Genomic DNA, 270,893 nt, shown 5'->3' with positions numbered 1-270,893 from the left:
AATAATTGTCTGTCTCTAGTCAGTATTCTTCTTCATCTTCCTCCCTGACATCGCTCACACAGTAGTAACCTCCACAGTCTGTCTGTGATTTGTTTCCTTGAGCTCTACATATGAAATGGAGGCAAAATATAAATAAAAAAATAAAGTGACTTTGTTCCCTGAAACTGGTATTTAGTGTCTGACATATCTGACTGCTGGCTTACGCTAACCCTGACAGAAACATGAGCTTGGACAGATTGAGTTAGACAGCTAACCCTGCCAAAACACACACACACACACACACACACACACACACACATGCTCTCCCACAGCCCCACCCCCCACCTGCAGAATACCCACACAAAAACAACAAACGCACATATATTGCGGATTGCGTTCACGCAGCTCCCTCATTTGTTCTACTTGCATTTAGACACAAATGCAAGGGCTGACATAAGAGATTTCTCTAATAATTTGGAACAAAACAAACTTCCAAAAGTATCAGTAGAGAACACAAATCATGCTGACATACTTTTGCATGCAATAGCGGGTTCTGGTAAATGACAATGCCCTGCAGTCAAGCATTTCTCATCTTGTTGAGTTGCAACAAAAACAAGGATTGTGCTTACTGTTTTCATTCTGCAAAACAACCCGATATAAGATAATCAGCATATTTTGGGGTAATGAAATATCAGGCAAGTCTATTCAAATATTTACATAGATTTCATTAAAATTATTTTTTTTTTTAAAGGATGCTCATGAGCTCTGCTTTTCAGCCTGTGCAAAATTTATGTAACACGAAAAAACATCAGCCTCTGCCATCGTTTAACCTCATCCTATTTGCAGATGGGCTGATGTCAGTCAACAAGGCAAATATTGGCTAAAACCGATATGCGGCCGATAAGTATAGAGCTTAAATTTGAGGTGAGAGTTCAAGGGACCCCTTTGATAATAGCCGTGACAGTTGTGCCCTTACCAAAATTTAGTCTAAATATGGAGTGCTATCTACCCCCCTCCCCATCAAGCTATGCCATCATGGTTGGTACCAATGGATGTCTTAGGTTATCTAGTTTCATTCGATACCACTAGCTTAAAAAATGAGCATGCCACAGCATCTTAAAGACAGAATTATCAGCCTCCAATTATTTTCACCAGGGGGGCCAGTTGGAGGGCCAGCAATTTTAATAGGTGGGTCATGGCCCCACCTGGCCTCCCTTGGGAGTGCCACTGCACCTTCAGTGTCAAAGTAAACTGATGTATCCATTAGCTTGATAAACTGGAGCCATAATGTGGGAGGCCCATTTACTGTCAAAACTATCATGATTATGACTACATAAATCTGCATTTCAACTGAATATAAAACACTGAACGTCTCCAGTCCGGCCCCTCAGACTCCATCCCAATAAATTAACTTATCTGAGAGCTAATCAATCCAATTTTATTTGTCATGGCACCTCTTTTAAAAGTCAATTGCCGGGGAAACCAGCAGCGGAAGCAACTTGAAAATGCAAGGTCGATTCAAATCATTTCTAACAATGCCAAGCAAGGTCACTGTCTGTCAGGGCTTGATTGACAGGTGACAGCGGATGTTTGGTCTCCACGGAGGGACGAGGGCATGGCCGGGGTGGAGGGGAGGAAACCGCAGATGAGATAATGCAGTTTGTATTGACAAGGAAACAGAAAAGATATTTTTCTCCTTTTCTAATGATTCAGTACATGCTTGTTGCATTTCTCAACCATCCTCAACAATGCGCTCGTCTTCTTACTCTGAGTTAAGAATCAATCTCCTAATGGACATCACATTACAAACATTGCCAAAGGTTGTTCTCCTTTTCACTTTCTCCATCACAAGTACATGCCAAGTTACACCAAAAGAAAGCTAAGTGGGGATTCTCAGGACATTAGACAGTTTCAAGGTTAACAAGTGTTTCCATCATTATAATGAAACTTCATGCCAAAAAACTAAGTGGACTCATTAAGAGTAAAACCACTTTTCATATCTTTCAAAGAGCTATCACCTGTACGAACACACCCTAACTAACAACTAAACATCCATTATGTCAGGGCTCTAGGTTACAGTCATTAGTTATTTCCAGTTTATTACCATATAAATATTAGTCTTTAATCTTTCTCATATATAATTTGTGCACAGTTAGGACTCTTTTCAACAAGGTTTTTTAAATTCACATCTAATCACATTCAGGATTTACTGTGCGTGCTAACCCAGCCCTACTGTCATTACTGAAGCTTCTTTGGTAAAGTGGAGCAAAAACAATCTGCATAAATCAAAATGAAAGTAAGGAAATTAAAAATAGCAAATAAGCATTCTGCCACGCGTGAATTCTCATCATCTGAATAATGCACAGGGGGATTAAATGCAGATGTTTTTGCTAAAAACAATCCATGCCACAATCCCTGCATGCATATCAATTTTCGTAGAAGCCGAGGGTATTAACAGCATATCCTCTTTCAAAGTGCTTTAGGTTGAGTTGTTTTTCCCAGTATAACGGTTCCCACGTGATGGCGCTTTCAATGTTACCTAACGAAGACTTCTATAATCTTTAGCCTTCTGGATGGGATGAATAGATACCATACATATGTTTGGGAGCTTTGCTGGAGGGATGTTTCTCAATCCATCCCAGTGGTGGCAAGTTACCAACTGCATTTACAAAAGTTGGCATATTTTCACTTTATGCTTTTTCATACTTCTGTTCCGTTCTTAACTAATCTACAAAGTTTAAACACAGAAGACACTTGTGTATTTGTTTTTTTTGTTGGTTCTTTTCTCACTGGTTGAAATTAGGTAACATAAAGGTGATGTCACATACTTCTGTGCACCAATCAGGATTTAGCAACATTTCAATCAAAATATGATGACTGTTGTTGGTTTGTTTGCTAATGTCATCAGGCCACAGTCCATTGCGTCTGATTAAAGGTCCAGTGTGTTGGAGGGGGATCGATTGGCAGAAATTAAGTATGATATTCATGACTGTGTTTTCATTAGCGTATAATCACCCGACAATGAGAATGGTACTTTTGTTACCTTACAAAAACCCACTTATAATTACAGATGGAGTGGGCCCTCTTCCATGGAGTCTGACATGTTGTTTCTACAGTAGCCCAGAACAGACAAACCAAACAAACAATTGATAGGGCCACTGATATTTATGTGTTGACCACCATATTTCAGTTGGTTGCAATCAGCAACCTCACCGCTATGCCACTAAATCCTACACACTAGACTAGTGGTTTTCAAATGTTTTGTGCCCAAGGCATACTCGAGGGCAAGCCAAAATCTCAACGCACACATGTATTTATATCTGTGCAAAATAGTGCACATTCTTATAACATTTGTTTTCACTCTTATTACAACATAAGACAATAGAAATAAGAAAAAATAAGAAGGGTAGCTTTCGTGATGCTGTCTACTGACTAGGTAGATATTGACTTAAATACATGTCGCTGCTGATTGGGTAACACCTTTGACACACCTACCAAATAAGAGAAAGCGTACCTGAAACCCTGTTACAAACGGTTTTACACCGTTTCAAAGAAACATATCGCTCAACCCGCAAACTGTAGCAAAAGGTTGCACAACTTTTTGAGATTGAACATGCTCCAGTTGCTCCCAACCTCTTACCATTGTGACCTCTTGGAATAAGGCAGTTTTAAGGCTGGTCAGTTCCACAAAACAGATTCCCCCTTCAAACATCTTACATAGTTTCATTAAAATAAGTATTTGAAGCCCTGAGATGTAAAATTGTAAGCTATTTTACAAATATGCCAAAAATTCTTTTCCATTAATCATATCATGACCCCTCAGATTTATGATGATGGCCTTTGGAGGTGGTCCGACCCCTAGGTTGGGAAAACTAGGTTGGGAAACTACCTGATGTAAGTAAAAACTAGCTTCACCTTGACCTTCACCTTGACAATAAAATAAAATGTGTATATAATACTGTAACACTTCAATTAAAAGCCTAGTCCCAATTAAACACCTAGTCTCTTTTACTGGCCTGATGTGGCTACACATTTTGACAAATAAAGGCCTGTCTCAATTAGACGCCTGGTCTGGTTGCCGAGAAGTTCATTTTTATAGAAGTTTTGGGTGTATAAAACTGGATTACAAATATAATATAAATGTTTAAGCTTTTGTCAATATGGAGATGCTATACATTGTTAGCTTGGTTGATTTCATTTTACTCAAACCATAAGCACCAGAAAAGACCTTAAGTCATTCAGATACTGGCATGACGAAAAAACAAGCAGTGAATCCCTTGATCTGAAGCAGTCATAAAGTCAGAATATGTGTCCATTCCTCGATTGTCTGGTAAGTTATTTATATTCCTATAGTCCGTAAGGGTTCACCAATCAAAAGAATCAAAAGTGTTTTTCATAAAAATTAATCTAAGAGCATTGTTTTAACAGGATAAAGTGGTGTTGTGTCAGTATTCTGGGTGCCGTTATCCTCAGGTGCCGTGAACAAGTGTTATAACATAACACATAATTGATATGTTATTCGAAGCCTACTTTTTATGCAAGTAATAATCATACCATTTCTTGTAAAAGAAATTAAAGGCTTGTCCCATATAAACGCCTGTCCCGAATATAAGCCTGTTGAGTTCAGTGATTTAAGCAAATAGTAGCCTGTGCTTCTAATTTAAGTTTTGCCTTTTCTGCCAGATGATTACTTTTATTTTTGATACTTCTGGTCTTAATACAAATGTATTTTTATATCTGTAGGACTTTGATTGCAGGACGTTTACTTGTAATGGAGTATTTTTACGTTGCTGTATCACTACTTTTACTTAAGTAAAGGACCTGAGTACATCTTTACCCAATGATTTACCTGTCATCACTATCATAGCTTGAATACCCTGTGACTTCATTGCTGGATAACCTAATTTGTTACTGCAAGTGTCACAAATATGTCTAACTGTAAGTTTTCTTTGATAGTTAATTAACTGTTAGTGGGTTTTGGACTGTTGTTTGGGCTCTGTAAAATTTGTGGAAAACATTTCTCACTATCGTTTGGTTTGTATTAAAAAATGATCAAGTAAAAACTGGATAAACATGATTAATCATGCACACAATTACCTTTGTATGTAAAAATTGACATAAATCATCAATGAAAATAATCATTACTTTTAGCTCTTGTTCTATTTATTCAACTTCACCATGTCACTACAGGCAGTAATGTAGGCTGTATGATTTCTGTAAGGTACCCTTTCAATTAGGTCCAGTGTACTGATGTATCCTGAGTAGTTTGAGTTCAGACTTTCCGACATGTTTACGTAAATACACACAAACACACACACACACACAAAGCCAGAAAGAGTTAAGCACATCAAAACAATTGGCCTAGTTCTGTCTCTTTCTCCCTGTTCTCTTTATCACTCTCTCTCTCCTTCAGTCCCTTCTCAGCTCATCACGCTGTCCACAGATGACAGGAGGTATTCTTCGTTAATCCCCCTCCATTATGCGACCATGCGGAATCTGAGGCCTGCTTCTTGCATACAGAAATAATATTTCCAATGTCCATGACCCATGGGTGAGTTGCTCATTAACTTTGAGCAGCACATATCATTCTCAGTTTCATTCTTTATTTAGCCCTGTTCAGATCAGTCTCTGGTAATTAGGTTTTAATCGTGAGAATTACTTGAGTGAGAGAGATGCAGATTCTTTTTTTTTCTGTATACATCATCTCATGATTTTGACTGCTGTGATTTGGGCTTTTTTTCCTTTCTTTCCACAAGGCGTGTCTGAAATGCTTTGCTTTAAAGTAATGCCAATTATGCTGGATTTTCTAAATGAATGCAGTGCTCAACATACAGTATGCATGATTGTTTTACATTTTATGTTGTCCAGCTGTGTTGGTGAAGCAAAGCACAAACAGTAATCTATTAGTAAGTTGCTCATTTTATAATACCACGTGTTCCAACTTTACATTTTTACATCACCGTGGTTAACATGCTTATGTTTAGGCACAAAAACAACTGAGTTACAGTTGGGGAAGGTTTGGGGGGTTTTTTTGGCTAAAAATACCCACTTTTAGTGGCACAGTCCTAGTGGGAAACACAGCACCGTCTTGGTCAAAAAAATAAAATAAAATAAGGTTTTCGTGGCACTGTCCCCCCTGGAAACACAGCCATGGATTGTTAAAAAACATCCACATTTGATAGCTAAATGCCGCAGGTAAAATGGCGACGGGTCGCTAAAACACAACAGGCTTTGCTGTCTGTTGGTCTTTAACAGTGGTCTGCAGCTTGACAGGCATCTCATCTAGATGCCACACCATCCACCATCCCCTCCACCTCCTGATGACAAAGTCAACTTACATAATACTCACTCTTGTCACATTGGACAGGTTTATATGATACGTATTAAACATACAAATATAGCATATTTTATTCTGGGGGTGACGAGGCTGAAAACAGGACAGTGACAGTTCAGCCGCCACCGGTGTGGGGTTGTACATTAAAAAATAATAGGGGCAGGAACACTGCACAGTGCTTTCTGTCCCTTCTGTATATAAGGTACAATTGCGGAACGGCAGGACAGAGTAGTCTCGCCTTAAAGGGACATTGTGTAACATTTTCAGTTGTGTATTGGCAAAAATTGATGCCTGCATTCATAAATATGTCCTCATTGGTTTACTATTACCTACCTTAGCACCTTAAAAGGACAATTTCGCATTTGTCTGTACATTGTGCGGGTAAGTCGTCCGGGGGGTTCCATAACGTTTCGACATCTTGAAAATACATCCACCAGCAAGGGACATACAGCCCCGCCTTCGGCGTCTTTGTTGAGAGCCAGGCCAGCGCTGCGTGACTGAGAGTCCCACTCTTTGAGCATAATGCAGGATCATTCATATGCAGCATCACGGGAGACGGAATGCTCGTCGCCAAGAGAGCACAAAAGGGAATCAAAAAGGCAACGTGACCGGCGAATTCAAAAAACGAGGGTCAACATCAGGGTAGCCTTTTCCAGGTGGAAAGAGCTGCTGAAGGAGAAAGGAAATGCAATCCCAGTACAGTGATGCGAGGAGAGGGATGAGGTGTGTGAGGTTGACCCACTTGTCAGTTGTCAAAAGACATGATGTGATTGGTTTGTTTCGATTTACACCTGCCCCAACAGTCCTACGTTGTAAACACAGCCAGCATGGTGAGGAGGGGGTTTGTCAATTCGTGTTGCGTGTGCGTCTGTGTAGGAGCCTGAATGAATACTCCATGAAGTATCGGATGACATGGTTTCATCAACGTTATCATAGCTTTTTGGTACACAGCAGCTACCGTTGTTGCAATACGCGTTTGAAACAGTGAGGCGCTAGAGTGCGCTATCTGTTTGAATGCAATATATGATTTCACCGTTAGATGGGAGAAATTCCTACACACTGTGGCTTTGAATTGAATTTCCCCTCAGGGGGATTAATAAGGTACGTAAAATTAAGAAACCTCATTCATTCATCTGTTTTATAGAGCAGTCACCAAAAACAGACTTCAGATTGTTGCCTTGGATACCTGTACAACCATTTGATCTGAAATTGATATTAAAAGATTAACTTTTATGAAGTTATGCTGTATCAGTAAACCATAAGAATTAAGAAACAGGAATATGAACTCAACTCTTCCTCACATTGTTTGTAATTGGGATGCTATCTTTTCTCATTGCCTTTATCTTCACTGTTACCAGAGGTAAAATCTCAGCAGGTGAATTTGCAGGATTAAACTTGCCTCAGTCAGAGTGAGTAAAGAATGCTTGATGAAAGCAGATTTTGAAAGGCTTCAGTGTTAGCTCTGTTTAAAGCCCACTGTCACCCCGGCTGGTTCAACCATCACTGCGTTAACCCCCTTTACTCTTTCCTGTGTGATCCCCTTCACTGCTTGCAGCTAGAGGAAGACATGGAGTGCTTTTAAATTCATTTTATTTGACCCTTGTCTTCACAAGCACCCTAAAAATCATTAAACTTTCCATGTCTGTCTGTCACAATCTGGAGAAACATCATTTCTGGTGTACATATTATGCTCAGCACACTAAACACCTTCTGTTTAAAAAAACTAGAAAATGAGAATATTTTAAATAAACATATTGCACTTACGGTGCTTGTTATAGTTTTTCTCACACTGTAACTGGGCCTATTATTAACTAAATATCCCAAACGCCATCTAACAGAGTTGATGGCTGTGGATGCGCTGCGTTTGGTTGAAAGGAGTAATAAAGTTTGCTGTACTTTTTTGGACTTCAGACCCTCTGTGTTGTGCAAAATGTGACTTATTGATGCCTTTATTCCTGCTGGGAAAGATCAGGAAAAACTACCTCAGTAAGGATCAGGTGATATTCCAAGGCATTGATGAAGTCAGCAATTAACTGCTGCATTTTTTAGTCTAATAATGTGTCAAGTATTTGAGTACAGTTATGTATTACAGCAGTATACTGTAGTACAGGTTAAATGATGGCCTTCTTTTGAGTATTTTAGCAGTGTATTTCAGAGTAGTCTGAAACAGCGAGGAAGGAACTGGACTATGTGGGACGCCATCAGCGACCAAGGGGTCCTCCACCGCCACAGGCTGTTCTTCTATGAAAAGCAATGCATCCAAATTCCTACATATCCTGCATATTTTGAAAGGCTGCAATGATGTGACCAGTGCACTGCGGCAATAAACAAGGAAACAGTCCTTGGAGGCAGGTTGGGATGATGGATGGGTCACAAAAAAAAAAAGGACTTTCGCCCAGAATCCTCCCCTGGAGTAGCCTGAGTGTCAGACTGAAGCTCCCAGAACCTTCAGTCTGACATCGCCTCCATTGATGGCGATTTATAAAGGGGGGGAATTTGATTTTTCCCTAACCAATCAGTAGAGATCAACGACTCACCCAGAATCTGATGTCATTAGTATCCACGCATCGGGGGTGCCGAAAACAAGCGAGCATTGCCCGTTTAAAATGTCTCCATCGTCGTGCACGCCCAGCTGCAGCGCCGTTAAATCCAGTTTAGCAGCTTCCTTAATTTGGTCCACCATTAACGCGAGTAGTGGCGAAATACCTCGATAGCGTCGTTAATGTGGTCTGTAGGATCTGTAGCGGTTGCCATTGTTGCTATCCTCACCAGTTACCCACCAGCGTACAGCTTGACATCAGCATGGTGCTGATTGGCTATTCGCTAGACCCGCCCCTACCCCCGGCGTTCATTGGTCCGTCCATCGTTTGGACGAGATAAATCGCAAATTCATTGCAGTATGCCAGACCGGAGATGCAAGCCTATTCAGTTGAGTGGGTGGGGTCTATGGTCTGGAACCAGGCTACCCCTGGAGTCGTGCATTCAGATTTGTGTGAACTTTGATTGAACCTTTAACATTTCAAGGTACGTCCTCTTTTCCTTAACCTAACTTCAGCAACTTGATTTGCCTAAACGTAACTGCAGTAACTTTTATTGTCTAAACCTGGGGGCAACCTGCGGCCTGGGAACCACATGCAGCTCTTTAGCCCTTCTCCAGCTCCAACTGGTCTCCTGAGAGAAAGTCCTGTGTTTTGTGACCCATCTGCCAACTTAGTATAGGGCTGTAGTCTCCTGGTCAACTAGTCGATTATTTGGTCGCTATGCTCTCGTCCGACCAAATTCTCATTGGTCGAATAATCGCTGTGTTACTTTCATAAGGAGAAAAGTGCTACATCAATAGCTTTCCAGGATTAATCCATTATTTCCTGCGGCAGGGGGACAGGCTAAGTAACCTGCTAAAATGGAGGTGTTTTCAAAACACCCCGTTGTTGACAGAAAGTTGGACTCGTCCACCCTCATGCTCAGCATCGCGGTGACGCAGACCTTCTGTCTGTTTCTGTAAGCTGAAACCATCTCCCTCAGTGGAAACGAAGCTTGTATTTACTTGTATTTCACAGATAAGAGACAATAAGCCTCCACTAAAATAGCATTTTAAGTTGTGTGTGTGATTTATCCTTCAGGGATTTATACTTCGGGATTTACCCTGGCTTCATATGAGCAGAGGAAATCTCCGCTCGTCGCTAGGCTAACTTAGACAATGTAAAATGCCTTAGGCTGGCGCTAATAGTGTTAGCATGTTGTATTTGCTTGGAAAACGTGTTTAGTATCAGACAGTTGTTTTGTCGGTGAATGTTGTGAGTTGTAATGGAGCCAAATTATGTGCCGTTACCTTTGTTAAGTGTTGCTGTTGTCCCTGAATATGAGAAGAGGAAAAGATCGTTAGACGCTAGGCTAATTTATACAATGTAAAATGCCATAGACTTGTGCTAATAACGTTAGCATATTGTGTTGGTGGGGGAAATTTGTCCAGATAAACACAAGTGTTTGTCTCTCAGTTCTGCGATTTATAGTGAAGCCAATTTGCATACTTGTGTTTGAAATTGTCTCTATTAAGCCATGTTTAATGTGTGTTTTGAATCAACTATATAAATAAAGTTTGATTTGAACTAAACTTTACAGCACTTAACACAGTCCTCCACCGCTGACTAGTGTTTTGGAGGTGTAACTGCAGAGTGACACAGACACACCACCACAGAAGTAAAAAAACGTGCAGATTTTTTTTTCTTCGACTTAATTAAAAGAAAAAATTTAAGCATATTTTGAGACTGTGGTTACTGGGTCGCCAAAAATACAGTAAATAAACTGAGTGCTTTTAAACACACAGCACTCTTGTTGAGGGAACAAATATTACTAATTTATTTAGTTATAATTAAGTTTCACAGACCCTGGTGGTCGACTTTAGTCGACCAAGATTTTCTTTGGTTGACTACAGCCCTACACCCTAGACTGCCTTCTTACACAAACTTTCAAACTTTCTACTACTTCCTTACTCCCATCAGTGCATTACTCACATAATTGCAGCCCTCCTGATTACATAGTTTATACACAAAATACTGGCTCATGATTATATGTTATATATGAATTATGTTGCAATAAATTCGTAGCTACAGGTACAACAGCCTGAACCGTAAATGCAATTATTTATTGCAGTCACAGGTTTTTACTGTAATTATTTAAATTGATCTCATCAGTGTGTAATGGCTATTTTGTGGTGTATGTGTATTTGATGGCTTTTGTGTGATGTTTGGAGTTTGTGGTGATGAGGGTGTAGTTATGCATTTGTGTTTAGTTTTGGGAAATGGAGCATCATTTTAAGAAATGTGTCTTGGCAATCAAAAACCTGTACAGAAAGATTAGCATTATGGAGTTTCTCACAACTGTGCCAAGTTTCAGTCCACCAGCCTGACTTAACACTGTGGTGGTCTGGATGGAGTAAATTATTGCATTCTTTTTGCTCTAAAAGTAATTGTCTGTCACTCAGTATTTAAGAGTGTTTAATGATGTCTAATAATGACCATTTTTGAAGAACAAGAAATAAAACTGCCTCTGATCTTCCAAATGTTTCATCTGTGCTGTTGAAAGCCACTGGATGCATGTAGAAGACAAGTTTAATATGTAGTCAGATAAAATAGTAATGTTTAGTGTGATTAATACAAGCCTGGGATGATCTCTGCTGTTCGGTTCCTAATCTCTTCTTCCCTGCTCTGCAATCTTCATCCCTCATTTCTATGAAATGAATGAAAACAGAAATAGGCCTGTGTCACTTTAGGATGACCTTTCATTTCATGGATTACGAATGGAAATAAAATGTTTTGGTTCAGATGACTCCTGATTTATCTAGCTGGAACTGAATCTCATCATCCCTACAAAACTGTTCTCAGTAAACACAAACACCGCAGAAACGTGGGAATCAAAGTGTGTTTATGTATGTGTGTACAGTGCACACAAATGTATGGTAATAGTGCCGTTTCTTTTTTTCATCATGATCTATTCATGCATATATGAAGGGGATCCGCAGAGAATCAAAGTTAAGCAGGAATGCAGAAACATCATCGTTTTATGCCAGCAAAATGAGGTCACATAAGTGGGTTTTGAGATTGGCTGTGTATTCAATATAAATATTGATTTTGTGTTTCTGGAGGTCTCTCAAGTGTTCCATCAGTCTTTTGGCATTTCACTACTTGACACGTACTGCAGATTATCACAAGAACTCATTCAGAAAAAAAACATTTAGGATTTCTTTCATTCTCCTGTAACTGATAATGACAAACCATGCCAGAATTAATAAACATGTGAAAAACAACAATTACTGTATGTGCATGCTTGCTAGTTATACACACAGGCTGATCTAGCATTACTCCATTTTGGGGTGAGCGTCTGATGTAGAAGGCAGCGTGGATGGTGGAGGAGAAGGTAAAAGCTGGCATGTCCTTGGGGTTATCAAATAGGCACATCCCATCGCAGATGTTCTGCTGAATTAGGATCATAACACCTCTAGAAGGCTCAAAACTAACTCCTGGCACATAAAGCAACCCACCTGCTCTCAGCACTGAGCACTTCCTGTGGATTTTTACTGTTATTTTACAAATCTGTCGTATAACAATCTAGAGTCTGGAGTAGTTATGTTACAAAGTGAGGATAGCTTAGCTCAATTCATGCTCAGTTCCTCTCAAATGTGGGGACAGACACCTTCAGTGCTTTGTACTCATTAGCCTAGCATTAACAGTTTTTAAACAAAGGCTTTCATGACAAATCCATGACAAGATTCTGCAGCTTAGTGAGTCAGTGAAACAGCAAGCAGGCAAACCAAGAAGCACAAACAAACCCCGCCTCCACACATCAGATCAATGGGGAAAAACATTCTAAGAGATGTTTGTGTCTTCACAGATATACTCCTCAGAGTACAAGTAATATTTAAAAAATTGAAATTAATTTTTGTTTGTACAAAATGCTTTTTGTTAGCCGTGCTAGGTGTATCTGTTATGTGGTGTGGAGCAGGTGGACCCAAATGCAGGACACAGCAGACTACAGGAGCTCAAACAGATCACTCTTTATTCCAAGGAAACAGAAAATGAACATCACACAACCAAATCAAGGATCCAGCAAAGACTTAACTGAAAACCAGGACTGAAAAACAACTAGTCTGACAAGGGGATGAGATGCAGATGGAGAAAAAGGGTAGAGGAGCTCAGGTGAGGGGAATAAGGTGATGAGGCAAAAGAATAGGTAGAACTGCTGGGAAAAAACCCAATAAGCAAAATCTTATGGATAAGACTACAAACAAAAAACCCGGGATCATGACAGTATGCTATGGATGGTAATGTCAGTCTGTTGGTCGGTCGACTACTTTGGTCCTGACTGTAATTTCTCTAACTATGAGATGGGTTGCCATTGCATTTTGCACATTCAACATTCTTGTCCTCCAGAGGATGAATCCTACAGGCTTTGTTGATCGTCTGACTCTTCCTCTAGTACCATCATCAGATTGACAGTTGTGGGTTTGTGTAAAAGGTCTCAACAACTATTAGACAGATTTCCACAAATCTAGTACAGACATCCATGCCCTCCTGGATGAATTGTAATAACTTTGGTGATCTCCTGACTTTTCATTTAGCACCAACATCAGGTCAAAACTTTGATTTGTCAGGTCACCTGATAGCTCACCTGTTAGAGCGGGCGCCCCATGTACAATGGTTATGTCCTTGCCGCAGCGGCTGCAGGCTTGATTCCAACCTGCAGCCCTTTGCTGCATGTTAACCCCCTTCTCTCCCCCCCTTTACTCCTAAAAACCTGTCCAATAAAATAGAATAAAAAATACTAAATTGTCCAAAACTATGGTTTATGACAAAATATTGACAAAATGAATGGCATGACCTCCAGCCTCAGTTGTACTTTTCGTTAGTATTAAATAATTTAAAGTTATGTGGTGGCTGCAAGGTTGGGCTTGGGCACCAAAACTACTGAGTTTGGCTTCGAAAAATATTGTGGTTTGCATTAAAATAACTACATTTGTTACGTAAGGGATGGCATGGTTGGGTTTAAGCACCAAAACTACTTGGATAGGTTTAGAAAAAGATTGTGTTTTCAGTTCATATAACTAGGTTTTTTACGTTAAGTGGATGTAAGTATTGATGTAAGTATATCACATAACATGGTAAAACTATGTAAAGGACACAAGGATGTAAAGTTAAAAGAAGTCAGCATTGACTTTTCGTTTCACATGTGACATGAGTGGTCTCCCAGGTGAAAGTCCTTACTTGTTTGACCCATCCACCACCCCAACCTCCTGCTGAAATGTTTTGACCTTTATATTTCCTATAAGGTCATAATTTTAACCACGGCCCATTGCACAATGTTGTTGAACCAGGAGATTTGTGTGCCCACCATGACCATGAAAGGATCCTAACTTCCCACTGGCACCATTTCCATGAAGCCAGGGTGTTAACACATTATGCCACTGCATATATTTCAGTGAGACCAGGTTGAGCAAATGTTAGTATGCTAACACGCTAAACAATGCCTGCAATTGAAGCATCTCTGTGTGATTTCCCCATCAAGTTTAGCTCTGTTCTGCCATTACTTGGTTAAACCAACATTAACTAACCTATTTCAGCACAACCATTCCACAATCAGCTGCAGCATATCTTGCTTTGGGTTTCTTTTTTCACCTCTGATCTCAAGGTGTCCAGCTCGTCTGTGTCATCGATACTGCTGACATGGGCTTCTGTTTATGGTCACTATAGTCTATTTCCAGCTTTCTCTCTCATCTGTCACACATATCAGGTGGTCACAGCAGCCATCGAATAAATCCACTTAAAGCTTTCGATACTCGTGTAATTATTTCTAGTGCTGCTTCTGATGTCCCTAGGGTGGAGTGAGAGGAAAGTGAGGGTCGTGAAAGCATGTTATTATTTAGTTTTAAACCTTTATGTGCTCAGGGTAGTTTCACAGAGAGCGGGGTGCTCTTTTTTAGGATCACCCTGCTCATACTCAATCAGTTCAGCACATTTACACCTGGAGGCTGCCCACTCTAACCAGTCTGATCCAGACTGCTGGCCAGTGAGCACTGTGCAGCCTCACTGGAGCAGCTGGGGGTTAAGGGCTTTGCTCAAGGGTAGCTCAGTGGTTATAATGTGATAGGGACAAGCGCTGTGTTTTCATTTTCACCACCAGGGTCTGTGACACTTAATTATAACTAAATAAATTAGTAATATTTGTTCCCTCAACAAGAGTGCTGTGTGTTTAAAAGCACTCAGTTTATTTACTGTATTTTTGGCGACCCAGTAACCACAGTCTCAAAATATGCTTAAATTTTTTCTTTTAATTAAATATATATTTAGAGCTTTATATAAAAGCATTAGTGGTTGTGAGGCTTAGCGCAGTGGGCATTTTTAGCCAGATTACAGCTGCATTGAGACAACACATGCATGATTATTGTGCAGCAGAGAGCTGTCAACAGATTGAGAGCTCAAGAACTTCCATGAAACAAGCATGACCTTTACAGATGTGAAGAGATCATGAGACTGAGGCAATGAAAGGAAGAGATAAAACTTAGAGGAGAATGGGTGTGGTTGACCTTTAAAAGACAAGATAATCATCTAGAGGATGGATGGCAACAGTTTATTAAATTAGACTGACAGCATCGCAGTTCTCAGGTGTCTCAATAAACATGATCTTTCATTTTTTTTGTAGCAGTATTTTTATGTGGGTTGGTAATTTAGGACTTCTGCGCAATACCCAACATTTATTACAGACTGTGGGACCTAGAAGCACACTTCACATGATACATTGCAAAGTCAGCACTATTGCATATGGATTTCTTCAGAGGTGTATGATTGAGGGTCATCAGGGAAAACAATGTGGTAGGAAATTCCAGTTGAAAAATATGGCAGACCAATGTTTTTGGTAGTGGCAGAAGCAACACTACGTGTGTTAAAATTGAATTACGACACACACAGCTGAAATACAGTGTAACACATGGTTAATGTTGTGAAATGGGCACAGTTAGGTTTTGGTAACGAAAGTAGGTTTTGAAAAAAGATCATGTTTTGGGTTAAAATAAGTATGTTTTGTAATGTAACAATAAGGTAAAGTTATGTACATATATCTTGTGAGTGAGGTCAGTCTACAATGACAATGACGTATGTAAATTACATGATGTCATGTCAAAACAACGTTGACTTTTGGTTTCACATGGGACACACAGCAGTCTTCTGGGTGAAAGTTTTGTTTTGTTTGACCAGTCCATCTCCCCTCCCTCCCACCCTATGTGGACTTTTGTTTGAGTTCTCAACAGGACGAAAAAACAGCCTGAGCCCTACCTGACCTGGCCAATCAGCGCACATTTTCAGCCTGAACCCGGTCCGGCCTGATGGGCTTTTCGGAACCTGTCAGACTCGGGTTGAGATTGAGAACTCTGACTTTCTTGCTTTTTATATTACGTCAGTTGCTCTCAGCATCAAGTATTGCGGCGGATAGGGTTACATTGGAGTTAGTTGAAAGCCTGATGCAGCTCATAAAGATGCTAAAGGGTGCTTTTTAGGCACCAAATATGAGTGTTTTTTAGTACCCTGTCATTGTTTTTCCAGCAGGGATAGTGCCACAAAAAGCAGTTCCTTTTTTTACAGAGGCATCACTGCTTTTCCAGCAGGGATTGTGCCTCCAGAACCAGGTATTTTAAAGAGACTCTCACTTCGGCTTGTTCATTTTGTTCTAAAAACCCTAAACCCCCTCTAAATGTGTTAACCACAGTGTTGTTGAAACTTTAAGTTTTAATGTATCTGCTACAAAATAATGTAACATAGGATCCATGGTTTGCAGAAACCTACACGGCCAACATTTTTCTGGCAACTGGGTTGCAACTTCAATGCCAAACAGTAGTGCCTTTAAAGGACTTGTGATAACATGAGAGCGCTGGAAGAAGCAGCAGCTAACTATCAGTTTCTCTTGACTTTAAGCAGGTCATCAATGCAGAGGTCATTCCAATCAAACCAGTCTTAATTGCATCTCTTGGTGAATCCCAAAGACTCCTCTGCAGCATGGTAGATAGCTGAGCTGAGAGTTCCACATTTCACTGCTACCCTTCATAAGAGAGTACTCTTTGATGTTGTAGAGCTCCACTGCAAGACAGCCTTTGAACCAGTGGGAAACTGCAGTGGATTAATGGATATTGCAGTCAAGTCTCTTGCTGGGGGCTTGCTTGTGCTATTGTGAGCAGACCATGCAGATCTTTGTTATTATCAACTTACCACAAGTCATGCCCTGCATATGGCCCAGTGAGAGGCGAAGCCATGAGCTCTCATGTTTGTTTTTTGGATGTAAAAGAAGGGTTGTTATGACAAGGCCATGCTCAGGGCAACTGTAAGGAGGGAGACATTGTTATCCATGTTTCAGACCCCATGATAGAGTGTATTGCCAGAGTCCATGTGGGCACTGGCGTTGTAACAAGGCCTGTAACAGCTGTCGTAAATTGTAAGTAAACTGCAGTTTGTTAATGTCCAGTGCTTGACAGTATCAGATCATAGACACAATCTGTCTCTTTGTTACTGTCTTTCAGGTTGAGTCTATTGATTTTTCTGTTGTGCTTTGGAAAATCTAACACTCACTTTGCATGAAAAACACACATACACCAAAGATGCATGAATGTTCAAACACAAGTCGGCTGGCATATGATAATTCATCACCTGCTGTGATATAAAGACGCACACATGCACTGTCACGCATGCACGCACGCACGCACACACACACACACACACACACACAGACCCAGACAGCGGTAAAAATAGTTTCCTGTTTGCTCTGTCAGATCCACTGAACAAGCACTGTCCCACCTGTGAAGCCCAATTAAATGACATGCACAGCGAAACCTAATAATTGCCACTGCAAATAAGCAAAGTAAATTTCCCCTAAAATATTAAGTGGCAAATCTCAGGGAAAACATTATTTGGTTGTGCCACTATGGGCTTTTTTTGTGGGCCTTAAGCTTGCATGGTTTGTGAAGTCAGAAATATTTCTGATCAGAAAATAAGTGCAGGGGTTATTTTAGTTCAGTTTTTCTCTCAGTGCTCACCATTCATGCACCAGAGATTTGCACTGCACAGAAGTACTGTGGAGTTAGTTTAATTTAGTGGTCAGAGCAGGCTGTTTATCTCACGTGAGCCAACTTTAAATCCGGCTTAAGGTGCATTGAGGTACAAGCCAGAGCACAAATTGAACTCGACTGTATGTGTATGTGTGTGTGTGTATTTGATAGGGGGCCTGTGCCAAGCCCTGTCATGTAATTTAAATTGAACTAAGGAAATACATTGTGCATGAGTCAGTCCTAGGTCTGCAGAGGAGCTTAGGTAAAGCCAAAAAAATGTCAGGCCAAGGAAGAGAAAGCACAATATGTTTCAATAAACAAGTGATTTGTAATTATTTCAGCTACATGTGCTGTTTTTCATGCAACATAAGAAAAATGAGCAGTATAAAACAGAGACAATGACATGTTCTGCCTTCACCTCACAGAGGGCAAGAGCTTATCCCAGCATGCACTGGGCAGGTTGGCAGTCCGTCACAAGGCTAACACAGATTAACACGGTCACAGTCACGTTCTCACCTCTGAAGAAACAGCACCTTCACGCTGTGAGGCAGCAGAGCAAGTCTCTGACCCACTGCGATGTTCCAAATTGTTTAAAATGCAGCTTAATTAACAACTGTGCTGTGTAACCTAATGGCAAATACAGGTAGTATGCTTCTGTGGCCACACTGTATCTGTCAGTAGGATTTTCCCCCCAGTCATCCTCCAGCAGAAATACAGAAATTGACACAAATTCTTAACAGTGCATTACGTGGTAGTGGGCATGAAAGGTGATGAAGTTACATGTTGGCAACACAAGAACAATGCCAATGCAAGGGATGTCAACAAGTCCCCAGGAACAGTGCCAGAATTTGAAGCCGATTTGACATAGTGGCCAAAAGTAGAATTACACCATCCAAATCCATCAAGTGATGCCAAGTTATGACTTTTTCTCGTGGACTTATTTTGGAAAGACGTCTGAATCAGTGGATACATTTTTCAGGGCATCACAACCCTGGTGAAATGACTTGTTTCACTATTGGGAATTGATCAGTTAAGTCTGATAACACTTCGAAAGTCGAGAAGAGCTGCATGATTAAATTACTGTATGCTCATTCAAATTATTGGAGCGCTCAATCGGAAGTTAGCTGCTCAGCCACACTCAGCTACCATAAGTTTCTAGTTCCCTTGCTCATAATGTGGATGATGCCGGTAACTTCACTCTGTGGAAATAGAGCTTGTATGGCTTCATTTGCCACTGAGCAACTTTCGTAGGAATGAATGGGGGCCCGCCTCCAATGCTGTATCCAGGTCTCTTTTATACACCCACGGATTTTGACTAGTCGATTAAATGCTGCTACCCTTGCTGGTCAGCATCAGAAATACCAGTATGTCAAACTTATTATTATTTAAGCAATATTGTTAATCAAATATGATGAATGATTTTGAATGGCTTGTGTAATATATGCAATATTTTTTCGGATAATATTTAACCTTAAAGATTAAATTCTGATGCTGAGGGTTTACTCACTTTTGGGCTAGTCGACTAGTCTAAGTTTAAACTTCTGTTTAAACGTCAGTGGAGGTAGTCTTTAGGAACAACAGTGTAAACACAAAAAAACAACAAAGTCTATGTAGGGTGGACAGGATGTGTGTTAGCTGGGTCAAACATACATGGACTTTCAACCAGGAGGCTCATGTTGGTGTCCCTTGTGAAACCAAAAGTCAACATGGTGTGGTTATGTGACTTTACATACCAAGTAAAATACTTAATGTAAGTCCATTCATCCATCCATTTTCATCCGCTTATCTGGGGCTAGGTCGCAGGGGCAGCAGACCAAGCAAAGCACCCCAGACATCCCTCTCCCCAAAATTCCAGCTACCCCTGGGGGACCCAAAGGTGTTCCCAGGCTAGATGAGATATGTAATCCTTCCAGTGTGTCCTACCTGTGGGACGTGCCTGAACAGCCTGATCAGTTGCACGAACCACCTCAGTTGACCCTTTTCCGCACAAAGAAGCTGGGCTCTGCTTCGAGCTCCATCCAGATGTCTGCGCTCCTCAACCTATCTCTAAGGCTAAGCCCAGCCACCCCACGGAGGAAACTCATTTTGGCCGCTTGTATCCGTGATCTCATTATTTTGGTCACTACCCAAAGTTCATGATCACAGGTGAGGGTTGGGACGTAGATGATCCAGTAAATCGAAAGCTTTGCCTTCCGGCTCAGTGCCCTCTTCGCCATGACTGAGGGAGCTTGAGTTGGACTGGCATATGTAATACGTAATTACACAAAGTTTTGTCACTTACGTCCTATATATGGTTATTGAAACCAAAACCACAATCTCTACATAAACTTAACTAAGTAATTTTTGGCTCTCTAAACCTACCCAAGAGTTTTTATTTCCCTAAATCTAACAAACTTGGATCATTAAAGAACATTAAACATGTTAACACATGTTTATTTAAAGCACCTTATAAAAGAGGTCCTGTTCATTTCATGTATTCCTGCGAGACAGTGTTGTATAATCACTCATTATGTAGGCTATTTGTTAGGCCTAAATGTGACACTGGATATTTGAGATCATGCAGTGAACTAATGTATGGTGTCTAATACTCATGCTCTGGTAATCAGCCTTTGGATTTGCATCCATGCCACCACAGGCCAGGTGCCTTTCAGCCAAAACTGTGGTTTAATCCACCAACTCTGTCCTCTCAATTCCTGTGGAGGACAGCCAAATCCTTGTTTACCCCCAACCCTCATCTGTCCTCATCACCACATTAAGCCTGTCTCTCAACAGAAGCCCTGACACTGCCTGCAATTAAAATATTAATATGATACCTTTTACTCCCACCATTTGATATGCAGAAATATCCCCACAGATGCTTCTCTCTCACACTGGCATAAGTGCACGTGTGGTGAGTGCAGAGGGTGCAGATGTGCTCTTGTGCGCGCATGTACAAACACACGGACACATACACTGACATACACACACATGTTTGCAGACCAAGTGGATATTTATGTCAGAGTTTATCAGATGAGACCAGAGCGTGGGTTTGAGTCCTCTGATTGTCTCTCATGGACACTTGAATCCTCTGTATGTAAAGCTGATGTATTAGTTCTTTGTGCTCTTGCATGGCCTTTTATCTTTTTAAGATTATATTTTAAGGTGAGCACCATTTACATATCACACAATCAGCAGAGCGATTACTACACATAATACATAGAGGTTTCTAAAAGGGGAATGGGACAAATTTAAACCAGCCTTTGCACACCCAGTCCATATTCTTCGTACAAAATCATTGTATATTTAAAAATAAATATGACCTCACATTGTGTCAATTATTTGTATTCATCAGCTCCAAAATTTTCGTCTGTCATTAAAGTTTTTAGAAAGGGTTGGGTTTTCTGCATTTTTCACATCTGTCAAAAGTCTTCAAAGAGTCGTTCGACACAGAAGCAGTGAAGAAAATGTTCCAAAACATATTTCAACAAGGTAAAAGTGGGCAAATGGGAATTTATTGAAACACTGTCCTTCTTGAAATCATCTACAACAAAGATAAGGTAATGTTAGCCTATCCAGAAATGCACAACAGCAGTGTTGACACTTTCAGCAGAGTGCGATAATAAATGCACAGTATGATTTCAAAACTCAGTTAGCCACAGTGCCAAATGCAAGACGCAGGCAGAGAATGGCAGCAGCCTAGGTGACTCCAGCGGAGTGGAGCAAGGGTACCTCTAAGTTTTGCAACAAATAGTATAACAAAACACATCAGATTCACATCAGCACATCAGATGATTTTTGTTGGATGGCAGATTTAAAAAATGCATATGAAAAATACGGACTTGCTGTGCAAAGGCCTTGACAGAGCTCCAGCTTTTTTTGAGTCTGTGAGAGTATTTTTTACAACTACCTGCTCGTGTGCGGCCCCCAAATTTGCAGGTGTTTTTGGTATGTTGTTAAACGAGGGAGCAAGTCCGCCAGTGTTGGTCAATGTGTGTAAGAGGAAGAAAGTCAGTAAGTGATTGGTTAACTGCGAAGATCATGTCATCACTCATCAGTAGGCTTGTTAGAGAATAACTGCGCCTCGCCTGGAAAGTGGGCGAGAGCAGGCGGCCGCAGCAGGAGGTGGTGACAACAAGCTGCGGTCAAGTCGGAGGCTGAATCCAAATGTCCACCCTCCGGACTCACAGACTGAGTCCTTGTGGACTTGTTGAACGTAGTGTGACAAATTTACTGTCATCACGTTAAGTTTGCGAGGGCACAGACTGCAAGCGGCCCTCAAGACTTTTTACCCATTTCCATGGAAACGTTCAACTATTGCTGCTGTCATATTCGTACATATGTCATATAAGTTAATTGATAGTGCTTACTCATCTGTTCCTGCAGATAACCAGATGTGAATCTCATATATAGCCTTTTTTGTGACTGAACAAAAATGTATTTATACATTTTATGTAATAGGCTACAAATGATCAAAAACAGAAATGTTTGTTAATAGGGACAGGACTATAACTCAATAAATTGTGTATTACTGACATTAGAAACCTTCTTTTGTTGGTTTTTTAGCCTATTACGCTGCACAGCCTGATAGGCCACAATAATTTAATGCATTTTCAGTCCCTCTACAGCCTATACTTCTACATATTTCTGTATCTACACAATTCAACTAACATTTTAATAGACTTAACTTAGTTAAGTCTATTAAAATTAGGGATGCACCGAATATTCGGTAACCGAATATATTCGGCCGAATATTGCAAAAAACCACACATTCGGTATTCGGTGGAATAAGTTAAAAGCAAGGCCGAATAATAGCGGTGTGTTTTGATAACGCAATCAAACAGCGTGCTGTGACGGGCGGATTAAAATGACGGCAGTGTGGCGGTCCGTCCGTCATCACACTCGCATGTGTGACTAAAAATAGTTTTGAGCGAGCAAAATAGGCTTAAATCATTCAGCATGCTGTGCGAGCAGCCTACAGATTTCAACCACCAGCAGAAACGAAAGGCGAATCCCACCGATTGTGGGTTGAATGGGGGTCACAGACACAGACACTAATGTATTCCTGTCAAATACGGCGGCCATCGGCTTACCAGTGAGGAGAAGTCAGCTCCAATAATATCCTCTTCTTGGCGTCATGACTGCCCAGAAGTACCTGAACAGCCGAGCCAGCCGAACACAGGTATGTGACGTGTCAGAGCATAAACGAGCTGTTCACGGCCCACAAACCTCAGCGCACTTTAGGGACTGTTCTTTACTTATGAAGGGACTTGTCAGGGGAGGAGGGTGGCTGGTTGATTCTTATTTTATTTATTTATTTTATTTTGATCCCCCCTATGTTCATCACTGATTGATGCTGTTTTTGAAGTATGAATAGGTCAATAAGTAATTTATTCCATTGAAATATCATTGATGTATTATAGAAAAGTGATTTATCTTTTTATAAATGACAAAAGGCACATCTGCCTCATTTTCGCTGTGGTATCGTGATACTACTCAGAACCATGATATTTTCATTGGTATCGTACAGTGGGATCCAATTTTGGTACCGTGACAACACTAATCTGGAGGGGGTTCATCTGCAAAACTAATGAAAAACTAAACAACGATATTCGATATTCAGTACTCGGTATTCGGCCAAGCGTTTAATATTATTCGGCTTCGGCTTCGGCCACAAATTTTCATTTTGGTGCATCCCTAATTAAAATGTTATATAAAAAATATTATATAAAAATTATATATAAATATGTAAAATAGTTATTGATAGTTAACTATCAATAACTATTTTACATATTTATATATAATTTCTTTTTTTTTTGCAGCTGAAAGACCCACAACGTCATGTTTGTATTGCAATGAATTTGGAATTCAGCAAAAAAGTCCACTTGAGGCCCCTGTGGACTGGCACTCCCAGACTTTTTGGGAACGCCCCCGCAAGTCTACAAGTCTGCAAGTGTGGTAAAGTCCTGACATTTGGATTCAGCTGCACAGTTACCTGACAGTTTCCAGCAACCTTCAGTTCGTGCAGGAAGTCACAGAAACACAATATGATGATGATGTCCGAGATGATGTAGATTCATTAAAATATTATCAGACCCATATATCAGTTAGCTCTGAGTCTCCAATTGTTTTAATTATGATAGGTTTTTTTTTTCTTTTTCAAGATTATTTGTTGGGCATTTTTGCCTTTAATGGCTAGGACAGTATGGCTTGAGAGAGAAAGGGGATGACATACAACAAAGGGCTGCAGGCTGGAATCAAACCTGGGCTGCTTAACAAAGCCTTTGTACATGGGCCACCTGTTCTATCCACTAAGCCACCGACACCCCATGATAGATCAATTCATTAAAATGCTTTACAGGCTTTCTGTAATTTATGTTCATGGTTCAGCGTCCATTTCATGGTGGTGCAGTGGCTAGCATTGTTGACTCACCATTGTCAGAACCCATCGGCTGTATTCGGCGTCTGACTTCCTACAGACCGAAAACTGTTTTTTTTTGGTACCAGGTTGTAAACATGTTTCTGCTGTAAAGTCCGGCATTCTAACATGGCGATTGACTCATTTTTGGAACCAGCCTCAAGTGGCCAATCACGGAACTGCATTTTATGGCACCTCCCCATTGGTTTCTTTTTTTCCAGCCCCGGAGGTTGCCACCTGCTCTGTAACAACGTCACCTGACTTCTTCCTGTGCTCGTGTCATAAGCACTACAGTTTCAAGAGGGCTTTGTCACGTGTATGTGAACATGTCACTTTGGGGCATTTGCAACAACTGATGCTGTTTGTTTTTCTTGGGAGGACAGTCTCTGTTTGTCATTCCCATCTGTGGGATAGAAGCTTTTATTTGAGGAACAGCACATATTGTAGCTCTTGCTTTAAAATTGAGCACTAAAAATTTACATCCTGGTAATACCAGGGTGTAATAACCCACTGAATCTGCCTCTGAAGTAGACCTCATAAGCTTTTGGCAATATGCAGTATAAATTGAGATGAATCTCAAGTCACAAATTGCTGGAAAGAGGAGCCATAAAATGCATTACTCTCAAGTCTGTACAGTAGACTTTATGTACCTAAAGAGAGGAAGCCCAAGCTCCATTAACACTGGCAGTGAATTAAAACCTGGTTTGCGTCTTACAAATGTGTGTAAACATATAGTGCCATAAGGTGCTCTAAGATATGGCCTCAGTTTGTTCTTTTCATAACTACAGTTGACTGTTTTTATTATTAACATTTAATACTGCAATGCTTTTATTGGATCGTATGGGAACATTCTGGTCTGAGAGGGCTTCTTTGTCTAATTACTGCCCTTGTTTTCGGACGACAGCCCATCTAGTGCGTCATGGCTTAAGGAATAATTTGTCACACCCCACTAGGAGTCTGTTTTCTTCTCCCCCAAGCTTTCAGTCTCTGTCTTTTTCTCTCCGTCTGTCTAATATATGCGTCATCCACTGTGTGTCTCATTTTATTGCCTCTTTGTGTTGACAAGTCTGAGACGTCACTAGTTTCATGCTAATGAACATTTCAAATTCACCAATTAGTTTATATTTGATTTGTCTCGAAACGTTTGGGAGTAAAATGCACAGAACTATATCCTCACCTCAGAAAATGTCGACTTCTTGTTCTGCACTGTAGTTAACAATGTAGTGGGGAGAAAATGTTGCACCATAGACTGTGATAGTCTCTGCTAGAGCTGATCAAATGGGAATAATACAGGAAAGGGAGCAGAAAGTAGGAGGGATTGGAGAAGGAGCAGAGTGAGAGGGATGACGCAAGCAGAGAGCAGAGTGGAAGTCTGAGAGGAGCAAGAGAGTAAAGTTGATAGAGAATGAAAAACAGATAATATATTACCCCCTTGACTCTTATTCCACTGGCTAAATAAACTCCTGAGTGATAGATATTTTTGAGCAGTAGAGGATACTGTTTTACTTACCTGTAGCTACAGTGTGTGATTTCACAGATGTTCACAGGTCTTCAATAAGACATTGTATTAAAACGGTAATTAAAGCGCTTCATACAGTAACCCAGTGTTTTTCATACATTGATTTATTCAGTCTTATTTCCTTGTAGAGTTTCCCTCAGCTCATTGGCTCAGCCCCTCTTTGCACTGCTCCCCGTCTCTTTCTGGTTATCGGACCACATGAGAGAAACAATTAGCTAGCTAGCCACCCCATGGTCCCTTTACCTCACTCCTTGCTGTTGTGGACTGCTGGAAGAAGATTTGGCAGCAGCTCGGTAGACAGACCTTTGGTTTGAATTCAGCCAGCGTAAAACCCCCAGTGGCATGTGTCACAGTGGGCTAGTGGCCAGCAGTGCCAGGTCTGACCATAGACTGTATAATAGATTGACAACATGAGAGCACCCCCCGAAAGTGAAGTCAAAACATCTAGATTGCCCTCTGGTGGCTGGCTATCCAGCCACTTCCATGTTAGCGGACATGGGCCAAATTAAAAACCCAAAGTAACTCACAAATTTTTCTAAGATAGCTCCTGTCATTTTAGGTAGTTCTTATCACGCTGATATATGTTGAAAGGTTTGGATTTCTGATAAGTTTGATTATGACTGGTTATTTGATGCGATATAAGGGGTTTGATGTCATAATTAACAGCTATGTATGCCAATTAGTGTGCTTGCAATCAATGGCTTTTCCTTGCAGTTGTATTGATGGGAACTTGATACTCTCTACTGCGCAGACTCTGGCTCCAAATGATGTAACCAGCGCAAGATGACAGTGGCTGTATCTGGGATATTTTGGCTTCATTTTTGTACTGTAGAAGTGGACAGAGATGTGTCGGCCATCTTTATATGCATTTTATTTCTCTAACCTGGGTGACAGCAGCAATAGAAGGTTTGCTAATCCTGGCATTCGGAGCTGGGGTTGCTGCTGACTAAGGGACCATCTCCAGAGATGCTGGCCGCTCGTCTCCTAGCCAAGTGGTCTGTAGCAGTGGGAAGTGAGGCGGAGGACATACTGTGATCCGAGGCTCTAGCTAACATTAGCCACATAAATTTAAACTTGAAGCCGCAGCCATGAGCCTTTGGCTTAGCAGAAGGCTAAACTATCAGGATTTTCTCTCCATATCTGAAACACTTTGCTGAAACTGACACCTGGTTTTAATGGATTTATTTTCAGACTCTCTTTCAGACTGTCTTTTAGACTCTCTTTTTGATAAGTCCGTCTTGCTTTTTTGGGTTACTTTGCAATGTAGGCATTTGCTGCCAATGCTGGAATAGAACTTTTTCTCCGGGATTCGCTCCCATTGAATCAAAAGTCTGGTGTTCTCTCAGTCCACTTGAATTATAGTAAACTCAAAGTATGTAATGCATGAAGCCAACATTTTAAACTGCCTATTCCAACTTTAATTACTTAATGTTTTTTTCACATTATTGTTTGATTTTCATTCGTTGAAGAAAAATGTAATATAATTTGTCATAGTGCTTGTAATCAAAGGTTACATTTTATTAAGTGAAAATAAAATAAAATCTTTTGCCTTGAAAAGGTCGTCAACAAATATTTTTAGTTGTAATGATTGAAATAAACACTGATTTAACAAACAAACTGAATGAATAAATCAAACCACTTGTGTAACAGCAGTAACCAAACGCGTGTCTTAAAAAAGCACATAAAGTAAAAAGGAGACAAAAATGTAAATCAGCCATTCACTGACCATTGTAATCTGCCCCAAAAACCTGGACAGCACTTCCTCCATTTTAATTTTCTCCCCAGAAACTATTAATACTCTCCCTGTGTTAATGGAGATTAATGGGTACGGGCAACAAACAGACATTGTAGAGCAAAAGAGAAGCCATCATGAGTGTTAGTGGAGGGGGGTGCCGGCACCCTGTGAGTGGGTTGAAACAAGGACGTAGTGAAAGATGGATAGATTTCATTAGGCAGCGAAAAGGAAACACTAAGTTCTGAGGTGAAAAACACCTTCCCCCTTAGAGCAAGGTGTTCTCCAAATAATTACATTTTATCATCCCTTCTCAGTGTGAGAGGTTGAGCATCATTTTGTGGAGTAAGGCGCAATAGAGGTTGACAAAAAGTCTCTTTGTTTTACATGAAATGAGAGAAAAAGAACAGAAGTAGCCAAAAGGTAAAGAATCTCCTGGAATTGTATTGTTTTCAGTTCACATAAAGCTGGTTGTTTGAGGCTGTTGAAGCATCTAAGACGGTGCTAAATGGCTGAGATGCTATGTGAGGCTAATTGACTGCAAACAGGCTCTCCCGCAGGCTGGACAACGTCAGACCAGCGGAAGCAGCGTTTGAGTGACGGGGCCCGGAATGGTGTGCTCAGTGGGCAGCTTTGGGGACACGGGAGAGGACAGGGCTGTGCTTATATAACTTGAGCTGTGGAAGATCGGGGCATCTGAGCCTGAGTCCACACACCACAGCCTGGAGAGGAGAGACACAGACAGTGTTTTGTGAGGGTGGGGGATGGGTGGCGGTAGATGAGGGGGTACAGCAGAGAACATTCCAGGAAACTCAGAGGCATAATCTTCTTATCCATGGCAGATTGGTTCAGTGTGTGATGTGCAGCGTGTGCACGTGAACGTGCGTGTGTGCATCCGTGTTTGGTTATATGTTTGTGCATGAGTTTGTCCTCCTTCACATCACCTCATACTTCACATGCTTCCTTTCCTTCCGTGTATTTGACCCTAACCTTCTCCGTCCTTCCCTGTACACTCTCTCCATTTCATCACACACACACCGGATCAAGATCCGCTCATCTGCTTTTCGTCCTCATTAGTGCCTCTTTTTCCTCTGTGTTGGTTTGTTCTTTCCCTGCGATCAGAAGATGAAAGTGACCCAATGTGGAAGGCAGAGCGAAGGGAGACTGCTGGTGTTCCTCTGCCCCTGGCCACGGTGGGGATTCGTGTGAGAAGCAGGAGGGGGTGGGGGGTGCTGTGGACCAGATTCTGCTGATTGTAGGAAATTATATCCTCTAATTTCACCTGCACCTCCAAGAGACAAAGGCCTCAGGGAGAGAATAGGATAAGGAAGTATTTCACAGAGTGATAAGAAGAAAACAGAGAGAGAGAGAGGGATGAAAGAGGGAGAGAAGATGGACATAGGGGGCATGAGAGAGGGTGTAACACTAGAACAAGGTTTGGTCTGAAGCCAGCCAGGGAAGACAGAGAAAGAGCAGAGGACAGAAAGAAGAGAGAGGCAGCCACTGAGAAGAAAAGTGGTTCTGCTAAACCAAACCATGTCCTTAAGGATCACCCATCCAGCTTTAGCACACATGCACGCACACAAGCACACACACACACACACACACACACACACCCATGCACATACACACTTTTACCCACCTATACCCCCACTTTTCATCTTAACACCTTACTAAAGCACCATTTGCCTTGCCGGTCCCTGTGTATCCTCCCATCTTCCGTTTTGATCCTGGTTTCCCTCTCCTCCTTGATAGTCTTACTCACAGACCGTGAAGACCGTGACTATCTCCCACTGACAGAGCCGCTACAGGATTAGAGGAAGAGGAAGAAAGCGGAGTGCAGTCAGCCAGCACCTCCTGCTGTACATGAAACGCAACTGACTCGCAGGTCTGCTGCATCCTTGAAAAACACAGCAAGGGCATTTCTGGATTCAGACACCGCCTCATTCTTCCATTCACCTATGGTTTAAACAATATGGGAAAATAAATTCAGTGCGTTTTGATTTAAGACTGAAGCAATGTAAAAAAGACCATAAGAAATACAAAAGTTATTCACTGTGCATAACAAATTGTAGTTCTATTTATCATCTGCATTATGATAAACCCTGAAAATGTTATTCTGTCTCAGGGAATGCTCACATCTGATGGGTGAGCCCTGAGTGCAGGTTGAGTTGGCTTTGATGTGTTATCTATTGATATCATAGGAGATTATTTGTGGTATAATCACATTCAATGTATGCATGTATCTAAAGAGTTTAACACCTCAAAGCTGTTGATTAGCCCATTGAGTCACTTTTCTAGCTGTACATTTCTCAAGATTTGCTTGTTTTCTCTTCTATGTCACTCTACATTGAATCTCTTCAGGTTTTGGGCTGTTGGTTGGACAAAATGACAATTCTAATATATGATGTTGAGCTCTGTGAACTTGTGATGGGCATGTTTTCTAGATTTTATAGACTTAATGATGACTCACTAATGAAAATGAACATCATCCTTTTTTTGTTATGAAAAGACAAATAAAGGACAAATAGTGACATAAAACCACTCATCCACCATTCAGTGTGGAAATACAGTATTAACCGAGGCAAGGAGAGCAAAACGTTTAATTAAAATGTGCCATCTACTTTACTAAATCAATGGATGACCCATATGCCCTGTCCCATCTGTGTTATACTAATACAGCTATTAAAAATAACACATTGCTCCTCCCAGATCATCATATTGTAGTGTAATTTCAGTATCCGTATTTAATCCAGTCAGAATGGATTTCATCTGATTTAAGAGGTCTTTGGCAAATTTGGATACAATGAAGAAAACTGGGACATGGCGGTACATGCAGTACCCTCTGTGTTTCACAATTCTGATTCCAACAGCAGCCTCAAGTCGAGCTCCTCGAAACTAGACAGTTAGACAGTGTTTTTTTTTTTTTCATCAGAAGATTGAGACAGCGCAGCCTTCTCTCCAATATTTAATGCTCTTTGAGATCCTTCAAATGTTCCATTCACAAAAGCTCTCATGACTGTTGAACTTTTCATGTGTTGTACATTAATGTGAAAAACATACTGACACAAATGGTCAAACATTTACTACTGATCCTTTTTTTATTACAGCGTCCTTGTTGGACCTCTGTTATTAGTCGGGAGTTTGTGGGAGTGAGCAGTATGAGCCAGTGCTAAGTAATTCAGAGAGAGGAGAGTGTTCGAGAGGAGACAGAGAATGAGAAGCTGAACGACAGAGTGAGCTTGGCAAAGCTACAGCGTTTTACTGCAGAGGTTTTAAATCCTTTAACATGATTTCCCTCATCCTATTAAAGACATAGCTATGGATAGGGAGACTGTAAAGAGTTACATACAGGAGGGAGGGGGACTGAGTGAGAAGGAGAGAAAGGGAAGGCGAGAGGGAGAGAGATTAAACGGGTGTTAAATATAGGGAACAAATCATCATTCCAGTCCCATTTCTATCTGCAATCAGGCTGCTAAATGTTCTCTCTGTCATCTCTTGTAGATTGGGCTGGATGACCTTTCAATATTTGCTCTCCTCGAATATCATTCCTTATTCTTCACGTGGACGTCTCCCTTTGGTTCGGCTTTAGTTAAAATGTGCCTTTAGCATTTTTTGAAAGGCACCAATGGTGGATTTCTTCACTGCAAGCTACCTAAAAAAAGATTCATGGCAAGCAAAGTCAAGATTTTTGGGTGCAGAAACTCAGTAGTAGTACTGCATTGGCTCTATATTAGCACATGTACATGAGTGACAGCATTTTGGCATTTGTATTGCTTTAAATAAAAATGGCACAATAGCTGAGAGTTGTGTCAAACTCATGGGAAAAATTGTTTAAGAAAGTTGCAATGCCACCTGTTTCCAGGTATCCAAATATTTTGAACTGCTATATTAATTATTGCAGTTGTAAATATGTATGTATAATATTTTTAGTATAACAATACATGTATCAAACGACACTGTGACAATGTGTGATCGCTGGTAGTGATGAACCTACAAAGAATCATCAGCTGAATCTGCAGCTCCCCTCGGATTTACAAAGATTTATAGTGAGTTTCAACTCAATATTTAGCTGAACAGCCCATAACTTTACTAACTTTACATAACTGTTCAGTCATTTCAGTTGCCAAAGGAAAATGTTGGCATTATATGTTTCTGAAAACCATATATATGTTACATATATGTTTCATATGCATCATATCAGTGTTTCTAAAGTGATGTGTGAAGTGATGACGCCATGCTAAAGACCACTGTTTGAGCCCAACAAAAACAAAACCGCTTGATTTTAACTAAGTCATCACTGTGTTTCCAGCGGCTTTTTAGCCACCAAACGTGGGTGCAACTGTCACTTTTTTTCTAGCGGGGATAGTGCAACAAAAAGTGTGATTCTTTTACTGACACATGGCTGCATTTCCAAACAGGATAGTGCCACTAAAAGTGGTTGTTTTTAAGAGACATCGATGGCTTCCCCAGCCGTGATTTTGCCCCCAAAACTTACGCCAAAACATAATCTTTTCTTAACCATAACCAAGTGTTTTTGGGCCTAAACCCAACCACATGTTAACCATAGCATTGTTCAAATATAAGGAAACATGAAGTTTCAATGTATCCGCTATTAAATATATGTAACATATCCAGGATTTTCAGAAAAGTACAATGTCAAGATTTTTTCTGGTGATTGGGTTGGTTCAGCACCTAACAGCTTACAGACAAGGTTAGTGACTTGCCGGTGAACATAGTGGTGCATTTATCTGCTAAAGAGACAGATATTTTTCAAGGGTTAATGGAAACCAAAAACGAGGCTATGGCTAAAATATATCAGTTTTCTGTTTACAGTTTCTTTCCACTGTCATTGCATCATAGTATATTTGCAGGTTTGAGTGCCAGATTTATAGATTATACTTTGTACAATAAAGCACATGACAGTATAATAATGGATATACTGGTAAAAATGATACTTGGGTTGCTGGAAAGCAGGACAGAGCAGCTAAACCTATACTCTGACAGCTTTGGACCGGGTTCCACACAGTGTTGATATACTACACAGTGAATGTGTTGTAAACGGGGATTTTTATAACATGACCTATAGCTTCACAAACTATTATTGTTGGTTAATGATATGCTCCTTGGCCTTAGACGCATTGCTACTGTAGATAGTAAGCTGGCATGCAAACAATTACAGCTTATATTAGAGCACACAAAACACTCACACAAATGAACAGCCCCTATTTAAACACCAATGCAGGGGCCTTGATAAGTGATAATGACAGAGTTTTTTTGCTGTTGATAATTTCATCATCATGATACATTAGAAAATAGTGGACTTTGCTGCATGGACATAATTTACAATGGGGGACAAAGGTACATGTTCCCTGCACATTTATTGTAAAAGTTATGGTTGAATTTTAACATAATATGGAGAAAAATGGGATACTGCATGCACCAGGACCACACAAAAGCAATGCCCCAAGCTGCCAGTCCCCTCTCCAACTCCCTTCCACTCTCTCATAGACTGTATACAAATAATGGACATAGCCAATGTTACATCACCCATCTCTTTGGGGACTACTGTTTTGAACCCTCAAGTTTGGCATTTCAACCTTCGCCATCTTTTGGAGCCAAAAGTGACCATATTTGGACAAGGGGGTGGAGCTGTGGAGGAACGAGTGTCACAGTGTGCAGTTCTGACCTGCCATACATGCCACTCTTTCAGTTAACTCAGTAAATATTCACTCACCCCACTTCTCCACTACACCTACCTGCCAGCCTATCACCTGTCCACACATCTTCTTCTGCTGGTCCACCACACCCACCTCATCAAGCCAACTGCTCTCGACTGTGCCTCATCACTCCCCACCGCTATAAATACTCAAGCTTCACAGATTCTTGTTGCCAGATGGTTCTTTGTCATTCAATGCAAGACTTTCCAGTGTGTTCCTAGACTGTTTTCTTGTTGCTGACCTCACCTGCCTCTGGCTCTCCTGCCTCGCCTGCTCCCTGGTAAACCACTCAGCCTTCTGTCCATGACCAAGTTCTGTGCTTCAACATTCCTGGTTTCTGTTAGCCAGTTCCCCATGGCTGAGTGGAGGGACTGCCAGTTAGCTCTACACTGTGAGTGTATCTGTTCTGCTGCCTGTGAATTCCTGTGCTGTGGACTACCTCGTCACATGGCTGCACATTCTGTTTTTGTGCGCGCGCCCCGGCATCCTTGATTCCTTTTCCTAATGTGTACGCCTGGTTTTGGATCCTCTGCTCGTCTAACATCGCCTCCCGTCTGCTCCATCACTGTACCGCTGCACACTACTGAACTGTTTGTGTGTGTCCAGTGGACACCTCTCCTTCTCTCTGCTTTGGCGTGGCTCGCCAAAGCTCCTTGACTAAACCTGTGCCCCAGGGAACCCAGTGCCTAGGAATTAATCTTGCTCTCGCTGTTTCACTTGCCTGCTCTGTGTGTTGCAAGTGGTTTCATTAAAGACTATTACAAACTTCTGTTTGTGGTGCTGCGATTGGTTTCAAATCACACCCTGTGACAGCAAGGGGTGGATCTGTACTGTGGATCGGTACTTCTGTGTTGGCTTAATTTTTTTGCCCCATAGGTTGCCAATTGGCCTTTCCTCACATGCTCCCATTCAAAACCATTCTAACAGCCAGCAGCTACATGTTAACATGAAATGTTAACAATTTCCAAATTGTTCAAATTACAGAAGACAGACATAAGAGTTGTTTTTTTTTTTAAAGCATGTGAATGATGTCCCAAGAAACTATTTTATATATCTATTTTAAGTTAGCTAACATTGTGTTAGAAATATTCATAGTAAGATCATGTTGGATTATCTATCACTTTGTAAACATATTTAAGTAAGTTATCCACATAAAATGGCATTGTTGAAATGTTGTTGTTTTTTATGTTATTTCAAATGAGCACAGTCAATCTAACATTGTGTCTACTATGTCTGTATCTCAGTGGGAACAGCTGCTCCAACAGGTGATAGGTAGGGAGTATGGACTGCATGTAGAAAGTGGAGAGGTGGGTTGATTATAGATAATAGAATGACACAATAATGTACTAGAGCTCTTGGTACAGATGGGTGACAACTTAAAACCAATTTGACACGTCTTAGTATGGAATCAGGCCAACACGAGCCTCCAGAACAACTTTAGTGCTCCTTGCCAGGTCTGGATGAACACCATTCCTCCACCATGTATTTCCTTATTTAAATATACAGCTATTATTTATCAGGTAATCTCATTGCAATCAAGATTGCAAGAGAGACCTCGGTACAGCAGACAGAAAGAAACACACATAGCCAGACATAACAAAAGGACATTTCAGTTAGGACCACTTTTGCCAAAGAAAACTATTTCCATTGAGGTATTATATTTGGTGGTATGGCTCTGTTCTGGGGCCTCTGCCTTTCCCTAAAGCCTAAGTATGAGAGCCTGAGGCAGAGGAAGCAAACCTCCATGCCCTTCCATGCACCTACATGGACAGTCTAAGGCAGGAGAGCAGCAGCAAAGACCCCCCAGGCACAGAACAGAGCCAACATCAATGACAAACAGAAATGACATTGATAAGTCACACACAAAATGAAAAGGAGGAGCTGGGGGTGGAGGTAGGTTGCAAAGCAACTTGCAGAGGAAGCAGCAACAGTTCGCAGGCCAAAGCAGTTTAAATAGAGCAGCTTGAGTGAGATTTACCAATTGGTTGCATTGAAGGGAATCGTGATCCATCAGCTGACTCCTCCTCATCAATCAGCTGTTCCATCAGTTGTTTGGGCAGCTTGAGATCAGCTGATGTAGCTGGGATGTGAGCTGACCTTGACATTGTGTCCATCGTGTCAAATGTGTCTGTGGTTGTCGTAGTGACAACAGCTGTTTTCAACCAGGAAGAGAATATGTAGCTGTCCTTGCGAATGCCTCCTTGTTCAGTTTTTCATTACAATGTCAAAACCTGCCTGATTCATCTTTGGACTCTTGTTAGAGGAAACCAGTCACGTACTTAAACTCAGTCGCATTTTGAATCGAACTTGTTGTGATTGATATTGTGATATGTTAATAACAGGAAGAGAGCAAGTTGCTTTTCCTGGAATTTAACTTATTTCTCTGAATTAACATTTTAATCCTTGAAGCCTGTTTGAATAAACTTAGTACACACATGAACTATTCAGCCCTTTAAATGTATTTTTTTTTTTTTTTACAGGATTCGTACTCACTACATTTTAAGAAAATAAATGAAAGACAGATAATTATGTATTTATGTCACCATGTCCACGCACCTATTCACTCATATACCCTAAGAATCTGACAACATACAGCCAGCTATGTCTTTAAAACAGGGGGTAGCCTTGTGGCCACACTGTCCATGTACTTAAGAACATTTTAGTATTTTACTTGCTCTCCAACATAGAAAGCAGCTGTATAAAACCAGTTAATTCAAAATATAATGTTAATTGTAGTGCTGCAGATCAATAAAGCCAATATTTATGTAATCACATGGAAATAGTTTATTTCATATAAGGCAGCAGCTGTTCAACAGATTTTTCTCTAAGATGAATTATCTTTTGTTGTAGCCATAAGGCAATTTAAAACATCCAAAAGTCCAAAGGTCTGAGGCCACATTAAAAATATCTTTTGTATAAACCTGGAAATAATCAGAAGATTTTTGGATTCAGAAACATTAAAAAAACACAGGGTGTGTCAAACATGTGAAATGAAGTAACAAATAAGATCCTGCAGCACAACCAACTTTGTGGCACAGACCAACTTAACTCCTTTGTACAAAAAGTCTGATGTCATTGAGTTGTGTGTATTTTTATTTGAAGCGTGTGTTCAGATGACACTGAATTTGATCTACTCATCTGAGGCCCATTCATGTAACTCAGCTTGCATTCACCCGTTATAAATGTGGCTATGCCTCAAGTTTCCAGCAGCTCAGTGCTTAACATTGTGATAGTGGAAACATGGCATCAGAACTGAGTGAAAGTGTCAAAAGTCAAATTAATATTCTAAGACAAGAAGGGCTTTCTCAGTGTCAAATCATGGCTACATTTAAGGTTTCTAAGGTGGCAGTGCATGAAACTCTAAAACGCTTTTACTTGATTACCAGCCTTGTGTTTGTCATATTTAACAAAAGATAATTTATCTGTTGAACAGCTGCTGCTTTGCTTGAAATAAACTATGACTGATCCGTAACAATACAATTAATGTTATGTTTTGAATTAACTGACTTAAAGAGCCGCAAGATTAAATTATTTTATCCCCATTTAAGTTAGCAGGTTGCTAAACCGGAAGGTAGCGGCATGACTCACGAAAGTTTGTAGTGGGCTTGTGTTGTGGGCATAGTGATGTGGAAGATCAAACTAATGATGCCAAAGAGTTTATTGTTCTTCATGTGCCACTGAGCAACTTTCACAAATTAATGGTTACGGGGCTCCACGTCCAACGCTGTATACAGTTCTCTTTATGCATCTATTGGTCAAACAACACATTGAGAATGGAGAGGAAAGGAAACAGATCAGGGGTTTCATTAAATATGAATGGGAATTCATTTTTCAGAGTATTCCACCACATTAATGCAGCACAAGGCTGCAGAGGTAATTAGGATATCTGCTACTTGCCCTCAAAGAACTGTTGTTTAGTAACATCTCTGTAACATCATATTGAGCTCACATAGCCCACCTGCATACAAGTGAGATGCTGAATCAGTGCATTAAAATGAATATTTTACTATAGTAAACTCATACATGATGACTGGTAATGCATTAAAGAGAAGTTTTGTGGGGCGGGCAGCACTAGCCATCAATGGATGTACTTTACAAATAGTCATGGAGAAACTGACAGTCTAATTTGCAAAAGTATCAAACCTCAAAATGGTCAATACTTGGGCCGTAACGGTACATGTATTTGTGTCAAACCGTTCGGTACGCGACTTCCGGTTCGGCACGACCCTGTACCGAATTATTGGGCGCAGCCGAACCATTTAAAATATCTAGTTCCCCGACGGACATAATTGAGTGACGGACCGAGTCCGACCGTAAATCTCCGCTTTCACTTTGTGCAGCGCATTCTCGCATTTTGACAACATGGCAAGTGAGTCTGACGAACCTGAAGACCCACCCGCAAACCTTAAGTCCTCCGTTTGGGAGCACTTTGGTTTCAGGGTAAAATACAAAGATGGAAATAAACAAGTTGACAAGACAAAAGCAGTGTGCCAACACTGCAGAACAGCGGTCGGGTATGTACTTGGAAACACGTCTAACATGCTAACGCATCTAAAGCAACACCACCCGAGTTTGAACGTTAACCGGCACGACTAGAAAAAGCAATCTGGTGCAAACTACAATATCATCGTCGTTTAAAAAGAAAGAGCGTTTCCCTGACCATCGCACTAAAGAATTAATCAACACCATTGGAGCTGAGTAAAATTGTTTAAGCTGCACTTTAGATATAAGCATGTTTTGTTTACTGCACTTTAACAAAGTGGGAAAGCTAAGTAAGTTCCTAGTAAAACTGAATCTGAGCAGGCTTTAAAGCTGACCAGCTGCACTATACTTTCTATTTTAATTGAGTAAAACTGTTAAAGCAGAAATGTATATTTATATTTTTCATTCAAAAAATGTGTTAAAAGCAGGAGCAGGATTTTATTTTTCACTTTTATATTTCTATTTTCATTCAAACAATGTGAAAAAGCAGGATTATATATATTTGTTTCATTCAAAAATTGTGTAAAAAGAGTTAACTGCTGTGTTGGTATGTTTTAATAAGGTTACCAATAAGTAAAAGATATTTAATAGCTGTCTATTTTTTTCATTACTGTACCAAAAAAAATGAACCGTGACTTGTGTACCGAGGTATGTACCAAACCGAGATTTTTGTGTACCATTACACCCCTAGTCAATACATTTATCAACACAAAGGAACAAATATTGTGAAAAGAATCTATCCAGTCATCACTACTCTCTCTATAACAGCTATCAGTATGAGGACCTTATCATAGGTTTTTTTTTCTAAGGCAGTAAAGCAGTTAAATGGATGGGAGTGGGCTCTGCAAATTAAAGGACTTGTGAAATTGGTATTTTGTATTTTAACTCTGCAGTTGTATAAATCTGTATAACATGGTGAGGTGGAGAAGCTACTTGTACATTGCTGGTGTAGATGTATCTTGAAGTGAATAATACACCATGTGCATGGTGCTTTGTTGCACACTTTTTGGGTGTCTGAGCTTATCTGCTGCTTGTAGAAGAAAAGAGAAGATTGTAGTGCATATTTATGTAGGAATGCAGTTTTTTTTTCTATTATTGTTTTTATATTAAGAATTACTTATGTATTGTTATTTATGCATTTTTATATTATTATTTTATTTAGTTATTGTGGGTGTTCCCCTCTTATGTATGTACATATATTTGATTTATTAACACTCAGTGACACTGTTTATGTTTAAAAAAAAAAAAATATTAAAAAAAAAATAATTATAAATTTAAAAAAAAAGTAAAATGATCTCTGGATTCACACTGTTAGCTTCCCTTCACTGATTAATCATCTGTAGATGTAGTTAAAAAAAAAAAGGTAAAAAAAGAAAACAAATAAATGTATGTACAGTACAGGCCAAAAGTTTGGACACACCTTCTCATTCAATGCGTTTTCTTTATTTTCATGACTATTTACATTGTAGATTCTCACTGAAGGCATCAAAACTATGAATGAACACATGTGGAGTTATGTACTTAACAAAAAAAGGTGAAATAACTGAAAACATGTTTTATATTCTAGTTTCTTCAAAATAGCCACCCTTTGCTCTGATTACTGCTTTGCACACTCTTGGCATTCTCTCCATGGGCTTCAAGAGGTAGTCACCTGAAATGGTTTTCCAACAGTCTTGAAGGAGTTCCCAGAGGTGTTTAGCACTTGTTGGCCCCTTTGCCTTCACTCTGCGGTCCAGCTCACCCCAAACCATCTCGATTGGGTTCAGGTCCGGTGACTGTGGAGGCCAGGTCATCTGCTGCAGCACTCCATCACTCTCCTTCTTGGTCAAATAGCCCTTACACAGCCTGGAGGTGTGTTTGGGGTCATTGTCCTGTTGAAAAATAAATGATCGTCCAACTAAACACAAACCGGATGGGATGGCATGTCGCTGCAGGATGCTGTGGTAGCCATGCTGGTTCAGTGTGCCTTCCATTTTGAATAAATCCCCAACAGTGTCACCAGCAAAACACCCCCACACCATCACACCTCCTCCTCCATGCTTCACAGTGGGAACCAGGCATGTGGAATCCATCCATTCACCTTTTCTGCGTCTCACAAAGACACGGCGGTTGGAACCAAAGATCTCAAATTTGGACTCATCAGACCAAAGCACAGATTTCCACTGGTCTAATGTCCATTCCTTGTGTTTCTTGGCCCAAACAAATCTCTTCTGCTTGTTGCCTCTCCTTAGCAGTGGTTTCCTAGCAGCTATTTGACCATGAAGGCCTGATTGGCGCAGTCTCCTCTTAACAGTTGTTCTAGAGATGGGTCTGCTGCTAGAACTCTGTGTGGCATTCATCTGGTCTCTGATCTGAGCTGCTGTTAACTTGTGATTTCTGAGGCTGGTGACTCGGATGAACTTATCCTCAGAAGCAGAGGTGACTCTTGGTCTTCCTTTCCTGGGTCGGTCCTCATGTGTGCCAGTTTCGTTGTAGCGCTTGATGGTTTTTGCGACTCCACTTGGGGACACATTTAAAGTTTTTGCAATTTTCCGGACTGACTGACCTTCATTTCTTAAAGTAATGATGGCCACTGGTTTTTCTTTAGTTAGCTGATTGGTTCTTGCCATAATATGAATTTTAACAGTTGTCCAATAGGGCTGTCGGCTGTGTATTAACCTGACTTCTGCACAACACAACTGATGGTCCCAACCCCATTGATAAAGCAAGAAATTCCACTAATTAACCCTGATAAGGCACACCTGTGAAGTGGAAACCATTTCAGGTGACTACCTCTTGAAGCTCATGGAGAGAATGCCAAGAGTGTGCAAAGCAGTAATCAGAGCAAAGGGTGGCTATTTTGAAGAAACTAGAATATTAACATGTTTTCAGTTATTTCACCTTTTTTTGTTAAGTACATAACTCCACGTGTTCATTCATAGTTTTGATGCCTTCAGTGAGTATCTACAATGTAAATAGTCATGAAAATAAAGAAAACGCATTGAATGAGAAGGTGTGTCCAAACTTTTGGCCTGTACTGTATTCATTAAAATGTTTCTGATGATGTCTTTTTATCCAATGTTTAGTCGATCACTGCCAGAATATCTGTGATTCTTTAGCTTGCTACTGTAGATGTTAGTCTCTCTTTAACTTTGTTGTAACTCAAAGTGCTCGTGATTGAGTTTGCTGGACACGCAGATGTCATCATGGCAGCTTGAACCCTGGTGGTCAAGTGGTGGTAAAGACTGTCCTACTATACAATCGCTGTATGAGCTGTTTTTAAGAGCCTGGGACCAATAATGTACAATTTAGAGGTCTGCAGAGTTTGCAAAGGAAATAAAATATAAAAACTAAGAAAAACAACCCTCTGTGTCATGCTCAAAATTGCGCACTCAACCGTAGGAAGCATTACAATGACACTTTGTATTCAACTCATTCTTACGACCTTTAAAGGTTATAGTCCCTTGTTTTGTTTTTTTGTTTTTTTCAAAAACAGTTGATGTCATCTTTAATTGTGTCCAAGAGCAAAACTCATACAGAACAATAATCTAAAACATCAGTGCTGCTTTGAGCACCCACAGATGCAATATTAACTTTTACCCAGCAGAGTGAGCTGTTCTCCAACAACTGAACAGTGGAAATGCATCATCTCTTCATGAATGCATCTCTGAACTAAATCCTGTGAACCCCCCCTCAGTTTCTTGTGTGTTGCCTCAATGAACAGATTTGTTTCCTTCAGTTACACAGCAACTTTGTTTCCCAATTGTCTTTTACTGTCTGTATCTATACTGGTTTACTGGGTGCAAACCTAATTTACAGTACATTGATTTTGTCATCATCTTGCCTTCAGCTCTATACTTCCATTGTGTTTCCATGTCAGAAGCAGATTTATACAGCCCAGTGTTCTTTTACATTTTCTCCATTTTGCATTATTTTTGTCTAATTATAAAGACGATAACAGTTTGAGTTCAAACAAGGTGGTTGGATTTAAGTTAATAGTGAGCTTTAGAACCAAGATTTGTTAACATTCTAAGATGAATACTAACATTTGACGACATTATAGCCTCCACTGCCTCTCATTCTCCTTTGTGGAAACTGACAGTGGAAATATTAGCAGTGCTGTACCCTGGATGTAAAACTGACTTTTCATATTAGCTTTTCAGAACAACAGTGAAGTATACACAGTGCAAAGGCATTCAAGCAGGCCCTCTGCCTCATCCATTCTTCTACCTCCTCCTGCATTTCAACTCCTATGACCAAAGGGCACCGGAGCAGCATGCACAACCTTGATTTAGGAAACAATAAGCTTATATCACACTGCTGAATGCAAGCCAAACCAGCCTACAGTTCATTTCAGCAGTGCAAAGTTTCACTATTCTCCCATCTAGTCAAGTGATGATGAAAAGCTCGATCTTGTGATGCAATCTCACAAAAAAAGAAAAAAAAACCACACAGGTTATGACAGAAAAACTCCAGGGCCAGTCCAGGCAGATACAGCTTTTTTGTTAATAGTCAGTAAGCAGATGATTGTCCTACAGCTGTTGGCGCTTTAATTTCCTCCCTAACCTATGGTAAGTGCTCAGAGCTCCAGATACCTTAGCACCTACAATATCTCCACTCTCATTTAATGACACCTGAGATTTGACCCCTACACAAAGACTATTGATGAACGGTTTTCCTCCATACTGACCCATTATATAATAGTCGTGCTAACTAGCATGTGGCTTTTGAGTGAGATTCTGCTCTTTCACAACAAGGCTTTTCTATCCTTTTATCACTACGGTCAGTTACTCATCAAAATTGGTGCATGTTGGACACAGTGGTATCTTTTTTATTAGCTGTACATTTTCTGGCTTTGTGAAGCTTGTCAGAAAGAAGGTTTGATTTAAAGAAAGTTTCTGCGACACAACATTTGATCTCAAACTTGTTGGAGTTAATCACATAGTTATTAGAAAGTAAAGTTGTTTTCCAAATCATTTTACTGAAAATAGTTGTTGCTTGGTTAAGTATAATCTGTAAAACACTTTTGTTATTGTACATCTGTGTTGAGCACATTTTAGTATTGCTTTTCTTTTAATGAATTAAGAATAATTTACCTGAAAGCTGGGGTAGTAGGCAGAAATCTGAAAGAGAAAAAGAAACAGCAGAACTTGAAAATACATTCTCCTCCTGCAACTCTCTCCTCTGTGTCCTAAGCTCCTCCCACCAGATGACCACGGGCAGTGTTTTGCGAAGGGCATTTACTCAGCCCCACTCTCTTTCTGTTTGTCAGATGACAGATGAGACAAGAATTGGCTTGCTAGCCACCCCGCCATCCCTCCGCCTCTCTCCCCGCCACTGTGGACTGCTTCCCTGAGAAAAGAGCCGGCAGCATCTTGGGGTACAGACCTTTGGTAAGCAGCTGTAGCAGCTTGAAGTTAGCCAGGGCAAACCCCCTAGCACCAGGTGTCACAGCAGGCTGGTGGCCAATGGCAGCATTAGGTCTAACCTGTGTGATGGCAGCAACAGAAAGTTTGCCAATCTGGTGGGGGGTCCCGGCTGGCTGGTCCTCTGGAGCTTGGATTTACACTGGCTGGATTCAGGTTGCTGTGGCTGCTGACTTGGGTCAGTCTCTGGAGCAGCTACCCACTCTCCTCCAGGTGAGGTGGTCTGTAGCAGCGGAGAGTGAAGTGGAAAACACACTGTGATCTGAGGCTCTGGCTAACGTTAGCTATATAAATGAGAACTTGGAGCCACAGAGAGTGTTAAGCTCCAGTTAGCAGGAGACTTAACTATTAGCAACATTTTCTTTCCATCTTTAAAACGCATTTCCAATACTGAGACTTTTTATTTTGTTTACTATCAGATTTTCTTTCACACACTCTTTTTGATAAGTCTGTCTTCCTTTTGACATTATTTGACCATCTGATATTTTGTATGTAATTTTATGAGAAATTTGTTGGTAAATCTGACACTGAATTACAGCTTTACAGAGCAGAAAATCAATGCTTTGTACTTTAGGTTCAATCAATCAATAACTATAAAAATCATAGTAAACTCTGGTATCCATTTATCCATCCATCCATCCATCCATCCATCCATCGATTCATCCATTTTCTGCTGTACATTGTTTTTTGAGTTGTTTGGGAAGCGGGTGTCCTTCTCCCCAGCCACATCCTCTGCTTACTGGGACATCCTGAGGCATTCCCACGCCAAATGGGAGATTTCATCCCTCTAGCGTGCTCTCGGTCTGCCCCGGCTCACCTCACAGTTGGACATGCCCGGAGGACATCCAGAGAGGTGTCCTGGGGGCAACCCCATCAGATGGCTGAACCACCTCCACAGGCTTCATTCGGCACAAAGCCACATTGGCTCTGAGCTCTTCCTGTATGCCTGAGCTCTTCACATTGTTCCCACGAGTCAGTGACACTGTGAAAGGAGCCAGTTTTGGCCACACACATCCTCAGTTTCATCACCTCACTCATGACCATAGGTGATTGCTGCAATGTTGGAAAGTGGATCGATGACTGGTAAATTGAGAGTGTCACCTTCACACACAGCTTCCCCCCTTCACTACCCCGGTTCGATAATGCCTGCATCACTGTAGATGTCACACCAATCTGCCTGTGGATCTCAAGCTCCATGTTCCCCTCTGTGGTGAGCAAGACCCCTGAGCTCCCACCATTTTCCATCAGGGTTACCATGGTCACAGTCCAATCAAACTAACATTGATTTTGTTAAGTTTAAAGCAATAAATTGGAATTCTGCTAGAATCAATATTGGTTTATTTACAGTGGATTAAATTACGCTAGCTGTAATGTAAATTAAATGTATGTTAGCTAACTAATGTCCTATAAAGGAATTGAGCAAAATATTGCAAGAAGATAACCAGAAGACTGGATGGACGCAACGCAAATGACGCAAAATATGCAAATTAAGCTGCATGAATGAAGCGAGTAGCGCAATTTCACATCATATGCTTATTTGCAAGAGTTGAAAGACCTGAACTTCAGCAACCAATTCGTGCCATAATAACCAATCAGAATTGAGATCCTCTGGGGAAGTATGATGCTGAGGATGTACCGGTGGAAGTTCAGACATTGATTCAGCAATTTCACAAATGTATGACATGAGGTAAACATGCATATGAAGCGAGTCAACACAAAATATTGTAGCATTCAAACCCGTGTGAGTAACCCGACTTGAAAATTCACATAGCCTTTGGTCTGAACACAACATAAAGCAACAAAACGCATTACAAAAATATCAATTACCAATTTATTTAAATCTCTTTGGGGACTGTCACTGACAACTACGCATTGAAATGACTACATGGCAAAGAGACTCTTTATAGAATGCTTCAGGGATGATGTGTTTCTGTAGGCCAATGCGAAAGTTAGCGCTGCCCTGGTTCCCTCATCAAAAGCCAATGAGAATTTTTCCATTAAATTTTGGATTATTGCCGAAAATAAGCTCTGTGGCAAACAAATCTTTATGATACTTCACAAATGAACACCACTTTTATGATTTTTGAAACCCAATGCAGTCGGCAGAAGTAAAAAGCTAATGTTAGGCTATAAACGAACTACACCGCGGTCACATAACTTAACATGCCTACCACAACAAGACTGTAAAGCGTGATGATGTTCTGTAGTCTCAAGTTGCCACTTGTATGCAACTGCATTCTTTAGGACACATTAAAGCTTCAAAAATCACGAGTGAGGTATTTACTGATGTGTTTTATGTTGAACAAAACATGAAAGTCTCTTCAGCTTGTGTTAATCACAAACCTTATTTCAGGCATCTAAACAAAAACCCATTAAAAAAACTCATAGACTTCATGACGAAGAAATGTGAAGTGCAAAAATGCTACCTTATTTCTGGGATTAATGACTTATTTCTGTAGCACTCTATTAGCCTAATTCCCTCTATACGTTTGGACAGCACTTCAATATGGGAAACTCACTAGTGGACTATATCTTGAGTAGGGAAAGATTTCAGACTCAGCTATTGATGGTATCTACCCACAACAGTCGAGCAAGGGCTTCTCCAGCGGTAAGGCACCACTGCTTGGACAAACCACACCATGATACTGGAACCAGTAGTAATACTGTAAAGTTTCAACTAATAGCCTGGGCTATTGTTTGCTTGAATCACTGAAATTAACAAGCCTATATATGGGACAGGCGTCAGATCAGGAAATACAATCAAACTGGTTATATAAACCAATGTGGCTATTACTTGTCTAAAAATTAGGCTTCAGATGATATATTTATTCTGAAACATTCATTTGATCTAATTCAGACTGATAGGGCATCAGAAAAAGACTGAGTTAAGGCACTTGAGGATTACGGCACCCGGCGCACCGACACACCACTTTACCCTGTTAAACAATACCTACAACTTGGATTCATTTTTGTGAAAAATCTTTTTGATTCTTTTGATCTGAGGACCCTTACGAACTAAAGAAATATGAATAACTCACAGGGTAATCAAGGAATGGACACATAATTTGAGGTAGCCTACAACTTGGTTTTATACATCCAAAGAACTTATATATATATATATATATATATATATATATATATATATATATATATATATATATATACATATATATATATTTTAAAAAAAAAATGAAGTGCTTGGCAACCAGACCAGGCGTCTAATTGAGACAGTGTTAATTTGTCAAAATGTGTAGCCACACCAGGCTAGTAAAAGGGACTGGGCATTTAATTGAAGTTTTACGGTAATACTGGCAATTTGTCAGTTTAGGTAAGTTTGATGATTACATTTTGAACACATCTGAATATTAGAGTGGATCCCCAATATATCACTGCCTCAGTTAGATGGACAGAACTCAAAATGATGATGTTGCTTCATGTCTGCGAGATGTGTAAATAATGGACAGCTGTTTGATTGTATGTCAGTGCTGCGTTTACAGCTTGTTTTTGCTGCCCCCAAGTGGCCAAATCAGTTAATGCAGGTTTAAGTGAAAGTGTAGCTACACTGTAGAACACTGTCTCCGTTTTTCCCCTAAAATGTATCACCAAATTCCTTTCCAGGAACAGTCTTGTATATTCACAGTTAAATGCCATACTTTAAAGGAAATCCGTGGGAAATATGGGACCTGTAAATAGACATTTTACATGCAGTATATATAAATATATATCATAAATGGCTATTCTATCATTGGTGGTAGTATTTGGATCTTTAAACATTATTATTTCACTACAGAAAAAAAAAAACAATCTGACGTCAGCCATGGTGCAGATCCTCATCTAAAAACAATCAAAGCAAATCTCTCCGCTGTATTTCAAATGCAGTTTTGTTTTCTCTCACATGACGATTTCAGCAGAGCGAGCGCCTGTTCATTGAATTATGCGTCGCACCTCCTCGTCATGACAACTAGCAGTGAGATTGAAATATTGCAAGTGGTGTCCTGTGAGCGAGAGAGGCGACGGAACCGCACTGAGAGAGAGACAGAGAGAGGGAGAGTGACTGTTGAAGCTGTGGGATCCTCTTCAGTGCAGGCATCGGGCTGCAAAATTATATCACTGCATCCTAATATTTAAAGCACTTATGGTGCCATTCTAAAAGCATGAAGGCTAAACGGAAGATCCCTGCGCTGTGTCTCAGTCTGAGCCTGTGTTTTCTGTGAAGAACATCAGAAACCAAGTGAAACCAAGAGAGAGAGCACCACGCAAGCGCGTAAAGAAGAGATTGGACACCTGATTTTTTTCTGTGTGTGGGGTGTCTTTAGAGCGCTATTTCACATTTTAAGGCAAAACAATGTTTTGAAGGCCCTCGCGGTGCCGCGGGGCAGATACCGTGGATTATTATCAGCATGGACAAATGGGGAAAAGAGGACAGATCACTGCGTTGACTTTTGAGGCAACGCGCAGAGTCTTGATGCTATAGCGTTACGCATTTATTTTACTGTGAGCGCTTTTTTTTCTCCCCCCTCCTGTTTGAATCACACTCGCTGCTGCATCTCAACATTATAAAAGTCAAATATCTGTGGATAAGGAACAGAGCAGGGTGTTGTCAGAGAGGGATGAGAGGAGGAGGGGGCAGTATGAGGTGTGCTTTTTTTGGAAAAGCCGGAGAAAGACGGACACCGAGAAGGTGTACTGATGTGCGAAAGCCTGCGACGCGTTACCCTCCTGAGAAATAATTGCGATCAGGGAAGAAATGGCCTAGTTAAAAGATCATCGACACGCTGGCAGAGGATAGAAAAGAAGAATCGTGTTTAGATGGACGGGCCATCATCATCGTCATCATCATAATTCCAGTGCTCGCATCGAGTCTTTTAGGTAAGCCATATGTCCACCGCTACCTCCTAAACGTGACTGGAGATTTTTTCTGTCTATCATGGGTTTTATGTGTGCGCAATCTGTACGCTTTGGTGACTTCGCACATTGCGCACGTTATCCATCTTGACGCACTGTCACAATTGGGGAATGAGATTTCAATGTAAATCCTCATGCCACTTTGTTGCTATAGCACATATTTTCTTCCTTTTCAGCGGGAGCCTTCGATTGGCCTTGCCTGTTGATAAGCTGTCACATCTTAACATGATCAGTCCACTTTGTGCCTTCCACATCAGCATTGTGTCGTTTTAACCCTGCTGCTAACAAGATGATATTCATGTGATTTAATTGGAATCAACTCATCATGTAGGCAATCAGCCTACATGGGCTGTCAATCAGCCCGGCTGCTCTCCTCTGTTGGGCTCCAGCAGTGTCCTATAGATGATTGTGATAATGCTTTTATTCCATTTATTGATGTCTGTGTTACGGCTTAATTAGACACACATGCTGCTGTGCTGCAATAATCTCAACCAATGTGTGTGACAGGCCTTGAACTCAGAAGATGTCCTCTCTCATGAACAAACCCACAACACACTCCGAGACACACACACAGTATGCACTCACACAGACACACTAAAGCCTGTGCCCTAGAAGATGCAGATAGGATTGTGAATTAAATGCACACACTCTGATGATCCAGGGAAAGGCTCCATTAATATTCAGTGGTGGTTGGGCAGTGCTCAGTTAATGGCAGACAACAGGACCTCTGTTCTGACAGGTCATGGATGAGAAATGGTATATTTTCATTTTTAGGGAATAAATGTGTTTTTTTTCCACTGATTCGGTGCCTCTAGCTATAGAGGAGTGACATTTAAAATCCATCAGAAAACCAATAAAGGGATTTTGTAGCTTTTTTAGCTGAATTTGGTATTACACTTGTTCATGTACTGTTGGAATAGCTGTGATTGCTTTCTTAAGCCTGCGTCATGTCAACCTGGTTACTGGCATTTGGACACTTACTCAGATAGAACAGAACATGGCTGAAGATTTTGAGGACTTGCATGGGCTTCACATATGTCGTACATTTGCCTCATTCAGTGCATTTTTAATTTAAATGTTGTTATTACTTTTAAGAGAAAAGTACATGGTGTATAGTTCACAGATTTGGTAGACATGTAGGCCTACCCAGGATCCCAAAATTGTCTCTTGAGAAACATTCAAAACTTGTATTCCTTCCAAACTTTGATTATCTATTTCTGTAATGGATCCATTTTGTCTCTACTTATTCTCTCAGCAAGTGGACCTGGAAGATTTGGTGGCAAATTAGGGTGATCCTTTGCTGTACTGAAGGATGAAGTGCAGTAACATCATACACTTACTGTAATCAGCCCCCAAAAAAAGTTTCTATAAATGTAACTTTTAAACCTGCCAGCAGTTTTTTTAATGTCTAAAAAGAAATACTGTGATGGCTGTTGTACCATTTCCAGATTACTGTATCCAATAAACTACTGTAAAGGGCCAATAGATCTGATATAACAGTGAGCACAATGTTGTTTGGTTTCCAGAAAGACATTAGAGAGGACAAATGGAGGCAAAAAGAAAGGATAGTGGCTTAATGGATTGAATGACAAACTGAAGTGGAGATGTACAATTCAAAGTAAAACATGTTTGGTGTGTATGTAAATGATGTATATTTAGGTGAGCAAGGTGAAGTTTCGGAGAGTCGTTCAATGGGATATTGTTTCTTATACAAACAGGATCAAAAACAGATTTCTTGAAGGAGGAGGGTTGATGTCAAGTTATTTTATATACAGTAGCTATAAAGCTGTTTTTGAGAGACAGAGAGGCCTTGTCAAACATCTGTGTCTGTTTCCCTGACCACAGCCCAGCATTTAAGAAGGAGAGTCAGATCACTTTACCTTGGCATTGTCTTAACTTTTAGGTTATTGTAATTCTTGGTTAATTGTATTTTGGCCAAAGCTTTTGAATTGATTACCTCATCAAGTCAAATAACTAATTAAAACCAAACTTATCAGAAACATGAACATTTGAACATATACAAGCCAATCGCCAGAAAAAATGTTGGCATTGTATGTTTCTGCAAACCACAGATACATTTCATTTGTACATTATTTTGTAGCAGATATATTGAAGCTTGTAACAATGCTGTGATTGATGTGTATTTAGGTTTAGGCACCAAAACTACATGGTTATGGTTAGATAAACTTCATATTTGGGCTTTAAAAAAATGTTTGATGGCTCACCTTTGATGTTTGTTAGTCTCAAACAGTGGTCTACAGTGGGCAGGACTATTGCCTAGGTGTCACACTATGTACCATCCCCTTCACCTCCTGATGACATAGTCCGCTCATACACTAGTGTGATATGATAAACTTAGAAAAGACAAAAATACAGAAAAATGCAATGCCAACATGTTTCTCTGATTACTATGCAGACATATATCAGCGTGATAAGACAGAAAATGACAGATACCATATTTGGGAAACATTTATTTGAAGTGTACTTTGATTTTTTTAGATTAGTCCATGTCACATCTGCTGACATTGCAAGGTTTATTGCCTATAGAGCAGCCAGCCACCAAGAGCACGATCAAGATCTTTTGGTGTCACTTTTGGGGAGCTGTCATGTCGTCCATCTTTATGTAGCCAGTTATGCAAGTAAAAACAAATAAAACACTTGTATTCCTCATAAAGACTTTGGTATGTGACATGTCAAATTTTCATCCGCATCATCTCTTTTAGCTGCGAGCTGATGGTTCAGTGCATGGCTGTGGATTGAAGTGCACTCAAAACAATGCATGGGTAATATGTAGAACATGAATTTGGCAGTTGGTGAAATAGCCCATTAGTCTGCTCTCTGATGCTGCAGTGCTGTGCGGATTAATTCAGTTTTTTCATTTAAATAACAAAATTTGCTGTTCCACTCGTCAACAAGCCCTGCTATGCCACAATAGACTTACTGTATGTAGCAGGCCACTGGTGTTGCTTGCACTAAAGCAGCCATAGGTGTAATGTTAGTGCAGGTGTGTGTTTACCTGGGGAATGATTTACCTGTAGCACCACCTACGCGCGGGAACTGATGTCACTTCCGGTTAGAAAGTAAACAGTTGTGAGCACCTGAAACTGTCCGTGCATTACTTGTTAGATTAAGCCTAACTACACACACAGTTTTAATAAGACATGGTGTCAGAATTCCTCCGGGAAGGCGAACGGCTGGACTACTGATCGGTTCGTGGTTGCTGGAGAGAACTCACGCTGCGTGCCCGACTCGGCGCCTATGGCACTGGCTAAGCTAACAAGCTAGCGGAAGCTAGCTCGCGTCCCTCATCCAGCGGTATAGAGCGCTTCCAGGTTGCACCGCCGCCAAAATTCGACTTCACAAAGCCGGAAGAATGGCCGAAGTGGTTTCGCTGCTTTGAACGGTTTTGAATAGCATTGGGGCTCAAGCTACAGCCGAATGACAACCAAGTGAACACACTAATTTATACGATGGGAGAGGATGGCGGAGGATGTGCTCACTTCACTGAACCTGTCAGATGAGGAGGCGAGTGAGTACGATGCTTTGAAAGCCAAATTGGATGCACACTTTGTAGTGAGAAGAAATGTCATTTTCAAACGTGCAAAGTTTAACCAAAGGCAGCAAGAAATGGGAGAGACCGCAGGCGGTTTCATCACAGCATTATATGCCTTGGCAGAACATTGTGGCTACAGTGCGTTACACAGCGAAATGATACGGGACTGACTTGTTGTTGGAATCAGAGATAAAAGACTCTCGGAGCAGCTTCAAATGGATCCGGAGTTAACTTTGGAGAAAGCTGTCACACATATTTGCCAGAGTGAGCTTGTGAAAAAACAGCAAGACCTCCTTAAAAACAACTTCAAGTCGGAAAATCCCTGTAATGTGGACAGTGTTAAAGCAAGTGTGCAGCTGTTCAAGTCGATTAAAGCCGTGCAACGGAGACACCCACCTAAGGGACAAAATGTGAAACGTGACAATGACATTTAACAGTGCAACAGGTGTGGTTAAAACACCCTCTCACAGCAAGAATCAGTGCCTGGCCAGGGAGGTACTCTGCAATATGTGCAAAAAAAAAGGGTCACCATGCTAGAGTGTGCCGGTCTGGTGCAGTTGGTGAAATCCACGTCGCAGGTGCCGATGGTGCCGATGAGGGCGACGTTGCATTTCTGGGCTCGGTTACCTCGGAAGAGACGGATGATGCTTAGATTGCCACGGTAAGAGTGATTGACCTTGACTGCCTGCTCAAAATAGATACAGGGGCAGATGTCACTGTGCTGCCAGACAGTGTGTATCACTCCTTGACACAGAGACCCCAGTTGCAACCCACAAAGCTAAAACTGTTTGGTGCAGGGATGTCCTCTCTTGTAGTAAAAGGGAAATTTACAGCTAACCTGAATACAGCTAAGAAAACGACAGTTCAGTCAGTGTATGTAATGGCAGATGTGATACAGGGGCTGCTTAGCCGTCCAGCAAGTGTTGCTCTGGGATTGGTGGCAAGAGTTGAGACAGTGTCGTTTGAGCTTAAAGCTGACGCCAAGCCCTTTGCCATGTCAACCCCCCGACGTGTTCCACTTCCCCTGCTACCAAAAGTAAAAAAAAGATTTGGCCCGCATGGAGGAGCTCAGAGTAATTTCCAAGGTGGAACAGCCTACAGACTGGTGCGCGGGGATGGAGAAGAGGTTCGCATATGTGTGGACCTTACAAAACTAAACAACTCTGTCAAAAGAGAGCACCACATGCTGCCATCAGTGGAACACACCCTTGGACAACTAGAAGGAGCCAAGATATTCTCAAAGCTCGATGCTAACTCAGGCTTTTGGCAAATCTCGCTGTCAAAGGAGTCAGCTCTTCTCACAATGTTCATTACACCGTTTGGATGATATTGCTCCAACAGACTTTGTTTTGGCATCTCTCAGCACCAGAGCACTTTCAAAAATGGATGTCTCAGCTCCTAGTGGGTCTGGATGGAGTAGTTTGTCAGATGGACGATATCCTGGTTTATGCAGAGACACAGGCTCAGCATGATGCACGACTGGTGGCTGTACTGGAGCAGCTGGTACGGGCTGGTGTGACATTAAAGCGGGAAAAGTGTGAATTCTCCAAGACCTCCATCAAGTTTCTGGGTCAAATCATTAACAGGACAGGGGTGAAAGCAGACCCGGAGAAGGTGAGGGCTGTGAGCAACATGGATGAGCCAACGGATGTGAGTGGGGTGAGACGGTTCTTGGGAATGGTCAACCATTTGGGAAAATACCTCCCCCACCTGGCAGAGAAACCACAGCCACTGAGAGAGCTGCTGAGTAAGAAGAACATGTGGTGTTGGGGTGCCGCACAACAAACGGCTTTTGACAGGATTAAGAAAGAGCTGAGCCAACCACCAAATTTGACACTTTATAACCCCAAAGCACAGACATCAGTCTCAGCTGATGCATCCTCCTACGGAATGGGAGCAGTGTTGCTCCAGAGACAAGAGGGGGGCACAATAAAACCTGTTGTCTTCGCCTCAAGAGCACTGACCCCCACGGAACAACAGTATGCACAAATAGAAAAAGAGGCATTAGCCATAACCTGTGCATGTGAGAGGTTTTAAGACTTTCTTATTGGCATTGAGTTACATGTGGAAACTGATCACAAACCTCTAGTGCCACTTTTGGGGTCAAAGAACCTGGATGAGCTGCCGCCACGGGTGCAAAGACTGAAAATGAGACTGATGAGGTACTCTTTCTCCATATCACACATTCCAGGCAAAAACATAGCGACTGCTGACGTGCTGTCCAGAGCACCGGAAAGAGCCATGGGTGACAAGAGTCTGGAAAAGGAGATTGATTTATATGCACATCAAGTGATGTCTTGTTTTCCAGCAACAGAGTAAAGACTGCAACAAATCAGGGAACATCAGGACCAACGATGGTGTACTGAAACAGGTGAAACAGTACTGCCTGCATGGCTGGCCTGGACAACACACTATATCAGGACAATGCTCTCCTTACCATCAGCATGCTGGTGACCTCACTGTGGACAGTGGCCTCCTGTTGAAAGGTACATGCATAATGATTCCAAAATCACTAGAAAGACGTTTTGGAACGACTACACACAGGTCACCAGGGCATCGCGAAATTCAGAGAAAGAGCAAAGCAGTCTGTATGGTGGCCAGGCCTGAGTACACAACTGCAACAGCTGGTGGAGGACTGTGAAATCTGTGCTAAAGAGAGACAGAACCACAGAGAAACACTCATGCCAACTGAGTTTCCAACAAGACCATGGGAGTTAGTGGGTACAGATCTTTTCGACTGGAGTCAAAGCCAGTACTTGGTTGTAGTTGATTATTTTTCCAGATACATAAAGATAGCCAAACTCACCTCTGCCACAGCGACTGCAGTGATAGACCAGTTAAGGCAATATTCGCACGCCATGGCATACCAGCAGAGGTTCGGTCAGACAGTGGACCTCAATTCTCTGCAGACCACTTTCGACAGTTTGCTTCAGAGTGGGGCTTCACTCACACCACCTCAAGCCCAAGGTTTCCTCAGAGCAATGGTGAGGCTGAACGAGCAGTGAGGACAATCAAGTGTCTCCTACAGAAAGAGAGGGACCCCTATCTGGCTCTCATGGCATATCATGCCACTCCCCTTGCCAACGGCCACAGCCCTGCAGAGCTCCTTATGGGGAGAAAACTAAGTACCACTGCACCTGTCCTCCCATCTAGCCTTAACCCAGGCTGGACAAACGTTGCAAAACTGAGAGAGAGAGAACAGAGGGAGAGAGAGGAACAGATGAAGGGGTTCAACAACAGACACAGAGCTTGCAATCTCGCCGGACTGTATCCAGGAGACCATGTTTGGATCACTGACACGAAAGAGAAAGGGACTGTATCAGCTAGGGCAGATACACCACGGTCTTACCTCTTTCAGACCCCCAGGGGGCTCCTGCGTCGCAACCGGAGCCATCTTGTCACTCTTCCTGGATCCCAAGCTGAATCTGCAGAACTCTCAAATCCTGCTCTGTCAGTGGACATCAACCCTGTCCAGGATCCTGCTACACAACCTTCTACACCTCCAAACAACCAAGCTGCTGAGAAGCAGTATCCAACCAGAGCGAGAAATCCCCCGAGGTACCTTCAGGACTTTGATTTAGGTAGTAGGTACTCTCGAGCGTCTGAGTGACCAGCCCAGGGCAGAATAATCCCCTCACTAAGCTGAAGGAATGGGTAGTCCACCTCACCTTCATAGTCAAAATGTTGAGTGAAAAAAAAAAGAGTTCATTGCATGTAAAAGTGAATGCAGCATTTGTTAGAGCTGTAGAAATGTGAGTAAGTTAATACAAATACGTTTATTGGGTTTGTTGTACAGTTCAAGGTAAAGCTTGGAATAATTTCTGTTTAGTTTGAGCCAGAGTGATAAGGCTGTGAAAAGACTGATAGTGGATTCCAGTTAGTGGTATGCAAAGTAATAAAATCGTTATGACATTATTAGTAATAATGTAGTCTCTATATACAGACTCTACATTCAGTGAATGTAGAGTCTGTAGGCAAACCCCGGAGATCTTGCCTCCGGAAGAAGAGCGGAAGAGCCCTGGTTTCCAGTGCTAGGCTGTTTGTAGTCCGCGTGATATTGATCAATCACGTCTGAGCCGGCTGCAGTTGTTGCCAGGTTAAACGTTCTGTGCGGTGAACTAACGAGGCGGAACATAATTGGCGTCACTGCAAACTCTGAATCCATCGCAATGGTTCAGCATATTTACTTATATATAAACGGAAGTCGGAATCGGAAATTCGCCTCCTCCGCCCAAATCAAACCAGAATGCCAAAAAAACGGGGGTCTGCCCCCAGAGGCTGTATCGCCGTCTGCCGGAAGTCAGACGCCAAATACAGCCGATGGGTTCCGAGAATGGTAATAATGTACTCAGAAGGGGGGATGTAATCTTAGTGCAGGTGTGTGTTTACCTGGGGAATGATTTACCTGTAGCACCGCCTACGTGCGGGAACTGATGTCACTTCGGGTTAGAAAGTAAACAGTTGTGAGCACCTGAAACTGTCTTTGCATTACTTGTTAGATTAAGCCTAACTACACACACAGTATTAACAAGACAATAGGATGCGCTTTATAAAATGTGGGTGGTAAGAGATGGTAACCTGATGTGTCATTTGTTTCTTCCATTTCAGTGTGGCCCTCTGAGTAGAAAGAAAAGTATGATTAATGGGTGTTTTTATTGGGCTTAAGTTCTATAATCTGCACAGAAAGATGCATGGAAAAAACTGTTTTATCAAAGGCAGCTATGATTTTATTGTAATTTATTCCAGTTGTGCCGACATGTTTTACCTCAGCTTGTTTATGTCTCTATTTTTGCTTAATCTTTGTGGTTTTACATTTTAAATGTAATTTTTTGAGTACTGTAGATACCACTGTCTCAGTCTGTACAAAATATCCTACCACCAGAGAATCTTAAAAAAAAAAAAAAAAAAAAAGGCTGTGTCCAAGTGTATGTCCTCATTAACATCTCTTACCAAAAACATTGTAAGCTGTACAGTTTCATTAAGTGGCCATGACATCAAGAGGCTGCATTGAAAAAAAAATTAAGAGATGAGTGGTCACGCACATTCACAGTTTGAAAAGTGCAAAAATATTATGTATTCTCTTATAATTATATATTCTCATATAACACAGTTGCACTCAAAGTGCCTTTGCCATATGATTTTAATGTAAGAACAGCAGATCCAGGCTGTGACTCAGAAAGGAGGTTGGAGAGATTTTCTTTGCAGGTATCACTGGTAGAGTCAGTGTGGTATTTTAAACCAGCAGATCATTTGGTGTAGTAGTGATCCAGTGGCGATGTCCACTTTATGGCTAAACATTTAAATTTTTTAACATTGGAATGGAAATCTAAGTGATAATTTGATGGGTATGGGAGCAGGGGTTAGGTATTTAAACTGAGGGCCCATTATTAAATAATTTATAGTGATTGCTGTTTATAAAATAGTAATGCCGTTGTATCAATTTGTCATCATGCTTCTATACCATCTTTTGCTGGTGTTGCATCTGAGGTTCCCCCTCTCATTTTTGTTTTTCATGTCAAACACTATGAACTGTGGGTCAGTCCCTGAAGGGGAGTCTGCAGGAGTGTGCTCTCAAAAAAAGTGTGTTTCAAGAGCCCAAGAAGTCCACAGGAGAGCCCTCTTGTTCTTGCCACTTTTTTTTTTTTTTTTTTTTTTTTTTTTAAATTTGGGACTACCCTGAGTTCTCAGATATGTATCAAGAACATTGTTCAAAATCTGAAATGTCTGTTGGACAGAAAGTTTGGACATTGGACATAAAGCTGCACATATATAGTTTAGCACAGAAACAGACACATTAACATGAGACATCAGGTGTGACTTTTTTTTCTTTTTTTAATTTGTGCAGCTATGACGAAGCTGAAGCCCCAAACAGCATGAAAATTCAGCACATACAAATATTTGACCAGCTTCAGCCCAATCTGCAGAATAAATATTGGCATTGTATGTTTTTGCAAACCACATAAATGTTACATATGCACATTATTTTGTTGTGAATACGTTTAAACTTTATCTTCCTTTACGTTTCAACCACACTGTGGTTAAAGTGCGGTTAGGTTTAGGCACAAAAACCTTTGTCATGGTATTTGTCAGGTATTGGCTTAAAATACCCAGTTTTGGTGACACAGTCCCACAGCAATGTCTCGTTAAATAATAATCACTTTTTGTGGCGCTATCCCAGCTAGAAACCCAGCAATGTCTCAGTAAAAAAAACAAAAAAACAAATGCTTTTCATGGCACTGTCCTGGCTGGAAACATAGCAATGTCTTAGTAAAAAACAACTGCTTTTAGTGGCACTATGCCAGCTGGAAACACAGTGATGTCTCGTAAAAAACACACACCTTTCATGCTGCTGTCCTGGCTGGAAATGCAGGGATGTCTCAATAACAAACAACCACTTTTTGTTGGGCTATCCCAGCTAGAGACCTAGCAATGCCTCAGTAAAAAACAACCACTTTTCATGGCACAGTCCCAGCTGGAAACACAGTGATGACATGCTAAGGAACAACTGGTTTTGTTGCTTGTTGGTCTTGAACACTGGTCTGTATAAGTCTTACCTACTGCAGGTGTCACACCTTCCACCATCCCCTCAACCCTCAACCTCCCAATGACATATTCAGCTGATATACTGCATCACTTAAGAAATGTTGGTACGCACACAAGTACAAATATGTATCCATGGTTTGACGAAACTTAGAATGCCAACATTTTCATCTGGAGACTGGGCTGCCAGCTTGGAGGCATGGCAGCTGCTACTGTCCATACATCCTCTTGTCATATGACAGGCCTACTTTCTCACCAAGCTACAGCATCTTTCAATGAAACTGTATTCAGGGTTAATGGTGAAGCAACTGTAATGGAAGCTTAGAGATTTTAATTTCAGTGTGAAGATGTCTAGTCAAAGAATAGGGGGGTTAAAATGACCCAGCTCAATGTCACGTCACGGCTAAGGAAGAGAAAAACAGGAGAATAGCTTGACCTGACCCATTATCAGTGAGCAAAGTAAAGCTGGAGAAAAGGCTGTGCAAATGCCATGGTAACCATCTTGTGTAACCTCCTTTGAACAATATCACATAACAGTCATCCATGAGATAAGCCTGGATAAGTGCCGTCTTGTCTTGCAAAATCTGGAAAGAATATCACACCAAGCTCCATCAAAATATCTGGTAATTTAATGTCTTTTATTAGCAGCAGAGACGCCAGCCCATTAAAAGTGTTCATGTGCCCTTTCCTGAACTGCAAAGTTTCACTGTTCAATTCATCAGATATGATCCATTAAGCAGCTGTAACTCTTAGTTCTCTGATATGTTTTAGTTAGTGATACACAAGCTCGAGCTGGCATTCAAATACGGCATGCACGCTTTAAAAAAAGAAATGTCTTTCAAGCAGTGGTCGTTTATCACTGAACTATACTGATCATAATTCACCTTGCTTATGACACAGCACACACATTAAGCAGCTGGTGCTCTTTAGAAAGGTGTGGGCAGTGTTGACGTGAATTGGACAGATGTGCAGTTTGAAATGTAGCCTATATGATGTATTGGAGAGGCAGCCCATTTATTATTAATTAAATGTCATAGTTTCTACAGCTTCAGATGGGAATATAATAGCCGGTTAATGTTGCAGTATGAAGTTAGCTAATGCTAGTTTCATTGGCTTTGGATACAGTGAGGAACTTTAAAGCCTAATGAGATGTGGTGCTAAAGGAAATGTTAATAACCATGCCCCCACCTACTCTCGAGCCCTAGTGCAGAAGTGAAGTGGAAAAAAACACCAGAGTATTTCCTTCCTCTCTGGTGCTCGGCAGTGTACCCAATTCCTCGTGGAAACCCAGTGTAGCTACTGTGATATGAAGTTGAAGACATAATTAAAGACAAAAAATGAGTGAAGATTGACGTACATTCATTGAAGACAAAAACAGAGAGGGTGTGTGGTGTAGTCACTGATTCTCTGAATTTTCTCAATCATTATCAACATAAATCAAAAGGCATCATTGCTTGGGAGTAGGATGTTAGACAACATAATCCACAGACATTTTAGGACAAAATAAACAAATCTCTCAGTAACACCGGGGCCTGAAAGAGATTTTCAAATACTACCTAACATTGGAAAATGGTGGGTATTTTATGGTCTATTAATGTTTTTTTTGTTTTGTTTTTTTTTAATCTTGTTCTATTTCAGCAGAAAGGTGCCAAGCTAGGCTGCAAATTTTACTGGTGTGGGGACTGATTCTTTTCACAGTATCTGTTCCTTCAAGCTGACACACGAGAATGTATTGAACCGCTTGAACCTTTTGAGTTTTGATACATTTTTGCAAAATCTGGTGTTAGTTTCTCCATGACACTCATATTACCTGCACATTTGACCACTAGTGCTGCCTCACACAACTTCTTTTCAATGCACTGCCAGTTTACATTAATTAAGATGAAATATTCATTTTATTGCATTCATACGTAGGGAGGCTATAAGCTCAGTACAATGTTACAGAAATGTCACTGACCTACGATTTGTCATACTTTTAGGGACAAGGAGCAGGCGTCCCACATACGTCAGCAGCCTTGTGCTGCATTCATGTGGTGTCATAATAAACTGAAAAATGAGTTCCCAATTATATTTCATGGCTCACCTGATCCGTTTCCTTTGCTCTTCCTTAGCAATTTGTTGTTTAAAGGGCTGTGAGCAATAAAATACAACATATCATCGTAGTAATGACCATGTTGTTTCCACATTACAACTTAAAGCTCATGAACACACTGAAGCCAGAAGAACAACCATCTGAGGAGCATGTGAATGCACCATGGCCTTGGCTGGTGAAAGTCTCAACTCAAGTCTAATTTAATCAGTCCTCCCTCATTCATTCGGTGCTGTTGCTGCACTGTTATTAACAGCGAGTGGGAAAAGTTGGCAATTTATGGGCAGTCAGATGTTAGACAGGCTGGCCTGGTACTACCAGACCAGACCCGGCTGCAGAAACAAATTAAAGGGGGGGCACTAAATTTTTTTAGGGGGGCAAACTTTTTCAAACTACTTCAGGCTGAACAATGGCTCTGTGACCACTCCTACAGTGCTGAGAAATATTATTTTCCCTCACCAAAAAGGGGCAGTTCATCCCAAAATCTAAAAAAACAAACAAAAAACAATATTGTAGTGCTCTGTCCATTTATTCAACTCAAAAGTCAAGCATTTCTGGAGACATAAGCACTGATGTCAAGCTGAACACTGAAGTAAACATTCAAACTAGGAGAGGTAGCTACAGCAGCTAGGGAGCACAAGGAGCAGAACAAATCAGTGTTACCCTTCTGCCTTTAAGTACCCTAAGTGGGTGTATCTGTAAGATGTGTGTGTGTGTGTGTGTGTGTGTGTGTGTGTGTTTCCAGTTAAAGTCAATGGTGCTGCTGCTTCCTGCTCCCCCCCGTTCGCGTTGTCACTTCTCGTCATTATATTTTTTTGGAAATAATTCCGGATATCCATAGCTCGCGCCTCGCGGCGATATTAATTATCGATGCTGTCCATGAATGAATGAGTCAGCACCCGCCCCCCTCTGTCTGTAATTGGCTGAAAGTTGACTTCATTTGTTGGTTGGATTGGTTGAACTGTATGATCGTCAAAACGAGATAGGAATAAGAGAGAGTTGGCCACTCTGAGTTAAAAAACAAAACCCCCCAAAAATAAACAGCTTCCAGTCGAGGGCGGGCACAGCTGACTCTGTGGGCGGGCACTGCCCCCCAATGCCCGCCCATGCCGCCGGGTCTGTACCAGACACTGAAAAGAGTCTTTTACAAAGATTCATTCGTTCATTTTCACCAATCACTCGCAGCTGATTACAGTCACAGTATGTAATGACAGAATTACACCATGTTGTCCAAAGTAGAGAAATCACCCTGAGAACCACAGGCAGCTCTTTATAGACCAGTTTTTAGTGGAAACAGTGCACCAGTAGGTTATTTTAAGGCTTCCAACAGACATGGTTAGTGGACAGTAATAAAAGGCACATCATTGTGTAGAAAATGAGATATTAAACAGGAAAAAATATCAACAGCAAGCTTTGACACATCACTGCAAAAGGCAACACCACAAACTGACGCAAAACGCATTTTAATATAAAAATTACAACCTTTTCTGTTGTTGTTTTTATTTAATTAAAATATTTGGTGTTCCAAATTAAACTATGTACTGTACTTGACCTTTAATTAACCAAGCGTCAAAGTAGCTGCTCTGTTGAAGCCCTGTGCAAAAAACAGGCATCCCACAAGGGTTTTCGCCTCAAATGGTGAACAACAGACATTTTATGGGTTGTGGCTACTGTCTGGGTGAACTGTGATGTGTGATTACAGAGTATAGTTAATGTCACACGGTGTGGATTTTGATGTTAGTGTATGAACGATTGTTGGTTTGTTAACAGTTTCAAATCAGAAGGTCAGTGGTTCATACCTTATCTTGTAGATGTCAAAAGTTCTGATGACTCAAGGTCCCCGCCATAGTCTTCTGAATAGACCATCATTGTCAGCTTTATTCAAATAAACTGAGCTCCATGTCCTTCCACTCCCAAACTGTGGAAATAGCAGGGTTCATGTGCTCTAAAAAGGCCAAGACCACTAGTTTGAAGGCAATAAATCTTAATGTTAGTGGAGCTAAATAAAACTTAGGTGCAGAGCCAGATTGAAACTGGTTAACCTGGACAATAGGGAGGACACTTGGTCCCATACCATCTTAAAGATAAAAAAGACATTTTTCCTAAACCTTCAAACTGGCTGTATATCCTATGACCTGTTGAACAAAATCAATTTCTTTTTGCACATGAAATTAGAATTCAACATGAAAAGTGTTATATGTTATTATATCAGGGAGGCAGCATGAGAATTGTGCTGTAGTGGCACTGCATAAAATATGAAATTTCAGAAATGATTTTCAGCATTGTTGAACAAGACAGACCAAGGCAGGTTACTAGAATAGAATTTAAAAGGAAAAAAAATGAATGAAAAAAAAATCAATTTTCTTCAGAAAATCTGATTTTCAGACCTAATGGTGACAAAGTGAATTGTTTTGGAAATGGTGGGGGCCTGGAGTCGTTTTTTTGGTATAGCATGTATAGCCAGCCAGCCAACTGGGGATGAGCCACCAACAGGTTAGGGGTTTACACTGACCAGACAGATGTCCTTAAACTACAGGCACCTCTTGCTCTTATGCACTAGTGCCATATTAAATGTAGACTGAAGGCCTGATCAAACCAGGAAGGGGTAGAGCGTAATTCATCTGTGCGTCTTTGTGTGCCTGTAGAAGCTTGGTGACAGGGACTACACTCCCTGGCTTACTTGGTAAACTGCTGTAGCCAGCAAGTTAACCACCAACACGCTGTCACAATAATTCTGAGAGCCTCTTTTCATTTTCCCTGTGCTGGGCTGTTTACTCATGAATAATGGCTTTTGCTTGAATACAGTGTAAAATCTTTATTGGATTTTTGTTGTGTCTGCTGTATTTAGAAATGAGGTTGCTTCGACCAAGATTCTTGGGGCCGATCAGCGATCGCTGGAGGCAGTATTGGCTGATACCGATCACAGGGTCTATGTGAAGCTTTCTATTTATCATGTAGCTTTTTTTTAAGTTTGTGTAACTATTCTTAGCAACACTGTATAATAAGTGTTTAAATAATAGATGAGTACGTATCATTAATTGACATCTGTTTATTTATTGGCAGGCAACATGTGCAACATGTTCCACGCTCTCTTACAGACAAAACTTAAACCAGAGAATTTAGAGCTTAACAAATGTAGCCTCCCTGTGGAATAAAAATAAATTAGCATAAAAAGTTAATTTGCCCAACACACAAGTTAGAACAAAAAAAACACGTATACTAGTAAACTGTCCTCATTTACAGGATAAACAAACACACACAACAGCATATAACCGACACTCATGTTAAAAACACACATGCGCTTTCTTTCTCTCTATCTCTCTCTCACAGAGACACACACACACACACACACATTCATTTATGTAGAGAAATTTCATGTTTTGCATCATCTGATTTGCTCTTCTGATTGGCCTTTGTAAAGATCACGACTCAAACTATTTAAGATGAATATGGGTTGATAACAATCAGTGGCTGGTGGCTCCGAGCACCCTTACTCATTATTGTATAGTAATAAACTTCACAGTGTTCTCAAGCTATATTTCTACATTATATCCATCAGTCTGTTGAATCACTTGAACTTGGTGTGAATCAAAATCAGCAGTAGTTAAGTCGAGTATGTAACCAAGGGTTTGCACTGTGGACTACTAGGACCACCAGTCTGTGCAGTGCTCTTAAAAAATATCAGGCACTTCAGTCAGACACTTACATCAAAGGAGTCAGGGTGAATTATTGCAAATAGATGTCCAGATGCACTTGGTGGAAAATGCTCTGCATTGACTGTGCTCAACAGATGAATCTAAGCAGCATGGGTGAGTCCGTGTGGCGTATGACCCGTAACTGAAGCAGTGACATGAATAATCACAGGAGGGAGACTGTAAACTTGTCAGATTATAAAGATCCCTAATTACCTAGTTTTAATCTGATAGGTGATTGTAAGAGTCAGCTGATACTGATCATCTGATGGCATGCAGGAACCCAGGGCCCGACCTGAACCAACATGATGCTACGTTCATCAGCAGTAGAACAGGAGTCTATGTTCTGAACACAACTGTGCAGCAACTAAAATTCTGGCAATTTATTAAGAATCCTTCCATCTTCCTTTAGTATTGTATTTTGGCCTCTTTTTATTCAGTTGTCAGGCTTGATGTGGCTGCATTATGTCTAATTTTACTTTGAGGTTTCAGTGTCAGCTTATATAGACAATTGGTGCAAATAGCATGCTGCCATCCATTTTTTTCGAGAAATATTTTACCCAGCACATTGTATTTATACTGTCAAACAGACAATTTACAGCTCATTGAATTAAAGAACAGGGGAAAAAATCAAATATCATGCAAACACTATTATGAAGAAATCATACATTTAATCAAAATTTAGCAAGCTACTGAGTCTTGTATGTTTTGGAATGACTTGTCCATTTTAAAAGTCAGTACTTGCACTGAAACCTAAATTACATCCCGCATCTTTTATGCAGCTGACCTTAGAGCAGTACCTTGGAGTACAGGAAACCTCTCAACACTTTGGGCATACAAATCATTTCGGCAGAATACATCACATACACTGAGTCTCAGTGCTCTACTTAAGCTAACTTACGCATCATCACTGCAGCCAGCTCATCTGTCAAGGTACACTTTCCACTGAACGTGACAGTCCTCTTAAAGCAACGTTTAAATTTCAGCAGTCGTTTTGTGTTGTGGCAGCTTGAATAGCATGGCAAAGTAAACTATACGTATTTACTCAAATGAATGATGATCCCAAGTCAAAATTCCCCCAGTGTGAGACAATAAAGCAGGCTTATGCTCCAGGACGTGTTGCTGAACTCTTCTGGCTAGAAAAAGAAGCCAGTCTGTTTTCCCCTCCTGGAACAGATGAGCAGTGTGTAGCTCTAGGACCAGCTGCATGACTTGTAGATGATTGAATTGCCCATTATTATGATTGTCTGTGGTCAGTCGTATTGCACCTGCTATCTCCAACACATATAGCATACAAATGTCTTTAGGTTTCCATTTATGATTGATGCTCTATTTCAAAATCTGCAAGGCTCCCCCTATGGTGTGTATCTAGATAGTAGTGCTCCCCAAAAATCTTAAAAATCCTGGAGTGGCAATTTTATCAGGGTGGCCAAGGCCAAGGCATTTAGATTCCCAATTACCAGCAACAGCTCCTTCCTTATCTGGTCTATACAGTGTCTCCTCCTATATGAAGTCAAAAGGGCCTTTATTATGGTTGTAGACAAACTATTATCATATTGATTTGCCTTGTGTATCCATTGATTTATGCCAGAGTGTGATAACACGTGATCTACAGTATGTAATGCATCCCAAATAGTATCAGATGCCCCAGCCTCTTTTGCCATTAATACTTGCACGTTTTCAGAAATTATGGATGCAAACAAACAGTATGATAATTTCCTGAAGATGTAAAGGAAAGTACATTGCAAATAGGGACCAAGGTCAGAAACATCAATATTTGACGATCGTGCAAAACTCTTCAGGGACGTTTTTTTTTTTTTTTAAATCCAATGTCAGCATGTTAAAAAAATTCCTACAATATCAGCACACAGTATTTACTGTAGTTAAGAACAGGAAAAGACCATGCAATTAGGACATCCAGTGCATTAATATAGCAGCAAACCTCTATTTGCTATTTACATATAGTAAGGTACCTCTGTGTGTGTTGATCTGAGCATCTCTGTTGTTTTTTTGTAATGAGTTGGTCTGGCTGTGCATGCATGTTTTTGCATGTGTGTTTCTCACTGGCTAGCTTATTACCACCACTTTGCACTGTGCTCTTACAGCGGTTACCACTGATATCAGGACGGCATCATCGTGGAAGTGTAAGACCCACCCTCTGGATCCCCCCCTGGCTAATACTGTTAACTCTATTAGCACTGTTGCCATTGTTTAGTGCTGTTTATGGAATTAGCACTGTTAGCTGCTAGCTGCCAGCTCAGCCACATCCATGTTGAGAACGGTGTACAGACAACTCATACACTTTCACAACACATTCTCATCCCCACTTGTCAAATGCTGCCATTTTGTCAGTGGATGTTCACGTCTGTATATCACACACTAGGTGTCTTCCTGCATCTGTTGTTGGTGTTCCATTCATACCATCATCCATACCGTCTAGACTGCCATCCTGCCCTCTAGGTACTTTCATATATTCTTATTGGTGGTGTAAACTGACGCACCTTTTGCGGCAGTATGATACGCAGCTGAGCAATGTCAGTTTATAACACTGCATGGCAGCGTATCATACCACCCTGAGAGGTGCCTTTTTTGTGTCAGTGTCTGAGGCCAAAATCACTGACATAGCAGCGTTATTTGGTGAATTGGGAATGAGGACAGGCTGGTGTTCACATGGAGCCCCTTTAAGATTTCAGTCCTGGCTGATTTGTCAACAGCCATGTTCCCTTACTACCTGCATTATCTTAAACTGATCCACTGCCAAAAATTGAATTTCATAGATGCAGTTTTAATGAATGATTACTGTTAGCACTGACCATGGTGACAGAAACATGGCGTTTCCTGTTTAGGAAAGCAGTGGGATGCTCCGTTTGCAATAGCAAACAGAATCTTTAGCGGCAGATATTAATCCAGAGCGTCTCTCTGCCTTGCTCTCTCTCTGTTTATATCATGAGACTATGTCTGTGGGAGTGTGAGCTCCGCACCTGGGACAGAGTCACACCATGACCAGGCTAACTGTTAGCATCACAGATCTAACATTACCCAATGGTTATTGATGGGTTTAACGACAGAGCTGAGCTGTTGAAAAAATCGCCCAAAAACCTGCAACATGCAGAGCAATTTTTTAGAAAAGCTGCCGTGCAATCAGGCATTTCAGGCTGCAACAATTCCAAATACAGCCCGCAAAATCCTGGAGGGATTGGATGTTGCTAATCAGATCAGTGTACCCCTAAATCCTAAGCCTCTAAACAATTGTGTTTAAAACATCACAGTTTCCTTGTTTTTTTTTTCCAAAGTTCATCAAAATGTCAGGGATGTCAAACTATGGCCTCTTTCCCTTTTTTGAACAAGCACAACAAAAATGTTAATTTGTTATTCTTGGGATCCCCTGTTGACATTGCGGGAGTAGCTGCATTTACACATATAGAGCTCCTCTGGTTTATTTTCAGAGAAAAAGGGTGGTGTGTTGCCAAAGAGCTGAAACACTATGCAGGTTATCCCAGCCCTTCTGAAAACATTTAAATTATTAATTTGTTTGGATACTCAGAACGCAGCTGGACTACAGTGCATTACCACAGCAATCAGGGAGCTGGGTTTTAGCAGCAGTGAAGGACAAAAACTAAACAAACAAAAACATGGAAACCAAACGGATGCTGGACACTTAAAGAACAAAGAGCAATAAATCAGGAAAAGGGAGATATTGGTGTAATCATATCAGAAATAACTCAGAGCATCTGCAGTCCAAAGGCTAAAATTAATGACGTTCAACATTCTACTTCCCCTTAGAATTCTTTCAACTCAGTGGAGCTCATTCATTGTACCTCTTAACTGTCTCTCTGTAGAACAGCAGTCAGACTTTACATGGAGGGATTTCATTATTGGATCTAGTTTGTGATATACGCAATGTTCTAGTGTGGAGTCTTTCCCGAGGAAGGACTGGGCAATAGTGACAAAACAGATATTATTATATCTCACCAAATACATCAATAGTATGATGATACTTAGTAAAGATAAATAAGTGTTGTAGACTGTCAGGTGACCCTAAAACACGACACAATGGACTTTTATTTTTAGAACTTTTAACATAAATAAACTCTGAAAATCTGTCTACATATATGGAAAACACAACATGTAAAATCATTCCAGATGTGCAATGGTACCAACCCCTGAAAGTGATGTAATAATGTGAATGGGATTTTCCTATTTTATTCATCATTTTGCAAATGATCTTCTTGTAATTACATTATATTTGGACAAACACTTATATAAACTATGTTTATATTCAGTGATAACATCTCGATATTTTTTATGATATGTTGCAATATATGGAATTTTCATATTTTTCTTAAGTAACAATTCTTTCTTCAATTCATCCCACTGTACAAAAATGAAGCCAAAATACTCTGGATGCAGGCGCTGCCATCTTGCACTGATGATGTCATCTGGGGCCAGAGTCTGCGCTGTAGCAATCTCTGCATTATCAAGTTCCCGACTGAGACACACAGCTGTCAATCATGAAGTCAGATCCCCTTTGTATAGCATCAAATAAGTATTAACCAATAATACCGATAACCAATAACCAAACTTATCGAGAAAAATGTGCTTGAAAAATGCTTAAACATACATTAGTGTGATGGGATCTACCTAAAATGACAGAAACTGTCTTGCTGAATTTGGAGGAAACACAGCTCCTATATGACATTTTAGAGGACTTTAGTTGTAAATTCTACATCGTACTGTCCCGATATTATCTGAGTGACACTCTGAGGTGGTGTAATGTTATTTTGAAGTCAGATTGGACTTTGGAAGTGTATTCTTTATTATTAAATTTAACTTTCACTAATGTGAAATTGCTATTCACGTTTTTATGGAGGGTCGCTTTTATTTATAAGGCAGTTCTTAAACACTCTAACCATAATGCCTATACACGTACTGCAAAACATTATGGAGGCTGGCTTGACTGTAGTGGTCTGCACTGTGTGGTGCTTTAAGTGATGGAACAGATTCAAGTACTGCTAATAGCGTTGTTTTGTGGCATATTTTTCAAAGGATAGTAGTCTGTTCTGCATTACTAACATTTGCAGGAAATATCCCCTAATGATGTTATGATCATCTACCATATCGCACATAAAGGGACATTTGACTATATTGAATATATTGGATACATTGTCCACCCATAATTCACTATTCAGTATTTTATATTATACATTATAAAACATATGACCTCTCTCAAATTATTCATCTGTACTTCATTCTTCACAACACAACAAACATCATCTCTGATGTAAGTACTCATTATTCAGTATAGTGTGATATGCAGTACTGTACAGCACAAACCTGCCCTGCATTATGAAGGGGTTTGTTGGCAATGGTTTGAATAGGGTAATGATTATAGGAGCCAAGGTGATGGCTGCTATAATCATTACTGTTGCCAAGGTGATGGTTCTCAAATAGCAAAAAGGTTGTTTGTGTGAGTTGGAAGATAATTTCAGAAGATTGCTTGTGATTAATTTCAGTGAAATTGTATTATTATTCTTAGCCAAATGTAATAAACTTATAAAATAAGGAGTGATGTTTTTGTCGATGTTGTAGTGAACACCAGTAAAAGACAGTTTATTGCATGGAACACCAATTTGAGATATGATTGCCATATTTTAATATACTATATCTAGATTAATTAAATATGCTTATTAGGAATGCAGATTCAAGCAGTTTCTTTCAGCATTATCTGGACTTATCTGACTAATAAATAGTCAACTCAACATTAAAATATCAAGTTCACTTTTTTTCCATTACAGTGTTTGCACAGTACTGGTGTTCATTATTACAGCAATATCCAGGTAAATTAAGTATGTGAGCATTAAATTAAATATATATAATTCACATTCCAAAAAAAAAAAAAAAAAAAATGCGTTGACTTTAAGGGACAGTTCACTCCAAAATCAACGCTCAGCTTGTCAGGCTCTAAGCACCAAAAAAATGTCATGGCCTGGTTACTCAAGATAATCCACAGACCTTGTCGTAAGCAGTTTCATGTGAGAACTATTTTCTTCCTACTGAACTACACCTGCCAACCTTATCCCTGTGTAGATGGAAGTGTTTATCTACTGCTAGCTCACTGAGCACCACTGAGCTAGCTAATGTTACAGCTCAGCCAAGGAGGACACCATTCATGTTCACATCTCTCGCTTTCATGAGCACAAGCCTCTTGTCCATGAGTAGTTACACGCTTCCTTCTGTGCGATGATACATTTGCGGGTGTAGTTTGGTAGAGAGAAAATAGTTCCTACATGAAACTGCTTACAACAAGGTCTGTGGAATATCTTGAGTAACCAGGCCATGATTTGTGAAAAGGGGCATTGCTGATGAGTTTTTCAAATACATTTTTAAGCACTTTCAGCACCACAAGCTGAGTGCCATCTAGTTCCATTATATTAGAGAGAAGGCAGGCATCTCTACAGCCAATATCTCCAATACTTGGCAACTCACAGTAAAACAATCTAGACTTATGTACAGCATTACGGGTAACAGGAAAAATGTTTGTTTTTGACTTGGGGGGTGAACTGTCCTTTTTGAAATGGTGATGCTCCAGCTCCCATTTGTCGCTATTCAATAAATGACCAGGCAACTTCAAAACCCTAAATATAGCGAATACTCCTGCACAACTCCCTTGCTAGCCAGATCTAAAGAAAGTCCAATCCATCCTCTTCTATCAAAAAAGGGCTGTAGAGTAAAGTAACTATTACCAAGTAAACAGAGAATAGATAAAACAAATCTCTCCATAACAGACTTCAGTCTTGCTAATATATTTTATATGCATACCTTAGCTACATGATCAGGGTGAGTCGTGTGCTCCAATTGCGTAGCTTCAAATTTTTCTCAACTCAGATTATCGTTCCCTTAGTTTTACTCGTCCAGCTATCTCCCTTTAAACATCATTCCCACCTCTGTCATCGTCCAAGAACCTTAACAGATACATCCAAAGCTGCACTGCAGTCTTTTTGTCTCATTCCATCTACATATCGCTCAGTGTCACTAATATATACTGTATGTTCCCACCTTTCTGTTGCAATTCATGCCACTTCATCTTAAATCTCACACTTCTCCAGCACAGCCCTTATCTGCCCACACTGGTGCAGTATCCAGACTGCAGCTGCTCTTCTCTATCCCCCCACTGACTGCACACTCTGGGTATTATTGTGTAAATGTGCTGTACGGTGTCAACCATGTGTGCCTTTTCCAGCCTAGTATATCTTTGTACTCACATGATCTTATGTAAGAATCAAACAGGTGTGGCTGACGTGTGTCTCTCAGCCACTCACTCTCAGGGTGCTCCTCAAAGCATATTGCACTGGCCACTGAGGATTGGGGGATAATGGGTAACAAAATACCTTATTGCAACATGTTTTGTAAGTGGATACTAATGGTCTTTTTTTATGCAAAAGATGAAATGAAAACATCCTGAAACAATCACATTTCAGATGTAATTTAGAGAACATAACTGGCTGGACTTGTTTTGATTACATGATAGGAACAATGCAAGGACATGCTTGTTAGTGTGACAGCAGAGATTGCAGTAATAGTTCAATTAAGCATACGCACAATTCAAATTAACATGATTTCACCCAGCAGGGGTACGTTTGATTAGACTGGGAGCAGTTTACATAGAGAGGAAATACTTAGAAATGTCAGGCCATTTTCTGTCTTTTTTTTTAATGTTTTTTTGTTGTTGTTTCTTCGAGTGTATTTCCTCACAAGAAATCTCGATAGAAACCTCATTATTCATGGTGTTAGCTAAAAATCACTTAAAAATGTTGAGCTTTAGTTACCACTCATCTTTCTGTCATCCCTGTAAACACATACTCCGAATCCCCCACACCCCCACCTCGTATCCCTTTTGACACAATCAATCAATCAATTTTATTTATAAAGCCCAATATCACAAATCACAATTTGCCTCACAGGGCTTTACAGCATACGACATCCCTCTGTCCTTTGGACCCTCACAGCTGATCAGGAAAAACTCCCCAAAAACCCCTTTAACGGGGAAAAAACGGTAGAAACGTCAGGAAGAGCAACTGAGGAGGGATCCCTCTTCCATCCCCATCCCAGACGTGCAATAGATGTTGTACAGAACAGATCAGCATAATAAATTAACAGTAATCCGTATGACACAATGAGACAGAAAAAGAGAGAGAGAGAGAGAGAGAGAGAGAGAGATGCAGGACAGACAGTAATGACAGTAGCTTACAACAACATTAATGAAAGTAATAATATTATAGTTATAGTTCTGGCTACTGTGGTACAATATGTTGAAAGTATATATTAATATCTGGCAGTATACATGTGTGACAATAATCATATGTGTATAATAACAGTAGAAGTATGACTAATGACTAATGATAACAGCAGCAGCAGGAGGCATCTGGCAGGACCACGGCAGCAGCACAACCACACACGTCACACTATCCAAGCACCGCAGTGATTTGAGTTAACCTGAGAGACAGTGGAGCACAAAGGCTCCGGAGAAGAAGCCGAGTTAGTGACATCCAGAATGGCCGAGTTAGCAAGATGCAGTAATAGGATACGAGAGAGAGAGAGAGAGAGAGAAGGAGAGAAGGTGCCCAGTGTATTATAGGGGGTCCTCCGACAGACTAGGCCTAAGTCAGCTTAACTAGGGGCTGGTACAGGGCAAGCCTGAGCCGGCCCTAACTATAAGCTTTATCAAATAAGAACAAACAAGAACACATTTAAAAGGATAGTTCAGATTTTTTGAAGTGGAGTTGTATGAGGTACTTAACCATAGCCAGTGTATTACATACAACAAATGACAGTCGACACGACCCTGGTTCAGAGAGGTGGGAGGAGTGCTGAAATAGATGCTAAGCAATGTACTGCTGTGGATGGGGGCCGGCACCAAAATGTAATAAAGCTACCTAAAAAAGTCCCACCTAAAAAAATTTGTAACAGATTAAGTTTACGCTCTATTGAGGGTATTTTCACCGCTTTACCTTTCCGTCAGACAGCCTGTTCCAACAGGAAAGACATTGATGGCCTAAAATTCTCTTCAAAGCCACCAGACAAAAACAGTAATTGCAGCTCACTGAACACAGTAGCTGTTGGTCTACCACTCCCTTGATCAGCTAGCCTGTGTTATTGAGTGATTTGGTGAATCCAAACTAGGGCTGGATTAAAATATCGATTCATCAGGTTTAAATTGATCTTCATTTGAATGACCCAATATCGATTCATAAAATCCGAGATCGATCTTTTCATTTGCGCTTCTTCCCACGGATATGTGAAGCTTTAACCCTGTTAATCTCACAAGCAGCAGTGCTAAATTATTAACGATCAGAGTATTGAGAAGCTCTGACATTACCTGCTCTTTTATCTGCAACTGTTGGCTTACTGTTTTTATGTTTTGGTGTAATTTTAGCTGACGACAGCTACACTTGTTACACTAAGTGCAATAAACCTCCACTAAGAAAAAGTCAATACTTTATCAAAACACAGTATTGTTACCTGCAGGCAGTGAATCTCCTTAGCAGCAGAGGGTGGAGCAGGATGGACAGGAGGACTTATACTGACTGATGTCTGTGGTCTTTCATCTTTCTAAACTTCACTTAGTATTGTGATCTCAGGTATATGATTTATTTTATTGACAATGTAGTTTTGTTTCCAGTGAGATATTGAGTTTATATTGTGACTTTGCTGTTTTAATATAACTGTTGCTGCTCTAGAAACAACATTTAGTTTAAAATATTGTTTAATTCATGTTATAATATTGTTCTTTTTTTTTTAAATAATGCCTTTTAAAATGTACAGTATTAGCTCTCTGAGAATCTCTTTCACATACTAGCAAAAATTGGTATTGTAACTGAACTTAAAATCACCCCAATTGAATCTGCATTGAATCAAATCAAATCAGAAATTGAATTGAATCGTGATCTTGTGAATTTTCAACCAACACCAAATTCCTGTGTGTTTCAAACCAAGTAACACACTCAGGCAAAAACTGGTACACCCCAAAGACAGGGTACCACACACTCAAAAAAGCAACTTGGTATATGCTGTCCAATGCAGTGAGGAATGCAAGGACTCATACATTGGTGAAACCAAACAACCATTAAACAAGCGCATGGCTCAACACACAAGGGCAAACTCCTCAGGTCCAGTTTCTGCTGTTTATTTACATCTAAAGGAGAAGGCTCACTCCTTTGAGGACAGCAATGTGAAAATCTTGGACAGAGAGGACAGATGGTTCGAAAGAGGGGTGAAAGAATCCATCTACGTTAAAATAGAGAAACCGTCTCTAAACAGGGGAGGTGGCCTGAGACACTACCTATCCCCCATTTACAATGCGGCCCTTGCTGCTGTACCTAAGAGATTGAACAACAAAGACTGCCCGAAACTAACCTCAAGTGGCTCAAAGAAACACAACGACAGTCGTTCACTGGTAACCACACATCACGCCTAACGACTGTTGCTCACCAGTGGCCCCACCCACTCCTAACGACCGTCGTTCACTAGTGTGACTCACCTGACCCAAACAATGGTCCAGTGAAACTCCACTAACGAAGTATTGTCTTATGAGGGTGGTGGGTGTACACCTCCACAGAGGTTAAAAACCTGAGTCTTACTCCACTGTTTGTCAGACTAGTGAGGACTAGTCAGACTGATGCGTTGAGAACTGATGAAGCCGCTTGGATAAGAGGCGAAACGTCTTCTAGACAAAATCAAAGTCCAGTTGCCTACGATTTAATTGTTGCCAGAAAGGATCTTGTGAATTGAAATTGAAATGATTCAGGAAATCAGTGGCGATATCCAGCCCTTATCCAAACCAACCCTTTAAAACACCAAAGTCACACAGTAACACAAACAAATTAACTGATCGAGGCAGCAGTAGACCAGCAACTTCTGTGTTCAGCGACGTTAAATCACTGTTTTTCTCAATGGAATCTGGCTTTGAAGAAAGCAATGTGACGGCTTTAGTTCCCTGTCGGGTATCACTGTCTGACAGAAAGTTAAAGTGGTGAAAATACTCGCGTAGCGTAGTCTTAAACTGATGTTGATTGTTTTAGGTGGGACTTTTTTTAAGTGGCTAAAATACATTTTATTGTTAACCCCTCTTGCAGCAGTACACTGCTCAGCTTCTGTGTCAGTACTCCTGGCTGCTTCTCCAAACTGGAGGCATGCCTGCTGCTAGTTACTGTAGGTAATACACTGACTATGGATAACTACCTCATACAACCCCACTTCAAAACATCCAAACTATCCCTTTAAGAAAAGAAGAGAACAGCTGATATCAGAGCATTTTAACCAGGTTATTCTCACAATTCTTCTGTTGACATAGATAGAAAAGTGTAAATAAGACAACTGCAACCTCTTGATTAATGTCTTAATTAGTATGCATGGCTATTAGTGCAGACATAAATGTACCCATTATCATGTAGGGTTGTCATTTGCCCCTTAAATCAATGTTGATGATTTATTTGACAGAAAATAGCTTCATTACCTGACACACCGTTGGTAGGAGATTTGTCATTTGCTTTTCCACTCTGTATCCAAAATGGGTTATATTTCAACAGTAAGTTGATATTAATACTATAACCTGGTAGTTTCTCTGCTCTATGAAACTATAAACTAAACTTAAAACTATGAAACTATTTCATTAAATCCATTAAAGCCCTGCAGTAACTTAGAGAATATTAAAAAAAATACAAAAAAAAATCTAGCATAACGTACTGTACTGGTTCAGATAAGTCAAGATTATTGCCTCCTTGAAATCTTTTCTTTGAGATCTTTTTTTCTGGCTGTGGCTTATTAAACCAAAGCAAACAGCCAAGCTACTTCTCTCTTTTGACACCGCTGAAATTGAATTGGTTTGAAATGAGTTGCGAGGGAAACTCGATCGCAGAATTGCTGTTTGAAAATATGTACAGCGCAATAAAAAAATATTGGCACAGTGACATTTTTTTGATTTGACTCCAGCACATTTGATGGGAAATGAAACAATGGCTGTGAGTGCTGACTTTCAGCTTCAGGGACAGGGTTGCTCGTAGCCCATTTTTATACATAGCATACCAATTGTAGTACAATGCAGCAGGACATTGATCCTGAACATGGAGACAGAGCTACAGAGGAGTTTTTTTGTGCCAAACATTGGTCAGACTTTGACAGGTGAAAGCCACTGAAACAAGCAAGATGGGAAGGTAGCTCCAAAGGTGCCATTTTACTTTTTCTTTTTGCATATTTCAAAGAATTACATTTTGCTCTCATGCCATTGTTCCTACCGTAGAAATGAGGTCATTGATGGAAAAGTCCTAAATATTGCACCAAATCCTTTGCATATGCTGTAAGTAGGTCTATAGCTCAGATTTTGCCACAAGCAGCATTAAAATTAATCTTTAATTAAATGCAATCAAACATGCTATCCTCCATAAATGAAGTACATATATTTCATTGGAGTTTAAAGCATCTTCACAAACTATGGTGGAGCTTTAAGACAGGAGATTACAGGATGAGCTGTAACTTGACATTCAGCAAACCACTTAACCACACATGTCACCCCTGCTTCCTGTACCTGACTCTGTTTTAGCCATGACAGCTTTTCCCTCTGCCTCTCCTGCCATTTGTCTCTACTCCTCCTTGCCTTTTTAAGCCATCCTCTTCTCCTTCCTTCTTTTGACCTCTCACTCTTTTCACACATCCTCACTCTACACTTACTCCTCCTCTTCCTGTCATCAAAAACCTTCTTCAGTTTTGCTGTGAGCAGGTTGAGCTTACAACTTCCAAAATGTATTAGAATTGTCTTATGGCTACAGGCAAATGTTGCTAAATAACCTTAGACAAAATTTGAACAAAGTACCTACTTAAATATCACCCTCTGTGGTACATCTTTAGGAAAGCAGAGATTTTATGTGATGGTATAAATCCAAACGAATGAGGGTTTAAAAACAAAAAACAAATTATATGTTGAAGTAAGACAATGGAAAATAGCATTGTTGACCATAAAGGCACATTGTTAAAGGGGTATTTTTCAACCTGAACCCTATTTTTCCATGTGTTTGTGTCTCAGGCCCCATGCACCAAAGCATTTTTTTCTCAGCTGAAAACGCCAGGAAGCGCCCAGCTTGGAGCGCTTGATAGAGCTTCAGAGGCACAGCACTTTTTCAGCTGAGACATATGGTTGCGTCTGGTTGCTATGATACGGAATATCGGTGGGAGTAAAAATGTCGGCGCAAAGTAGGGTACTTGCACTGGAATGAGGGATAGGGTGAAGCATGCAGAGAGAGAGGACTGACCCGCCAATCTGTGTGGGTTCATGACAGGAAACTTATATATACAGAGTTTTAACATGTTTCTCCTCTATTGTTGTTGTTGTTCAGCACCAGTACATGTAAGATGTAATGGTTAGTCTTTGTGGTATTTGTCCCTGATTCAGCAGCTGGATAATCAGTAACAAGCGCAGTGTTTTACCCAAAGTTAAACAATTTTCAACTCTGTACACACAGAAAAAAATGCCAATTGACAAAATATGATGGCCTCATGCTTTTGTGGGCACCACCTCTTAATGACTTGTGGGAACAACAATTTTTGAAGCACTGACAGGGAGTGCTGCAGCCGGCAGAGGCAAAACAGGCTGCAATGTAACCACTGGGGGCAGGCTCGCCATGTCTATTGAGCTTCATTTAATGTACTTTTCGGTCATTAGCAAGCTCAGATTGTATTGTGAGTGTCTGACAATATTATGGAAAGGACCCCATACAGAAATGGCATGTTTGTCTGTATGTATTATCTATTTTTCATACCTATGACCTGGAACAGGTCAACAAGAGGTGACTTGTTGCAGGAGAGAAATGGTGCAAATGTGACTGAGAGTTGGAGAAAGGTAATTTTGTTGGAGTACAGAGAGCATATCTTACTCTCATCTGTACAATTTTGAATGTCATGGCTAAATATTTAGATGGTTTCAACAATGTGGAAAAATCAGCGAGATTTCAGAACGAGACCTCTCCTTTAGTGAGACCTGGAAACAAAATGGGCCGGAACAAGCAAAAGGTATGGAAAAACATTTAATTTCTCTGTAGGTTCCTTATTATAATGTTGTGAGACACTTATAATAACAAGCCGAGCCTGTTGGTAGCAAAAATAAGCACTTTTAATAGATGGAAATTGACAGGCGCACCTGCCCCAAGTGGTTACATGGCAGCCTGTTTCACCACTGCTACAGTGCTCTCTCTCAATACTGGAACAATTTCAAAAATAGTTTGCCCCATGAGTCGCTTAGACATAAAATCATGGGAAAATAGTTCCCCCCAGGGTGTATCCTTAAATACTCCTTATCCTTAAATGATTTCACTAAACCTTCAGATTTCAAGTTCTGTAATTTATTTCTTGAATGTCAGTCTCAGTGCATTTAGTAGCATATACTGCACATTTACAGGCAGTCCTTTGCTCAACAGTGAGTTTGGGACATTTGTCTTTAGGCATTATTGGAATGTTATTGTATTATTAGTGTTATGTAAAGTTGCCTATCCTCGTGGCTTTTATAGTGTTTTATTTCACCAACTCACTTCAAGTCTAATCAAGATGGTTTTTTTCCTTATATAAAGGGACAGGGATCTGCTTGTCAGTTGGATTTGGCTGTCACAGCCGGTTATGAATTAGTCAGACTTGCACATTGCCAGCAAAATGTTCATAACACATCCACATCAAGAACATGAGACACACATTGACAGTGTATTACTCGGGAGTCCTCAGACAAATGTGATACTTTTGAAAACACCAAGCAGGGTGTTGTTAACCAATGCACCAGCATATCTCGTTTAAACCAGAGGCTAAAGCATGATGTAAACCTGTGAGATATTGTGGGATTCTAGCTTGCTGTCATAACTTCTCAATGATCAAATTTAAAGTAGGCTAAAGCAACGTCTGGCCTGTGGCTACATTCAGACGTTTTGGTTTCCTGGCAGCCCGCGATCCTCAGGCTCTTTTGACTCTTTCTCAGTCTTGAGTCAAGAATAAAGCTGATTGCACTTCTGCTAGGGGGGTTTAGCGTTGAACGTGCCTGCCTGAGGAACGTAAGCTAGTTAATTCAATGTTATCCAGTAAATCTCCTTTTAAATCGTACCCCTCTAGACATGCTTTTATGTATTGTCTTCATCTTTGTAACCACCTTTTCTGTTTCCTCTATTTTATTTTTGTGTAGTGTAGATTTGGAGGAAAAAAATTATCAGCATCATTATTATCATTTGCATTTTTGCATTTAACAGTGTATCAGTGAGACAGGGTGATCATGTTAACATGGTTAAGCTGCCTTCTCTATTTAACTTAGTGGGCCATTCTATTCTTAAATTAGCTTTAGGCTCGAGGCAAAGCAGCTGTCAGACTGCTCCCTCAAACTGTGTGTATCGCCCACAGACACCTATACACACGCTAACACAGCTAGCATTTCACCTAGATCATCGCTAATTAGTGTATCGCCAGATTGTACACACTACTTGGCTTCAGTATGACACATTCTCCCACTCACGACTACCAAACACACTCAAGGAAATGGATAAATAAAAAGTAACAGCCCCCCAGGGGCAGCAGTCCTCATCTATACCAAATTTCTGAGAATGTCTTGGTATCTTCCTCTGTCTGTGTGCTGGTGAGGAGAGGTGGAAGATAAAGGGTTTTCCATGTGATCTACAGGTGTTAAGCAGAAAGAACAGTGGTGACCAACAGCAACATATTGATTTTCTGGTCCAGTGGTGACAGAGGGCCTTTTGTCTAACATCTCCTATCTGCTCCTACTGCCTGATGCTGCTGCTGCTTTAATAACCTGCATCGATGCTTCATTAAGGCCCCTTTAATTGACTTCTACTTGATCATTTGTGAACTTTTTTTATCCTAACTTGTGTTTTCATGTTGTTAATTACTGGGGTGAATCCATGCAGCAGTGTAGTGAAAGATTATAATGGCATTTAATTTGTTTTGACCTGTGTTTTAAATTGAACTCGAGGCCTCTGCTGCTCAGTGAGGATCTGTCCAGCCTTTATCCCTTCTGAATGAGACATTTGCTGTCATTTCATGGGTTAATGGGAGTTATAATAAGTGTAAAGTGATATTTCCTTGTGGATATTCCCACAATTTTTCTGGCTGCAGTGTGATATGGATGGGAAAGCAGTGGCAGATGGAGCAGCCATGGTATCTGATTGAGCTGCTCTTTGAGTCTGGAGGGCTTATGGCAAATAGAATAAATTTTGGGATGAAGCTGAAGGCCTTCATCAGTGCTAACGACACAGTGGTTCTCCACAATTATGGGGTCGCCATGAAATTAACACAGTGACAAGAATTCACAAGCTAAAACATTCATTTTCTCATACAGATTAAAGGGGAAACGTCAATGTTTTTGAAACTGGACCCATTTTTAAATTTTTTTTATGTTGACAGTATAAGTGACTAATGGAGACAACAATTTTTGAAATTGGTCCAGTATTGAGAGAGACCCCTGCAGCTGCAAACAGTCTGCCATGTAATCCCTACAGGTAATTGTGCGCAGTCAATTTACATCAATTAAAAGTGCTTGTTTTGGCAGGCTCAAATTGCTGTTAGAAGTGTCTGATAACATTACACAAAGGACCCTACAGAGGAAAAAAAAACATTTTTCCCTACCATTCACTGGTCTGTTTGTTACTGTGTGAAACCAAGTCTCGCTGAAGGACAAGTCTCATTCTGAAATCTCGCAAACGTTTCCACATTGCTGAAATCAGCTAAATAGTCAGCCATGACACTGAACATCTTGTAGAACACTAAGTTATGTATTCTGTACTCCAAAACAAACACTCTTCCCAGCCCTCCTCTCCCCAACTTTCGTGATTGTTTCCACCGTTGGTTTTCCTGCAACAAGTTGTCTCTTGCAAGATTTCAAAACAAGACTGCTCCTTGTGCGAGACTTGGTCACAATAATAAAGAGACCAGCGAAAGGCATGGAAAAACATTTAATTTCTCGAGCAGCATCCTTTCCATAATGTTGTCAGACACTTCTAATAACAATCTGATCCTGTCAGTGGCAAAAAGAAGCACTTTTAATGGACATAAACTAAACTGATGGTGCACAATTGTCTCTTTACTGGATCATTTTCAAAATTGTTGTGACCTACACACAAAACATGGGCTATTTAGCATTAATGAGCAGTAAACAAACATTTGATTAGTGATTCATAACACACTATAATGTTTTAGTAAGCAGATGTAAGTGCTCGTTAATGCCTTAATCAAACACTGTAACTCCACCTGTGGACACCCATAAGCGGAGGCTGCTGTATAGACCAACAATGAGTATATAATATAGCAAAATATACTTGTAATGATATAAAGTGAGAATTACAGTTGAATACTTATTAATAGATATGTAAAAATACCCATATATCTGTCTACAACTACAGTATTGTTTTTTTATAAATCCTTTATTACATGTCTGTGTACCATTTAGAAATGCTATCATTGAAATATTTATTGATTGACTGTTACATATTGATTGCTACAATTGTTTGAATATAGTGCCACTGCCTGCTTTGGAGTTTTACATTAACGCACATCTTCATGACTATAACTCAGTATATTGCACTTCTTTTTATACTTCGAACTGTAAACCTCTGCACATTTTGCACATTTCTGCACAAACTAAAATCTGCTCTATTCTTTCATTTTAATTTAGATAGTGCATATTGTGCATATTTTATACTATCTTTTTCATATTTTTAGTATAACTTTAATCTATATTTATGTCTCTTAATTTTTTTCAGTGCTTGTTTTTTATTTGTAAATTTCATGTTTTTTTACCATGTTAATCTTATACACCAATACACTGAAGCAAATTCCTCATGAGAACCTACTTGGCAACAAACTGGATTCTGATTCTGCTAGATAGGCGGACTCAATATAAATTGTTACCAGATTAACCTTTATTTAGATATTGCTGTCTACAACAGATTTGTCATGGAGAGATTTAACAAGAAATAAGGATGGGAAAGGACAAGGAGATAGGGATCAAGTAAAAATAAATATACATAAAAGCTTTAAGGAAAGAAATGCATGAAGCATATTCAGTTTGTCTGTGTGTCACACAGACTTACTGACACTGCACTTTAGGGGAATGTATAACTAAGACAAAATAATACTAAAAGTGAGACTTGTCGCTACAGAATTTTGTCGTTAAAGTAAGCAAAAATTTACCTTGGAACAAACAATTTTGCAATTTTCTTAAAATGTTATATTTATCCTGAGGGTACCAATAAAGCAAAGACCATTTGATGATTAAAATTGAAAGCATGAAAGTGCTCACAATTGGTATGGTTGTTGATTGTCCTGAGGGTGGAGCCAAAGCAAACCTCATGTAGTGTCCCAGAATGTGAAGAGTTAATACTCTAAAACATTAAGTTTTATTTTTAATGGTTATCTGCTCATTAATTGTTGAGTACAATGAATATTTGTTCCAAATTTAGTGGATACTCTGCCAAAGGGTTTTAAGATAACATTTGGTGCACCTAAATGCTGATCAAATGGAAATGTTTGCCCGGTAGTAGAGCAAGGTAAAAGGTCAGGGGGTCATGAGGATCTTTAGAAATCATCCTCTGGGGACAATTAATATTCAGTTTAAATTTCATGACGGCCCATCAAGTAGTTCCTGAAATATCTTGCTTTGGCACTATGAGTTTGTCTAGGAAATATATCAAATTATTTCAAATGTTTGTGCAAATGGTAAGAATAGAAGCATTACAATATGCACAAAAAGGTTATTTTCAGTCAGAAAGTAGTATCTGGCTACATTATTTGCCAGGAGTCACCACAGTCCTGTAAACTGGGACATGAATGGGATGTTTGTTTTATTATAGGACGGCCCTGACTCAAGGTATCTCCCGACTCCAGATAGCTAGCTTGCTCTGGCTATCACCCAGTAAATCTAACAGTCGTATTAGTCGACTGAACAGTGTGTGATTTCACTTTGTTCAGTCTGTTCTGACCTGCTGGGTAGCCAAGGCTACCTGGCCAGCTGTCTGAAGATACCAGGCTGATGTCTCGTCAAGAGACACAAACAGCAGGAGCAGGTGAATCAGACTGTTTTACTCTATCTGTGCTGAAACTGATTATTAAAGTTGATGTCCGTGCTCTGTCTAGTTAAAGCATCTGGCACTGACAGTTCATGGCTGTATTGGATAATTTTTTAATTTGCATGAAAATGACAGGCTTGCAGATGGTGCAGGTATTTTATTATTCTCAACTATCTCACACATCAAGTCCTAGACATCGACATCACAGTATTCTGGACACTTGACCTTTAAATGTAAATTATTTGAATTAATACCTCCAGGTCATAAATCAAACACATATCTGTGTCATCAATTTTCCTACACTATGTCTTTTGATCATCCAAGAAGGATCTACTTCAACTGAAGGAAATCAGGGTGAGTTTACAATGTACGCCTGCAACCAGAAGCTGTTACCAGAATCTCTGGGGTGGGGAGGGAACTGTGTCAGCAAAATACAATTTTCATGGGGATTTTAGTCATGATGAAGCTCAACAAAAACAAAAGAAAATCTTAAATGGCAATAAGTTTAAGGTCCTACCTTTTATAAAGTTATTTCACCTTAAATTATAAACCTTAGAAGTTTAAAAGTAATGGTACTCTGTCAGACATGACAGATCACTGTGAAAAAATGGAGAATAACTATATCTGTGTTTTGAAATAAAAATTAGACTGTATTCAGTGACATTTTATTAAAAGATATAATGCTTTCAGAGCATTAGAAATGCCTGCTGTCTGGTATATCGTGACTTTAAAATGGCACATATCCGAAATGTCAGGAGTGTTCACTGTAGTCCAGAAACTGTGTCACTTGGTAGTTCTTTCATGTCACTAGTTCGCCAGTTAGCCCATTAACAACAAATCCAGTGTTGAAAGAACAGAGTATATTTACCTTGCAGCAGTGAATAATAACACAAGCCGTCAGGAACAGTTTCTGCTGAAGAGCTCAATGGCTAAAGAAAAATAATCTAACCTTTTGTAACAAGTTTGTTTTGGTCTCACTCCTTGACTTTAGCTCTTTGTTTACTTTCCTCACTTCCTTTTCTCTTCGCATGTGCTGAGCTGAACTACCAATCAGAGTGATGTCATTCACAGTCGGGCTTCGCCGTCTCTGACACTGATTCGACATGCTGAATTGGCTGAAAGAAAGCTGACAAGGACTGACGAGGGCCAGCGGTGCAGGACACACCGCAAATACTAGGGCAACAGATGCTCAACAATGGCCCAACATTGACCAGCAACTGACCATCAGCTAAGTGTGTCAGGGCCTTTAGATAATTGGTTCAATCCAATTCCGAGCAATTAAGCTTGTATGTACATGAATTAAGGCAGCAAAGAAAATGTAATGGAGTGAGTGTCTTAAATACACTTAGTCTACGTTATAGCCAGTGATGTTCAAATCAACTGACTGACCACCATCTTACGGCTCAGTCACTACTGATATTTACTTAATGACTTAAAGCCAAAAAATGAATTCCTTAAAGTTTTTCTTGCAGCAAAGAACAAAACATACTTATATGTTTCCAGTGTTGGGTATATCCTCCCAGCACGTAATTATGACTGGGTGAGGGTAAAAATTCTTGTCGACCTGCCTGTTATGTTATTATGTTACAGACATTCTTATCAACTACATGAGGATACAGCTTTCGTGATGCTGTTGAAGCCAGCTGTGATTTTTCATCTTCACAACTTGAAAGAATATGTGGCAAAATGAATATGTATCTTTCCAGAAGGTTCAACAGTGATCCTATTACAATAATCCTAATATGGTTTAAAGCTCGATTGACATAAAGTCTACCGAATCTCTGCCTATTACCCTCGGCAGCCCTCCCCTCGTCTTCAGGGGCTTCTGTCTTCATTATGTGACTTTTGAAGACAAAAATCTTTCAGGGGTTCAACTGTTTTCTCCTGTTAAAAGACACTTTTTTTAAATCAGTTAGGCAGTTAGTGGTGTCATCTCTACTCAATACATTAAGAGGTTGTGATCAAAAATTAACTGATGCCTGCACAGGGTGGCTTTTATTTGTGTCTAGTTGGATCCCAAAGCAAATGAATGAATCCTTTATGACAAGAACAGAAACAGCCCTCTCAGTAATGAATTTTTAAATGAACTAATTTACCTGATGCTGTAGGACTGTCAAATATTTCGCCTCTGCCCTGTTGCCTTGGCATCATCTGTGCATCATAAAGTTGTTACAGATTACAATGGAGTGGAAGTGACTTTTCTAGTGGTGGCTTCTGAGTATATGAATTATGATATAATGCTTCACTTACCAGGAGTGGCAGCCATTTCTTCCCTCATCTCCTATTCCTGTTTCACCCAGTTCACCCTGGCAGTCTTTACATTGAGGCGGATTATGGACAGCTTCAATGTCTAGTGTGAAAAGAGGATGAGGCCCTTTGGCTGAGCCTATATATGCAGCCTGACAAGTCTAATCTTGGCTCCAGTCCTTCTGAAGACGACTTATTCATCGTGCCCAGTCCATTAGAGATTTAAGGGAACATTAAGGCCTCTAAACATCTCTTTTAATCAAAAACGCATGGTTGTTTTCGCTATACCTGCAAAATTGGAACATTCCCTTAATCTTCTTCACACCTTACTAAAGTAGATGTAATGCCCCTATATTCGTGATGCCCATTGGCAGCTCTACCTTACATTTTACATGCTGCAGAGCAGCTGTGGCCGTGTCTGCTGCATGTCTGCTCATTCAAAGTCAAACCTTTTCAGCTCTTAAACATATTCTACTCTTCTATTGAGCTAGTGAAGTCATAGCAATTTATTTTGTACATGCTAATCTTATTCATTGCCCCATGATACCTTGTGTGAATTATGAGCACAACATCTGATTATTCCTTTGCTGAACCTAGTGTCTACAAACTTACTAGTATGGTAAATTGTAAATGGATTAAATAGCGCCTCTCTAGTCTTTACCTAGCGTAAGTGTACAAACTTACTAGTATGGTAAATGGACTTGAATAGCGCCTCTCTATTCTTCCGACTAGTCAAAGCATTTTCACACTCCATGTCACATTTAACCATTCACACACACATCAACACACTGGTGGCTGAGGCTACCGTACAAGGTGCTACCTGCTCAACTTGAAACTCCTAGACCGATGGAGCAGCCACTGGGAGCAATTTGGTGTTCAGTATTTTGCCCAAGGATAATTCGACATGCGGACTGGAGGGTGTGCAATGCCTGCACACTTACTCCATCTTGTACATGATATGTCAACATGGAAACATGACTAAACGTCAATGTGTAACGAGGTCGGAGTGAGAATGTGTTGCACTGTGATGTTCACTCCAAGTTCAAAGATTAGTATTATTTTATGCTCTTTTTTAATGAAAAAAAAAAACGTTTATGAGATTTGTGTAAATCTACATGTAATTTATATCCCTGTCTCAACGCTTTAAGCCTGTGATCTGTAATAGCCAAAAGTCTTTATCAAAGCTGTTTTTCCTTGTTCCTTGTTTTTCCTTCCTTCCTTGAAAAGTGGCCTTAAGGGCCTTTGCCAGAAAGTCAGGTGACATGGTATAAAGAGTAACAGATCCCAAGAAAATAGGAAGTTGTTGTGAATAAATGGATAAAGCACAGGACTTTCACCCAGGAGACCAGGTTCAGGTGTCCTGTGGGTCAGTGTTTATTATTTGGTTCTGTTTACGTCATATTTTGACATTGCTATGACACTCAAGGAGGATGTCCAGCTGACGTCAGCAGAACTTTAGTTTTGGAACTATTTTTGAGCCATAACAGGACATCTTGAATAGATGCTTAAACAACGGTCATAAAACATCTCAATGTTTGCTGCGTTATGAATTTGAATTTTAATTCATAAGAGGAGGAATATGGTATTTCCTCTTTTAAAAGTTACATCATCTTGCTTTAACAAAACACACCCAGCTTTGTTACTATGAAGGTATCCCTTAAGCCTTAAAAGCTTTTGAGAGTGTTTATCACTTCACCCTTGGTAGCAGTGAAAACAATAAAGTAGCCAAATATGCAACTGTATGTTATCCACGGCCACTTCTTCAGGTTGTTCTCCCGTCCACCACCAATAAAGGCAGAGGTATGATCAGATTATTCAGCTTTAGGTGTGACAGGCTGCATTCCCACATCAGGTATTGCTCCAGAATCTCTAAGAAGACACCTGTAGTATAGGCTAACTCTCACAGATGCTGTTTCAGTGAAAAACAATACCTGGAAGTCATGCTCATAATTCAAGCAAGGTATCAGGGGGTGAGGAATAATGTAGATTTGCTTTCAAAGTCATTGCATACAAACTCTGAGTGCCACTACTGATGTCTCTGGCAAAGGGAGTTATCTTTTCCATCAGATATCAATGCATAGGGACAATGGATAGCTGTATCAAGGCATTTGCCAGAGAATTCAACAAACAGCCATCAGAGCTTTGTTTTGTTCTTTTAAATTAATCATTTTTTCTTAGCTAAGTGACAGTAGATCACAGATGAGCAAGTTTAGTCAAAACCTCAGCACTCTGTTTCTGGCTTGCTAAGCTCCTTGTCATCCACAGATGTTGACTAGCAGAGGAGAACAGCTTGACAGCTCAAGTAATGCATGTAGTTTTAACACTCAAAGTGGAAACAAAGCAATATAAAATCCAAAGGCAAGCGTTTTCCCCAACACCACCATTCTGTGAAAGTTTTCACAAACCACTCTGACCATTCCATTTTAAAAATACCCATAAAAGTGTCCCACTGGCAGAGACATTACCTTCTTAAACAGCTTCAGCTGACAGGACTACCTATTATATAACAACAGCCTAAAACAGCCCTGTGATTTGTGTGTCAATTTAGCCCATTTTATGCGTGAAGATGCAAGCTCAATGCCATTTCAGCTCACGGATGGTTGACATGAACAGATGTTAGGGATGTTCGGCTACCACCATTTGCAAGTCACATGTAAGAGGTTGAGAACAGACCAATTTGTGCTTACTGTTGCGTCTCCACTCACATGCAACATCTGATGCCTCATCGGATTTTACGCATGTGTTTGTACGTCATTGCTAGTGCAAGCATTACATAGAACAGTCTGACAGGCTGCAAACACTTGACCCTCACCTATAAGCAATCTCAGTCAGTAAGGACATACCACTGTGTGCATCGTTGAAGCTACTGTGCATATTGAGGGTGCTCTGACCTTGGGCCTGCCCTATATGTTCAGTCCCATTATCCGACAGAATACAAGCACAGATGCCTGTTTTGAAATCCACAGGGGTATGTAACCATAGCAAATGTAAGCAGTGAGCAGTGACAGCAACTCTGTGATTTTAAACCACAGGCTTCATACAGTATTCTGTATTGTGTAGACTGTATAATTATTGATGTGTGTGTGGTTGTACTTACAGTACTTCAGTCTGCGTCTGCATTGTTTTCAGTCTTCCTCTTTCACTTACTAACTTCCAAAACATTCCTCCTACTATTGTGTGTTTTGTAGCTGGAAGATTAATACCATTGTCATATCTGTCTATTGAATATGAAGCCACAGCCAGCAGCCTGTTACCTTATCTTAGCATAAATACTGGAAAACGGGAAAATAGTGAGCATAGCTCTGTCCGAAGGTAACTAAACCCATTAACCAGCTTCTCTAAAGCTCACTCATTAACATGCTATATCTCTTCACTTTAATCTATACAAAAACATTACTGTAAAAACTACAATTTTTGGTTTTATGTTGGGGGGGTTATGTGTGGACCTTTGTCTTGGCCAAGAGCAGTGACTTCCTGGAGTCTCAACTGGTTGCCTGGTAACCTCATGGTGATAACTAGCCCAGCAAAGAACTAGGAAATGGGAATCACAGAGCATTCTGGGGCCGCGCCACCATCTTGTGAGAATAAGCATCCATAGCTAGGGTAGCATGGATGTATTAAGAGACCTGGATACAGCATTGAATGCAGGACCCGTTCATTCCTATGAAAGTTGCTAAGTGGCTCATGAAGCCAAAAAAGCTATTTCCATGATATGAAATTACCTGGATGATCAGCACTGCTTCCACATTATTGGGCCCATAGAACAAGCGCACTAGAGACCTCCACCAGCCGAGCCGGCTACTTACAGTTTAGTGATGGAAAGTGATTAACAGTACATTAAAGGGATTCTTAAATGTAGTAATGACAGAAGCTTGTGTTAGGCTACTACAAGAGTTTCCTCATTTTGTTTCTGTCAATTTGTTTTAAGATTTGTAAATGTTTGCTTTGATTACATTCAAATTACGGGATTATGCCAAAAACACACCAGGCAGCTGTGAAGCTCATCACAATGATCACATTTTCTGCAGTCAGGAGGCATTTCATTTGTTTCGGGCAGGGAGAAATTCTTTGTAACATGGGTCAACCATGGATGTACTAAGAGACCTGGATACAGCATTGAAGATGGGACCCCGTTCAGTCCTAAGAAAGTTGCTCAGTGGCACATGAAGCAAAAAAAGCTCTATTTCCAATGTATAAATTTATCTGGATGATCGGTGCATTATTGGACCCATAGAGCAGGCGCACTAGACTTAAACTGGCTACTTCTTGTTTAGCATTCCGCTAACTTCAATGGGGATGAAATGATTTAATCTTATGGCTCTTCTGGACTTTCCAAATATTATCGGACTGAATGGATTAAATCCTGATAATGGAACAAGTCATTTGGCGAGGTTGCTGCTGTAAACAGTATGTACTTATTTACTGACAGCTCTTTTCCAATGTAAGTCTATGGGAAAAAGACTCTGGGCCCAATGTGACAAACCTGGGAAATGTAATTCCACTGTTTGGCCACTACGAAAATTGGATTGAAAGCTTGGCGCACTTCCTGGGGGCCTGTAAGTTAGCTGTTGATCCAATCATCTGTCATCTGTCAATCGCTCATCATCAGCAATGTATTGTATGCAGAAAAGACAAATGCCCTGATAAAAAAAAAGCTCTTAACAGATGCAAAGGAGCAATATATGACAGAACTGAAGATAGTTAATGGTATCAATCCTTATGAATTATGAGGTATAGAAAGGACCGTTTCAGCTTGCCATCCATTAACGCTACCATCCTTGATGTCTGTTTTTGTGTTAATGGGTACACCTGTCAGCAGTTCAAAAACTTTAAATCTTTGGAGGCCTTGTCCAATATACAGACCTATGGGTACAGGACCTTCAGATCTACAAGCCAAATGCCAACTGCACAATCATCTTGACAAAGATAAGCTAGCTAATGTTCTGCTTAGTGAATGCCAACAAAACCTCGGCTAATGAAACATAAATAATCTACCGGTAGGCTATCTAGAAAAATGAAGTGTTTTGTGCAAGTTCAGCACTTCTTTTTGACACTTACACTAAACAGACATTCTCACCATTAGCCTTAAAAAAATGGCTGACCTGCTGTTAGTGATGATGCATACCCATTCCCTATAGTCCCCATCACAACCCCCATAAAACCACACCTTGTCTCTCTTCCACTTTAGTTTCAGAACAGTATATATATTCTGTGGCTGGTATGCAGATTTTGTTACCTTTTGACAGCCATGCTCTCTGTTTCCACTTTATATTTTAACAGACAGAGTGATATAAATCATGATTTAACACTCAGCAAGAAAGCAAGTAAGCGCATGTCCCAAAATAATGAACTATTCCTTTAAATGCACTTGGCAGGATAAATAAAGCAAAAATTAAATGAGCAGTTTGAAAAAATAAACACATCTCCCTCTTTTTTTTTTTTTTTTTTCAAATAAGTCTAGTGGCTTCTCTAATTCACGCAGTCTTACCTTCTCACAATGAGTCTTTTACTACAACGTGTAGAGAGTCATGTACTGTGTATAATTCACATTAATCTTTTTCTAAGTTGGATTTTCAGCTTGACTTTGTATGCACACTAACTTTCTTGATGAGAACTCAGGGTTTCCTTACACATCTTACCTCCTCCTCAGAATGTGTCATAAGAGTTGTCATAAGATGGAGTCACTCAAAGGGCTTTAATGAAGTGAATATTTTTCCAGACAACTTGTTCCTGTTGTGTCCTTATGAAGCCAAGTACAGCTCACATCACTAACTTTGAACATCCTGTAATGCTGCACGCCATCTTTCAGCTGTATTTTTGTATGTCATCCCTTGTGTCTGCTGGCTGGCAGTGGAGTGTGGATATTGCAGAGTTGAGGTGAAGGGATGAGGTGGAATTCAACCAACAGTTTGCGCCACATAAAGCCTTTATCACACCTAAATGGCTCCGTCTCCCAAAGCCAGAGTGAGATAAGCACTGCCCATTCATCTGTAATGATGTGGAAGCAAGAACCAACTGAACTGAGTTGAGAGGGAAAGGCTAACTCTGACACAGTGAGGACAGTTGAAAAGGGTGCAGGGCCAATGGGGTTCACCGTGTTCACTCAGAATGATGTGTCAACATGCTTTTATTTATTTTGTGTTCTCTGTGGATTCATCTTGATTACAAGACATGTCTTACACTTCAAAGTACTGTAATTATCTGCCAGACAAAAAAGTGAAGCTGGGGCCGCATTACGCCACAGTTATTGATAGAGTTTGGACTACAAATGACATTTTTGCAACCCAACCGAATATTCTTAGACAGTTAACTCTGCCTTCAGATGCTCATTGGAAGCTTCTGTTTGCAAACAATAATTTAAAATGCACTGAGGGGAACCATAAGAACTAGGAACAATCTTAGTTCTTAGAACACCATTTTGAAGGACTTTTTTTAGCTCATACTTCTGAGTAGGTGCTCTCCCAACACAAGAGGAACCATTAGTAAAGTAAATGTATGGTGCATGGCCCAAATGTAAGTGTATGTTAATTGGTTGAACACAGGCAATGCAGCACCGGCAACCACCATTTTTCAAAACGTGTTAGACATGTAGACGAGGCAACACAAAACACAAGCAAGAGCTCATAACCAAAACAGTTTTGACTCCTCAAAGCCAGAGTGACTGCTGGCCGGCTTGCAGTACATCACTTCAGCATTCCTGTGGGTGGTGCAAACCTAAATAGAAGATCTTGATGGAATTCAGTCCTTGGACAAACTCCATACCTCTCAGGTAGTCCTTAAAACGGCTTAGTCAGAAAACGCCTTTACCGTGTGGCAGAGAAGCACCGCACTTTCAATCAGCTCCACTGTAAACCCATCTGTGTCATGATTCATTACAACGTAGTATAATTTTCACACAGGACACAAACACCTGTCTCCTGTCTCAAGTCCTGTGCTTGTTGAATCCATCCACATCTTCTCTGACCCGCTCTTGGTGACAAAATAATAGTCACTGTTGAGTTATTAACTCCACCCACAGTCTTTTTCTCAGGATTAGTTTTTGGGGGCATTTTGCCTTCACTTAATAGTGAAAACTGAGGACAAACAGGAAAGGTGGGTGAGCGAGAGAGGGTATGACATATACAAAAAGAGCCTGGGCTGGAGTCGAACCTGGGCAGCTGGGATAAAGACTGAGCCCTAATGATCCTCTCAACAATCTTTTTCTAACTCTAACAAGTATTTCTGTTGCTCAAACCTGACCACTGACCCATTCTTAGTTATGTGAGTTGACTCACATGACTTACCCTCAACCACCTTTGCGTCAAGATCTGGTGATCCCCTTTGCAACAAGATACAATACAAAGAGCTGCCTAGCGTCATCGAAGTGACACACAGGGCCTCAGCCCAAGCATCAAAATATAATGAGTAGGGATGAGATCACATTGCGAGAGTGATGTGATCACAAGTTCACAACTCTAAATGCAGCAGTGTTTGCACCCAAAATACATTAGGTAAGCATTAGACAAGCTGTTTTTGTAGATGCGATATATATGGTTATTTGCATATTCTGTGAGGACGTGAAATGTGACAAAATTGATTTTGAGACATATGTCCTTGGTGAAATGCAGACATAGACTGGATATGAGACTTTGATCCTAGACAGGGCCTTTAGGAAATCAAAAATCTGGCCTGACTAACCAACAGCAAGCTACTTATCAGGAAAAGGGGTGATCAAATACAGCGTACAAATGTCACTAAAACTATGTGTCGGGATTGATCTTACATTGGCAGAAAAGAAAATGCACAAGCCCATCTATGGTATTTGTTGGTCAAGTAGCAAAAAGCTTGCTGACTAACATGACAGTTGAAGAACAGGTAAACAAATAAAAAAAAAGGTGGCATGGTGGTCCAATGGTCAGCATTGTCACCTCACAGCAAGAAGGTTCCTGGTTCAAACCCGGGGTGGAGGGTTTGAATCTTGGGGTGGGGGAGCCCTTCTGCGTGGAGTTTGCATGTTCTCCCTGTGTTAGTGGGGATTTCCTCCAGCTACTCCAGCTTCCTCCCACCAACCAAAGACATGCAGGTTGGGTTAATTGGTGACTCTAAATTTCCCATAGGTGTGAATGTGAGCGTGTTGGCCCTGTGATAGTCTGGTAACCTGTCCAGGGTGTATCCTGCCTCTTTTCCTCTCAGCCCCCCCATGACCCCTGACAGGATAAGTGGTGGAAAATGAATGAATGAACAAATAAGTAAACTGTAAAGACACAAATGGATACAGTAATGTTGTTGTGGTGAACACAGAAGATGCATGATGGTGCCATATTTTTTGGTGGTTTCACATTTAATGAAGATTTATAACTCCTTTTTTACACACCATCTCCGCTACACTACTTTATTAGCAGCAGTGATTGTTGCTCATTGTTTGCTTCATTTTAACAACTGGTTCTGTGCCTGAAGTCTGTATAGTTGGCTCTTTGTAGATGCATCATTATTGGTAGGGCAAGTCCAGCATGCTGTCACAAAGGAATTAATTTTAGTAAGACAACTTTAAAGTGCTTAAATTCTCACTGACACCAGTTTTTTCAGGTTAAATCAATTATCTTCAAGAACACTAAATCACACGACATAATGGTGTCTGTTGTGGTAGAGAGAAAAGCAAACTTTAGCCTCAGGGTAGTATAAATGTACTACAAAGTAGTCATCTGCAGTCAAGTGTCATTATTCCTTCTTTTTTAAGCTAACAGTCACTTCATCTTAGGTAAAATCAGCTTACCCATATTGTCCTCTCGGGCCTTTTTAAACACACTGACAGGACCTACAGAGCACGCCTATTCCCACACACTGACTCAAACCTGCAACCTGTCTGTGTCTTCCAGGTGTAATTGGCTTGCTGACTGCAGCTCTGGACCCATCAGGAGTTCCAAAGAGGAAGACGGATGAGACCACAGAGTCTACCTGAGAATGCTACCTGTCCCTCTCCCTCACCATGTCACCCTAGGAAAACTATTAAACTGTCCCCATCCACAAATCCTCTTTTTTCCTTTGTTATTTCCCATAACCCACTGAGTTTGTGATCCCTCTTTACACCCAGCTGAAGTCCTAGTGATATGGCTAAAAGAGCCTTTATTTTGGACATGTTGTTTTTTCCTCTCAGTGCTGCCAGCCACCAAGGCTATGGTGGGAAGCGTCATTATACTTCTCAGCAGGTTGCCAATCACTGTCTGCTGTGGCTCTTGGGACTGGTGCTACACCTTACCCTTTCCTCATGTCAACGGGTTGACCTTAAACACCCCATAGTGTCCACAGGCTATGGAAAGGTGCGTGGTATCAGGAAGGAGCTCAATAATGAGATCTTGGGCCCTGTGGAACAGTACTTAGGTGTGCCATATGCCACCGCACCTATTGGTGAGCGCCGGTTCCAGCCCCCTGAAGCTCCAGGTTCCTGGCAAGAGATCCGCAATGCCACCCATTTTGCGCCAGTGTGTCCCCAGAATGTGCACGGGGTTTTACCTGAGATCATGCTACCAGTGTGGTTCACAGACAACCTGGATGCTGCAGCGACCTATGTTCAGAACCAGAGTGAGGACTGCCTTTACCTCAACATCTATGTACCCACTGAAGATGGTGAGTGAGACAAACCTCTCATATTAGATATAGGAGGAAATGAAGTTAGTCTTGGCCCGTTAAACTGTGCATTTAGAGTGGGTTGGAAAAAGATGAGTGTAGGAGTGAAATCCCAGGTTTGCCTGAAAAGATTAGTTTGTGTAACAACTGTTTCAGAGTGTAAGAACAGCTTGTACTTTCCTAATAATTTTAAATTTTCATACTTATGTAAGTGCACCAGGATTCCCTGAAATAGTGTCATTCTGATCAAGTAGTAAGGATTATATACAGCTAAAGAAGAGCTCTTAACGTGAAACAAAAGACACACCAGGATATTACCAAATATATTCTCTGATAATCTCCTGGTCTTGTATTAATGTCAGTTTCAATTAGTATTTGTTCCTCAATTACTATTATCTAATTGTGCTCTAGAGTTAGGCCTACATACTGCAGCATAGCCACATCTGCAATCTTTCTTGTGCTAAGCAATACTTAGACACTTCACTTTTATTTCTCATGTTTAATTAATTTTAACATTTTATCAGATATTCAAAATTCATACTGAACATGCTCAGCTGACTAGCTGCTTTTTGTTCCAGTTAGCCACATCTAGCTTGCATTAATTTGCATAAACCATGCATGAACATTTATATCTTTATAATACTAATTTTGTCAGCTGTCTTACTTTAACCTTTTACTTGAGTAGTGCAGAGTAAGTTGCGTGTGTTTTGAGTGACTGAACTAAGTGAACAACTGATATTATAAAATACACAGTGACTCACTGACACCACTGATATTTTTTTTACTTCAACTAGTAGAAGAGGAAAATGTCTTTGAGTCCCTGCATTGAGGAAGTTTTAAGAAAACTGTGAAGGCATTGTTTTTTTTCTCTTTTGTTTCTGATATTCTATTCATTTCTTTTTTTTTAAATGTGTCAAAGTGTTTATCATGAAGAAAATTCATCAAACATAACAACAAAGACAACCTTGTTTCTTATATTCTTGTATTGTATTGTATTGTATTGTTTCTAGACAGCTGTTGTAGTTTTCCAGTAGAGAGCCTGCAGTAACTTGATAGCAATGCTAACACTAACATAAATGCAACACAGTTATTAAGCATTTAATGGTCTATAAAGTCACGGATCGAGTTGGTCAATTAACAAACCTAAAAAAAGGGAACTATTTTTTCAGCTGCATTACATCTGTTCTGTACTTTTTAGTGGCCATGCTAGCTTGTCCATTTCTACTGTAAGAAATTTAAAACTGTCAGAGAAAACTTGCATAACTGTCCTTAAAAAAATTGTCAAAACTTTCTATAAAAGAGCAAAACATAGTAAATATTGTTTATCAATCTACTGCATTTGTTTTTCTTTCACCTTTATTTAGTTTTGACAAATCAGTAACTTACATTTAACGCTGAACTAGCAGCAACGAAGCGCAGCCTACGGTAAGCTGTCATGCAGTGTCTATGAAAAACTGTGGCCGCCACTCCAAGCTGCAGCCTTTTGGGTCATCAGCAAAGTGCGGCCAAACTGAAAGTTGGATGTAGTTTAACTTTTAGCAACAAAGTCCGACCAGAGAATAACTGCAGCCATTCAGTGAACAGAGTTGTGTGACATGTTGACCTTAGGCCTCCAGGAAGTGCAACTGGCTTTCGTAGTGGCCAAACAGTGGAATTACAATTCCCGAGCCCATCACATGATGCCATCAGCCCCAAAAAGTCTTTTTCCCATTGACTTACATTGGAAAAGAGATGTCTGTAAATCCATAGATAAATTCTTTTGGGCATCACAACACCTGCAAACTAATTCGTTTCACTATCGGGATTTAATCTATTTGGTCTGACAACATTTGTAAAGTCTAGAAGAGCCCTAAGATTAAATCTTTTTATCCCAATTCAAGTTAGTGGAATGCTAAACCAGAAGTAGCCAGCTTAAGTCTAGTGTGCCTGCTCTAATGGGTCCAGTGATGCTGAGGAAGCATCAATCATCTGGAAAATTTTATACAGCAAAATAGAGCTTTTTTGGCTTCACACGACTGAGCAAATTTCATAGGACTAAACGGGGTCCCACCTTCAATGATGTATCCAGGTCTCTTAGTACATCCATGGTTGACCTATCTTACAAAGAATTTCTCCCTGCTCGAAACAAATGAACATGCCTCCTGACTGCAGAAAATGTGATTATGCAGAAAAATGTGATTACCAGCTGCCTGGTGTATTTTTGGCATAATCCTGTAATTTGAATGTAATCAAAGCAAACATTTACAAATCTTAAAACAAAGTGACAGAAACAAACTGGGGAAACTCTTGTAGGAGCCTAACACAAGCTTCCGTCATTACTACATTTAAGAATCCCATTAATATACTGTTAATCACTTTCCAATTTCTATGTTACAGTTGTTAAATTGCAAATTTTCTCATATTTTCTGAGGGTCTGTCATACAAAAGACTTCCACTACACTGCTGGTCATGTGACCCTAACCTTGGTAGTTGTAGAAGTACAATTAAGAGCGGATAAAAAAGGCATGGTTTATTTTTAAAGGTCAACAAGGAAGCTGGAATAACCTGCACATTTTTGTCATTTCACTTAGCTGAAGGACTCGCATTCACACTGACATACATTGCATTATTGTTAAATTCTGAACTGCCATCACTCACAAAAAGGATTTGAACTATTTCCAAACTATTACCATTTGCAGTGTGCTGGTTTGTACTGAACTAATCGACAAAGAGCTGTAATGTAAAGCATGTGGTTTTAAACCTCAGTGACCATTTTGTTGGTATGCTGATGCCAGTTTAATGGTTTGACTTGAGTAAGGCTATTTTACTTGCTGTGGATACTGTGGTTGGGCTTGGGATGCTGTTGTAGCAGCAAGGTTAAGAGAAGATACAACAATACAATACATTGCCAAATAGAACCTTTTTTAGGCCTCCTGGGGTAAAATTAGCCAAAGACTGGAGATCACTTTGAGGCAAAACCTCCACCTCTCAATGAGCTATCTGGGTGTACTTCTTGCATTAATGATCCAGTGGAGAGCGTTTGAGAAAGCAGATGTGCAGGTGAAAGAACAACGGATCAAAGTGTTATTTTGGAGGCAAAGCATATGCCACTGACAATAGTAAGCAAGGCTAATGATAAAATGCTTTTGAAAAAAGGCCGCAATTAATAGACTCACCTGAGAGTTGTGTGAGAGTATGCAAAAACACATAGTTATGCATTACTGCTCTTATACTATATGAAGCCTAACACTAGGATTAGTCCAGAGTGGTGCACAGCATTGTTGTATTTTAACACTAAAGCTGAAACCATAACCGACTTAGCTCGATTGTGTGAGTGTTGCAGATAATTTATTTTGTCGGTGAATGCGCCAAAGCCCAACAAAAAGATGGAAACAGATTAATTGCTAGTGGAAAATATCAAGTATTACTACAGTACAAAGTGAGACCAGAGCACCGGAGATGCTGTGATGAGGAGATGAGAAACAGAGATTGAAAAAATAACTCATTTTAACTGCTCTTAACATAGGAGAGTGTACATACATGTGTAGAATGAAAGCTCTGTGTGTATGCTGTACAATACATATGTCACATACTCACCGAGAGGATGATGTAGAATCTCCTGCGTTATTCCCAGAGGACAAGGTGTGCAAATGAGTGAGACTGATTTAACATGTAGCCCTGTCTGCTTGTCAGAATCTGTCACTTATTGTCAGGGGTCACTGCTTACACAAGGCTGATTCTGTCCCCAAGGATATGTTTTACCCTGTGTGTGAGAGAGAAATAGAGGAGGAGACTGAAGTGCCCCTGAAATCAAACACAACACATTTTACATGTAACTGCTGTCACACTCTTGCAAATATAGTTTATATGGTGTCAGACCAGCATTTAGGTCAAGAGTGCCAGCTTTAAAGCCCTTATTTTTATTAGTAGTTACTATGATACCTAGTTTTTATGACTAGATAGACAACAATCAAAGTTAAAGTTAGGGGGGAAACTCCTGAGGCATTGTTTATTAGGAGTTAGCTCGTCTGCTTCATCAGGACTATGTGATGTGTGGTTTGATTGACAGTGTTCTATTCATTTATTAGCATAAATTAAGCATAGATTACACAGTCTTCTTACTGGAGGTGCAACTGGTCATTTCCTCAGCTATCTTGAAGGGTCTGTACATCACCCATCCTGATGGTATAAAATGTGCCAAGAAGTATCAGGATTTCCCATCTGCCTTCAAATAGTTTGCTAAGCATTCATGTTTTTAACCACATTTGTGACATACTGTATATCTCTAGGGTTGGCAATGACTGTTCAGAAATATCTCAACAACTGTTAAATGGATTGTTATGACATTTTGTAAAGTCACTCGTGGTCCCCAGATGATTAATCCCTGTTTGGTGATCTTCTGACTTTTTTGTCAGGTGTCCCCAGCATGTTGACATTTTAGTTTTTTTGTGTGTTTTCCAAGCACTTTATGATGAATTGCCCTAAAATTCTGTATAAACAGATTAAACATGGTTCCCAAGTGCTGTATCCTATTGAGCATTGTGATCCCCTGACTTTTCCTCTAGTGCCACAACATGGTGACATTTGTGGTTTTCAGTGAGATAACAACTATTGGGTGGAGATTTCCTACAGAGATCCATGCCACTCTCAAGATTGATTGCCTTCAGCTCGGTATTAATGTTTTTAGACACACTCGTGACATATCTCTAGGATTGGCAATGACCATACTGAAATATCTCAACAACTGTTCAACTGTCGTGAAATTCTGTATAAACACTCATAATCCCTAGAAGATTAATCCCACTGGTGATCCCCTGACTTTTCCCTGAGCGTTCCCAGCATGTTGACATTTTAGATTTTTAGTAAAGTGTTTCAGCCACTGTAGAATGGACTGCCATGAAATTCTTTACAGACAATCATTCTGTTGACCGTTGTGATCCCCTGAATTTCATCTAGTGCCACAATGAAGCGACTTCTGTGGTTTTGAGTGTGATTTTTCAACAGGTATTAGGTGGATTGCCCAAAGACCCGTGCTCTACTTTGGTGGTCTCTGACTTTTAATTCAACACTGTAAAAAATTTGGATAGTCCCATATTTTGGTTTATTGCCGCTAAAACTAATGACATCCCCATTATTGTTAGTTGTACTTTGGTGCTAAGTAGCAATTGTCAGGATGCTAAAATGCTAAACCAAGACGGTGAACATGGTAAAAATTAGCCTATACCTTCTTAACATCAGCATGTTAGCATTATCAGTGAGTGCATATTAACATGCTGATGTTAGCATTTAGCTCAAAGCAGTGTGGCTGTAGACTCTTAGTAGTGTTTCAGCTAGACCAAGCTGTTTAAGATAGTAGGCTAGTTTGCTAACTTTGTACCACTTAATAATGGTCAAGCATGTTTGAAGGGAGGATGTCAGTGCTGTGTCGTGCTGTGTTTGGCAGCTAGCAGTTGCAGGGTGGCTGTAGGTGGGCAGAAATGAATTGGCAGCACAGAATCACACGCAGCTTGGATCAAAATGTTTCAGTTCCAAATCTGGCTCGAACAACTTCATTTTGTTACATTTAATCTCCATAGTACAATGTTATGTATTATCTTCCGATTCCACCTTAACACGTGTGCCTATCTGATATACCTGTTTCAGACGTGAAAGACTTTCACCGGACATGTTCACTGTGTTATTCTTCGGACAAAGGAAAATTCACAGCTCTCTTTTCAATCTGCATCTGTTCACCCCTCCTGCTCTCTCCTCCCTGAAATCATCCCTGCGTCTCCTCCTCTCCCCTCTCCTCCATCTTTATGCAGATGGCAGTAGAAGGGGTCACTGTTCTGAATGCAAATGAGCTTCATGCCCTTCCCCACCAGGCCACTATAGCTTGCTACTTCTTCAACGTAAATGAAATTCAAATAACTCCATAGAAAAATGTAAATAACACGAATGTTCTTGTGGCTTGAACAGTGAGTTTTACTCTCTTCCTTATCTCTCTCCTGCTTCCTACCTCCTTTTACAGTGTTCTGCCCTAACTCTCCTGTGTGGCCAGGCTGCCAGGCAAGAGCACTGTCTCACTGCATTCCTGTTTCCTCAAGACACTCCTCAGCCATGGGCCTAAGATCCTTCATTTTTATTGCCGCTAGAGCAGGCATTTACCGTGCTCTTTATTAAAAAACATATTTCAGGAGGCAGGACAGTGGAGGCAAGGATGGAGCTGGAGGTTTGGGGCACAGTAGAAGCAATGGAGAGCAGAAGGATAGGACTGCATGTGCTGCTGCCTGGATGCAGGGGGGTTGAACTGAAGCTGTAGCTGACACCTTGTCAAGCAGACAGGCCACCATAGACATGACATACTGCAGCTTCATCCCGTTTTGCACTGAGGAAATGGGGAGGGACGGGAGACAGCTTGTGCTCTGGCCACTAGCTCACTGAACCGAACAGAAATGCTGTTGACTGAGAGATGGAGCCGCATTAGGTCAAACAGTACTGGGACAACCCAAGCCAAATGCTCTTGCGTAGGCCAATGCATTTCAGTGACCAGTGGCCCATTACATCATGTGACAGTCAACCTACCGGCAGGCTTCTCTACTGAGGCAGAAGGGATGGATGATTTTAAAAAAGTGTGTATGTTTCCCTTTGGCTACATCCTACTTTGATAATGATTCTTTTAAGTTAGTTATAATCTCACATTTGAAGCTTTGCTGCTTTTCTCAATTTTTTTATCATCGTAAACTGAATACCCTTGGTTTTTATAGCCATACTAGCAGCGCGGCTCTTGGGATGGTAATATTGGCTCGTTGGCTGGACAAGACAGAGATATCTCAATGACTATGGGAAGGATAACCACAAAATTTTGTACAGACATTCATGGTCTCCAGAGGTGATCCTCTGATTTTTCCCACCCACATGATGACATCTCAACAACTATTGGACAGATTGACGTTTGGTACACACATTCATGGTGCCCAGAGGATTAAACAGTAATAATTTGGGTGATCCTTTTAGTTTTACTGTGGTGCCACCAGCAGGCGAAAGATTTCACATATTCTGTAAAATATTTTAACATCTACCAGATTGACAAATTGTGTACAGACTTTTGTGGTCCACAGAGAATCAGTCCTAGTGACTTCAGTGATCTCCTGATACTTTATCTAACAGTATCATCAGGTCAAAATTTTAGGCCACATTTACACTAAAGGGTTGTCCAGTGGTGTGGTAGTGTCAGTAAATGGCCCATTTATGGGGAAGTGGACAGTGGAGACCAACTATAAAAAGCCAATCTCCCTATCTTGGCGACTATTTGTCATCAGTAAGTTTGTTTATCTTGGCTCGAATATCTGGAGAATTCCTTTTGGTTATCATTACTGCAGTATCCTTACTGCCACAAAAGACACACATGTATACTCACACACTCACACAAAGCAAGTGCTCTCCTTTGCAGGATAGTACATACATACATACAGTACAGGCCAAAAGTTTGGACACACCTTCTCATTCAATGCGTTTTCTTTATTTTCATGACTATTTACATTGTAGATTCTCACTGAAGGCATCAAAACTATGAATGAACACATGTGGAGTTATGTACTTAACAAAAAAAGGTGAAATAACTGAAAACATGTTTTATATTCTAGTTTCTTCAAAATAGCCACCCTTTGCTCTGATTACTGCTTTGCACACTCTTGGCATTCTCTCCATGAGCTTCAAGAGGTAGTCACCTGAAATGGTTTCCACTTCACAGGTGTGCCTTATCAGGGTTAATTAGTGGAATTTCTTGCTTTATCAATGGGGTTGGGACCATCAGTTGTGTTGTGCAGAAGTCAGGTTAATACACAGCTGACAGCCCTATTGGACAACTGTTAAAATTCATATTATGGCAAGAACCAATCAGCTAACTAAAGAAAAACGAGTGGCCATCATTACTTTAAGAAATGAAGGTCAGTCAGTCCGGAAAATTGCAAAAACTTTAAATGTGTCCCCAAGTGGAGTCGCAAAAACCATCAAGCGCTACAACCAAACTGGCACACATGAGGACCGACCCAGGAAAGGAAGACCAAGAGTCACCTCTGCTTCTGAGGATAAGTTCATCCGAGTCACCAGCCTCAGAAATGGCAAGTTAACAGCAGCTCAGATCAGAGACCAGATGAATGCCACACAGAGTTCTAGCAGCAGACCCATCTCTAGAACAACTGTTAAGAGGAGACTGCGCCAATCAGGCCTTCATGGTCAAATAGCTGCTAGGAAACCACTGCTAAGGAGAGGCAACAAGCAGAAGAGATTTGTTTGGGCCAAGAAACACAAGGAATGGACATTAGACCAGTGGAAATCTGTGCTTTGGTCTGATGAGTCCAAATTTGAGATCTTTGGTTCCAACCGCCGTGACTTTGTGAGACGCAGAAAAGATGAGCGGATGGATTCCACATGCCTGGTTCCCACTGTGAAGCATGGAGGAGGAGGTGTGATGGTGTGGGGGTGTTTTGCTGGTGACACTGTTGGGGATTTATTCAAAATTGAAGGCACACTGAACCAGCATGGCTACCACAGCATCCTGCAGCGACATGCCATCCCATCCGGTTTGCGTTTAGTTGGACCATCATTTATTTTTCAACAGGACAATGACCCCAAACACACCTCCAGGCTGTGTAAGGGCTATTTGACCAAGAAGGAGAGTGATGGAGTGCTGCGGCAGATGACCTGGCCTCCACAGTCACCGGACCTGAACCCAATCGAGATGGTTTGGGGTGAGCTGGACCGCAGAGTGAAGGCAAAGGGGCCAACAAGTGCTAAACACCTCTGGGAACTCCTTCAAGACTGTTGGAAAACCATTTCAGGTGACTACCTCTTGAAGCTCATGGAGAGAATGCCAAGAGTGTGCAAAGCAGTAATCAGAGCAAAGGGTGGCTATTTTGAAGAAACTAGAATATAAAACATGTTTTCAGTTATTTCACCTTTTTTTGTTAAGTACATAACTCCACATGTTTTCATTCATAGTTTTGATGCGTTCAGTGAGAATCTACAATGTAAATAGTCATGAAAATAAAGAAAACGCATTGAATGAGAAGGTGTGTCCAAACTTTTGGCCTGTACTGTACATACATGCAAATTCATACTATGATATTTCATTTACTCACTGTGGTGTACAATGATAGATAGACTGTAGGCCTATTACTTGTTTCCGTGGACTGTGGGCATCTTCCAGTCTGCCGGTTATGCGATTGGTCACCACAGCTTGATGTCAGGTTTCTCCAAAATTTGATTCTTTTTCACCTTTCTGTTGGGGCCGCTGTGATTTTTTTCACCATCCCCTGCAGCCCCACCACCACAGCCCATAGTCATCCAAACATTCAAATGAATGGGAGGACTGGAGTTTTTGCCCCAATGTCTGATTAGGTGTGAATGCAGCCTTAATTTGTCCAATGATTTTGTTTTTGACATTCCCATCAGCCTCAGCATTACCTATACACTAAACTAAAATTGTGAACATGGCAAATGTTATACTGCTGTGTTAAATGTTAACATTGTTCACATTTTTGTGCTACAAATGTCAGTGTGAGCATGTTAGCATGCTGATGTTAGCATTTACCTCAAAGCAGTTCTAAACAGTCCTAAATACCACAGTACTTTTTTTTTTTTGTCATTTTCTCAGTTTTTTAGTTTTAAACTTCTGTTTAGGTGAGGTACCCTTGTGAAGTCTTAAGGTGAAGTCTGATGACTGCCAATTTGAGCAGAGCTTATCCTCATGTATAGGTTAGGTCTTTATTGGGCATTAGAGAGCGAATGAAATCAGAGTAGTCTCCATTAAGCGGCGAGGTGTGGTTTTAGAGTGGTGCTAAGTAGTGGGGAAGTGCTGACAAGACGGAGGACTTATGTGCCTTTCTATCCATTACCAGTCTGTCTACCTGTCTGCTCTGTAGCTCAGGAACAACTACTGTACCATCTCCCTCCATTGCAGGAAGTGCTCTTTGGATCAGGCGCCTGGTGGTATTCGGAGGATGCAGCAAATCCATTCAGCATTGATCCTTTTTCCATTTAGACGGAAGATAAACATTTTATATCAGGAAACCATATTCATATGGAGGGCTGGGTGAAAATGCAGTGGTGGAGTGCAGTGATGCTCTGTGTCTCCTTTGTCAATAGACGCAAAGCACTGTGAAAAGGATATATGCCGTCACTTCTCTGTGAGGTTTTCAGCAGAATGGTAAAAACAGACATGTCAGCAGCACTCCAGCAGAGTGATAAACCCCTTGGCAATGTAACATAAAGTATTCTTTAAAATGAGAAACTGCAACGCCTTCCCACAGGAGACCAGGGGATGTGCTGATGGGTGGGTCCGAGGAGGACAGCAACAGATGATAAGGACGCTGTTAACATGCTTTGTGTGGCCTGTGTATGTTTAATGTGTGTGTGTGTGTGTTTGTGTGTGTGTGAACGTGAGTGTGTTTTAATGGCTTTCTCTAAGACGTGCGTATGTAGACAGTGACTGAGAACGACACAAAACACAGAGGTAATTGCGGGCTGATGGAAAAGCTCCACTGACAGAAACCAAGAAAAAACAAATTAATGGGATCCTTATCAGTTGAGACTTACAGAGGTTGACGCGCCAGGGCGTTGGTTGGTCACTGTGATAAATGCTTGTTATTGGCTGTGCCCTATGGAGCATTTAACTGGCGTTACCATTAAAGCTTAATGTGGTGCTCCTCTTTGACCTTGGCGAGGGGAATCCTGTCACAAGCCTCTGCGGGAGGTGTAAATATCAAAAGCGGCTCCCCTTTTGCTAATTTGGTAGGAAAGACTCACATTTCAGCTGATATGCCAGCATTTCTCTGAGCACAATGTGCGTACACGGTCACATGTATTCAGGATGAGTATCTGTGCTTGCCCTCGTGTGTCTTCAGTGTTATGTTTTGACAGTCTCTCTGGATCGTGCAGGGACTTTTTGCCTTAGGACTGCAACACTGTCCTGAGCTGGAGCAGGATGCTGAGAATCTTGGCGTTCCGTTGCCTTTTCGGACCAAAATGAGTGATGGCTTGATTCTGCTCATTGATTTTTCTTTACAAAGCAGCAGCATGTCAGGACTGATAGGGAGAAGGGTTGAGGAGAAGTGGCCTCTAGGGTCATTTACGAGGCAGTGCGTGACTAGATCCTAAGCAGTTAAAACAGATGAGTTTGGGGTTATCTTCTGAGGAAACGGTGTGTAATCCTTGTAAACATTTTGTCTTCAGCTGCACATAACCCCTAAAAAGTAACAGAGCGTAACATCTCATACTTTTGCTATTTTTCTCTTAATCTTCTCTTGTTTTTCTGTAAATGCAACCTTTTTGAATTTTGTCTTTTGTCCCCCTCCAACCCCCCCACCCCTTTTTCTGAACCTTAGGTCCGCTCACAAAAAAACATGATGAGTCTACAATGAACAGACCGAGGGATGAAGGTATTTTAATTGCATGCTCCATTTTCCAGGCTCTGTGGGGAATGTTGTGTTTGTATCTGTTTTAATAATCACCTCAGACTCATCACACTATGTGCACATTATGTTGTCCATTGTTAAATGTTTTTATTAGCACACAAATCTGCCAGTCCTTCTCACAGGCACACTTTGAGCTAAAATGCATAAAGACCTACATATAAAGCAGTTGTTCTTCATCCCCCCCCGTCACAAATGCTGCTTTTTGGGTACTTGCACAGGCAGCTAATTTACTTTCCTTTCTCGGTTGCGATGTGGTTGATCAACCACATGCTGATGCTCTGACTATCCTGTGTGATGCATCACTGAAAATCAATATTCAGTCCCTTTTTTCACCTGCGCTTTTATTCTTGCACTAAACACCTTATGAAATGGTCTGCTGAATTATCGTCCTTCATAAAGTTATTGGGCTTCTTCATCTTTTAAGAAGGAAAAAAAGGATTTCGGCAGATTTCTGTACATTTTCAAGTTCACTGCAGTCAAATGGAGATGCTCTCACTACCCTTTACTGATGCAGCCAAAATCCATGCAGACAGTGTATGCAACTGTTTCTACACACGTGCCCAGACATACTGTATATTACATAGCATTATGCACACATAGAGTGCATTGCATTCTCATCCATGCGTTGTGTGTCTACTCGAGCGCAGTGCATGTGCAGATGTATGCCTGAGTGCATGTGCTCTAATTTGTGCCAGCGTGTGTGGGGTTTTTTTTTTTTTTTATTTTGGGCTCTGTGCTATTTGGGTATTGAATTCTCTCTCCCTTGCATTTCTAATTGCTATGGTTTAAAAAGAGACAGATGTAGCTAATCCAATTGTGTGGTTTCTTAACGGTGAAAACAGAAGGAAGGATTCATGCAGGATTGCCTAGGAGAGGAGCAGAATGATAGAATAGAGATGAAAGAAAAGGAAAAGCTGAGCACTGCGAGAGCACAGGGGAGGGCAATGAGGGGGAGAGAAGGGAAAAAATAGTGATAATGAAGACAAGTGCATGATGAAATGACATTTACAAAGCTTTGAAAGTGAGAGAGATGTAGAGAAAGAGAGATCGAGAGGGGTGGATGAGTAGGAGACTGGTAGAGCTTGACATTTATGCAGACACCTGATGGATCTTGACAGGATCAGGAGGGCTCGGGCAGGGCTGAATTCCTCACTTAATTGCTCAGGTTTGGATCGGACACAGGTTCCCAAACATTGTTGGGAAAACTATTATTAGCATCTTGTTTTTGAAAGTTATTTGCAAGAGACTGCATTGCTCGGGCGTGGGTTTGGATGCAAAAAATATATTCATGTGCTGAGTCAGGCTTAAACTTTTACGCCCAAATCAATTGAGATTTCCATAAGAGAATGAATGAGAGAGGAGCAGAATAATGGAAAAGCAGAAAGTAGGCAGTTTCTATTGGGAGGTAAGACATTACATTTAGAATAGAAGTGAGGTGGGGGTGGATATTGAGGAGGATAGTATCAAGTAAGGTGGAAAAGAGAGGAGTGAATAATGTGCCAGTGTTTTGGAGGCAGGCAGGAAAGACAGTAAGCTCCTTGTTGGCCATATAAGCCTTGGATTTGGGCTGAGTGAAACAGTTTCACCCTGTGACCCTGCACCCCTAATCACCCCACTGTTTGTGCTGAGGCCCCTCAGATCATTGTACCATGTCCCTAACTTCAACACACATCCAACTCTGTGTCCATGTTTTTTACCTGGCAGTCTTTTATTATACTTTGGTGCACAGAAGTGGTTATCTCATGCAAATGGGTGTCATATCCTCACGTTTTTATATCACCAGAGGTCGCTTAGCCAGAGAAATGCCTTCTCACCAAAAAACCAATACCATGTGTCCTGTTTTTTAACAATTATATAAGCTTACCTGACGATAGTTTAAAGCCCCCCAAAAATGTTGTCAGAATAAAGTGCATACAAGTGATAAGATATAAACTGCTAGAAGTTTTTTTCTTTTACATTACGTGGACCTTATATCCACCTTTCATTAAGGCATTGTAGGTATGCATGAGCTTTTTATCTTTTATTCCAAAATGAATGAATTTTTATTTCCTTTTTTCGGCTTACTTCAGGCCTCTATTGGGCTTAGCAAATATTTCAGTTACAACTTTTAACTTTCCCAAGGTTTCGAAGGGTCTTACTTATTAGGAAAAAAACTCTCTTTTACTTCACAAAAACTGAAAGTATAACAGAAATAATTAGTTTTGGAGTAAAAGAACACAGGTTATTTTTACGAGTTATGCACTTCATACTAGAGTTATGAAGTTTGAATCACAAATTTGAGGACTTGAGATTTGCTTGATTAACAGGGAGAAATGACTCAACTTGTTATTTATGACTTGAGACTTTACATAGACTTGATACCAAAGGTTTGGTCTTAAGTCACATGACTTGGACTCGAGTCAGACACAGATTTGATGACTTTAGACTCAAAACAGACTTGCAACTCGACTTAGACTTTCAACACCAGTGGCTCATAACCTTACTTGGACTTGGACTTTAAACTTAAAAATGTTAAATGCCTTTCCTCAAGCCCAAAGATGAAAAAGTATGTTATTTAAAACAGTGGTCGAATTATTAATTTTTAACAAGGGGGATGCAATGTAGCTTTGATTTTTTTGCGTGCACACATCATGCCCACAACGACTTTCATAAAATGTACACCACCCAAAGGACATTATTGCAGGTCGCCTTAACCTTAAAGGAGCAATAAGCGAAATTCATCATTTCTAGATTGAAGGAATTAAAAAATTGCTATGTGAAGAACTAGAGGTGTAATTTCATCTGGAGTGTGGCATGACCTCACACACCCTCTCTCCAGCCCATTGTTTACAAGCCGCTCCGTCTGTGCGTTCATGTACATTCATGTGGGAACACCCCCCCCCCCCCAGAGCCCTTGGCCCTCCCTCCCTATAAAAGACATTACAAAAGACATTACCTCTAAAGAAACAAGAATCCAAGCTTCTCACCTGTTCTTTTCGTTTTAAAATAATCACGGTCAAGGTCAAACTTTATTTTAGTTTGGTCATGCTGCCAATGAATGCATCAGCTGAGTGTGTGAGTGAGTGTGCGCGCAGCTATAACATGCTCCCGTCTCGCGCGGATGTGTTTTTTGGTTCCACCAAGCGCAAGCGGTTTCAACTCTCTACTATGGGGACGCACGTCTTCCAGCATAATAAAATAAACTCAGTTGCGGGATTTAGCTCGCAACACAGCTCCACCTGCACACACAGATTCTAGATTGACAAGGGGGATGGACCACTGATTTAAAAAGAGTACCATGAACAAATTTATTTCCTTTCATCATCTGAATATATTAACATTAAGGCAATAAATTCCCAGCAAGGCAACACTTATTTCTCCAATACTTATTTAACAAATAAATACAAATTTTGACAAGCATTCATGATTTTAGTAAACTGATTATTTTTTACTCTATTGCTAAATTTGCATTACATTTGGTGAAGAATGCATTATGACTTGTTTAGGATTTGCATTTCCCAGATATTGAGACGTTTTGTCTTCAAGACATGATTGAGTGATTTCTAATGCAATGCGTGCAAATCTGGCAACCTACAACAACATGGCTGACCAGCAGGCCAACACACAAAGCAGCTATCATAGAAGGGGCTAGTCCAAAAATAATAAACAGCGGTATCTAAGATCTGCAGCTCAAAAATCAGAAACAAGGCCATCATAAAATCCAACTTCATCTGTTACCATAAAATCTATAAGGGAAAGTAGATGAATGTGTGTTTTTAGCTAGCTTATGCGCTTATCTGCTTGTCAGACATTAGCTAGAAATCTAATGTTGGACCAGATCATCAGAATTTCATTTGACTTGACTTGTCTGAAAACATTCACTCAACTTGACTTACCTGATTCTCATTACAGTAACTTGCACATGTGTGACTTATTCCCATCTCTGCTTCATACAGTAACCTTAATGTAATGTGCAATAACACTGTATGATTACTGTGAACTTTATGTATTCTCAGAGATAAAACAACTTAAATGCACTGGAGCTCTATGGCAACCTCAACTGAGCTGTATTGCTAAAAGCTAACACAGTTGGTTGATCTATCAAAATTGCAAGGTGCTTGATTTTTACTGTCCGGTACAGCGATAAATACCCATTTCACTTAAACAAAAAAAGGAAAAAAAAAAATCCCCACTATCATGTTTTAGCCTTCCAGACAAACCAATGAAAGAAAGCGTCACAGGGAAAATACAGTACAGGCCAAAAGTTTGGACGCACCTTCTCATTCAATGCGTTTTCTTTATTTTCATGACTATTTACATTGTAGATTCTCACTGAAGGCATCAAAACTATGAATGAACACATGTGGAGTTATGTACTTAACAAAAAAAGGTGAAATAACTGAAAACATGTTTTATATTCTAGTTTCTTCAAAATAGCCACCCTTTGCTCTGATTACTGCTTTGCACACTCTTGGCATTCTCTCCATGAGCTTCAAGAGGTAGTCACCTGAAATGGTTTTCCAACAGTCTTGAAGGAGTTCCCAGAGGTGTTTAGCACTTGTTGGCCCCTTTGCCTTCACTCTGCGGTCCAGCTCACCCCAAACCATCTCCATTGGGTTCAGGTCCGGTGACTGTGGAGGCCAGGTCATCTGCCGCAGCACTCCATCACTCTCCTTCTTGGTCAAATAGCCCTTACACAGCCTGGAGGTGTGTTTGGGGTCATTGTCCTGTTGAAAAATAAATGATGGTCCAACTAAACGCAAACCGGATGGGATGGCATGTCGCTGCAGGATGTTGTGGTAGCCATGCTGGTTCAGTGTGCCTTCAATTTTGAATAAATCCCCAACAGTGTCACCAGCAAAACACCCCCACACCATCACACCTCCTCCTCCATGCTTCACAGTGGGAACCAGGCATGTGGAATCCATCCGTTCACCTTTTCTGCGTCTCACAAAGACACGGCGGTTGGAACCAAAGATCTCAAATTTGGACTCATAAGACCAGAGCACAGATTTCCACTGGTCTAATGTCCATTCCTTGTGTTTCTTGGCCCAAACAAATCTCTTCTGCTTGTTGCCTCTCCTTAGCAGTGGTTTCCTAGCAGCTATTTGACCATGAAGGCCTGATTGGCGCAGTCTCCTCTTAACAGTTGTTCTAGAGATGGGTCTGCTGCTAGAACTCTGTGTGGCATTCATCTGGTCTCTGATCTGAGCTGCTGTTAACTTGCGATTTCTGAGGCTGGTGACTCGGATGAACTTATCCTCAGAAGCAGAGGTGACTCTTGGTCTTCCTTTCCTGGGTCGGTCCTCATGTGTGCCAGTTTGGTTGTAGCGCTTGATGGTTTTTGCGACTCCACTTGGGGACACATTTAAAGTTTTTGCAATTTTCCGGACTGACTGACCTTCATTTCTTAAAGTAATGATGGCCACTTGTTTTTCTTTAGTTAGCTGATTGGTTCTTGCCATAATATGAATTTTAACAGTTGTCCAATAGGGCTGTCGGCTGTGTATTAACCTGACTTCTGCACAACACAACTGATGGTCCCAACCCCATTGATAAAGCAAGAAATTCCACTAATTAACCCTGATAAGGCACACCTGTGAAGTGGAAACCATTTCAGGTGACTACCTCTTGAAGCTCATGGAGAGAATGCCAAGAGTGTGCAAAGCAGTAATCAGAGCAAAGGGTGGCTATTTTGAAGAAACTAGAATATAAAACATGTTTTCAGTTATTTCACCTTTTTTTGTTAAGTACATAACTCCACATGTGTTCATTCATAGTTTTGATGCCTTCAGTGAGAATCTACAATGTAAATAGTCATGAAAATAAAGAAAACGCATTGAATGAGAAGGTGTGTCCAAACTTTTGGCCTGTACTGTACGTATATTATTATTATATTTGGAGCTAAATGATTTGCCTGGGGCACGTCATGTATCAATGATACTCATCACCTGGAGAGGCTCGAGGAAAATATACATTTCTTCCCTGTTCCAAAACCAAAATCAAACCCTGAAAATTGTAGGGTTAGCTAGCTAGCTACTGAAGATATAACCTACTGAATGTATACACATGCTGCTTTTGCTTTTTAATTATTATAAGACCGAAAAAAGACTGACCCTGCTGTACAGGAACCAGTGAAGGGAAGCAGGGAAACTTTGCCTTTATTCAACAGCTGTGTGTCATTGCATTGTGCACAGATGAGCATTGCTTGACTTCCCTTGGAGATCTCTGCCCGTCCAGTGGCGGAGGTCCAGGTGCTGACAGCAGCACGGGGGCGAAGCCAAACACCGTTCATCTGCACACACTGCGATGCCACACAGCTGATTCAATATCGGCAAAGTTTCACTTTATATTCATTGTCTTCGGTGGCGATCAGCAGTGATGTGGTGGTTCTCTTTTACACTGTGATCTGTAGCCTATTGTTCAGCTTTAGCCTCTAACTATCTTTGTATTTTTAACCTGTTGTTGCTGCTGAGTCAGTTTGACATCCTGGATATATCCTTCGAGCACATTTCCAGACCCCTGTCTGCTTCTCTCTGGAATCACTATTTTATTTCCAAAAATATGATAATACATCTTCAGGGAGTGCAGTTAGTTACAGTGTGGGCTCCACGCTTACTCCAACAGCTTGTCAGACCATCACAAAGGGGCGGGGCTTAGCGGAAGGTCAGTTACACCAAGTACAGCTGCACACGTGCATTGTTAAGAGTGGCTGTGATCAAGTCACCTGCTTCACATCCAAAACATGGCTGACATCAATTTATTTGTCACGAGAAATCAGTAAAATGTAACCCAATCAGTTCTTATAGTTTGCACATTAAAAGAAGACATTTGATGTTTTACTGGTTTGCATCAAATATGTGTACATTAGATAACTGCATAAACACAGCAGGAAGACTGTAATTTAAAAGTAAAGAAAAAACTGATTGGCCTTGTAAAATGGCAGCTACATGTCATGGCCAAGTTCCTTTTCTCTCAGGATTTAATTTTTATGGTGAGTGTTACTGTGGGGCCTGCTGATATGTCACTCCTCTATACTGTCCTGGTAATGCCGGGATAATTGAACTTGTTTACATATCCTCTGGGAAATCAGCCCAGCTACAGAATACACCAGAGAAGAGAGGAAAAAAGAGCAGCGCGTCAGAGTGTACGACTGAAAATCTTTATTTTTAGCCAGTCTGCTTGTGTCATACGTGTGATCCATAAAAGATCTCTGCATGTGTGGAGCCATATGTGCCGTTTTTTCCGTATTCATTTGTGGGTATGCGCGTGTGTGTGTGTGTGTGTGTGTGCGACTGTGAGTGACGCACCCAAGTGCATGTGTAACCTGAGATTCAGGTGGTGATGCAGGCGGGTGTGCAAATACGTGAGTAGAATTTGTTACCACGGCAACAGGCATTCAGTGAGTCGGTGCAATGGAATGGCTGGTGCAGTTCTATTAGCGAGAAGCAGTTTCCATAGCGACTCAACATCGCAGCTGCCTATGCAAGAGTTTGTGTGTGTGTGTGTGTGTGTGTGTGTGTGTGTCTCTGTATGAATACGGTGTGAATCCTGTGTGAATTTGAGTGTTCATTAGCGTACCTCACTATGTATGACTTCCTTTGTAACGTTTCTTATTTTTTCATGCTTGCTACCATGTTTTTTCGGTGTGAACCTCCCATGCATGTCTCTACCCCCGTCAGTTCTTTCACACTGCCCTATTTTCATCTCCTTCCTCTCCCTGTCTTACCCCCCTTTATCTCTCTTTCTCTCCTCCTATCCCTCTCTCCCTCTCTCTCCCATCTCTGAGTGCTGAAGCTCATCAGGGTAAACAGATGCTGTGGCTGTTATTTATGTTTCCACTTGGTCTGGCTTTCATACAAATTATCCACAGGCCCTGCACAGTGCAGACGCTCAGCCTAACTGGGCTGCACTGGCAGCTCTCTCAGCCTTATCCACACTCAGACACTCAGACCATACCACAGACGCTGTGAGAGGTGGGGGGGGTTCAGGAGGGGGGTGGGCACACGGGCTGACAGAGTGAACCATAGCAACACACTGATGGGCACAAAGACACCAATAACAGAGAGGGCATCAGAACTGGCTGCACCATTTGCTCCACACATGGAGGGGAATAAGAGTTTGGGAAGGTACCATCAGTGCACAGGACAGGGGAAACACACATCACAGCATGAAATATAGAGAATAAGCCCAGTGGGGCAGACATGAAATAGTTGCTGCCAACTTAAGGGCAGTCCACTGAAAATGTTTCATACTTAGAACCTTTATATTTGTTTTTTCAAGTGAATCACTGGCTGTAGAAGGTTAGAAAAAGCTGCCTATGGATCTTTTCACTTCAAAGGTTGTTGGAAATATACTAATCTAGAGCTGTCGGTGCAAAGTGAGGGAACTACCTGTTGCCTGTGGACACTTAAACTCAATAGAAACTCCTAAAAAGTGTGAGTCTGTGGTTAAGAATATTACTAAAAATAATAAACACCAATGTTTGCCCATGTTGTGCAGATATTCGGGATCGTCGCAAGAAGCCAGTGATGCTGTTCATCCATGGAGGCTCCTACATGGAGGGCTCAGGGAACATGTTTGATGGCAGCGTCCTTGCTGCCTATGGAAACGTCATCGTGGTCACCATGAACTATCGACTCGGCGTGCTCGGTAAGTTTGGTGTGTCGCTATCAGGCATGGATGCAGCTGATGTAAATGTTTACAGTCTTTGTTTGACATGTGTCATCTCACGTTGATTGTTCTCTGTGTGACAGAGGGCTGATGTCTATTTATATATATGCTTTAGAAATGAACTCCAGACAGTGCCTGGAGAATCAGGTCTAAACATTATCTGGAGTTTCCTTTTAACACATGCAGCACACAACCGAAGATTGTGTTGTGTCAGAAGTGGTACCTACTGGAAACACTGCAATGGTTCAGACAAGGGGTGACGCCTGGGTAGAGCATGCATAGGCAGGAGAGGACACAGATTACACCGCAGTCTAGTAGTCGGTTTGTGATTGGTCATCAACAATGGCGTCTCTTGCCGTTCTTTGGCTTTGTCTGATGATTTTGGCTTCAGCCTTTGGATGTTTGTTTTCTACCTGTTTTGCACAATCCGCACGATAGAAACTTCATCAACACGCCCACTTGCTCTCTGTGAATTCTTCAAACAATTGCCTGCTCTATCCACACATAACATAACACATGGGCTCAATTGCACATTACACAAACTTTGTACTAGGAAGCTTACTCTGTAAGAGTAACTGATTCAGACGTTTGCATTCTTACACAGAGCTCCCTCGGGTAATGTCCAGATAATTTCATGTTTGCAGTGCATGTTTGAAAGGAGCTGTAGAAATACAGCTAAAAAACGAGGACAACAAAGCTGAATAAAAGTGAACATAAACATTTAGCTATTCACTTCCCTCATGATAAAGGGACTGAGCAAATCCATGTGCTGTGCGCAGCTCCACAATGGCATGAGATTTTACCCATTTTAAATAGGCTGTATGTGTGCATATAGCAAGACAACAACAACATCAACGCATTTGTTACTTTGCAAATAGAAGTGATGAATGCCTATAGAACGGGGGAGAGAGATGCAATGCCAGGTGTGATGAGACAGACAGAGCTGTCCACTTATGATCCAGTCACCCAAGAGGCATGTTGTAAACAGGCTCTTAGCTAATAGGCATATGAATGTCACTTTACACCTGTAATGGCATATATTGTAAAGATTCTACTTGAGCTTTTGACAGAAAACAGCCACTCATTGTAAATTATTTCAGCAGTGTTGACATGATACAGCAGAAAGAACATCTAAGGGAAAGTGCAGGTAGCGTGCAGAAAAGATAGAAAGGTATAAATAGTGAGGATTTCAAGAGAGCTTCTGTATATGACGATCGAACACATTAAAGTAAAAGAAAATAGAATTAAAAAGAACTAAAGCAGGTGACATATTGCCCCCTTGTGTTTTAATTCTTATAATTTATCTTTTTCTGATGGCGGATGAATTTTCTGAAGGAAATTTATATCATGTTTCAGACTTTGTTGATGGAGTTGCAAATAAAAGTAGCTTTGCTTGTCTACAACATACAGTATGATGCAGTAAAAACCCTCTCAACAAAACATTTTGTGCCAATAAAGTACATATACACATGTTCTGTGTGCTCCTAAATCTGAGACCCAAACCTTGGCCTTCCCTACGAGGGTCTCTACAAATGCTCTTAAATTTTGATATGGGTTTGCCAAAGCACCAATTTTAACGAGTGCATGGGACACACCCAGCCAACCATGGTGTTACAGTCAATTAATCAGTCAATGATTTAGTGTATTTGTCAGTGATGTATTGTGGAAACAAAGTTCAGTGTACAGTTGGCAGTCTGTAATTTTAAGGTCGCTGCCCCATATGATACTGGAAAGCAGTAAGTTTAAGAAAGTACACATTGATAGAATTCTCTGTTATGTGAGGCAGACGAGCACAAATTAAAACTTAAATAAAGCACTGATGGTTTCTAAAAGTTCCATGAATATGCATGTCATCTATTGTCAGGGTTATTCTGTGATCAGACAAGTGGTATATCAGACAGAGGAGATTAATATAATATGCAAAAAGAGGGAGAGAAGGACGATGGCATCAGAAAATGAAATAAGGTGAGCAAATCAAATGTATGTGCATGTTAGTTTAGTTTTGTCTCATTTTCTCATTTAGATGTAATCCATTTTATCATGACCGCATCGATGGTCATGATAAAAGTGCAGACTTTAAGCTGGGGTAGGCAGTTTCATTTTGGAATTGTTGGAGAAAAAAACCCATAATGACTTTTGAACATAGCATAATTTAAAGAACTCTTGACTTATGCACCTCCTCCTGGTTTTGTTTTCAGGCTTTGGAAAATCTAGCCCATGACGGGAGACTTAGGCCGCGTTTATACGACAACGATTTCAACTGAAAACAGTAAACTTTAGTTGCGTTTTGGCTGATCCTTTACACGACAGCTGCATTTTGGGTGCCTGAAAACCAGTGGCAGCTGCTGGTCTTTCAAGGAGGGGAAGCTTATTTTCGGCCTACATCATAAAATGTGTCCGTTTATTTATACGTAAATTCTACCCTCTGGGGCTGCTGCGTGAGGCTAGTGTGACCGCCTGTGAGTGCTTTGGGACGGTGGAGGGGCTCACAGCAGCACCCGCTGCTCGTTGGGGACAGTAACTGCAGAGCGACAGAAGTCAGAGTCTCCAAACACGAGTACAGTCTCCAGTAACACCAGAAAAAGATGCTAGATTTGTCGCTAGTCATTTTTAACAAAGAAAAAGTCACTCAGGGGCGTCGGTGGCTTAGTGGTAGAGCAGGCGCCCCATGTACAAGGCTGTTGCCGCAGCGGCCCAGGTTCGACTCCAGCCTGTGGCCCTTTGCTACATGTCACTCCCTCTCTCTCTCCCCCTTTCACACTTGTCTGTCCTATCCATTAAAGGCTAAAAATGCCCAAAAAAAAAAAATCTTTAAAAAAGAAAAGCCGCTGTCAACTCGAGTCATTTTCGAGTTATCTTCACTCCGTTATACACGTTCACTTGGCTGTTCACCAGTTACCATGTCGCGTCAATGTATGTATGTGTGTGGAGGAGTTCAGCGCCGGCACAAAAGAACCGATACTGTTAGCGCTGATCAATACTACGGTCTTTGATAATTTAGCACTGGGGCTAATTCAGTACCGGGTTTTGGTACCCATTCTTAATCAAAACACAAACGAAGTGGTGCCTGTAGAAGTGAAATAAAGTTTGCAGCAGCTGCCTGTACTAGGAAATGCGTAACGCTGTGCGTTTGTTCCACTGATCAGCGTTCTTCGGCACACCGCCCCGCCCCTCAAGAATTCCGGGTAATCTGAAAAGTCCTGCCCCCCTACTAGGTACTTCTTCCAGGGTAAATTTGGGGTTGAGGGAAAGTTTTTACCCGGGTAATTTCGGTGGAAACCCACAGAGGTTTTTCAAAATCCTGGGTAAATGAGAAAAGTTCCTGCAGTGGAAAAGGGGCTAACGACAATAATAGGACGTGGCCTACGACACCACGCATTACCCATGTACAAAGCAGTCTTTTGATCCCTTCCCAGACGACTTCACACTTATTCACACCTGGTCCCATCTAACCCTAACGACAGACATGATGGCCAGGTGGGTCAAGACTCACATGTGACCTTAACAGCTCTGAAACTAAGAGCTCACATGGGATCTCAATGACTCTGTAAGGGTCCACACCCACACAGAGTTTAAAGCCTGTGACTCCGCACCAGTCATTTGAAACTGTAGAAGCTTCTTGGATGAGAGATGAAATGTCTTCAAGAAATGCAAGCAAGTCCAGTTGCCTACGATATTGTCCTTATTACTACCATGACCTGGATGACGAGAATGGATAATGAGAATCTTCACCGACAATGTCTTTCTGCTGACTTTCTGCTAGAGGCTTACGACTTTTGCTAATTTATGTTTATGTGTTTAATGTTAGCTAACACCTCGAATCAGTGTGTCTTCCCCCTCACTCCCCGCCACTGTGGATGACCTCGTTGGGAGGAGAGCAAGCAGCAGCCCTGGAGACTGATCCCCAGTCAGTGGCAGCAGCAACTGAAACTCTGTCAGCACCAGAGGACCAGACAGCCATGACTCTTTTAGCTAACTTTCTGTTGCCATCACACAGGTTAGACCCAGCACTGCTGCTGGCCACCAGGCAGCTGTGACTGCTCAATTTGAGTTGCCACAGCCACTGACCAAAGGTCAGTCCCCGGAGCTGCTCTCCGCCCTCCCCTTGGTGAAGCAGTCCACAGCAGCGGGAAGCGAGGTGGAGAGACAGTGGGGTGTGGTAGCTAGCTAATTCTTGTCTCATTTGTGGTCTGATAAAGAGAGAGAGAGCTCTTAAATGAAACAGGATTAATTAACTCAATGTATGGGTTATTGTATGAAACACATACATATGCCCCCTTGACCCTCACACTCCATTCACAGCTCTGTCAGTGCTTCAGTGTCACTCTGTCTGCCCCCAACTTTCTATCTAATTTGACTGTAATTCAGAAATCATAGAACTGGAGTTGCATCTGTTATTCTCATGACATTCACATTCTCTTGTAGTTTGGGGCTTGGTGTCCCGGGAATATCATGGATTTTTCACAGTTTTTTGGGGTCTGTAGAGGGAAGAATTACTGGATTTTCTCTACAAGAAGGAAAATACATCTACTGTTGTAATGAACACTATAGAATGGGTTCAGAATCAATAGATGGTGTAATAAAGTGACCGTACACAGAATTATTTAACTAAAAAAAGTGGATTTAGTGTTAAGTAACTCTGTAAAATGCTTTCAGGTAAAATTAGGTCCTGGCCTTTAAGACTCATCTTTAAGACTTGACCCAGCTGAACCCAACTGTTACTGCTAAATTCAGAACCTGAGCCTGACCTCTGACTCAAACCTATATTTTTGCTTTATTACATCCACTGTTGTGCTAATGCAGTGCAGTGCCTACACTCTGGGTAGCAGAAGCCTAATGCACACCTGATGTTGCAGACTGTATTACATTGTGTTACATTATGTTATAGTGTTTGACCTGAAAATGTGTATGTACAATAACAGTTTCTGTGTGTGTGTGTGTGTGTGTGTGTGTGTGTACCCCCAGCCCTCGTGTTGGTGGATATCAGAGGAGTCAAGTATTTACATTAGCCGTCATCTTTTGGTGGTGTTTGCACACAGACTATCTGACGCTGGCATTGTGGTTGCCAGGTTGGGTAATCAGATCTTGTTTATTGCATCACGCCTGTTTCAACATATCAGAATAATGATAAACAGAGAAATGGGAGTAGTTTAGGATGCCATCCAAGAGTTGCAGTGAGTATTAACAGAGGGTAACATGATCCAGAGCATTATTGAGAGTGAGAGAGAGGGGACAAGGACAAACGGAGAGTCAGTGAAATGAGGAGCCGGACCTGCAGTTTTATCCTGCTTCATTTCAGCTTGTTATGAGGTCGTTTTCACAGCTGGCAGACAAATCGTGACCGTTAACAAATTGGGTGTGAGATTCAGTTCACAAGTTGAAATCAGGTTTGTTGAATGTGGTTTTAAATTACACATTGCTCGAAATGCTCTTCTGTGGCATCTCTGTTTCCTTGCTTCACAGACATCACGACCTGGTCGATTTACATTAACGTTGTTGTGATTCATGTTGGAGATGTTTGGAGTGCACTCATGCATTGTACAGTATCTTAACTGCACACACAATCCTTCAAATACATACAAAATACATACACATAGAAGCGGAGAGCGATCCTGCTGAGTGATTATGAGGGATGACGCAGTGTCCTCGATTCCTTTAACATTGTTGAAAATTTTGGTATGTGGGCGAATGTGTGCTCTCTCTCTCTCTTTCTCTCCCTCTCTCTTTCAGATATGCTTTAAATGGGTTACTGTACTAAGGAGATTATCTGAGTGTGTGTGTGTATGTGTGTGTGTGTGTGTGTGTTTGTATGTTTGTGTATCATGAGCATGCATGTTTGCCCATGTGCACATGGATATCTCCTTGTGCATGTGAGAGCATGTAAGTGTGTGTGTGTTTGTGTGTGTGCGTGTGCTACTTGGTTGCGTGCCGTGCGTAAAATATATATATGAATAATGCACCATCCATCTGAATTTTTAATAGCACTCCTCTCCGACACTGAATTTGAGTGAAAGTGAGAAACACAAGCATACCGTATTTTAATAGTTTTATGTTCTAATCTTATGTATTATCCTGTACTTACACACAGGGGAGCTTACACATGCCATCCTCATTTCATACAATGCCTGCGCCTTTAAGAGAGTGATAGGGAGTCAGGAATAAGGGAAGAAGAGAGAGCAGGGAATAGAGACAGATGAGCGAGGGAGAATCATAGAGAGACAGTGAGGGAAAAGGAAACAGAAGGGGGGAGATGGGAACAGTCTAAAAATAAACCGTCAGAAATGCTTTTTTAAATCTGCAGTGATGCAAAGTATTCATTCAAATAAATGCTCCTGCAGTGTGACCACAGCACCCATGTGGTTTAACGCCTTGTGCTTTCACCTCACGACGACACATACTCATGTCATTTTCCAGCAAGTGATTTACTTTTCTTATTAATTTATGATTCGCCCTGTCTGTCGTTGTGGAGTAAAATGGGTGAATGAGGAGAAAATGTCTGCTGCACACAGCCTGGTTCGGAGGTTTGGTGACAGTTGAGATTCCAGATTGCTCCTCGGCTCACCTTCTCCTACCTTCCTCCTGCTCCAGGCCCACAGAGCCTTCTGATTTGTGTTGCATAGCCATCTGTTCAGACTAATTAACTAATTAACTAATTAATGAACTCTGGGGAAAGGCCCACCATCGTGGGCTCTGAGAGTGAGAACATTTTTCACCTCAGGAAGAGAGATGAAACGCTTCTTCTGGAGATGTTTCTTTGCACCTTCTACTCAGTTTCAGCTTTTGACTTGTAAGTAAGAGCAACCTATTTAGTAGGGCTAGGACAATATGCGTATTTCTCAGTTAAATACTTGGGTGATTTGATATGTTTTGCAAATTTGTACTTTTTGCAATTTTTTAGAGACTGTATGTCATGAGGCATATGACCAAAAAATGGAAATAAAATGCACATCACATGTTCGTCACGTTTGTTACTTTTACTGCATTGAAAAGTGGTAAATAAAACGTGCATACACAAGAGAATTAATTAAAAAATATACACATTTTAAGTAAACTTAAACTGTTGATTTAATTTTGGTGGCCACCACAATATCAACATTGACTGCCAGGTATTGATTTTATTATTATGTGATTATTATTTTTTTTTACATTTAAATTGGGTAAAATCAACTGTCATTGTAGAGATGCGTGCAGCTTAATGATTTACTCAGCCCTTCCTTCCTCAGCTGTTCTTGCTCTCCATTTATCAAACCACAAATAGACTACTACACTACGGACTACTTGACTTCACCGCAGCCCTGGAGAGAGACCCTCAGTCAGCCACTGAAACAACTCAAATTCAATCAGCTCAAACTCCAGCGCCTGCAATCACACAAGGGCTATGTAAAGGCAGCAACAGAAAGTTTGCTGATTTGACGAGGAGTCAGACGTTGCAGTATCAGACCCCCAGCGCTGGTGTTTGTATTGGCTGAAGTCGAGTTGCTACAGCTGCTGACTGAATGTCTGTGTCTTCCGAAAGTCCGCCATTTTCTGCTTTCTCACTTTTTTTTTAATGGTTATGACATCACATTACTCATCCAGCAATAATGGTGCTAATTTCTTTCCACCCCTGCATTTCAATTATATTGATTCAGGCATTAAAGGTACACTATGCAGGAATTGTCAGTTAAAGCTGCTACAAGGAACTTTTAACTGGATATGCAAAAGTCTCTCGTTTCTGCTAGGCAAGGCAAGGCAAGGCAATTTTATTTATATAGCACCATTCATACACAAGGCAATTCAATGTGCTTTACAAGAGAAATACGTTAAGATAAAACATTAAAGGAACAATAGATCATTAAAAACAAGCTAATGTCTGTGCGTGACCTACAACAGCAAATGAGACCATCGGTGTGAAGATAAGCTATTTCTATATAGTGTATATCCATACCTTTAGGAAACTGTCTCCGGGTCCGCCCCAGGTCGCTTCCAGGACGAAATGATTTCCGGCACTCAGATGGCACACGTCATCTTACTCAGCTGCTTACATTTATAAATAATCGCTATTCCTCCTACTCGACCCGACATCCGCGGGGAGTTAAAATAGCAGCAATCATCAGGTAAAAGTTCTGTGAAAGCACTGGACTCACCAACAGTCAGCCACGTCCCAGTCAGCCACGTCTCAGTCACACAGAGAAAATCCAATCCTCGGGAAGTCAGGAAATCCTTCAGGATAAATGTTTTGTTTGCTAGCGATCTAGCATTTACCAGCCCAATCCTGGCAGGAGCCGTCGGGTCCACAGCGTTAGCTGTCCAGGGAGCCACACACAGAGGCCGCAGGTTGCGCAGATTCACCCTGCGCCACCGGAGAGGTGGAGCTGGGGCGCGGCAGAGGTGAGCTGGGATCCCCGAAAGGAGCGGGGGCAAAGTTTTCCCGTCTTGTTGTTTCATTCATCCCCAAAACAAACACATGCGCAAGCCAGGTAAGCGTCTTTATGACAATACGCGCTAGAGCTCATGGGAAATGTAGGCTTCATTCCGGCAAAACACTACCGCTTTTGTCCACAGGGTCGCCAAAATCAACTCAAAATGAAAGTTCCATGTAGGGGTTTTAACATTTGTACACAGTATTGCTAGCAAAATTAAAAACCAACCCCAAATTCACTTTTGTTTATATTTGCATTTGTTCTGCAATATGTCTGCAATTTTTGTAGCTTCCTCTTGGATGCATGCTGCTCAGCACCTGGTCGCTACCTTTTATAAAGTCCCGACCTTAGGGTGCCCATTAGCTCATCTGGTAGAGCAGGCACCCCATGTACAAAGGCTTTGTCCTTGCTACAACAACCACAGGTCTGATTCCAATCTATAGCCCTTTGCTGCATGTCATCCCCCCCTCGCTAAAACAACTGTCCTATCAATTAAATACAGCACAGAAGAAAATAAGAAAATACAGGCAGAGGCTGCACCTAAATTCACTGCCACACACTAAGAGTGGGTCATAGGTTACGACTGAGAGGGAATACTGTTATGTTAGTCTATATGTTATTTGTGTTGTCAGAAAGAAATTGCAATACTTAAGTGAATTAATTTTTTCCCACCCCTAGTATGTAGTAGTAAGTACCACTACATTTAATGACCACAGGTTTTACACTGAGTAAAAGGAGTCATGAATTTAACATTTAATTAATTTTTATCCTGCCAAAATGTACTTTTGATATTTACAGTTGTGTTGGGTGACACTGTGTGACTCAACATAATTCAGTTACTCATAACTTTTTTCTCAAAGAGATAAAAACAGGATTTGGATAAGTTCAAAACAAACTAGTAATTTTGCTGTAAATGTTCTGAAAATTAGTCATCTATTGTCCATGCTAACATCCAAACAGATCGATACTGGTGGTCTTATTGATTCTTGGTCTGTTGATTAGATTTTTTCAACCACTGTAACCCCTTGGAGGATCAACAAGCTGTAAACACAACACTGACATATAATCAGTTTTTAAGGTGAATGTGTTCGCTAATAGCTGCCTATTGGCACATCCAGCCAGACACTGAGCGATGCTGTCATTTATTTGGATGAGCACTGATTCACGAGGCAACTTTAGCACTCACAGCACTGAGCACCTCTTAAAGTTTTTATGGCTAATCTGTTATTTGCTTTTTTATACATCCAGCAGAGACAGAGCAACGTTAGCAATCATTCAGAATTGTGTTTGTGACCATATGAAAAATCTGTTTTAAGCTCTGTTTTGGTCTCTACCAAATATGTTGCTCTTTAGCTGCTAAATGTTCCACTATGTTCACCAGCTAGTAGTTAGTCTGTCAGTTAGTGCTGGATAGGAAGAATAAAGGAAATTCATCAGACCATTGAAAACAGCTGCCTGCTGCTGCTTTAAATAGTGAGACTGAACCAGAACAATAAAGCTGCTGGCTGCAAAACCAAAACAATGAGCTGAAAAATGCTAAAATGGTTCAGTATAGGGAAGGGAATTACAAAGCCTGGTGACAATTCTTTGTGGGTTTATTACTACAGGCCACCTCTTTTACATTAAACAGAGGCATTTCATACATTGTCGATACAAAAATATTGATTACCATTACCATACCATTTAAACGATCATATATATCCAGTTTATAGTGCTGAATAATGGTATTAAATTTGAGTGAAGTTAAGTCTTATTTGTGTGTGAATTTTACCTCGCATCTGTTATCTTCAACAGTTTTATCTGACATTTGTGGTAAAGAAATGTAACCAGAATTAACACGGTCTGTAATATGTATACTTAATACTGGTAGTGTTCATAATGATAATCACAGTTTTATATTTTAGTGCTATTCTTAAAATTACAAAGTGCAGAGAAAAATACATTCACTTCAGCTTGTTGTACTGTGTCGAGTTAGTTTGGCCATCAAGTACAGGTCGATTGATTGAAAATGATGTATCCAAAGATAATGTGCTCATGTACCCTGTTTGTGACACACTAGCAAACACCATTTTATCCTCTAGTTAATAAACATAATTTATATATATCAAATAAGCCCATGCACATGAAACCATCTTTAGCCAAAGTCAAGTCAAACAGTATCCACAAATACTACTTAGCCCAGAGAGCTTTGGGAATCATTTCAAACTGTGTTGCCTCAAAAACATCCCTTTAAATATGACATAACACTATTTTTAGCCAGCATAGATTTTGCTGTCAATTAATTTCAGCCTGGTGCCTTCTCACAACTCAGCTGTCCCTAAATACAAATGAAACACACCTCCCACTCTCCGCTCGGAGACACAATCTTCCCACTCTGCAAGCAATCGTTAACTCTTCTTTCTCTTCTTTTTCCTCCTCCTCCTTGCACATACCTGCATATCCCTCTGGTTCCCATTATTCATAAATATATATCAGACACTCTTGCTCAACACAGTATCATACATGCATACAAACACTTACAATGCTCAAACAAAGACAACTAAAAATCTGTACTACTCAAATCACAACATCTGTTTTACACATTTTATGTTATTATCTGTATATCTTGTTACACCTTTGTCTAATTTGTCACTTCAAAAAATTCACTTGTTTCCCGACATTTTGCCTGCATAACTGTGATGACAGCATAAAAAACATAATCATGCAAGCCAAGATTTTGGGAGTTAAATTTAAACATATGAAACAATGTATTTCCTTTGCAGAATTGGCTACAATATGCTTCATACTTTGTCAGCTATCTTGGCATTATTGCAAGTGTGATTGTGTAGACTGTGATGAGGGGGTGTGATGATAAATGTGATGGTAAAATTGTGTATGTTGGAGGCCAAGAACAGTTGCTTCCATCATATAGGCAAAGTTCACATTGAGCACTAATGACTTATAGGTATGTTGACTGAAGCTGACACAAATCTGCCTCCCAGGCTGGCAGCCAGCTGCACAGCTGGACCAATCAAATACAAGGAAGATAATTAATGCACCTAGTCATACTCGATGCTCGACATCTAACACACCACAGAAAGTGTCAAAATCAGACTCATAAGGTCAAGGTCTTCAAGATACTAGAGTACCTCTAATATCAACTATACTTAGGAATTATAGAAAAAAAAGACTCCATGAAACTCCAGAGTTCACCTTCGAAGAGTCACTTTTTTCAGTTTTTATTCATTATCAAAGTAATTCAGTAATAGCTGTTTGTACATCCATTGGGAAAATTGCAACAAGGAACTGCTAGCAGCTAATTCGGCATACTTTTAATGATGCCACTTTGCCCAAATTTTGAACAAATATAGGCAAAAAAATTGGACTTAAGTTCCAAGCCACACACTGGAAAATCCTTCCTCACCAGTAACTTTAATAATGTATTACCAGTATCAGTGCAATTTTTGTACAATTAGGTACACTTTGCAAAGAGTTATGGAACATTAACTGTAACGTGACAATTTGAATGCATACATGCAACAGCACATGTAAATAATTGGTACATATCAATTATTAAAACAGCTTAATGTCTGTACCTTTAGCCTTGTCATTCTAAACTCTGTCTGCAAACAAGGCTCTGTTTCAAGGGTTTTAATTCATTTAATTCGATCAGTTTTAAATTCTCACTGACTGAGATTTTCATCTGTGATAAGTTGTTTCTGAAATGGAATTTTCTTTAAAAAGCTTTGAAACGTCTTTGTGTCAGAGTGATGTTTGAAGCGTTGCTTTTCAAATTTGCATGACAGCCTGGTTTTGCTGCACAGCTTGGCACCATTTGAATGGACCTTTGAGAATAAAAATTGAGTGAGATAAGTAAGGTAATAAATACAATGACATTGGAAGCCTATGGGTGGTGTGCTGAAACGACATTAGTTCAGCGGGAGAAAGCCCAATTACAATATAATTTCATTTCTGGGTATACTTGACATACAGAGTGATACATAATTGAAATGGACTTGCCAGCAGGTCTTCAGATTTAACTTCCAGTGCCAACAAGGAGACTTAACAGGTTTGTGTAAAAATGCTGATAATCCAACAAGCATGTGCAAGAGGTGAAGTTCAGCAGTAGATGTTTGATTCAAAGAATGGAAATGATCAGACAACTTTTTATGAAAAAAAAAAAAGCAGCCTCAAGGGGGTGCAATGCTTTAGACTTTTAAGCCCTGTTCCCACCGAGCAGTACGGTACAGTCAGTTCAGTTTGGTACGCTTTTTTCCATTTCCACTGTGAACATACAAAAGTTGTGGAAAATAGCGGACGGTTGCCCTGCTCAGGGCTGAGTTGGGCTGGTTTCGAGGCAGAAACCACTGTTCATACCATGGAGAGTTAAAATGTTTTGCTGCCTCTTGCAGCAGCTGGAGTTGGAGTAAAAAATAACTCAATTCACTAGGATGACTGCCGGCAACTTTTAAGGTGTAACATTAGTTTGTAATGTTACTCAATTCGTGATGAATCAATCAACACACCTTAAATATTTTATATGACAACTTTGACCATTACTTAAGTTTTTATATGACAGACACTTTCAGTAATGAGTGGATCTTCAAGTGTTTTTATATATATTAATTTCAGCTGTGTTATTTGAACTGCATATATCCTAATCCTCCTTTGAAGAAGAAAAAAAGTGTCACGGAGGATCCGGCTATGGCAACACTAAACCCCGAGCTTGCCTCAGAGGGACATAATGCACAAAGTCGCTATCTTTAAATATCCCATGTAGACAGACTCTCACTGCAGCCTGTTTTATTTAGTTCTGAAAAATGACGGCATGCAGCTTCGTTCTGTGGACGATAAACTAGGTGTAGACTTCCATCTGTGTCACCGGTAATGAGGAAATACAGTGAGTGCTGGACGGAACAGTGAGTGACAACAACCCCGCTGTTTGCAGTGGAAACGCTAGGGTCTAGGCACTGCAATAAATGCAGTTCCTTTAATGTCCACTTGAGGTTGGCTCCAAGAGCCAGCAGAAAAAAAACATTATAACAGTCTAGTACAACAAAAGGAAAAGGTTTTTAGTCTCTAAAGCTTTCCCCATCTGTGACAACTGCACATGCGTGAATTTTTATATTACTCAGCCTTTGAATATTGTTAAGGCTTAAAGTTATGCATAATTAGGGGCATGACCGCTTTGAGTGACAGGTGGGTGCTGTCAGTTTACAAGTCGCTACCATGGTGCTGGTTAGGTAACATAATCATGGCGTAACCCCAGATTCACAGAGTAGGCTATAGCAACTTGGTTTCACTGCCAATTCATCAAACACAGACGCTTGGTCAGAAGCTCTTGGTGTTAGAAACACAGAGGCACCCTTTAGCATTGGTGAGAGACTCAACATGGGGAAATATGTTTTGACAATTTGGGCAACTTTTGTGGTATGAAGAGCTAGGGTGGGTGGGGAAGGAGGTGGATGGGTCAAACAAACTCTGGACTTTCACTCAGTAGCCTGCTGTTCGTTTGCTGTGTGAAACCAAAAGTCGAGTGGAGTGATTTTAATAAAAACGTATGTCATGTGACATATGCACGTGACGTTACATAATGTTAATAACAAACGGAAGTTAGGCCAAACCATGGTGGGTTTTTTTTCTAAATCTAACCATGTGCTTTTGTTGCCTAAACCTAAGGAAGTAAATCTGAAAACAAAGGTTTTTTTTATCTACATTCTAATTTTATTTTTAAAAGAAACTCTATACATTTAATGAGCAGAAGCTGTACATTTACTGTGACAACAGAAGTTTATTTTGAAAAGATACAATGCATGTAATAAGCATTAATTGACATGTTGTCCCTGAATGTCCAAAACTCAGGCTGGAGGGGTACTTACCATAGTTGCACGTGTAGGGCCACTGACCAAGCATCGGTAGTGAGAATGTGTTGGCTATAGGCGTAGCCGTAGCTATTTCACTGTCTTTTCATTTCATGAAAGTTAATTGTATTGTTTTGGTTGCCTAAAAATAGTCTTGTTCATTGTTTTGTTGTACTAAAAAGCCCTCCAAGGAGTTGGATGTTCAGTTTTTTCCTGTAAATACTTTGTTTTAATGGTTCCAAGACTGTTTTTGGCCAGCAAAAATTAGCATTAGCATTGTCCCAGTTTACCATAGCTGTAAATGCACCTACCTAAACAAGCTAGCAGCTAGCAATAGGGTTAGCTCAATCATCTCATCCAGATCTGGACCTCTGGCTCCAAAAATCCAATATGGCGATGGCCAAAATACCAAACCGGAGGCTTCAAAATGGCGGTCCACAAACCAGTGTGTAATGTCACAGTGGCTACGTCCATTATTTGTGTACAGTTTATAGTTCACATAGAATCTTGTGAGAATGTGACATTATGCAGCACATTGTGTAAAGATACCTGTGACAAGATTTACTACCTTGTCACATCAGAGTCAGTACATTTTCTGACAGAAGAACTTTTGAAAACCTTTCAATATTTAATGTTATCTGTGCTGCATACGGTACAGAGAAAGGTCATGTCAGTTCTGCCTGTAATAATTATCCACAGTTACTTTCATCCACAGTAGATAATCCCCAAGGTTGCTGCACAATACTGAAAAATCAAATCCACTTTATTTATTTTTTTCATCATCAAAACAGATTCTTTAGTCTTCACTGTGCCCGACATTCACCATCTGCTAAGGTTTTTATTTCCTATTTTGTAATAGTGCTTCTACTTTTGCTTGATTAATTCTGTGACTCATAGGCACATTGCTTTGTTTCCTCTCTTCAGTCCCTTTTTCTGTGTGTATAAAAAGGCAAAATCTTCCCTCTGATTTTTGACATCTCTAATCATCTCCTGTGTGACGTCACAGGGAAATTATATAATATGCCCTTCAATATATTCCTTTCACCTCTCTGTCATGTGGGATCTGACAGTAGCTTTGGGCAATATTCAGTTTAATACCTGTCTTGTGTCTCTTTTTTTTTTTTATCCCTTTCTCCTTCCCGACTTCCCCCCATCCCCACCCCCTCCCTCTCCTCTTGTTCTCTCTTCTCTGTTCACAGAAATATGTTCAGTGACCCACTGCAGTCATTCTGTTCAGTCCTGAAAATTACTCTGCAGATGCATGTACCCATCTCAGTAGTCAAACAGTCAGATGACTGACCGCACTTCAGTTCTGGACTGTGGATTTGTGAGCGGTGCAGTCTTTTACAGAGCTGGTCAAGAACAGAGGATGAACTGAATAAAGCTTTTCAGTACAGTAAATAAACTGCACAAAATACTGCAAGCATCCTTTGATGTGGAGCTGCTGGCCCTCTTTTGGCCTCTCTTGTCTTAAAATGTATCCTTCAGATACATGTCTATACTCTATACTAATACAGCTTCCTGTTGCAGATGCAATACAGTATCAATAAGGGGTAATGGCTTTTACCATGACTCATCTCATCAGTGTACATTAGAGAAACACTAAGTGCTCCTACCATTGTTTGCATTCAGTGCATTATGCTTTCATTATTTCATAAGATACACTTTTTTTGAAAGATTTTTCTAACAATGACGGGAAAGCTTTATGAGAGGAAGCAGCACTTATTATCAGATGGTCCTGAGGGACTTTTTATGGGACACGCTGTATGATAAAATATACTGTAAATATTTCTGTTTTAAATTTCCCTCCATCAGTCACTCACCACTCTTCTGTTTTCTTTCATCCACTCATTTCCCTGTCTCCAGCCTGTATCTTTACTTAGAGGTTGATGACTCTCCTCACAGCTCCTTAGCCGTTACCTAAAGCAAGTGTTGAATATGCATGAGTTCAGCCTCATAAACTGCTGCTCTCAGCGCTAAAGTCAGTAGGAAGCCCAACTCAGCAGATGGGGGGAGGGGGAGGGATCAGAAAGAAAACTTACTGAAAGAGAAGAAGAGGGAACTTGTTTGACTTATCTTCAATGGTGGAAGATAAACCAAATTTCCTCTCTTCATGTTGTCCTTGCAGAGAGAGCGACAGGAGGTGCTAGCTTGAGCTAGCGTGCTAGTTCATGCTCTCAACTGCGCGTGTGCATTAACTTTGTTTTTGTGTGCGCATGCATGCGGCTGTTTGTGTACTTGAATATGGAAGGGCTTGAATGTGTGTATGCAAGTGCTTTTTGTGAGTGTCCGTCCATATCATTTCGCCTGAAGCACTGGACAGTTGCCAGGCAACTGTGGCAGGCGGCTCAGCAATCGGCCGGGCAGCCACGGAGCAGACACTTTCCACATGCCTATGGTTTTGATAAGTGGCACAGGTCAGTGCTGATATGTTACCAGATCAGAGTTGCATCAAGCTAAGAGCCAGTCAATTGCTGGGATGATCTAAGGTTAATACAATTACACAATAACATGCAAACTATATCTGCATTACTGGGAGTGATCCTTTCAAGGTAATATTTCTGTTGCAGCACTGATATGATTTAAAGTAACACGATTTCAATGTTTTTGATAAACCAACACTAATCACTATATGATGGAAGCTGAGTGTAGCTTTGGTTTCTTAAAAATGTGGTCATCCTGTTATCTCTAGATCACATTTTAATCAAACTGTGGTTCCTCATGATCATTATCTCATTGTAATTAGGTAAGAGGAAGATTATTGTCTCCTTAAGACTGGGTCACTGTTAGTGGTTGCATATTTTGCAACTAGCAGTCTTACTTAAAGGTATAGTATGCAGGATTGTTTCTGTTTGCAAACATGCTCGCGAGTAAAAGCCAGCTCCAGACTCACTCTTGCAATATTTGCGTTTTTTTCTGAGCTGTTTCCCTTGGATGCCTGCTGCAAACGGTCTGGCACCTAGTGGCTACCTTTTAATACGGCCCCAACCTCACCTGAACGCTGTGGGGGTACACGCCCATAAACTTACCAAACACAGAAAATGAGAAGAAAATGAGAAAAGGGTAGAGTCTTGGCAGAAAAATACATTGCCACACATTTCTAGTGGGTCATAAGTGATGATTTAGAGGGATTACTTCTGTATGAGTCTATACATTGTTTTCTCTTTTTTTAGAAAAATCCTGCATAGCATATCTTTAAGTATTCATTTGTTATCCATAGATATATTTCTATTTCAAGGCACATTTATTTTGCAGCCTTGTGTCATTTTTATCCTTATTGTGTTTTAATGTAATATTTTTGCTCATTAAATGTGAGAAATGACTACAGGTTAAACTGGAGATCGTCTTGCAGTGGGGTCACTCTAGCTGCCATATAGCAGTCTGTGACTGAAAATGAATGTCAGTCAGGGGTGTGAAGTAGAGAGGCAATGGCCCATTATGTACTTTCTACACCCCTACTTCCAGCCCCTGGTTTGGACCATACCCATCTATGAACTTGGCCTTCATTGTGATCTGAACTGAAAACCAGTAAAGTTTTGTGACCGCTCCTTGCACTGTTGCAACACTATTGCTTTGAGAAAATCTGTCCACAAACAGACATACATATCAACACTTGCTAAATTACTCAAACCAGCTGCTGTGGGAGTTCTCTCTACAATTGGTGTCACGTGGACGACATTTCACCATGATGACACACTCACACACAGACTCACAAGGTGAAAAAAATATCAGCCATTACAACAATGTCATGGCTCGTAGATATTTTACAAAATGTGCTTAGCTAAAACAGCTGACCAGGTTTGAACGTATCTTAAATAATCTGAATGTGACACCAGGCATCCTATACTCTACCTCTATGAAAAAATATATATACATACATGAGCATTTATTGTTCATTTATTTCTTAGTGGCTTGTGTTCATAAGCACAATAAATGTGAACCACAGCAAATCACAAAAAGCAAAGAATTTGGATGACACTCTGTGATATGAATCATAATGAATCCAGGAGAACCCACCGAAAACACTCGAGGCACGCTGAGTGTTGTTAACTATAGTGTAAGTACAGTGGAGAGGGTGGAGTGACATGTGTGTGTCACCCTGATTATTGTAGAGAGGTCAATTTGGCAGGTTATCATCACCACCATCATCATCATCATCATCATCACTGCTGCTACCATCATCATCATCATCACTTACATTATAATCATCTACAATAAAGCTTAATTTGTTGTTCAACACACTCCAAAACATGCTGACTTTCCTCTTTTACCATCTGTCTCTGTGTACTCCCTATACTGTACTTTATGGCTGTCCCACTCGCTCCAACTGCCCTTTAGAATTATGCTGCTTAGTTCAGTCACTTGTGTCTTTTTTAATTCCCACACAAGGAAACTTGCTGAATTAGAATCATTTGTACAGCCTTCACCGAAAACACTCAAACATGGGCTTAAGCCAGAGAGACACATCATTACGAATATAGTTTATGTGGGCGCACTGACTGTGACACCAGGACCTTGTGTATAATGATATATGGTGTGTATACTGCACACATTATTATTCAGACACACCTATTTAGCTGACAGATAGCATGATAGCACTTTATAGAGCTGTACATCTTGACATGTAAATGACATAACTATTAAAACTCACTTTGAGCTGCTGCTCTGTCAGAGATACAACGAAGGATAACAAGCAATCACTGTAGCTAAACTTATACCTGAGTAGATATGTGTCCTCTTCAGAGTGCCTGGGATTGCCATTGAACAGCATTCAAATCCATTGCAGGAGTGGCGGACTCCACCACTGACTATGTAGACATCTATATAGATCTATATAGAGAGAGTAAAAACTGAGTGTAAAAACATTTGAAGGCTAATTAACAGTCATAAATTGTCAGAAATTGGGTTTGATATGATTAAAGGGGATAGCATTTCTGTGTGTTTGCATGTTCTCCCCCTGTCAGCTTGAGCTTTCTGCAGGTACTCCGGCTTCCTCCCACAGTCCAAAGACATGCAGGTTAGGTTAATCGGTGACTCTTAATTAGTTGAAGGTGTGAATGTGGGCGTGAATGGTTGTTTGTCACTTGTCAGCCCTGTGATAGTCTGGCAACCTGTCCAGGGTGTACCCCACCTGTTATCCAGTGTCAGCTGGGATAGGCTCCACTGCCCACACGACCCCCAACAGGATAAGTGATAATGGAAAATGAATGATGACGAGGGTTATAATAAGGCCTATCATTACGTTATCGACTTATCGTATGATATATGGACATAACCTCAATAATTTTTCTGACCTAATATTGCCATTTTTGTTTATTTACATAAAAATGTCACCAACATTTTAGCCTACCAAATGTTAGAATAAAAAGCAGGGTTTTCCCAACCATTACGAGATTTGGGTACAGCAGCTCTCTCTTTTAGTGTTTCCAACCCCATCTCCTTCTGCAAGAAAAATAAAGTAATGACAAAGACAACACTGTGTAGCCAACCCGTAGCTTGCAGCTGCACTTTTGGAGTCTAAAAGTCAGTCCTGATAGTCGTTCGCTGTCCAACCCCTGGCAATGAGCCAAAAGTCATTTGTTTGTAGTTGTACCCTCCAACAACTTCATCTTCCACTCGGTAAACACACCAGGAAACCACCCAGTTCCCAGGGCGTCCAACCGTGGTAGCTGACTGCTGCACACCGGTCGGATTATGGAGGTAACTGCGGTGTTCACAGAGTTTTGCTAGGCTTGTCTTTTAGTCAGGCATCACATGTTTGTTTTTTGGGGTTGGACAATTTTTTTCTTGAGACTAAATAAGTCTTGTCTTCCCCTATATAGGTACTATAATTTTATATATACTTTCTTGTATATATTAATAGGTGTTAAATACTTTTTAAAAAAAATATATGTTAAAAAAAGTTCAGATTTCATTTCAGTGTCTGAATATTCTTAAGAATTAAAAGTTGACTGATCTATAAAAAGTGTGTTTTTGCATTATCATTATTATTATTATTATTATTATTATTATTATTATTATTATTATTATCAGCGGCATAAAATGATCCCAAAATAACAATTATATATTTTATTGCATTTCTGGGACAATATATTGTCAAACAGCAGGCTTAATTTTATCTTTAAAAGGTGGTAATATGTCATTATGTCAGTTTCCAGCTTTTCTGGGGTGGCAGTAGCTCATTCCATAGGGACTTGGGTTAGGAACCAGAGGGTTGCTAATTTAAGTCCCTGTCTGAACCAAATATGGAGCATTGACTGGTAGCTGGAGAGGTGCCAGTTTGCCTCCTGGGCACTGCCGAGGTGCCCCTGAGCAAGGCTCCAAACCCCCAACTGCTCGGAGCACCTGTCCATGGGCAGCCCCCTCACTCTGACACCTCTCCATTTAGCACATTCATAGGTCCTGTTTGTGCATGGGTGTGTATGTCGGGCCTGTGTGTATATGACAATAGAGCAAAAAAATTTGGGGGATTTCCCCTCAGGGATAAAAAAAGTATATCTTCTTCTTCTTTCAGGTTGAACTAAGGAAAAACCAAAGTACTAGTATCTATGGGCACTAAAATTCTGTTCATGCACAAAAGGTGTCGCAAAAAATTTAAAGAATCAAATAATATTTAGAACTAAGCATCACTGTTGATATGAAAAACTAAAGAGATGAGTTTGTGTTATTTTGTTTTTCCATCATGTCCTCTGCCCCAACAGCCACTAATCTGAGGAGTATGCAGTTTACTGAAATCATTCGGGGTATTGAAGTCAGTCATACCATCAAAAATTTGAAAGGCTTGTGCTTTATTGCACTGTGAAATATCCTGGTACTATCTGAAACACATGTAATGTACTGTAATTCACTGTCATAAGAACAAAGAATGGTGTGAGTGTGTGTGTGCCTGTGTGTGTGACATTTTGTTCAGTTTATTTTATCTTGTTGTGGGTGTGCACCTACTGTGTAAATGTGTGTCCTGGAACTAGGTGAAACATGCCTTCTGTTGCTCTTCTCCTCTCTCTGCTGACAAGTTCTCTTAACTGTGTTGTATTTCCAGCGTGGGTATTAAAAATTAGTAATTTGGCAAGCTTTCTCTGTAAAATCTCCTCAGACTTGCAGTGAGTTGGAGGCTGAGAAGTTCCTGACAATGACAGGATGCCATCTTCTGTTTATGCGGGATATTTTTTTAAAGCAGTAAACGCACAGCATTATGTTACCCTGTGCTCCTGCATTTCTGCCCTTTCTGCACATAATCTGTACTTTCTTTCTCCTTTCCTCTCTGTGTTTGTTGTAATTTACCCTGCAGGGTTTCTGAGCACAGGGGACCAGTCTGCTAAGGGGAACTATGGCTTGTTGGACCAGATCCAGGCCCTGCGCTGGCTCAATGAAAACATTGGCCACTTTGGAGGAGACCCAGAGAGAATCACCATCTTTGGCTCAGGAGCTGGTGCCGCCTGTGTGAACCTCCTCATCCTCTCCCACCACTCTGAGGGTGAGGTTCTTTCAGTGTCATTGTCACATTAGCAGTCATATACCCTGCGAGGGTATTAACATTTCAGGACAGTGTGAGTAGTGTATTTCTTCACAGAGCATGTTGGTAATTTCAATGAACACCCTAAAACAGATTAAAAAAAATACATGGCAATAATATTCCCCCAAGTGAAGGGATGCAATATCCAGAAATGAGTCATCCACTATTTGCAACAATATTGTGTAGACATGTTTTTCAATAAATATGCAAAAACTGCAAAGATTGAGTAATTTGACAGAAAACTAGACTGTCAATCTGGACAGCGCAAGAGTCAACAGATGGATGAAAACAGGAGGTTATTTGCCATGAAACCATTACTCACCTTGGGACACAAGCTCTGGAATAATCCCAAATAATGTCAACCCACAAGGGACTGAGATCACCGAACTGTACTGACAAACTGTCCTTCTCTAATAAAAACTAATCCTGTCTGAACACGGCATTGGGAATAGATATACAATACATATATATTACTCTTATATCTATAAATGTAACTACTTGTATATGTACAGTACAGGCCAAAAGTTTGGACACACCTTCTCATTCAATGCGTTTTCTTTATTTTCATGACTATTTACATTGTAGATTCTCACTGAAGGCATCAAAACTATGAATGAACACATGTGGAGTTATGTACTTAACAAAAAAAGGTGAAATAGCTGAAAACATGTTTTATATTCTAGTTTCTTCAAAATAGCCACCCTTTGCTCTGATTACTGCTTTGCACACTCTTGGCATTCTCTGCATGAGCTTCAAGAGGTAGTCACCTGAAATGGTTTTCCAACAGTCTTGAAGGAGTTCCCAGAGGTGTTTAGCACTTGTTGGCCCCTTTGCCTTCACTCTGCGGTCCAGCTCACCCCAAACCATCTCGATTGGGTTCAGGTCCGGTGACTGTGGAGGCCAGGTCATCTGCCGCAGCACTCCATCACTCTCCTTCTTGGTCAAATAGCCCTTACACAGCCTGGAGGTGTGTTTGGGGTCATTGTCCTGTTGAAAAATAAATGATCGTCCAACTAAACGCAAACCGGATGGGATGGCATGTCGCTGCAGGATGCTGTGGTAGCCATGCTGGTTCAGTGTGCCTTCAATTTTGAATAAATCCCCAACAGTGTCACCAGCAAAACACCCCCACACCATCACACCTCCTCCTCCATGCTTCACAGTGGGAACCAGGCATGTGGAATCCATCCGTTCACCTTTTCTGCGTCTCACAAAGACACGGCGGTTGGAACCAAAGATCTCAAATTTGGACTCATCAGACCAAAGCACAGATTTCCACTGGTCTAATGTCCATTCCTTGTGTTTCTTGGCCCAAACAAATCTCTTCTGCTTGTTGCCTCTCCTTAGCAGTGGTTTCCTAGCAGCTATTTGACCATGAAGGCCTGATTGGCGCAGTCTCCTCTTAACAGTTGTTCTAGAGATGGGTCTGCTGCTAGAACTCTGTGTGGCATTCATCTGGTCTCTGATCTGAGCTGCTGTTAACTTGCCATTTCTGAGGCTGGTGACTCGGATGAACTTATCCTCAGAAGCAGAGGTGACTCTTGGTCTTCCTTTCCTGGGTCGGTCCTCATGTGTGCCAGTTTCGTTGTAGCGCTTGATGGTTTTTGCGACTCCACTTGGGGACACATTTAAAGTTTTTGCAATTTTCCGGACTGACTGACCTTCATTTCTTAAAGTAATGATGGCCACTGGTTTTTCTTTAGTTAGCTGATTGGTTCTTGCCATAATATGAATTTTAACAGTTGTCCAATAGGGCTGTCGGCTGTGTATTAACCTGACTTCTGCACAACACAACTGATGGTCCCAACCCCATTGATAAAGCAAGAAATTCCACTAATTAACCCTGATAAGGCACACCTGTGAAGTGGAAACCATTTCAGGTGACTACCTCTTGAAGCTCATGGAGAGAATGCCAAGAGTGTGCAAAGCAGTAATCAGAGCAAAGGGTGGCTGTTTTGAAGAAACTAGAATATAAAACATGTTTTCAGTTATTTCACCTTTTTTGTTAAGTACATAACTCCACATGTGTTCATTCATAGTTGATGCCTTCAGTGAGAATCTACAATGTAAATAGTCATGAAAATAAAGAAAACGCATTAAATGAGAAGGTGTGTCCAAACTTTTGGCCTGTACTGTATAACTTAAGGTTCAATTAAACATCATGACTTCTACCCATATTTATGATTGTATACATCATCATATTAATGACATTCATGTGATATTTTTACATTGTTTGAGAATGATACTTTGGCGATTGTAAGCAGACACATTAATAACATGTCTCAGTGCAGACTGGACTAAAAAGAGTGTGGTCTTTGCCAGTTTTGCCATGATTTTTTAAACCACGGCATCCCTCTATTGACCGAATTACCATGATGTTACGCTAACAACAACAATCACTTCCAGGTAGAAGGAGATATGTCCAATAAAACTGGCAAACTTGTATATTTCTGTTGTTACTTTCAGCTGTAACGTTAACAAATATAGTTTAATACAGTGGTCTGACATTTTTGCTGTGGTTTTATGGTCTCTGTTGCTTTTCCAAATCTGCTGTCACGGAAGCTAACCAATGTACTGCTGTGGATGGGGATGCAACAAAACATATTTTGCCACCTAAAAAAATCAATATTAGTTTTAATGTACACTATATTTTAATATTTTCTCTGCTTTACCTTACACACTTACCAATCGAAGCAGCGGTAGACCAGAAACTCAGTGTTCTGCCAACTAAAATAATTGTTTTTGTCAGTGGAGTCTAGTGGCTTTCATATAATGATATCCATTCCTCGCCATGAAAGGCTGTATGACAGCAGGGTAAAGCAGTGAAAATATTCGAAATATGGCCACAGTCATTATTTCTGACCACTTTGCATTGGAAAATATATTGTTTTACTGTGACAATCTGCAACTGATGGAAGCCCTTACCAGTTGCATCACAACTGCATATAAACAGGTTTTTTTTCCGCAGTTTTGATACATTTGAAGGCATCGTTAATATATTAGTTCATGTAAATGTAACCTCACTATGTTATGTGATGACGTGTTATCGAAAATGTACAGTAAAAAAAATTCACACAGGTCTCACAGCACCTTTAGCCCGTCCTGAAAGCACCACCTCAGGAACCACTGCGGTATTCTTATATTAAGGACTGTGCTGTTTCGTTTGTTTGTTTTTGAATGGTAGATCTCTGAAATACCCACCAGATGTTTGATAACTAATCCTCTGATGTGAGTAGAGCTCACAAGGTGAATGGCACTTCATACTTTACCAAGAATTCAGATTATGTTATTACTGAAATGTTAACCTGCACGCTGACAAACTGACCTTGGGCAGATAAAAACATACATATGAAGGAGATTCTCAGAATGCTGAGTGTGTGCATAAGAACACACATATCTTTTTGTCTTTCTCGAGTCAGGAAACATTCAGAAGGACATGGAAATACATTTCAATAATTTTTTAGTATCAGACAAGTTGTTAGTTGCTGTCAAGTGGCCAGCTAATGTTGGCCGTATTGCATGCTGTCCATAGACAAAGACAAATACTCACACATGCAGACTAGAATACATATATATATATATATATATACAGTACAGGCCAAAAGTTTGGACACACCTTCTCATTCAATGCGTTTTCTTTATTTTCATGACTATTTACATTGTAGATTCTCACTGAAGGCATCAAAACTATGAATGAACACATGTGGAGTTATGTACTTAAGAAAAAAAGGTGAAATAACTGAAAACATGTTTTATATTCTAGTTTCTTCAAAATAGCCACCCTTTGCTCTGATTACTGCTTTGCACACTCTTGGCATTCTCTCCATGAGCTTCAAGAGGTAGTCACCTGAAATGGTTTCCACTTCACAGGTGTGCCTTATCAGGGTTAATTAGTGGAATTTCTTGCTTTATCAATGGGGTTGGGACCATCAGTTGTGTTGTGCACAAGTCAGGTTAATACACAGCCGACAGCTCTATTGGACAACTGTTAAAATTCATATTATGGCAAGAACCAATCAGCTAACTAAAGAAAAACGAGTGGCCATCATTACTTTAAGAAATGAAGGTCAGTCAGTCCGGAAAATTGCAAAAACTTTAAATGTGTCCCCAAGTGGAGTCGCAAAAACCATCAAGCGCTACAACGAAACTGGCACACATGAGGACCGACCCAGGAAAGGAAGACCAAGAGTCACCTCTGCTTCTGAGGATAAGTTCATCCGAGTCACCAGCCTCAGAAATGGCAAGTTAACAGCAGCTCAGATCAGAGACCAGATGAATGCCACACAGAGTTCTAGCAGCAGACCCATCTCTAGAACAACTGTTAAGAGGAGACTGCGCCAATCAGGCCTTCATGGTCAAATAGCTGCTAGGAAACCACTGCTAAGGAGAGGCAACAAGCAGAAGAGATTTGTTTGGGCCAAGAAACACAAGGAATGGACATTAGACCAGTGGAAATCTGTGCTTTGGTCTGATGAGTCCAAATTTGAAATCTTTGGTTCCAACCGCCGTGTCTTTGTGAGACGCAGAAAAGGTGAACGGATGGATTCCACATGCCTGGTTCCCACTGTGAAGCATGGAGGAGGAGGTGTGATGGTGTGGGGGTGTTTTGCTGGTGACACTGTTGGGGATTTATTCAAAACTGAAGGCACACTGAACCAGCATGGCTACCACAGCATCCTGCAGCGACATGCCATCCCATCCGGTTTGCGTTTAGTTGGACGATCATTTATTTTTCAACAGGACAATGACCCCAAACACACCTCCAGGCTGTGTAAGGGCTATTTGACCAAGAAGGAGAGTGATGGAGTGCTGCGGCAGATGACCTGGCCTCCACAGTCACCGGACCTGAACCCAATGGAGATGGTTTGGGGTGAGCTGGACCGCAGAGTGAAGGCAAAGGGGCCAACAAGTGCTAAACACCTCTGGGAACTCCTTCAAGACTGTTGGAAAACCATTTCAGGTGACTACCTCTTGAAGCTCATGGAGAGAATGCCAAGAGTGTGCAAAGCAGTAATCAGAGCAAAGGGTGGCTATTTTGAAGAAACTAGAATATAAAACATGTTTTCAGTTATTTCACCTTTTTTTGTTAAGTACATAACTCCACATGTGTTCATTCATAGTTTTGATGCCTTCAGTGAGAATCTACAATGTAAATAGTCATGAAAATAAAGAAAACGCATTGAATGAGAAGGTGTGTCCAAACTTTTGGCCTGTACTGTATATATATATATATATATATATATATATATGTGTATATGGCTCTTTCACTTGCCTATTTGTTGTTTTGCTACAAAATTCCCTTAAGAAACAGATAGTTCTGGATCCTTTGTTTGGTGAATGTTGAACTATTTTGGCCAAAAGTATGCATAGTTTTGGTGTCATGTCAAAAAAAAAATGAAGATTGAATATTCAAGATACGAGTTTTTTTATGCAGAGATTTTCAGCAAAAAATCCTCCTCTACTCCATTTTGAAGTCTTGGCTGTAACACCACAAAGTGCAGAAAAAGTTGGTGGGTGAATGTTTTTAAAGGTACCGCTTGTGTGTGTGTGTGTGTGTGTGTGTGTGTGTGTGTGTGCACGTGTGCAGAGGAGAGATGAGATGAGGAGTAGAGCTGGAGCTGCAGCTGAGAGGCTTCTTAATTGATTTCACAGGGAGAGGAGCGGGGGTGGGGCACATGCAGAATATGGGGGGGCTTAATTATTAATGACAGAATCTGCAGATAAAACAGAGGGACAGCAAGCCACTTTACATAACAGTGCAGCGGTGCAACAGTGCGAGCAGTTTTCTTTCTCTCTCTGTCTCTCTTTGGCGTTTTATCCAACACGGCCATCGAGCCCAGCGCTGTGCTTGGAGATGCCACCATCTTTCTTGCAGCTGTCTCTCGATGTGTATAATGGAAGCACTTTATTTTGTTAGCCTAATGTTCGTAAAGATTTTCTCCGGCTATGAAAAGCAGCAGAATATCTACTTCATCTTGCTTCCTATGTAATATTCTACAATTGCCCCTCCTCCAACATATGCATTATTAAAAGCAATCACACCATAAGGCCTTGAAAGCTCCATCAGCTGCTAGCAAAAGCCTGTCAGAGGGGGAAAACAGTACTGAACTGAGAGAGAAAAAGTGATTTCCTTTTAAAGCTCTATCTTCTGTTTGTGATCCTCTTTTGTGTAGGCCTGTTTCAGAGGGCCATCGCTCAGAGTGGCTCAGCCATCTCCAGCTGGGCAGTCAACTACCGACCAATGATGTACACCAAGATCCTGGCAAGGAAGGTCGGCTGCACTCTAGGGGACATGGCCGAGCTGGTGGACTGCCTAAGGAGGAAGAGTTTCCGGGAGCTAGTGGACCAAGACATCCAGCCTGCACGCTACCACATCGCCTTCGGGCCTGTGGTAGATGGGGACGTTGTGCCCGATGACCCTGAGATCCTTATGCAGCAGGTCAGAGCTGATGTCAGCGGACGTCATCTAGTGAACGCTCCCATTGTTTCTCTCCATTGTTTACTTTGCATTTGGTGGGTGAATTTGACCCCAGCAACACTGCTGCATTCTGTACTGTCATGTCATGCTGTGTGTGTTTATGGTGACACCAGGGTGAGTTCCTGAACTACGACATACTGCTGGGTGTCAACCAGGGAGAGGGCCTCAAATTTGTGGATGACAGTGAAGGAGAAGACGGAATATCAGCAGCCTCGTTCGACTACACTATCTCCAACTTTGTGGACAATCTGTATGGATACCCTGATGGTTAGACCCTGTCCTACTTTACCTTAAAACGAGTCATTAGTTTGAAGCTCACATCTGTACCTTTCCACATGTTGTCGTGTTCTGCAGCATTTAGACATACTTTAAATGATGCTCAGACTACAACAAAGATGGCAGAGTAAAGAACTCAGATCCTTTATTTAAGCAATAGTAGCACTGCCAGCACTGTAAAAAATACTCAGTATAGATAAAAGCTGTGTAGTGAAAATTCTATTTAAATAAAAATACGTAAGTATTATTAGTCCAATGTACTCAGTTTATAAAATAATATAATTACCAGCGACGCAAATGTGAATATTAACAGTTATTGTTTTAGTTTGGGGTCGTGGTGGAGCTAGTCTTTACTATTTTACATACATAGTTTAATCTATTTAATATATTGTCTCTTGTAAGGTCGAAATATACACAAACAAATTACATTTTCGTTATTGTTTCATGCATACAACAATGCCCAGCCCACATGAGCTTACACTGGGTTTACATATGTTTTATATGTTAAAGCTACATTCACTAAAATTTTAGCAAATATGACATAAAGGGGTTTTTTTTATAATGCTGCATTCCATTTTCCTATGAAGTCAGTGGTCAGAAGTGGGAATGGTGTCACACCTGAGATGATTACATTCCAGTACAAGTTGAAAAATCGAAATGTTGTTAGCAATCCCACTTCTAGCCAGGTTAGCATTACCAATACCAGTTGGTAAACAATGCATTACGCTATATTTTCCGCATACAAACACTGTAGCAACATGTCCACAGATGGAAGTTGGATAGCACTCTGTGTATGACTGTTTTGTACTGAAGTACAGCCTTTGAGTAAATGTACTTTTCAACACCACTGCAGGTAGAGGGGCACGTAACCAATGGGGGTAGCCAAGTCAGCGCTACAACTAGCAAGCTATGCTGCTAGCATGTTTACTGCCAGCTGTGCACGGCATTTTTTTATTTTTATAATGGATTTATATCAGTTGGAACTGATATTTAATGGTATATTTTTTTGCTACAGTAGCATTGAGACGTTTCCTCTTCATTATCTAAAGCTTTTCCAGCCAGATGTTCTAAACAGAGCTGTTGGATGCTTCTTGCTGAGCTACAGACCCACACTTAAAAGAATCTGAGGGGAAATTAGGGGATGGTATAGGTGTAATACAGAAAACCTCTTAAAGTTTGGTTAACTATACAGTTTTCATTCAGGTCACAGTTATAAAGTACTGCTCCGTCAAAATAAATGGATATCAATGAATAAAGAAACGCAGCTGGATCCTTTGCTGTAGAGTTGATTAATTTTTTAGGGACAGTTGTGTTATGCACTTCTTCATGGATTAACTTAGCTGAAAGGAGACAAGCTAGCAAAGCATCCAAAAGTTAGCCAGCTGACGCATTCATCTTTCTTCACCAGCCACGAGACTGTTGTCTTGCAGTTGTGGTCCCTGGTTGTCACATTGTTCCGTATCTGTGAACAGTTGTTTAGTTTTTTATTTAGTCATTTATTTGCTGTAATGAGACTAAACACTAAAGCAGCACAGGATAATAGATTTTGCCATTTAAATAAACAGTAAATTTTGTTAGGATACTTCCTGTGCGATGGCTCTGGTTGGACTTTATTGGCACAGTTGAAGCAGTAAGACTGAAGTGCAGCACTGAGACAGGGAGTCAGGAGAAAATCTAACAACACACTGTGGAGCTGACATAGATTTGCAACATCTTAAACCAAGTTACAGATTTCAGCCTTAAATCATTTTCACCTAACGCAGCAGATAACCACACACTTTACACATTCTCACATTCCTTTTTATTTCTTCCAAGGTAAAGACATCCTGAGGGAGACCATAAAGTTCATGTACACAGACTGGGCTGACAGGGACAACAGTGACATGCGGAGGAAGACCCTGCTGGCTTTGTTCACAGACCATCAGTGGGTGGCCCCGGCTGTCGCCACTGCCAAACTGCACGCTGAGTTCCAGTCGCCTGTCTATTTCTATACCTTCCACCACCACTGTCAGACCGAGGCAAGGCCAGACTGGGCAGATGCAGCCCATGGAGATGAGATCCCCTATGTGTTTGGGATTCCCATGGTGGGAGCCACTGACCTGTTTCCCTGTAACTTCTCCAAGAATGATGTAATGCTCAGTGCAGTAGTCATGACATACTGGACCAACTTTGCCAAGACAGGGTTAGTATCATGCCAAATTAAAGAATTACTTTCTGATATTAGGTGAATTTATCTTATTTAAATGTCAAGTAATTGAAAGTATGTGCAGTAGAAAGTATTCAAAGGGGACCTATTATGCTTTTCTGTCTTTTGTTTCAAACACGTTTCAAATAATTAGGCAACTGTCTGTAGAAATAATCCTTGTGAGCAAATACCTAAGATTTCCTACCATTCTGAACACTCTTGTTTCCAACAGTTTTTGGAAACTGGCTACAGTATGACGTCATAGTCTGCCAGATTCCTGTATGGTCATCTTCTGCAGGCACACTACTGCAAGTGTTTACATTACGTAGCCTACACTGCTAAATGACGCTACATGCTAACGTCAGGAAAACATGTGAACTTGGTTGCTGATGTTGTAAGTTTATCCCTGGTTTTTGATCATATACATACCAACCAATGGTGAGCAGCACCATTGATAGTTAGCATACCAACTGGCACATAAAGCTGCCTAACATGACCTCAATCCCTGTTTTTTAAATATCAAATTACTAGTTATAACCAAACTTACCAGAAAAATGAACAAACATCAGTGTGATAAGAACTACCTAAGATGACAGAAACCATCTTTGGGAAAACTTTATTTGATGTGTACTTTGAGGGAGCTGAGTTTATCACCTATACTGCAGCCAGCCACCAGGGGGTAATTGAGATATTTTGGCTTCACTTTTGGGGAGCTGTTATGTCATCCATCTTTATATACAGTCTGTGGTGCAGAGACACCAGGAAACGCTAACTAGTCACAGCAGACTGGGCTTTTTTGGGAGGAGGGCTTTAAGAGACAGACGCTAAAATGGAAAATTTTATTGTCTGAAGGACTGAGTCCCTCTAGCCTTCTCGTGAAGTCTCACCAGTGCCCAGTTGTGGGCACACTTTTTGTCTGCTAAAGGTGAATATATATTAAGTGATTAGATTTGGATATATATTCTCTTGGATGAGAAAATCTGTTAAATATGTTGTGGGCCTAAATATCTGGGTTGGGACTAAATGGCACCATGACATGCAGCACCGGCTCTTTCAAAGGCGTTGTTTCTGCTTAAATCCAAACCAGATTTCTAAACAGTTGCTCACTTTAAATAACAAATCAGCTCCTGTTTTTTGGTAGCAACACAGGTAACGTTTGGTTAAAAACTTAGTTGTGATTGATAATTCTGCTTTTTCTCCCCCCCCAGGGATCCTAACCTACCAGTTCCTCAGGACACCACGTTCATCCACACCAAGCCTAACCGCTTTGAGGAGGTCATCTGGACCAAGTTCAGCTCCAAAGACAAGCAGTATTTGCATATCGGCCTGAAGCCTCGTGTCAGAGACAACTACCGGGCCAACAAGGTGGCCTTCTGGCTGGAGCTGGTGCCACATCTCCACAGCCTCCACAAGGAAATCATTAGCTCCATCACAACTCTACTGCCGCCCAGAGGCACCAACCGCTGGACCGGCGGAGGCGGCGGTGGTGGCACCCGTTCCACGCGACCTGCAATCTCCACCTACCCGCCTGATCCTGAGCCCGATGGTTCAGAGAGACCCCGCTATACTCCCTTCCCTGATCAGACAAGGGACTACTCTACCGAGCTGAGTGTGACAGTAGCTGTGGGCGCCTCGCTTCTTTTCCTCAATGTGCTGGCCTTTGCCGCACTTTACTACAAACGGGATAAGCGCCATGAACTCATGCAGAGACGCCACCGCCGACTGTCCCCGCAGCGCGGCACAACGATGGGCATGGGTGTTGGCATGGGAGTAGTAGGGGCCCCACCGCACAATGACCTGGCGCTGAGTCAGGAGGAGGAGCTAATGTCTCTGCAGATGAAGCAGCAGAGAGTGGAGCTGGAGCACGGCACACCCCTCCCTTCCCGCGGCGTCCACGGCGACCTGGAACCCCTGCGGCCTCCCGTGTGCCCACCCGACTACACGCTGGCCCTGCGGCGGGCACCGGAGGATGTGCCACTGATGACAGCCAATACCATTACCATGATCCCCAGCACCATCAGCAGCATGCAGCCCCTCCACCCTTTCAACACTTACCCCCCTGTCCCAGCCCCGTCCACTACACCTGTCCCCAGCCACAGCAACAATGCCCTGCCACACCAACACTCTACCACCCGTGTATAGGACCAGGCACAACCTCTGCTACCCGACTCTGGGCTTACAGAGACGCACCACACAAACTGCTCCATACAAACTCCACCTTCATCACCCTCTATTCTTCTTCTTTACTATATCTTTGTCTTTTCTCATTAAGCCCTCAAATAAAGCTGCAGTTTGGAAGATTTTAAGCAGTGAAATACCTCTAAAATGTGATCATAAATCAAGGGGGAGTTGATTAAAAAAGATCCTTTGCCAAAAGCCTGTCATCACAGGTACATACTGCTTTGCCCCATTAGAGCTCTCTCAGTATCTCGTGCTTAGGTGAGCCACCAAACGCAGCTTTAAGCTCGTAGCTCTCTTCAGAGAGGCATGGAGCTAATCACACTCAGTCAGACATCTTATGTGTAACTTGGTTGTTTTGCGCATGTGTTGTTGTGTCAGTGTAAAACTATGTTTGACATTGAATACATATATTCATTTTCATTAATTTAGTGAAAAGATAACACAGTAGCAGCTTTGAATGCGGCAGCATATGCCCCGACAAGCTGTCTGTCATAAAGCGGTGATTTCTTGAAACTTACAAACTGCAGCTTTAAAGGCCCAATCTGGAAGTGAAATTTGGCACCCTGTGTTGAGCACGATGTCCCAACAGCTGTCTCTGTGTTTCTGTATTGTACTTTTGTTTAGTGTGAAATGTGTTGACAGCAGAGTGGAAGTACAAGGATGAGCTATTTGACATTTAAACATGAGTTTTTCAGACATTTTAAAACTTTATTTCTTCTGTTTGCAAATTTATGCGCCTGTTTTCAGTTCTGATGTGACCTAAATGCCATCTAAAGTAAAATGCTTTTTAAAAATTCTGTATACTCACAAACGCTGCTTTCAAAACATTTCCAGATTGGGGCTTCGACTGTTGGGCGGTACAGGAAATAACTGAATCATACTCAGTCTGTGGGATGCAACCTGGAATCCAGGCTGCCCATTAGAACTCGCTGCATCTCCGCCACACAGGCTCTATGTCCATCACTTTATTTGTTTCTCACTCATTATCCCTCTGTCTGTACCCTCATCTCAGCCCATTTAACTGCTTGTCTCTTTCCACTGCCTCACACTCTTTCTCTCTCTGCATCTGCCCTTGTAGCTCTTTTTATTAAACCATTGACATCATCCATCTCCATCTCCACTTCTCTCCTCTTTCTCGCAATCACTTCTAGACTCTTTTTTTCCTTTTGGAGTCTTTTATACAAAAACACAAATGTAAATGATGTATTATTAATAAATTGTAAGGACATGAATGAAAAAAAAAAAGATACTCTGATATCTCGTTTTTACCAGCATTCTTGGTGCCAAGTACTGTGATAAAGCTCCTCTTTCACTGGCGTCCAGTGGAGCGCCTGGAGAGGTCCATCCTGACTGTAACTTACAAAAGGAATTACCATCATAAAAAGTGCCAACCCCTTCCATCTTTCTTTTTCTTTTTGATCCACACACTTTTTTTTTAATTACACTCAATGTTGCACTGTGGCTGGTCTCTTCCTCAAAAGGGAAATCAGATTCAATATATCCTCGTTTAAAAAAAAAAGAATATAAAGTTTATTAACTACTTTGCTGTCTGAGATATTTGCATGATTTTTTTTTAATTTTTTTTTTTTTTATAAAGAGTGTGGACCGAGAAGTTTGTTTGCCATTTTGATGATTTGCCTTGTTCTTCATTGATTTTTTATTATTTTATTTTGAGAATCATTTTCATTTTCTATTTTAATATCAGCTGCACTTTGTGGTACTTCAAACAGGTATTAAAGTATTAAGAGATGAATATTGTGTAAAACTATGATTATAACAAAGAGAGTAAATATTTCCTCTTTATTTTTTTCATTTCCTAACACTGAGGCTGTGCCACAAAACTACCAGAAAAACTGATGAAAGCCTTTTTTCTTTCCTCCCTCTTTTTGCTCTGTTTATCTTTTGCAACTGTCAACTTTGCAGTCACTGTCTCTCAATCTCACCTGAAGATAGCACTTTTTTAAGTTACGGGAGAAAAAAAAAAGAAGCAACTACTTTACATGAATAGTCTAAATAAGGTTTCTGTCTGTGACTGACATTAACCACACGCTTCAAAGACTGCCTGACAGTTATCTTTTCGTCTGCTCTTTTGTTGTTTCATGATTCTCCCTTCTGCGAGGCGGGAGAAAGGAGAAGATATATTTATGACGGTCAAAAGGTGAGAAAGCCTTGTTTCACATCTTTCGCACAACTGAACACGAGAGACGGGTCACACTCTGGACAATTCTGAAAAAAAAAATCCCCAGTGACGTTAGGACAACACTGGACACACGCTGGCAGTGATTCAATGGTGATAGCTCATCAGCTACGGTATGATCTGTCGATGCACAGAGGATGCATTCTAAAAACCTGATTTAAAAAAAATCTTTAATGACAGACATTACTCACACACCATATACCACAAAAGAAAGGTGAGTGGGATTAATTTCCCCCCTGTCCTTGTTATGTTCTGTATCCTGTCTGCTTAGGATAACAACACTCTGGAGCCTGACTGCCATCCCTCACACTGGACTGGAGCGAGCTGCGAGGACAAAAAGAACAAAAACCAACACATGAAACAAACTGTACATTTTTTAAGTGTAAGAGAACAAACTGGAATTTGTAAATATTATGTTTGTTGTTTGGTTTTGAGTGATTGGCCGGTTCTTTTCTTTGTGACAGCAGGTGCAAGTTTAGGTGACTTAACATGATTTTAGCACTCAAGCATATGTTTGATTCTCCTTTATTTCCTAGGTCTCAAGGGCAAATTCCAGTAGGTTATGGGCACATGAATACATCTGTTGGCATACGTGAATCATTAAAAAAATAAAAATCACAGCATGGTTGAGGTTAACTTTAACACGAAAAGGAATGCTTACGGCTCAGGTTAGCCTACAGTAGATATCGTAGTGATAAAAATGTTCTTACTGCATATATGGCTGTCTAAAGCATAACGTACACACCAGGCACTATCCCATCAATCATGAAGGCAGCTGTAGAGCGAATGAGTCCTTTCATTGGTTAAAAAGCCAAAGAACAGAGGCAGAGAAAAGACGAAGGAACAGGAAATAGGGATGCTTCAAGAAAGAAAAACAAGACATGGCGGATGTTTCAAATGTGCTCAAAACAAACCACAAATCAAGGAATTTTACTTGTGATGCTGTTGGATTTATTGTTAGTGTCTTACACGGTCTTGAGCATTGTCTTATAGTATAACCCAGAATTTGGAGGTTGTGATATCCTTTGTACTCCTTTGGTCTTATTTCAGACACTAATCATCACCTTTTGCAATTTTGTCTGCACATTTATTATTGACCCAGCTGTTTGATGTGAGTTTCAGTTGCCCGCACTCCCAAAACAGCATTACAAAGACAATTATTTTATTTTATTTATTTTTTTTTTTTTTCGGAAACAAGTGTTGGACAGCCAACAGATAATGGAAGCACACTCACCAAGTTTACATGTTTACACTACAGTTTTGATGTTGGCTTAAGGTAAGGAAAAAATATATATAAAAATAATAAAAAAGCATTACAAGGTTCCAAATATCTTCTTATTACAACATTTATTGCTGGAATGGTAAAGTGAAGGCTTGCACCTGTTTGTCTGTTTCATTTAGTCTGATTCAGTAACCTGCTTGAAGCTCAAGATACTGTGAGAGAGCATAATGACCAGAAGGAGTTGAAAGAATTAAAGTTAATATTTCTATTTCAAATAGAGGCTATTACACACTGTATGTTGTGTATCTGAACTGGAAAACATTAAAAAGACATTCTTAAACAAACACTTTGCAATTATTGTTGTCGCATTGTCAGAGATGCAATATAGAACCTGTATTACATTTCCTTCCCACTTGGGGGCAGAAGAACCACACAACAAGTAGGCACACACAATTCGGAGCACTTTTTGTTGTTATGGCTAACAGTGTTGCCAACTTGGCAACTTTCTTGCTAGATTAAGTCACTTTTCAGACCCTCTTACCGACTATTCCTAAAAAGCAGCTAGCAAAAATTTGAGCTACTTATTTCGACCATCAGGGAAGAAGTGAGAGAATATATATACAGTTGCATGCATAAGTTTGGGCACCCCTGGTCAAAATTTTGCTTACTGTGAATAACTAAGGAAGTAAAAGATGACCTGATTTAAAAATGTTAATAATGACACATTTCTTCAATATTTTAAGCAAGATTACTTTTTTATTTCAGTCTTTTACAGTTTCAAAATAACATAAAAGGAAAAAGGCCTAAAGCAAAAGTTTGGGCAGCCTGCATGGTCAGTACTTAGTAGCGCCCCCCTTTGGCAAGTCTCACAGCTTCTTAACGCTTTTTGTATCCAGCTAAGAGTTTTTCAATTCTTGTTTGAGGGATTTTCACCCATTCTTAATTGCAAAAAGCTTCTAGCTCTGTGAGATTGTTGAGCCAACTTGCATGCTCTGCTTTTTGAAGTCTATCCACAAAAATTTTATGATGTTTAGGTCAGGGGACTGTGAGGGCCATGGTAAAACCTTCAGCTTGCTCCTCTTGAGGTAGTCCACTGTAGATTTTGAGGTGTGTTTAGAATCATTGTCCCGTTGTATATATTATTATATATTATATATTATTTATAAAAAAGTGACCACCAACAGAGGTCCAGGCTAAGCCCAGAATGTTCTCATATCCTAGAAACGCCTCTGCGTACACCTGACTTGTACCGCGCTGCTGTAACTGGATTTGTCTCTTAGGAAGAAAGTGAGGACAGCAAGGTGTAAAACAGACATTTCATTTATTATACTGATAAATAATGTTTGTTTATTCACTGCCACCCTCATTTTGCATAGGTAGCCCCCAGTCAAAGCAGGTTGAGTATCCCTGACACTAAAAGCTGTGTAGCTCTGTAGAGTTGGCTGGTTATTTTTTTGCATCTGTCACTGCGAGCGACTCCTCTCACATGCTGTTATTTGACAGACTGACAGTATTTAAAATATTGATCATTGGCGCTTGACAGGAGTGATGTTTTTATTATTATGATTATTTTATTTTATTGAGATGAAAGTGATGTGACTGCTTAGAGACAGAACCATGGTGTTTGTTTCTGTATTAGTGGGTAAGTTAAGGCTTTGAGGAAATCCTAAAAAGGTGACTTTTTCAAGTAGGCTGTGGTTGTTGCTTTTTAGCATATAGCTAGCACTTCCTATAAAATGTATCCTCCTAATGCTCAGCTTCACATGATTTCATTTTCTAATTCACACAGACTTGAGTTGTGACTTTCACTCCATGAGGTCTTCAAGTTATTCAGAGGATTTGAATTTCAAAGCTTAAAATAACAGCACAAGTTCTATGAAGGGAACTGTCCTCTGATCTGTGTTTACTCAGCTGCTGTACACAATAAATCAATATTATGGCAAATATACTGGAGCAGACTGATGCACTGTTGCTGTTGGATGAAGCATTTGTGCTAATGCACAGCTTTCCATTCATACAAGCCCTGATGTGGAAATAATTGAATATTTATTTTTGGCCACAGATAGGGCTACATTCTGTGTTATCACTCCTGAGTAAACACATTCTGCTGTCTGAATGTTGCACCCTTCTCTTCCTCTACAATGTCACGGTCAGCACTCTAATCAATCAATCTTTTTTTTAACCCTCTATCACATCTTCTGCATTCTTAGTATCACCAATAGACTGCAGTTACAGTTTTAGTAATTTTTATTTATTTAAGTTTTTATTTAAATTAAAAATTTAGATTTTTATTTTTTTTATTTATTTTGATTATCGTACAAAAATTCCTTACGGAAGAGAGGGAAAAGCAAAATCTGACCTTGCACAAGTTTACAATGCAACCCTCTTTTTTTCCCACAGTATTTCTATTTGAATTTTCTATGCCGTAAAATATAGCTTTTTACATTCATATAATACATTACATAACATTGTCAGTAAATGGTAATCTTTAGAAATATGGAGTATTTTAACTGCAGTCAATGCAAAATGTGACAAGTGTAACATAGACAAGGACAATTCATACAAGCTTAGAAACTGCATTGTTAGATATTCACTTGATTATCTGATAAATCTAAGTCCGCAACATAATTTGTGAAGGGCCTCCATATATTCTCAAATGTATGCTGTTGATATAAATATGTAAGTTATCCTTTCTAATGGAAGGCTGGATAAAATCCGTCTTATCCATTGAATAGTGCTTAGTCTGTGAATGTTTTTCCATAAACTTGCAATCCTTTTTTTTGGCGTAAAGCAAGCTGAGGTCTATACAGTAAATGCTTTCAAATTATCATCTTGATTATAACTCTTACCTCTTCCCAGAATTTTTAATCTTTCTGCACTGCCAAATAAAGTGAAACAATGTTCCTCTGTTTTCTGTAGGCCTACATGTTGTGCCTATGTCTGGTTTGTTTTTGTTATAATGATATAATTCCACAGGTGTCACACGTGTTCACATTAACCATTTATATTGTGTGAATTTAAGGCTTGTATTTATATACTTAGTATAAGCATCAGCCCACGTTGTATCCTAAGCTTCATCCGAAGTTTCAGATTGCAGGTTTTCCCTCCAGGTATTTAACTTGTACTGTGAATTTTTGGTTTAGTAAGATGTCAGCAAATTATAAAACTCTGAAATGGCCTTTTCTCAAGCTATCCTTTCTCGTCATTCTTTTCAAAGATGAGTGTGGGGGTCTGGTCTATTTATTATTTTGATTTACTTTAACAAGGCTTCTTAGCTGAAAGGTATTTACAGAAATGTTTTCTATCGAGCTTGTAATACCACCTCAGCTTATCAAAAGACAATGCATCCATTTTCAAAAACTTTTCTGTTTTTTTGAGTTTTTCATGTCTGAAATATTAAATCCTTACTTTTGGTTTAGAATTACTGGCTTGAGTTATTGCTGCAATAAGAAGCCAGTTATTAGATCCCACTGTGTCTAATAACTCTTGTGGTTGATGTGCACTGTCCAAATCATGTTTGTTATAAGTTCAGCAGATTCATCATAAACAGATAGCACAGTTGTTTAGATGACTGATGTTTACATTAATTTCATAGCATTGTTCTTTTGTGCTTAACCTAATTACAGATAATGATGCTCTGTTGGTCTCTCTGTGAGCAGTGAAGGTACTCTTCCTCTGTCACTAGATGGCAGTGTGCAGCTATGATGGATAGAAAAGGCCTGCTGCCTCAGAAAATGACTGAAAGTAAACCAGGCTCTTTTAAGAAGAAGAAAAAAACTCCCTTACTTTCATTTTGGAATGATGGCTGATGATGCTTTAACAGCTCAAAAGCTCAAAAAGTGTCTTCATCTTCAGAACTGCAAACAGAAACGTCGCTCTCAAAACCTTTAAAGAAGATATCTTCGCCATCACATGAAACCAAGAACCACTTTTTAAATTATGACAAGTCAAATATGCCTTTATGATATGATATTCACAGAGGTAATATTTGAACATTTTTCATGTTTCATTGGATACCCAAATATTATTCTCATTATTCTTGTCTTTTAAATGATAAAAGTAAGATGGTAAGTTTGCAAGGGTTTTTAAGTCCTGCTGGTTTTCTAAAAGTTAAAGAACTCTGCAACGAGTTACGCAGCTGCCCATGGATTTTTTATTATATTCAAAAGACTTTTATGACTAGTAGATTTACTAAATGATTAAAGACACTAAAACCCATCAGACAGCCATAAAAGTCAAATCCAATTTTCATAACTGACCCAACATTCAAACTCATATGCTCAAGAGTATCATGAAAGGAAGCTTACCACAGCTCTACAGCGACATTTCATATGAATTTAAAGTAAATAATAGCCTGAATAACACAATCACAACACAGACCAGTAAATGAAGATATTTTATTAAATTAGCTGATTTGCATAACCTCCAACACAGCAGTATTATAATGTTATCCCTCTTCCAACAAAAGAGTTCTCCTGTAAAATGTGTCATGCTTTTATTTTTGATAATGAAATGAAATGATAATCAAAGACAACATTCTTACAATAAAGTTTTTAAGAGTATTACCAATTCTGTTTTTCCAAAAAAAATAACTGAGCTACAAGAGGGATTTCAGATTAACACTACAGAGAATCAGTATCTAATTTTTTTTCAGTCCAGTCCTCAGAAGAAAATGTTGCCATTGTATGTTTCTGCAAATCACGTGTTACATTTGTACGTTTCTAAAGCAACACTCTGATTACATGTATATAAGCTGAGTTTCGGTCATCAGGCTGCAGACCATTGCTCAAGACCAACAAACAACAAAACTGGTCACTTTTTAGGGAGACATTGGTGCCAACAAAACCGGGTATTTTAAGTCAAAACATCTTTTCCTCTTTGCCTAAACCTAAACACGTTAACCACAGCACTGTTGAAAGTAAAAAGTTGAAAGAAAGGAAAGTTTCAATGTGTCTACTACATCAGTGGGCCCCAAGTGGTGGCTCGCGGTCCAAAAGTAGGTCGCAGATCTATTCTGAATGGACCACATGTGACTCTGAAACATGTCAAGTTTGTACAAACACACTTGATTTTTAACTACAGTGAATTTCTGGCACAGAGCTTTTATTCTGAAGTGCTGTTTCCTGCTGTAGAATGAGTGATTAATGGTTAACCGCTTAACAGAGACAGCATACGAGCTCAATGACATGGCCAAACGCAAGTATGGCCCTAAATGTATTAAACTGTGTGGACCTTGAACTAATGACGAAGGAGAAATCTGGACCCCAGGGCTGCACCAGTTGGGAACCACTGTACTACATAAAAATGTACACATAAATGTACAGTAATATTTGGCTACATAACCATAGTTTGCAGAAATGTACAATACTAACATTTATTCTGGCGATTGGGCTGATTTTTGCATCACTCTTAAGCACAAAAAAAGCACAGATGTCTACCATTATCTACGTTAACTTGAACCTAAGTAGAAACCCATGTGCACACAGAAGGTAGGATGAGCTATCAGATAGTATGTTGGAGGTAAAGAGGGAGGGGTGAGGGAGAGACGCAGTTGTCATAAAAGAGCTGAAGGTTCTGGTCAACATCAAGATTATTTTTCAGAAAGATCTCAAGCTCCAGCACTGGCATCTCGTTCACACTGTTGCCCTCTCTGGCATTTTTGGCCAAGGCTCCATAAGACGGGAAGCGGATGCGAACATCGTGGGGTGCATTCCGGTCGTAGTCAGTGCAGCAGTAAGCGGACCACACATCTTCGGGGATGGCCACGCGGTCTTGGTTGTTTCTGCGGATCATGTTGCCCCTGGTGGTCACTCCGGTCACGATGTAGGCCGTGCCCCGGCAGAAGTTGTTGAGGCGGACCCGGATCCGCTCCTCATACTCACGCCAAGGCCCGATGTTGAACTCGCGTATCTCTGGGACCACGTTGGTTAGAGTGTAGGTGGCAGCACGGTCGTGTGGCGTGGACTGGTGCTGGTCCGGGTTCAGGTGACCTCTCTCATACAAGACCACATCAGAGTAGTCATCCAGGACTGCCTGGCTGTCCTCAAACTTCATGTGGAGGTAGCCAGTAGGGAAGGGCTGCATGTTTCCATTCCCATCAACTTCTGCCAGCTGGGGAGACAAAAGAGCATGTAGAGTAGAGTTCTTTTTATATACTGGGAAACAATACAAAGCCAATAATGTCTGTGAGGCCTCTTTGTATCTGGAGTAGACCTATCGGCTATTTCAGTAGCTGGCATCCTCTTTGAAAGAGAGTTTATAGTTTTTTGTGAGCTACCTGGTTAAACAATGGTTAAAAATGAATAGGAGATCCTTTATGAATGAAGCATTTTTTACAAACAAACCTGAACTACTACACAAAGACAAGTCTCTGACCTGTGGCTCATACATCCAGGGGTAGTCCACACGTCTGTCTCCTTCTGTTTTCTTGAAAGTATAAGCTGAGTAAACTGGAATCCGCTTCTGGGGGTCGTACAGGGTCACATAGCGAGGTCTGTCAGCGTAACGTTGGCAGATCCTCTTCAGTTTGGTGTCGGTGAACCCGCGTGGTGGTGTCCCCATGTACAGGGAGTCCTTGCATCTCTCTACGTGATTAAAATCTAGAACAACTGTTGCTGACATTAGAGGCAAAAAACAGCCCAGCAAAGGAACAAAAAGGGAAGCTGGTGACAAATTCATGGTCTGATCTGTCTCCTCAGTGTGTGCTATATTGAGGCTTCTGGAAAGCAATGGCAGAGAGGGTTTGCAGTTATGATTATGACAAATCAGATATGCAAAGCAAGAGTGCGAGCAAGACTGGCCTCATGACACATGTGGGCGTGGATGTTCAGGTCATTGCTTTAACCTAGGAATCTGGTGAATGCTGTGTTAAATGTTAGTTGTTCTTTTTCTTTTTAAGTTAAGCTACTGTAACAAACTTATGGATCCAGTGAGGTTGCGTCCATCATCTCCTCTGGCCTTAAGTGACAGGTTTGTCCGCAGTGAGTTCTTAATGAGGTTATGGTTTGACCTTTGAGATAGAGGCCATTCTATTATACTAATGGTGGCATCAAATGATGAGGCAACACGTTACTGGATCATTGAGTCCCCAGGGGGTGCAGACAATGCTGTCAAATGTCAAATTTTCAGCATGTCATTACATACATTACATATTCACCTTAATGCCTCGAGTTATTCAGGACCAGCAAACCTAATCTGAAAAACTTGTGAAGGCTTTAATTTGAAGGCTTTAAATCCAAACCACCTGCCAAAATAATTTCCCCCTGCAAAAACATTTTGGCCTTGCAGGATCCCTTTGTTTCCTGCTCACAACTCACTCTCAAAGAGTTAGGTGATGTAATACAGGGACACTGAAATGGGACATTCAGAGACGTGCTATCAATGTCATAGTAAAATGCAAAACTGTCTAATCTGTTTTAGCAATGAACAAAAGGTCCTCAGTGAGCAGTATGCTTCAGAGGTACTATGCTGCTCGGCATGAATGGTGAAGATAAAGTTTAACTACGCCACAGCGACAGAGACCAAACATGCACAGTAATCAAAGACAAAGCTGAATTGTATATAAACCAAATGTGAAGATAATGATGAATTTCAATAAGCAAAATAAGAAAATAACCCAGTGCTCCATTGAAACTGAAGAAACTTCATCTCCCATGAAGTAGAATGAGTTATTTCATAGCAAATGGCTCAATGTTCTGCCAAAATGGGTGCTTGACTTATTCTGGCAGCTCACTGTGTACAGAGCAATTAATCCATCTGAAAGTCTCTTCCTGTCTGCAAAGTGTTTTTTGTCTTGAGTCCTTCGTGACAGCTTGGACACATTATGCAAATTCTTTATCTTTATGGGTGCACAGTTTTCTTTCTCCAGTGCTGCAGGGGACACTTGGATGTTTTCTTTGCAAGTATCATTTGATAACAACATGCCATGTGGCTCGGTGGTTGCACTGACAGAGGGGTCACTGACTGATCCACTCATCAGCCACGTGTCCTGACACTGTCCTTGAGGTCATTACACATGCCCTGGGATTATCATCTCAGTTAGTGATGCCCAACCAGGGTTTCTCAAACCCTACAGGGGCACGTCTTCACATGCTAGGGGGTAGGTGGAAAGATTGTAGAGTAGCTCAAGTAATAACGAGGGCAAAAAGGGAGAGGAAGGGAAGAGAAAAAGAAATATGCTTATTTGCGTCATATTGAATACCTGAACACCCCGGAGTACTCATTCACACTTAGCTGAAATTAATGACTAAACACTTGAATAGCCGCCCAATCACCAGAATAAAATGTTAGCATTGTGCATTTCTGCAAACCATGGATACATTACACATTTTTATGCTTTATAATATCATATCAACATTTCTGAAGTAAGGTAGTTTATGAGCTGACTGTCACCAGTAGGTGGAGGGGATGGTGGATGGCATGTCACCTATAGGCAAAACACCTACCAAGCTGCAGACCAACAAACAACACAAGCGGTTGGTTTTGAGTGAGTCATCAGTGTGTTTTCTGCCAGGAAAGTGCCACTAAAAGCTTTTGTTTTTACAGAGACATCGATGCATTTCTAGCTTGGACTGTGCCATCAAAACAAGATCTGCTCCTGACCACGGCAAGTGTTTTTTGTGCCTAAACCTAAGTACATGTTAACCACAGTGTTGTTGAACTGTGAGGAAACACAGAAGTTTCAACATATCCACTATAATATACAAATTTAACGGATCTGTGGTTTGCCAATATGCACAATGCCAACATTTATTCTGGCAATCAGATTAGAAATAGCTTGCCAAAAGCAGGTGATAAACTACAATCACATCACACTAGTTTTAGCCTCTTTAAATTGGCTACCTGTCTGTTTAAGATTGATTGTAAGATCTTATTAATTACCTTTAAGGCTCTTTACGGCCTGGCTGTAATTTATATTTCAGACCTTTCATCCCTTATGAAACTTTGCAAGGTTTGCGATCCTTGGACAGTGGTCTTTTTGTCTGTTCCAGAGTCCTGGCTAAAGACTAAAGGGGACTGAGCCTTTGCAAGCAGCACCCTGATGCTCTGAACAGCCTGTCAGAGGAAATAGGATTGTCTCACTCATTGTTTTCATTTAAGTCAGTCCTACAAACATACTTTGATCAGAAAGCATATCCTGATTTCATATGAGCTGTCTGCCTATTTTATTGCTATCTTATTGATTTTTTTTATTTCTTGTTCATTTTTCTTGGTTTAAGATTTGGCCTTCTTGTGGTTTATCTTTTATCTTGGTGACACTATGACATTTTGGTTCATTTTAGTGTGTTTAATTTTACTGTAAAGCACTGTTTTGAAAGGTGCTATATATAAGTATCATAACAATATCCACTTCTATAATCAATAGAGTTACATAACAACTTGATGGACGGTGTTAATGAAGGAGCATGTGAGCTCATGTAACAGGGCTGTGTCAGAAGAGACTGGGAACCACCTTTCTAAATATCTGAAATATAAAGGAAATAAACTGTGCTGCATATCAATGGATGGGCTGTCTGGTGCTGAGCTACAGTATACTGCCCTCTTCTCAAGTCGCTCTTATGCAAATGGAAACTGTTTGTCAGATTAGCTGGAGCAACAATCCCTCACTGCCCTAATAAGTCAATTTGAGTGACTGAGTGTGGTTATTCATCGAGGGACCAGCTTGCCTCTCTGATCTAATCCTGAGTTATGACAATCATAACTTATGTAGCTGGGGCTGATGATGCAGTTATGTGAACAGACATTTTTCAGCTGTCAGCATTTTTACCAATTAGAATTATAAATTCAGACCAAGTGCAGTCACGGTTCAGCTGCTCTCCGCTGCTTCATCAGTGGAGGAGGGAGAGCATTTTGCTGCTGCTGTGTTTAATGTTAGCACTACCTTAGAAGAAAATGTAATTACTGGTCACGATTTGTTCAAACAGTGGTTATCAATGTGAGTCATGGGGGCAGCACTTTAGGGTATGATTTTAAATATGAGACAAAAATCATACCCTCATCTGTTTATTTGTTTCTCTGAGTAAATTTCTATAATCCTCAATACAAAGTTCTTTATAAACATTGTTATAATATATCCCACAATTCCATGTTTTTCAGACTGGAGTGGAAAAGTCAAATTTAATGACCTGTCAGTTCAAAGACACGTCCAGCTGACCTGGAATAAGTCCATTAGACATGTAAGTATGTTTTAGGCTGTTAGATGATTTAATGACAAATTAATGAAATTATTAATTGACCCTGCTAAGTAGCTAGTGATTGTAAAAATGATAATATGACAATTGAATATAATTCACACTCAAGATATTTTACCAATTCTACTGCATTTTTCAGCACCCACATGGCTGCCAGCTGCCATATGGATACTTCACGTACTGCACGTGCACAAAATCCAGGAAGTCATCATGCAGTAATACATGTCGCCCACTTAGAGGCAGTGTAGGCTTGATTGTTGCTTGTTTCCATTCCCTCTTCCTTGATGATAAATGCATAAAAATACAGATAAAACTCAAAAAAAAAAAAAAAATCCAACAACAGCATTTGTCGTGTTTGTTGACTAAGAATTGTGATACACACCATAACTGTCATTTTTAATGTTTTTTTTAGCATGAATCTTTTTGTTGTTATGTCAGAGAGATCCTCTTCACTGACAGGTGTACAGTGAGGTTATACAGTATTGTGTTGTTTCTGCTATGTAGGTTAAAGTAATATCTTTCAGTTTTGAAAATTCTGCTCAGTGTTTCTCAGAATTTAACATGAATCATTTTATGAATTTGTATTAAATATATTATGTAACTTTTTCACATTAAAATGCCTAAAAACAACTAAACTAATATCATATATTTTGTTGTATTTTTATATGATCTGAAATGTTTCCAACAGTGCTTAAACCCAGAGAAATCTGTCATTTTAATCAAGGACACGGTCTGTGTCATTTGGTCACTGTCGCCTGTCAGTGGCTTCATATCCACTTTGCGCATGCATCAGGGTTGTGGTTGTATGAAAGAAGCTGTCATAAAATTACTTTTTATCCAGTTTCAAGCCACATTTTTATGATAAACATTTTAGATCTTGGTCACTTTTTACTAGCCTATATATTTTAATGGGATGAAGGATTTTAAGTCGGACATCTGGAAGTTATTATCAGAGAAACACAGAGCTAACATTATAGAAGCAACTCAGCTCAAGCCCCTGCTGTTCCGAACAACAGCATCAGAGAAACACTGATCTATAACATGAAACTGCTTTTTTCAGTGTTTTAGTGGGTTAAATCACCTGGTCTATTTGTTTTGGAGAAGAAGAGACCTCTGCAGATAATTCGGCTACCAGTAAAAACCTCCTGGACAATGAACACTGAAGGAATCCTAAACTCAGTTGGAAACTGACTGCAATGAAAGAATTGCTCTGTCTTTTGGCATTGTGTTGACGGAGCAATCCCTAACAGCAGAAAATTATATATTATACATTTAAAGGAGCAGTGTGTAGGATTTAGTGGCATCTAATGGTGAGGTTTGCAGAATACAACCTGCTGAAACTTCTCCCATGTGCCAAGCATTAACTCCTGTTTCTACCTGGCGTGAAATTATGTGCAGAGATCTCTTCCTCTCCAAAACAAACAGAATTAAAATTAATTCATTAAAACTAGCAAAAACACTGAATAAAGCAGTTTAATGGCTAATAACTACGGTTCCTGACATAAAAATGCAAATGGCCCTATTTTGAGTCAGTGTTTGGTTTGTCTGTTCCAGGCTACTGTAGAAACATGGCGGTGCAACATGGCAAACTCTGTGTACAAGGACCCATTTACTACCCAACATTTGTATGTGGAGTTCATGTGGGCTGTAAATGTACTGAAAATGGGCCCTGTATAAGACTGTCCACGGGTTTCACATTGGCCCCATGCCAATTCCCCACATTGGTGGGGAATTGGAAAGATGCACATTTTGGGCCCATTCCCACTTGGTACCCAGGTAGCCCTCGCATAACCCATGTGAGGGCCCACTTGTGTAACCCCACCCATATAGTGCCCATTTTTCAGCCCATTTACCACCCACATGGGCCCCATATAGGCCTACAAATGTTGGCTGGGTATGTAAATATAAGCAAGTTAATCTAAAATATAACAACTGTTATTTTCAGGTAATCATACACTAAAGAAAGCATATTTAGTCTGCCTAGGTAACCCCCTGAATCCTACACTCTTAAGTCGACTAAATTTTATCTTCTAGTTTTGGGCCGCTGGGTTTTTCCTTTTCCTTTCTTAATGTTTATGTTGCCTTGTGTCAATCAGTTTAACATATGGTTTTATCAGTGCTGTATTTTGTCAGAATATGAGTCAATTATTGGTTAAACAAAAACACATTTGTTACTTATTCAATTGTTGTTACATTACATTTGTGTTTAACGATATAACTTTTGCTTAAATTCACATTAGTATTATATCTATAACTGCTTCCTAAGTCCATGGGTGGCATTTTGTAAAACATTTGCTGTATCATTACATGACAGCTTTTTGTTTTTTCCCTAGTAACTTTCCAGACAGACCAGATGCTTCCTTCACACTGAGCTACAGGAGACAGTTTGTGGGCCTTCACTGAGCCACCAGGGGGCTCAATTTAGCAGCTATTCCAGCCTATGAAGCTGTCCCTTCTTAGTTCTGCACCAAAGCCTTCTGATTGGCCCAAATACCCACATGGCTCGCGCATTGACCAATAGCGTTTGGGTTGATCGGGGGCTGTTGCTAAGGCACTTGAGAGGTAAAAAACCTGTCAGCGGGCTGCTTCCACCATTTCACTCTCACACTCGTCTGGCTCCTCATCAGCGCTGCCTCCGTCTCTACCTCTCAGCGTGCACTCAGGCATCGGCAGCTCTGCCTGCTTTTTATTGGTCGCTGATGGGTGGAGAAAAAAAAGCAGAGGGGGTGAGTGGAGGGGGTTTTGCATCGCGAGCCACAAAGTGTAGGCCCTCCCTCATGAACCTGGAGCCGTAGCCCCACCTCCCCCCTGCTTCTCCTGTCACTTGACATTTGAGCTCAGCCAACACTCGCAGCCCTTCTGTCACAATTTCACTCAAATTCATCCAACGACACCTGGGCAAACAGCTCCAGCATGAGCCACAAAAAGTGGGATATACCATTGTTCATATATTTGAATTTGATGTGTTATGATCTAGTGACCCTTTAGGGACTGTTAGTTACTAGAGGGAAGGAGGTGGTGCAAAACAGCAAAGGCACTCCAAATCATTTTTTAAACATTAGGAAGAGACATGTGTTTTTGATTTGGCATAGGGAGGGGGCGTTCAACTTTAAATGGGTGTATTTTGTATTTATTTTAAACATCATCAGAACACTAAAACCCTCAAGTGGGTTTTAAAGGTATGTTTTCTTTAAAAATCCCCCAAGTCACACCATTTATCATGGCAAGAAATGGTGAAATATGGTTATTTATGGTGAAAGGAGGGTCATAAAATACATGTAGCTACGGGGAGGATCATGATTTAAGAAAGAAACATCACACTCCAGCCACCCCTACTCTGATAAGTAAAGTACAGTCCCTTAATGAAGCCATTAATATCCTATTTTTTCTATATGAGGAAAATGTGTCAACCACTCTGCAAAAAAACATGTCTGTATGAGCTCCAGAAGATTATTTTTACAGCTGTGGAGAAATTTCAAATACCTCCTCTACTGTACTGGCCACGTTCCAACTCTCACTTGCACTCTCTCACACACACACACACACACACACACACACACACACATTGTATAGGCAATACACACACCTACACACACAGAGGAAGAGGGAAATAAAGAGCCCCTCCAATGCCTCTGTCTGCTGTTTCTCCTCTCGTCCTGCCTCTTTCAGCTCGATGCAAAATGTGATAGATAAGATCCCCCCTCTCATTGGCTGGCGACCGTGATTGGCAGCTCTTGGGCCCGCCCCCGTCGCTCTCGGTACATGGATCGGTCTGCTCGGAGAGCCCAAGCATCAGAGAGTGGAGTGGAAACAGGAAGAGGAGGAGAGGGGAAGAAAGAAGACAGAGGAGAGGATCGAGGTGGAGAGGAGTGAAAGGGAGGAAAAGGGGAGCAGAGGGGGTGTGTGGACCAAAGAGAGAGAAGACAGAAAAAGAAAAAGGTAAAAGAACAGAGGAGCAGCTGTATGTGCTATTTGCTTATGGCTGAGTGTAAATACAATACATGCATTGTGCTGTGTGGAAGAAGTGGGAGCTGGTATTGCTGTTTCTCTTGTGTGTGTGTGTGTGTGTGTGTGTGTGTGTGTGTGTGTGTGCGTGCGTGCGTGTGTGTGCGTGTGCGTGTGCATTTGTGTGTATTCTCTGTGTGTCATTGTTCTGAACAATCTGTCTTGGCAGAACATACTGCAGTGTGTGTGTGTGTGTGTCTGCAGACTGCTGCACATTCATGCATGAAGCTCACACGCACACACACACATATATGCACACGTACAGTGCTCACGTGCAGACACAGTGCAGGAGCAGAAATGTGAAATGATGAATGTAGTGAAGGGAGACTGTTGCGGTTACACTCAGCTCTGTGGAACATTTAACTGTTGAATATCAGTGTGTGTGTGTGTGTGTGTGTGTGTGTGTGTGTGTGTGTGTGTGTATGTGGGAGGTGTACAGTAGTAAAGAGGCTACAGTGTCACCAAGTGTGATGATTAATGTTCATTTACAGTCATGTCTAAACTGTGTCACAGAAGTACTCGGCTCCGCTGAAAGTTCAGCTCAGACCTGCTGAGCGCTTTTGGCTTTGTTGGGTTTTTATCAAATAATTGTGTCAAATATTTTACACACTTTTGTTTAAAATAGAATAAACAAAGGTAACAGGGGTTACTGTCCAAAGTACACCATGAACCCAATGTATGCTTCCAGTCTATGTGATTGCCGGCTTAGGTAACCACCTGGATGTGCGATTCTAGGTTACCATTCCTCGCACCAGCCAGCTGTCTGACACTCACTCGCACATGTGCATCCAGTGCCGTTTTCAAACCTGTTAACCTGCCTCATTGTCTTTGTTCAGAAAAAGCTGTACAGTTTTTGCATTGTTTGCAAAAGACACCCCTCTTTCTTGTTCTTGACCTTGCCTTGGTACATTCCAGTACCCCTCAGAGGGGCTGTGCTTTATGGAGCATACACCAGGAGAAGCTGCTGTTACAGAGAGGGAGAAGGGGATAGAGCCGAGGGAAGCGGGGCTGCGGGGATGTTATTTTTAGAAATGTGATTGATATTCGGCTCATACTGTACGTTCTGTCTCTGTGATCGTGACGCTATTTTCAGGCCTGAATCCAATAAAATCATATATGTGCATGTGCTCAGGGAGAGCTGTCTGTCCAGTGTCTGTCTGTCTGTCTGTCTGTCTGTCTGTGTTGTCTGTCTGTCTGTCTGTCTGCACGTTGTCTCCATCTGTTCTCTCTCCATGTCTCTGCTCCTGGTGTTTGCTAGGAGCCACCAGAGACAGGCCTGGTCTGCTGCAGCCCATCCTTCCTTTTATGGTATAGGATCACTATCCTTACTACTTACACACACACACACACACACACACACACACATGCACGCAGAAAGTCTCAGCAAGAGATGCACATCTGCAGTGGTTCACTGCAGCTAGCAAGCAGCAGAGTGTGAGGTATGCAAGAATGTGACACACTGTTGGTTCGTCCAAATGAGGACACAAATTGGAGTGTATTTGCAGCAGTGTTCTACTAAACAGTGAATATTTTCATTCAGCAGATAGGGCAGCTAAAGGTTGCAGACATCTGAAGAGAGAACAGAGGATAGAAATGTGGAAGTATACATTCAATCCTATGGACTTCCACCATTTCACCCCCCTCTCACACTCACATGCAATCGCTCCCCTCCTTGCTGGAGGCCTTGCTCCCAGCTCTGGACTAAATGATATCATCGGTTGCCAGGGATACAAGGGACACAGCATGTAGAGAAAAGGGAGGGTGAGGCATAGGCAGAGCCATACACATAGCCTGAAAGAGAAAGGAAGAGGCTGGGATATTGGGTATCAAGGAAGAAAAGGAGCCTTGTTGAAACAAGTAGTGAAGGTAGCAAAGGGCAGGGCCATGAAGAGGAAAGACGGGAAAAAAGAAAGCCTGTCAGCCTGTCAGAGGTTACTGGCCCATCCTTCCTCTCCCATCTCATTTCATTCTCCTCCTTTGTCTCCAGAGGGTCAGGTTTGCAACAGTGCAAATGTGTGTGAAAGCAAGTGTTGTAGGAAATGAGAGACAATAGATAGAAAGGAAGAGAATGGCACTAATGGAGGAGAGATGCTGCCCTCGATTTGAGACAATAAAACCTTCCTGTCTTGTACATCTGTGCACCAACTGACTATGGCATTTCCTCACTCCCACTACTATGTGTGTCTGTGTGTTTGCCAGCTAGTGGAGGATGTCTATTTAAAGGGATCGGAGACCGCACGGGTCTGCTGTTCTGCTATTCCTGACTGACAGCATCATCGAATTTGGACCAGATTCTGTCCCCTCCCCCTTTTCTTTCAGTGCTTGTTGCAAGGTAAGACTGGTGACAGAGATGCACGTGCACAAACGCACACACAAGTACATGTCTCAAATCTACACTTAGCAGAAAGGATTGTTGGGATTGTGAGAGGTTAGACAGCCAAATAGAGGGTTTCAGCAGAGACATGGATGGATGCATGGCTATCCGTCTGTGGTGACAGAGAGATGACTGGGGTTTCCTTGGTGACAACAAGAGGGGGGGAGGAAGCAGACTGAAGGGTGCAGACAGGAAGTTTAACCCACCAGCAGGTGTCAACTGATTACCCACTAGTATAACGCATTTAAGGGGACCTATTTTGTGCCTTACATATAGTGTCACAGTAAAGAATGATAATTTTTAATGTGGCCAAAGTTTACTTAAACGTGTATAGAAGTATCCCTTCTGAGCAAAAAGCTCAGGTTTCCTCCTGTTCTGAACACTATGTTCCAACAGTTTTTTGTACTCTGGCTACAGTATGACATCATAGTGTGCCGGATTTCTCCACATGGTCATCTGTTCCAGGCATGCTACTGCACGCAAGTGTTTACATTATGTAGCCTACACTGCTACAGGAGGCTACATGCTAACATCAAGTAAAAAATGTAAACTTGGTTGCTGATATTGTAAAATCCTCCCTGATTTTGGATCATATACCTGTTGGAATATGCTCGTTTGTGCTTTGAAGCTTTTATTAAAGATTTTCCACAGCATTAAGTGCATCCACAGGTGTTTTTGAACAAACGAGCATGCATCACACTGCTTAGCAAGAGCATCATTCTCGTCACACAGAAAATAGCGCTAACAAAATAGCGGGTGACATGGCAAGCTGTTGTGCTGCACAGATTGAAAAAATAAACTGATTGGCAAAAGAATGATTGACCCACACTTTAAGGAAATGATGTGTAGTTGCTTTTGGGTAAAATACAGGCAGCGCTAACGACGATACTATTTGAACCTTGTCTGTAACATTACACAAGAAAATATAGCTGTGAAAAGGTAGAACTGGACACCAGGATTAGATGATCGTATTTGCAGTACACATTTTATTTCAGGTAAGTTACATCAGCCAACAAATTAATAAGAATTAACTCACATTAAAGTGATTTTTTACTTTAAAGGGAAAATTTAAGATGTTTTACATCTATAACGTTAGTTGGCTGCAGACATTTTAAGCGAGCTAGTGTTGCCAGATAGCTGTCTAACGATAAGTTATGTAATGGCTTCCTATAAAATTTAACATTAGTGAGATCCACAGACTAAGCTGGCCAGGTTGTGCATACTAATGTAAGACATTATTAAAATTATTGCACAGTTTTCTGGCAACTTTAACCAGCTTAACATTTTTGCATCCAGCTTTACTCAACAACACAGACCAATGTCATTGATAAAGACATCTCAAATTTTCACTTTAAAGAAAATGATTGATGTTGATTGTGGTTCATTTGCAAGCTGACGTTACTTGCAATGAAATGTGTATGTTACCGCAAATACAATCATCAGCTCTCAGTGTCCAGGTTTTTCTTTTCACAGCTGATACCCATGTGTATTTTCTTTCATGGTGATGTTTAGGAGGACATCTGTGCCACAGTATTCTGCTACCCATCTCCCATCTATTTGTACACTGTATTAGCACACAAGATTGCACGATGGTTACAGTGCTGATCTTGTATTTGTTTGTGTTCTGAGCAGGTTCAAATAGTATTGTCCTTTGTGCTGCCTTTGTTTTTTGCCCAACAGCAACTATGTGTCGTCACTGTGACATCAGCTCAGTTGCTCCTATTTCCTGTCTGCAAATACACTGCTAATGTACATGTAGCTACTTGCTAACTTCAGGGAAACATGTAAACTTAGTTGGCGCTGTTGAGAATTTCTTCACAATTTTGGATCATATTCCTGCTGGAACATGTCCAGTTGTGTTTAGAAGCTTTTATTTGGATTTTTTCTTGATAGAAAGTTGCGCTATTCTCCGTTACAGTTACTCCCCTGCTGCAAGTACACTGCAAATGTAGATTTAGCTACATGCTAGCATTGGGGATTTGAAAGGGGTTTTGAAAAGACAGGTGCTAAAACAGAGGGACTCACAAAGGGCCAATGCTGGTGTAGCACAGATAGTATGAGGAAAATAAAGTGTTTTTTGACCATTAAAGCCTGTGAACATGTTCTACTAGAAACCTTAAAAACAGAACCTGAAAATGAGCATAAAGGGTCCTCTTCTTTTCTCATTTTGCAAAGCATCATGCAAAAACAAAGCCAAGGACAAAATTGTAACATTGTCACATTTAACACACTTTTAAACACACTCTTATACTATACTTTTTGCATTGCATGTTTTTCTCTTAAACTTACCTCACTGCGAAGCAGAGTGTAAACCCAACGACAGCAACTTAACCCCTTTTGCACATGACATCATTTGGCCTCAGAGCTAAATTCCAGATGTCTCAAATTAACCCTGCACAGATGGATTTAATATAGGAAGCACAGAGCCATTGTTGTGTGGAGTCAAATTTAAGCTGCTGCTGACTGAAAGCTCCCCCTACAACACCGTACTGTACTGTACTAACAGTGTGTCCCAGCAGTGTGCAACAGGGAGGGTCCACAGCAGATGGTTTATCCACTGTCTGTGTAATGTTGCTCAAATACCAGCAGGCTCAGGGTTAAAACCTGATAAAGCGCCTTTATTTGTCGAAGAGATGGGAAAATTGCAACACTTGTGTCTGAAAATGTTGTAACACAAACAGTGAAACAAGAATTAAGCACCCAGTGACGGTGATGTGACACAAGAGGTGCCATTCTGGGCCACAAACAGGCGAGTCTTAGCATAAAGTTACACAATCAAGATCCCAAGCAAAGAAAGCTTTGATGCAAATGATGAAGAGGTTATTTCAGTTAGCGGAGAAGCTCAGAAAGCTGGTCTGTCAAAAAGCAGATTTTAGTGGAACAGGAGGTGATGTGAGGATTAGTGTGGATATAACCAGACATATAACCAGACATGCTGTGTCCATTGTACAGCTTTATCTAGCAACTAGTGGTATACAGTGCATGTTAGGATAAAGGCATGCAGTCATCGTTTATCTTAGCGGTGAACATTGTATGTACATAAAGGCCTTTTGTGTCTTCTTTCTACTCTGAAAATAAATTGACTTTAAAAGGCCTAAAGCCACAGCAGTCTGGCTTCAGTTGCTCTAGCAACTGCTAGGAAATGGACTCTTGAAGAGGCTGCTCACTTAGCTCACTCAGCGCTCACAGAAAGGTTGTTACACATCTGCTTACTACAGTCTTACTACCAAAAAAGCTGTATGGAACAAACTTGTAAAATGCACCACAAAGGGAAGTGGTAAAATGTTGCACAGCAGCTCGTCATAGTATTTATAAATAGCTGTCGGAAATGCATATAGAGGTGCAACCTATCAGTAGTGCAGCAATGCTCTCTTCAGCATGCATAGTTGATCTTTACAAGGTCAGCTCATTTCAACACATCATCAAACTCTGCTGAAGTGTTTGGTAGCAGCAGTGGAGACAGTATGACCTTTTTTTCTGCCCCATGGTCAAATAAATGACTATATTCAACAGTTTTATTTTAATCAAAGGGAAAAAAAAACAATAAAAATGGAAATATGCAGAATATCTAGAGGAGAATAAGGGTTAGAAATTGCGATTGGACAGTAAGTGAATGACTTGAAATTCTGTTGAGACACAAGCAGCCAAACACCTGACCTCCAGAGCTCACTGTGCCTGTGGAAGTTGAGGCGAATGAAAAGAAGAAGCAAAGGTCTACTGAACCAGCAGAGGATGATGATGAACTGTGAGACAGGGTGGAAGATGGGTACTGTTGCTTTGAGTCCTGTCAGAGAAATAAAGAATCAGGGCTTTTAGTGTAGGCTGAGGAAAATACTACAACAGCCTGCCCTGTTTTTGCCTCTCTGCTTTTCTTTGTTCTGAAAGTGGGGTTGCCATGGCCTTTCGTCTTAGTGCCATGTTTTTTTTTGTATCATTGGATGGCCATTAGCTGTGGTGTCTGCTGGGCAGCAGTGATTAGAGAGAGGCTGAATGCACAATGCAGCTCTGGCTAACTGATGATAGGACCGCTGAACAGATACAGTGCAGCAGAAAATACAGCATGAGGAAACAAAATGTACTAGATACACTAAATGACACTTGGTGCCAGAACAAAAGCAATGGTTGTATAGACATTGATGTTTCTCTGCTGTCAGGTGTGAAGTGGAGGGCCTCCGAAACACAGACCAAGACTGGTAACCACTGTTTCTATCTCTGTACTTTGTGGATGTGTGTGAGTGTGCATGTGTGTATTTATGGCTGTTTACATGCAAACATGCACAGCCACAGTAGCATTTTATAGTATCACAGTAGTACTTACTGCCTTAAAGCATTTGTGTAAAGGTGTAGGTTATTATCAGCTGCACTGAGTGTGAGAACAAAGCTCAGCCGTTAGTTCAGATGTCACGCTTTGTAGTGTCACCAACCTCCAAATATATCTATGTGTGAGTGTAGTATTTTTCGCCAGTGTTCAGCTGCTGCTGGAACTGGGTTTTACTCTACTGGATTACCAACTCAATTACCAGAATGGATGTTGGCATTGTACATTTCCGCAAACCACAGATGCGTTAGATTTGTCATCCATTATGCAGGGGATACATTGAATCTTTATATGTCTGTCCGTTTCTAAAATGCTGTAGTTATGGTTATGTTTAGGCATGAAAACGACAGCACTATTCCAGCACTATTCCACCAGCAAATGCAGCAATGTTTCAGTAAAAAATACCCACTCATTTTGTTGCACTATTCCTGCTAGTAAAACAGCAACAGATCATTAAAAAACCAACCAGTTTTGTTGTTAGATATTCTTGAATAGTGGTCTGCAGCTTGGTGGGCATTTCACCAAGGTGTCACACCATCCACCGTCCAAGTCAGCTCACAGACATGTAATCAGAACGTCACTTAAGAAACGTTGACATGATACGAATGAAACATACAAATGTAACACATTTGTGATTTGCAGAAATGTGCAATGGCAACATTTTCCTCTGGTGACTGGGCTGTGATTACAGCGTAAACCTGTAGGCCTTTTTCAAATAATAAATGAGTGAATAAAGCAGTCCTCTTAATAAGCATTAAGGAACTAAAGCTTCAGTGGAGAACGCTGGTCATTGCCATTACATAAGCTAAGATGGGAGTGGTTGACATTGGCATGACATATCATATTTATTCATTTGTTCATTAATTTATTTATTTACCTAAAATCATAACACCATACGCAATAAACATCATTTGTGTTTCAGGCTGCATGTATCACCCAGCAGAGCTGTACTCTGGCCGTAACACATGGGACTCCTATCCAGCTGGAGGACCTAACAGAGGACAATGGGCTCCTGTAAATGGTCACCCCTGGAGCCACACAGAAAGGTCAGCAGCGCCGTCACAACACTCACACACACTTAGTGTTTCTATAGTGTTATCTTTAAGTTCTAAAAGAACAGTGGTATATTCACAGGAGTACACATGTCATTTCACATGCAGTGGATATAACCTCTTATGTACTAACTGTACTATATAGTTTTCCTTTATTCACTGATCATACATCATGATTTTTATTCGTGAACACCAGCCAAGACCTCCAATAAGACTACACCAAGCTTCAGAGGAGTCAAAGTGGATATTGTTGGCTGTAACTCTTTAGAGAGCAGATACACTAGAAATGCCTTTAAAGCCTAGAGTGTTGGGGGAAAGAGTTGTCCGAAGCCTTCCTGACAATAATTGAAAGTCGGTGGGATTGGATAGTGGCACAACTTGAGGCTTGAACTTCCCCAGCAAGGGTCACTGCAGCAGGTGGGACTTCAGACTTTGTTGTCTGGGCTGATTCGAGATAAGCACCACTTTAAGGGACTGACTGATTAACTGAACTGTGATGAGCATATTCATGAAAAGCTCTTACTCCAGCTGCAGCTGTGAGCGGGAGCCCATCTGCAGTTTAAACAAGAAGGACTCTGCTGAATGAAACTATAAGTTCTTCAGCTGAGAGAAGCCTCAATCTGACTATTCAGCTGCAGCAGCTGAGCGTGGCTCTGATGAATATGATTGTGTCTGCAGCTATGTGGTTTGGCAATAGTAATAATTGTGAGTCTGATAAAGAGGTGTGACACGAACACTAAACTGTAAACAATAAATTATATTTAAAAAATATGGCACTGACAGGTTTTGTCCTGAGCAACTTGCACTTAAAAATGTAATGTTCAAAAAACAGTACCAAAAAGTAATCCAATCCAGCTGAAAAATAAAGTCACAATCCTCCTTTCAAGGTTAAATTCAAGACTTCACTAAGCATGTTTTGATTTTAAAGGAATACTTCATCCTCAAAATGATCATTTATACATAAAAAACTTAATACATGTTATCTTGAATTCATGGGGAAAACTTGCACTTGCCTGCACAGTGAACAGAGAATCCAAAAAAGCTGAGCGTTCCTGATGAATTGAAGTAAACGGGGTCCACATTAACAACAGCAAAACTAAATCAAAACATCCATGTACAAAGTCTCACACAGCTCGTACAGTGTAATCCAAGTCTTATTTATCCAGTCATACCCTCAGTACTTCCCAGGCACATGCATATTGGCTAAAACCTTAGTAATGAAAACAATAGATGAATAAAGAGAACTAGATTCCTGTTCATTTCTATGAAAGTGGCTCAGTGGCACATGAAGCCAAAATGGTTCAACTGCCCCTTATAAAATGGAAATAACTCAAAAAAAGTGAAATTAGTTATTTTGCACAGGTTGTAATCCTCAAAAAAAATTATCCACTGAATTACAGACAGTTTTTTGTCTATTGTAAGTCAATAGGAAAGGGTTTTTTGGGGCCACAGGGCATCACCTTGGATTATACTGCATGGGTTGTGTGAGAGTTTGTAAGCAGATGTTTTGATTTAGTTTTGCTGTTGTTAAATGTATTTGATATGGTAACAATGACAATATAATAGTCTGCATGGGGTTATGTGATCCTTCAACCAAAAACGCTTTAATATCCAGCTATGCAAATAACTAAGTTAATTGCTACAAAAGAGACTGTTTTTACCTCATAAGAAATAAAATGAACACCACTAATAAGAAATGCTCCTGAAGTAACATCTCATTTATACGTGCTGTAATCATCAACAGAGAATACCATGACATTTAAGGGAAGTGTGCACATATAAAGCAAACACTGGCAAAGAGAAGTCTGGTTCACCTGGTTTAACCTGACTTGTAGCCATATGCTCTTATGGGCTGTATGTTTTAAACTCTCAGCTGCATCATAGCCTTGAGACACTATAGAGTTTCTGTATGTTTTTGTCACAACAGATGCCAAGGAGGGCGCAATCAATCACATCATCCACCATCAAATCGTCTTTATAATAGGTGAGTAAAACAGTAGAAATATCATTTTGCAACTTATTTATTGAATTTATTTTCTTTATTTTCAGATTTTTTTTTAGCCAGCTTTGCTAGTTCTGATTCCATCATGGATATGAATATTTACTTGGTGTGTAAAGTCCAATTTGTACCTGTCATGCTATGGCATCATTGTTTTGAACAGTTCTCGATAGTTGTTGCTTAGTTCAGTTGGTCTGTTTCTCAGGGGGGAGAGAACAGTCAACCATGTCCAGGATAAGGGGATCTCTAAGGGGCACAGACAGCCTCTACGTCTCTGGGATAGTAAAGAGCAGCCGTTTGAGGCCCAGAACTGGCACCACAACTCCACACGCTCATTCCACAACCGAGCTGGCACCAACAACGGCTATCTAACAGGACCAGGGGAGCGCTATGGAAACTGGGACAACAATGTCAGCAGCTCTGTGGTGAGACCTGCTGATCTGAAGCAATGTTACTTCCAAAGGAGTTCATATTGTTGATGGAACTAGAGATGTGTCATCATTTGATTCTTTATGTCCTTTTTTCTCTTTTTTGTCTGTTAGCGTGGGGGTCTACGACTGCATCGCAACAACAGAGACCTCCAGTCCCCGCCGGAGAGATGGGCCCCCTCAGACTACCGCAGGAGCTTTCCTAACAGAATGATAAACAACAGACAAGGGGCCTGGAAACGGTCAGCCCTCCACCAGCGGCGGGACCAACTGCACCAGCACAGTCCACCTCCACCCCCTAGGGAAGAGTGTCTAGCCAAGAGAAGAAGAGACTCTGGCCCTGATCAGGTAAAGTTTGTTGACTCTGATTCCTTTGTTAAATACAGCCTGTTTATCTGGCCCTTCATTTCTGTGCAATAGCACCACCCGTTGGTAAAATCCCATCTAGTGTGACAGGATGTTTCTGCTTCTCTGTTCAGTCATCTCATCCTGGATCAAGGCATTTACCTTTACTTGCCCACGCCCAATCACCACCTCGCCACCACCGCTGCAACCAAGACGACTGGAAGCCTCTTAATGACAGGGCGGGTCATTGCCACCACTCTGACCACAGGACCTCAACAACACAGCAACAGGTGAGCTTCTATAATCAGCACCAAAATAATTAATCTGATCAAACATTTGGTTCACCGTTGATTTCCATCCCTGGTTATGACATTTGTAGGAGACCTCTAAACTGCGAGCTGGAGGACATGGCTTCAGTAACAGTCACCTAGCGGCTCTAAACCAGAGTTGTGGCAGCAGACCGCAGCATCATGGAAGCAGGGGGAAGGTCGACCGGAAAATCTCGTCTTCACCAGCAGACCACAACCGTGTGCCTTACAGCCACCAAAACCATCATTACCACAATCAACGGCACACAGGCCATCCTAGGGCCCTACAGCACAACCTTCCGCTACACTCTCATGAGGAAAAGGACTCATGGAGCCATCACCACAAACAAAGCACAGTAAGAAGCAAACATTTAAATAGCATAAATATGATCAGTGTGTGATATTCTGTATCCAAATCAATATGGCCTAAATAATCAAGTGCACTGAACAAAAATTTGTAGATCAGAGAACTATTTTATGCAGACAAAAGACTTACTGCTCTCAAATTTTGTTCACAAATTTGTCACAGCATCATTACTACACAGGTGTGCCTCGGGATGGTCACAATAAAAGGCCACTCTAAAATGTGCAGTTTGATTACACTATACAATGCCACAGATGTCACAAGTTTTGAGGGAACATGTCATTGGCATGCTGACTGCCGGAATGTCCACTAGAGCAGTTGTCCATGAACTGAATGTTCCTTTCACTACCATAATGATATCTTCAATGTCATTTCTGAGAATTTGGCTGTACGTCCAGCCAGTCTGGATGTACCCCCCCATTCCGTGGTTGTGCCTTATATTCTTAATGGTGAGGCTGCATAACGTAGCAATATTCCCACCTTGAACAGACAGTGTAAAAGTGGCTATTGTGACAATTCAAAGGCACACCTGTGCAGCAATGCTTATTCAGCATCTTGATATACCACACCTGTCAGGTGGATGGATTACGTATGTTGGAGAAGGAGAAGTGCTCACTGACACAGATTTTAACAAATTTGTGAACAAAGTTTGAGAGAGATGTATCTATTGAGTGCGGTTCTCAGAGCAAAAAATAAAAGTGTTGCATTTAAATTTTAGTACAGTGTATATGGAGATAAAAAACTTAAAAGCTGTTTATGCCAAGCCTAAGTTGCTACTATTATTATTTTTATCAATGTTAGTGTAACAGTACATGTAATTGAGCGTCCTATCCCTGAGCAAAAGTCTAAACAGTTGTAATGCTAACTCTGCAGGAACCTCAGCGCACTCATCAAAGGGACACTTCAAGAGATCAAGCCCACTCCAAGTCATCTGGTGCAGACTCTCCTCCCTACTCGTCCCTCCTCTGCAGTCCTAAAGATGGAGGTTCTACTGCCAGCAGTCCACGTGCTCCTTCCAGTCCCTCTTCATACACAGCAGCCAGTGGCAGAAAAGATCCATCAATCATTCATCAGTGCAGCCCTGGCCTCAGTGGACAGCAGAAACTCCAGGGAAGCCCTAATCACACCCCAAGGCCTTCGTCTCTCACATCTCACGCTGGTTCAAAATCAAGGTTTTCGGATATCAAATATAGAAAGATCTCACAGCCCCTCTGCTCACGACAGTCTCCCCACAGCAGGTCAAGAGTAAACAAGCCTGAGAAGGAAATGGAGGAACACAAAAAAACTGATAAGGTGGTGAAAAAGGAGAGAGAGAGAAAGGGAGAAGTTCAGAAGGCAAACAGAAAGGGTGATGAGAGAAAGAGGCGGAAGAAAAAAGAGGAAAAAAAGTTGGCCGAGAAGAAAAAGAAGAGGGATAAAGCAGCAAAGAGGGAAAGGAAGTTAGGTTTGAAAAAAAGAGTAACTGAAAATGAACCATTTACTTCCATCCCTACTTTGAACTCTCCAGGAGAAGCCAGAATGAGTACAACTCTATTTGCAGAGAATCAAGACCAGTCACCACACAAACACAAGCACAGAGACAGGGGCGAACGAGTGGAGAGGACACACAGGCCATCCACAAACACTCCTCGTCCCGGCTGCTCGTCACTGCAGCCATCCTCGAAATCTGAAAATCACAAAATGCCCAAGAAGAACAGCAGTCCTTCCAGACTTCCCGTCAGGGAAGAGCTAGTACAGTCTCTTGCCAGTAACACCAGCCCTCACCAGACCAGCAGAAGGCCCACCATCGTGTCATCCCAATCAGATGATCATCCAAAAGCCAAGCCCAATGACACACTCCCCTCTGTTTTATTTAAAGCCTTAGCCCCTCTCAGTAGAGCATGTTCTATTAGCTTACAGCAGCCCATCTATAGCAAAGAAGGCGGGCAGGGAGGGATTCTCAATGCCCCAGATCTACAGCCTGTGGCTGTGATGGGAAATTTGAGAGAAATGGGAGACAACCTTGCAAATACTCCTCCTGTTCTCAGCTGGCAGGGCTCTCCAGTATCATCTGTGGGAGAAGATGAAGAGGAGCTAGAAAAAGGAGTGATAAGTAGACCTGTCCTCCAGCCGAGCCCCACCCAGTGCTTTTCTCCTCCTCCTGTCGACAGCGAGAGCATTGATGATATGAAAAAGGAGCCTTGTGAAGGCGCACTGGCTGATTATTCACACAATGGTGCATCTGAACTCTGCAATCTGCCTCTTGCAACAGAACAAGTTATGGAGGAAGAAAAGGAAGAAGAGTTGGAAAGCAATGGAAAAACTGGCTCTCCTCTCCGAGAGCTTCGCCACCATAAAACCGGTTTGGACGACGTCTTCAAGAGCCTTGCCACCTTTCTTGGGGGCCAAAGGATCACATGTCGAGGCGGTCCATTTGGGGGGCCTCCTGCTGGCACCACCAGAGGAGTAAAGTACTCTTCTTCTCTTGAATTGGGGCCAGAAATTCATGAGCATCAGGATTTCTCTCCCAAATCAGACCCTGCAGCATCCTCCAAACCCAGTAATCAGTCATCACCTCACACTACCTCAGACACACTTTTGACATCCCCCAGTCCAACTCATCTGAAGGAGCCTGTCACAGACACCCTGGCACAGGAGAAGCCTGACGAAGTTGAGAACGACATGAAAGAGAACCCAGTGGGTAAGAATATGGAGATTCTTCCTGAGAGGACAGAATCACCATTTTTGGATGGGTCACTGAGTGCAAAGCTGAGAGTGACCGCAACACATACAGCCACTTTCACCAGCCTCATTACTGTCTCTACCAAGGAGGAGAGAGGACACAGTGAAGAGACAGCAAGCATACAGACAGACAGAAAGAGAAAACAAAAGGCTAAGGATGGAGGGAGAGAGGGAGAGATCAAAATTAAGATAAGGGCAGAAAAAGGCAGTGTCATCTGTTCTAAAAACAAAGGGGATTTGGAAGAAAGGGATGTTTCATCCTCAGTGCACGTCATCTCCAGGAAGTCACCCAAACCTTTCAACGATAGTACGAAGGGCCAGATTCCTCAGGGAAATCAAACCCCACGTGGCAAACACATCCTTAAAGAAACTGCGGATCTAGGGAATGCTGAGGTAAAGATAACAATGGAGAAGAAGGAAGATGTCAGTGAATTAGAACATAAGATATCCTCAGCAGCCGCAAACACAAATTCCAAGACCTCAAGCTCAGCGCCCACTGTAACAATCAATACATCCAAGTTATGTGTGTCTACACCAGCAAGTAAGCCTCCCTGCTCATCACCCCCAGTTGATCCGCTGAAACTGAAAGCATTGTCCATGGGCTTGTCTAAGGAACTGAAGATCCTTTTGATTAAAGTGGAGAGTGCTGGAAGACAAACATTCAACATATCAGAGGTGGAGGAGCAAAGAATCCCTCTATCCAAGATCAGTATCGACAACACAGGCGCTCAAGTGGTCAGATCTTGCAAGTGAGTGCTCTGACAACGATACTGCTAGTCTGGGCGTGTCATTAAACTGTTTTGGTTCTCCATCTAAATTGTTCCTCTTCATGAGTTTTATCTTTTATTGCTCTGTCATCTTTTCCAGGGGGACGAGGGTGAAGGGGAAATTCAAGGAGTCGTTCCTGCTGCCTGCCTTCTCTGTTAAACCGAACATTGCCACAGAGATCCCAATTCCTCGAGAGAGGCTTAACCCTCCTACGCCAAGCATCTACGTGAGTCCGCACAAATTAGAATAGTCAATATGATCCAGCCCACTGAGAAATATCATCAGGTACTGAATCCTTAAACTATGTTTTTAGCCACGCTGGGGCAAACCAGGCCCAGAAGAAAATGCTGGCATTGTACGTTTCTGCAATCCACAGATCCATTAAATTTGTACATTGCTGTACATTTCATTTGTATCACATCAACGTTTCTAAAATGTTGGAATATATGAGCTGCTCACTTGGTCATCTGGAGTTGGAGGGGAGGGTGGAGGCATGTCATCTACAGACCAGTGTTCAAGACTGCGTCTGCTGCCGACATTATGCCACCAAAAGCGAGTATTTTAAGCCAAGACAGAATCTTTTCCAAATCATGAGTTAACCACAATATTGTTGAAATATAAATAAAACGTAAAGTTTTAACATGTCCTCTACATAGCAACGTACAAATGTAGCATATTTGTGGTCTGCAGAAACTTACAATGCAAACATTTACTCTGGTGATTGTCTTGGCTATTGCCATGGTTCTAGGGATAGAAACATCAACCTGTAGGTCATCCATCACACTGCTCCAAATTGAAATATCTCAATGTCTGTCTGATAAATTGGCAGAAAATTTTGTACAGACATTCATGTTCCCCTCAAGATGAATTGTAAGGACCTCGGTGATCATTTGACTTTTCATCTGCTGCAACACGTTTAATTAGCTGAACCTTTTATGACTAAAAGCTCGCAAAACTTGACACATGGCATTCCTGTCAGCCTCAGCTGTACTTATAAGTGCCATAAAAGGAGTCATAAAAGTGCACATTTTTGCATTCATCACACCCTGCTTCACACTAATACACACATACAGACTAACACATGCAACATTTAAAGGGACAGTTGACCCCCAAATCAAAAATACATATTTTCCTCGTACCTGTAGTGCTGTTTATCACTCTTAAACTCTTAACTGTTTTGGTGTGAGTTGTAGGGTGTTTGAGATTCCGACCGTAGAGATGTCTGACTTCTCTCAAATATAATGTAACTGGATGGCACTCAGCTTGTGGGGCTTAAAGCACCAAAAAAAAATAAAAAAAAAATTGAAAAACTCAATAGCAATGTCTCTTTCTGACCCAGTTACTCAGAATAATCCACAGACTGTATTGAGCAGTTTCATTTTGGAGCTATTTTATTTCCACTGAAGTACAACCATCAGCCATACTGCCACACAGAAGGAAGCGTGCATCTACTCATTGACGTAAGGCTCGTGCTCATGACAGAGATGTAAACAATAATGGCGTCCTCCTCGACTGAGCTGTAATATTAGCTAGCTCAGTGGAGCTAACAGTAGATGCATGTTTCCTTCTGAGTGCTGATGTGGTTAGCGGTTGTAGTTCAGTGGACAGAAACTAGTTCCTATATGAAAGTGCTCACAACAAGGTCTGAAGATGGTGAACATTATAAAACATATAACGTCAGCATTGTCATTGTGAGCATGTTAGCATGCTGACGTTAGCATTTAACATTTAGCTCAAGGCACCATTCTGCCTGAGAACAGCCATTACAGTACATTCAGTGCATTATTTGAAATCTCTCAAATTTCTTTTTAGATTGTTTTCCCGATGGCAGCAGAGAGAGCTGCCTGTTCATACCTTATTTCAAGAGATCTACTGTACACGTTACCTACCTACTGTCAGTATTTACTATTTGTTTTCAGCACAAATGTATTCCATTGCTCATACGTTATGTGATTCTGCATTCCCTCTGCAGTTGGAAAGCAAGAGGGACGCCTTCTCTCCAGTTCTACTTCAGTTCTGCACTGATCCCAAAAATGCAGTTACTGTCATCAGAGGCCTTGCTGGCTCCCTTCGTCTGAGTAACTTTACACATCACACTTATTACAGCTAATTGACCCCACTCCAGTTACTGTATTGAGCCCAACAGAGCTGATCAGATTCCATTCACACTGAATGAGTTTTTGGTCATTAGTAACACATTGCCATTAATTAGGGCCTTTTGTTCATTGTTTCGTGAAAATTGTCATGCAAGAAGCAGAGAAAGAGAAAACACTGATAGGGAAGGGGGCACTGTGGGGTTTATTTTACACGGAATAGATATTTTACACTTGGGATTTTAGACATGAGAAATTTGGAGTCATTTCTATAATAGGCTCTCCTGCTCTTTCTCCACCTTGTATAGATGCTTCATTTTTCACAGTCTTTGTGAGAACAATCTGTAAATACAGTGCCACATCCTCATAGTCACACTTGTGTCTTATAATCCATACATGAATGCAGACCAGGTATGCTCAACCATGACATGATGGCTGGGCCACTGGTCAGCTGTACTAGGTACTGTACTATCGAATATCGTTGCTTTGAATGTTTTTGCATATTTCAGTGTATGTTTTACAATCGTTCGGTATAGGTACACAAATTTCTATACCTACATCTCCTTAGTTGTATGAAGTAAGTAAAGTTTAGAGTCAGAAAGTAAATTAACTAACGCAACATAAGTGGAATTACAACTATTTGAAGGGGTTTAAAAATCCCAATGCCTTGAGAAACCTAAAATAAAAAATAATCCAAAAATTAAAAGAATTAACAAGTGTTTTTAAATTTGTATTCATGTAATAATTATCTCTTCTTTCTGCTTTCATTTCCCAATGTGAGACCTTGGCCTGTTTTCCACCAAATCCCTGGTGGAAGCCAATGCAGAGCATGCAGTGGAAGTGAGGACTCAGGTTCAGCAGCCCGCTGATGAGAACTGGGATCCCAGTGGTTCGGCACAGACATGGCCCTGCGAGAGCAGCCGCTCACACACCACCATTGCCAAATACGCCCAGTACCAGGCCTCCAGCTTCCAGGAGAGTCTACAGGTAGACATTTTCCCTCATGGCAAACACGTGTAAACAGATGGTTTATTGTTTAGTGGATATGGATATGATTAAAGGCAATATTAATTGACTTACATCAGCCTGTATTGCAACTACTATCTTGCAACTATCTTTAAAATTGAATCAAAAACTGGGCCTTCACCATTCAAGAACCACACATACGAACAGATTTGTTCTTAAGTGGCAAGTAAAAGAGAAGTACGAGAGATTTGTGTCACTCCACAATTTTTTCGTACTCAGAATTTTCTACTATACTAGGTACAAATTGATCCGCCATTGCACCAGCAATGTAACATCACCTACTGGAGTCTTTAATATGCTCCCATTTAATATCTCCATGTTTGTCAAATCCACCTTGACGGCCTCTCATATTGTTTTTTAGCATTTAACTTTGTCAAATATTTTGTCATTATTTCTGTCTGAGGACGGCTATGATTTGGTCGGATGAAGATAATCAAAGCCATGCTGATATTTAGTACAACAGCATGACCTTGAGTGTGATACTGCTTTTATACTTTTTTTTAATGCTCTACAAGCTGTTACGAGCTGTCTTCAAGCTACCATTTATCAGCAGTAAAAAGCAGCAACAGGTTATGATTTGTTTGTTTATCTGATTATTTATTTGGCTCTGCCAACACAAATAGTGCGGCAACTGGACCGGGACTGGACTGTTGCCAAGGAACACACAAAACACTCTTGCACACTAGCTTACTATTTTGTATGTGTCTACACTTTACCACAGATCAGCTACTCTGTATCATGTAGGCTATATGTGTGTGTCTTCATTTATTTAGCAACCAGTTCATACACTTGCTGCATCTTTAACCACCTGAAAAACACAAGACTGAGCCCTGGGCACTATTCTCATTATTCAGGCGTCTTTCCATCCCTCTGACCATTCGTTATTTAACTCAAATGTTATTTGCGGTAATATACTTCATTTTGCAGTGTAAAATTAAAACCCTTAATGTCAGCTAATTAACATAATTAATGTCTCAGAACTCCTGTGAAGCAGAGTGTTACATGCATAGCTAAAGGTCCCAGTGCTGTTATATTGTATATCAGCACTCATGGAACGCCTCCTGTCCACTCAGAATGCTCAGTCGGGACTAACTGTTATATTAAAGAGCACAACATACAGTACGGGGATTGAGAGAACAGTTGCCAGGTTGTCACTGGGAACCATTTTCAGAAAATGGCAATCAATTCTGTCCAGTAGTTGCAGCAATAGAGAAAAGCACACACAGTACAGTTACTATAATTGACACATATAGTCTCACAGTTAGTTCAGCCCTTTGCACCACAGTTCTGCTCATTTCAAACTGTTTCCATAGAATAGCAAAGGAAGCACTCTTGTCTTTGTATTTAAACTGCCAAAGTAATGTCTTTGTTGGTTAGCTGTTAAGTGTATGAACTAATGAAGTGCACACATGCTGCAGGTAAATAGTAATATATTTCACATAATCTTTGTCCAAGGTTAAACTTGACAGTGACCAGTGTATGTATTCAAACTGTTGGCCAACCTGTCAGCTGAGCTCATGTAGATGTGTTGCAGGAGGAGAAGGAGAGCGAGAATGAAGAGGAAGGAGAGCACCCCAAGTCTTCAGACACATCAGCCGCCACAAAAGCTGCTCTGGCATTATCCGGTAAAGGCAGTCCTGCCTCGATTAAAGCCAATCCTGCTACCAACTTCAGCAAAGGCCAACCTTTTCATGCCAACAGGTTAGCACAAAACTTGCATCTGTTTGTATGAAGAATTCACTGTTGCTGTGTTAACAATACTTAACTCAGACTTTGTTCATTTTCCACAGCTCAGAGCAGAAATCATGCGGGAAGATCATTAAATTTGGGACCAATATTGATCTCTCCGACCCTAAAAGGTGAGATTGTGTGGTCAAATTCTGCCCAATTAAACTGAGCTCACTGAGGGTTCTTGTTGTATCACATTACCTGCTGTGTGTTTTTACAAGGTGGAAGCCCCAGCTGCAAGAGCTGCTGAAGCTGCCAGCTTTCATGCGAGTGGAATCCAGCAACAACATGCTTAGTCACGTCGGTCACACCATCCTGGGCATGAACACCGTCCAGCTCTACATGAAGGTGCCAGGCAGCCGCACGCCAGGTCAGTGTTTGTCTGACAACACAATTAAGCACAAGTAAATCTCTGATTGATGTTTCAAGTTAAAGACTAAACTGACTGTCTGCACCTTTCATCAGGTCATCAAGAGAACAACAATTTCTGCTCAGTCAACATCAATATCGGGCCTGGTGACTGTGAGTGGTTCGCTGTCCATGAGCACTACTGGGGGGCTATCAACACCTTTTGTGAGAAGTGAGTGAAGAGGCTGTTAGATTTAAAAACAGATGTAGCAATCAGCCACAATATCTGTGCATCCTAAACTGCATTGCTGCAAATTGTCTCCCCCAGGCATGGAGTTGACTACCTTACAGGGTCCTGGTGGCCGGTCCTGGAAGATCTGTACAGCTCCAACATTCCTGTGTACCGCTTCATTCAGAGGCCGGGAGATCTGGTGTGGATTAATGCGGGGACTGTGCACTGGGTCCAGGCGGTGGGCTGGTGCAACAACATCGCCTGGAATGTAGGACCACTCAACTGTAAGTTATTACGAGGACCAAAAAATGAGAAAATAGCTCAAAGCTTAAAGAAGTATTTCACTGCTGGAAAGATGGTCCTTTCATAAAACTGGCTGTCTATGCAGTAAAAAGGCACAAACACTTTTGAAATTGGGGCTATATAACAAGAGAAAACAGAGGATAAAGGCTGTGGCATTTGCTTTTACTCAAGAGGTAGAAAACCTACAACTATCAGAATGTACTGTGCCGCAATGGACCAAAAACGCTCCCACTGGTGGGTGATTTAATACGCGTTGCCCATCCAATGACACTGTGGCGGCGGGATGGTACCAAGTAGTTCTAGATGTGGCTGCAGACACACTATGGTTAGGGTTAGGTAAAGATGTCTGGAGGGCTGTCTTGTAGTAACGTGACTGTGTTGTGTAGTGAAGTGAGTAGTTAGCAAGCATCCAGACCCTCCTCTAATAAATGGTCTGGTAGTTCACTTGGGTCTCCAGGAAGTGCGCCAGACTTTGAAGCCAATTTGACATAGTGGCTTAACATTGTAACTAAAACTTCCAGGTCCATCACGTGATGCCATTGGGCCCCAAAAGACTTTTTCCCCATATGCCTAATCACATTGCACAAGAGATGTCTGTTAATCAGTGGATACATTTTTTCAAACAGTGAACTAAAATATGTTTCTGAAGACAGTTTAGGTAATGCAGTAACAGAATCTTGGTTTATATTTGACCAGCACTGCCTAGTTTTACTGTTTGATCTCAGTTTAAGAGAGAAAGCAAATCGAGAGAGAGGGGTTATGCTCTCTTTATTCTCTCTCATAATCCTTGGGTCTGTGGTGGCGGGCATACAAAAATGCAGAAGTACAATTTGTAGTTCGAGCAACAGCCCTAGCTAGAGCCAGCGAAAATGTGCCAAAGGACACAAATGAGCAGTGAGATCTGGGCACCGGGAAGATGAAGGGAAGTTTAAATTAACATAGCTCATTTACACATTATACCACCATTGTTATGACACAAAGCTGGTTTAAAATCAGCAAAGTATCCCCAGTCAGGTGTTGTTCTTTGTGTCAAATTACAACTTAAACACGCTGTTTAATTTGCCTGCTCTCAGGTTCACCACTGTTTGTGTTTTTTTCTCACCCAGCGTACCAATATCAACTCGCCCTGGAGCGCTATGAGTGGAACGAGGTGAAGAAAGTTAAGTCAATAGTTCCCATGATCCATGTTTCCTGGAATGTGGCTCGCACCATCAAGATCACTGACCAGGATACCTACAAGATGATCAAGTGAGATGTCTCTTCATGCGTGTCCCCATGTGTTTGTGTGTGTTTGTTTACATCTTTCACTAACTCTTCCTCTGTCTCCTTCAGACACTGCCTGATGCAGTCCATCAAGCACATCCAGATTCTGAGAGACCAGCTGGTGGCTGCAGGGAAGAAGATCTGTTACCAGAGTCGTGTGAAGGACGAGCCAGCCTATTACTGCAACGAGTGTGACGTGAGTCCCTCTTCCCCTGGCCTCGCTGTCTGTCCATACAGAAAAATATGTGTAAGTGGTGATAACTTACAGACATGTGAACACTGTGTGTGTGCAGGTGGAGGTGTTTGACCTGCTGTTTGTGACCAGTGAGAACAGCAGTAAGAAGTGCTACGTGGTGCACTGTGAGGACTGTGCCCGAGCTAAGAACCCAACACTGGTTGGAGTAGTGGTGCTGGAACAGTATCGGATGGAGGAGCTGATGAGAACGTACGACACCTTCACACTGGTCAGTCTCACTTTCTAATCTTGTAAACCAACAGTACTTTTGAGAAAGGGTCTGAGGCTAGACCAGGCACACACAAGTGCCCTTCACTGCAGTGTGCAATTCCACTCAACGTGGGTGGAGTCAAACATTTGAAACCGCCCATATTGAGTGCTACCGTTCTCATCTGACTTACTTAATGGCACCACCTGACAGCTGAGAAAGATCTCTTGGTTCTCTGGTGGACGAGCAGAGCACAGCCTGGAGCAGTGGGGCGAGCTAGAGGCTTTAACCAGGGCTGGAGAGGCAGTAATAGCAGGTAAAAGGAGAGCCAGGGCCTACAGGACATGTTAGAGAACCCGACACAGGGCAGGAGGTCTCAGGGTTCTTTGCCCGCAGCCAAGTGCCTGCTCTCAGCTGTCCTCCATTGTCCACACACCCCTGAACTTGCCTCCAACATGTTCCAAGGGCCCTGGCTAGTCTCCCCTCCGCCTGGCTCTATCATACAGCCCCTAAGAAGCCTCCAGCAATCCCCACTGACCCATGCTGTGCTCAGCTCCTCCACAGAACCAGAGGGAGGGCAGGAAGTTGGTGGATTTCTTGCACACAGCCCAGGGCCCTCTGTTGGCTTTTCTCCAATGTTGCAATACCCCTGTATGTGGAGCTGTGGACTCTTTTTGGGGGGGAGTGGCTTCATAGGTCCTGACTTGGCAAGAAAAGCAGTGGGACCCATAAAAATGCAGAAATTCAAATTTGTCAAATTCAGTGCTTCATATTGCTATTTTCCAAGCTGTCATATTTTTCAGAGACAGACCGTACTGCACCCCATAGTCCCTCCCCCTCACTTCCTCCTGTAAAACTACTTAGCTAGGAGAAGAGCAGAAACTTGCTCTGGAGCAACTTGAATTCAGCCAGTACAAACCCTGACTCCCTGCCAGATCAGCAAACTTTCTGTTGCTGCTGTTACACAGGTTAGACCCTGCACTGCACTGTGATCGTGGAACTGGTTTAGGGGCCATTTAACTGCCTGGGAAATGCGAGGTCAGGCGCTGGGTGCTACTCCTGTGCCTTTTTTGTTCCAGCTTTCAAGAGCATGGCAGCAGGTTGTGTCTGAGGTTGCCAAGCAACCTTAACAAGCACTGTATCATCGCCTGTTTACCTGAAAGTTTTCCAGGTGCTGTTTATAAGAGCAGATGCAAAGCACTTACAGCTGGCATTTAGGCATACCTGCCACGCATCTACATTGAAAATATTGAATTTGAGGGCGCAAAAAACATGCCATGTGTATGGCCCCTTAGCGGGTTAGCACTGGCTGAGTTTGAGCTGCTACAGTAGATCCATCTACTCTCTTCACGGCAAAGTAGTTTCAGAGGCAGGGAGTGAGGCGACGCTCAACGTGTGTTTAACTGCACCACCTTGAGCATCACCTAAAAGTGCATACTACAGTAGGGGCTTCTTGGTACAAACAGGATTATATATTACCTTATACATATATTGTTGCTTTTCTACAGTGTAAAGGTGAAGGGCTGCAAGCACAATGAAAAACCAGATATGCCAAAAACTCAGATGAGTTAAAGAACAGTGATTTTGCATGTTTTACTCCACTATCTAGAATTTGTTTGTACTTTATATTGCTGTTGACTTTTTCCAAACTGAGCCATAACATTTGACTTCCTCTGCCAAGTAACCCATTGGTTCAAGTCATGTCAGTATAAAAAAAAGAAAATCAGCTTTAAGGGTCTTGAAGTTTGCTTGCAATTGGAGATCCACTACAGTGAATACCCATATGTTAATTTGTTGTGTCCCCCCTGACATTATTATGACTTTGTTCAGCTGCAAGCAGGGATTGTTTTTCATTTAAAGTTATTGTGCTTTTAGATAAGTTTTGTTAAGGATAGGTTGACATGTTTTAAGTCTACCTTAAAGCAGATTGAAACAGTTTTGGGCAGTGTAATAATGCCTCCTGTCTATAGTGGTGGAGAAGAGATCTAATTCTAATGGAAGTGACGGGGGACAAAATCTATAGTACCCAAATGAATCCTAAAGGTCAGCTGAAGCTACCATAAAGCTTCAGCGATCTCAGGTAAACAAATCAAGTGCTTGTGTTCCAAAGTTACAGTCTTTTCAGTATGGAATTCATTCTTGGTGTTAATTCAGACTGTTTTTTTGTGCTGACACCACTTACATTAGAATCTCAATAGGAAGGGATTACTTTTCCGCCAGTACTGATAACAGCAGACTGTCTCAGTGTATATATAGAAGAGGCATGAGAGTCTTTTTTTACGGCAGACTTGAAAAAAAGTGAACTATCCTTTTATGAGATCTAAGATTTGAGAGTGTGTTTCCAAACAGCAACGATTTCAATTCAAGACACTACATTTCGTCCTTTAACAATACACAAGTCGGCCTGAGCCTCTGCTCACAGCTGCATTTTCAGACAACCATAACCTAACTTTCACGAAGCAGTATTAAATCTAAACTAAATGTTTGCTGTGGTGGAGCACATCTCAAGCAGATTTTCATCCCACTTTACCCCTTCAGTTCATGTGTAGTTAACATGCTGGAACATGCAAAACCACTAGTGTGCTTCCTTACCCGATAGCTGCAGCAACATCTTTTATATGTGACATTATCAGTTTTTATCATCCATTATAACGCTATCTGTTGTAGTGTATAGAATAGTATGTGGAAAAATATGATTTTTAGGTGGTGTTCACTTGTGCTGGAGCCTTTTGACATGCAAATACTTGATACCTTCCCCCAAAGATTTAAAAGTATGTTCTTTAAAAAGTGTGCCACAAATTATTTTATTTCTCTTCATTTCCTAAATCAACAAACATTGATGCAATTAATTCCCAATGAGTCGACACATAGTTCCCCAGATGATCTACCTTGTTTGAACCAATCCAACAGCATCCAGTCAAGTTGTAGGAGAGAACCAATGATAAGTTACTGAGTACCAGTTAAAAAAACTTATAACAAAGAAAATGTACAAATACAAAAACCATACCGTGATTAGAAAAAAAACAAAAACAAAAACAAAAACAATTTGCAGTATGTAAGACCTGTGGATCAAAAATGACAGATGCAACAGCTTCCAACTTTGTTCCAAATTGTAAGTTTCACAAAGAACGTTTAGTCAAGGCTAATATTAACATAGCAAACAAATGCATAGCTAACTTTATTACTCTTATGTCAAAATGCCGTTACATTTGGTAAAGAGTGTGTCAGGACTTGTTTGGGACTTGAAACTCAAAGTTTAAGACTTGGGATATGTCAGTCTTAACTTGGGACTTGACTCAGGACTTGTCAGTCTTGACTTGGGCCTTGACTCGGGACTTTTCTTTTCTTGACTTGGGACTTGACTTGGAACTTGTCGCTCTTGATTTGAGACTTCACATGGGACTTGTCAGTCTTGACTTGGACTTACCTCCGGGCTTGCCTTTCTTGACTTGGGCTTTGACTCAGACCTTACCTTTCTTGACTTGGGGCTTGTCAGTCTTGACTTGTGACTTGCCAAACCATGACTTGGTCCCACTTCTGGTATTTTGTATATATTAGATATTTGTAGATGTGGTGTTTAAATTGTTTCACCTGCAGACACACACAGTTTTCCAAGATGCCAACTGAACTCTGTCTCTTCCTCTTTTTCCTCCCCTCTAGGCTCCATCACCCTTTTCAAAGTGAGGACTCGTCCCTGGTGTCTTTCAGCCATAACCAAAACTCTAATGGCAGCACAAATGTTGTCTTCAAGGCAATCTATTCCTGCAAACACTCTCTGAATCAGCCAATCACGTTTACTCAGTATTGTTTACATCACACAATAAGGTATGGATACTCAGCCAATCCAACTATAGCTCACTGTCTTCCCCATACCAGCTGCTGATTGGACGTGTGTTTTGAAATAGAATGACTAGACTGGTACTTCACACGAAAAGCATTTCAGACATGTACAAAAAAAAATGTGAGCACTGCTAGCACTGAAAATCAGGTTATATGTTCAACGGACACTGCTGTGATTCAAAAGCGTCAAGTAGCCGGTTCTGTGTGTAAATTCAGGTACTTTTATGCAAATTCAGTAGAACTTTTTTACACCAATCTAGTTATTCTATATGTCCATGAATTTGCTGTGATTCTGTTGTACCAGCAGGGGAATCGCTTCACAGGAGAAGTAGCTGATTGTCACATTTGGCATCGTATTGGTTCCTGTTTTTTTTTTTTTTTGGTATTCAGGTAAACTCTGACATTTGTAATTCCTGTCTGTATACTCTCTGAGGTGCTATTCCAATCTAATTTATTCTCGTTCGATACTTAAAGAAAGTTTTACCAGCCTAGAAGTACACCACATTGGCCTTGCAAACTGTATTTAGAGGAGAGGTAATTAGAGGATTAAACACACAAATAAGGATTTATGTATGTATTAAAAAACAAATCAAAAACTTTTATCAGTTTCTCTAAAATACGGGTTTACTAGAGGACTAATATGGTTTCATTCTTTGTTGGAAATCAACTATGTAGATGAATAATTAGATTTTTTTGTTTTTTCACAAGTCCAGCTAAATAGTCGTCAGTGTGGTTTCTATGATACGCACGGAAAACAGACATAATGTCGTTTTTATTTTTGGAATGGGAGAACAATCCCAGTTTTATACCTCTTTTGTTGCTATGTTCTTGTTTCTAGATGACAGAGAAAATAAATAACTGTAAATTGTGAATGAATTTATAGAAATACACAGTGGTGTGCGTAGACGGGGTACAGAGGGGCCGAAGTTACCATTTAATGTTATTGTTAATGAGGTGCCAATTACAGTCTGTAAAACGTAATATGTCCAAAGAGACACACAATCATAATCTTTTAATGCAAAAGCCAATGAGGCCAAATAGATAATCAGACTGAATGGCACCTCAGTGTTTTCATTTTGCCCCAAACATCCATCCTGATGAGCAGTGGCGCCCCCAAGGGGGGGAGTGGGGGGGGCTTTGGCCTCCACTGGCAAATACAATGGGAGGCCGACATTACTGTCTGAGGCACTCTGATTTTTATGCTAGTGTGACAGTAATGGTATCTTGTGAAACTAGACAACCTAAGGCATCCATTGATACCAACCATGTCAGCATAGTTTGTCGAGAAGAAGGGTAAATAATGCTCGAGATTTAGGCTAGATTTTGGCCAAGGAACAACTGGCATGGCCATTTTTGAAATGGGTCCCTTGAACTGTCAACTTCAGATCTAAATGAAAATGGGTTATTGGGTACTGGAAAAAGTAATATTATTACTGCCCAACACTGACTTTGACATTGTTTTCAAATTGAGTATATACTTCAACAGCATAACATACCTGAATACCTGAAATTCAATTTTGGATTTTGGTTTTGGTTTGCCACCTCAAGATTTTCAATGGCCCCATATGGCCACCCGTAGAAAAAAATTCTGGGGACGCCACTGCTGATGAGGCACCATGCACTGCAAGAGGGGTTTAATATACTGTATTTCTAATTTACCTTGCTAAAGAGCACATGAATTGAGTCATGACAAGAGAAGTTTTTATTTTTATTTTCCCAACATTTAGACAGTCCTTCACAATAAAGGGTCTCATTTCGCTAAGGCTACACGACCTTTGGCTTCATATGTTAAAACTTTACTTCCTACGTAACATTTGATTATCACTTACTGCAGCGGACTGTATTCACATGCAGTGAGTTGGTTGGGCCTATCCTCTATCATTTGAATAGAGGTTCAGCATTACCGCTGTATAATCAAATAATTAAACTTTCCACAAATGACGACTATCCACTTTCAGCCCCACCCTCTGTGCACACCATTTACTGTACATAATGTATCTGTTTTCAGGTTTACTAGGACAGTTGCGTAGTTTTGTTCTCAATCAAAAATCTAATTTGTATATGGTCAGATTTGTCCACCTCAGTCATTTGTTTTCGTTGTTGCTGTATTATAATACACCCTAAAAAATATCCTGTTTCACTCTAGTTTAAATTACTGCAATGGGAACTTCTTCCCACTTTTATACCTCTTTTTGTTGTCAGTTTCTGTTTTTTGGATTACAGAGAAAATGGAAAATTGTAAATTGTGACATTATTTATACTGTACATGGTTGTTTTCTTATATATTTATTGCATATCAAAGGGTACTTCACTTGATAAGGGGCTACAAGGTATTTTAAAAATGTAGTTTGGTCATAATATGTGGATAGGGGAAGTGCAATCAGGGGGCAGTTTAATTTTCATGGTGCTAGACCCCTCCTTGCCTCAGTGCCCCCTCATTAAACAGCATATAATGATGTATGAACATACAGTATGTCAGTGATACAACTCAAACCAACCAGTTGGTGCTTAGAACCATTTCAACACAGTTTGCTGGTAACAGAAATGGAATGATGTCTTTGTACTGTATCTAACAGATCTTACAGGATCTTTTAAAAACGTTTTTTCCATTGTATGAAATTCATAATCTTGTGAGGCATTAGTGGTTTTATGATGAGCATTAGCAGTAGTTGTAATTCTTGACACTTTTGCAGAGACTTTTAGGGATGTGACTTTTAATGACGTCGAGGTTTCGGTTTTTTTGTGTGTGTGTCTTGTCCTCATTATTGGTATTATTTGAAGGAAGTAATGATGCTCTTTTTACTCTTGACTTGTTTGATTTATGCTGCACTTATTGTTTTCAAAAAGAACTCACATAGAAGAAAACCTGAGCCAGACCTGTCTTAAATCCCTCTGTGATTTTTCTGTGATATATTGTATTGTTGTTCGAGAAAATAAAATGTTTTGATAAATTATTCAACAACGAGTCTTAGCCTTTGGTTTCCTCTCTGCAGTCTCATTAGTTGCCTTCTGGTGTTTAGAGTTTGATTGATTCAGTCCTATTGCAGGTATTCAGGCATGTTCTCTCTGTATGTCCAAAGTGATAGAACGGATACGAGTTGTAGCTGTTATCAGCTCTTGAGAACGAAGAATGGAATGCGAGAAAAATGTCTTTCTTTTCACTGTATCACTGGAAAAACCTTTAGGCTACTGCATGATTCAGTACAATTTTACATGTTTTCTAAGAAAGCTGTATTCAGTTCCAACTAAGTACTTGATAGGCAGTGTCTTCCAGGTTAAATCAGGTTTGATACTGTTATGATTAACTCAGTTTAAATATAAAACCATTATTTGAGTCATCTATCTTGCAGAGAGGCAGATTTATGAAGACATAGGTTTATTATGTGGCCCTTATAAGGCCCTTATTTCAGCTATGCTAGCAGCATGGCGTTTTGGCCAGCTGGGGACTGGCCAAAACTTAAACATCTCAACAACTATAGGATGGATTGCCATTAAATTTGGCCCGAATATCCATAGATCCCAGAGAATGAATCCTTTGACTTTGGTAATCCCCTAACCTTTCTCTTTCACTGACTTTAAATGTAGCACCATCATCTGGTCAGAATTTCAATTTTAAAATTGAGTGGCAAGTGCTGCAGCAATGAGGCCTAAAAACCCAGATATGAGTTTGCATTTTTGTATTCCTGCTTTTCTCATTTCGAAGACAATGAGTTTTTTTGAATGGGCTTTTGGGGAGATGCCTGAAATAAGGTCTGTGGTTAACACAAGCTTTAGATTTTCATGTTTTGCTCTACGACAGTAAATACCCTGCTTGTGAATTTTGAAGCCTTTCGGTGTCTTTAAAATGGCAGTTGCTAACAAATGGCTTAATGAGACCACAGTACGTACCCTGAACACAACTTGACAGCCTTGTTGTGGTGGCGACGTTATGTCATGTAACCGTGGTGTACTTTGTTTATAGCCTAACATTAGCATTTTACCTCTGGGGATTACATTTAAACTTCAAAATCATAAAAGTGGTGTTAATTAAAGAAGATTATCCTGCCCAACAAAGATAGTATTCAGTGGGAAAACCTGACAGGCTTTTTAATGAGGGAACAAGTGAAACGCTAACTTCCTCGTTGGCCTACAAAAAAAAAAAGGTCATCCCTGCAGCAGTCTTTTACCATCAGCCTCAGCTGTACCTTGCTAATTTGCTATCGTTAACATGCTTACACACTAAACTAAAATGGTGATCATGGTTAATGCACCTGCTTAGCATTAGTACGTTAGCATTTAGCTCATAGCACTAGGCTCCTGTGCCTAAGTACAGCCTCACAGAGCTGCTAGCATGGCTGTAGACAATTAGTCTTGTTGTAGTCGGCATACTGAAAAGTGTGTCACCATACAACAGCGAGCCTTGCATACTTTACACCTGTATTGTGCACAAGCTCTGTGTAATAAAGTGGGTTTCCACAAACACTGCCAACTACACCACTGATCATGGATGAGAGGCTCGTGCTCATGACAGCATGAGTGGCATCCTTGGCTAAGATCTAACGTTAGCTAGCTCAGAGGTACAAGGTGAGCTAGCAATGAATGCATGCTTCCCTCTGCGCGGTGATACAATTGGTGGGTGTAGAAAAAAAATAGTTCCTACATGAAACTGCTCACAACAGGTCTGATTGTCTTGTGTAACCAGGTCATGATTTCTGGGAAGAGACATTGCTGTTTAAATTTTCATATGTATTTTTTGGGGGGCGCTTTTAGCACATAAAGCTATGTAGTGCCTTCTAGTTCCATTATACTGGAGAGAGGGCAGACATCTCTACGTCCAATATCTCTGACACTTGATAACTCACACCAAAACAATCAAGACTGATAAGAAAGCTCTGATTTGGGGAGGAACTGTCCTTTTAATCTTATTATTGTCATATAAATCTAACAGTGCAAATACATGCGTAGGCGTACTGGGTGAGTCATAGTGAGCTGACGGTTCGTGGCTCCTTGCTCTCATAGTTCAAACACTGATATGTTGCAGCTGCCCTTCAGTCCTAGTTTGCAGCTGATGGCCACTGGGTGGTTCCACTGGACCAGTTTGTTTAAAGCTCCACAGTTGATTTTGAGGGAGGAAAGAGCAAAATTAATTTATTTTTCCCTCCAAAATTTCACTGATATAATTTTGTCAAAGCTACAGCCTCTCCATTTAGTTTGGAAATATAGTAATCCAAGTAACAGAAAGTTATGTAAATAATGATATTATCAAACTCATGAAATCTCTGTTTTTCTTTTTCCTTTTTTTTGGTAGAAGTGTGGCCTAGATTATATGAACAAGCTGTACAGACAGCTAATATACTGTCAATGATATAAATCAGGGTATAAACTAAAATAACATGACACATGACATGTATTTTTTACCATTTTAAAACAACAGATAGCAACAATAGTCAGGGCCACACATGGAATCAGACTGTCTTGATTCCTTTCTATGAGCATAATAGAGGTTTTTCTTTCTGGTTGCTATTTTTGCCATTTTGTTTCTACAGTCTCCAGGGTTAAAGGACACAAGATTACTAAAACTGCAGATGCAGGGACATGTCATGGAACGTGGACACAGAGGCGGATATCCCGGTTCCAAGGACAGGAAGAGTGCTCTTCCTCTACCAACCCCCCCAGACTTTGACATACGCATATAAACAGTACACTCTGTGGCATTGTTAATGACAAAACCACCCAGTGTTCCTGCATTTTTTTAGCCAGTACATTCACAGACTCTTTGTTCATTTTTCCTCGTAGCTGGTAAAATGCCCTTATTCTCTCCAGGGAGTACCCCCTACCCTACCCCTGTGAAGAAATAAACAAAATGATGAGAAAAAATGAGACTTCATATCAAAATACCAATTTCACCCTTTGAACTGAGCCCCTCTGGTTTCTTATCAGTCCCATGGCAGCCTCTTTTCTCCACCAAATTAGTCAGTGCCCACCCCCCTCTACCCCACCCCCTTCCTCATTTCCTTGTGTTTTCTGAGAGCCAAGCTCTGTTTTTTGTCAAAAAGGTCAAGGGCCAATCTTCTGTCATTCCAGCCTCTGAGACAATCTAGAGAAACTCTGCCTTGGCCCTCACCTTTTTGTTTCAGAGCTCTGTGCTTTTGGAGTAGTCTAAAAGTGCTGTCTCAGCCCAGTCAGCAGAAGGAAATGTTGACATTGTACATTGCAGCAAACCAGAGATATATTTCATTATGTATCTATGTTTCACATCAACATTTCTAAAGTGACATGGCTGATTTTGCCATCAATAGGTGGAGGGGACGGTGGATGACGTGTCACCTAGGCGAGACACCTGTCAGGTTGCAGACCCCTTCAGACCACTGTTCAAGGCCAACAAACAAAAGAAAAGGGTGCTTTTCAGTGACCCCATGAAAGGCAGTTCTTTTTACTGAGGCATCGCTGTGATTCCTTCTAGGCTAGTGCCACAAAAAGCAGTTGTTTATTTTACTGAGACACTGCTGTGTCTTCAGCCAGGATAGTGCCACAAAAGCTATTGTTTTTTTACCACTACATCACTGCATTTCTTGCCAGGAGGGCATCAGGACAAAGCTGCATTTCCTGACAGGTAGGCACCACAAAAAGAGATTGTTTTTTTAGCAAGACATGGTTGCGTAATGTAATAGGGTAATAGTTTTTAATGGCTGCATTTCCAGCCTGAATAGTGCCATGAAAAGCAATTGTTTTTACTGAGACATTTCTGTGTTTACTGTCGGGATAGTGCTAATAAAGGACATCTGTGCGTTCCCAGCCTGAATAGTGCCATGAAAAGTGCTGTCACATAATAGGATACTGGTTTTTCCTGAGACGTACCTGCATTTCCAGCCTGAAGTGCAAAAGTGCTTGTTTTTTATTGAGATTCTGCTGCGTTTCCTGACAGGATAGCACCACAAAAAGTGCTTGTCTTTTAATAAGACATCGTTGCATTACCAGCCAGGTTAGTGCCATGAAGTTGGATTATTTTTTCCTGGGACATCACTGCATTTCCTGCCAGAATAGTGCCAGGAAAACCAAGTATTTTAAGCCAAACCATGATCTCTTCCTAACCCTAACAAAGTGGCTTTTATTAATTTTGTTAATCACAGCATTATTGAAATGTAAAGACACATAAAGTTGTATCATATCTGCTACATACAACATAATAATGTCTCAGTGCTCACAACCTCAGCACAGTATAGTATGGCCTACATCTTATGTAACAGTCCAACTAAAGACACAACAATGATTTACTGGTAGTTTATGAGTTTTTATTCAGCATGAAAGTCAATATAAAAGCAGTTCTGTTGTTTCGAGTTTTGAAACCCACCTTATCAGTATTTGACAGTGGAGTAGAGAGAGTGTTCAGTGCGGGTGTAAAGTGTTGTGTATTGGGCAGCATACCCTGACTCCTCTAATCTATCCAAATAAACACTCTTCCTCCCTCCCCCTGAATCGAGGGGTTATCACAGAAACCCTCAGCTGCTCCCCTGCCCAGACACTAACAGCAGCCTTTAACACAGCCCAGCCTGCTTTCTGGGCATTTGCATCAGAGGCAACACAGGATACGCACTCACACACACTCGCACACACTCACAACCACTCAATCATATCTCAAACTGGAGTCGAGTGAGGAAACAGAATGTCAGGGAAGGAAGCGCTGAAGCCAGTGGGAAAGCAGAATTTGCCTCAAGTCTGTTCAGCTCTTTTCTGACCCACTCTACAGGAGGTCTGAGGAGGAAGTTTGGATTTATAAAAGTTCTTAAATATCTGATGATATTTTTGGAAATAGTCCAACATACAAGAGGATTTTAGATTTAGTTAGGTAGTAGAAAATCCACTTGGATACCGCTTTCAAGATCTGGATTTTCAAACAGAAAAGACATATATCAGGAGGAAATTCTTGAAATTCTCTTTGTCTCTGACCGCTCACCGCTCTCCAGGTCTTTCACAGTGCCATCATCTGCTGCCACAGTCAAGCTTCAGGAGGAGGTTTACCACACAGTGAGTACAAAAAACCCTATCACTATTTCTTTTTTAATGAAACCACGCTGGAAAAAATAGTAAAATGTTAATCCTGATCCCAACATGGGGCTCAGTTTAATCGGATGAATGCAGTGCATCATTCTAATGAAACTATCTAATTACGTTTCTTCACTAATTTGATTCCCATGGTTCTGAAGAGTTAGTTTGATTTCTGAAGTGGATCAATCTAAAAATAAGGAGGCTGTATTGATGACATCATCAAAAGGCAAGTGTTTGAGCTGCCCTATGATTGACTGGAGACAGACTTTACAAACACTCACAAACAGGACCCCTTGAAAATGAAAGCAAATCAAAAAAGGTTCCTCTGCTACAGGATTGTTGGAAAAGCTATAAAAGTCTGAATTTTCAGATTTTTATTGCTATGTGTCCAATCAAACAAGCTGCATCACAGCATCACAAACAAATGAGCTGATGACGGAAGGGGCGTACGAATTTGGTGAACTGTAATTTATTTAAAATGATGCTGACAGACAGAACAAAACTAAAATATTGCTTGTAAGCCCATGTGTTCACATGATTCTTGGCATAATAATAGTAGCTGCTAACACACTTGAGCGCAGAGGGAAATGGTGAACTCGTCCCTGTCATTTTCTCATCACTGAGTTTACAAAATAAAAGTGAAAAGAGACATGAAAATAAAAGCTTGCACTCCATCTACAATTAATGTGTAAGCAAAGTTGTACATGGCATTTGTTCTTTCAGAATTAAAGTCATAATATTGTTCTGACACGCTGATTAGTGATCCGTGGGGTTTTTCAGAATTTTCCAGCTGTTCCTAGCTCATTGTTCTGGGCCGTGGTTATCCTTGAGTTTGGAGGTGTGGTCAGTGGAGCCCATTTCCTCGCACTTAGGGCTGTGCAGTTATCTGTGTTGACTTTCCACACCTTTCACCACATTATGGAACCCATTACTTAATGGATTAACATTCTTTGGCTTTCCATGATTTTAGTGGATTTACTGAAGAATTCACGGCATACATGGAAGAGATTTTAGCACAACAGAAAAAACAGTTTGATATCATTTTTCAACAGACACTTAAAATACTTGGCACACTCTGATAAATAAGCTTCATCTCAATATTGTAAGACACAAATTCAGTTTAAGCAGATTTTCAGTTCTATCAGCAGGGTTACATTCAAACCACTAGGTACATTAATGGAATCACTGGACTGAAACTATTTCTCTTTCTTGCAGCACTGACCACAAGAAAGATGAGTCTGTCACGGAATGGGACGCTGGAGAAGACAATGTCCGAGCAGGGCCACTCTGAGCTGGGCTCCCCCTCCAGAGCGGGGTCAGGGGTCGTTGTGCCGCCTCCATACTCAATGGGTGGCAGCGAAGCTGCTGCTGAACCCCCACTGGAGTTAAGGGGCTCTCTAGACTGCTGGGCATGCTCTGTGCTGGTCACTGCACAGAATATGATCATAGCACTGATCAACGGTGGGCTGGCCACCATCATTTTTGGCATCATCCTCACCCCTGCTCTCGCCATGATCATATTCGGCTTCCTTTGCCACTCCACGGTAACAATCCCTTGTTGAAATCTTTTTTTTGACTGATTGACAGAAGTATGAGAGGTTCCAAGAAATCTTTTGTAGTAACAGGAAATGATATCGACTGTCAATCAAACTGTGGTTTTCAATCAAACTACACACAGAGAAACAAAAATGTTTTTCCAGATATTTGATACTGTTTCCCAAAATCTTACTGGATTTTCCTGGAGCTTAATTTTAATTTTTTGCAGCTGTGACTAAACTGCTCAAGTTCCTTTGTGCAATGCGCTGTGGGACAGCACTGTAACCTAACAGCACACTAAAGAAATCCAGCATATGCCGTGCATACTGACTTTGCATATACTAAATAAGTCATTTCTCCAATGGGAACATACTGAAGAACTTGAGGTTGCTGTGCATGTGTGTGTGAATGTCCTCTAAACAAACTCCTTGCATCCATGCTATTACTGATCCATTCCCTCCTCCTGTTCTCCAGGTGCAGCCCCATGGAACGTCCCTGTATTGCTCAGACATACTGGATGATGCCGGCTGTGTGGCTCTGCTGGTCGTGGGCTTCCTGCTGCTCACCCCTCTGCTAGTCCTGGCACTCGCCGCCTTCTGTCGCCTAGCCCGACATCTCCAGCTGGGAATGTGTTTCATCCCTTACAGCCGCGCCGTCTACAAGAACCTGCCCGCTTCACGCCAACGGAGAGGTGATTCAGGAGGCTGTTGTGGAGGGCAGGGAGGTGGAGAGAGAGAGGGGAAGGGGAGCGTGTGGGTGTAGGAGAGGAGGATTGTATTTGGTGTAATATGTATCTCTGTTTATTGATGAGAGTTGGGTTGTTGGAGTTTGGCTCTAATGCAAATTGCCACTGTATTTCTATTTCTATTTCTATTGCTAAAGCCATTGTAAAAAGCCATCATATGTCATCATTTATAGTGATTGTTTGTACGTCAGTATTGCTTTTTTTTATACAAGTTCAATATATTGAATGTATTTTATACCTTTTTACAATAAAGTGTCACTCAACCTGCCGAGCTTTATGTTTGACATCTGCAAGCTGAAACAGGACAAACTGTGAACTTTATTCAAAGGGGAACTACACATTTTCAAAACTCAAACATGTCCTATGCTCTTAGATAGTCCAAAAATATTTGAACAACTCTCTCCCAAATCCAGAATCTCACTCAATCATCACTCAAATGTGATGTCATAAGTTATAAAGTTTGGAGCTGCTTTGAAGACAATACATGCTAGATGCAAACATGCTATAGGTGACACTGAGAGCACCTAGGGGAATGTTCTCAGTATAGATTGAATCACAATGTTTATTCACAACATCTTCCAGGCAGAAAATCCTTGTGTCAGGTAAAGAAAAATCAAACAGCCCAGAGCAAATGCTGCCCTGATTAGTTGCTGGTCTACTGTGGCCTTGATTGGTTAGTGTGTAAGGTGAAGCAGAGTGAATGTTCACATATATATATATATATATATATATATATATATATATATATATATATATATATATATAGCATAAACTTAGACTGGTATTGATTTTTTAACACAGCTAAAATACATTTGGCACAGCAGCACAGCAGAAACATCAGACAGGTTGGACCACAGTGTTTAACTATATATCTTCAAAAGTTAGAGCTGAAAATGACAACAGAATTAGATAAGTCTGCTGATGTTATGTATCTCTGCGATTGAAATCATTTGTTTTTCTACCTAGAAGTGATTGTTGTTAGTGTGAAGTCAGGATGATATGGTCTATATGGGTAGATTTTCTGTTTCCAGAACACCACAATACAATAAAGCTCAGGGTATAAACAAGAAAAACATTCTGTGATCCATAAAATCAGTCTCCCATTTATTGTCTATGGAGCAGCTCCAGACTTTATACCCTATGGCATTACAAGTTTGAGACTTACTTCTCTGGTTCCTGGCTTTGAGAGTAGCTCATGTTCACAACTGTTGATTGGACTTTTCTAGGCTGTGGAAATAAAATATTGGAATCCTTAATTTGGGTGATGTTCCCCTTTAATAGAAGGAGGTGAAGTTTAAAGTCTAAAGTGCATTTTATGTCCCATGCAAACTTTCAGAGGCAACATTATTGTAAGTGTGTGGATTTGGATTGCAGTGATCAAAGTCATCAGGATGTAAAGGCAAAGCATGTTTCTTCTTGTTCTGCTGTTCCACAGACCTTCATGGGACAATGTTTTTCAGCTGTTCTCCAGCTGCCAAACACATGTTGCCTGTAGTGTCCAAACTAGTTACAAGCTACAGTCAGTCTTCAAGGCGTAGGCCTGGGCAGTATTTATTTGCTACGCTACGAAAGGCAACCACGCACCAACCATCTGTATTAATCATAAGCTAATGTAATCATTATAATAAATAAACAAATAGCCATTATTATTACAACGAGCTATAGTATTACGATGTACCACAGTTCTGTGTTTGAGCAAGTAGTGGTACAGTACCCCAGCAGTAGCTGTTGCTCATCTGCTGTGGGTAGATACAATCAATTAAAAACACTGTACTGTGTCTCTATTTAATTACTTTCAAGTCTATTAAAAACATGGCAAACTACAATGTAATATGATTGTTATGTAGGCTATCACTGTTAACTGTGAGAGTTTTTTTTAAGTGTTGTATGTCATAAGACATGTCATAAAAAAGTCATAAAAATGTCAGAGTATATGTCACATAAAAGTCATAAAAAAGTCATGGGCCCTGATTTATTAAATGAACATACAACAGAAATCTGGTACTTGTTATTTCCATGCAATGCTCAGCATTTATCAGTATGCATATAAGCAGAGGCTACGATCAAATCTCCATCAGGTCTCAGCTGCCGTACACAAGTTTGAGTCAGCATGGACTTACGGTGCAGCAGTAAATCTGGCTGAGGTGGAGAATTGATATTAGACCATATTCTGACAGGCATCTAAGTGTTTGCAGCCACATATTTATCACCTGAAAAGTGTATGACCACCACATGGACGCTGTCTATCACAGCTGGCAGTTGCCTGGCTCTGTGGGACTGATTCCAGGCTGACTAAAGGATGAACACTGCTGGTGCCTGCCCCTAATTTATTTAAAACTTATTAAGCACTGACAAAGCAAAGCATGTTTAGATCAATTATCATTAAAACATCAATAAAAAGAAATAATTAAACCTGCAACAGTGTAAATATTTAAATACAAGTAACCTATGGGCTGTGCGTCTGTGTCTCCTCAGCTACTTTTTACACCTGAAATGGAAGCAGACCCAACATGCCACAAGCTTCTCACTCTGGGTCAATTATAAGCTTTTATATGAATATGCTATTAAAGCAAAATACTATTATATAATATAGGCTATTTTATTAATATATGTAGGTTATAGGTTGGTACATATCATGGATGTGTAAATTAAATATTCAAACCTCAGCTGCAGTTTGATGTCCACTGCAACGCTGCTCACCACAGCAGTGATTTCTTTCCATACTACATTTTTCTGACTTCCTTCAGGCTGCCAAATAGAACCAGTTGGTTAAATTGGACCTGGGATGTCAGCCTTTCCATTTCTAGCTCAAAGAAATGCCTCTTCTCGGCCATAATTGAAGCCTCTCCATGTCGTAAATTCTCCGGGCAAGGCCTCTGAACCCAGAATATATTGGGGCGGGATATGTAAATGATAATTGTTTCCAGCTGACACATTTATCAATGCCCCATCACTCCTGTGCTGTTATCAGTGAGATAAGAACTCATGAATCACATGGGAACCCTATCCCAAGAAGATTTCTGCACTCATATTTGCGCTGGTACATTAGATTGATAATAGAAGGCCATACTGTGTGCACTTTTACCCTGTGGCCTTCAATCATATGCTGGCCCCTTTGAATGGCACTCAGTTATCAAAACTTTGAGAACCCTAGCCTAATCTTTTTTTCCCCTTAGATCCCTCTGGAGGGTTGGGTTGCAGAAGGTGTTGATTGAAAATCCTCCACCCACCCCCATTGTGAAATAGTCTAGGTGATTATGTTCCTGGCATACGCAGTAGGTACATATGCTATCTGGTTCATAGGTTATCATCTCTGTACTCACATTGGCCATTTGAGTTCTTCTTAAAAGCAGCAAGCTCACTGTGTATGTATTAGCAAAGACATCACAGGGTCTTGCGCATAATTCATTCTGACTTTTACACTTCATCTGTTAATTGATATGTTCTTAACGTTGTTTGAATTAGTAGTTTGTTTAAATACCTAAAAATATGTTCATATTTGTTTATAAGTATTAATACATCTCAATACATTTCAAGTCAGACCAAATAACTGATGTTCGTATCAAAGAATGACTTAAAACAAAGGAGTCTAAATTTATTTTTGACCTTCATCTACCTCTATTGGAGACTGACAGGAACTGCAGATTTTTGCCCTTTCTAAAAAACTGTACATTGACTCAGAGGGTAAATGCAGGCTCTATATCAATGGCATCAAGCAAAGCAGGAAATCTTGACTTTGAACCTACTTCATAAAAATGCCTTCAGTCTGTGGTATCTCCAGATGACTTTCACTAATTAATCATTGTTGTGTGTGCTGGAGTCTGGCCCTTTGTGTTTGTTCAGCAGATACGTGTTAAGCGTGATTAATCTACATATTTTTGAAATAATATTCACATGTGTGTATTGACACAGTATTTGACATCTTTGTTTATCCAATTAGGTGTATCTTTATAATAAAAGATTCACATAATTTGATATTATTTATAGCTGGAATAGTATTGCTAATTAGCAGTAGAGCAATAAGTAAAATGCAGGACTTGTAACTGTTTTACTTTGTAGTATTCAGGTTTTAATTTTTCTTTCAGTGTGGACATTCACAATCAGTTCATTTATGTATTCATTTTCTTCATCTGCTTATTTTTTTCTGAATGACATAGAGCTGATCCCAGACCATCCTGAACAGGTCATCAGGTCACAATAGATATCAAATAAAGGACAGCTCTGGAAGTTGAGATCTAATAACACAATGTCATCATAGGAAATTTTAGACATTTCACTGTTCTCATTTTACCTCTAACTACATGAGCATAATAATAAAAAAAAAAAAAAACTCAAGCAAACAATCTCGGGTCATTATTCTCCATGTAAGACTTGACCACTTGATGACTAATGGTCAACTCATGCCACAGGATTGTATATATCCGCCTGCTTTGGAAGAAGTTAGTTAGAGTTAGCAATAGGCTTGCATGCTATTGCCGATCATATCCACTGGGTGGAATCAGAGGCACTGTTGGAGAGAAAGCCAGAGCTGAATAAGAACCAAGAACACAGTCACACCATTTGAAAGAGATATAAAACCTTTATTCGTATATAAATTATAAACATTGGGTTTGGCAGATGTTTGAATAAAAGCATTTGCATTCCTTTAAATTGGTGGGTAAAGCTGTAATTATGTTTTCATGTAATATTGTGCTTTAATAGATCTGCATTTCACATTGTAATGTCTGGATTTTTGGGTTTGATATGTCATCTGAATTTCCCGTCCTTCACAGTGTGAGGCTAACAGGGTTGGTTCTGGATATTCGTTAATAACCTGTGATGTGGGGCTTTGTATGGAGCTGTGAATGCACCGGGTGCCAGGGTACCACGTCCTTCGTCATCCACCTGACCCATGATAATGTAGTTGGCACCTAGCAGAAAGGAAAAAGGGACCAGAAAGATCAGTATTATATTTGTGAGTAAATGTAAATGGCAATCTGTGATGTATGTGTGTGTGTAAATACCTCTGCGGAGTAATGGGCACTTCTTGCACTGTGACACCAGCTTAACTGACATGGTCTCTCCCACTTGTGTGATTGTTAGTCGACCTGCCTTGTAGGCCTTGATGAGGGAGATACTAATATGGAGAGTGCCGCGGGGCCCGGGGCTCAGAGAAGACACCTTCCCAGTTAACACTGGAAAAAGGAGAGCTCGGTCAGAACACACATCTGATTGGTCACTTGTATATGTAAACGGTTGGAAACATACCAAATTCACTGGCACAGAAACTGGTCTTGATGGTTCCATCTCTTTTACAGGCTTTGGCACAAAGAGGATTTTGAGCGACTGAAAACATAAAACATAAAATGTACATTAGATATACATCTTCTGCGCACTGAAACACAAGCACAGCATGCACATAATTTCACCCACCAGGCCTCTTTCCGTTTGGTCTTGTGACAGGCGGCCTCCTGTCCTGCCCTGTGGTACCCTGTCCACGGCCTCTTGTGGGTTTAAGTGGTTTGGGGTTCTGGGTGGGCTCAGGTGGCACATATCTAGCAGTGGGAGTAGGTGGCTTTGCAGTGACAGCAGGACGTTTAGGTGCAACAGGTTTGACTGCAGGTTTTGGAGGAATGGACCTCGTACCGGCTCCTGAGTTGACTGTTGGTATCTCAGTACCATGTGGGACGCTGCTATAGTGGGCGAGGAATCCATCAGATGTCACACTGAGGTCAGACACAAATTGGACCAGAAGCACGTTGCCACTGGTTATGATGGGCCTGGACAAGAGACAAATTGAAAAAGATTTGGAAAGTTTAGAGTAGTTGATTTAAAATAACTTTGAAGGCCAACAAAGAGCTTTAGAGATTTCTGTCACTTACTGTGGGGCCCGATCACCACAGTATTTTCCAATCAGCCGTGAATCATCTCTCTCTCCGCCGTTAAAGAATGCCACATAGTCAAACCGACAATAGGTGTCAGCCTCCAAGACGAACTTATCAAACTTCACCTGGATTACCTGGTATCAAAACGGAAACAGGAATATGATGATAAATTAACAAGTAACTTAAAGAGATAGTTTGAATTTTTGGAGATGGGTTTGTATGAGGTACTTCTCCATAGCTAAAGTATTCCATACAGTAGATGTCAGTCAACACCCCCCCAAGTCTGACAAAGCAGGCTGGAGCCCAACACTTAAGGCAAGATATGAAATAATGTGGATGGGGGCCAGCAACAAAACATATTTTACCTAAAAAAAAATTATACCAGATTAAGTGTACACTATATTGAGAGTATTCTCACAGCTTTATCTTTTCATCAGGCTACCTGTGCCAACAGGAAATCCGTAACCACTTCCCCATCTCTGCTCTTTTCAAAGCCACCAGACTCCGTTAACAGAAACAGTAATTTTAGCTTGCTGGTCACGGGAGCTGCTGGTCTAACAATGCTTTGATCAGTTAGTTATTTTGTGTTATTGTGTGACTTTGGTGAATCTGAACTAACCTTTTAAATGCCAACGTCACACAATAACGCAAACAAAATAACTGTTTGAGGCAGTGGTAGATCAACAAACATCTCCTGTGTTCAGCAATGTTAAAACATTGTTTTTCTCAATGGAGTCTGGCTTTGAAGACAGCAATATAACGGCTTAATTTTCCCATTGGAAGTCACTGTCTGACGATAACGTAAAGCAGTGAAAATATTCTAAAAAAAAAAATAGCGTACACTTAAAGTAATATTGATATTTTTAGGTGGGATTTTTTTTAAAGTGGCAACATATTTTGTTGCTGTCCCCACCACATCAGTACATTGCTTAGCTTCCATGTCGGGCTCCAGCCTGACTCTCCAAATTGGGGGCGTGCTGACTGAAATCTACTGTATGTAATATACTGTCTATAGATAGGTATACCGTACAACCCCACTTCAAAAAATCTGAACAATCCCTTTAAAGAGCTGTTTTCCATGTCAGGTTTGTGAAGACTTTGGAAAATAAAATGGTTCCATGCTGGGTGATCAGTGTGCTGCTGACCATATCAGGCTCCACAGTGATAAGCCATGAGCAGCTGGTCCCTGGAGGGTATTTCTTGTCGGGCCAGTTGGGCGTCATGATCTCTCCCTGGGACTTTGTTATCTTCCCCCCGCAGAACTGCTCGTCTGAAACAAGTTGTATACACTTCATGAGAATAATGACGAAAGATAACAGTAGAAAATACTCTTAGAAGTACACAAAGCACTGATTTTATTCACTAACTTTTTCTTGATAACTTTTTGACTTTTAAGATTGGAATCGATGAACATGAGTCACGCTTATCTGGAAGTTAAAGTTCTTAGTTGCATAATGAAGAGCTGGTATTTTTAATCCAGTTGTTGATGTTGGCAGAGTCAGAAGTGTCCAGAAGTGAAATAAACTGTTCAAGCTCAGGGGCATAGCATGGAACTTGAGGCCCTGTGTGGGCCCCGTCCCCCCGGCTTATTACATCTGTTTTTACTTGTACAAGTAACTTGGTCTTTTCTTTCTTTATCATTTTTGGGCATTTTATGCTTTTATTAGAGCAGATAGTAAAAAGATACGGTAGATGTGAGGGGAGAGGGGTGGAATGTTGTGGTTAATGGTTGACACATGAACCATAAGTAACCAGGGTGCCCCCACGTATAAATAACTTAATAACAACCATACCCATGTATCTGCAGTGATTATTGGGCTTATCAGTTATGATCTTGTACCACTTTTAAGGAAATATTACTCAAATATATCTGTGTTATTTCCCTCATGGTTGGTAGAGCTTTAATATGCCCTGGGCAAATAATATAGGAGGTAGAAAAAAAGCTATATTTTTTGGGCTTGGCAGTGAGAAAGAGTGTGTGTTTCATGATAAGAGACAACTGAACAAGATTTCACTGTAGTCTTGTTTTACAGTAACAAGTTAAGTTATGCTAGCTTTATTAATGGTTCATAAGTAATTCATTTATAGGTAAGTTATAGATCAAATTTTGGGTTGCAAAATTGTAAAAAAATCCATGAGTATTTACCCCTCCTAGTTGATAGTAATGGAGTTATATAATTTATAGCTTGTTGCTATGCCCATGGCTGGACATATTCGTAGGCATGATATAAAAATTAATAGATAAATAAATAAATATTGTGACCACATACCATCTACATACGGTTTGGCTCCGCTGAAATAGGCCACAAACCCTCTGCCCTGTGTCTCTCCATCAGACGCCATCTCTAACATCATGGTGTTTGTGGTAGATATAAGGGCACCAGGCCGGAAAGTTCCACAAAAGCGGCCTAGTTTTTGTACCAAGTTGGAGTGGCCGTTGTAAACATCCAAATAATCGTAGCGACATTGTGAGTCAGCCTCCAGGTCAAAAATGCGGAAAGAGAGCATGACCACGTTTCCCTCTGGGACCTGGAAACCAGAGAGGTTGAATATGAGTCAGACACTGAAACACTGAGTGAGAAAGGCGTCAGCGTTTAGACATGCTGCAGCTGGTAAGTGACTCACAGTAATACGCCAGGTACATTTGCTGTTGGGTTTGTAGAAGCTTGGGAACCCCTCACTGCCGACAAAGCCTGACTCTGAGACCAGGTCTCCTCCACAGTAGAACACAGGCCTGTGATGAAGGAGATAGACAGTGGGGGAAATATTAGTATTGGACAGTATTAATGGCATTGTAGGTCTTGAAGACATTGAACTATATTCATACAGGTCCACTGAGAGTTGCTCAACTCCTTCAAATACAACTATTGTGACTGACTTCCTTTAGCAGTCTTTCTCTTAACTCTGACTACTGCAGGACACTGAGGTATTGTGGAACTTACTGGAAAAACTGTACTGTAGGCTAAACAAGAATTTTCATTGTCTGGCCATCAGACCACAAGGTATTACTCAACAGGGAGTATTGTGGCATAAAATTTCTCTGATTAAAATCTGACCTAAGATGACCTAACAAAGCTAGCAAAAACAAAAGGTTGTGCCACCAGCAAGTTATCTGTGTCAACACATAAGCTCTGTTGCAAGAACATGTTTAGATGAACATGATTTATTAACAAAGAGACCCTTGTTTCCTCATGCTTAGTTATGAAATATTACAGCCTTAAAATAGATGTGAGGCCTCACTTACTTTGAAAAGTCAAGTGCTGAAAATGGTTGTTATGTGGGAGCCCCTAAAGTCTATTAAATAAATAACCTGCATAAGCAATTTTGAAATTAAAAGTCATATGAATAAATACATTAATGACAGTTTTTAATTGATTTTTAATAATTTGTGTGTAATATTACTAATACATTTGTGAAATAATTTTCCAAACTTAACTCATGATTATAAAATGTTATGTTGGCATTAAGGGTGCATTTGGATATAGTCACTCAAAGACGTTAACAAATTCAGAGCGTTGTTGGAATGTAGAGTTCGGTTATTTAGAGCACCACACTAATGGAGCAGCAGAGCACACTCTGTTGGGGAGATGGAGCAACAGAGCATCAAGTGAAGTAAATGTGTGATTAACTTAACTGTTTTTTAATTAATGTAGAAATAGAAAGTTTTCTTTCTTTGAACAACAGCGCTCTTACTTTAGTGAAGAGTGTGTGCCAGAAAGGATTTATGAATGCACCCTAGAATAACTGAGTTTTACAGTTGAATTTAAAGCTAACTGTTGAGGCAGGGCTGTGTGCTTGGTTTATTGCTCAGCATCAAAGCAAAGAGACAGTGTTAATTGCAGCAGCCAACATTAGCTGGTTTATTCAAAGTTTCCTCAGCAGCTTTTTGATTCTAAACAGACTCAAGACTCTGAGATGAACATAAGACAGTCTTTCTCTGTGGTCACTCATCCAACAAGAGCACACTAACACTGCTAACACTGCTAACTCTGCTTACACTGGCTCCTTACCTTGATACTGAGTAACACTTTAAGATCACAAGCTGGGCTAGCTAGTTAGCTGGCTAGCACGTTCAGCCTCATTGAGCTAAAGCTTAAAAGCTAAAGACATTTAGTTAATCTGTCTGTGTACAGTTTTTATTTCCAGTAGCAGTGTCCACTTGGTTAATTTAGAATAACATTAGCATTATGGTCGCTCTAACATTAGCCAACAGGAGCTAACTGGCTAAATTTGGTGTCAACAGAGTTCGCTGGCTCAAAAGACTGAGGGGGCTGTGAAAAATTGTGAGGAGGCATTTGATTTTCATAGAATAAAACTCATTGATTTAACCATGCAGGCTGAAAACAGCCCAGAGTATTAACATTTCTAGTGTTTTTTGGTGATTTTTAAAGTTTTGACTACAAAAAAAATCTAAGGTAAGACATAATTTGTAGCTGTAAATGTATCAAGGGGGAATTTTGTTCGACGGTTTACGCTGTGAGTCCTTGACAGATATATACTGCTGAAATCTGTGTTGTCTGTGGATTTGTTTGAGGTGTCATTTATGTAGACAGAAATAAAAGCTAATGGGAGATAATGTAATGTGGGCATGCACCATGATCTGACAGAACATTCATTTTGCCCATCTGCTTTCTAAATTGGGTCTTGTTTGACTACTGTTTTAGGTAGAAATTGTTACGTTATGCGTCGTGACTGTCCCCAGGTGTTTCAATGCCCTGTGATGCATTTGCTAATGAAGGAGTTATCCCGTCCCCACAGGTGGGGGCTCTGCGGATAACATGGCAGAGGCAGGAGATAGGCTAGCGTTAAGTGAGATCACGGTGACTTTATAAAATGAGATAAAATTGGGGAGAAAAAAAGGCCATTATGAAATAAAACTTTGAAAAAGGGCAGTTTGAAGTTTATGTCTATAATGATATTCAATTGCTTTCCAAGAAAAAATGAATGATGAAATAACATTTCATAATCACCCCTAATGACTCGTGGTTTAACAATGTCTTCAGTCATTTATAACTGATGGTTTCTTTACACAATTTATTCATGGGATTATTTATTCAACATATTCTTTATTTATCTAATATTGAATATTTTGGGGTCCCACAGTTATTAAATGACAACACAGTAGTAAAAGTGTTTCAGCCGATATAGGCCTAACACTCGTGAGATAGTGTTTGTATTTGAGTTCATTTAAAGATTATAGTTGATTTTAAAGCGTAAAGGTTCTGGTTGCAGAATCATCATTAACCTGTTAAATATGAAATTTTACCAAAGCTTACAACTGATGATTATCACATGGTGTCATGGACATTAAAATCATTCTGGATGGGTGCCATGTTTACAGTGTGAGGGCGCTTCTGTGCTAGTCACAGTATTGAAGGAAGAAAAAACATTTTGCAGATAGCTGACAGACACATTTAACAGCTGTCAGACTACTCCAACAAAGTTATTTTGTTACTTTATGTCATAAATTTTGTTGCTTTCCAAACACTCAGAGCTCACTGAATGTCAGAACTTGTTTTGCAGAAGGGAAAATTTCCTATTTGTGGCTCTTGCCGGCAGGAATAGGACTACATAAGACCCATTTGTATACTTGTGATCCAAGAAGAATATGCCTGTTATTATGAAGTTACTAATTTTTGGCATGTTACAGGCATTTACAGTTTGTGGTGCAGAGAGTTGTTGTTTTGGCTCAACTGTGAAAATTATGTTGTTTACATTATTCATAGAAGTAAGAAAGTAAGAAAAACATTTTAGCCACCCCCCATTCTGAAGAAGTAAACATATACTTAGATGCAATGGAAAAACAGTTTCCCACAAACTTCGCGCTTAGAAAGCAGAACCCCAACAAAGTCCGACGTTTGCTGATTAGAGCCAAGATGGCCAGACCCAGAGCCAAGTTGTTCTGATTCGACCCCACAGGCAGAACCAAAAGCATTAACATCTGTGGCGGCTCAGCCACTGCAGACTCAGCACGCCTCACATCATGAGCCAAAAACCAACAGGACAACTCTGTGCCCAATCAAACAGCGCACTGGAAAGAATTCACTTACAGAGACAGGAAAGAATTCTGAGTATTTTTAGTTCTTAAGTTACAGATCTTATGGGCTCAATTAGTTGATTTTTTGTTAAAACCAAGAATTACAGCCTCACTTACAGTATCACAGAAGTCATATAAATCAGGATTATACTTAAATTCACTGAGTCACTGTCAAGTACAGACATTCTCCTTACCTTGTGAAGTTGCTCTGCTGAGCGTTCGTCCATCCTAGACTCAAAGACAGGACCAAGAAGAGACCCCAGATGCAGTCCACAAGCATCATGATGCAGCACACACACAAGAAGAAGGAGACTGTTGCAGAAAAGGGAGATGGCAGCAGGAGGCAAGAGGTGAAAGACAGTGGGGGAGGCCGCTCGCTCAGGATGGGCGGAGAGTCTGAATTAGTGGGGAGGAACTGGGGGTCGAGAATGGATGAAGAGACGGACAGAGATGCTGAAACAACACCAGCAGCGACAAAGAGCCATGGGGGGGGGGGGGGGGGGGGGGCTGACGTTAGTGGGGAAGGAGGAGGGCAAAGGCTCTAATTAGAGCCAGATGTTTGTGAGCGCTAGGAAAGAGGTGCAGGGGAGAGTCGTGTCAGAAGTTGTGGCTGAGGCTTTGTGGACACTCAGAGAGGAGTGTAGCTTTTTGCAGCAGATGTTTTTGGGTCTTTACATGGTTGGAACTTAAGTTAAAGAAGCTTGAAATTTGGTTTGGCTGGCTGTTAAATCCGTTTACATTCATACGCTGATCATTATGTAGGGTGCACAGGTGGGTCCAGAGCCTGAGGCACTATGAGCTGTAGCACTCAACTGGAAGGGCCATAAATCTTTACATTCCAATACAACATCTGAGACCTGTAATTTACTGAACAGAATCATTACTTAATAAAATTATTACCTTCAGCCAAGTAGATTAAACAGCATATATACAGGATGTAAAAGGAGCTCCAGTAGGATTTAGATAAAGAAATCTCATAAAACTAATGATCTCTTCCTTTTACCATATTTCCCTAAGCCCCAGGGGCTCCTTCGGCTCCAAAACATCTGAGCCAGAGAGTGTCTATTTGCCCCTGCAATCCACCAAGGGAAGAATAACACTCAAGAGGGGGGAGTTATCTTCCTCCGTTGAGATTCACTGAAGAGCAAACCCTCTGGCCTACATTACTAAGGCCTGTGGAGGGGATACTGTTTCAATTATGCTATAAAATGAGCTACTTTAACAGCCTACAGAGCTAAAACACCTTGATCAAAGTGTGGAGCAGGCAGGATGGACAGCTAATAAAAGCACAAAGCAGCAAGACAGAGCAACTGTGTCTCCAGGTACATGTGGCATATGATTTTTAGCAGCTTTTCTACACTGAGACTGAGATGCTCTTATTGAGCTGGAGAAATGAGCATTCCCTGGTCCTGCTGCGCTGTGTTTGTGTTAACCCAAAGTCCCGATAAGAGGCAGCAGAAGCAGGAATGCAGTGACGTGCGGAGTCTGCTGGGGAGCGGACAGCGTCTGAGTGTGCACAACTGTGGAGCCACTGCCATTATGTGTGGGAGTAACAGTGACCTTTACACTCAGCAGGAATCCAAGCCGAGGGTGTAGGTTTCTGCAGTGACTCCTGATGAGCCCTTCGCACTGGACGAGCATTCCTTTTGGAGAGTCAAAGGGAACAGCAGTGTGGGAGTGGATGACTGTTGTAAGAGGGGAGACGGATGGGTAGGGAGAGGAGGGGTTGGAGAAAACAGAAAAATGGAAAACAAACTTAAAACGATCTGACAGAGAGACAGTTAAACGGAGTGAAAAGCTGTTTTTCGTGCTCCCTGGTGTTAGGTCATGTTAAAGCTTCTCTGAGCCAACAGATGACTGTAATCTACAAACTCACCCTGCAAATTACTCTCCTATTATGTCCAAGATTATCAGATTGATGAAACCACTATTCATTGTGAAACTGCACTGGAGAGGTGGAAAACAGAATATGTTAAGCTGTGTGAATCCAATTGGAAAGGTGACGGACTGAAACTGGTGATTTCATTACAATCACAGACCCATGTGCTCTCTGTAATTGTGGTTCCTCTCATATTCACTCTCTGCAGTTTAAAAAAAGATCAGTCCTCCAATTATACAGTGCAGTACTTGAGCAAATATCATGTGACCTCAGCAATAAATAGAAACACATGCAAAGAGGTAAAGATTTTACAAGAAATGAAGTTCTCAGTGGTAATCAGAGACATCCTACAAGAGCTTTACAGATGGAGCCAGGCACCAGAAAATTCCAAACTGTATAAACATCAACATTTGTCAGCAGTTTCTACCATGTGAGTTGTCTCAGAAAGCTCATCTGCTTCTCTTAGATTTAAAGAGGGAAGGAATTAAAGCATAATAGCTTTTTCCTGGAATACGCTTCACTGTGCAAGCCATGAGGAAGTGTGATATTGTGCGCTCAGTGTACAGACAACGTGCTAAAAAGCTCATAGCACCTCATCTGGCATTAACAGGATGTTAGATTGAAGTGAAATCTTGTAATAAGGACCCTAAAACACGCTGCAGATGCACGTTTGTCTAACAGCAGCTAAAATGAAGTGTACACTGTCACACTTGAAGCTGTGAGCCTTCCCTCCCTTTGCATGGCAACTGTTCAGGACACACATCATCATTTGCCAGTAAGTACAACGATGGTAATGACAATAGCATAGCTGGGAAAGTAAATCCCTTTTACAGTGGAAACAGCAATGGACACAAATATGCTGTGTATTGTCAAAAATAAAAAGCACAGTGGAAATTTTAGACATCCTCATAGTCATGCATGACCTCACTAACTCTAAGGATGACTAACTTGCCGGAAAAACTGTGGTCAAAGAAAATGATAGATGTATGTTTGCTACTTGAAAATACAAATGAAAGCAACATGATAAGACCTTCCCCCACTCTTTTTACTGTATACCAAGTATAGAGTATATTTCCAACATAACTAATAATAATAGTAGCAACTGAACTAACATCTCAACTGCTATATGTTGTCACGAAAAGTAAAAATCCAGATTTGGATTTCCACACTTTGCAGCATTTTCTGTTCACTTTTCATCTTTAGCACAAAACTACAGGGCTAACAATTGTGGATGGATTACTGAATGGGCAAAGTCCTAGGGGCCCAAAGTGTCAGGGGCCGCCTGACCTTCACCTATAAATGTTACTCAAATATACAGGTACCGACAAGGAAGAGACTCAAAACCCAAAACCTGACCTAAAAAACACACAAAACGATTACAAAGAGACACGAACAACTGCAAGAACACACAAAATGACTCCAAAGAGACACAAAATGATTACAGAGAAACAAAACAATTGTAAAAAGACACAAAATGAAACCAAAGAGAAACAAAACAACCACAAAGAGACAGAAAACGATTAGAAAGAGACGCAAAATGATCACAAAGAGACACAAAACGATTAGAAAGAGACACAAAATGATCACAAAGAGACACAAAATGGCTCCAAAGAGACACAAAACAACATCAGAGACACAAAATAACCACAGAGACACAAAACGATTACAAAGAGACACAAAATGACCACAGAGACAAAAAACAATGAGAAGACACAAAACAATTACAGAGACACAATACAATCACAAGAAGACACAAAATGACTACAGAGACAGCAAAAAGAGAGAGACAAAACATCCACATTATCTGTGTGTCTTGCTCCTATTTAAGAGAGGTGGAGGGGCCTTTTTGATAGCCATGGCCAGGGACCAATTGTCTCTTGATCTGCCCATGATAACAATTTTAGATTGTTTTTTATTATGTGTTATATATAGAGAAATGTCTTTTTAACATAATAACTTTATTCACACATCAAGAATTAAATGTTGATATGCAGTGCTGATATGTGATAGTGTCTGTGTGATATAAAGTTTTATGGTAAATGCTAGAATGTCAAAAGGTCATGACACTAACACTTGTAGTAACCTATATAAAACAACTTTATTGTAAGACCAGTGCATTTCAGCTTGTGGCCTCATTGTTCTATCTACTGCAAGTGTTGCTGGTGTTTTGACCTCTCCACACTTCCCTCCCTTCCCCAAGCATCTTGGGTGTAGGTGAACTTGTGCCAGTAACCTCCACTCTGCTTCTAGAATGTTCCTCTTCGCACGGAGAGTTGTGATTGGCCCGTCGTGGTCAGGAGTGCCAATCACAGCATGGAAGGGCGGGACTAGGCGAAACACTGTCCTTCAGTGAGGACAACGTAGCAGCTATCCATTTTTGTGTGAGTCGGTCCATAATGTGTACATGACCATAGTGTTGTGACGGTGACGCCTGGTGGTGAAAAGGTGGAACTACAACTTTGGGTGCAGAGCTGCTGTGTCAGAGGTGGGTTCACTCACTGTATTCATTAACAGTCCCTGTGCGGTGTTATTATTTTTTACGGACAAAGCTTTCCCCCTTAAATATGGTTCTATATGTCCACTAATTGTAATGTGATACAACCAGAGCAGACACAGTCAGTCAAACAGCGGTGCTATCTTAGTAGACTTCGGCTAATGTCACTTAGTGTTACCCAGCGGGCCGGTGTGCTGTGGACCGACCAGTGATTTGATTTGAAGCTGGTGTTGTCATTCAGTCAGTCGTGGGCGCAGGGAAAATATATATTGCGCTGACCAAGCAACTAAAAAAAGAAGATAAGAGAAATGCCAGCGCTGCAATGTGTCAGCTGTCCTTCACCAAGCACGAAAAATAATAATGCTCTAAATAAACCCTTCCCTTCCGTGTTCACTAGCGTGTTTGAGAGCTAGCTTAGGTACCCTGTGTGTGGCATTCCATACAGTGCATATCACTACAGCTTTTACTATGCCTAGTGATTGACTAGTAATGGTAGGAACCAGGACACTGCTCCATTACTCTGCATGAGAGGAAATGTTAGGATAACAACTATCCCTTCAGTATTTTCAACTTAAATGTTCTGCATGGGCCACTACAGAGGGTTAATAATGTTTCACAGTGATGTGTGGTTAAAGTGCACATACATTTGTGTGCTTCAGTTTGTAAACTTAAAGTGATAGTTCACCACAAAATCAAAATTGCGTATTTTTCCTCTCACTTGTGCTTTGAATCAGTCTAGATAGTTTTGGTGTGAGTTGACAACTGTTGGAGATAAAAGCCATAGAGATGTCTGCTTTCTCTACAATATAATGGAACTACATGGCACTCAGCTTGTGGTGCTCAAAGTGGCAAAGAAATACATCTGACAAACTCAACAGCAATGTCTCTTACCAGGTTACTCAAGATAATCCACAGACCTTACTGTGAGCAGTTTAGGGTAGGAACTATTTTCTTTCTACCGAACTACGCCTGCCAACAGTATCACTGCACAGAGGCAATCTACTGCTAGTTCACCTGGTGCCACTGAGCCAGCTAATGTTACAGCTCAGCTGAGGAGGATGCTATAATGTTTACATCTCATGTTGTCACAAGTATGACCCTCTCAACCATGAGTAGATGCACAATTTTTGGGTGTACTTCAGTGAAAAGAAAATAGTTCCTACATGAAACTGCTCACAACAGAGTCTGTGGATTATCCTGAGTAGCCAGGTCATGATTTCTGGAAAGAGACATTGTGGTTGAGTTTTTAAAATGTATTTCTTTGCTGCTTTCAGCACCACACACTGAGAACATCTGGTTTCATTATATTAGGGAGAAGGCAGACATCTCTAAGGCCGATATCTCCAACACTCAGCAACTCACACTAAAACAATCACGACTGCTAAACAGCACTACAATTCAGAGGAAAAATATGTATTTTTGATTTTAGGGTGAACTGTCCCTTTAATGGTGCCTGTGTCAGTCTGTGTGTTAGTGTGAAGCAGGATGTGATGAATGCAGACATGAGCACTTTTATGGCTCCAGGTCTCCATGTATTTTCAATACACACTTACATGTAATCAGGACAAACTGAAGAAAGAAGTTTATCTTTGTATTGATAATAAATTTATGCTTATTCATACAGGTCAGATAAGGTCCCAGAATTGCGGTCAAAATTGCATCTGCCCATTGTTGCACACCCACAAAGCACATGAAGCACACACAAAAGTACAAGTTGTCATAGATACTGTTTTTCCAATATACATATATTTCATGATGTTCATCAATATAATAAGACATTGATAGATTTACACTACAATTATTTTATGTACTTTAGTTTTTCATTCAGTCTCCTCTCCTTTATGTTGAATCAATCTTGTTTAGTTTCTAATCCCATACCAAATGACAGCACAATAAATCTATCAATAAATAAAAGCAAAGAAAAAGAAGAAGAAGAAAAAAAAAGAGATAAAACTGAGCACATTGCCCATAATCCTCCAGTCCTGTCCCTCCTGTAAGGCCAGACGACAAGGGGCAATATGGGCCTTCATCCCAGAAACTCTAGTCCCAAAAAGAATCGAAATCTTTCCTCAAAAATAAACAGATTTAAACAAAAAAATATATCTTGTAGATACAAACGGCAATCTGATGTAAACTGTAGAATCATTCTAAGCATCCTGGACAATTGAAGGTAAAAATACTTTTTTTCTCAATAACTTCCCATTTTCTTTACCTTTACCCATCAGTGCTTACATAAAAACAATTCAGTGACATCGGGAATTATTACTAAATTGATGCAAATGAAAAAAACAAAGCAATATTTGGTTCAAAAATAAAACATACATTAAGCAGAATATTGTACAATTAGAGTCATCCAGTGAACATTCAGAGACTCAAAAGGTTCCCTCCTTTTGCTGCATTCAGTGCATTTTGGGGGGTGACAGTAAACGTTGGGGAACATTTCCCGCTCTGTACATTTTACATGACGCTTTGTCAAAGGATTAGATCTTCTGTTGGTTTCTTCTTTCTGCTTGTTTCCTTCCAAGGTTGAATTGTAAGTCCATGAGTTATAATTCAAACCTGGAAGAGGGTCTGAGTATATCGTCACGTCAGCAACATTTGGATCACCCCCCCAAATGACCCGAACACAGCAAGTTGAGATCGCTGAACAATTCTTGAGGCTGACACAAAACAATATTCTCCACCAAATCATGTTCCCATCCCACCACAATGAATGAATCACAACAGAAAAAGTGCCACGGTGTTAAAATATATACGCACGTCTTTTCATACAGACAGTAAAGCAAACAGGAAAAGAGAGCACTCACTTCATTTTCACTATTGTGACCAAATTGGCCGAGCGCTCACAACAGTTGGATAACACAGAAGTCCTACCCCAATCAGTAGTGTTATTTCACTTGGGCCCACTGTGTGGTTAACTCCTGTAGGATGGCTAAAAGGACCAGGTTTGTCACCCTATAATGATTTCCTATTGCCAAAAAACCCAATTTTACACTTTGCTAATATAGTTTTGTCCTCGTATATATTTTGGTGAGTTGCTAATATGTTAAACCTGAGGATATAGGACCCCCTACCCCCCAAAACACCCCCATATTACAACACCAAACAATGCAGATTTTTTATAACATTTTCTAGGTTTATTTTTTAACAGCTATAGTTAGTTTTCTTTTCATTTTAGAACTTGGCAGCACTATGGAGACAAAAAAAGAAGAGTTGTGCTATTATTAGTTATAGGATCATGTGTCCACAAACTTGTTCCAGATTAAAGAGGCTCTTCAGACCTGGATACACGTGGTGGGGCAGACTGTATTTGAGATTTGAAGCATGCGGCCCTTATGTTTTGGTTTAACTTGCATATGTTAGAATGGCACACTCACAAGCCAAACTGACACACCGTATAAATAGCGTGTGATAGTTGAAAGGTCCTGTTATCTGTTGGTAAATAGGGTAAGGGTATAAGCTATTTAAAACAGACTCGGATAGTTTGGGTAACCTGTTTCTCTCCACTTGTTTTTGATGGCAATTGGCAGCATAAGCATGGAATTCTGGTCTTTGGTTAATCTTCTGCAGTTTACTTTTGCTCTGTTTGGAGGAGAAAAAACATGGGAAGGGGAGGAAGAGGGTTTGTTAGGTTAGGGTCCTTCCTAATAGAACCGGACGGCAGATCTGTAACCCGTCTGCTTGTGTACTTCAGTGGTCAAGGAAACAACGTGCCCTCGCTGAGATTTAAGCGGCCTAATCTGTCGGGATAAACTAGGGATATTCCCAACACAGAGCTATTCTAGCACACATACAAACATTGATGCACCTGCACTCACACACCCACACGCACACACACACAAACACACTGTAGATCTCTGAATCAGTGAGTTGAGCAAAAGGGGGGCAGGTTGGTCTACTCAGTTGGTGGGGAAGATAAAAAGTCATGTTGAAGAGAGGAAAGGCTACTAAGGCTTTACACACACTTGTTCTGAAATATTGGTGGCTTTGTGGTCTTTGTATTTCCACTGATAGTAGCCTTCTGTAAGATCTGAATTTAGGATTGTTAGTGACATTAGTGGCAGCAGAGCATGAGCTAAGCTGCTTCCTGTTCAGCATTTATTAACGCAGACCTGCACACAAGCTGAACAACTTCAGAGCTTAGATTTGCCACAAGCAAATAAAGACCTTCCATGGTTGAAAGTAAAACTGTTTCAGATTGAGGAATTTTAGGTTTACATCATCTCATGTCCATGTGTACAAGGCCTTAGTTTGACAGAGCATTAAAAAACAAGTGCATCATATTGCCCTGCTCTCCTGCTCATGAAGTAGCCAAAAGGTTTAGTACACACTGGAGCAGATGCCAGACACATGTAAAAGAATGTTTTAAGAGCAAACCAGTGAGGGCACCAATGAAAGAAACAACTGCAATAAGAATCGAAGCCTCTCCCTTGTTGCTTGGCAGTGTATAACGCACAGAGCTGAATTACAAAAAACACAGCAGACAGAGGTAAAGAGGAGCTTGCTGCGGTCAGCAGCAAATAGCACTGATTGCCCACTTCCTCTTTACCTGTCTGTTTCACACAAAAATATACTATAATAAAAAATAGAATCTATTATATTTAAAAAAGAAAAAAGGCCTTAACTATAGGGAGAAACACTGAGACAGAACCACTGCGCTAGCAAAACACTCTTCTTAGGAGTGCTACTATTTTTATTTTTTTAAAATAATTGCTTTCCTGTTGCTAACGTTTGACTGTAGCCTACCCCAAAGTTGCTGACCTAAAACTCAACTGTGAATTTGACATTTTCCTCATTAGCCTCGGTCCCTGTTCCTGGATTTGCAAATAAGGCTGAATTGTCTCTCTTTTTATGTGCTCTTCATGTGGAGAGGTTTTGCTGCACGAGGATCTCCTTTGGCCAGGCTATTGACCAGCCAGACAGCGCCATCAAAAACAAGGTTATTTGTGCATTTTAAACAGATTCCTTTTCTGCAGTCAGCCACTCCCTTCACACAGATGTAAGGGTGTGTTTGACTGGAAGTATTCTACAGTAACTAACAGAAGTGACTAAGGCTTTTCAGTGTCCATGTAGGCCATAGGCCAGTAAGAATTAACTTTTGCTTTATGTAAATTAATCAGTTTATGCGACGGCCCCATTTTATCACCTGACATTAGAAGTATTTTCAAAGCCATATCCACAGTTTGACATCGATGACATCTCCACAGCATACTTTAAGTGTAATGTTAAGATAACATCACCCCTATTACAAAAGAAAAGAATTTGGACAGATTGAAAATCTAATCCTGTCTATCCAAAACTTACCCTTACAGCTATTTACTAGAACTATTTTCTCCTATGGTTTGTATGACCGACGGTTTCGACACAAGTTTCATCGCATGTATTTTTTTTTAAGATACTTACACTTACATGTGCTACGGTAAGACCATTTGCACTAGACTGCAATGAAGGAATGTTTTCGAAATAAGACACTACGTAATATTTAAATAAAAAAGAAACATCTACAGACATTGGTCCAACTGTACTATGGCAGTTTATAAATCATCAGAAGAAATTGAGGTGTTCAAGCATGCTAACAGACAGAAGAGGGTTAGGGTGTTGATGATGAAAGTTATTAGAGGGGTGAAATGGAGAAAGAGAAATGACACAGATACTGGGAGGATCAGATGGAAAGGACTGGGGATGATGAGTACTGGGGGTTAGTTAAACAATTCATGCATTATTTGAATGTTTGATCAATATCAGAAAGCCGGCAAAGAGGCTAAGACTTGAGTTCTTTGATGGCATCAAGTTATAGAAATCTGAAGCTGGAGTAAGAGTTACCTGGGGAATTCTCAAGGGCAGTTTTGTGATAGCTCAAATTTTTGTAACTTGATGATATTTTCTCAGTACAAGTGTTAGTTCTCTGGCTTATTTTGGACTCTCTTTGTGGGCATGAGTAACACAGATGAACTCAAAAATCAAATGGTATTTCCATAGTGAAATGGAGACTGTCTCCACTGTGCAAAAATACACCAAAAAGAGAGAGTTAGCAGGGGATGGACGGATGATGATAACATGCAAAATACACACTTTGATTAATAGGCAGTAGTTAACGCTGAAGCATACGTAAAATTAATACAAAAATTAAAAAATACAAAATGCACACACACACGCACACACACCTACAAAACAGTATATATCAGAATAAAACTCTACAAAGAACTATATATATCAGTTATGTAACAATTATCGCCAATCGTTGTTTCCTTTTCTGTTGTTGCATCGTCACAAGTGTTTGGTTCTCAGTATGGCAGGTTAGAAAAGCCAAGAGTACCCAGAAAGGAGACAGGGCCACACACTCACAGGACAAATATTGACAGGGGTCCAGAGGCGAAGTGGTGGAAGTGGGGGAGCCATGGGGCCCTGAAGGTTTAGGGGTGTTATATCGAGGCTAATCGGGAGATATATATAGTAAATTATTTATCATGGTTAATTTTGTAATCAATTTGAGGGTTTTTTTTCTGTAGCAAGGAAGGATTAGACTGGGGTAGGAGCAACTCTTCTTAGGTGCTGAAGTACACTGTAGAAAGAAAGAAAGAAAGAAAGTCTCATTTATAATGTTTAAAGTATTGCACAAGTGATTAAACCACAACCCAATCGCCAGAATAAATGTTGGCATTGCACACTTCTGCAAAGTAGTCAGGTCCTTTACTTAAGTAAATATACTAATACCGTACTGTAAGTATTATTAGCCAAGTGTACTTGAAGTATTAAAAGAACTCATTGTGGTAGGGGTGTGTCATTTCTTATTGTCCACAATAATACTGATATAATTTTTAATATCATATGAAATATTCACATCATGATAATCACAACATTTCGACTTGTTAACACAGTGACATCATACTGTTATGCACAGCAACAAAAGCATGGCTGAAAGTGAAAATATTACAGAAGAGGAGCAGCTTCAGTAGTGTGGAATAAACTGTGGCGTCATGAGGCCTGGACATCTTAAATCTCTTATGAACAGTCGCAGACTTCTCAGACTCTTTTAGTGAGTTATCGCTCAGAGGGAACTCATTCAGTGGCTCCTCCAGCAGCAGCACAGCATCTCTCCCTCTCCTGTCTCGCTGTGCGCACACGGGAGTCAGTGTCATCGAGTGATTTTGTCATAAACCTCTAGTAATGTAAACCTACGCGACAAACTACATATATGTGAATGTAAGATAAGATAAGATAAACCATTATTACTGTTCAGCTGAATTGCTGCTACTCAAAGTTCCTCGAGTCTGTACAAGTATTGGTAAGACTGCCTTTTGTTATGATGCCCCTAGCTCTTGGAGCGCACTACAACACATCCTGAAATTAGACACACTCCCTTCACTCACAGAGTTTAGGACCTTAATCATAGATAACTGTGTTTCTAATTGTAATTGTTTCAGATGACTGTCTTTCTTGTTAAATGTATATTGTTGTGTGTAATCACTGTCAATATTTTAATGGCTTGTCAACTTGACGGCATTGAAAATGAGGGTAACCTCATTATATATATATATATATATATATATATATATATATATATATATATATATATATATATATATGGGAGCTGTTTAATCTGTGGTAGATTTTATTTTGTTGAACTGTAAATACTGTATACAGAATCTTAATCTCACTCTGAGTTGCTGTTGCTGTTCACAAACTAAAGAAATTAGAGGTTTATTTTGTTTGTTTTGTTTTTAGTGAATATTTGAGGGCAAATTATTAGACTGACATGTACAATTTTATCACTAATTTTGTTGCAATTTTATGTTTTTAAATTAATAATAGATTTTTTTTAACTAATCTGTCATATTGTTAAGAATATCATTATTGCAAAAATACTCTGAAATATGGTGACATTATTTTAGGTCCATATTGCTCACCCCTACTCTGCAGTAAAATAGTTCCTGTCAATGTTTTGCTATTCTGTTCAATGTTTTTGGATTAATATTCCTGCTGCATTAATGTGTATGTTGGATTTTACTGCTGTAGATGTTTAAGGTTGCTCTAATTTAAACTCTATACACTGTTGGGTAGTTACATCTACAGAAATGCATCATATTCTACAACTTCATCATATGTTTGTAGCGTGGCTGTCCTGTGAGAACCACGTATTTCTACAAAGTCAACTTTTCACGATGTCAGAAAAACAGCCTTGCTTTCAGCTTTGTGATAGTATATTTTCCAAGTGATCCAAGAGGGTTTTTAAAGAGTTATTTTAGCTAAAGAGGAGGATTCTCTCAACCCAGAAAGGGACACTTAATCCTCCAAACTAACAAAATAATTAAAACTCACCAAGTAGTGGAGTAAAAAATATAGTCTTTACCTCTGAGATGTGGTGGAGTAGGAGTATAAAGTTAAATGTACTTAGCTACATCGCTGCCATTACACGTTAGTTTGCACAAAAAACATTTGATTATGGTTACAAACAGATCGTGTTTTAGTTTGTTTGTTTGAAATATCCAGTTTCGGGGGCGCAACAATGAAAATGCAGCAATGTCTTAGAAAAAAACAACCGCCTTTTGTGGCACTATTCCTAAAAATACCAACAAGTTGCTAAAAACATCCATGTTTGGAGCCTTACAACCCGCTGGAAACAAAGCAATGACTCACTAAAACACAACTGGTTTGTTGTTTGTTGGTCTCGAATGTTGGTATTTGCAGGTTGGCAGATGACCCAACCACCTAGGTGACCTAGGTGACACGCCATCCACCATTCTCTCCACCTCCTGATGACAAAGGTAGCTCATATACTACGTCACTCTAGAGATGTTGCTTTTACACATATGAAACATGCAAAAGTGTTGCATTTGTTGTTTGTAGAAGTGTGTAATGCCAACATTTTATTTGGGCGACTGGGTTGCAAACTAACACCTGCCAACAACTTTCATAGACATTAAATTAATTTTTCATTCAGGAATATGCCTCATAGTATACCGTATATTTATAGAACGTGTGAAAGACTGTTTAAGTCCATTCAGATGACAATGACAAATCAATGTGCGCAAAAAGGTTAGAAGGATTCTTACCAATAATGACGATGAGGACAATCACGCATATCACACCCAGGATAATCATCATCTGAAGGCAGGAGATATTAAGAAAAAACAGTCATTAGAAAAGCAGCAAAAAAAAAAAATCATTTTTACAATTTTGCCACACTTTCAGTATTTGTAAATCAAAATCACACCAACGTTTCACCTGCTCCTGTCTGTAATATTAGTCATGTTTTTTTTCATTTGTCAGTAAACAGGGAAGTTAAGACTGCCTTTATACACACATTTGCTATTCAAGTAAGCACGTCTGCATGTCCTCACCTTGGCATTCTTCCACCAGTATTTATTCTTCAGTTTTGCAGCGCTGGTCTCAAACTGAGAGGCTCCAGCCTGCAGGGCATCAGCCCTATCGTCCAGTTCTGACAGCTTCTGATCACGCTCCAGAACCTTATCCACATTTACACGCATGATATCCACCACCTTGGGAAAGACACGCAAAGCAATGTAATCAGCTATCAGGACAGAATGGCTCTGTATGAGGGTCCCACAGGACCTGCTGGATAAGGATCACAATTAAAAGTTGTTTAGGTTACACGTCAAATTATGGTATCAGGCTTTACAGAAATGAGTCAAAGCCACCCCAAACAATGATTTGTGTTTTACGTGAGTGAACAGAGAAGACTGACTTGTCAGTAAGTGACCAACGAACAATGCTAAAACCCGAAATGTCTATATCTGAGCTTGACAACACGACCTTGGGTTTGCAGAGAGGTGTGTACTCACCTCATCCACTTGTGCCTGTGTCTGCTGCAGACGACGGTTGCTGGTGAGGTTGGGGGGCTGGTTCCCTCCCTCTGGTGCAGGGGCTCCAGCTGGGGCAGACCTAATGATAAAATCAGAACAAATATTTAGTAACTATACAGTAAACAGCATTACCATCTAGAAAAAGTAAAGAAAGCTTTGAAAACACAGTAGCAACCTCCCACCCCCCATGACAGAAGCACTCTATTTAATACAAAATACACATACTACAGGATTTCTGTTTTAAAGGTATACTATACAAAAAAAGCAACCAGTGTATTGACATATATAGAAATAATCCACGTTAAGAAGTGTGTTGCAGTGTATTTATCTGCAGAGACTCTGCCCTGTGCCTATATTTTCTTATTTTCTTCTTATTGTCTGTGTTAGAGATGTTAATGGGTGTGTACTCCCACAGTGCTCAGGTGAGGTCAAAAAGGTAGCGACCAGGTACAGGAACAGGCAGCAGGCATCCGAGAGACACAAGGCCGAAACACAAATGTAGGGAGGTGAAATGCCAAACCAGAGTAAATCTGGAGTTGGTTTTTACTTCCACCTTCACTGTGAGCATGTTTACAAGCAGTAACTGACAATCATACATAGTATAAGAATAACTATAAGAATAATCAATGTTCTCCATTTGCATAAAACAGGAAAAAAAGAAAGTAGTTTGACTTGAAAAATAATTCAAGAAGTAAGAGAATAGCATCGCTATCAGTTAAAGATTGTACATTTTAATATTTAAACCTATTTTAAATATGTAATGTTGTAACTGATTACCAGAAAGTCAATTTAATTTGTTGCAATGTTAAATTACGTGTCTAACTCCGCCTATCTCAGTTATCTGAGCTGAGAGATAACAGCAATGTCATGGAGACACTGCTGGTACTGTGCTATGCTGATGGAGGGTATTGAAATCCAAGTTAAAATCAGATGTAGGCTAATCTGGAAGATTTGGAAGATTCACTATGTTTCCCGAAAATTAACATTTCCATATGATACAGCTGGAAAGTGCAGATAACTACCTTCTATTAGTGCTGCCATGATACTGGACTACTAACTGTGATACAATACCTTGAAAAATATTGATATTCAATACCACCACAGAATAAAATTGACATTAAGGGCATACAATTTATTGTTTTTATTTTAACATATATATAATGAGGCTATAACATTTTAACTTTTGTTTCCTCGGTTATTAGCAGTGAACAGCAGAATGACTGTATAAGCGTTAACACTAAGAGAGAGTGAGAAAGCACAGCTGGTAGCGGTGTACAGCAAAAAATAAGTATTAGACCGATATTCCCAATCGATGTGTATCAATAACTCTATATTTTAGACATCACTACCTTCTATCACAAAGAGAATAAACTACTGACCGTTTTGCACATGTCAAGTTGATTTGTTATGTCACGTTATATTGCGACCTACATGGACCTATTCTTTTGGACGCACTGTGCAACAATAATGACCTCAGGGAGAGATGGGCAGTTTAAGTAAGAGTGTCGTTTACCACTGAAAAGTGAAAGCTCTGTCTCATCTTCATGTTCATATACACACTTCTACTTCTGCTATTTACAGAGAAATACACCAGAACTATTAAACATGTATATGGTCATTTGTGAATGTTTACTGAATATTACAAATCACTTCTTTCTTTCTTTTTTCTTTCTTTCTTTCTTTCTTTCTTTCTTTTTTTTGTTGCAAGTTGAATGCTAATCCTGCTCCATCACGCCCTGCATGTTGTTGATTGTATGAATCTTACATGACAGATGAACAAAACCTGCAGTGAGTGACAGCATTAGGGCACACAGCAAAAACTATGTAGCAACTATATATCTCATACAGGCTTGAGTGATGCAAAGCTCATCAGAAACATGAAGCACAACTTAATGTAAAAGTTCAGCCACAGCCTGCCTAAATAAACAGAACTGTCAGAATTTCCAAATCCTAATTCTAAAGGCTATATGTTTGAATCATTAAAAAGGAAAAAGCATACTAGAAATTAACTTAGTGCATTTCCTTCTAAAATGTTGAGCATTGTTTAATTTGAAAAATTTGGAGTCCAGTAAAGTGAATAATCTGACCCTGCATAATCATTGAGATGCAGAACAGACAGCAGGCACAACAACTACACAAAGCAAGCACAAAAACAGTGTGACTGATGAACCACAATCATAAAGGGACAACAAGCTGGTTCAAAGTCTTTTAAATGAAATATGATTCTCTTAACATACTAACATCAGTTTATCTTCAATTATAATATGAACCCATATCAATTCAAAGTCTTAACACAGTCTCAACATTGAATCATAAGGATTCTGCAACTTGGTTTAGCAGCCCATACATTAAAAAACACATGCTTAAAAAGCTATTTAAATTTTGCATGTAGTGTGGAGAGGCTCAGCATGCTTAATTAAGCATGCTTTATTTCTATCCATAAATCTGGAGAAATCAATACATTTAGACAGTGACAGTGTCTAAAATGAAAAAGAGGAATTGACTAAGCTTGTAGTATCTTCTGACAGAGTTACCGTAGTATAACTCAGCCACTGTGTGAGGCAGAACTCTGTATAAAGGTCACCTTTACACGCTCTCACATCACTAATCCTTTAACAACAACAAATCCTTTTGAATAGTTGGTCCTTATGGTGCTGGTGGTCCCTGTCAGCTGCCAGCCAGCCCTCATAGAAACAGCCAATATAAAACATCCAAGGCTATATATATGATGGTGGATTATTACCATGTATCTCGAACAGAGATATTTATGATATAAACACTGTAGTCTCAAGAAATAAAACAGTATATATTGTTTTATTTCATGAGACTACAGTGATTATCCTTCTACATTTACAGCTTATTTACAAATCAGAGCTGTGTTAATATTTAACTATGTGACGTCTTTGTCATTACTGTATGCTTTTTCACACTTTCCAGTGACGACTATCAGCACAGAGGTGTAATGTGTGCTGAGGTTTCTGCTAACGTCATCTCTGAACTGGCACTGTGACCCCAAACAATGAGGAAAGGTTGTGCAGCGAACAGATTTCTCCCCACCCTCCACATCATATGAATACAGCCCACTACGTTTGATGGAGGAGCAAACTGGAAGTTCCACACACAGGTGGGATCACTGTTGCTAACAGATAATCTTCCCCTTTAATTAAAAATGATAAACTGAATTTGGTTACTACATGCTCCACTAGTTATGGCACATGGCGTGGTGATATCTCCACCTGTTTACTGATAGATTGATTGATTTCATTGATGCAGTCAGTAGAAACTGGTGGCAAATGTAAACTGGCGAACCTATTTCACTTGTCTCAAAATCTCAAAAAAGACACCACTTTTTGACAATAGCTCTTTACCTGCTGATGAATTGTGGAGTTAACAGGATGCAGAGACCACACTAGGCCTGGGCGATGTGGAGAAAATCAAACATCACAACATTTTTGACCAAATACTTCAATAATATTGTAGGCTTGAGTATTGGTACTTTCACAAAATATTTCCACAATGACATGACGAAGTGGGTAAAGGGTTACCAACAAATAACTGAACTGCTAGAACAGTCTAATAACATAAGAAAACTGCATCACTTAACAACACTTAAAATATTATGATATCCAAAATCTTAGACGATGTCTAGTCTCATATTATGATATCGATATAAGATTGATATACTGCTCAGCCCTCGACCACACACATTAGTTTCACCCTATTCTCACAACATAACAAGGAGAAACAACAGAACTGAGGTAACAAGAATTCACTTTTCAATCAAACATCAGAAATAACAATTATCTAATAAAGGCAGCTAGCCTAACATGCTGGATTGGTGAGGCTTCACGTCCCCTCTCTCTACAGTGCACTGCTAATGTCAGTTTTGCCATGAAAGCTAAATATGTTCAACCCTCCTCCAATACAGAGATTATAAAAATAGTCTCGCCATGTGGTTTCCAAAGACAGCTTCTGCCACATTGAGAGGTCTGTGCAGAGGTCCCTGATGAAATGATGAATCATTTAGATAATAACCTTACACGTGTATGTACCCTAAAAGTAGATAGATAGGTTACATTTTAATTAAACTATATACTAGGCTGCTATTAAAGAAAATATATAAAACTAATGGATTTCTGTTTGTTTGGTCAGTGTGGTGAATAAGCACACTGTCTGACTTTGAGCACTGGAGAACGACATTTCAGCACTGGACAGCGCCACAGCGGCCCAGACCAGAAACTGTCTGATCCCGTTTGATGTTACTGAAGTGGAACCTGACCCACAGCACTACCTCCTTTCATTTCTCACCGTATACACGGACACAGCAGGCCTACATAACGTCCTGAAAGACATCACGTTTCACCACAGCACGACGGGCCTGTAAATACAATGGCAGCCTACCACACATCGAGGGCGGGGAGGCTCCTTCATGGGGAGGGGGTGGTGGATTTTAAGCACTTGGATGACAATTATAACCAAACGTTGGTGACAAATGTAGCTTAAAGCCCACAGAGGGAGTGTTAACAAACATGTCGCCATGGCTCAATGACATGTGTGTTGGCAGCAGCGTTTTAACTGCCTGCTATGCAAAAACTGACAGACGAGGTTGTCACGGCTATCTTTCCTTAGCGTACCCTCAGGAAAGATAAAGGGTAACCTTTTATATATGTGTATATCGGAAACAGAAAGGGACAAATAGGACACAGGGGGAGAGCCATTTTCCTGGGTTCATTTGCCCCTCAAGTCTCACACAGCTTGAAATATGGTGAGATATATAGCTGTCCGCCCTCGCACGACCATCGACGACATACAGTAGGAGGCTAGGCTATCCCCACCCCCCGCTATGGGTTGCAAATATCACGTAAACTAGGCCTAAGCCTACCTCAGAGCTAATAATATCATCGTCTGTAAGAAGGTCTGTGGTGTATTCGTCGAATAATGTCGACGCTTTAAATGTCCAACAGTGTGCCCTTGCTGTTTCTTCAAGTGTTGTCACCTGTGGTTCAGCGACACAAAAATGAAGGCCTGTAAATGTTCGCTGAGGACAAAAAAGGCTTTATTATACAATATGTTTCCTTCATGTGGTTTTAATTAGCCTGTGGGTAATCGCACAGACGGTGTCCTTTTCAAATCAAACCAGTCCAAACTGGAAAAAATGCGTGCGTGTTGGCTCCGGTGGAAAGCACCAGACGACTAAATAAAAGAGGCACGCGATAAACATGGAGCTCGTTTACCGTGTAAAAGCCGAAAATACGGCTAATAATGTATTTAAAAGAGATAAACCCTCCGTCTGCTCCAAGGTTAGGCCGACGCGGTAGCCTCTACGTTAACGTTTGTGCCATATTAACAGAGAAATAAGAGCTGTAAAATAAAATTTAAAAGCAGTGTATATCAGTGATATACTGCCTAACGTGACTTCAGTGAAATAATCTCAGTATTTGATGGCAAAGACACACAAGAGAGCATTCAGACACCATTAATCCCAGACAGCCTGCCAACATCAGTCCTGAGGACGAAATTGGAGTTCATTAATAAATCAGGATTTTAAATAAGGAGCTTTAACGGTGCTGTACTCACATTTTCCTGGTAGTATCGGCTGGACAGCTGTGCTGAGATCCGGACTGGAAATGTTAGCGCGTACTAAGTGGCTGGCAGATGGATGTGGATTGCCTTCTGCGCTCCTCTCTACCCTCTGGCACCCTTTGGTTGCTTATTGTGGCGTTTCCCTGCCTATATAGCCTAGGAGGAGCACTGGCTTGTATCTGCCACACCGAGATGTGTCCCCTCGCTACAAAACCTGTTCTTCTCCTCCTTTTTCTACGGTGATGCGGCACCTGCAGGCTAATACCGGAGCCCGGCGCTGTCAGAGTCCGTGCGGTAATGAAGGAGTAATAAACAGCCGCCTGGATTAGGTGGACAAAGATGGCTCGGTGACGTCAATCGCGGCGAGTTTCATGTTGAAATGGGTGACCGGAGACTTCAAACACACTGTTTTAAAGCCCAGGACAGCCTCTTTTTCACATATAGATGCTGGTTTTGGGACTCTATGCGTATTTCCTTTACAGGCAGTACATGTCATGGTCATGCTTGGGTTTAAAGCTTCAGTAAAGAAGCTTATTTTGATTGCAAGTCTGTGTGTCAACAAAATGGCGTTCCTCGAAAGGGGGTGTGGCGAGCTTCGCAGTAGGTGTCTGATTATCATTCATAGTAAATATGGACAGGGATGTAGTGGAGGGTAAACCCACCTGAGAGCATTTGACCAGCCTTTTGTTTGGGGAACAAGGTTTTACTATTGTTTCAGGATGACACTAATCTGCATCACATTCAGTATGGTGCTCTATTTTACAAATCTGATATAATTAATGTGAGGATAGGGGCTTCTAAGGCATATGTTCTCAAGCTTGGCCCCTGGGGCCCTTGGGAGGCTACCTCCTGAAGGGAAGATTCTGGCTAGCAAAGTAAAAACAAAAAATCCAAATCATTACAAAATGACCAACGGATAGATATATACTTTTTTTAATCATATGATTCATACATACCATAAAAATTGTTTTTAAAATGATTAAGACAAGATAACATAACATAACATAGAACTTTACATATCCTGCTGTGCAGCAGTTGCAATACAAAGTTAGAGGACTGCAGATACAAATCACGTAATATGCAAAGATTAAAACAAACTAGAAAAGTAATGTATAGCAGATATAGAATACAATATATAAAAAATGCAAAACTAAATATAAACTAGATATCAGAAAGGTGCAAAATATAACAAAAAAACAAAACAAAACAAAACAAAATCAAAGTAAGTATATCATGACCCATAACATCATTTTAGCTTTCTCTGTTAACAGCTGTTTAAGCCAATAAGGAAATATATTCAAATGTGATTGAATTTTTCCAGATTTTTAAGTGTTAATTAAATTTCCATTTAATTGAACTCTTTTTTTTCCATCCTGATGTTGGTCTTGAATCTATTATTTTTTACAAATAATGTCAGGAAGACAAGAGTGAATGACGATAATGTTTTTAAGAGGTAGAATTTTTTTGAAACCCAAAAAGTGGAAGCAAATGTCACTTAATACAGGGTCTGATCAATAATCAGTAAATGAATAGGCTTCAGTGGGGTTTATCTTTGATTCAGTTTCATGTGAAAAAGCTTCACTAACACATCTGCAACAAGAATGAATAATAAGCTTTACAGCTCCTTGACTTGTTTATAGTCCCGAGGGCAGCTTCTGTCCTATTGGTGTAGATTTTCATAACAGAGTTTTGAATGCATCAAATACTGTGTCTCTCATTTTAAAAAAAAAGTTGCAGTATAATCCTGCTGATGTTTGAAGAGATATTGTTAATGTTTGTTTTGAGCGTCTCAGTGTTGACTGTTTTGCTGGTAACTGACACCGGAGGAATCCCTTGTCAGATTTAATCCAATCACTCAAACATCCAGTTACATATTCATCCTACTAAACCTCACTTGACCTCACTTGACACATGAATTGGCTTTCTGCGCAGCATTAGTCCCGTAGGCGCAAGTAAATTACGCAGGCTAAATCTCATGTGAGTGTGTAAATCCACTTTCAGTCTCATCACTGAAAAACTCCTGCTGGATCAAAATTCTTTTTATATGTTTTCTGGAATTGTTCCTTCTTTCTCGGAAAATATAATCTCTTGTTTTATTTCATTATTTTGGATAGTCAAACCAATGTTTTTTGATTGCTGTAGTAACACTAATGAACCGAATGCATGAAGTTTTGTGAGGTTAATGTCACTGCCAAGGAAACCATTAGAGTGTAGCCTCATGACATAACAGAGGCTTCTGCAGAAATGTGATGGTGACTGAGGGAGAGGTGACGTGATTTTACTCATGAGGATTTGGACCTTCTGCTAAAGAGAAATTGTGAAGAAGAATAAGACAAAATATAAAGATATGGTAAAGAGTCAGCTCTGTTCTGTTAATGCTAGGGAAGCCTGGAATGGACTAAATGTTTTGATGGGTAGGGAGGGGAAAAACAAAAAGTCCCATTGTATTAATGTGTAGCTTTTCCTAATGACCTGCAAATCCACTGGCCAACTTCTGTGTGGAGTTTCTATGTTCTCAACAGCATGGGTTTAGGCTTCCTCCCACAGTCCAAAGACATGCAGGTTAATTGGTGACTTTAAATTGTTGACCATAGGTGTGAATATGAGCATGAATGTCTCCATGTCTCTATGTGTCAGCCCCGTAAAAGTCTGGCAACCTTTCCAGGCTGTACCCCGCCTCTCATCCAGTGTCAGATGGGATCGGCTCCAGGCCCCCTGTGACCCTTATGTGGGTAAACAGTTACAGAAAATGGGCCGATGGATGGATGAGGCACATTGGATAAAATGACAGATTGGGCCTTTCAAAGAAGCAGCACCAAACTGAACATCTTTATGCAGAATCTTTTCCTACAAACATAAACAGAAGCATTAAGTGGCATTTACTGTGGCTATAGATTAAATAACTAGACATTTCTGAAGGGACACAGCAACATTGCATGTTCAGAGTAGCATTAGAAAGTAAAATCAGACAGGAGAACTCGTGAAAACACCACATATTTCTGATATGACTGTATAATCCATACTGTATGATTACATATCTTCACTGCAACTGATGTAATTTACACATGTTGTATGATGGATCATGTTGCTACAGAGCTCATGAAATTGTCATCTGAACACTGTATGTGCAAACTATGTATGCCTATTTTCCAAAAAGTAAATAACTTCAGTCTTTCATCACAAACGAGAGAAGACCTGAAAATATTCACACAATTATCTCAAGTTCAATTCAGATTTACACAACATGTGTAGTAGGGGGGTCCCTGTCCTGTCTCTCTTTCAGTTAAGGGGTCCTTGGCCTGAGAAACAATGCAGACCCCTGTTGAAGCTCATAGGGTGATGTTAATTTGGTGCAGCCCACATGGTGGTGCCATAGGACAACTTTGTTTTATGGCTAACATCCCTAAAAAATAAGTGCAGAGACAGTTGCACTTATGTTTTTGTGGGAAACTATAATTTCATGCTAAGTAAAGAGTTTCTTATATTGTATTTTTGGCATCCTTTCAATTATCCTGCAAAATTTTGATACTGACTTTTAAAAAGTCTATATATATAAAACTTAAATTCGTAGGTCTTATTGACACACAGTTTTCCTCATGATTCCTTTTTCTGAGCTGATGATAATAATCAAATGTGTAGATCAGGGAAGAATTATCACAATGTGCGACTGTATGCCTTGTCACTGCCCATTTGTTTATAGCCCATCTAAGGTTTCAGTACACCACACCAAAAATGCTTAGTTGCTCTATGATGTTCTCACTTCCACCACTCAATGTGCCTGTTCTGTTGATGCATTTTTTGCTTATTCAACTCATATGCTTATTTTGATATATTGTATTCAAAATGGATATTAAAGAGAGGGAATGTGTAACGGTTAAATGATTTACATGGTTGTGCACTTGACAGAATGAGGCGATATTCCTCATGATATATTTTGATTTCATTAACCACATAATTCCATCAAGGCACCCAGGACACTGTGCAGTACTGTGAACAAATTCATTGTCATGTATAACCTGCAACAATGTCTCTCACACTGTGGATGAGGGAAGAATTGTAATGTGTGGGAGATACAGGTACATTATTTGTATTGTACAGCTCAGATACAGAAAGTCTTGATCTATAATTAATAAAAGCCTTGAGCCGAGACTTCTTCTGAATAAAGTGAGGTAGATATGAACAATAAAACATAAATCTGCTGCTGTTTTCCTTCAGGACCTTAGAGAACAGGTTTTCACATGAAACACAGTCATCGAAGCAGTTGCAACAGAGCTGGGAATTTTATTTTTTTGTTTAAAAGTGCCTTTACAGTACCCCATGAGGTATACAATTTTGATGAGATGACACAGATGAGGTTGTCTATGACTGACTGAAAGATTTGGGGTAGAGGATGATGTATGGAGTTAAATATATTGCAAGAACAAACAGTTTCAGAATCTCAATTTCATGGCACAATCTAATGACAACAGAAAAACACACAATGAATCCCGAGATAATGCTTTACATGATAAAATCCTGTCATTTCAAAGAGAGGATTTCATTCACAGTTGTGGTCCTATTTTGCATTAGCTCACATTCCAACAATCACAGAAGGTGTGCGGCACCAAAACGATCCCTTAGCCCCTCAAAAGCCTCAAGCACAAATGTCGAAACAACCAAATAACACACCGTCGGTGAGGTTCTCAACTTTCTAAAATAAAGTCTTCTACATATTGCTCATTTTTTGGATGCATTTGTGCAAAATATCTCAGTGACAATTAACATGAACCAAAAGTAAACCCATACACACCTGGGACATTACTAACTTGTTTTGTGTAAGGAGTGATATTGCACTGCTTTTTAACAAACAGAAAGGTATTACACTAGGGGCCTGTCAGTACACCCATGATACAGGCACCCACTGTGGGGTGGAGCTGGCATGCTCCATGGCCTCCTCCACACCTTTCACACTTTCATCCACATCGTTGTTGACAAGAACCACATCAAAGAAGTGTCTATATGTGGCTAAAATGGCGTCCGACTCTTTCTGGATCATCTGCAGGTTTTCCGTCTATAAGAGAGAAGACACAAAGGGTCAGCAGGTGTTGGCTGATGGAGATTTTTTTATTTATTCCAATAAAAATGTACTACCTGGGGAGCCGTGCTGGTCGGAGCAATGAACACCACGAGAGGTGCAAAGTCAGCTGTTCGCAGGAGTTTCAAGGTCTGCATTAATTGCGGAAGAAAAGAAGAATTGCATTAGAGTGATTAATGACAGATACAGTTTGTACAAGGATAAAATTACCACCTTCTCCCCTAGGAGAGCATCTTTATCTCTTTTTCTAAATAGAGTGAGACAGATACTTTTGTTATGTCCCTGTATGCAGTCTGTAGTATACAGTATATTAGTGGACAAGTGGTAGCAGCTCAGTGTAGGCGAATAAACCTTTTACTTCACCAAAGACAGAGAATACAGTCTTAGAACAAGACGTGCTAACTACAACCATACAGTGTTCTTTGGCTTGGCACCATATGAACCCTTTTTGGTTTATGGTAGAACCCTTTATATAAGGTTTATCTGGAACCTTTTCAGAGAGCTCTACCTAGACACCAACATAAAGCATTCTACCTAGAACCATCTGTTGCCCATTTCCACCAACATGGAAATGGTTCCGTTCCCGTTTCTGCACCTGATTTTGAACCATTCAGATTTCGACAAAAAAGTTCAAGAACCAGAGCTAATTTGGTGGAGAAGAGGCAAGAGAAAGGTTTAACCAGGAACCCTTACAGGTGCTGGTCATATAATTAGAATATCATGAAAAAGTTGATTTATTTCAGTAATTCCATTCAAAAAGTGAAACTTGTATAATGTATACATTCATTCCACACAGACTGATATATTTCAAGTGTTTATTTCTTTTAATTTTGATGATTATAACTGACAACTAATGGAAACCCCAAATTCAGTATCTCAGAATATTGTGAAAAGGTGCCACACTCTAATCAGCTAATTAACTCAAAACACCTGCAAAGGCCTTTAAATGGTCTCTCAGTCTAGTTCTGTAGGCTACACAATCATGGGGAAGACTGCTGACTTGACAGTTGTCCAAAAGACGACCATTGACACCTTGCACAAGGAGGGCAAGACACAAAAGGTCATTGCTAAAGAGGCTGGCTGTTCACAGAGCTCTGTGTCCAAGCACATTAATAGAGAGGTGAAGGGAAGGAAAAGATGTGGTAGAAAAAAGTGTACAAGCAATAGGGATAACCGCACCCTGGAGAGGATTGTGAAACAAAACCCATTCAAAAATGTGGGGGACATTCACAAAGAATGGACTGCAGCTGGAGTCAGTGCTTCAAGAACCACCACGCACTGACGTATGCAAGACATGGGTTTCAGCTGTCGCATTCCTTGTGTCAAGCCACTCTTGAACAAGAGACAGCGTCAGAAGCGTCTTGCCTGGGCTAAAGACAAAAAGGACTGGACTGCTGCTGAGTGGTCCAAAGTTATGTTCTCTGATGAAAGTAAATTTTGCATTTCCTTTGGAAATCAAGGTCCCAGAGTCTGGAGGAAGAGAGGAGAGGCACAGAATCCACGTTGCTTGAGGTCCAGTGTAAAATTTCCACAGTCAGTGATGGTTTGGGGTGCCATGTCATCTGCTGGTGTTGGTCCACTGTGTTTTCTGAGGTCCAAGGTCAATGCAGCCGTCTACCAGGAAGTTTTAGAGCACTTCATGCTTCCCTCTGCTGACCAACTTTATGGAGATGCAGATTTCATTTTCCAACAGGACTTGGCACCTTCACACAGTGCCAAAGCTACCAGTACCTGGTTTAAGGACCATGGTGTCCCTGTTCTTGATTGGCCAGCAAACTAGCCTGACCTTAACCCCATAGAAAATCTATGGGGTATTGTGAAGAGGAAGATGCGACACGCCAGACCCAACAATGCAGAAGAGCTGAAGGCCACTATCAGAGCAACCTGGGCTCTCATACCACCTGAGCAGTGCCACAGACTGATCGACTCCATGCCACGCCGCATTGCTGCAGTAATTCAGGCAAAAGGAGCCCCAACTAAGTATTGAGTGCTGTACATGCTCATACTTTTCATGTTCATACTTTTCAGTTGGCCAACATTTCTAAAAATCCTTTTTTTGTATTGGTCTTCAGTAATATTCTAATTTTCTGAGATACTGAATTTGGGATTTTCATTAGTTGTCAGTTATAATCATCAAAATTGAAAGAAAAAAACATTTGAAATATATCAGTCTGTGTGTAATGAATGAATATAATATACAAGTTTCACTTTTTGAATGGAATTACTGAAATAAATCAACTTTTTGATGATATTCTAATTATATGACCAGCACCTGTATATGGTCTAATGGTTCCACCTATAACTCTCTGGGGGTTCTATCCAAAACAAATCCACCTTTTAAGGGTGCAAACCCTGTTATATTCCAAGGGTTTCATCTACAACCCACCCAGGAGGTTTCCAAGAACCCTTTAACATTCCGCTTATTATGTTTTTCATTTAACAAGTTAAGCTTGGGTCAAGGGAACCGCATCCAGCAGCCTTGGGTTTAATGAGGCTCTCAAAGGGCCAGGGCTGATGTGCCTCAGCGCAACCCGAACCAAACACGGTTCATGATCACATTTTTAGGAGGCGAAAGTATGGTGCAATCACTGCCACTACAGTCTTTACTATTTCAATGGTGCAATGGATCTCAACTCTACCAAGATGCTCAGTGGCAGAGAGGACACTATCTCCACCTATTAACCAATTAACAGAGTGTCTTTTCAATGCAGGTACGCAGTTAACTATTATTGTATGGCATGAAATGATGGTTAAGATATCGACTACAACAAAACACAAGAAAAAAAAGAACTGATTGATGGGATTCCAGATACCCGATGAAAATTAGCCTCTCTGCTATTTTGGGTGCATTTTACATTTTTTTTTAAAAATGTTGATTGATGTACATTGTCCCTTTTCAAATAAACAAATAAACTAAACCTAACCTCTACATTTAAAAATACCATTTGAAACAATTTGAATATTTGAAGGCAATGATCCTTTCAACAATCCATGAACAACTCTTCCTTCAAAAGAGGGTTCTTCAGATGAAAAGGTCCTTAATGGAAAATTTAGTCTTACAATGAACTCTTGAATAACCCTTTAAAAACAGGGTTCTTTAGAAGACAATGGTTCTGGGTAGAACCTCAGCCCTTCATGAAAAAAGCTTTTGAAACCCTTATTTCTAAGAGTGTGGGTCTGATTTTGATTTATGAATTCACATTGCTTATTTATGCATTCATTTTCACTGAAAGAAGTAAGATTAAACACATCCATCATTCCCCTTGCTGTTAACAGCCACAGCAGCAAAAAAGAGCTGCTGCTCAGGTTTATGTAGGTTAATCTTAACATTTAAAATACTTTCAAACAGCTCATAGAGTCATAAAAAGCCACCCTCAAATAATCACACAATTTCCATCAATCACAACTGGTCCTTTCACATCACCTCTCCAGAACAACCTGTGAATGCTAACCTGTGGTTCTACATCCAGCAGAGCAATTTTGCCCTGGTCGTGGATCTTCTGGATGGTCTCAATTTTGGTACCGAACATATACCCCTGGAAGCTGCCGTACTCCAACAGCTCATTCCCAGAGATGAACTTGGTCATGGCCTCATTGGAGACAAAGAAATATTCCTGTCCATTCTCCTCCTCCTTACGCTGGGGTCTGGTGGTGTCTGTGTAGAGTGTTAAAGACTTAGCAAAGGGACAATCCAGAAAATGTGGTCGGTGTATAAATGGAATAAGTGTCTGCATCTACTCACGTGGTGCAGGGTAGGAGAACTTCTCAGGGTATCTGGTCAGTAGTGCACTTTTAATATGGCTCCTTCCCACGCCAGGTGCACCTAAACACAGCAAAATTTTGATTTTCTAAGGACTTTTTAATCAGGCATTAACCTTTATGTCTGAATATCTGGTTGTAGGAAAACACCCAGAATTAAACTACCTTTAAATTTACAAGATTTGTAGCATGTTTGTGAGAACGTGCATTAGTATGGATGATCAGAAATGCCTTATTATACCTTTAGCTGATACCACTATAAATAATGTAACTGAGCTTACCAATAAGCACCAGTGTTTTCCTTGTGAAAGCAGGCAGCCGGACAACCTCTTCATAAGAAATCACATCCAGCTGGTCAAAAACTGCAACAGAAGGGATTTTGTTTTGGACAAACCTGTATAACAGTGCAACTGAGAATAAAAACATCCAGGAAACATGATTCCAGTGGCACTCACTCGAGCTGTGTTTAGCCAGGTACTTGTCTTTGCACTTCTTTTTCTTTCCAAATGGGCTGCAGGACTGACTGCCCTCTCTGGCCTTGCTTTTACTTGCCACCCTCCTGACAAAGAGATTAAGGTTAAGACTTTGTCCATACTGATGATGATGCAGATAATTTTGTGTCAATATTTGGCAAGTCATGGTACATGTGACCTCATACTGCAGGATTCTTTGTCAGATACTATGACAGAGCTGTTTACCATTCTTGGAGCTCTGGGGAGGGAATCAGACCAGCAAAGTCAGAAGCGCTGCTCTCCACTCTGCCCTGCCACCAGTTGGGATCCTGCTTGTTGATGATCTGAATGATGTCATTAGTTTGAAACTTCAGACCTGCCTCTTTGCATGGGATGAGGTCATCCTTGATGGGGTCATAGTCAAACTGGGCCCTCATGTACATCTGTAGATTAACAGTAAATATGCTGTATTCACTTTTTGGGAACAGAAGGAGCTCATAAACACTACGGTATGTATTTGGTGGTACTGAATGTTAATTACAATCTGAAGACTTTACCAGCGTGTTCAATCTCCCATTGTAACAGTCTCTGATGTGCGTTTATTTATTGCTGCTGAGGACAAACTTTTTAAAAGTATCTTTCAGCTACTCTTGGACTTCGAAACACAGAAAACCTTCTACACTTTCTCTGAGCTCTATGAGGACATTTCTTCTGCTTTCAATTAATCCGTTCTGAGATATTTGTCACAAATGACGTACTGCTGCACCTGATGCTTGCTGAGCATGACTGCCATTGTTTTTAAGTGTATGAATACATGAATAGTTGTTATAAAAGAAACAGATATTTTGCAGTTCAGTAATATACTGAAAAAACACTTTAATCAGTCTAATGTTAGACAGTCATTGTTTACGCTGTGGGGTTTAAAGGAACAGTTCACCCCTAAATCAAAAATACATATCTTCCTCTTACCTGTAGTGTTATTTATAAGTCGAGATTGCTTTGGTGCGAGTTGTCGACTGTTGGATATATTGGCCTTAGAGGTATCTGCCATCTCTCCAGTATAATGGAACTAGATGGCACTCGGCTTGTGGTGCTCAAAGCGCCAAAAAAGTACATTTGAAAAACTCAACAGCAATGCCTCTTTCCAGAAATTATGACCCAGTTATAATGACCCATAATCAAAAGACCTTGTTCTCAGCAGTTCTATGTAGGAACTATTTTCTTTTTACTGAGCTACATCTGCCAACTGTATCACCCAACAGAAGGAAGTGTGTATCTACTCATGGCCAAGAGGCTCGTGCTCGTGACAGAGTGAGATGTAACATTAATGGCATCCTCCTCAGCTGAACTGTAGCGTTAGCTAGGTCAGTGGTGTTCTGGTGGTGAGCTAGCAGTAGATGCTCGCTTCCTTCAGCATGGTAATGCATTAAGCAGGTGTAGCTCGGTAGAAAGAAAGTAGTTCCTAAATGACACTGCTAACAACAAGGCAAGTGGATTACCTTGAGTAACTGGGTCATGATTTCTTGAAAGAGACATTGCTGTTGAGTTTTTTTTTAAAATGTAGGCTACTTTTTTGGCTCTTGGAGCACCACAAGCCAAGTGCCATCTAGTTCCATTATACTGGAGAGAAGGCGGACATCTCTACAGCAGATATCTCCAACACTCCTCAATCAAACCAAAAATAGATAGACAAATTACACTTTACAGGCAAAAGGAAAAACATGTATTTTTGATTTGGGGTGAACTGTCCCTTTAAGTAAGCTCATGCAAAGCTTGAAATTAAATATTCAACATTTTGCTCTTCTTCAATATTTAGGCCATAAAGAAGTGGTACATCTCGAGTATATGTTCAAAATCTTAACCTCAGCTCTACCATGATTGCTCTTAAGTGCACTGCCATAAGTAGCAGTACATCATAAGCTGTCAACAGCTTGCTGACAACTGCAGTGAACAAAACATACTCATGTTGCTGTAATGAGAGACGATCATTACGAACATGTATGAACCATCAACTGTCGGATTTCAGGGATCTACAGTTCTTGTCCATACATCCAAATTCTAAAGAATAAATACTCACATTGAGAATGTCTAACACAAAGTTAAATGGGAAATTCACCCTTTAATAGAATTTACATGTTCATGATATGATCTTAGACAGCTCAATTCATGTTGTGAAAATGAATTATTTTCTCCCAGGTCCAGGCCTTAAGTCTAATTTATCAAATGATCAATTGTCGTCCTGTAGCTGACCTGCAGAAAACACATAACAGCTGATGCTACATATCTTCAGAACTTCTTATAGAACAGATCTCTGGAAAATCCCCACAGATCACTAATTCGGTGTCCAATTAACATCCAGTTGAGAAGCTGCTCACATTTGGTTTTACGCCAGATTTGTTCTCTCATCTTCTAAAAGAGATCACTTTATGTACAAACCTTGCCTGAACTGTCAAAGATCACAGCAGGAACACATGTAAATTCTCCTCAGGGTAAAATGTTACTATTGTTAGTAGAGGTCATGAACATTAGTGGTTTCCCCCAGATACTCCAGTGGTTGTTGTACAAAAACAATTTAATATACCCATTGTGTAGTAAGGGTATACTGGAGTACTCTGGGTCACCAAAAATGATGCTCTATGAGCATTAAACAATGAAGAGCATATTAACTACACCTACATATTAATGGACTATAAGCTTTTCAGTAGACTGCCATCACTGACCACAGCAAAGTCGGAACTTAATGCAGTGATAGACTGTATTGAGACAGGAGTCACATCACTGAATGTAATGTACTTTTTCTTTGTGTTCAAAAAAGACTATTGTTTTATGTTGTAAAATGGAGGCAGCAGCCATTTTTCATCTATAGCAAGCACATGAAAATACTGCTGGAGAGAATGTGATGAGTTGTGGCCAGTAGATGGCAGAATGAAACACACTACCAAAGTGGTTCAAGTCAAACTAGCAAAACTAATCTGGATTTAAATTTACTTGATAGTCACCTGAGTTGTTCATTGACTAACAGAAGATTCACCTAATAAAGAACAAAATGCTTTTAAGGAGTAAATTGTGGAGGAAAAACTTAAAGAAATGCAATGCAAACCCATCTTTGTAGATTACACCTCTACAGGTTACCACTGGATTTGAACGTAAAGCTTATTTGGTTTACTCGTGCACATGCGTGTGATACACAAAACAAAATTCACCCCAATACCACAGCTGAGTGCACATTGTGCCAGTCATGTTATTACCTCACAGACGCGGGATCGACTCTGCATGTTGGGAATAATCTTCATTGTGACGACTCCGTTTGTTTCTTTCTGCAAGGAAAGATGACACAGCTTTACTCATATCTAGTTGCATAGGTGTGATATTTACATAAAGATTTGCTTTGACCTCAGTGTCAAAATCAAATTCTAAGTGATTAGGTGTGAACTTACCAGGATCTTTTGTAGCTGATCTACAGTTTGGTTTAGCACACTTTTCCCATTGATTTCTGCTATTTCGTCCCCTTCATGTAAGGATCCTGGAAAGAGGAAGAAAACCAGGATAAGTGGAGTTATTTCACAAATGCTCCTCTGTGTTCCAGCTCAGGTTCTATTTTGCAGTTATTGTAGTGCTAAAATGTTCTTGCAGCTACTGAAGTAACTTTTATTCTCCTAAGAGAGAATCTAAAGACAAGAAAATAGCAACTGGTGAAAATGAATCTTTTGAACAGGTCTTTTTAGTGTCCAGTATGTAGGTCAGCTTGTCAAATGTCCAAGTGCTCGCCCACTCACTATTATAATAGAGAACTGCTCACGCTGCCTGCTATGATGAGTGAACAAAAAGTGACTGAAGCAGACTCAAGTGGAGCCCTCTACCAGTCAAGGCCAGTGGTGCATTTTTGTTACTTCTTGGTTGGTTGTTTTTCTGACTTTGTTGTGTTCATGAGCATTCAGTTGTAATGTGGAAACAACATGCTACAGAGAAGATGTGTTGTATTCTATTGCTCAGAGTGTTTAAACAACATGTAAATGATGAAGAGCAAAGGAAACGGAACAAGTGAACCATGAAATATGATTAGAAAGTCATTTTTAAGATTATTCCAACACCACATGAATGCAGCTCCTCAAAGAACGACACATTGTTGTTTAGTGACATTTCTGTAACATCGTATAGAGCTTACAGAGCCTATCCGGATACAAGTAGGATGCTGAATCAGTGTATTAAAATGTATAATATCAAGTGGCAATCTGAATCTCAAATCATAACAGAGTCATGTGAACAATATACTTATCATATCCTTGTAATAGTTCATCATTTTACAGCTTATCTTATGTATGGCCTGAGACAATTATGTGTTGACCACCTCCTGTATACACAGATGCTAATGCTAAGCTTGATTTGCTGTGACTGCATTGGATAAACCGTTGACCTTTTGGGCAGAGAGCTTTCTTTCCAACATACACCAGGTCAGCACACTCACAATAACACTCAAATCAGATCAATATGTGATTACTGACCTTGTCTGTGGATCATGCCCCCGTGCAGTATCCTGGCTACAGTGCACCTTTGTTTGTCGTTAAGCTTCAGAGTGACCCCCTGCAGACAGAGACCATAGTCAGCAACACAAATACACACAATTCAACAACATTGTGTGTATGGAGGCAGATACTCGTACCAGTGGTTCTGAAGAATTCTTTTCAAATTCGACTTCCTTCATCCTGGTCAGCTCTGAGCCGTTCATGTGTCCAGCACTGCCATTGCTGTAAACCTCAGCCCCCTTATTCTCGTAGGTTTGCATAGCAGCCTGTCAAAAAAAAACAAAAAAAAAACACAAAATGAAATCAACTCTGAAAACATCCCTTTATGCAAATCATTTAACTCCAGATTTACAGTCAGTGCACCTGGACATGTCAGGTCATTATCACACTGGTATTTCCAATCACTGCAGTGTAAGCTCTCTGCTAACGTGTGCCAACAGCTATGTTTCATTTGCAGTTTCAACATATGTTCAAGGTTGAAAATTAACCCGGTGTTATAACACCTCATTAGTCACGTCCAGTGATCTGGTCCACCTGGTTCATGTGGTCATGGATACCAGCAGTCTCATCAGGTGATCACATCAAAGACAGGCGTTAATGTAAGGAAACCAGCTCTTCACAGTATGGAGCGTGAATGGATTTTCAAATGTTACATAGACATCAAAGACGCAACCAGAGGCTGACTCTGTGGAGTCGCACTCTGCTTTTACACTTAACCCAAAGACAGAAAATGCATATCCCTGGAAAATTTCCTGGCTATTTCCATAGTGTCAACAAAGATGGTCTCTGTTGCAGATCACTGTCGAAGAGGAAATATATGTGTGAGGAAAAGCTCCTCTTCCATCATTGAGAAATCACATTAAATATATAACACACCCTATAAGGATTCCTTCGGAGTAAACTGGCATTATGTGGCTAGTACCCATGTGTAATATAGAACAAGTACTGCACAATATCAAAAGGTCCATAAATTAGTCACCAAAGTGACATCAGAGACACAATTACTTGCATCAGCACAAATTTTCAGCACTGCTTCAGCAAAAAACTATATTATCTATCTTCCTGCATCAGCACTACAATAAACCCATAAATGTCATTATCACCCTCTTGCCTATCACCTCGGCCCTAAAATACTGTATGTACTGTCACAGCAGTTTGGTGTGTCACACAGGCAGGAGTTTATACTCCCTTTATTTCTCTTATGAATTCCTTTCAAGCCTCTTTTAATTAAAAATATGTATTCTTGGTAACATTATCTTCAATATGTAGCTCGTGTGTCAGTGTTCACATTATTTTGGCTCCTTAATAAAAAAACGTAATAATCATTGAGTAAACAGTGCTCAGCTGCAGCAGCAGTGAAAGCCAAGCAGTCGCTTTTCTGTGCAACATGATAGTTATTTACCAGCCTTGGGCTGTTATGTGTCAGGACTGTACAGAGCCAGGGGGGGGGGGTGGATGGGATCCCATGGTGAACAGATGAAATTATACATCCTCTGAGAAAGGAATCTGTGCAGCAATGTTGCTCCAGATAAAATCACCACATGCAAATTTGTTCTTAAACACACCACACACTGATTTTGATCTCTGAGCTCTGACAGGTGTTTTTACTTGTTACGCCTGATGGCATAAACTTTATTTTCAGTTAGAGCTGCTCCAACAGCCCAGTCGCCAGAAAAAAAAGTTGTATATTTCTGCAATATCATAAAAACATTTCTAAAGTGACATAGTTTATGAGCTGATTTTGTCATTGGGTGGAGGGGATGGTGGATGGTGTGTCACCTTGGTGAGATGCCTGCAAAGTTGCAGACCACTGTTCAAGACCAACAAACAGCAAAACTGATTGTGTTTTAGTGAGTTATTGCTGTTTTTCTGGCAGCTTTTTAGCCTGTGTGTTTTTTTAAGCAACCTCTCTGCTGGTTTTCCACTGGGGCATGAAAAGCAGTTGTTTTTTTACAGCGACATTGCTGCTTTTCTAGGCTGAATTGTGCCCCCAAAACCAAGTACTTTAAGCCAAAACATGATCTATTCCAAACCATAACCAAGTGTTTTTTTAACATAATAATATACAAATGTAATGTATCCATGGTTTGCAGAAACGTACGATGCAAATATTTTCTGGTGATCAGATTGGCTCCTAAGACAATGTGAAAGAAACTTTAGGAATCCATTTATTTGTGATTGTATGACTACTGTAAATTGACTGGATAAAAGTGTGTTGAAGTACCAGAGACTGCACCAGCTGGGCGATCTTATAATGACGCTTACTGTTTTTCCCAGTTTAGAGAACCTTCTTTAAGGGCCCTGTAGAGGCAGGACTAACTGTGAAATCTATCTTAACAAATATAGGGTAATTCTCCTCAAGGCACAGAGCTGACTTTATTCCCTCTCAACAAAGTGCTGACCCTCAGACTGAGCAGGAAGGAAACTGACATAAGTTAAATCTATAGGCTCCAGCACAAAACCTGCAGCTATCTGAAGAATATAACAGATTTCTCACACACAGCAGGCCATAGAGGTGACATGTCTGTCCACTGAATGCTGAAACAGTCACGTGATTAGATTTGGATTGGCACTGAGAGCCTTTTTTAATTAAATACGTCTCATCAGGATCTTGACAATGAGCTTTATCACTCACACTATCAGAGTGTAATGACATTAATTATTAAAGGCATTCATCTGGATTATCACAACAGGTTCCAATCACTGGTAACAGTCAACACATGTTATTATAACCAAGGTCAGGAAGCCCTTTCAGACATGTGAATGCCAGTCTTGGGTGTGGACAAGCAACAGGATAAACAGGATAAGCAGGAGAAGTAGAGATAATGTGGTTAATTAATCTCAGAGGACATCTGTACCGTTACGGCAGTTTAGCAAGAAAGATCATGTGTAAAAAAACAACAACAATACCACACTTATCAACGTAGCTTATATAATGCTAAACTGTAAACTGTACATGTGTGCCATGGACGTAGTGCAAGTAGTGAAAATTTTGCAACCTTTACTGTAAGATTACAGTATGATTATTGATCAGATGGTTTAAAAGAGGACAAAAGGTGTATGAGTCCAGGATGAGGGTGTTTGGATTAGTCTTTAGTAGGTTGGGAGGGAGTGAGTGAGAGGCTACATGACCCCCTAACATCTCTCCTGTGGCAGCCATTGTGACAAACACCCAAGAGAAAGCCATTGTCGTCTCATCTAAAGGTGAATTAGGTTTATTTGAAGAAGATCAAACAGTGAGTGCATTTCAGTGAGCCAATCTCCAATAAGATAATGCACTGTGATTGTCCTATTGTCCTGTCTGCTTTTTTGTACCACACAGCACCATGATCTAATAAGGCTGATTACATTATAATACAATCTGTCTCTTTCCTCATCTGTTCCTTCTCCTGAGATGATTTTGCCCAGAAATATTAATAATTCATCCTTTCCCCCAGTTGGATTTAGGGTGGGTCTCCTGCCAAAAGGCTAAGAGGCATCGATCTCTTGAAAGAACACAGTAGGAGATCAATATTTGACCTATATGGGACTGGAAGAATTTGGATAGAGTATACAGAAATAGCTGGAAGGGCTGCTGAAGAAGTAATACCTCCAGTCGTCCATCTCATGATAGATTTTAGCTGCTTTAAGCCAGACTTGCATATACTTGTTTGGGTCTCAGCATGACAGAGAGTGACAAGGGGTTGTTCTAGAGTTGAAATGCATGAGAGACTTTCTATGTAGAGGCAGGGCACAGTAGGTATGTGGAGTAGACAACACCACTGAGCTGGAACAGCAGAACTCACTTTACATAATCAATCTCAAGAACCCAGAACATACAGTACATAAGCTAGGTGTTGGGTAAAATATACACTCATGTATCACAATAGGAGCTGCATTACACACTGCAGCCTGCACTGTGAGATAATGAACCGTGTGACCCCACTTCAAGACACTGATTTCACAAATGGCACCGAGCAGAAGACTGTAACTCAAGGCTATTGAGCTGCAAACTGCTGATGTCAGGAAAGGAGTTTCCTCCTTTGGCCGTTTCCTTCAGCAGCTCAGTGCTGACTTTTCAATTTCAGAGAAGTACTTTAGGACAAAGAGTTCCCTTGGCGTTACTGGCTGCCAGAGTCGAGGCCTGGGGCTTGTCAAGTGCTTAATTTTCCCAATCACTGAAAAATTGCAGCTGTTTTAAGTACTTTGTGGTCACACATATCAGGTGTTGTCCGGCTTTAAGTCAATGGTTTTGCAACATAATCCGGCCTTCACTTGAGAACAAGTTTATACTTAAAATAACCTGGTACATTGTGATGGAGTAAACAACCTTGCTGGCCTCAGCTGACTGTTGACACTGATTCATCAGCAGCACTCATAGCTGCAGGCTAAGTTACACAGCATAGTTAAAAACTAAATTTCCCATCTGTTTATCTTCTTTTATATTGCATGACATTAATCCAGAAACTACAGATGTTTCTCTAAGATGACTTTACTGTCACAGTTAAACATGACTTTATAATGGAGTGTGTGCCACTGTCTTACAGGCTCATTGTCCTGTAATCACAGCAAGACATTTAAACAGCCTGACACGTGATGAAGACCGGAATTTGTCAGATGATTCCTACAAGTAGTTTTGGGAGGAATGGAGAAGTGAAATTGCCAATGTAATGTCTAATGGGACTTAACTAAGGCTGACTGAGCAGTAGTGAGCAATGCAGTGGTTATTGACACAGACCTGCTGATCTGTGAAGCAACATCTATACGTATAATTCTTTGTTAAGAGATCAACACATTTAGTTGCTGTAAGTTGTGTCGTCAGATCACAACTGGGTCTATTTTTAAAGATCTTGTCGAGGGACAAACAACGGTCATGTGTCCCACCTCTGCTTCCGGGAAGCAAACACCAAGATGTTGGGGGCAAAAATAAAAAATAAAATAAAAAAGACGGTTAAAACGACACCTTACCTTGTCTGTCTTTGGTTTGTTTTGAAGGAGATGCTCCAGGTAGAGGTCGGAGAGGGCTGTCCGGACGCTGTTCACCGACTCCAGTTTGACTGCGGGTTCGTTTTTATTGGATTTTAACGTCATCTTTCCGTTAGCTAGAAAAAAAGCTGTGAACCCGGTGAGTCCCGGCTCAAGGTCCGCAAGTGGCTAGTCACAAAATGTTGCGAGAGAGGAAACTGCTGATAAGGAGGCCTGACGGTGTGATAAATCACTCTAAGGGATAAAAGTCCAAGGTTTTGATCAGCAGCAGATGAGGTTCATGAGATATCTGCTGCGGGGAGCGCTGACAAAGCAAGTAAACATGCAGCTGAGTGCTGCTCAGAGGGGCAGGCTTATGACGCCTTAAATCACCTACTGTAAGCTCGGAGATCCTAGAACTCGAGCTGCCTATACTGCCTATTAATGTCCCCACACGGAAATTAAAGCACAATAGACCACGTGACAGGTTTATTTTTGTAACATACATGATAGGCCAGCCCAGAGGCATAAGGTAGTAACAACGAGCCTCAGTGCCCCAAATTAGGGATTACTCATTTGATTGTATAACTTATTTATAGCTCTTGTAGGGTAAGCATATATTCTGTAACATAATTTGTAGTAGTTATAGATTGTTACTGGTTATTTATAACAACAAAAAAAGAAAGAAAAACATAATGGAGATGGGTTTGCCTTTTCAAAGGCATAAATAGCAAATAGTTAACGGAGTTTTGCTTTGAGCACAGGCATATTTCTAAGGCAGCCATCTAAATTACTCACAAGGACCTGTTTTTTTTTTGCCTAACATACAGTTGGAGGGCCCACTCTCTTTATGGGCCCCCACACCCCATGGGCCCCAGTGCAACCACTCTGCCTGCACTGTCTATATTTACACGGCCTGGACTAGCCAATATACTGCTGTGTTTATATTATAGCATTATGTTCTTAATAGAGAATGTCTACCTGACATCATGATACATTTCTGGGACAGGGGTACCATCTTGTGAGGATTGCACTGCGTTACCTGTGCGCACTACATACTTATTACTTTGTATTTATCCATGCAGTAATTAAAGTCTAAAGTAACAGCCAGCAGATGGCTATATGATTCAGCTTATTTACATGTCTGCTATAAAAACAGGAATCTAGGGAGGGAGGGACTTGTGGTTTTGAGAATGCAAAGTCAAAGTCACACTGTGTTTGTATGTGGGGCCCATGTGGGTAGTAAATGGGCTCAAAAATGGGCTGTGTGCAGCTGGCCACAGGGTGGACAATGGCCCCATATCAATTGCCCAAATGGGAGGATTTACCCAGGTGGGTTCCAGATAAGATGCCCATTTTAGGTCCGTGCCTATTTGGTATCCAGGTAGCCCTTGCAGAACCCATGTGGGCAATTGGCATCAGGGCCAATGTGGAACCAGTGGACAACCCCATACAGGGCCCATTTTTCAGCTCATTTACCACCCACATGGGCCCCATGTATAAATGTTGGCTGGTATATTTTGACAAAAGTCATGAGTGGGGGGGCATTAGGCTTTTGCAATGATGCCTTTCTGCCCTCATTATAAGTGGTAACCTCAGGAGTTGGGACGGCAGGCATAGCAACAAGCCATAATTGTATGCCAGTTGGTATTGTCTGAATTTACAGTCATGGGGGACACAGAAAACACTTGATTGGATGCAAAATTAGTGTACACCTCCAAGGATGAGTCATCAACATTTTCTATTGTTTCCAGGAAATGACAAACTCTAAAATACCATTAAGAACACCAGCAAAATATTTTTTGTTATTGTTGGGCCAGATACTGGCATAGAGGTGAGGATCAGTGACGTGAAAAACAAAAACAGAAAACAGAAAACAAAAAAAAACAACAACAAAAAAAAACTTTGATTTTATGACGTCTTTAAACATCTAGTCTTAGAAATAGTCTATTGGAACCACATTTATACATTACTGTTTGGTTGCCTTGCTTTGTTTTAGTCTTTTTTTTTACTCTATTATTTCACGTTTTACTATTTTCAAATAAATAATGTCCTCCAGTGAAACTTTACCCTTATCTCATTTTCATAAAGTATGAGAGCTGACAAGGCATGATGGAGGAATTCAGTAATCATAGATAAGAGAAGTGTCGCTACCGTGTTGTAGGACCCCTAAACTAAACACTCTGGTAAACATTCCACCTTCATATGTCACATTTCAAGCAGTTAATGGACACCAGACGTAAATACTCAAATGTCCGACAGCACTTGAATGCGGCATTACCGCATCATGCTACAAGGAAGCGAATAATAACGGAGAGCTACGAATGGTGATCCCAGCAGCTGACTTGTAGAGATGTCTGTTAGAAAACAACGCGCCAGGCTGCAGTATCTTTGTATGGCTGCTAATTAATAATCAGCATTGTGAGAACTTCGGTCACGTGATTTGTTGAGCTAAATGGCAAATTAAATCCCTAAAACATCTGGGCTGGGGGCCATAATATATATTTCCCATGTATGTGTATCTCATGTGGCCTAATGATGTGTACAGATGCAATATTAAAAAGCAACACTTTATTTGATGACAAGGGCTGAGTGTTAGTATAGATACATCTTTAAATATAAAACCCTGGTGATTATCCCTGATGCATTTACACAGCCTGCACTATAGGCTCCTAACATCACAAAAGACTGGTTTTCAAATTGATTATGCTCACAGAAAATGCCTTTCATGCATTTCCAGAAAAGTGTCTGGTAAAGGACACTCTTTACTTAGACTATATAGTGTATGACCATATTGACAAAGCACTTGTGTCTGTTTAACAGTTTTATAAAAATGGTTACTTCATAACAAATCATGATAAGATATTGTTACAGTTCAAACTGCTTGGATACTCCATCATGATTCATGTATAATATACTGTCGTTCTTCCATTAGACTAACTGTTTTTTGTTTTTTTGGGATACCCCAGTGTGCAGTAGGGTGGAGGTTATTCTGTACAGACAGCTGGGCCCCATTGCTCTTCATTGTGGAGCACATCAAAACAGACCGTCCACTGGGGAAGAAGAAAAGAGGTATTCAGCCAGGTGATGAGTGTCTGCTCTCTGATAAGCAGCCAATTTCCAGAGGGGACTCCAGAGGGAGCCAGCATGCATCATTTGTAACAGCCATCCATCCACCACTAACATGTCTGGCTCCTCGTGAATAATGTTAACAAGGCTTTGGCTTCACTTCTGCCTCTCATTCATCTCGCTGTCAGGTAGAGAACGCCTTTCATGCTGTCAGGTGAGCAAGACACACAACTTCTGACAGTTTCACCTGATTTATCTTCTAATACGCTGCCCTGTGCTCCAGCCTGCACGATGGGTGAGTGAGTGACCCTCAAGTTAGGCTACTTTTTTGTCTTGTTGCATTCCTAATGTGAAACCTAAAAACACTCTTGTGTCATAAAACATTAACCTTCAGAGAAAAGAGCAAAGGTGCTATTTCACACAGAAAATGTCATATGTTTAATGAGTGCTATTATGACCCGCTTTCATACAAGTCATTTTGAGATGTCACAAGAGAAAGCACAGGTGTAACTAATACAGTGAATAATGGCTGTATTCCATTATAGCTGCTTCAGTTTTAGGGTCCTGTTATTGTGAATGCTGGCTCACTGGTACACAGAACCATCACTGATGTTATTACTTACACCCGTGCTGGTGCTGCTATGACAAGTCAAGATGTCTGCTGTGAAGAAGATCTATTGTGTAGGCTGATGTCGGTGGGTATCGTTGATGATTCCCTGAGGGAAACCCCAGTCATCTGATTGCTCACCTGCCTACACATCTGCCACCTGCTATCAGCCACTCTTCTCATCTAATCTCATGCCTGCCTGCTTGTTTCTTTGTTGCTGACTATAAGCTTGAGTTTAGACCAAACAAAGACTGGTTTATCCTCTTCTGCTTTGTCTGTTGAGTCTGCCTGAGCTCCATTGTCTAAGCCAAAAGGCACAACTTTAATATGCCACACACATTGTGCACACAGATGTTTTTACTTATTTTGTCTGATTAGACTTCCTCAATGGGTTGTGTGGGCAAGTACACATGCATTGTTATACTGACAGGTGTTCCTATTATTTTTGTCTAAATAACAGCTCTTACCGTAGTATAACACAATACAGCTCAACAGCACCACAAACTGCAGTGTCCGAACTGACCATACAGTTGAGTCATTGGGCCATGTACAGTTGGGGGTCAGTTTGGCACCATGGAAACAACCACATGGATGTTTGGAGCACACACACATGGGAGAGGTTCATAGAATTTTCTTTTGAGAGGGGTCTCAAATATATAAATATCAAGTTAGTGCTTGGTAGGCATTGATTTCTCATAAGTGAGAGACATCTGAAGACAATACTAGCACACCTTGCAGTTTTACTGCCTCACTCCCCACCACTAGGAAACTACCTTGCCAGGAGGAGAGTGGGCAGGAGCTCCAAAGATGTACCTTCAGTTTGCAACTGTAGCAATTCAAATACAGCCAGCACATAACCCAGCGCTGGGGGTCACACCTGTGAAAATGGTGGTATTAAGATGCAACCTATGGGTAACAATGACAGGCGAAGCTGAATATAGCAAAGGCGAAAACCTAGATTGAAGATATATTAATCATGACCTAAGGCATCCATCGGTACCAACCATGTCATGCTATGTTGTTGGGAAGAAGCTAAATATTGCTCCAAAATTAGGCTAAATTTTGGCTGGAGAAAAAGGGGCTTTAGTTATTGGCACGGTGGTGCAGTGGTTAGTTCTGTAGCACTGCAGTAAGAGGGTTTAAGGGTTGAAACCTGCTGGCCAGCAGGGGCCCTTCTGTCTGGAGTTTGCATGTTCTCCTTGTCTCAGCATGGTTTTGCTCCTGGTTTTCTGGGTTCCTCCCACAGTCCAAAGACGCGCAGGTTAGGTTAATTGGTGACTTTAAATTGTCCACAGGTGTGACTGTGATCATGAAGGTTGTCTGTCTCTATGAGTCAGCCCTGTGATAGTCTGGCGACCTGTCTGGGGTGTACCCCGCCTCTCACCCAGTGTCAGCTGGGATAGGCTCCAGCCCTCCCGCAACCCTGAATAGGATAAGTGGTTGCGGATTATGAATGGATGAATGAATAAAAAAAGGGGGCTTTGCCATTTTCAACACAGCTGCCCTGTGTGGGCTACCACAGCAGTCAAAAAGTCTTCAATGCACAGCAAGAGGATGTGTTGGCTGGTTACTTCAGTGAGGCAACAGACTTGTTTTTTGGACTAACTCCATGTGAGGCACTAATCTCTGACAGGTACAGCTTCGAAATGTAGACTAAAGGAAAAGCTCAGTGTATATGATTTTAATGTGTAGGGTATGTTTTGTAATTGAGTAACTTTTGATTCTTCTTAATTTACAACTTACCTCAGCAGTGGGGCAGGTTGTAACAGTGGAGCCTCTTGTATTATACATCCGATTATTGTTTGGTAATTTAATATATGTTTTAATTCAAATTTCATTCAAATATATTTAAAAAAATAATACTAACATGAATACAACATATTATAAACCAACACGTTCTCGCTCTGACCTTGTCACTTATCACTGCTTGGTCGTGGACTTTCCACATCGAAATATGACGTGCAAAGTAGCCTGGGTGCGTCTGTTGTGAATGCTTTGGATCGCCGTGTGAACTTCAGCCTGTTACGTTCATTGTGTCTTTTCAACATACACTTCTGTTTTCACAGGAAATGTACAGTTAGCACACAGTCTCTTTCAAAATAAACGTACTATGTCGGTACAGCAATGTGAATTGATGTTTTTTCCTTTGACAAAAAATGCAAGTGGTTGTGTTTCGAAAAAAAATAAAATAACAGGGTTTAGATTTACAGCCATATGGGAAGGGAACACCAGCCTCCCAGGTGAAAGTCAGTGATTGTTGGACCCCCCCCCCCACCTGCCCTAGTTAGAGTTTTGGCCTCTTTACCTTATGTTGTTGTCTGGCTGCCTGTATACCCTGACACACTGTTACACACTGATAGCGCCCGGCTGTGTATCATGCCAACGTGAAAAGACAGCTTTTTATCGTCTGTGTCTGATGTGGACGTCATGCCCAAATGCTGATATTTGACAACATTTGAGTGGAACCAGGCTGTAGTTAGCAAAAATAAATTGGCCTATTCTTAAAAAATAAATAATTTAATAATAATAATTTACTGTTACCCATAAATCCTTGCACAAACATGTTAGCTAGCGAACACCAATAGTAGGCTAAGTTAACAGTTAACTGTTAGCTAACAGTAAACAGTTAGCTAACAGTTACAATAAGCGAGAGCAAGAGACTCTAAAATACCGTCCACCTCAGAAACAAATGACAATGATGTATTTTAATAGCTTTGTATTGTATGCACCTTAAAAGTGTAACGTTATGACAATCAGGGCTGCACATGGGCTGCACAATTTAACATGCAACTCAATTGAATTTCCCCTCGGGGATTAATAAAGTATATAAAATAAAAATAAATAAATAAATAAATTTTATACTGCGTATGTAGAAGGGGGTCCCTGCTTCATCTCTCTTTCAGCTAAGGGGTCCTTAGTCTGATAAACTTTGCACAGCTCTGTACAAGACAAATAAGGGTATTCTGTATCAAAATTTTGGAGCTTTAACACAATAAATCATGAATCACACAAACAAAAATATGAGCATATTCAATAACCTCACTCTTTTGGCGCGTTCAAGCACAACACTGCACATGAGCCTATAAAGGTCACGTGAAAAATTAATTTGAGTTTACAGTCAGAATTCTAAGAATAAAGTCACAATTCATTTTAAACTCACAACTCAAATAACGGTTTCACGTATGGCCCTAATCCTCTTCCGTATGAGCGCGTGGTCAGACCTGCACTGAGGATGATGGGAAGTTGAGTATTTCAGAGTAAGGTGTGGCTTTGTGGAGTTTTATTTGTCTCTCTCATGTACACACATTCCTCGCAGTAAACTATCTGTCTAGTGGCGGGAAATCCGTCATTTAAAGAATTTTCACAAATTTAACTGTGACCTCGGTGGCAAATTAAAAACCGCTCCGTTAATCTTATTAAACCCCAGTGGCAGTTCAGTCAGCCTCCGCCCCCGGCAGACCTCTGTATAACGTTCTCTCATTTTTCTCTTTTCTTTTCACCAGAAGTTTCCCCCGCCCTTTCCTCGTGCGTCATTCGATACTTATCAGGGTCCTCATTGGCCAGTTTCAGGGATTCCTCCTCTTCTATTGGCTCTCTAATACGTCAATCACGGTCATTTGCATGACTGGTGTGGGAGTTCCCTGGAGTTGGAGATGGAAGGGGAAAGGCTTCTACCAAGCGGAATGAAGGTAAGAAAGATTTTATATTTCCTTCTCCTACTAAAGTAGAAAGAGGACTGAACCGTTACGTGCCTGAAAAAGATAATTATTCTCAAGCTTTATGTGGTTTATAAAAGTGGGACATAACGTGTCGACACAATTCGGCGGAGAAAAAATGACTTAAAGTCAACATGAGTCTTGATGAATTTTTTATATGCATTTAACGTTACAAAAGCACGAGAAGGCGCTGACATCTGAACGACTTCAGAAGCCTGTTTTTATCCCTCTGATTTAAAAAATGGCTCCTTGTGTTTTGGGTTCAACACGAGGGTTTATTATTTAACTATATCAACAGTATTTTGGCTTGCAGTTGTAGAAACAGGATGCTACTTGATGAACAGCATTGTGTCCGAGCGTGTGTGTGTGCCTTATCTGTGTGCTCTCTATAGGCTATTCCAGGACAGAGACAATTTAAAAAAAATGTGCTACAATAGATATCCTGTTTAAAACAGTATCCTGTATCCTAATTACTCAAGTTGGTCTGGATTTAGAGCCTCCCATAGCTCTGTCTCTGTTGCTATGGAAACCCCCAACCCCGTCCCTCTCCGTCTATATTTATAGTAGCCTATATTTGTCAGAGGTACGACTAAATGTAAAAAAAAAAAAAAAACCTCCCTGCAATATTTCAGGGAGCAGTGACATGCATTAATCAAAACTATCTGTTTCCCAGGTGATACATGCCAGGCAGACCAAAATTGGGGTCATTCAGTTACCCCAAATAATAGCCTAACAAAGATCTTAATAAATAAGAACAGAGTGGAGCAGATGCAAAAATGTGAGAGAAAGAAAAAATGACACACAAGCATGTCTCACGGATCTGAAAAAAAAATTAGGCCACATAATCTGAAAACTTCATTATGGGAAGATTTGTAAGTAAAAGCCACCTGTCTAGTCAGTCTGAAGTGGATTTGTGCAAGACGTGTTACATTTTGACTCAGCTGATGATTCACTCTGTTCAAAATTAAATTCAAGAGACTTGATGTTTCTTGTGAATGGTCCCAATTTAAAGGACTATACTGGTGTTTTTTACATGGTTGCTTACATGTCTACTAGCAGGAATGATGCTGAAGTGGTATTAGTTTACATCGCTGCAGAATTTTCCTTTAGGAGACCTGACAAACAGCAGCTGGGGCCAGAATGTAATCCAGGGATATTCAACTTACTTTGCCTGGGAGCCAAATTTGGAAAATTTTGGAAGGCCAGGGACCAGTTAATAAACAAATATTCAAAATAATAATCAGTATATGTAATACGTGAATTGCCTGTTATAAATTTGCCGTACTCACTCATCTTTAACATGAGGCAAATCCAGTCACAGCAGCCATGCACAGGCCAGCTGTATGCAGGGACATTTCCAGGATATGACGCTATTTAGGGCTTTTTTTTATTTACTATGGAACCTTGTTGACATTCAAAGTACAAAAAAGTGTGAATCAGTTGGTTTTTAATGTAAATTTGAAAATGGGTGGCGGGCCACCCGGCACCATATCAAAGGCCATATCTGACTCTCAGGCTATAAATTAAGTGTCTGATGTAATCTGTTCTGAAACTGGAGACAGGTCAAGTGTTTGACGGCAGTCAGGATACATTTTCTACCATGAGCATATGAGCTGTTTGAGCCACCATATGATCACAGAAACACTTAAACTGTTTTGTGTATTAATCCTGTGCTAATCAGCACTGTTTAGCCTTTGTGCCAGTGTCTTGCGTTTTTCAGTCAAGACTTGTTCTCAAGGTTTCTGGGTGTTGTTATGACATTATCCAATAATAACTGTACAAAGTGTAATACTATTTAATGTGCGTGCAGGCTGATGGTTCACAAATTTTGCAGTTTCATTTTCATCATTGAAGTTGATTTTATGTATTTAGCTCATTATCACAAATTTGACAATCTGTACAGCATACAACATCCTCATTCCTCCAACCCTAAATTCAGATAACAGAAAACTCCCCTAAAATAGAAAAAAAATGAAAAAAAAACTTTTGGAAGGGAGGGATTTTTCCTCCAAGATGGACAGACATGCGATAGATGCTATTTTTACAGAGTAGACCAACATAGCAAAATTCCAATAGTCATCTGTGTCATTGCTTTATTTATCACTTTACAGTGAAACTTTGCATTAGTAGCCAAACTATGACCTCCATAAAGCCACTGAAAGCTACAAACACTTGTATTTTAGCATCCTGCTGAAATGACCTTAGTTTACAATAATCTAATTTTCGTCATAAAATATAAAAGAAAAGTCGTTGTCATGAGAGACTGGTCAAAAACTGTGAAACTCTCGATACTTCAAAAATGATATCTAAGTTGTAAAAGAAAACCATTCCTGACAGTAGTACATGAGACAGATAATCTGTGTTGCTCCTCTTTCTCGTAGTGCTTTAAATGCTGCTTGCAGGACCCACCATGGCTGAACAAACAACCAGTCAGTACCAAGGAGTCTCTAAAGCAGCTGTCCATTATGATTACTGTTGCTCGTGAACTGCGGTCAGACTTTCAAACTAGCTGATCAAACGTGAGTCTAGATTCTGTCACTGCATTGACTATTTCTGACCTCAAATGTTTTCAGAAACATATTTTAGCGTACTGTTAAGCTGCTCTGACCGATGGGTGATGCTTTGTTTTGGCTAGACTGTTTCCAACACAGTCACCGGTTCTAAACAGTACACTGAAATATGTTTCTGTTGCTGCCTAGTTTGACAGTTTGACAGCAGTTCATGAGCAGTAATTGATGTGATTGAGATCTACCTTCCCAGCTCTAATTGGTTGTTTCATTTACCTGCACTGGATTCTTGCAAATGCCATTAGAATCCCTAAGAGGAGGAAGAAAATGATTTTTTTCCACAGATTATCTGTCTCATGTACTACTGTTGGGACCATTATAGCAAATATGACAAGAACCTATTTTTATAAGTGTTACTAAAGCTTTAACCCCAACACGCTTTTTTTGTGGGAAGGCGGGGGTTTGGGCTGTTGGTGTAAGCCAAATTTAAAATGACAGCTATTACACTTGAACATGAATATCAGCTTATATGTCTGGGCAAGTTAGGCTGTTTAGATGCCAGGAAATGTATTATTACTGTATCCAAGTGGAGATGGTGAAAATGTCTCTTCTTGTGGAGGATGTATCACCCTGCTGGACAGTGATCCAGTCCCTTTGTTAAATAATTCTGTCAGTCATGGTGTCTAATGCAGTGCTGTGTTCTCCCTGCAGGTCTGCTGTCTTTTGGAGTGTGAGTAACAGGGCAGAAGCATGGCTGCTGGTGAGAACAAAACACACACACACACACACACACACACACACACACACACATCCATTGGCTCAGATTATTAATATTTGTATATTTGGTTTTTGTCAAACAGGTCAACCTCTTCTCAAACACACACACAGCTGTTGCTGTCCATCAGTCTTCCTGTCTGGCTGTCTGCCTCTTCCTCTAACATCACCAACAGAAGCAGCTCCTCTGTGTGTATCACTTAGTGGGAGCAGGTTTTTAGTGGTGGATCTGGTCATTATGTCATTTGTAGTATCCAGTAAACAAAAATACCATTACCTGTCACAACCTGATTCAGGGCCAGATTTACCAATTGCCACTAATCTGATGCTTTCCACAGCTATAGTTCGACATGTAATGGCTGGTAGGGTCAGGTATCAGTCCTTGATACCTTTAAGGTATTGACCAAAATAACCCAGTAACAAGTAGTGTTGAAACTCCAGTCAAACAACACCTGCATTTGATCCTTTTTGCACCAGCAAACAGCAGCTAACATCCAACACTGTGCCATTAAAGGGTTCCAACAAACTCACACCAACACTCAACTCATTAACAATGGTTAACAACAGGCATCCGTGGCTTATTAGATAGAGCAGGCATTCCATGTAGGATGCGGCATGGAATTTCCTTTTGCTGGTTTATTATGTTTGGCCTGATGAAGTCAAAAAATTCTGAACCTCTGTGCTAGAATTGGGCCAACTCGGTTTGTTTGACCTTCTTGCTAAATGTGTTACAGCTATTCTCACTTTAAATTTATTGGATTCAGACAATTGACTCATTAGAAGTCTGGATATAAATTAATTCGGAATCTGAAGTAATGTCCTTTAAACTCAAGTGTTCATAATAAACAGTTTTCTTGTCATTTGAAGAGTTGACTGTGAAAAATGAGCATAAACCTATATGTTTAGTTAGCAGTGGAAACAAGCTGTAAACACAAAGCTGACATCACTTTTAAGCTAATATTGGGAAGTGTTGGTAAACAGCTGCCTATTTACACATCCAGCAGTTAAGGAGCATCATAAGAATTCATTTGGAGCAGTGTGTGTTCACCAAAAATGTACTCTTCTTTTAGCTCCTATTTTTGGTCTTCACCAGTGCCTGGGGGAATATCTGTCCATTTAGCTGCTAAATGCTCTACTAACAGCTCGTCTTTAAGTCTGTCTGCATGCTGTTTGGTGCTGAGAAGGTAGTGCACAGTGGGTTTTGTCTTTGAAACCAGCTGCCTGCTACTTGATGAAAGCAGTAGGACTGAACCAACTACTAAAGTTGTGGGCTGCAAAATCAAAAGAATGAGCTGAAAGAGGCAAAGAAAATCTGTAGAGCTGAGAGGCACTGAAGAATTGGTGATAATTCTGTGTGGGTTCGTCACGATGATCACTATGATAACATTTGTGGGTTGGCTGAGGACGTGGATTGATGGAGAGCAGTACAAGAGAATATCACCACTCTGTCAAAAAGTGGTAACTCGCTCCATTTGAGATAAATGTGTGGGAGCTCTGAAAGGTACAGGGGTGAAAAAAAACAGTTTTTCTATGTAAATAAGTCTTACATGCTGTTGAGTAACATAAATGAACTTTGGATTTTGTCTCATGTCTGTGTTGCAGCATTCCTGGATGGTAAGGATGCTCACTCCATCCTGAAGCGTTTCCCTCGAGCCAATGGCTTTCTTGAGGAGTTGAGACAGGGGAACATCGAGAGGGAGTGTGGTGAGGAGAGCTGCAGCTTCGAAGAGGCCAATGAAGTGTTTGAGAACAAAGAGAGAACGGTGAGCCAGCGCACAGCAAGCGTGTGCACCAACTCCTCCAGCAATTATGCTAATGTATTTGAACAGTGATGGCTGGAGTAGAGACAGCATCTACGTAACAGAACTATTACCATTTTGTCAGATAACTGTAGAAATGAAAGCCCTTCAATAGCCACTGTGTTTACATGAACACTGCACACGTGTTGCACGATTAATCCAAATGTAATCATCAACTCAATTCAGGCCTCTTTGTGATCTGTTTTTTACAGTAACAATGACTATGCCATGTTTATATCAATAAATGACGTACCACGTTACAAGGAAGGACACTGATTTAAAAAATCTAATGTGTGTGAGAGACAGCAAAGTAAAATGCAGTGAAAGAACAAGCTTTTAAGGAAGAACAAAAATGTATTAGAGCAGGAAACACAGTAAAAGCGAGGAAGAATGATGTTTATCTATCTGCCCTGACTTCTAACAGAAATGCTCTGCTGTAAAGACTTGCACAGTCTGCTGTATGGCAGCGGATTCATAGATAATGACAGTCAAAAGCAAATGTACAACCACATACAACATCACAAAAAGGCTGGGAAAGCCTAATCATAAAATCCCTTCCGCCCGACCATTTAATCATCCACAGTGGGAGCATTAAAAGATTTTAAGACCTATTACCTAAGTCAGCCGAAGATATGGCTCTGGTCAACACAGCACAAAAAGAGATGTTTTGCTAGACAAGTGTTATTTAATGCCTCCTCGCAACTGTTCTTATTGTGCTACCTGCTCTAATGTCAATGAATCATTTTTATTTGTCACATGAAATCACATAGGGTACCTTCTTCCCGACCTCAACTGAGAGAACAGGCAGATATCTGGGTGGCTGAGATCTTTAATGATTCTCCTGGGCTTTTTCTTGCAGTGTCTGGTGTAAACATCATTAATGTGGCGCAGAGCAGTACCTATTTTATGTTCAGCTGAACGAAGCACTCTTTGCAGGGCCTTGTGGTCCTGTTCAGTGCTGTTTCCATACCAGGCAATGATGTCCCCTGTTAGGACTTCTGATGGTGCAGGAGTAGAAATTCCTCACTATTTTAGGGGATACCTGGAATTTCCTCAAGCGCCTGAGGTGAAACAGTCTCTACCTTGCCTTACTTATTCTTAAGACAGTATGCAGCACCCAGGTCAGGCTCTTGGTGATGTAGACACCAAGGTACTTGAAGTCCACCCTCTCTACTAATTACCCATTAATATTAAAAGGGTCGTAGTTCCTTCCCTGCTTCTTTGAAAAGTCCACCATCATCTCCTTAATTTTGTTGACAATCAGGAGAAGGTTGTTGTCCTGACACCAGCGGGTGTCAGACAGACCTTTCCAACAGGAACTGAGCTAAAGTCTCTGCTCTCTTCAAAGCCAGACAACAACAACAGTAATTTTACCTTACTGAACATGGAAGCTGCTGATAAACCACTGCCTCGATCAGTTAGTCAGCTTGTGTTAATATGTGACTTTGTTGTTTTAAAGGGTTAGTTCAGGTTCACCAAAGGGATGAAAAACTGATACAAATGGTCATTTGGCGAGTGAAGTATACCTTTAAGATTAGACTGATTGAAGTCTCCGGGGCAGCCTCTGTATTTGCTTATGGTGGAATGTAGACCACTGTAATATTGACCAATGTCAGTTGCCTTGGTAGAAATTGCAGTCTGCATTTGGTTGTCAATATCTCCAGGTCAGGTGAGCAGGAATGGGATAGCATTTTATATTTAACTGTCACACCACTTTTTGTCACCATGAAGCACACGCCTCCTCCTCTTTTCCTGCCAGAGCCCTCTGTTCTGTCAGATCAGCATATAGAAAAAGAGTTACCTGGTTGAATGTTGCTGTCTGGTGTTCCAGGTTTTAGGCAAGTTAAATGAAACAAAGGATTTACTGTTCCTGATATCCAGTTGGGAACTGATGCCGGCACAGAGGTCATCCAGTTTATTATCTAATGCCTGTACATCAGCTAAAAGCTTGGTAGAGAGGATCCATGTGGCCAGGATCGCAGCCGGTGTTTAATTCCTCTACACTTGTCTCGTTGCCTTCTCCGATGTAGAGATGAATGCAGAAATGAACACAGACATAACCCCTTTTTAAGTAGGAATTGTGCAAATTTGCAGGAAAGCCCAATCAGTCTTCCTTCAGCAAAATCGGGGGGTGCAGCGAAATGCTGCTTGCCTACTTTTGTTTATACAGAATGTGCCTTTTTCGGGGCACTGGGGGGGCGTGAGTAAGTAACAAAACATGTAGCTCAGTGTGTGACGTAAACAATGACGTACTCCGAGGGAAGCCGCGGCTGGTCAGTCCTTCTGCGATTCTCTCAAAAGTTGGCCCGTCCTTCACCGTTCCTGTCATTGGACCGGTAATGGCCTCTTCATTTGCGAGGGCAAGGAGGGCGCGCAATTCTTTGTCTCCCCAGTTGCTCATCTTTACAGTGTCTGTCAGGTTTGCGTTTCCCTCTTGCTACTAGCTGCTCATTCCTGCTATCAGCTGTTTTAGTCCACCGCCAGTGGATCGCACGTGCGGCGTCATCAACAGCTCCTCCCACAAGTCATCAACAGCCCCTCCTGTGGCGGAAGGGTGCCTCGTTCTTTTTAAACCAAAAAGGTTCCGCCAATATTACTACCCTACAAGGCGGAAAATTAGGCACCTCGGATCAACTCGCCAATCCAGCTCTGTGTGTCTAAATGCTTGCAGCTTGCCGGCAAAACGGCCCAACATTCGCCGAAAATCTGGCAGTGTAAAAGGGGCCATAGTCTTGCTTTTCTGTGTGGTTAGGGTCATAGCTGGTGCCTATCTTCTCCGCTTTTTCCTTTGCGTTAACTCTGATGTTTACATTGAAAACCTTGACTGGCCAGGTAGCAGAATTGGCAGGAGGAGAATTTTCAAAGTGGTTTTGAAGTTGACCATTTCCCTATCCTATCCTAGCTAGCTCCCACCAGACCCAGGTGATAGGCAGTGCAGTAAACTGAAGAGTAGCAAAATTAACCTATAGACTGATATGTAACCAATCAAAAATGTTCTTGGCGGTTAACTATCGAATGCTTTTGACTGGTTAATGGTTAACCGTTGATATTCCTAATCCCATGCCAATGTTGGATGCAAATTTGTAATGCAATGCTTTATTAAGCACCCCTCTGGTTATTGTAAAGTCCATGTATACATGCTGATCAGTAATAAAAATCTCCCCTATTCTGACTTTAGTGTCAGTTTCAGTTTTATCCTTAGTTTAAATTGAGCAAACATCTTAAAATCTACCCAGGAAGTAAACATGTATAATTTCTCCTTTGTGCTTTCTAGATGGAGTTTTGGAAAACTCGCAGCGTCTACACGGTGAGCAGCAACAGCGAGGGACGCTCTGAGCGTGCCGACACCGTCTACATGGTGGTACCTCTGCTGGGAGTGGCCCTGCTCATCATCATCGGCCTCTTCCTCCTTTGGAGGTGCCAGCTTCAGAAGGCCACTCGTCGACGCCCCGCCTACACCCAAAACCGCTACTTGGCCAACAACCGCAACACCCGCAGTCTGCCACGAATTCTGGTTCACCGGGAAGCACATAGTGAAAGCTCACACCAGGAGTCCAGTTCACGTCCCACTGTGGTGGTGAGCGGTGCTGAGAGAGGAGCAGGTTCCCAGTCGGACTCTCGTGGCCTCCACCAGCAGAACACTTGTGCCCTTTATGTCCAGGACTCCTCTATGTCAGTGGCCTCACGGTTGTCTGGCGCAACACCACCTCCATCTTATGAAGAGGTGACAGGACACCTGGAAAGCAGTGGTGACGAGACCTCAGCACCTTCATACAGCGACCCTCCACCCAAATATGAGGAGATTATAAAGGAGAAATGAAACCAAGGCAACAATAATGCTGCCATGGCTGTTGCTCCCCTGCTGTGTCTGAAGGAGGTCAGCGCTGCCAGAAGAGCAGCTTCTGCCTCAGTTGGTGCTGCTGGCTGTGGGTTGCTGTAACCCATGTTGTAATTCCCACTTTTCTGCACCATACCTTTGTTTCACTCATAGGTGCAACCTAAAGCCAGTCACTGCCATGATTATATGTGCCACCCAGGATTATTGTTCATAGTTGACCCTAAACACCTAATCAGATATTTTATTTCCTTGTCTTCATTTTGCTTTGGCAAACTGAATGGCAGACTGTGTTCCTGGTGCAGGTGCAGTGAGATACTTGGAGAGGGTCTGGCAAGCAGGATGCTCACTGATCCATCTTTGGCCCTTGTAGCAGGCCAGAAAAGCGGACAGGACAATTTGAGGTGGCAATGAAGCTCCATGCTGCAGCTGGGCTTTTACACTTGCAGAGCAGTCACTGTGACTGTAAGGTTTCCTTGGCAGTGTGCATATATGACTTTAAACTGTATATTCACAGTCAGTAGTGGAAGTATTTGACCTTGAGTCACAGCTGTCGTTTAGTTGGATATTCTCATGGTTTATTGTTTTAGATCATTTACAAGTTTGGTTTTTGCAGATAAAATAAAAAAGTGACTCTCGTGTGAAGGCGAGATTAAAAAGCACTTCTCATCCTTAAAGGAAAGACCCATAAGATACATCTTCTAATGCTAAATCCCTATTCCACTTTAGATCATTCAGCTACCAACAAGACTGAGCTCATTTACTTTCCTAATACTTGCACTATTGACTATCTTGATCATTGCAAGGTTTTCTGACCACCTCCACACACCAGCTGTTGTTCACTGCTGTGAGAGGAAATCCCTGCAGTTGTGCTTCCTTCTCACAACCTCACCATCACTACGACTACAAATGTGTGTAGACTGATGCTATGAGTTCTTAGTAATCATTTCACCAGCGCTGTGCCATATAGAGGCAGGTTTATTTGTTGCCAAATGTTCATTGTCTTAACACTTAACCATACCTGCTACCTTACTGTGACCACCGGTGTTAATATTTGACCAAACATTTATGGTGGGAGCTTTGTATTGACAAATTTAATGGAGGGTTGTTGTTTTGAGTCAACCCTCTCAATTCTTGCATATTTGTTGTGATTGCAGTATGGGTTAGGATTGCTGAAAAGTTTAGTTGACACCAGTTTTGATAGGTCATTAATGAAGCAAAATTTCCAACACATGCTTATTCCAGTCTCTCCAAAGGCTGGATTTGCTGCTTTACTCTGTTTTATATCTTCAAAAATTGAATATCTTTGGGGTTTTGGACTGTTTGATTCATATGATAATTCATAATGAAAATAACCAAGGCAAGGGTGAATACATCATTCAGCCCCACAAAGCTGAACAGCAGTAGAGAATCAAACTCCTGCTTACCATGAAAACATGAGTGGACCTCAGAGGTACTCTGACACAATGAGAAGAATCACTATCTTATTATGACAGTCACAAAACTTTCATCCTCTAAATCCCTGAGCTTCTCTGTAAATGACTGTCCTGGTAGTTCAGACATATACAGCCCTAATTCTGTGTATGTGCTATGTGCATTTAAATTCATGTACTGTATGTGTGTAGATGCACGCATGCACATTCACGCACGCTCACAAAGAGCACAATCAGCAGTCCCAGCTCTGTTACACTCCACTGTACGATGAGTCAGTTGAGCACCTTTGTTGCAGTTGCTGAGTGGATTGAACTGTGTTTGCCTCAGTCCTGATATTATAAAATTACCTTGTTTATAGTTGTTATGTTTCACAGTTTATTGGATTTCTTTTAGGGGTTCAAGCCCAAAAGTCCACCTGACTAGATTTTCTGCCATTTTGGGCATCTCCTCCCAGGTTAGATTTGTACTAAATTTTTTATGGATCATTATTGGACCGAGCTTATCAATTTTTTAAAAAGCTTATTGATATCACATTTTGTTCTGAAGATTTAGACCAATGAACTGTAAAGGGGTGTGGCTTAGCACATAAACAGACCTAACTCCACAGTCATTGGGCAAGTCGTCACGAAACTTGCATGATATAGGCTCGGACATACTTTCTGCATTGAATATCCACGGAGAGGTGCGGTCACACCGACACGAACTAAATTCTATCTTTAGTGAAACTGACAATCTACTTCAGCCCCCGGTGGTAAACAGAAAGGCTGGGAGGGGAGCTTACCCTCCTCTTGCAGACGATGCCAGGTGAAAGTGAAACTAAGTGATGCTGCTGGGTCTGGAGTGAATATCTGTCAGATATCTAACTTGAAACTAACTTCATTGTGGTTGGCTTGAAAGCAGTGTTTTGGACTGGACTGGACTGTTGAGCAAGAGATTGGAGCATGAGCAGTTGCCGTGCTTACTATGCCTACAGTCCTCGTGGTCACAACAAATGGGCTGCATTTGAACATCC

The 270,893-nt window shown here is 40.7% G+C and overlaps 8 protein-coding genes across 11 annotated transcripts; 4 read left to right on the top strand and 4 right to left on the bottom strand.

Annotated features, from left to right (window-relative positions):
- The first annotated feature begins 47,145 nt into the window (after positions 1–47,145).
- On the top strand, positions 47,146–151,597 carry nlgn2b (neuroligin 2b). The gene is made up of 9 exons (XM_033646624.2): positions 47,146–48,015; positions 94,125–94,872; positions 106,218–106,271; positions 114,789–114,938; positions 136,490–136,675; positions 142,888–143,153; positions 143,306–143,459; positions 145,284–145,650; positions 146,862–151,597. The coding sequence occupies exons 2-9, from the start codon at positions 94,356–94,358 to the stop codon at positions 147,793–147,795; spliced, it is 2,628 nt and encodes an 875-aa protein (XP_033502515.2). The 5' UTR covers positions 47,146–48,015; positions 94,125–94,355; the 3' UTR covers positions 147,796–151,597.
- A 3,835-nt stretch (positions 151,598–155,432) lies between these two features.
- LOC117270222 (endonuclease domain-containing 1 protein) lies at positions 155,433–157,989 on the bottom strand. Its single transcript, XM_033647754.2, has 2 exons — positions 157,629–157,989; positions 155,433–157,364 (listed from the first exon to the last, which is right to left on the bottom strand). Exons 1-2 carry the CDS (start codon positions 157,929–157,931, stop codon positions 156,756–156,758), a joined length of 912 nt encoding a protein of 303 aa, XP_033503645.2. The 5' UTR covers positions 157,932–157,989; the 3' UTR covers positions 155,433–156,755.
- A 7,241-nt stretch (positions 157,990–165,230) lies between these two features.
- Positions 165,231–194,355, top strand: kdm6bb (lysine (K)-specific demethylase 6B, b). Of its 3 annotated transcripts, none has more exons than XR_004500797.2 (22): positions 165,238–165,382; positions 167,648–167,780; positions 171,977–172,015; positions 173,063–173,186; positions 175,120–175,176; positions 175,397–175,616; positions 175,734–175,967; positions 176,099–176,254; positions 176,344–176,628; positions 177,510–180,106; positions 180,225–180,351; positions 182,098–182,203; positions 183,000–183,205; positions 184,768–184,945; positions 185,035–185,103; positions 185,194–185,342; positions 185,438–185,552; positions 185,649–185,836; positions 186,962–187,103; positions 187,188–187,314; positions 187,412–187,582; positions 191,222–194,355. XR_004500797.2 is itself a non-coding variant. In XM_033611420.2 (22 exons), exons 4-22 carry the CDS (start codon positions 173,068–173,070, stop codon positions 191,243–191,245), a joined length of 5,259 nt encoding a protein of 1,752 aa, XP_033467311.2. In that variant the 5' UTR covers positions 165,238–165,382; positions 167,648–167,780; positions 171,977–172,015; positions 173,063–173,067; the 3' UTR covers positions 191,246–194,355. The 3 variants fall into 3 exon arrangements, 2 of the variants coding, with proteins under 2 accessions (XP_033467330.2, XP_033467311.2); XM_033611420.2 differs by having other exon boundaries at positions 184,779–184,945; XM_033611439.2 differs by lacking the exon at positions 171,977–172,015 and having other exon boundaries at positions 165,231–165,382; positions 184,779–184,945.
- Positions 194,356–198,888: 4,533 nt separating this feature from the next.
- Positions 198,889–201,975, top strand: tmem88a (transmembrane protein 88 a). 2 transcript variants are annotated; one of them, XM_033636872.2, is made up of 3 exons: positions 198,889–199,405; positions 200,642–200,970; positions 201,437–201,975. In XM_033636872.2, the coding sequence occupies exons 2-3, from the start codon at positions 200,659–200,661 to the stop codon at positions 201,722–201,724; spliced, it is 600 nt and encodes a 199-aa protein (XP_033492763.1). In that variant the 5' UTR covers positions 198,889–199,405; positions 200,642–200,658; the 3' UTR covers positions 201,725–201,975. The 2 variants fall into 2 exon arrangements, with proteins under 2 accessions (XP_033492763.1, XP_078028349.1); XM_078172223.1 differs by lacking the exon at positions 198,889–199,405 and adding an exon at positions 200,331–200,528.
- Positions 201,976–206,266: 4,291 nt separating this feature from the next.
- Positions 206,267–213,986, bottom strand: pcolcea (procollagen C-endopeptidase enhancer a). Its single transcript, XM_033635936.2, has 9 exons — positions 213,803–213,986; positions 210,197–210,305; positions 209,842–210,100; positions 208,717–208,841; positions 207,569–207,705; positions 207,120–207,466; positions 206,955–207,032; positions 206,711–206,881; positions 206,267–206,617 (listed from the first exon to the last, which is right to left on the bottom strand). Exons 1-9 carry the CDS (start codon positions 213,889–213,891, stop codon positions 206,487–206,489), a joined length of 1,446 nt encoding a protein of 481 aa, XP_033491827.2. The 5' UTR covers positions 213,892–213,986; the 3' UTR covers positions 206,267–206,486.
- Positions 213,987–224,456: 10,470 nt separating this feature from the next.
- vamp2 (vesicle-associated membrane protein 2) lies at positions 224,457–233,763 on the bottom strand. Its single transcript, XM_033647200.2, has 5 exons — positions 233,383–233,763; positions 227,785–227,884; positions 227,323–227,481; positions 227,035–227,086; positions 224,457–224,543 (listed from the first exon to the last, which is right to left on the bottom strand). Coding segments are annotated over exons 1-5 (330 nt in total). The 5' UTR covers positions 233,385–233,763; the 3' UTR covers positions 224,457–224,526.
- A 3,886-nt stretch (positions 233,764–237,649) lies between these two features.
- On the bottom strand, positions 237,650–252,495 carry mpp1 (MAGUK p55 scaffold protein 1). The gene is made up of 12 exons (XM_033649719.2): positions 252,144–252,495; positions 247,334–247,462; positions 247,176–247,254; positions 246,111–246,196; positions 245,922–245,990; positions 242,920–243,116; positions 242,677–242,780; positions 242,503–242,583; positions 242,205–242,285; positions 241,915–242,117; positions 238,519–238,593; positions 237,650–238,438 (listed from the first exon to the last, which is right to left on the bottom strand). Exons 1-12 carry the CDS (start codon positions 252,264–252,266, stop codon positions 238,262–238,264), a joined length of 1,404 nt encoding a protein of 467 aa, XP_033505610.1. The 5' UTR covers positions 252,267–252,495; the 3' UTR covers positions 237,650–238,261.
- A 6,936-nt stretch (positions 252,496–259,431) lies between these two features.
- On the top strand, positions 259,432–270,216 carry prrg3 (proline rich and Gla domain 3). Its single transcript, XM_033649210.2, has 4 exons — positions 259,432–259,505; positions 262,751–262,799; positions 264,416–264,576; positions 267,887–270,216. Exons 2-4 carry the CDS (start codon positions 262,790–262,792, stop codon positions 268,430–268,432), a joined length of 717 nt encoding a protein of 238 aa, XP_033505101.1. The 5' UTR covers positions 259,432–259,505; positions 262,751–262,789; the 3' UTR covers positions 268,433–270,216.
- The last annotated feature ends 677 nt before the right edge of the window (positions 270,217–270,893 follow it).

This window comes from Epinephelus lanceolatus, chromosome 11 (assembly GCF_041903045.1).
Source record: "Epinephelus lanceolatus isolate andai-2023 chromosome 11, ASM4190304v1, whole genome shotgun sequence".
Lineage (NCBI taxonomy): Eukaryota > Metazoa > Chordata > Actinopteri > Perciformes > Serranidae > Epinephelus > Epinephelus lanceolatus.
The sequence above is the reverse complement of the archived record's forward strand: the minus strand, read 5'-3'. Positions and strand labels throughout refer to the sequence as shown.

Bases quoted from the DNA above. Each gene is read 5' to 3' on its own strand.
- nlgn2b (XM_033646624.2), top strand. From the start codon at position 94,356: ATGGCTAAAAGAGCCTTTATTTTGGACATGTTGTTTTTTCCTCTCAGT. The intron at 94,873-106,217 runs GTGAGTGAGACA...TCTGAACCTTAG, and splicing joins CTATGTACCCACTGAAGATG to GTCCGCTCACAAAAAAACAT. The intron at 106,272-114,788 runs GTATTTTAATTG...CATGTTGTGCAG, and splicing joins GAACAGACCGAGGGATGAAG to ATATTCGGGATCGTCGCAAG.
- LOC117270222 (XM_033647754.2), bottom strand. From the start codon at position 157,931: ATGAATTTGTCACCAGCTTCCCTTTTTGTTCCTTTGCTGGGCTGTTTT. The intron at 157,365-157,628 runs GTCAGAGACTTG...TTGTCTCCCCAG, and splicing joins CCTGGATGTATGAGCCACAG to CTGGCAGAAGTTGATGGGAA.
- kdm6bb (XM_033611439.2), top strand. From the start codon at position 173,068: ATGTATCACCCAGCAGAGCTGTACTCTGGCCGTAACACATGGGACTCC. The intron at 175,968-176,098 runs GTAAAGTTTGTT...TTCTCTGTTCAG, and splicing joins GAGACTCTGGCCCTGATCAG to TCATCTCATCCTGGATCAAG. The intron at 176,255-176,343 runs GTGAGCTTCTAT...TGACATTTGTAG, and splicing joins CCTCAACAACACAGCAACAG to GAGACCTCTAAACTGCGAGC.
- tmem88a (XM_033636872.2), top strand. From the start codon at position 200,659: ATGAGTCTGTCACGGAATGGGACGCTGGAGAAGACAATGTCCGAGCAG. The intron at 200,971-201,436 runs GTAACAATCCCT...CCTGTTCTCCAG, and splicing joins GCTTCCTTTGCCACTCCACG to GTGCAGCCCCATGGAACGTC.
- pcolcea (XM_033635936.2), bottom strand. From the start codon at position 213,891: ATGATGCTTGTGGACTGCATCTGGGGTCTCTTCTTGGTCCTGTCTTTG. The intron at 207,467-207,568 runs GTAAGTGACAGA...TCTCTTGTCCAG, and splicing joins TGTGGTGATCGGGCCCCACA to GCCCATCATAACCAGTGGCA. The intron at 206,882-206,954 runs GTATGTTTCCAA...TCCTTTTTCCAG, and splicing joins TTTCTGTGCCAGTGAATTTG to TGTTAACTGGGAAGGTGTCT.
- vamp2 (XM_033647200.2), bottom strand. The intron at 227,482-227,784 runs GTGAGTACACAC...GTCTTTCCCAAG, and splicing joins CACAGGCACAAGTGGATGAG to GTGGTGGATATCATGCGTGT. The intron at 227,087-227,322 runs GTGAGGACATGC...TCCTGCCTTCAG, and splicing joins ACTGGTGGAAGAATGCCAAG to ATGATGATTATCCTGGGTGT.
- mpp1 (XM_033649719.2), bottom strand. From the start codon at position 252,266: ATGACGTTAAAATCCAATAAAAACGAACCCGCAGTCAAACTGGAGTCG. The intron at 243,117-245,921 runs GTAATAACATGA...GTTAATCTACAG, and splicing joins GTCGATCCCGCGTCTGTGAG to ATGTACATGAGGGCCCAGTT. The intron at 238,439-238,518 runs GTAGTACATTTT...TCTCTCTTATAG, and splicing joins CGACCAGCACGGCTCCCCAG to ACGGAAAACCTGCAGATGAT.
- prrg3 (XM_033649210.2), top strand. The intron at 264,577-267,886 runs GTGAGCCAGCGC...TGTGCTTTCTAG, and splicing joins TTGAGAACAAAGAGAGAACG to ATGGAGTTTTGGAAAACTCG.